This window comes from Loxodonta africana, chromosome 3 (genome assembly GCF_030014295.1).
Source record: "Loxodonta africana isolate mLoxAfr1 chromosome 3, mLoxAfr1.hap2, whole genome shotgun sequence".
Classification (NCBI taxonomy): Eukaryota; Metazoa; Chordata; class Mammalia; order Proboscidea; family Elephantidae; genus Loxodonta; species Loxodonta africana.
Genome location: NC_087344.1, coordinates 128240221 through 128525345, shown reverse-complemented (window position 1 = coordinate 128525345; position 285125 = coordinate 128240221). Strand labels below are relative to the sequence as shown.

General features: G+C 37.8%; 2 protein-coding genes and 1 pseudogene across 7 annotated transcripts; all 3 read right to left on the bottom strand.

Moving 5' to 3' along the window:
• Positions 1 to 23056: 23056 nt before the first annotated feature.
• Positions 23057 to 78058, bottom strand: SAMD13 (sterile alpha motif domain containing 13). Of its 4 annotated transcripts, none has more exons than XM_064282162.1 (4): positions 77348 to 78058; positions 72750 to 72834; positions 49050 to 49161; positions 23057 to 25546 (listed from the first exon to the last, which is right to left on the bottom strand). In XM_064282162.1, exons 2-4 carry the CDS (start codon positions 72800 to 72802, stop codon positions 25403 to 25405), a joined length of 309 nt encoding a protein of 102 aa, XP_064138232.1. In that variant the 5' UTR covers positions 72803 to 72834; positions 77348 to 78058; the 3' UTR covers positions 23057 to 25402. The 4 variants fall into 4 exon arrangements, with proteins under 4 accessions (XP_064138232.1, XP_064138229.1, XP_064138230.1 ...); XM_064282159.1 differs by lacking the exon at positions 77348 to 78058 and adding an exon at positions 74256 to 75143; XM_064282160.1 differs by lacking the exon at positions 77348 to 78058 and adding an exon at positions 73339 to 74211.
• A 38484-nt stretch (positions 78059 to 116542) lies between these two features.
• On the bottom strand, positions 116543 to 116881 carry LOC111751006 (NADH dehydrogenase [ubiquinone] 1 beta subcomplex subunit 3-like; annotated as a pseudogene).
• Positions 116882 to 148792: 31911 nt separating this feature from the next.
• Positions 148793 to 284453, bottom strand: PRKACB (protein kinase cAMP-activated catalytic subunit beta). 3 transcript variants are annotated; one of them, XM_010591159.3, is made up of 10 exons: positions 284174 to 284453; positions 186584 to 186645; positions 184419 to 184547; positions 179204 to 179302; positions 178117 to 178199; positions 171898 to 172024; positions 170621 to 170716; positions 167210 to 167332; positions 155745 to 155909; positions 148793 to 149427 (listed from the first exon to the last, which is right to left on the bottom strand). In XM_010591159.3, the coding sequence occupies exons 1-10, from the start codon at positions 284217 to 284219 to the stop codon at positions 149302 to 149304; spliced, it is 1056 nt and encodes a 351-aa protein (XP_010589461.1). In that variant the 5' UTR covers positions 284220 to 284453; the 3' UTR covers positions 148793 to 149301. The 3 variants fall into 3 exon arrangements, with proteins under 3 accessions (XP_010589461.1, XP_003411263.1, XP_064138227.1); XM_003411215.4 differs by lacking the exon at positions 284174 to 284453 and adding an exon at positions 220925 to 221326; XM_064282157.1 differs by lacking the exon at positions 284174 to 284453 and adding an exon at positions 190628 to 190631.
• Positions 284454 to 285125: the final 672 nt, after the last annotated feature.

Below are 285125 nucleotides of genomic sequence, written 5' to 3'. Positions count from 1 at the left end.
GTTTCCCCCAGTATTCATCCTCCTTTCCTTGTTTAGCTGGATGCATGGCTGCCTGAAATAAAGACTACATTTCTCAACCTATCTTGCAGCTAGGGTATGGCTAAATGACCAAGTTCTTGCTAATAGCATGTAAATGGAAGTGTATGCAGGGTTTCATAACAGGTGCCCTTCTTTCTCTCTTTCTCTTCTTGGCTGGAATACAGTTGTAACAACTGACTCTCAAGCAGCCATCTTGGACACCATAGGAATGTATGTGTTGAGGATGGTGGAGCAACAAACTGGGAGAAGACTGGGATCCCATGATTACTGGGCTGCTGTACCAGCCTTGAACTGCTTACTTTCAGATTTCATACATATAAAAAAAATTTTTTTTTTTTTTTTTTTAGAAATTCTTTAAGTCACTGTTATTTGGGATTCCAACTGAATTTAATCCTAACTGATACACTAGACCTGCACTGTCCTAAGATGCCCTTTAAGTGTAATATGCACACTAGATTTTGAAGACTTATAAAAAGAGATTCTAAAGTATATAATCAATAAGTTTATATTGATTACATAGGAAAACAGTAACATTTTGGATATAGTTATTTAAATAAGTATGTTGTTTAAATTAACTCTATTTTTATTTTTAACGTGGCTATTGTTGTTGTTAGGTGCCATCGACTTGGTTCTGACTCATAGCAACCCTATGTACAACAGAAGGAAACACTGTCCAGTCCTGCACCATCCTCAAAATCGTTGTTATGCTTGATCTCATTGTTGCAGCTGCTGTGTCAATTCATCTTGTTGGACTCTTCCCTCTTTTTCACTGACTATGTACTTTACTAAGCATGATGTCCTTCTTCAGGGACTGATCCCTCCTGATAACATGTTCAAAGTATGTGAGATGCAGTCTTTCCATCCTTGCTTCTAAGGAGCATTCTGGTTGTACTTCTTTTAAGACAGATTTGTTTGTTCTTCTGGCAGTCCGTGGTATATTCAATATTTTCGCCAGCACCACAATTCAAAGGCTAAGTTCTTCTTCAGTCTTCCTTATTCATGGTCCAGCTTTCACATGCATTTGAGGTGACTGAAAACACCAGGGCTTGGGTCAGGCGTACCTTAGTCCTTAAAGTAACATCTTTGCTTTTTAGCACTTTAAGGAGGTCTTTTGCAGCAAAAATGTGCCTATTAGAATATTTTAAATTACATGTGTGGCTCACATGATATTTTTATGGGACAGTGCTACACTAGTGCTGCTTTGCTGTGTATCTGTACTAGAGAGTAGATGCAATACCTGAGGCTGAGAGGAACTATATACCTTACCTATGCCCCATTACAGGTAAAGGATGGGCCCGTCATTTAAGTTCAAATCAACCTGATGTCTCCATCACCCACTGCCCAGCGCTTTCACCCACTGCACTGCAATGCTTCTCAGCTGATCTCACTGAGTTCAGGCACAGAAGGGAGAATGCTGTGCCAAACACTAATTCTGAAAGGCAGGAACTCCTGGTGCTTAAAGAGTTTAATTGCGTTTTCCTCAAAATGTTTATAATCTGAGGGGTTATATTGTATTATTTTGAATTCCCAGCATACGAAAATAGAAAGAAAACCATTAAAAAAAAAAGAAAGAAATGAAACACAATTTACTGAATGACTCTGCTACCCTTAGTACAGAGAGGAGAAATGTAATTTCAAAATTTTTCTACAGAACGTCCCAGAGATGACAGAGCTGGAGGCCCTCGCAATAGATCTTTCCTTTGTTGCTTTATTTGACTTTTCTGGGAGCTTAAAGGCCTTTAACCCTGGCGACCAAAGGTGCCCCGTGGGTGGTGCCTGTGTGACAGCATATGCTATCTTGCAGCATATTTTCCTTTATCTTGTTACTTATAGATCTGGCTGCCTGGGGCCATGGCTTCCTCCATAGGTAATAAGTATGTTCAGCATTATTTCCACCTTTACTCACTGACCTCTTTCCCACCTCTGCTATGATACAGGGTACTATGATACATGCACTTATTCCATAGAAGAGGTCACGTTTTCTATTTGGAGATCGCCTGGCATCCTCAGCTTTTCCTGATTTCTCCCTAAAGGTAACTGTAGAAAGGAGCACACTAACCTAACTGAGGTGAGGCGGCATCAACATAGCTACCTACTTGTGGGTAACCAAAGACTTCACTTGCTTTGCCTGCAGGATCCTCCATTATTCTGCTCCAGGGCTAGGCTACCAACAGTTCTTTTCTTTGAGGTTCACAACCTTCAAGTGATTCTAAGAGACGAGATACCCACAGTCACCAAATGAAGGTGGATGCAATCATTTTAATCTCTTTCTCTCTCTGCAGTACTGCACTCCTGGCCAGAAATGATACCCATACTACTTAATTGCCTATGGAGCTACAGCATGAAGCTAACGAGCTGTTCATTAATGCACCCATTGCTCACCCTCTCTCCTTCCTGTGGCTTCTGTTCCTGGTTTAGCTGCAGAGTTAACAAGTTTTCTCCTAAGAGGAATATCTGTCCTGCTGCAGTCAGCTCTTTGAACATTTAACTTCATCCTCCAAATCATTATTGAAAACATTTAATGGCTCTGGGCCCAGACCTGACCCCTGCAGATTCCATTTGTAGTGACCATCAGAGGCAGATGAATCACCACCAGTAAGTACTTTTTGCATTTGGCTTCCAAATATGGGAGTAGTTGGGCAACTGTGGGTCATTAGACTTCTCCAAATTAAATTTCTCCAAAGACATATTTAACTAACAGAAAGAAAGGCCAATGTGTGCTCCTGACAGGGTATACAAAGCTCAGAGGGAGAAAAAACAAAACTATTTTCACATAGGATATTTATTGAAGACAGAACGAGGAGACTGCACCAACTGGTCTCTTTTTCTTCAAATTCACCATGTCCACTAAGTACCAAAAATTATACTCAAATCTGCTGCACATCCCAATGCAATATACCACCTTGTTTTCTTCTCAACTAAATCTACTTGCCGTCTCTAGATCTTGAATTAACTTACTATCAGGGGCTCTCTGGATGTTCTTTGCTTTAGGTCAGGGGACCTGAAACTCAAATGCTTTCAAAATCCAGATAGTTAATGCAAAAGTGTGAAGTTGCTGGTTATAAGACATTAGGGAATGGAAGAGACTTTCAAATCGGAGCTTTATGCCTCACCTAGAATCATGCAAATGTATTTTAAAAAACAAATACACACTTTGCTGGCCCAAGAAAAACATGTAGACTTAGATTCTGCTGAGAAGTGACCCTTTTGTGACCTCTCCTTTAAATTAATTCATTAAGTCTTCCTTGTAGAGTCTGAAAGGAGCCCTGGTGCGGCAGTGGATAAGTGCTTGGCTGCTAACCAGAAGGTCAGCAGTTCGAACCTACCAGCTGCTCCATGGGAGAAAGATGTGCCAGTCTGCTTCCATAAAGATTAAAAAAAAAACAAAAACCAAACCGAGTGCCGTTGAGTCAATTCCAACTTATAGCAACCCTATAGGACAGAGTAGAACCGCCCCGTAGAGTTTCCAAGGAGCGCCTGGCAGATTCAAACTGCCGACCCTTTGGTTGGCAGCCGTAGCACTTACCCACTACAGCCTTGGAAATCCTATGGGGCAATTCTACTCTTCATATAGGGTCTCTATGAGTTGGTATTGACTTCATGGCAATATTTTGGGGCGGGGGGTGGGTAGGGTAAATCCAAGGTTAGAATATGGGGCAGGGAGAGGAGATGGAGCGGCAGTTATTTTTCTAAATCCTTCTGGTGATTGTGATATCCTGTCGGCCTCCCCCACAGATGAGAATAATTTAAATTCATTAAACAGTTCCCACATATGCAAAGGTATTCAACTATGTGGATCATAACAAACTATGGATAACATTGCAAAGAATGGAAATTCTAGAATGCTTAATTGTGCTCACGTGGAACCTGTACACAGACCAAGAGGCAGTTGTTCAAACAGAACGAGTGGATACTGTGTGGTTTAAAACAAGGAAGGGCGTGTATCAGGGTTGTATCCTTTCACCATACTTATTCAATCTATATGCTGAGCAAATAATCTGAGAAGCTAGACTATAAAAAGAAGAATGTGGCAACAGGATTGGTGGAAGATTCATTAAAAACCTGCGTTATGCAGATGACACAACCTTGCAAGCTGAAAGTGAAGAGGACTTGAAGCACTTACTGATGAAGACCAAAGACCACAGACTTCAGTATGGATTATACCTCTACATAAAGAAAACAAGAATCCTCACAACTGGACCAATAAGCAATATCATAACAAATGGAGAAAAAACTGAATTTGTCAAGGATTTCATTTTACTTGGATCCACAATAACGCCAATGGAAGCAGGAGTCGAGACATCGAAGAATGCATTGTGTTTGGCAAATCTGCTGCAAAAGACCTGCTTAAAGTGTTAAAAAGCAAAGATGGTACTTTGAGGATTAAGGTGCACCTGACCCAAGCCATGGTATTTTCAATAGCCTCAAATGCAAATAAAAGCTGGGCAATGAATAAGGAAGACCAAAGAAAAAGTGATGCATTTGAATTATGGTGTTTGTGAAGAATATTGAATATACCATCGCCTGCCAGAAAAATGAATAAATCTGTCTTAGAAGAAGTACAGCCAGAATGCTCCTTAGAATCGAGGATAGTGAGACTTTATCTCACTTACTTTGGACATGTTATCAGGAGGGGACCAGTCCCTGGAGAAGGACATCATGCCTGATAAAGTAGAGGATCAGTAAAAAAGAGGAAGACCCTCAATGAGATGGATTGACACAGTGGCTGGAACAACGGGCTCAATTATAGCAATGATTGTGAGGATGGCACAGGACCAGGCAGTGTTTTGTTCTGTTGTACATGGGGTCGCTATGAGTCAGAACCCACCCAACAGCACCTAACAACAACATAAACCTTTGTCACAGAATACATTAGCATCAGAGCAATGCTCCTTCACACTCACATTCATGATGCGCTTCCCCACACAGCTTGTGTATTTACTCCTAGTTACAGACCCAGATCACATTAAGAGAAATCCAGTTTGACCTGAAGAGGAATCAATGTCTCTGATTTTCACAGCTGCCTGGAGACCAAGGCTGCCTACCTGCCGAATTTCAAGCACTTTCAGCTTCTCTCCATGGCCTATTTTGACCACACTACTGTTCTCCTAGGAGCCCTGGTAGTACCATTGTTAAGTGCTCAGCTGCTAACCAAAAGGTTGGCAGTTCAAACCCACCAGTCATTCCATGGGAAAAAGATGTGGGCATAGGACCTTCCTAGACACATCAAAACACCTTGAGGAACCGAGTTACTGAGGCTGAGGGCTGGGGAACATGGTCTCGGGGGACATCTAGGTCAATTGGCATAACATAGTTCATAAAGAAAATGTTCTACATCCTACTTTGGTAAGTAGTGTCTGGGGTCTTTAAAGTTTGCCAGCAGCCATCTAAGATACATCTATTTGTCCCATCCCATTCAGAGAAAAGGACAATGAAGAAAACCAAAGACACAAGGAAAATATTAGTCCAAAGGACTAATGGGACCACATGAACCACAGCCTCCACCAGCCTGAGCCCAGAACTTGATGGTGCGTGGCTACCACCACTGACTGCTCTGATTCAAATTCACAAAAAAGACCAGACTCACTGGTCTGACAGAGACTGGAAGAACTCCCTCCCCTCTCCCCCAAGACTATGGCTCCCAGATACCCTTCTAACTCAGAACTGAAGTTCACCCTTTAGCCTAAATTAGATAGGCATATAAAAACCAACAGTACACATGTGAGTAATGTGATTCTTAGATCAATCAAGTATATGAGACCAAATGGACAACACCAGCCCAAAAGCAAAGATGAGAAGGCAGGAAGGGCCAGGAAAACTGGATGAGTGGGAATGGGGAACCTGGCGTGGGAAGAGGAAGTATGCTGGCACATTGCAGGGATTGCAACCAATGTCCCGAAACAATTTGTGTATAAATTTTTAAATGAGAAACTAATTTGCTCTGTAAACTTTCACATAAACCACAATTTAAAAAATAACCCATCTATATGAGATCAAAAGGTCAAAAATAATTTTAAAGCAAAGATGAGAAGATAAGGGGCAGGGAAACTAGAGTATTGGAAATGCAGTTAAAGAGAATGTTGACACGTTGTGAAAAATCTACTGATGTCACTGGACAATTTATATAGAAATTGTCAAATGGGAACCTAATTTATTGTGTTAATTTTCACCAAAAATACAAGATATTATTTTTAAAAAACTCCAAAAAACCTTGTTTTGAGTGCTGACTTTCAACAGATCACAGTGAGGGAACTGCTATGCTATATAAAGATTCACAGCCTTGGAAACCCTATGGGGCAGCTCTACTCTGTACTATAGGGTCACTATGATTCAGAATTGACTTGACAACAGTGGGTTTGGCTTGGGTTTGCTCTTCCCCTGGATGGGCAGAAACCAGGGCTTCGGACCAGTTTGTTCCAGTTCAAACATTTGCTGAGATTTTGCCTTTCTGCCCCAGATATACTGAATCAGAATCCATATTTTAACAAGATCCCCAGGTGATTATTTTATTTTATTGTGTTTAGGTGAAGGTTTACAAAGCAAATTAGTTTCTCACACACAAATTTATACACAAATTGTTTCGGGACGTTAGTTGCAATCCCTGCAATATGTCAGCACACTCCCCCTTTCTACCCCGGGTTCCCCATTTCTACTGGTCCAGTTTTTCTGTCCCTTCCTGTCTTCTCATCTTTGCTGTCGGGCAGGTGTTGTCCATTTGGTCTCCTATACTTGATTGATCTAAGAAGCACATTCCTCACGTGTATTATTGTTGATTTTATAGGCCTGTCTAATTTGGGCTGAAGAATGAACTTCAGAAGTAGCTTTAGTTCTGAGTTAGAAGACTGTCTGGGAGCCATTGTCTCAGGGGTTCCTCCAGTCTCCGTCAGACCAGTAAGTTTGTTTTTTTTAATATGTGAATTTGAATTGTTTTACATTTTTCTCCCACACTGTCCTGGACCTTCTATTGTTATCCCAGTCAGAGCAGTCAGTGATGGTAGCCAGGCACCATCTGGTTCTTTTGGGCTCAGGCTGGTGGAGGCTGTGGTTCATGTGGTCCATCATCAGTCCTTTGGACTAATATTTTCCTTGTGTCTTTGGTTTTCCTCATTCTCCTTCTCTGAAGGCGACGGACAAATAGATGTATCTTAGATAGCTTCTTGCAAGCTTTTAAGACCCCAGATGCTACTGACGCAAGTAAGATGTAGAACATTTTCTCTATGAACTATATTATTCCAATTTACCTAGAAGACTCCCAAGATCATGGTCCCCAATAACTTGGTCCCTCAAGGTGTTTGGATGTGTCTAGGAAGCTTCTATGACTGTGCACCCTTTGTGTTCTATTATATATATGAACATACATGCTGTACATACAAATATGTATGTAAAAATATCCACAGTCTAACCTACATATGTATGTGGGTATACTCCAATATGCCCTCTTGCCCTAATTCAGCATAAGGATCTGCTTGTAATTATTGTTTTTACTTTTGTTGTAGGGTTATATATGTTATAGAATTTACTGTAGTTGCCTCTTTTTTTGTTGTTGTTGTTCCTTTAACTGTCTTCTTTTGCCTTGGTCAAGTTGTGCTGACTTCCTTTATATTGTGCATTGACTTTCCCTTCACCAAAGTTATCACTTGTCTGCTGTCTAGTTAGTGATTTCCTCTCCCCACCTATCGCCTTCCTGATAACCATGAAATATTATTTCTTTCTGTAAGCCTTTTCTTGAGTTTTTATAATGGTGGCCTTACATAATACTTGTCCTTTTGTGATTAACTTATTTCACTCCGTATAATACCCTCCAGGTTCATCTCTGTTGTGAGATGTCTCACAGATTCATCATTGTTCTTTATTGCTGTGTAGTATTCCATTGTGTGTATGTCCCATAATTTGTTTATTCATTCATCTGTCGATAGGCATTTAGAATGTTTCCATCTTCTTGCTATTGTGAATAATGCTGCAACAAACATGGGTGTGCATATGTCTATTTGTGTGATGGTTCTCCTTTCTCTAGGATATATTCCTAGGAGTGGGATTGCTGGATCATATGATATTTCTATTTCTAGTTATTTATTTACTGTGCTTTAAGTGAAAGTTTACAAATCAAGTCAGTTTCCCATACAAAACCTTATACACACATTGTTATGTGACCCTAGTTGCTCTCCCTACAATGTGATGGCACACTCCTCTCTGCCGTGTATTTCCCGTGTCCATTCAGCCAGCTCTTGTCCCCCCTCTGCCTTCTTGTCTCGCCTCTGGAGAGGAGCTGCCTGCATAGTCTCATGTGTCTGAGTGAGCTAAAAACACACTCCTCACCAGTATCATTTTATGTTTTATAGTCCAGTCTAATCTTTGAAGAGTTGGCTTCAGGAATGATTTTAGTTTTGGGCTAACAGAGAGTCCAGGGACCATGATCTCTGGGGTCCTCAAGTCTCAGTTGGACCCTTAAGTTTGGTCTTTTTGCTAGAATTTGAGGTCTGTATTCCACTTTTCTCCTGCTCCATCAGGAATTCTCTGTTGTGTTCCCTGTCCGGGAGGTCATTGGTGGTAGCCAAGCACCATCTAGTTCTTCTGGTCTCAGGCCGATGGAGTCTCTGGCTTATGTGGCCCTTTCTGTCTCTTGGGCTAATGGTTTCCTTATGCCTTTTGGTGTTCTTCATTCTCCTTTGCTCCAGGTGGGTTATGACCAATTGATGCATCTTAGATGGCCACTTGCTAGCTTTTAAGACCCCAGATGCCACTCACCAAAGGGGGATGCAGAATGTCTTCTTAACAGTTGACCTAGATGTCCCCTGAAACCATGGTCCCCAGACCCCCACCCCTGCTACTCTGTCCCTTGAAGTGTTTGATTGTATTCAGGAAACTTAATAGCTTTTGGTTTAGTCCGGTTGTGCTGACTTCCCCTGTATTGTGTGGTGTCCTTCCCTTCACCTAAAATAATTCTTATCTATTATCTAATTAGTGAATACCCTTCTCCCTCCATCCCCAACCTTGTAACCATCAAATATTTTCTTCTGTGTTTAAACCTTTTTCTAGTTTTTTAAGGAAGTGCCATATTGTTTCCCATAGTGGTTATATCATTTTACATGCCCATCAGTAATGTGAGTGACTTCCAGTCTCCCCACAACCTCACCAGCATTTATTGTGTTCTGAATTTTTGATCCGTGCCATTCTTGCAGGAGTGAGATTGTATCACATTGTGGTTTTGATTTGCATCTCTCTGACAGCTAATGATGGTGGGCATCTTTTCATGTATTTGTTGGCCTTCTGGATATACTCTTTGGTGAAGTATCTGTTTACGTCCTTTGCCCATTTTGTGATTGGGTTGTCTTTTATTGTTGAGTTGTTGAAGTTTTTTGTATATTTTAGAGATTAAGCCTTTATCAGATTCGTCATTGCCAAAGAATTTTCCCCAGTCGGTAGGTTCTCTTTTTATTCTATTGTAAAAGTCTCTTAATGAGCGTATTTAATTTTTAGGAAGTCCCAGTTATCTAGTTTATCTTCTGGAGTTTGCGCATTTTTAGTTATGCTTGTATTTTTTTATGCCATAAGTTAGGGCCCCTAGCATTGTCCTATGTTTTCTTTCATAATCTTTATAGTTTTAGGTTTTACATTTTGGCCTTTGTTTCATTTTAAGTTAATTTTTGCATATGGCATGCGGTATGGATACTGTAGCTGTACAGTAGGTTCTGAGATCAGAGAGTGTGAGCCCTCTTACTTCGTTCTTTTTCAATAAAGCTTTACTTATCTGAGTCCTTTCATATGAAGTTGGTGATTAGTTTCTCCACCTCATTAAAGAATGTTGTTGGAATTTGGATTGAGATTACATGGTATCTATGGATTGGTTTAGGTAGTATTGGCATTTTCACAATTTTAAGTCTTCCTGTCCATGTGTATGGTATGTTTTTCCATTTATGAAGGACTTTTCTGATTTATTTGAGTAGTATTTTGTAGTTTTCTTTGCATAAGTCTTTTATGCCTCTAAAAAAAAACTAGTTACATTTATTCCTAAGTATTTTATCTCTTTTTTTTTGGGGGGGGGGCTATTGTTAATGTTATTTTCCTAATTTCCTTTTCAGAATTCTCTTAATGTAGAGGTATCTTTTTGTTGTTGTTGTTGTTGTTTATCTTGTACCCTGCCACTTCGCTGAATCCTTCTATTAGTTCCAGTAGCTTTCTTACGGATTCTCTGAGATTTTCTATGTGTAAGACCATGTTATCTGTGAATAGGGATAGTTTTATTCCTTCCTTACCAATTTGAATGGTTTTTATTACCCTTTCATGTCTTATTGCTCAAGCTAGGACTTCCAGTACAATATTGAATAAGGGTGGTTATAAAGGGCATCCTTGTCTGGTTCCCATTCTGAGGGGAAATGCTTTCAGTCTCTCTGTTGAGAATAATGTTGGCTGTTGGTATTGTGTATATGTCCTTAATTATGTTGAGGAATTTCCCTTCTATTCCTATTTTGGTTAGAGTTTCAATCAGGAATGGGTGCTGGACTTAACCAAATGCCTTTTCTGCGTTAATTGAGATGACTGTTTAATTCTTTTGTTTTATTTATGTGCTGGATTATGTTGATTGATTTTCTAATGTTGAACTATCTTTGCATACTTGTTATGAATCTCTCTTGGTCATGATATATTATTTTTTGATATGCTGCTGAATTTGATTGGCTAGAATTTTGTTGAGAATTTTTGTGTCAATGTTCATGAGGAATATTGGTCTATCATTTTATTTTTTAGTGGTGTCTTTGCCTGGCTTTGGTATCAAGGTTATACTGGCTTCATAGAATGAATTAGGGAGTATTCCTTCCTTTTCTATGTTCTGGAATACTTTGAGTAGTATTGGTGTCAACTCTTCTCTGAATGTTTAGAAGTCTCCTGTGAAATTGTCTGGGCCAGAGCTTTTTTTGTTGAAAGTTTTTTTTTTTTTTTTTAATAACCTCTTCAATTTCTTCTGTTGTTATGGGTCTGTTCAGGTTTTCTACCTCAGTTTATGTTAGTTTAGGTAGATAGTGTGTTTCTAGAAATTTGTCCATTTCCTCTAGGTTTTCAAATTTGTTGGAGTATAATTTTTCATAGTATTTTGTTATGATCCTTTTTATTTCAATTGGTTCTGTTGTGATGTCACCCATCTTGTTTCTTATTTGGGTTATTTACATCTTCTTCTTTTTTTCTTTTGTTAGTTTGGCCAGTGATTTGTCAATTTTATTGATCCTTTCAAAGAACCAGCTTTTCGTCTTATTGATTGTTTCAATTGTTTTTTTTCTGTTTCATTTATTTCTGCTCTAATCTTTATTATTTCCTCTCTTCTGGTGACTCTGGGCTTCTTTTGCTGCTCTTTCTCTATTCTAGTTGTAGGGTTAAAGTATTGATTTTTGCCCTTCTTTTTTGATGTGTGTGTTTATTGCTATAAATTGGCCTCTGAACACAGCTTTTGCTATGTCCCAAAGGTTTTGGTATGTTGTATTTTCATTCTCATTTGATTCTAGGAATTTTTTTTTATTTCATTTTTAATTTCTTTTATTACCTGGTGGTTTTTTAAGCATGGCGTTGTTCGGTTTCCAAGAATTTTATTTTTTTCCTTATTCTTTATTATTGATTTATAATTTTATAGCATTGTGATCTGAAAAGATGGTTTGTATTATTTTGCTATTTTTGAATTTATTGAGGCTTTCTTTGTGGCCTAGCATAAGGGCTGCTCTAGAGAATGATCCATGTGTGCTGGAGAAGAATGTGTACTGTGCTGCTGCTGGGTGGAGTGCTCTTTATACGTCTATGAGGTTAACTTGATTGATTGTGTTAGTTAGGTCTTCTGCATATTTGCTGAGTTTCTTTCTACTTGTCCTGTCCATTGTCAAAAATGGTGTGTTAAGTTCTCCTACTATTATCGTAGAACTATTTCTCTTTTCGTCTCTATTGGTGTTTGTTTTATGTATTTTGGAGCTCTATCATTAACAGCCTTGTTGCTAACCAAAAGGTCAGCAGGTCAAATCCACCAGCCACTTCTTGGAAACACTATCGGGCAGTTCTTCTCTGTTCTATGGGATCTCTATGAGCCAGATTTGACTCAACAGCAACAGGTTTGGTTATGGGTTTTGGTCATTGGATGCTGTCTTAGTCATCTCCTTCCACTATAACTGAAATACCACAAAGAGAAATTTCTTCACAGTAAAGTAAGCTAAAAGTCCAAATTCAGGGTGTCAGCTCCAGGGGAAGACTTTCTCTCTCTCTTGGCCTTCTCATCAATCTTCCCCTGGACCAGGAGTTTCTCTGCACAGGGACCCCAGGTCCAAAGGACATACTCTGTTCCTGGCACTGCTTTCTTGGTGGTACGAGGTCTCCCTTCTCTGCTCACTTTCCTTTTTATCTCTTGAGAGATAAAAGATGGTGCAGGCCACATGCCAGGGAAACTCCCTTTACATTGGATCAGGGATGTGACCTGAGTAAGGGTGTTATACTCCCATCCTAATCCTCTTTAACACGAAATTACAATCACAAAATGGAGGACAACCACACAATACTGGGAATCTTGGCCTAACCAAGTTGACACACATTTTTGGGGAGACATAATTCAATCCATGAAAGATGCATAAATATTTATTATGGTTACATCCTTTTGGTAGATTGAGCCCTTAATCATTATATAATGTCCTTCCTTGTCTCATATGATAGTTTGATTTATAGTCTATTTTATCAGAGATTAATATTGCCACTGCTGCTCTTTTTTGGTTACTGTTTGCTTGATATGTTTTTCCATCCTTTGATTTTTAACCTATTTATGTCTAAGATGTGTCTCTTGTAGGCAACATATTTATGGGTCATGTTTTTTTATCCATTCTGCCACTGTTTCTTGACTCCCGCATTTAAACCATTTACATTCAGTGTGATTATCAATAAATTTGAATGTTCTACTGTCATTTTGTTACACTTTTTTGGGGGGGTGGTATTGACAGTTTCTTTGTTCTGCTTAATTTTCTGTGCTGAGTTCTTTTGTTCATGGATTGTCTTCATTTCCTTCATTTTTGTTAATTTTGTGTTTACCGAGTCTTTTTGATTTTATTTTGGTGGGTAGGTTTGTTTTCTTTGTGGTTACTGTGAGGTTTACCTTTATCATCCTATGTTTAAAACAGTCTGTTATTTTTAGATAGCACCTTGACTTCCTCTCCGTATGTAATTTCTATAAGTACACCATTCCCTTTTTTTGTTTTGAAGTTGTTGTTCATTTCATATTGACATCTCTAGTTCCCTGTTTTTGGTTCTGTTGCTTTATTTTACTTTTGAGATTTCCCTATATGGATTGGAATTTTGGTGATGCCATCATGTGGCTTACTCTAAGGTTGTTGTCTGATGTCACTGGTTCTCTGTCTGAAGGTCTCCCTTTAATATTTCTTGTCAAGATGGTCTGATTTTAACAAATTACGTTAATTTCCGGTTATCTGGGAATGTCCTAATTTCACCATCACATTTGACAGACAATGTTCCTGGGTATATGATTCTTGGTTGGCAATTCTTTTCTTTCAGGGTTTTATATATGTCATCCCATTGCCTTCTTGCCTGCATGGTTTCTGCCAAGAAATTAGAGCTTAGTCTTGTTGGAGTTCCTTTGTAGGTGATGTTTCATTTTCCTGAGCTGCTCTCAGAATTTTTTTTTTTATTGTGCTTTAAGTGAAAGTTTACAAATCAAGTCAGTCTCTCATACAAAAATCTATATACACCTTGCTATATACTCCTAATTGCTCTCCCCTTGAGACAGCACACTCTTTCCCTCCACTCTCTATTTTCATGGCCTTTCAGCCAGCTTCTGATCCCCTCTGCTTTCTCATCTCCCCTCCAGACAGGAGATGCCAACATAGTCTCATGTGTCTATTTGATCCAAGAAGCTCATTCTTCACCAGTATCATTTTCTATCCCATAGTCCAGTCCAATCCCTGTCTGAAGAGTTGGCTTGGGGGATGGCTCCTGTCTTGGGCCAACAGAAGGTCTGGGGATCATGACCTCTGGGGCCCTTCCAGTTTCAGTCAGACCATTAAGTCTGGTCTCTTTACGAAAATATGGGGTCTGCATCCCACTGCTCTCCTGCTCCCTCAGGGGCTCTCCATTGTTCTCCTGTCGGGGCAGTCATCAGTTATACCCAGGCACCATCTAGCTCTACTGGACTCAGGCTGACCCAGTCTCTGGTTTATGTGGTCCTTTCTGTCTCTTAGGCTCATAGTTACCTTGTGTCTTTGCTGTTCTTCAATTTCCTTTGCTCCAGGTGAGTTGAGACTCATTGATGCATCTTAGACAGCTGCTTGCTAGCATTTAAGACCTCAGACGCCACTCTCTAAAGTGGGATGCAGAATGTTTTCTTAATAGATTTTATTATGCCAATTGACTTAGATGTCCCCTGAAACCATGGTCCCCAAACCCTGCCCCTCCTATGCTGGCCTTCAAAACATTCAGTTTATTCAGGAAGCTTCTCTGCTTTTAGTTTAGTCCAGTTGAGCTGACCTGGCCTCTATTGTGTGTTGTCTTTCCCCTCACCTAAAATAATTCTTATCTACTATCTAATTAGTGAAAACCATTCTCCCTCCCTCCCCGCTCCCTCCTCCCAATCGTAGCCATCAAAAAATATTTTCTTCTGTTTAAACTATTTCTCTAGTTATTATAATAGTGATCTTACACAATATTTGTCCCTTTTCCAACTAATTTCACTCAGCATAATGCCTTCCAGATTGCTCCATGCTATGAAATGTTTCACAGGTTGATCATTGTTCTTTATCGATGCTTAGTATTCCACTGTGTGAATATACCATAATTTATCCATTCATCCATTGATGGGCGCCTTGATTGCTTCCATCTTTTTGCTATTGTAAACAGTGCTGCAATGACCATGGGTGTGCATGTATCTGTGTAAAGGCTCTTAATTCTCTAGGGTATAGTCCATGGAGTGGGATTCCTACATCGTATGGTAATTCTATTTCTACTTTTTTAAGGAAGCGCCAAATCAATTTCCAAAGTGGTTGTACCATTTTACATTCCCACCAGCAGTATATAAGTGTTTCAGTCTCTCCACAACCTCTCCTTTTTGTGTTTTTGGATTAATGCCAGCCTTGTCAGAGTGAGATGGAATCTCATTGTAGTTTTGCTTTGTGTTTCTCTAATGGCTAATGATCATGAGCATTTACTCATGTATCTGTTAGCTACCTGAATGTCTTCTTTAGTAAAGTGTCTGTTCATATCCTTTCCCCATTTTTTAGTTGGGTTATTTGTCTTTTTGTAGTTGAGTTTTTGCAGTATCATGTACATTTTAGAGATTAGACACTGATCGGAAATGTCATAGCTAAAAACTTTTTCCCAGTCTGTAGTAATCTTTTTACTCTTTTGGTGAAGTCTGGATGGGCATAAGTGTTTGACTTTTAGGAGCTCCCAGTTATCTAGTTTCTCTTCTGCATTGTTAGTAATGTTTTATATAGTGTTTATGCCACGTATTAGGGCTCCAAGTATTATCCCTATTTTTTCTTCCATGATCTTTATCGTTTTAGATTATATATTTAGGTCTTTGAACCATTTTGAGTTCGTCTTTGTGCGTGGTGTGAAGTATGGCTCGTTTCATTTTTTTTGCAGATATACATCCAGTTATGCCAGCGCCATTTGTTAAAGAGACTGTTTTTTCCCTATTTCACTGACTTTGGGCCTTTCTCAAATATCAGCTGCTCGTATATGGATAGATTTATGCTTGGATTCTCAATTCTGTTCCATCGGTCTATGTACCTGTTCTTGTACAAGTACCAGGCTGTTTTGACTACTGTGGCAGTATAATAGGTTCTAATATCAGGTAGAATGAGGCCTCCCACTTTGTTCTTCTTTTTCAGTAATGATTTACTTATCTGTGGCCTCTTTCCCTTCCATATGAAGTTGGTGATTTCTTTCTCTATCTCTTTAAAAAATGTCATTGGAATTTGAATTGGAATTGCATTGTATCTATAGATAGCTTTTGGTAGAATAGACATTTTTACAATGTTAAGTCTTCCTATCCATGAGCAAGGTATATTTTTCCACTTATGTAGGTCTCTTTTGGTTTCTTGCAGGAGTGTCTTGTAGTTTTCTTTGTATAGGTCTTTTACAACTCTGGTAAGACTTATTCCCAAGTATTTTTTCTTGAGGGCTACTGTTAATGGTATTGATTTGGTGATTTCCTCCTCAAAGTTCTTTCTGTTGGTATAGAGGAACCCAACTGATTTTTGTATGTTTATCTCGTATCCTGATATTCTGCTGAACTCTTCTATTAGTTTCAGTAGTTTTCTTGAGGATTCTTTAGGGTTTCTGTGTATAAGATCATGTTATCTGCAAATAGAGATACTTCTACTTCTTACTTACCAATCTGGATGCCCTTTATTTCTTTATCTTGCCTAATTGCTCTGGCTAGGACCTCCAGCACAATGTTGAATAAGAGTGGTGATAAAGGGCATCCTTGTCTGGTTTCCGATATCAAGGGGAATGCTTTCAGATTCTCTCCATTTAGGATGATGTTGGCTGTTGGCTTTGTATAAATGCCCTTTATTATGTTGAGGAATTTTCCTGCTATTCTTATTTTGCTGAGGGTTTTTATCATGAATGGGTGTTGAACTTTGTCAAATGCCTTTTCTGCATCAATTGATAAAATCATGTGGTTCGTGTCTTTTGTTTTATTTATATGATGGGTTTCATTAATTGTTTTTCTAATGTTGAATCATCCCTGCGTACCTGGTATGAATCCCACTTGGTCATGGTGAATTATTATTTTGATATGTTGTTGAATTCCATTGGCTAGAATTTTGTTGAGGATTTTTGCATCTAAGTTCATGAGGGATATAGGTCTGTAATTTTCCTTTTTTTTTTTTTTTTTGTGGAGTCTTTATCTGGTTTTGGTGTCAGGGATATGCTGGCTTCATAGAATGAGTTTGGGAGTATTCTGTCCTTTTCTATGCTCTGAAATACCTTTAGTAGTAATGGTGTTAAGTCTTCTCTGAAAGTTTGGTAGAGCTCTGCAGTGAAGCCGTCTGGGCCAGGGCTTTTTTTTTTGTTGGGAGTTTTTTGATTACCTTTGCAATCTCTTCTTTTGTTATGGGTCTATTTAGTTGTTTTTACCTCTGATTGTGTGTGAGTTTAGGTAGGTAGTGTTTCTAGGAATTCATCCATTTCTTCTAGGTTTTCAAATTTGTTAGAGTACAATTTTTCATAGTAATCTGATATGATTCTTTTAATTTCAGTTGGGTCTGTTGTAATATCACCCATCTCATTTCTTATTCAGGTTATTTGCTTCCTCTCCTGTTTTTCTTTTGTCAGTTTGGCCAATGGTTTATCAATTTTGTTAACTTTTTCAAAGAACCAGCTTTTGGACTTGTTAACTCTTCAGGTTGTTTTTCTGTTTTCTATTTCATTTAATTCTGCTCTAATTTTTATTATTTTTATCCTTTGGTGCCTGAGGATTTCTTTTGTCGCTGTTTTGTTTGTTCAAGTTGTAGGGATAATTCTTTGATTTTTGGACCTTTCTTCTTTTTGTATGTGTGCATTTATTGGACATAAATTGACCTCTGAGCACTGCTTTCACTGTGTCCCAAAGGTTCTGATAGGAAGTGTTTTCATTCTTACTGAATTCTATGAATTTCTTTATTTCATCCTTAATATCTTCTGTAATCCAGTCATTTCTGAGCAGGGTATTGTTTAGTTTCCAAGTGTTTGATTTATTTTCCCTGCTTTTTCTTTTATTGATTTCTACTTTTATTGCCTTATGGTAAGAGAAGATGCTTTGTAATATTTTGATGTTCTGGGTTCTGGTAAGGTTTGCCTTATGATGTAATATGTGGTCTATTCTAGAGAATGTTCCATATGCGCTATAAAAGAAAGTATACTTGGCTGCTGTTGGGTGGAGTGCTCTGTATATGTCTATGAGGTCAAATTGGTTGACTGTGGCAGTTAGATCTTCCATGTCTTCACTGAGCTTCTTTCTGGATATCCTGTCCTTCACTGAAAGACATGTGTTGAAGTCTCCTACCATAATTTTGAAACTGTCTATCTCACTTTTCAATGCTGTTAGAGCTTGTTTTATGTATCTTGCAGCTCTGTCATTGGGTGCATAAATATTAATATGGTTATATCATCCTGGTATATTGTCCCTTTAATCATTATATAGCGTCCTTCCTTGTCCTTTGTGGTGGATCTAACTTCAAAGTCTATTTTGTCGGAAATTAATACTGCCACTCCTACTGTTTTTTGATTGTTGTTTGCTTGATATGTATTTTTTCCATCCTTTGAATTTTAGTTTGTTTGTGTCTCTAAGTCTTAGGTGGGTCTCTTGTAGGCAGCATATAGACAGATCGTGTTTTTTTAATCCATTCTGCCATTCTCTGTCTCTTTATTGGTACATTTAGTCCATTTAAATTCAGCATAATTATAGATAGGTATGAGTTTAGTGTTGTCATTTTGATGTCTTTTCTTGTGTGTTGTCAACAGTTTCTTTCTCCCGCTTAATTTTTTGTGCTGAGTAGTTTATATATTGTCTTTTCTCCTTCTTCGTTGTTGGCTAATTTTGATTCTGCTGAGTCTCTATTTTTTTCTTGTATTTTATTTTGATGAGTAGGATAGTTAGTCTCCTTTGTGGTTACGTTAATATTTAGCCCTATTTTCCTAAGTTTTAACCTAACTTTTATTTCTTTCTATCGCCTTGTCTTCCTTTCCATATGAAAGATCTATGACATTTCTTATTTCCTCTTTGTCATTTTAACGTTGTCTTCTTTTACTTAATGACATCGCTGTTTCTGTTTTGAGCATTTTTTTATCTTGATTTATTTTTGTGATTTCACTGTCTTGATGAACATCTTATTGCTCTGTTCTGTGTTCTAGTCTTGGATTGATACCTGATATTATTGATTTTCTAAGCAAAGAACTCCCTTCAGTATTTCTTGTAGTTTTGGTTTGGTTTTTATGAATTCCCTAAACTTCTGTTTATCTGGAAAAGTCCTAATTTCACCTTCATATTTGAGAGACAGTTTTGCTGGACATATGATTCTTGGCTGGCAATATTTTCCTTCAGTGCTTTATGTAAGTCATCCCATTGCCTTCTTGCCTGCATGGTTCCTGCCGAGTAGTCTGAGCTTATTCTTATTGACTTTCCTTTGTAGGTGCTTTTTTGTTTATCCCTAGCTACTCTTAAAATTCTCTTTATCTTTGGTTTTGGCAAGTTTGATTATAATATGTCTTGGTGACTTTCTTTTAACATCTACCTTATGTGGAGTTCGATGAGCATTTTGGATTGATATCGTCTCATCTTTCATGATATCAGGGAAGTTTTCTGCCAACAAATCTTCAACAATTCTCTCTGTATTTTCTGTTATCCCTCCCTGTTCTGGTATTCCAGTCGCTCTTAGGTTATTTCTCTCGATAGAGTCCCACATGATTCTTAAGGTTTCTTCATTTTTTTTAATTCTTTTATCTGATTTTTCTTCAAATAGATTAGTCCTAAGTGCTTTATCTTCAAGTTCAGAAATTCTGCCTTCCACTAGCTCAATTCTGCTCCTCTGACTTTCTATTGAGTTGTCTAATTCTGTAATTTTATTGTTAATCTTCTGCTGAATTTCTGATTTTTTTTTGTCTCTCTATGGATTCTTGCAGCTTATTAAATTTTTTCATTATGTTCTTAAATAACCCTTTTAACATCTTCAACTACTTTATCTGTGTGTTCCTTGACTTGTTCTGCGTATTGCCTGATTTCCTTCCTGATCTCTTTCCTGATGTCTTGAAGAGTTCTGTATATTACTCTTTTGAATTCTGCATTCGATCATTCCTGGAAGGCACCTGCATCCAGAAGATCACTGATTCTTTGTTTTGAGAGTTTGTTGAGGCAATCATCGTCTGTTTCTTTATGTGACTTGATATTGACTGTTTTCTCTGAGCCATCTGTAAGTTATTGTATTAGTTTATTTTATGTTTGCTTACTGTATCCTAGCTTATTGCTTTGTTTTGGTATGCCCAAATGGGTTGCTTGAGTGCGCGAGCTTGATTATTTTTGCCTTTGAAACTCTGACGTCCTGTCACCAGAGGGCTAGAGCTGTTATCAGGTGTATTGGTCTAGGAGTCCATTCACTTTTTTTGTATGAAATCAGCTCAGGTGTACAGGTTGCTGATCATCAAGTGTGTGGTACAGGCTCTGTCCTACAGTCTTAGAGTGGCAGGGGTGATCGGTGTAGGTACCGGTATCTCTTTGCAGCAGATGGTCACACTCTTAACACGGCAGGGGGCTGAGAACTGTCTCCTGAGTGCCTGTGAGGAAAGCGTGTCCGTATTCCCTAGGGTGCATAGGTGGGTGCATTCTGCAGACGGACCTTGGGAACCCAATAGTTTTGGTTGTAAGGACTGGGAGTTACCAGTTTTCCTTGGACCCCTGTTGTGGGTAGCTGGGTGACCTGAGTGGAGCCGCCAGTCCTTATGCCCCTGATGTGGGTAGGTGAGGACCCTGTTTAATAGGCAAAGTGGTGTCAAATATCAAACACCCACCTCTTCACCGCACAGCTGAAACAGTTGGAGTCTGCCAACAAGAGCCTATTCTCCTGAAATAGGCCCACACAGGACCATGCAGGAGGGAAAGATATTCAAAGTCCACGGACCGTTTATGCCTGGACAGGATCTGCTTCTGTCCTGGGCTTGCCCAGTTAGTGAAGTTGGCAGGTTTTCTTTTCCCCCAATTGTGAATTTATTCCTACTCCAAGGCTGGGCGCTTCATAGGGCCTACCTCAGGCCCAAGGAAATTAACAGCCACTAAAGCCGGCTTGGGGGCTGGGGACACGTTAAAATATATGCAAGGACTTAGATTTTGCTGAGAGCACTGTTCTTCTGGGTGGTTTTACCGTTCTTCTCTGGTTCCAGAGGTGTGAGTAGGCTGTGTGGCTGGCTGGTTCTTCCTGAGGAAGCTGAGGCCAAATTTTACTACCAGCCTGCTACAGCCACTCCTGGGAATGGTGTCTGAGGGATCCCGGTGATTCACATCTGGCAACTCCACTTCTGAACCATCTCTTCCTCCCCCTGCCGCTCAGTCCATTTCCTAACTTTGCCTTTGATGTTCAGGGCTCCTAGCTTGTCATAAATGCAATCATTTCACTTGTTTTTTTTCCAGTCTTTGTTGTAAGAGGGATCTCAGGAAGCATCTGGCTATTCCTCCATCTTGGCCCCGCCTCCTCTCAGAATTCTTTATCTTTGGACTTAGAAAGCTTGATTATAGTATATCTTGGTGACTTTCTTTGGGGTCTGTCCTGTGTGAGGTTTGTTGAGGTTCTTGGATGGAAATTTTCTTGTCTTTTGTGATGATGGAGAAGTTTTTCAGCAATTCTTCAAAAATTCTCTATGCATTTTTTTTTTGTTTGTTTGTCTCTCCTGGGATTCTGATAATGCATAAATTATTCCTCTTCAAAGTTTCCCACATAACTCTTACACTTTCATTTTTTTTCATTCTTTGTGCTGATTGTTCCTCAAACAAATTGGTATCAAGGGATTTTATTCTGTTTTGCTAATTCTTTCTTCCATTGTTTCAATTCTACTTCTATGTCTTTTCTTTGAGTTATCTGTTTGATTTTTTTTGTTAGTCTGCTGAATTTCTAGTTGCTGTTTTGTATGATTTCTAATTGTCTGTCATTTTATTCTTGTTTTCCTGAATTCTTCTAGGGTTTTATTTGTGTTTACCTGATTTTGTCTGTGTTTTCCTTGATCTCTTTGAGGACCCCATACATAAGCCTTTTGAATTCCTAATCAGGAAGTTCCATTACCATCTCTTCCTCAGGAAGGTTTTCTGCCCAGTTATTTTGGTCATTTAGTTGAGCCATCTTATTTCTTTATATGAATTGGTATTTTCTGCTGTCTCCGAGGTATTAAGGTGTTATTTATTTATGGTTTTTGTTTTATCAGGAGAGTCAGGCATGCTTCAGTGATCACTTGTCTGGCACCAGAGTGGTGTTCACTTTCTGTCTACAGTTGGATGGGGCAACAGTGCGCAGGGCCAGCCCTCATCACTGTTCACTGTATGTGTGAGATAGCTGAAGGTGTGTTGGGTGGGTGCTGTCCAGCAGTATAGGAATGCTCACAATCACCAAGTGGGTGGGCGATGGGCAAGGAGTGGGGTGGGTGCCTGGGGGGTGTGGAGGCACTCCCTCATTCAGAGGGGGTGGGGTGGTCAGCCAGGGGCTGTGTAGGTGCTCTATGTGGCAGGGGGGCAGGGTGGGCAGCCATGGGTCACGCAGGCACTCTCTCTGGCAAGGGAGGGGCCGGGCAGGCAGCTCAGGGTGAGGGAGTAGGGTGGATGTCCAGAGTTACGTAGGCACTCTCTTTAGTGGGGGCGGGGTAATGGCTGGGGGTCATGAAGTCCCTCTGTATGCAGGGGAGGAACATGGTGGGTGGCCGGGAGTCACACATGCACTCTCCCTAGGAAGGGAAGTGTAGGGTTGGACAGCTGGAGGTGCACAGGTGCTCTCCCCAGTAGGGGAGGGGGGCAGGTGGCTGAGGGGTATGCAGGTGCTCTCCCTGGTGGTGAAGGGGCAGGAGAGGTGGCTGAATAAGGGAGGAGAGGGAAAAAGAGAAAAATAATTTTTAAAAAGGGGGCATGGTTTGTCATCTTATTCCACACTTGCCACCCTCCCTGTCAGGCACTGCCACTGGAGAGTTGCTCTTCTCTTGATCCTCATTCCCTCCCCGCTCTTGTATGCCCAGATCACTGAAGCTTTCATCCCCTTCCTATACTTTCCTTAGCTCCAATCCATGCCCTGCTCACCTTGCTTCACGCCAGGTATGTCGAGAAAGTTTCTCTGTCTCCTTTTGGGAGTTCTGTGATGTTGTCTTCCTGTGCTCCTCACCCAGGGTTGCTGCTGGCTTTGGCTCAAAATGGCTCTGCTATGCCAAGCTGTCTCTCAGGGCATCTTCACTGGCTATCTCTCCCTGTTTGCTGCTGCCATTCAGTTTCTTTTCCCATTTGGTATTTAATTCTTTGTCCTTTCATTTTATCTCAGGGTTCCAGGGTTGTCATCTGTATCTGTTTCACTTTATTTCTTGGGTCTTTGCTGTAGAGGGATGTGTGGTGTATCTAACTAGGCTGCCATCTTGAAGCCAGATGATTGTTATGTACGATAAATTTTGAAAACCACTGCTTTATTAACGGACACCTGGTGGCACAATGGTTAAGCACTCAGCCTGCTAAACAAAAGGTTGGCAGTTCGAATCCACCAGTTGCTCCTTAGAAATCCTATGGGGAAGGTCTACTCTGTCCTACAGGGTTACTATGAGTCAGAATTGACTTGACAGCAATGGGTTTGGTTTTGGTCTTGGAGGTTCTACTAATGGTTCTCAGAATTGGGCCCAAACCAGCAGCATTAGCATCACCTGGGAACTTGTTAGAAATGCAGATTCTCAGCAGAGCTTTGAACCCCACTGACTATACAATTTCCTATATTTTTTCACACTCATCTTCAATCTTCCTGTTCTTTTGGGAAATTATCTCCACAGGGTAATGAATTATTATACCCTCTAAAATAGGGACTTTATGAGGAGGAGGAAACTTTAGGGAGTCCATGAAATCTCTGCAAAATTCTGCCTGTGGAAATATGAACTTTTGTCTGGAGGAAAGGTCCATAGCTTTCATCATTGTTTAAAAACAAAACAAAGACAATGACCCCCACTGGCCTACAGCAAATAAAAGAATTTTTGGCTAAAATGGTATATATAATTGATTGTTGGGTGAGGGTAAGAAAAGGAACAAGGTCTACTTGGATGATTCAGTTTAAAAAGAAGATAAATCCACATATCCTCCATCACTACCACCAGGAGTCATGGTGACTCCATGTGTGTCAGGATAGAATTGTGCTAAATAGGGTTTTCAATGATTGATTTTTTAGAAGTAGATTACCAGGCCTTTCTTCTGAGGTGCCTTTTGGTGGACTTGAGTTAGCAGCCAAGTATATTAACCGTTTTTATCACCCAGAGAGTCCAAATCCACATATACCAAACCCAAACCCACTGTTGTTGAGTCAATTCTGACTCATACTGACCCTACAGGACAGAAGAGAGCTGTCTCACAGGGTTCCAAAGCTGCAAATCTTTATAGACGCAGATTGCCACATTCTTCCCCAGTGGAGCTGCTGGTGGGTTCAAATCGCCGACCATTTGGTTAGCTGCCCAGTGCTTTTAACCAAGCGCCACCAGGGCTCCCAAGTCCACATATAGATCCATATAATCCATACAGTCTTTTCCCCCCAAAACGCTCAACTTTCTCTCCATGGTTTCAAGGAAAGAACTTATTTCTTAATCCCAGTTAAAGAAGCAACCAAACAGAACAGGTCAAAGGTACACTGGGCATAAACTGAAGCAATGCTTTATTGCAAACACAAAGCACCAATTCAACAAGGCATTGACACATGGATTTAACAAATGTCTCTTTGAACAGAGATGTAGCAAGCCCACCTTTTCAAGTTCTCAGAAACAAGGACTCAAACCAGGAATCAAGCAAAGCATCAGAACAATTAAAAAAATATTACGCCATCACGAAGGGATATATATGTATATATAAAAATATTGTGTACTAGGAACAATGCTTTTTGAACCATAACCCTTGGCAAATATCTTCTGAAACAATTATAAATACAAACCATAAAGTGAAAAATGCTTTCTTCAGAACCAAAGAACCAATTTAAATGCAAATCTATGCAGAAAATATCATTACCTTCTGTAAACCTAGCTGAATATGGATGGATATCCCCAGTATACAACAGGGTTCTCTTTTCAGAGCTATAATTCTGCTCCTGAAGGGGTCATGATGTGTGTTCATTTCAAACATCACAGCATATCCCAATGAAACCTTAATAAGGTCAAGCGGAGGACCCTCTATAAAAAGGGAGTTGGCAATTCCATCCAAGTAGCATAAGCTCTAAGGAGCAGAGGAATTCAAGGAAGACAGCAATTCCTTTCTCTTTTCTCCCCCTCCCCAAGTTTTCTCATTTTTAATCTTCTTATGTCTGTAACCAAAAGATGTTTATTAATTTTTTAAAAGAATTTTGTGTAAGCAATCTATGAAGGAAATCCTTATGATTTCAAAGCCTTTGTGGGGAAGGTGTCTAGTCATGTCCAAGATCATTCTATCTGACAAACTCCATATTAAAAACCATCCTGTCCACATTGTGTCCTTGCTCCCGGGCTGAATCCAGGTCAGCAGATGGATTGCCTAGTCTATCCAATAGGATAACGTTTTCATTTGATTGAAATTCTTTACATATACACATGTATGTATCCTGTTTACAAAGTTTCATCACACGAAACTAAATTATGTAATGATTTATTTTTTGAGGCCTAAGACCCCAATTTAACTCCACTATGAAGAGTTGTTCTTTAAATGCTTTGTCTGCAGAGGTTTTACATGATACTCGTAGATTTTCAGGGCAGGCCCCAATTTTAACTGAAGTCCTGTCAACACATCATTCCTTGTCATCAATAGCAGGGATTTTCCGTCAATTTCCTAGAACAGAAGCAGAGGGTACAGCCAACATTTAAGTCCCAAAGCTCAAGGATAATGAAGAAAAAGCCTTTCTTTTGAAGTTCCATGGAAAACCTAAAGAAAACCCAAACTTATTGCCATCCAGTCAATTCTGACTCATAGCAGCGACCCTACAGGACAGAGTAGAACTGCCCTATAGGGTTTCCGAGGCTATAAATCTTTATGCAAGCAGAGTGTCACATCTTTCTCCCATGGAGTGGCTGGTGGGTTTGAACAGCTGAGCTTTCAGTTAGCAGCAGAGTGCTTAACCACTGCACCACTAAGGCTCCTTTCCAAGGAAAAAGTCAGAGCAATTTTCTCAAGCTAAAAACATTTCATTTTCAGTTGTGCTAAGATTAAAAAAACAAAAAAACATCATCTTTTTTTATCTTCCATCTTCTACTTGTGGAAACCCCGGTGGTATAAGTGGTTAAATGCTATGGCTGCTAATCAAGAGGTCGGCAGTTTGAATCCGCCAGGTGCTCCTCGGAAACTCTACGGGGCAGTTCTACTCTGTCCTGTAGGGCTGCTATGGGTCGGAATTGACTCAATGGCAGTGAGTTTGGTTTGGTTTGCTTCTACTTTTATTTTTAAATTACATACAATCTACAGATGATCTTGTTTTCAAACACACAAATATCACAACTTATAAAACTGATGGCAAGCTTGGAGCATGTACCCTAACGATCAAAAATGTTGCTTCCTAAAGGAATACATTTTCTTTTTCTAAAAGGCAAAATAGGCAAAAATTTCTGCATCAGCGTGAACATTCTTTTGCTCTCAAAGAAGGAACAGCAAAAATGTAATCAGTCTTCTGACTGAAGTTGATATTTTCCTTACAAGCATTTTTATTGAACTGGAATAAGTAGCAAATTTAATGGAAAAAAAATTTGCCCAGTTCTGTATGCACTTGTTATTTCACATTATTCTTATAATTCCTATTATTTTTTCCTACTTTATTTATAGATATTGCAAGAGTGAGAAATAGATTATTGATATTTTGCTGTGACCTGGCATCTAGGCTTGTAATTCTTCCCTTGTTTTTTTTTTTTTTTTATTGGCTGCATAGTTCTTAGAATCAGTAACTGCAGAATCTGTAATTGCAGTTTCACAGGGTATTTAAATATTTGAAAACATTGTTGCCAAATATTCCCTTTGTAACTAACCCAGCCTCAAATCAAAGACAAGTCAGATCTGTGATTTTTTTTTTAATTTGGTCTTGAAGTCACAATGCCAATTCCTTTCATATAAGAACAAGAGGCACCCAATTTGTCCAAACTCATACACTGGAATTCAGAAAAACACACATATGCATATTACCTTGAATTCAACTGTTATGAAAGCCAGAAGAAGAATATTTGTCCATGATGATATGTAATAAAAATTAATTTTCATTGATTTCATTCACTTCCATACTTTGGGAAAGCTCTTTGAAGCGAAACCAAACTTTTTTAATCCCCCCTCTCCCCTACACACATACAAAGAAAACATAGCAAACATCTTGACTCTTTTTTTTTAATTAATTTTTATTGTGCTCTAAGCGAAAGTTTACAAATCAAGTCAGTCTCTCATACAAAAATTTATATACACCTTGCTATACACTCCTAATTGCTCTCCCCCGAATGAGACAGCACACTGCTTCCCTCCACTCATTCTCCTCATATCCATTCCAGCAGCTTCTGGCCCCCTCTGCCCTCTCATCTCCCCTCCAGACAGGAGATGCCAACACAGTCTCCTGTGTCTACTTGATCCAAGAAGCCTATTCTTTACAAGTATCATTTTCCATCCCATATTCCAGTCCAATCCCTGTCTGAAGAGTTGGCCCTGGGAATGGTTCCTGTCTTGGGCTAACAGAAGGTCTGGGACCATGACCTCCGGGGTCCTTCAAGTCCCAGTCTTGACTCTTTTTTATAACATCAACTGCTAAAAAACTATTTTGAGGTTTCTGAGAAGGTTTTTTCTTATGCTGCCTTTAGAGGCTCAGGACTAGTGCTTTTGGCACCCATAGCCTACTACGGGAGAGCAGAAAGTATTAACTGTCACCATCAAGTGCAGTATGTACAAATAGATAGCACTGTAGCATGTGTAGAGTAGGTGATGTGATAATATATGTGGTATATGTTGCATTTTTGTTGAAAACTATTATGAAAAGTAGTTTTACCTGTTTAATTTATATACAAGGTTTTTTTTTTTTATTCTAGGATACATTGTTATTCATTCATATGCACAAAGATTACAAGGACAATGCAAAAATACAACAAATAATAGTGGTGAGGGCAAAAATAAATAAATAAATTCCTAAAAGAGCTGTCTACATTAGAAAAGGTAGAGATTACCATCTGTATTTTATAGGCAAACCAAGAATCAAGCAAGAAGTTAACCTAAGATAAAAACGGTTTATCTTAGTTTACCAAAAAAAGGGTAGCATAGGATTTGCATTCTCATCTACCTACAGCCAAAGTCAATGTTCTTTTCATAACTCCCTTCTGCTTCTCTTAACACTTAGAATAAGTATGTGCTGTCTAGCTGGTCAAATTGGGACTAGAGTCTTAAGTTTCCTGGAGTCTTGTCAATCACTACAATGGGCATTGGAAAAATTACTCGCCCTCTTTGAGCTTGTTTCCTGTTCTTTAAAAGGAAAACCATCTTGCCTCAATTTCAATATCAACCTCTCTACGCTGACAGCCCCTCTCTCCGTGGATCTTCAAGATTCCAAATACGACTGTGACAGGCAGAGGCTCTGCCAGCCACAAAATTTCCTTCCCCGTTCTTCTCCAAGTCCACTCTCCACACATTTCCCAACCAGAGGTCTTCACTGCAGGTACTGGGGAGACTACAAAACTTTGGGGCTTCTCATGAAAGAGATAAGGATCCCGAATACATAAAATGGTTTAAAACTTTTGGTAAAGAAGCACTGAATGCTAAATATTTGTAATTGTTTACTGTGGGGAGAACCTGAGCTGATTCTTAGGGGACCTGGGTTCAAGAGGCAGACCAGCTGTGTGTGCTTGGTGAAGACTCAGCACACCTGTTCATGATTATACCCACATACTTCTGCCACTGACAGACAAGGGGACACACTGTGCAACTTCAAAAAAATACCCACTTTTTGACCTTAGGCAAGTCCCTCCCTGTTATGTTTCCTGGGTGACTACTGCGGGGATACTGCGTTTCTGAAAGGATTCCATGAAATACTGCTCTTGCAAATATTCCCTGAGCTATGTTATACAATCTCTTGGCATTGTCCTTTCCATCATCATTGACAGGAATATGGTCTTCATTTCACTTGTAAACTACCTAACACTAACCAGAACAGAAATTACTTTGAGCTGTTCTATGGTGTTTCTGAGCTTTGGAAATCTTGATTTTGTCAGCTACTAGAAGGCCAAAGTCACACATTAATTTGTGAGAGACAACTATTCAAAACCATAGCATACAAAGGTTGACAGGCGAAGAGTGAGACATTATTTAAGGATATAGGAACTGACTTTTCAATAAAGTAGTTTTTTCTACTTGTTAGGTGCCGTTGAGTTGGTTCCTACTCATAGGGACCCTATGTACAACAGAACAATGTTGAATGACACTGTATTTTTGTTATTGTTTTCTCCCTACAGTAAACAATTACAAAAATCAGGTGACATTCAGCACTTTTCTACTTAGCAAATAATCCTAAAGGTCACCTGCTAGTGACACCTACAGGTTTGAAAGACGGTAGAAGAGCTTTTGACACCTGGAAGGGAACACAGCAGCAGCTGTGAAGGTACTGTGAAATCATAGGAATCTGAATTCTAAGTCACTTCAAGGCTCATGCTCTCATCCTGAGTGCTGAGGTGCATACTGCCTCTCTTGGAATGTTTAAAAAAAAATAGTAAAGCCGTTCCTGCTCGCCATCTTTCCTTTGCTGTTTGCTCATACTTACTAACCCAACCCAGTGCCATTGAGTCAATTCATACTTATTACATATTTTAAACAGGCATCAGGAAGAGATGACATCACTTTCATTTCCATACCACAAGAAAACATCCTTGACTGAGATGTGAATTAAAAAAAAAAATCTTTGCAGGCAAAAATCCTTCCACAACTCAGCATTTTTGTCAAAAATCAAGTATGTCTGTGAAAAATGCTGAAATTTGGATTTTACTTAAGACAAAATGGAAAATCATGTTTCATGCTCCAATTTGATTTTTCCCTTTGTTCAGGAGACACACTGCAGTTCACCTCAGACCAGGGCTGGTAAAAGAAAGCACCATCTGGAAATGCCCGTTTTAGAATTCTTGAAATGCGTATCGTTTTCGTTCACACTTACAACAAAACATTCTTTTTAAACCATGACTACAGTAGCTCACATATACGGAAGTAGAAGTTGGAGTAATGGGAGTGGGAGATTTAGGGCAAGACAGGCTGCAGTCGGAATCCTGTCTCTACAATTTACTGTGTAAATTACTTAATAACTTCCCTGAGACTCAGTTTCTTACTTTTATCCCTTGAATGATTTTGGAGATTAGAAATGATTCATGTACAGTACCTAGCTTAGTGCTGACATACAGGAGGTACTCAATAACCAATAGGTGGAAACTGATAGGCTTTCAAAGAAAAGGAATGTATTCAGATTCCAAATCTGCCTTCTGCTTTCTTTCTGGATGTGTGCTCAGTGTTTGAATGCTATCCTTTGCCAGAGGGATGCATTGAAATTTTCAAGTTCAGAAAATTTAATGAGATTAAAAAGGTTCAAAGACTACAAAAAACATTTGCCTTAAAAAATCACACACACAGGAAAATCCCTTGATTAAAAAGCTAATAATTTGTTACATAATTTCAACAAAAGATTGTGATGCAAACAAAAGCCAAATCTTGCCAGAGTCAGCATGGAACTGGCGGAACTAGAATGAGCACAGGACTAAAAGGAAGACAGGTTCTAATGCTGTCTCCATCAGTGACTTTCTACAAGGAGCAATTCCTCCGGACTTCAGTTTGCTTATTAGTAAAAATGAAAGGATGGAGTGTGACCGATTCCACCCAATTAAAAAAAAAATTCGCATGCATGCATATCACATTAAAGCCAAAACGATAATTAATTCACATCTCAGGGATCCTGTTCACACTTCTGTGTTAAAGGACAATCATTTGTTAGCTTCAGTGAAACTTTTTATATTGATTTTATCAGTTGATTATGCAAAAACATTTACCCTTCAAGTTCCTGTTGGGTAATAACATACAGAATATTTGCACAGTTAATAAGCTCCAGCAAGGACCCCTGCATTGAAGTAAAGTTTAGAGATGATAGGTGTAAATTTCCAATGAGGGCAAGATTCTAGATTTAAATATAACAAGTGAGTAAAATCCATAGATACTATAGCTCAGTAGATAAGCACTTGCCTTAGAGTAACACATTACTTCATCACTTATTAGGTGGAGCCTGGGGCATGTTACTTAGCCTCTCTAAACCTCATTTCCTTATCTATATGGGGGAAGGGATAGCTACTGTATTTCATTGCTGGAAGGATTATTGAGATAACACACATTAAGAAGAATTCCTGGCATCTACTGAGCACTCGGAAACCCTGGTGGCGTAGTGGTTAAGAGCTACAGCTGCTAACCAAAAGGTTGGCAGTTGGAATCCACCAGGTGCTCCTTGGAAGCTGTATGGGTCTGTTCTACTCTGTTCTGTAGAATCGCTATGAGTTGGAATTGACTCAACTACAATTGGTACTGAGGACTCAATGAATGCTAGCTATTAAGAAAAAAACATGAAAGAAAACTTAACCCATTTAGTTTTTACTCTTTCTCTCTGCCAACATTACTCTATACCTAGGTAACTCTTTCAATTGAGTGTGCTTGGGATATGTCCACTGGAAAGGAAGGAGGTGAGGTGAAAAAGAAGAAGCGAAGAGGCTAGGAAGCGAAAAGAGATATGGGCAATTGGATAACAGCAAGATATGGGGAAAAATTCACAGAAGTCAGTGGGATTTATGATACGACACTGCAACTGACTCAGATGGGCATATGTGTGGCAACATCTCCACTGTTCCTAATATAGAGTAGGAGAAAGAAGTCTCAAATTAGAGTGAGAAGACTTGGGCTAGAAAACCAACTCTGCTGCTAGTGTCAACATCTGGTCAATTACTCCCTTCCTCTGTGAAATGAGAGGTTTGAACTAAAGTGACCTCTGTCTGTTTCAATTCAAAACACTCAAAGATTGTAATTATGCCTTTGATAAACATCAAGACTCACCAGCTTTAGACAAAAGTCTTTCTGTTAAAGAACACAGCAGCAATTCCTTAGTATGCAGGTAGAAGAATCTAGTGAAATATTCTTTCTTTTTCCATTTCAGTCCTCCCCCTTACATTTTCTAGCACTTTCTTTGTAACAACTCTCTTGCCATTCACTATCTGGCTACACGTGGTGACCAGTCTGAAGTTTCCCATTCCACTGCTTACAAAGGGTACAAATGTTGAGGAGGAAGTAGGACTTGGTCCTGAGCCCAGGGATACAAAAGTGGAAAATCCTGTGTCCAACACAGGGGTCACATTAAAGAAGGAATTGAATCTCCTGGCCGTATCCACATGGCCAGTGGAAAAATAATCTCCTGAAAAGAGGTCTTCATCTTCAAAGATGTTCTGAAAGATGGCTTGCGGCCTCTCAAACAATAGTCCCTCCTCCAAGTGGTTTTCCTCTCTGCTGTCTCCTCTATTTTTCCTTCTCTTCAGGTTCCCTCTGGACTTGTCATAGTCATTGCGTTTCTTGGCATCAGACAGGACATCATAGGCCTCTGCTATTTGTTTGAATTTCTCCTCAGCTGCCTCTTTGTTCTCTGGGTTCTTGTCTGGGTGTACTTGTCGTGCTAACTGGTGATAAGCTTTCTTAATACCAGAGAAGGAAGCATTCTGAGGCACTCCAAGTACTTTATAGTAATCTACCATGTTTCTTTACAAGGCCTTCCCTCGTAAGACAAAAAGATTATTTCCTGAAGAATTTCCACATAACTTCGGAAAGAAAGATGATAAGCTATTCAAGTTCCTTTGAACCTTGTCACATGATTCTAGGGATGAAGTCTCTTCTGTGGGAGAAATTCCTCTTTTGGTGTAAGTACCCTCCACACTCCCCCACCCCCACTCCCTGTAGCTCATTGTGGGTGGAGTGACTATGATCTCAAAATTCTCAGCCAATGACTCTCATCTGATGCTGCATTTGCCTTGCAAGCCTATTGGTGGAAAATTTGAGACGAAAAATAAACATATTGTAAAGCCTTCACCTTGTTTAAAAATTCATGCTGAGCAGCCTGTTAACAGAGAGAACTATTTGTATGGCTCAAAGAAGAATCTTTACCTCATCTGTTAAAGTAACAGTCACACTTAAATAAGATACAAAATCCATTTTGACTCATTGTGAGGGCTAATACCGTCAGTGACCTAATGGGTATCACTTTGTGTTACTTAATACTTGCTACCTACACATGGTAGATGAAAAAGGGACTGTATTAACCTTCACTTTTAGAACCTACTCCTATAATGTGTTCTATCAGAAGAGTCCTACCTCTGAAACCCTGAAATCCAATATCCTATTTATTTCCTCACCTCCATTAAACCCACTTTTTCATTTCAGCTTTACCTTCTCCAGGGCTATAAGTTCCCTTCAGACTCTTTTGTACTACATTTGAACCCCATGGCTGACCGTGGGACCCTTTCTTTAACCAGCTCTTACAAATCTTTAGGATCTTAATCTTCTACTGGACCTACTCTACAACACCCCATACAAGTACAGTCCAGCAACCCAGCTTCTCTAACTCTTATACCTGGTATGGCTGGAAAAAAACAAAATCAGGTAACCATGAAGATGAAACACTATATATTTGCAGTGTACCAATCTCAGTTCCACCATGTGTCTATCAGTTTGTTGTAATGTGGTGGCTTGCATGTTGCTTGTGATTCTGGACGTGTTGCTGCTGGTATTTCAAATACCAGCAGGGCCACGCCTTGGTGGACAGGTTTTGGCTGAGCTTCCAGGCCAAGATAGACTAGGAAGAAGGACCAGGCAGTTTATTTCTGAAAAAAATGGCCAGTGAAAACCTTATGAATAGCAGTGGAACACTCTCTGATACAGTGCCAGAAGATGAGCCCCTCAGGTTGGAAGGCACTCAGATAATGACTGGGGAAAACACTGCCTCCTCAAAGCAGAGTTGACCTTAATGAGGTGTGTCATGGACTAAATTATGTCCCCCCCAAAATGTGTGTATAATTTGGCTGGGCCGTGATTCCTGGTATCGTGTGATTTTCCTATATGTTGTAAATCCTGCCTCTATGATGTTAATGAGGAAGGATGGGTGGCAGTTGTAACGTAAGGCAAGACTCAATCTACAAGACTGGATTGTGTCTTGAGGCAATCTCTTGAGCTATAAAAGAGTGAAGTGAGCAGAGAGACAGGGGGGACTTCATACCACCAAGGAAGGAGAACCAGGAGTAGAGCATATCCTTTGGACCCGGGGTTCCTGTACAGAGAAGCTCCTAATCCGGGGGAACATTGATGAGAAGGCTGCCTGAGAGAGAATGCCTTTCCCCTGGAGCTGACGCCCTGACTTTGGACTTCTAGTCTACTTTACTGTGAGGAAATTAATTTCTCTTTGTTAAGGCCATTGACTTGTGGTATTTCTGTTATAGCAGCACTAGATGACTAAGACAACATGCATGCAGTCAAGCTTTTGAGACCTTTATTTGCTGATGTGGCACAACTCAAGATGAAAAGAAACAGTTCGAAACATCCATGAGTAATCAGAATGTGGAATGTACAAAGTATGAATCAAGGAAAATTGGAAGTTGTCAAAAACAAAATGGAACGAATAAAGACTGATATTCTAGACATTAGTGAGCTGAAATGGACTGATATTGGCCATGTTTGAACAGGAAAATCATATGGTCGACTATGCCAAGAATGACAAATTAAAGAGGGATGGTGTTGTGTTTATCGTCAAAAAGAACATTTCAAGATCTATCCTGAAGTACAACACTGTCAGTGATAGGGTAATATCCACAGGCGTACAAGGAAGACCAGTTAATACAGCTATTATTCAAGCTTACATGCTAACCACTAAAGCCAAAGATGAAGAAATTGAAGATTTTTACTAACTTCTGCAGTCTGAAATTGATCAAACATGCAATCAAGAGGCATTGATTATTTCCAGTGATTGGAATGCAAAATTTGGAAACAAAGAAGAAGGACTGGTAATTGGAAAATATGGCCTCAGTGACAGAAATGACACCAGAGATCACATAATAGAGTTTTGCAAGACCAACTACTTCTTCATGGCAAATACCTTTTTTCAACAACATAAATGGCAACTATGCATGTGGAGGTCACCAGATGGAATACACAGAAATCAAATAAATTACATCTGTGGATGTAAAAGCTCAATATCATCAGTCAGAACAACGCCAGAGGTCAACTGTGGAACAGACCATCAATTGCTCATTTGCAAGTTCTAGCTGAAGTTGAGAAAAATGAGAACAAGTCCAGGAGACCCAAAGTACTATCTTGAGTATATCCCACCGGAATTTAGAAGCCATCTTAAGATCTGAGGCACTGAACACTAATGACCAAAGACCAGATGAGCTGTGGAATGACATCAAGGACATCATATATTAAGAAGGTAAGAGATCATTAAAAAGACAGAAAAGAAAGAAAAGGCCAAAACAGATGTCCGAAAGACTCTGAAAGTTGCTCTTACACATAGAGTAGCTAATGTGAATGGAAGAAATGATGAAGTAGAAGAGCTGAATGGAAGATTTCAAAGGGCAGCTAAAGAAGACAAAGTATTATAATGAAATGTGCAAAGATCTGGAGTTAAAAAACCAAAAGGGAAGAATACACTGGGCATTTCTTAAGCTGAAAGAACTGAAGAAAAAATTCAGGCCTCAAGTTGCAATACTGAAGGATTCTACAAGGAAATGTTTTTCTTTTATTGTGCTTTAAGTGGAAGTTTATTCATGTTAATTTCTCATACAAAAATTAATACATACATTGTTTTGTGACATTAGTTGCAGTCCCCACAATATGGCAGCACATCCCCCCTTTCCACCCTGGTCTTCCTGTGTGCATTCAATCAGTTCCTGTCCCTCCCTGCCTTCTCATCCTGCCTCCGAACAGGAGCTGCCAATTTGGTCTTGTGTATCTGACTGAACTAAGAACAACATTCCTCACATGCATTATTTTTTGTTTCATAGTCCTGCCTAATCTTTGTCTGAAAGAGTGGGCTTTGGGAATGGTTTCAGTTCTGGGTTAACAGAGCATCTAGGGGCCATAGTTTCGGGGGTTCCTCTAGTCTCTGTCAGACCATTATCCAGGGGAAAATATTAAGCGACACAGGAAGCATCAAAAGAAGATGGAAAGATACACAAAGTCACTGTAACAAAAAGAAGTGGCCAATGTTCAACCATTTCAGGAGGTAGCATATGATCAAGAACTGATAGCATTGAAGGAAGAGGTCCAAGCTGCACTGAAAGTGTTGGTGAAAAACAAGTCTCCAGGACTTGACAGAATACCAATTGAGATGTTTCAACAAATGGATGCAGTGCTGGAAGCGCTCACACGTCTATGCCGAGAAATCTGGAAAATAGCTACCTGGCCAACCGACAAGAAGAGATCCATATTTGTACCCATTCCAAAGAAAAGTGATCCAACAAAATACCGAAATTACCAAACAATATCATTAGTGTCACACAAGTAAAATTTTTACTGAAGATCATTCAAAAGCAGTTGCAGCAGTATATCAACAGCAAACTGCCAGAAATTCAAGCCGGATTCAGAAGAGGACATGGAATGAGGGATATCATTGCTGATGTCAGTTGGGTTATGGTTGACAGCAAAGAATACAGAAAGATGTTTACCTGTATTTTACTAACTACGCAAAGGCATTAGACTGTGTGGATCATAACAAATTATGGATAACATTGCAAAGAATGGGAATTCCAGAGCACTTAATTGTGTTCATGAGGAACCTGTACTTAGATCAACAGGCAGCCATTCAAACAGAACAAGGGGAGACTGTGTGGTTTAAAGTCAAGAAAGGTGATTATTCAATTGTATGCTGAACAAATAATTCGAGAAGCTGGACCAAATGAAGAAGAATGCGGCATCAGGATTGAAAGAAGACTCACTAACAATCTGCAGTATGCAGGTGACACAACATTACTTACTGAAAGTGAAGAGGACTTGAAGCACCTACTGAAGAAGATCAAAGACCACAGCCTTCAGTATAGATTACACCTCAACATAAAGAAAACAAAAATCCTCACAACTGGACCAATAAGCAACATCATGATAAACAGTGAAAAGATTGAAGTTGTCAAGGATTTCATTTTACTTGGATCCACAATCAACACTCATGGAAGCAGCAGTCAAGAAATCAAACAATGAATTGCATTGAGCTAACCTGCTGCAAAAGACCTCTTTAAGGTGTTAAATAGCAAAGATGTCACTTTCAGGACTAAGGTGTGCCTGACCCAAGCCATGGTGTTTTCTATACCTCATATACATGTGAAAGCTGGAAAATGAGTAAGGAAGACAAAGAAGAGTTGATGCCTTTGAATTATGGTACTGGGCAAGAATATTGAATGTATTATGGCCTGCCAGAAAAACAAATCTGTCTTGGTAGAAGTACAGCCAGAAATGCTCCTTAGACTTTGTCTCACATACTTTGGACATATTATCAGGAGGGACTAGTCCCTGGAGAAGGACATAATGTTTGGTGAAGTAGAGGGTCGGCGAAAAAGAGGTGGACCCTCAACAAGATGGATTGACACAGTGGCTGCAACAATGGGCTCAGGCATAACAATGATTATGAGGATGGTGCAGGACTGGACAGTGTTTCCTTCTGTTGTACATAGGGTCGCTATGAGTCAGAACCAACTCAATGGCATCCAACAACAACAGCAATCTCAGTTGTTTCAGCAGAATACTGCAACAGTTCTTTTATTTATCAGCTCCCTCCATTCCCTCTGGCAGCCAATCTTACCCTTTATTCCTCTCCTCTAGTTTCTTATTAAATCTCTACCTACCTATCTTACTCATCTAGTACTGCTGTAACAGAAATACTACAAGTGGATGGCTTTAACAAAGAGAAATTTACTCTCACCATCTAGTAGGTTACAAGTCCAACTTCAGGGTGTCATCTGCAGGGGACGCCGTTCTCTTTCTGTCACCTCTGGAGGAAGGTCCTTGTCATCAATCTTCCCTTGGTCTGGGAGCTTCTCCATGTAGAACCCGGGGTCCAAAGGACGTGCTTTGCTCCCGGTGCTTCTTTCCTGATGGTATGAGGTCCCTGACTCTCTGCTTGCTTCCCTTTCCTTTTATCTCTTGTAAGATAAAAGGTGGTACAGGCCACACCCTAGGGAAATTTCCTTTACATTGAATCTGGGATATGACCTGAGCAAAGGTGTTATGTCCCACTGTAATCCTTCTTAACCACAGGCAGAGATTATGATTTATAACACACAGGAAAATCACAGAATGGAAGACAGCCACACAATACTGGGAATCATGGCCTAACCAAGTGGACACATATTTTGGGGGGACACAATCCAATCCATGACACCATCCATGTCCACCCCCAGCAGAAGAGCTTGTCTCTTGTTTAGGAAAGGAAACAGAGGCTGTGAGGAGGTCACTCAATGCCCCTAAGGGCAAGGGCAGTCTTATCTATATCTGCACACATCACCATATATGATCTAGGCTTAGAGGAAGATATCTCAGTATGAATCTCCCCATACTCTGTTCATCTCATCTCTTTCCATATCCTCAAAGACTTTGCTTCACTTAACTGTCCTCAATTTCCAGTAATTTTAACCTGTTTAATACTTCTGGCTACTTTCCTACATGTAAACAGGTTTGCGCGTCTCTTCTCTTAGACAATCATGCCAATATGGCCCTCCAGCTACTTTCTCTCTTTGCTTGCCTACCTCCCACTCACTCCTCAACTTGGAGTCAAGCGTCCTCCACTTCCCAAACAGTCCTCCGCACTCCTCCCCAACACCACTGAAATTCCACTGGCACATTTAACCATCAACATATTAATTTCCAGATCTGATGATACTCCTAGATCCTGCTGGACTTCACTTTTTTGAAGTATTTGATCATCTTATTCACTGTAGTGGGTTGAATAGTGTCCCCCCAAGATTCATGACCACCAGGAATCTCAGAATATGACCTTATTTGGAAATAGGGTTTTTGCAGCTGTAATTAGTTAAGGATCACAGGATGGATCCTAAAGCCAATTACTAATGTTCTTAATAAGACAAGGAGAAGACACCGAGAGATGCAAAGAAAAGGCCATGTAACACTGGAGGCAGAGACTGAAGTTATGCTACCACAAGCCAAGGAATACCTGGGGCTACCAGAAGCCGGAAGAGGTAAGGAGGGATGCTTCTCTAAAGACTTCAGGGGAAGCATGGCCCTGCTGACACCTTGATTTTGGACTCTAGCCTCTAGAACTATGAGAGAATAAATTTCTGTTTTGTTGAGCCACCCAGTTTGTGATACTTTATTATGACAGCCCGAGGAAACTAATATATTGACCATTTCATTTTTCTTGAAACTCTCTCCTTCACTGACTTCTGTAAAACCTCTTAGTGGTTCTCTTCTCACCTCTCTTAAGTATTCCTTCTTGGTTGATTTTGGTAGTTACCATTCTTCTAGCAAATAAAACCTTAGTGTTCTCCAGGGTGCTGTCCCTGGCCCTTTTCTCCTCCCCTTCTAAATGCTTCTCTCATTCTCAAGCACTCTTAGGGCGGCTGATGATTCTTGTATCTCTGTTTCTGGGTGTCATTCTCCTGAGATGCCTGCTAGTTATTTTCACTTAGATGCCCTACAGGGCTCTCAAACTTAATGTGCTTCAAACTGTGCTCATCATATCCCTCTCAAAACTTAACTTCCAAAAAACTTGCTAGTCATCCTGGTTAATAGTGCCACCTTACAATCATCTAAGCGGACAACCTGGCAGTCATTCAAGGCTCTTCCCTTCCCTGCCTCTGAGCGCTGGGCTCAGTGCTGGGAATACAGCAGAGAAGCGAGACAGGACAAAACTTCACCCCTCCATTGGCAATCATCCACTAAATTCTTTTGACTCTCTTCCCAATAGTTTCTAATCTATCTCTTCCTTTCCATCCCTAGTGGGACTATTACAGTAGCTGTCTTGCCCTCGGTCTCCTTGTTCTCCAAGCCACTTTCGATATTTTTCAAAAACACAAATCTCATCATGGTACCACCCACTTACCATCCTTCATTGGTTCCCTGGTGCATCTCAGGTAGTCTCTCTTCTGCCAGGCAAACCAGACTCTCTGTTATTTCAACCCCTGTCTATCTTTCTGTCTTATTCCTTGGCATTCCTGCTGCACACTTTCTTCTCTAAGCAGATCAGTTTCCTAAGATAAACCATATTGTTTCATGTCCCTATGCCTTTGTGTTTGATCTTCCCTTTGCCTGGAATCTTCTCCGCTTCCCTCTAGTATCTGTAATGGTTTCCGTGGTTTGGGGATGGGCATTATTTTAATAGTTTTATATTTATTTTAATGAGCATTAGGATAAACTGTAACAACCATGGAAACAAATGAATAAGTGAATAAGCCAAAGAAGTGCCACACACCTGGCTGTCATATAATGTCTTATAACTGCTGTCATTTCCGAGGAATGATTTAAACAACGATTTGGGCATTTTAGTTTCTAGAAATGTATTCTATTTCAATTCAGAAGGTTCCTTCCTAATCAGTTTTTTTTTTAATTAACTTTTATTGAGCTTCAAGTGAACACTTACAAATCAAGTCAGACTGTCACATATAAGTTTATATACACCTTACTCCGTACTCCCACTTGCTCTCCCCCTAATGAGTCAGCCCTTCCAGTCTCTCCTTTCATGACAATTTTGCCAGTTTCTAACCATCTCTACCCTCCCATCTCCCCTCCAGACAGGAGATGCCAACACAGTCTCAAGTGTCCACCTGATACAATTAGCTCACTCTTCATCAGCATCTCTCTCCTACCCACCGTCCAGTCCCTTTCATGTCTGATGAGTTGTCTTCGGGAATGGTTCCTGTCCTGGGCCAACAGAAGGTTTGGGGACCATGACCACCGGGATTCCTCTAGTCTCAGTCAGACCATTAAGTCTGGTCTTTTTATGAGAATTTGAGGTCTGCATCCCACTGATCTCCTGCTCCCTCAGGGGTTCTCTGTTGTGCTCCCTGTCAGGGCAGTCATCTGTTGTGGCCGGGCACCATCTAGTTCTTCTGGTCTCAGGATGATGTAGGTCTCTGGTTCATGTGGCCCTTTCTGTCTCTTAGGCTCTTAGTTATCGTGTGACCTTGGTGTTCTTCATTCTCCTTTGATCCAGGTGGGTTGAGACCAATTGATGCATCTTAGTTGGCCACTTGTTAGCATTTAAGACCCTAGATGCCACATTTCAAAGTGGGATGCAGAATGTTTTCATAACAGAATTATTTTGCCAATTGACTTAGAAGTCCCCTTAAACCATGATCCCCAAACCCCTGCCATTGCTCTGCTGACCTTTGAAGCATTCAGTTTATCCCGGAAACTTCTTTGCTTTTGGTCCAGTCGAGCTGACCATCCATGTATTGAGTATTGTCCTTCCCTTCACCTTAAGCAGTTCTTAGCTACTAATTAATCAGTAAAAAGCCTCTCCCACCCTCCCTCCCTCCCCCCCTCGTAACCACAAAAGTATGTGTTCTTCTCAGTTTATACTATTTCTCAAGATCTTATAATAGTGGTCTTATACAATATTTGTCCTTTTGCCTCTGACTAATTTCACTCAGCATAATGCCTTCCAGGTTCCTCCATGTTATGAAATGTTTCACAGATTCGTCACTGTTCTTTATCGATGCGTAGTATTCCATTGTGTGAATATACTACAATTTATTTAATCATTCATCCATTGATGGACACCTTGGTTGCTTCCAGGTTTTTGCTATTGTAAACAGAGCTGCCGTAAACATGGGTGTGCGTATATCTGTCTGTGTGAAGGCTCTTATTTCTCTAGGGTATATTCCGAGCAGTGGGATTTCTGGGTTGTATGGTAGTTCTATTTCTAACTGTTTAAGATAACGCCAGATAGATTTCCAAAGTGGTTGTACCATTTGACATTCCCACCAGCAGTGTATAAGAGTTCCAATCTCTCCACAGCCTCTCCAACATTTATTATTTTGTGTTTTTTGGATTAATGCCAGCCTTGTTGGAGTGAGATGGAATCTCATCCTAGTTTTAATTTGCATTTCTCTAATGGCTAATGATCGAGAGCATTTTCTCATGTATCTGTAAGCTGCCTGAATATCTTCTTTAGTGAAGTGTGTGTTCATATCCTTTGCCCACTTCTTGATTGGGTCGTTTGTCTTTCTGTGGTTGAGTTTTAAGAGAATCATATAGATTTTAGAGATCAGGCGCTGGTCGGAGATGTCATAGCTGAAAATTCTTTCCCAGTCTGTAGGTGGTCTTTTTACTCTTTTGGTAAAGTCTTTAGATGAACATAGGTGTTTAATTTTTAGGAGCTCCCAGTTACCTGGTTTCTCTTTGTCATTTTTGGTAATGTTTTGTATTCTCTTTATGCCTTTTATTAGGGCTCCTAAGGTTGTCCCTATTTTTTCTTCCATGATCTTTATCGTTTTAGTCTTTATGTTTAGGTCTTTGATCCACTTTGGAGTTAGTTTTTGTGCATGGTGTGAGGTATGGGTCCTGTTTCATTTTTTTGCAAATGGATATCTGGTTATGCCAGCACCATTTGTTAAAAAGACTATCTTTTCCCCAATTAACTGACACTGGGCCTTTGTCAAATATCAGCTGCTCATATGTGGATGGATTTATATCTGGGTTCTCAATTCTTTTCCCCTGGTCTATGTGTGTGTTGTTGTACCAGTACCAGGCTGTTTTGACTACTGTGGCTGTATAATAGGTTCTGAAATCAGGTAGAATGAGGCCTCCCACTTTCTTCTTCTTTTTCAGTAATGCTTTGCTTATCTGAGGCTTCTTTCCCTTCCATGTGAAGTTGGTGATTTGTTTCTCTATCACCATAAAAAATGTCATTGGAATTTGGATCGAAGTGCATTGTATGTATAGATGGCTTTTGGTAGAATAGACATTTTTAGTATGTTAAGTCTTCCTATCCATGAGCAAGGTATGTTTTTCCACTTAAGTATGTCCTTTTGAATTTCTTGTAGTAGAGCTTTGTAGTTTTCTTTGTATAGGTCTTTTACATCCTTGGTAAGATTTATTCCTAAGTATTTTATCTTCTTGGGGGCTACTGTGAATGGTATCCTAATCAGTTTTGTATTCACTTCTCTTATTGTTAGCACTACCCGTTTGCCTGTTAACTCTTTTCTCAATTTTCATGGGCTGAAACGATACATCAGCAGAATTTGAATTGTCACTTTTCCTACTCATTATGCTATAAAATATTTTAAGCATTTCAGTAGCCAACAGTTGTGAAGAAATATTCAAGTTTCAAAGCATCCTGAATATTTTCAATTCTCAGTATTATTAAATGCCAATAAAGCAATAAATGTTATTTCCAACCTGTGGGGTTTTGATTAGTCTAATTCAGAGTTGGACTTGCCATGAAGCTAACGAAACTTAAGCTTTACCTTAGCAATTCTGTATTCACAGTTTTGTAATTGTTTTTTTTCCCCACAGATGGCCCTTAGAATTGTATAAGCTTCAGGAACCACAAAACCTGGATTTGTCCCTGGTCTAGTTAGAAATATCCATCCAGAATCACGTCACTTGAAAGACATCTGGCCATGATTTACAACACTATGCTCAGGGCTGTTCTGATTGGCTTCCTACATTACTGCCCCATTTTGAAGTAGTGTTACTTGTCAATTTGTAGCAACAAGAAAGTTTACTTGTCTCTATTAAGTCAGTAAACTCATTAAAAAGTAGCAAAAAAAAAAAAAAGTGCCAATCTTTGCATCTCAAGTCAACATTTAAACAACCATGCTAGGTATTTTACAGAAAAATACTGTTCTCATTCATGGTGTTTTGGAAAGTAAAGACATTATAGAGTAAAACTAATTTGTCACCATAAGTTGTGTATTGTTTTGGCATGATCCTCTGAGGGGAAAAAAATATATATATCTCAAAATACACCTTGTTCTAGAAATAAAATCACTGATGTCACTCACTTGTAAGTCTGATGAACCTGAACAATATAAATTATATGACATTAACTGAATGGCAGATCTCTATCTCCATCGTCTTCATATACATTTGGAGTATGTGAATTAAACAGATAAAGACATAGAAGTGAAGTGACTACATTACAAGAGGCAGAATTGTCTTTGTGACCTATAGTTAGCATCTGGTTTGGGTGATGAAGTCACCCTACTGGACTGTCAGAATTCCTTAACTAGCAATTAAAGCACTACCAGTACATATGGATTCATACCAGATAATAAGACTCATGTAGCTCTCAGAGTTTAAGAAGGTAAAACTTGCCCTGAACAGTTTTCTGTGAGACAGGTAAAGATGTTTTTGGATGAGGTCAGTCAAAAGGTTCTCTCTTAAAACTAAAGCTCTTAGCAAAGTCAAATTCCTGAGGTATCTTTGACTCTTAAAACCACGCAATGCATATTCACGGGCCAAGTGCCAACTTTTTATCACCTCTTCACAAAAAATCAAACATCTTCACAAAAAATACAACAGCTCAAGTGGTTTGGCCATGCATCAAAATCATACTTCAGCAGGACCAGTTTCAAGATAACATTTTTGACTCAAAGCAGGAGGTTGAGCAATGGTATGTTTGTTAAACTCAACATTCACTTTATAGAAATTTCAGTCCTAGAAGAGCAAACTCTGTGGGATCATCCAGTGACCACGAGTCAATTAGGAGAAAATAAACTAGATGTCATGACTCTCACTTATGTCCTTCGCCATAGCCTAAAAGGTCTGTCTGCTCAAAAAAGACACTTGAGAAATTAGCCACCACACCACTGTAGGAAAGGGCTGTTACTGGAAATAGAGACGTTATTGGCAGTGCTTGAAACACTCACTGCTCTCTCTAGGAAGGGCTCCCACTGCCTCATGTGCTTAGGAGCCAGTGAACCTAGCTGAAGGACCATGTTAATGAGGCCAGTGGACCAGACTCCCCACTGGACAAGCTGTTTCACACGGTGAACAATTGTGGCCTTGATGACACAAACCACATGTCAACCTGAGGGAGAGTGACATCATTGTTCATAAAAGAGGACTAACAAGAACAGCAGTACAATCCAAAGCACACACACTATTGACACCGGGCCCCTAGTGAGAGGGCAGGAAAGGAGGTGAGCAGAAACTTAGGCCTTCAGTTGTGGGTCATACAGATGACTTACAAGAGGTTTTGCCAGGGGAAACTAAATGAAGGTAATTGTGCTCCCTGCACAATTCAAATGTGTGCCTGCACAGAGAATAAGAGGCTATGTAAAGATTATCAGCTGAATCCAGCTGCCTCCCCACCCCACAGGAATACACAGCATCATCCCTACCCTTCGGACAAATCTTGCTCAATATCCTAACATCTTCCAAGGGGCACGCTGTTAGAAAGCCATAGCTAAGTCTGGTTGCTACAGCAACACAGCATCCAATGATGTTTTGTGAGACCAGAATATGAAGATAGACACTCTCCCAAAAGCTGGCCCATCTGATGGTGGATGCGTCTGGCAGCAACTTCAGTCATGAAGTCATGCAGCATAAGCTCCCATATCACTGGCAACCGTGCTGCCCGTGACTCATGTAGCTCTCAGAGTTTAAGAAAGTAAAACTTGCCCTGAACAGTTCTCTGTGAGACAGGTGAAGATGTTTTTGGATGAGGTGAGTCAAAAGGTTCTCTCTTAAAACTAAAGCTCTTAGCAAAGTCAAATTCCTGAGGTACCTCTGACTCTTGAAAACCAGGCAACCCATATTCATGGGCAGAGCTAAGTCTGGTTGCTACAGCAACACAGCATCCAGTGATACTTTGTGAGACCAGAATAAAGACACTCTCCCAAAAGCTGGCCCATCTGATGGTGGATGCTTTTCAGAAGCATTTGGGTGTGCTCTCCATCCCTGCCCCACTTCCATACAATGGCAGGGCAAAGCCTTCCCCGAGAAGATTTAAGGATGTATCCATTTTAATTGTTTCTCAACTGCTGTGATCTGGAAGATGTGCCAGGACTGTGTTTAGGTTGGATGTGGTCTGCAGTCTTCCCACACAGGATGTTCTGGGTGAATGACTGCTGACTGCTGAGTAGATTTCATCTTCAATGCCAGGAAGATCCTTGGAGGTGAAACACTGAAGGCCTCTCTATCATGATGATGAAAGAGGCAGGTTAGCATGCTAGAGGATCCTGATCCTCAGTCCTCAGGAAAATCATGGCAATGGGTTTGGTTTTTTGGTTACTTTGTCTTATCCACCTGAGTGTGAACAGTGACTCCCTTCTCACCCTCTATCTCCTTTTAACAAGAAGAGTAAAAATTATGAGAATTTCACAGCAGGAGAAAGATTTGAGAATAACTCAAGGCTGAAACTTTCCCCCACCTACCCACCCTCCTTTGTTAAGAATGATGGCATTCAAATTGCTGGACTATGCTTGCAAAACTCCAGTCCTCTGGGAATTCATTCCTCAGGCTCCTTAGTTGGTGGGGTCAATGCAGTAGCAAGATACTCCTTTCCCCCTTGAAAGAGTTCTGAATGAAACACTTTAGGTGAATTTGCTCACTTTTGCCTCCCAGCATCCCTGATGCCAGAGTGAGGTCATCCCTGGGAGAAAGGTCTGCTTCAGGGCCCAGCTTAGAGCTGTCCAGTCCCATTTCTGAAGTCCTGCATAGGAGCTGGATGGCCCACAGAGCCTCTTCCCACTGACACCCCAATCTTGGATGTGTGCCTCACAGAAGTCTGAACAAAAGCTTGACCTGAAAAAGGTTTCTGGATGGCTGGGAATCTGGCCAAAAGACCTTTTAGCTGAGCCCCCTTTTTTTGCTAACCTTTCACTATATTATTTAAATTTAATTTTAGAAAGGAGTTACTCAACTGCAATGACATAAATGGACGGTATATCATTAAAAACCAAAATGAAATATGTTCCAGCTGATCAGCCTTCTACTTTCCAACTGAAGCTATTATTTATCCCCATTTTATTAAAAAAATTTTCAAACATGAAGAAAAGTTGTAAGAATTTTATAGAGATAAACATCCATATTGTCATCATCTAGATTTTACAATTAACATTTTAGTATACTTATTTTATCACATATCTATCTATTCATCTTTCTATTCAGTCATCAATCCATCTTTTTAAAAATGCATTTCAAAGTAAGTTGTATACATTAGTGTACTTCTCCCTAACTACTTCAGTCTGCATACCATTAATTGTTCAGTATTTGTTTATAGTTCTTTTCCATTTCAGAGAAAACTTACAGGCTATGTAATGCACAAATCCTAAGTGAACCATTTGCATATACCCGTGTGTATATGCAGTAACCAATGTATATACTTTTAATAACCCAAACCACTGCTGAGATATACCCTCACCCAGAAAGCTCCCTCATTCCCCTTGCCAGTCAATCCCCACCACCTCCTATCCAGAGGCAACCAATGTTCTCATTTTCTTCTAACATTGATTCGTTTTCCTGTTCTGAAACTTTATAAATGGAACCATTCAGTGTGAACTCTTTTGTGTAAGTCTTCCATCATTCCACATATTTTTGAGACTCATCCATGCTGTTGTAAATATCATTAGTTCATTTCTTTGTATGAAGATACCTCAGTGTCTATGTTTATTAGAGTCCCTGGGTGGCGCAAATGGTTAAGCGCTTGACTACTAACTGAAAGGCTGGTGCTTTGAAGCCACCCAGAGGTGCCTCAGAAGAAATGGCTGGTGATCTGCTTCTGAAAAATTACAACATTGAGAACCCTATGGAGCAGTTCTACTCTGTACAAATGGGGTCACCACAAGTCAGAATTGACTCAAAGCCAACTGGCTTTTTTTTTTTTTTTTGGTATGTTCATTCTCCTGTTGATGGACACCTGGTTTTCCAGTTTGGGGCTATTAAAGATAAAGCTACTAAGAACAATCCTGTGCAAATTACTGTGTGGTCATATATTTTCATTCTTCTCAGGTAAATACCCAGGAGTGAAGTTGCTGGGTCATGCAGTAGACGTATGAGTTTAACATTTGCACCAACCGTTTATGAGAGTTCTGGCTGCTCTACCTCCTCATGAACACTTGGAGTTTATCAATCTTTCTAATTTTAGCTATCCTAGTGGGTATGAAGTGTTACATTAAGCTGTTATTTTGGCAACTTTTCCAAAGTAACCTTCCCCGACGCCCCCGCCAAAAATATGTATGTGTGTGTGTGCATACATGGATCAAGTATAAAGGAAAAATTGGTTGAAGGAGGCCTAGACATTGATATATGCGATAATAGAAAGGTTCATCTTATCCAAAACCAGGTTAGGCAGCCAATAGCTTGAAAGAATAAGAAATGGGCAAAGAAAATGTGGAACAAGCAGCCAGACCAGTTTTTCTCATTTACAACTCTCTCAACTATAATATTAGAAAAGTAAATTTAATGCTTAGAAGACTACAGCCTTCACTGACAGGGAAATAGAAACTCTGTCTCCTTACAGAGCTGGCCCAGTGTAGACCACAATGGGTTCCTCAGTTTGCCTCCTCATGGTCAAGCCCCTTCAGCCTCATCCCTATAGAGCTGGCCCAGTCCATAAACTGGAGTCTTGACTACCCAGACAATTGGGATGAACATCCTGCTCCTCCCTTCTTCTTCCTAACACCAACCCTGGACCTGAGGGAGGGAATTAACATTTTTTGAGCATCAACATTGCACCGGGCCCTATCGTAGTCACTTTGTGTACACTGTCGTTTAATCCTCCCAATGACATCCCTATAAAGTTATATACTGACAGCTTCCCATTATAGATGTAAAACTAAGACTCAGAGAGATCTAGCAACTTGCCCACAGAGATAGAAGAACAAGAATTTGTCTCTGAATCCTATGCACTTTCCACTCCACCATGCTGATTACTCGGAAAGCAAATTGGAGGTGGCTTAAGAGCTCAGTTGGTATGAAGTAGAAAAAGGTGCTGCATGTCTCCTTGTCAGATTTGTCTCTTTTTCTTTCTTTTCTATTTTCAATTTTCTAGTGTGTCTGTGTTGAGGTCATGGTTGTTCTGCCCCACCCTGACCAATCAGTCTTTCACAAGATGCAGACATAAAAGAGTTGTAACTCTCCTCTCTGCAGCTGTGACCGTGTTTCGGGCTTTGAGGTTTTCTCTTGCAGGAAGAAATCATTAGCCTGTCACTTTCACTCTCCTCTTCCCCACCCTCTTCAATACCTTAGGGCCTGATAGCATCAGGGCTTGATGTGGAGGATATGCAAGGAGCAAAGGCAGCAGTCCTGATCCCTCACTGTTCCTTCCTCCCATGGCCGGGAGTTAAATGTGTTCATCATCATTAGACCAAGTTACCTGTTCCTGAAAAGCACTAGCTTGCTCCTCAAATCCCGCTGTTCGGAAATAATTGACGACATCTATCACAGCCCAGTCTGCAGGGTCTGGTGGTCTTCCATTCTCCATGGAACTACAAAACACAAACATGACAGCCGTCATGGTAATGCATGTATGTGTTCTGGCTTGCTGGAACCATGGCCCTCTTTTCCTTCAGAGGCCCAGATCCCAATCTACCTCTCTTGTGTTTCATGGGCTTAGAATATCATTACTCTCAGAAGCTCATTCACTGCTTCTCCAATAAACCATTAGACCTTTAAGATAACGTATTTCCTCATGAACTGTTTTTTAATCCAGAGATAATGAGAGTAACCCAATGACTTCCGGTGACCCACAGGATGATATTCATACTCCAGAGTTAAGAACACCAGGCTCTTTACAATATGGCTCAACACATTTCTCCTTTTCTATCTCCTATCCCCTTCCCTGAGTCGGAATCTACTGGACGGCACTGGGTTTTTTGGTGGGGTATCCCCTTCCCTACTCCCACCCCCATACATCCAGTGCCATAGGCGTGCTGTACCATGCCATTTTATGGCTCTTCACCTTTGTACATGCTGTCTCAACCACTTATAATGCTCCCTGTCCCTTCACCCATCTTTACCTGAAAATACTCTACCATTCCTGTCATAGTTCAAATCCCACCTCCTCTATGAGCTGTTTTCTGGCTCTACCAGGCAACTGCTTTTGTTATAATCTCCTCTGAGTTCTTCTAGAACTCTACTCAAATGTATATTATGGCACTTTCCACACTGGATGATGACATTTGCTTATTGGATAGCATTCCCATTAGCCAATGGCTTGAACCATTTCTCACTTTATTATTCCTAGTGTCAAACACACAGAAACTCAACTGATATTGCTCAAATGAATAAAGGTATGATAACCAAGCATTTGTTTGAGAGGGTCTATGGATAACCTACCTCACTGGATTTACAGAGGAGGGTAGGAGAAGTGGAATACAGGAAGAACGGCAAAGATCTACAGTTACTATTGCTCTGCCTTATTTCTGTTTGGGAAGTATTTTTCTGGTTTCTATTTTATATAACTTGTTAATTCCTGATCAAAGTAAGATATTTCTCCAACACCATTAGAGTTAAAAGTACTAAGTCTAGGTACAGCTCTGCCGCTCACTAACTTGGTGTTTTTGGACTATTCACTCCTTCAGTTTCCCCTCCTATAGGACGGTAGCAATCTAGCAGATTACAAGTCTGTGACTGACTAATAGGACATTCATGAAACCATGTTTTCTATTAAAACTATCCTTGTTTAGAGTCATCTGCTTAGTTCACTCATTCAACAAATATTAAACACTTACTATATATCAGGCCATCAGATGGGTACTGAGGATTCAATAGTGATAGACTCCCTAGTACATAATTTGTGTGTATCAAATTGCTACAGGTGTTATGATAAAGAGTGTACAGAAAACACAAGAGGTACAAGGAGGGGCTGGTCAATTCTATCTTGGATGAACAAGGAGATAGGAAAGGGGATGGGGGGGCGGTCAGGTCAGGAAAGGCTTCTTGGAGAAAGTGATCTTGAGTTTGGAGACTACATTTCAGTTTCCAGATAGAGAGAGCCACTTGAGAAATGTTGTGGCAGTCTGTTTTATCTGAGGGAAGAGCAAGCAGGCCAGTACGACTCCACATGCCTCTCACAATTTTGGCCTAGGCTCTGGTTTAGGTCTTCTTCACTCAAGTCTTATTCTCTGGATGATCTCTTCTATCCCCTTGAATCCAGTTACCTAAATCTCCCTCTTGAACCTTATATACAATAGCCTACCGGAATCTCTACTTGGGTGTTTCCCATGTGCTTTTAGGCTCAACATGTCTAGCATGAAGTTACCATCCCCTCCCCTGCATCGCCCTCCTCTCCAAACCCATTCTTCACCAGTGTTCTCTTCCCAAGTGAACGCCATCACTTCTGCAGCATGAGACAGAATCCCGGGAGTAATCCAGCTCCCTTGTCTGTTGCTTACCTCAATTAACAAGTCCTCCTAAAAAGCTCTTGAATCTATCCTATTTTTCTCCATTAATACTGCCACTTCTTTTGTTCAAACCATGCGATTTACTGTAGAGCCCCTTACCATACTTCCTCACCTCAAATCTTGCTCTCTTTCAAGCATTTCTCTACACTCAATCCAAGGTGACAATTTGTTCCTCTGCTTTAAATCTTTTAAAAGCTTCCTCTTGGCCTTAAGATAAATTCCAAATAGCTTACTTGGCTTAGGAGTTTCTTTAGGACAAAGCCAGGCCCACCTCTCCAACTAAGAATATGTTGGTGAGCAAAGCAGACATAGTACTTACTTTATGGACCTCACAATCCTGTGGGAATAGACATTGGTCAAATAACGATACAATTAAATATACAACTGCATATTGTGGTAAATGCTGTAAGTGACAGGCATACTGTGCTATGATAGTCTAGGGGAGGCTTTCCTGTGAAAATTTCTTTTGGGTTGAGGTCTAACTGTATGAAGCTAGGAGCTAACTGTATGAAAAAGTCAGGTGATGACTGTTCCAGGCTCTGTGGCAGGAGTATGTAGAACAAAGAGTTATGTAGGTGTTAAAAGCCACAGTAAGGATTCTGGATTTTTGTCTAAGAGCAATAGGAGCTGTTGAATAATTTTATATAAAGAGAGTGACCTGATCAGATTAACATTCTGAAAAAAGAGGGTATTGGAGAGAAGCCAGACGGGAAGAAAGGGCACCGATTAGAAGTCTATTCAGTCATCCAGGCAAGAGATTATGGTGACCAGACTAGAGTCTACTGAAAAAGAGAGATGTGTGTGGATTTAAAAGATATTTAATAAATAAAATTAACATGATTTAGTGACGAACTGGGCATGGAGAATGAAGGAGATGGGAGTGTCAAAGGCAACTGTTAGGTATCCAGCCTGTGGAACTGGATATATGGTGCTATCTTCACTGGGATGCCACCACCAGGTTTAGTTGGACACACTGAATTTGAGGTACCATTTATATTAGAATGGAGATTTAACATGCCAGAAATTCAAACTGGATTCAGAGGAGGACGTGAAACAAGGGATATCATTGCTGATTCATATAGATCTTGGCTGGAAGCAGATAATACCAGAAAGATGTTTACCTCCATTTTATTGATTATGCAAAAGCATTTGACGATGACCATTATCATAACAAATTACGGATAATATTACAAAGAATGGGAATTCCAGAGCACTTAATTGTGCTCATGTGGAACATGTACATAGACCAAGAGAGAGTTGTTTGAACAGAAAAAGAGGATACTGAGTGTTTAAAATCAGAAAAGGTGTTAGGGTTGTATCCTTTCACTATATTTATTTAATCTGTATGCTGAGCAAATAATCCGAGAAGCTGGACTGTATAAAGAAGAACGTTGCATCAGGATTGGATGAAGACTCATTAACAACCTGCAATATGCAGATGACACACCTTGCTTACTGAAAGTGAAGACAACTCTCAAGAGGCACTTCCTGATGAACATCTAAGCCTATAGGCTTTGGTATGGATTACACCTCAGCATAAAACAAAAATCCTCAGCTGGACCAATAAGCAACATCATTATAAATGGAGAAAAGATTGAAGTTGTCAAGGATTTCATTTTATTTGAATCAACAATTAGTGCCCACAAAAGCAGCAGTCAAGAAATTAAAGGATGTATATTGCACTGGGCTGATCTGCTTCAACAGACCCCTTTGAAATCTTAAAAAGCAAAGATGTCACTTTGATGACTAAGGTGCACCTGACCTAACCCATGGTATTTTCAATTGCCTCATATGCATGCAAAAGCTGGACAATGAAAAGGACAACTAAAGAAGAATAGATACATCTGAATTGTGTTGGCAAGGAATACTGAATATAGCATGGACTGCCGAAGAACAAACAAAGCTGTCTTAGAGGAAGTAGAGCCAGAATGTTCCTTAGAAGCGAAGATAACAAGACTTCATTTTGCTTACTGTGGATCTGTTATCAGGAGGGACCAACCCTCGGAGAAGGACATCGCACTTGGTAGAGGGTCAGTGAAAAAGAGGAAGACCCTCAATGAGATAGACTGACACAGTGGCTACAAAAGTGGGCTCAAATATACCTACTATTATGAGGATGGAGCAGGACTGGGCAAGGTTTCATTCTGTTATCCATAAGGTTGCTATGAATTGGAGTCAACTTGATGGCACCTAACAACATGAGCCTGGAGTTCAAAGCAGAGAAGTGGGGGCTAAAGATACACACTTGGGAGACAGAGGTGTTTAGATGGTGGTCACACCCTTGGGCAAGGTGAGAAGAGAACTGGGCCTAGAACTAAGTGCTGGGGAAGTTCAGCATTTAGTGAATGTTGAAAAGATTCATGTTACTTTTAAATGAAAATTAAATTGCCCAGACTTTGGGGATCCCTAAAAGTCTTCAAATATCCAAAAGTCAATGGTCTAGCTGTATCGCCATCTCACCCCCAGCATAACATTTTGCTCATAGCAGTAGCCTAAAATATTTGATTAAAAAGCAAACTTCTGTCCCACTCAAAGAAAAGGGAGTCACTCATCACATGGCAAACATACTTCATTTAAAAACATTTACAGCCAGTGCTTACTAGTAAGAAGTGCTTTTCTTTTTTGGGGTTAGAGGTGGTGAATCTATAAACCCTGCATGCTCACGCACACATACACACCTATGCACAGATACATACACACTTACCACTGATTAGGCAATATTCTTTGGGGACAAAAAACTATTTTTCACCCTAACATGGTCAAACATTAACTTATATTTTTAAATCAATACTGCTGTTTAAAATCAATGCTAATTTGGTTTTAAAAAATTATCCATGTGCTTGAATTTTCCATCATCCCATTAACATAGGCAACCATGAGCTGACGTTGGGGACTCTCTTCAAGGTATCATCTTCCTTCCCACTCTTGCTTAAGGTGGGCTTTAAAAATATTTGGAAAGGTGTTCATTGTTCAAAAAAAGTCTTTTAAGTTATCTAATCAGTTAACTTCTAACAAGAAGCATAAAGTCCCATTGGATACACTTTTAAGTTTCCCAGAAAACATCTGAATTCAATCTTTCTGTGGTTGACTTTAATTAGCTGCCTTTCCTCATAAGATTAGTTATTTAATAGTAATAACAACAAATGCTATATTGTAATTTGGGGGTAGGAGGCTTTCCTGATTCTTATGCTGCTGGAATGTAACATCATCACTTCCATTACCCTGTAATATCCTGGAGTACTAGCAATAAGCAGAGAACAAAGACTTTGTACAACTGTTGACAGTGTACCATATAGAAATGTGGAACCAGGTGCTTTCTCAGGCTTAGGGTGAGGGAATCCAACCAAAACAGACAAGGGTTTAGAAACCAATTAATACATTTAATGATTGACCCACCTAAGTTCAGTCATAGAAGCAAATTAACTTAGAAAAAAAATCACAACATTAGACTATTCATATCCTAAGAAGAAAAGCCTGTCTAACTTCATCTCTGTAGCTCTCCATCACCTAGCACATTAGTCTGACCGGCACGTAGTAGATACACAGCAAAGGTCCGTTAAGTTAATGGACTAAGCACCAGGGAGTACTTACAGCCTATAATACACTTCTCACAGTTTCCTAATATTAGGCTCCCTTTCCTTGTTAACTGGCTACTGTAAGCCTCTTTTGGAAATGAGGAAACTAAAGCACAGAAAGGCTAAGTAACTCACCCCAAATGACATAGTAGATAAAGCCAAGATTAGAACCCAGATATGCTTGACTCCAAATCTATGCTTTTTCCATTAACTTATTCATTGATTAGGAGCCCTGGTGGCACAGTGGTTAAGAGCTCGGCTGCTAACCAAAAGGTCAGCATGTTTGAATCCACCAGCCATGCCTTGGAAACCCTATGGGGCAGTTCTGCTCTCTCCTACAGGATTGTTATGAGTCGGAATAGACTTGATGGCAATTTTTTTTTTTTTTTAATTCATTGATTGAACAAATATTTACTGAAAGCCTACTATCTCAGTACTGAGCGAGTTGCAGAGTTACAAGGGGAGAGACTGCACAGACTCTGCCCTCAAGGAGCTGGAGATCTGGCAAGGGTGAGCAGCTAACTGTTAATACTAGAATTGAGGGGAAACAAGGTGCTATTGAGCATGCACACAATGAAAGGCCCGGTTAGTTCTGCTAAACTAGGAAACTGGAAGACTTTGAAAGGCAGTATTGAAAAGCATTTATTGTTCCACACACCCTAACCTAGGTCCGTCTTGGTTGTCTATTAATGCATGATGGATAAGATTTCGCTGGGTCCTCCCAGTGATTTCAGCAACAGTTTTAAGCAGAAAGCTTGAGATGAGCCAAGGGATTATGATGGCAGGAAGGCACGGGGAGCCAGAGTGCCAAGGCCAAAAAATCAACCATGAGAATATCTTGGAGGATGAAGTTAAGTGTCATCTTCCCCTCTGGGAAAACAGTAAATCTCTCCAAGAACCGCTATTTGTGACCAAGGTGAGGCATTTTATTCTTTCATAAATGCATAGGTCTCTCCAAATCGTTTTTAATGACATGTGTATATCAACTTCCAGAAGCAATTTAAATAGTACTGTTTAAAACTCCTCCTAAATGGTGATTCCACTGTGGCTGCTGATTTTTCACTGATCAAATGAGGTGACAGATATAAAAGTGCCATTGTCAATTAATATTTATTACTCATAGTGGAAACCCTGGTGGCATAATGGTTAAGAGCTATGGCTGCTAACCAAAAGGTCAGTAGTTCGAATCCTCTTGGCACTCCTTGGCAACTCTACGGGGCAGTTCTGCTCTGTCCTATAGGGTCATTACGAGTCGGAATTGACTCAGCATCAACGGGTTTAGTTGTTTTCTTTCTTTTTTTTTATCATAGCAAAATGTTTCTTAGGATACAATATACAAAAATGATGTTTATGAATCTTTTTCCAAGCACAGAATCTTTTAAAAAATGGGTTTTGTTTGTTTTTTGCTGTTTACCTTACTACAAAACACTAGCAACAGTGTTCAAGGACAGATTTTGTCTGCCATTCCGTCACTTAATCAAATCGATGTTTCCATTTAACTCAGTCACCTATTAATCCTTGTGCATATGGTTAGGCACATCATGTACTGATAAAAATTATATCGTGTGAATAACTCACATTGGGAAACAATTATTCCTTAATTAAATAATCACCTTACTTTTCAAAAGAGCTAGAGAGGTACAATCATGGAGACAGAAATGCAATAAATAACAAATTTGGCAGATATCTGCAGATTAACTGAGACCTTATTACGAGTGTTTTCATATTGGTACATTATAATTTTAAGTGCTGGCAGCAAAAGTCTCCATTTTCCCTTTACATATCAGCGAGGGCAGATGGAAAATGGTTGAAACTCTTCTCCAGATGTACCAGTGGATGTTTTATGGTACTTATTTTTTTTTTATGATGTTATAGGTTCTGAGAGTGGATCAGGCCAAAGGAATAATCTGGATAAATACAATTCATATGTGATTTTGAAACTACATTATATTCATTCATTTATTGCATTTCTTGCTTCAAAGTTCAGAGCAAAAGTGACTTTTAATACTGGTTAACATACTATGGTGATCTATTTGTTACATTACTCCTTTATAAAACTGTGTGTTACTATAATTCTGTGTGTTACTTATTTTTATACTTGGAAATGAACTCTAACTTGGTACTGCATTGATCTTTATAAATTATTTTTAAAATTAGATTGACCTACTCTTCATCCCCTGTCTGAAAACTGCCTTTGGCGAAAGGCGATTTAATTCTGATTCTAATAAATTAATATTGATCTCTTTGCTTATGACATGTCTAAGAAAGAGTCAACTAAATGAGCTTTAGTTTTATGTCATTCCTTTCTCCCTCTCCCTTCATGCTAACAAGCAGAGGTCTGGCTAAAAGCAATTAAGGCTTTGATAGGTTTGTGGATGATAGGCTTTGGAGCCCTAAATCAGTGACAACACCAGGAGCAGGTATCCAGGACAGATGGGGACATCTTCCTGCATCTTTCCCTTCCTCTGTAATTGGTATCTACCCTCGGGCTGATGGCTTTCCTCTGAAATTGCAGTGTGCTCTGTCCAAACACTACCAGTTGCCATCAAGTTGATTCCGACTCATGGAAATTCCATGCACGCAGAGCTGTGACTTTTTGGCAGTAAATCGCCAGGTCTTTCTTCTGAGGTGCCTCTGGGTGGGCTCAGACTATCAACTTCCTGGTTAAGTATAAAACATTTAACCGTTTGTGGCCACCCAGGGACATCCCAACACTAGACCTTGTCATATCTCTGCTTGGAATGTCCCCCATACTCCATCCCATCTTTCTGAAAACAAAAAGGCCTATGAATTGCCTCGCTTCCTACCAGATCTTAACTTTCTAGTACAAATAAAACCCTCTGAGCTAGGGTAAATAAGGACACTTCGTTCAAAAGGACTCAATGAATCTTTTTTTTTTTTTTTACTATCAAATACAATTCATACATGCCAAACACAAACTTATTATGAATGTTTCATATCCTAATCATTACTGCTAAAGATGATAATCTAAAGAATGCCTCTAGAACTTTCCTTCCCTGCTCTGAGTCACAGTACACTCGTCTCCATTCCAAAGCACTCAGGTGTGGCTTTAATGCTCAGACACACTCAATTCTCCTTCTGTAGGGATCTCAGTAGCAAGACAGAAACTACGTGGAAAACAGAAACCTGTCAGGGCTGATAATGTATGAAAGATATATAGTGCATGTCTGTGGATTCTGCTGGCATTAATTTAAACTTCTGTTGCTTTTACACTTAAAATATGATGTCTTAATAGGCTTAGCTGACTCTATAGTTTTGTGCATTTAACTCTTTAAATTTATACTAAGGCAACGGATAAGGCAGTATAAATCAAAACAGTAAACAGATTCAATTCTTAGCCCAAGTTATCATTTAAGAGAATAATCAGTTTTTAAGTTATTTATCATAAGACCATACAGAATGAACTTAGAAAGCAATAAAATATATACTTTTTTTATGATCATTTATTCATTAATTTTATTTATTGGGCTTTAAGTGAAAGTTTACAGTTCAAGTTAGTTTCTGAAACAAAAATTTATACACACATTGTTATGTGACCCTAGTTGCTCTCCCTATGATGTGACAGCACACTCCTCCTGTCCACCCTGGATTTCCTGTGTCCACTCAACGAGCTCCTGTCCCTTTTTGCCTTTTCATCTCACCAACATTCCAACTCTCAACTCTCCAACATTCATTATTTTGTGTTTTTTGGATTAATGCTAGCCTTGTTGAGGTAAGATGGTATCTCACTGTAGTTCTGATTTGCATTTCCCTAATAGCTAAAAAAAAAAAAAAAAATTTTTTTTTTTTTTTAATAGCTAATGATCATGAACATTTCCCCATGTATCTGGTAGCTGCCTGAATGTCTTCTTTGATGAAGTGCCTGTTCATATCCTTTGCCCATTTTTTAATTGGGTTGTCTTTTTGTTGTTGAGGTTTTGCAGTACCTTGTAGATTTTAGAGATTAGATGCTGATCAGATTTGTCATAGCCAAAATTTTTTTCCCAGTCTGTAGGTTGTATTTTTACTCTTTCAATGAAGTCTGTTGATGAGCATAAGTGTTTTAGGGGCTCCCAGCTGACTAGTATCTTTTCTGGTATTTGTGCATTGTTAGTAATGTTTTGTATTCTGTTTATGCCATGTATTACAGCCCCTCGCATTGTCCCTATTTTTTCCTTCTATGATCTTTATCATTTTAGATTTTATATTTACGTCCTTGATCCATTTTGAGTTAGTTTTTATACATGGTGTGAGGTATGGGTCTTGTTTCATTTTTTTACAGTTATGCCAGCACCATTTATTAAAGAGAGTGTCTTTTCCCCAACTGAAGGACTCTGGGCCTTTGTCAAAGATCAGCTGCTCATAGGTAGATGAATTTACATCTGGATTCTTGGTTCTATTCCACTGGTCTATGTATCTGTACCAGTACCAGGCTGTTTTGACTACTGTGGTGGTATAATAGGTTCTAAAATCAGATATTGTGAGGCCTCCCACTTTATTCTTCTTTTCCAGTAATGCTTTACTTATCTGGGGCCTTTTTGTCTTCTGTATGAAGTTGGTGATTTGTTTCTCCATCTCATTTAAAAATGCCATTGGAATTTGGAGTGGGATTGCATTGTATCTGTAGATCACTTTGGTTAGAATACACATTTTCACAATGTTGACTCTTCTCATCCATGAGCAGGGTATGCTTCTTCACTTACATAGGTCTCTTCTGGTTTCTTGCAGTAGTGTCTTGTAGTTTTCTCTGTATAGGTCATTTACATCTCTGGTTAGATTTATTCCTAAGTATCTTCTTGGGGGCTATTGTAAATGGTATCAGTTTGGTGATTTCCTCTTTGAATTTTTCTTTGTTGCTGTAGAGGAATCCAACTGATTTTTGTTTGTTTATCTTGTGTCCTGATACTTTGCTGAAATCTATTAGTTCCAGTACTTTTCTTGTGGATTCTTTCAGGTTTTCTGTGTATAAGATTATACCACCTGCAAATAGAGATACTTTTACTTCTTTCTTACCAGTCTGGATACCCTTTATTTCTTTTTCTAGACTAACTGCTCTGGTTAGGACTTCCAGCACAATGTTGAATAAGAGTGGTGATAAAGGGCATCCTTGTCTGGTTCCTGTTCTCAAGGGGAATGCTTTCAGACTCTTCATTTAGGATGATGTTGGCCTGTTGGCTTTCTATAAATGTCCTTTACTATGTTGAGGAATTTCCCTTCCATTCCTATTTTGCTGAGAGTTTTTATCATGAATGGGTGTTGAACTTTGTCACATGCCTTTTCTGCATCAACTGATACCATCATGTGGTTCTTGTCCTTTATTTATGTGATGGATTACATTGATTGTTTTTCTAATGTTGAAAAAAAAATTTTTTTTTTTTTTTGAACCTGGTATGAATCCCACTTGGTCATGGTTAATCATTTTTTTGGTATGTTGTTGAATTCTACTGGTAAGAATTTTTTTGAGGATTTTTGCATCTATGTTCATGAGGGATAACCTGTTGCTGTTGAGTTGATTCCAACTCATAGCAACCCTATAAGACAGAGTAGAACTGCCCCATAGGGTTTCCAAGGAGCTCCTGGTGGATTTGAACTGCCAAACTTTTAGTTAGCAGCCCTAGCACTTAACCAGTATGCCACCAGGGTTTCCTCATGATGGATAGTCTGTAAATTTTCTTTTTTTGTGATGTTTTTACCTGGTTTTGGTATCAGGGTTATACTGACTGCATAGAATGAGTCTGGGAGTATTCCATCCTTTCCTATGCTCTGAAACACCTTTAGTAGTAGTGGTGTTAACTCTTCTCTGAAAGTTTAGTAGAATTCTCCAATGAAACCATCAGAGCATGGGCTTTTTTGTGTTGGGAGATTTTTAATTACCTTTCCAATCTCTTCTTTTGCTATAGGCTTATTTAGTTGTTCTACCTCTGTTTGTGTTAGTTTAGGTAGGTAGTGTGTTTCTAGAAATTTGTCCATTTCCTCTAGGTTTTCAAATTTCTTAGACTACAATTTTTCATAGCATTCTGTTACAATTCTTTTAATTTCAGCTGGGTCTGTTGTGATACCGCCCATCTCAGCTCTTATTTGGGTTATTTGCTTCCTTTCCTGTTTTCCTTTTGTCAGTTTGGCCAATTGTTTATCGATTTTGTTGATCTTTTCAAAGAACCAGTTTTTGGTCTTGTTAATTCTTTCAATTGTTTTTCTGCTCTCTATTTAATTTAATTCTGCTCTAATTTTTATCATTTGCTTTATTCTGGTGCCTGAGGGCTTCTCTTGATGCTATTTGTTTGAGTTGTAGGGTTAATGTTTTGATTTTGGACCTTTCTTCTTTTTGGATATTTGCATTTATTGCTATAAATTGACCTCTGAGCACTGCTTTTGCTGTGTCCCAAAGGTTCTGGTAGTATGTGTTTTCATTCTCATTTGAGTCTGTGAATTTCTTTATTGTCTTCAACTTCTTCCATAACCGAGTAGTTTTTGAGCAAGGTGTTGTTCAGTTTCCATGTGTTTGATTTTTTTTTTCTTGCTTTTTTCTGTTACTGATTTCTACCTTTACAGCTTTATAGTCAGAAAAGATGTGTTGTAATTATTTCTGGATTCTGTTACAGCTTGCTTTGGATTCCGTTAAGGTTTGCCTTATACCCTAATATGTGTTCTATTATGGAGAATGTTTCACGTGTGTTGGAAAAGAAAGTATACTTGGCTGCTGTTGGGCGGAGTGTTCTGTATTTGTCTATGACATCAGGTTGGTTGATCGTGGCATTTACATCTACTGTGTCTTTATTGAGCTTCTTTCTGGATGTTCTGTACTTCATCAAAAGTGGCATGTTGAAGCCTCCTACTATTATTGTGGAGTTGTCCATCCCTCTTTTCAATGCTGTTAAAGTTTGTTTTATGTATTTTGGAGCCCTGTGTTTGGGTGCATAAATATTTATTATGGTTATATCTTCCTGGTGTATTGACCCTTTAATCATTATATGGTGTCCTTCCATATCCTTTGTGGTAGATTTTACTTTAAAGCCTATTTTGTCAGAGATTAATATTGCCACTCCTGCTCTTTTTTTTATTTTTGTTTGCTTCATATATTTTTTTCCATCCTTTGAGTTTTAGTTTGTGTCTTTAAGTCTAAGCTGTGTCTCTTGCAGGCAGCATATAATAAGATCGTGTGTTTTTTTTTTTAATCCATTCTACCACATTGTCTCTTTATTGGTGCATTTAGTCTGTTTACATTCAGCGTAATTATTGATAGGTATGAGTTTAGTGCTGTCATTTTAATATTTTTTTCCTGTGTGTGTTGTTGACAGTTTCTTTGTTCCACTTAATTTTCTATGCTGAGTCCTTTTTTTTCATCTTTTTCACTGTTGCTGATTTTGTATTTGCTGAGTCTTTATGTTTTTCTTGTTTTTTATTTTGATATGTAGGATTGTTAGTTTCCTTTGTGGTTATCTTAATATTTACCCCTATTTTTCTAAGTTTAAACCAATCTTTTATTTCTTTATATCGCCTCGACTTCCTCTCCATATGAAAAATCTATGACTACATTTTTTAGTCCCTCTTTGTTTTAATGTTGTCATCTTTTATATATTGATGGCTGTTTTCCTATTTTCATTGTTTTAGCTTTGATATATTTTTGTGACTTCCCTATTTGGGTTGATATTTGGTTGCTCTGTCCTGTGTTCTAGTCTTGAGTTGTTACCTGATGTTACTGATTTTCTAACTGGAGGACTCCCTTTAGTATATCTGGTAATTCTGTTTTGGTTTTTGCAAATTCTCTAAACTTCTGCTTATCTGGAAATGCCCAATTTCACCATCATATTTGAGAGGCAGTTTTGCTGGATATATAATTCTTGGCTGACAATTTTTTTCATTCCAGGCTTTTGCCTGCATGGTTTCTTGCCTGCATAGTTTCTGCTGAGTAGTCTGACCTTAGTCTTATCAACTCTCCTTTGTAGGTGACTTTCATTTATCCGTAGCCGCTCTTAAAATTCTCTCTTTATCTTTGGTTTTGACAAGTTTGATTATGTCTTAGTGGCTTTCTTTCGGAATCTACCTTGTGTGTGGTTCAATAAGCATCTTGGATAGATATCTTCTCACCTCACAATATTAAGGAAGTTTTCTGCCAACAAATCTTCAACAATTCTCTGTGTATTTTCTGTTATCCACCTCTGCTCTGGTACTCCAGTCACTTGTAGGTTATTCCTCTTGTTAGTGGCCCACATAATTATTAGGGTTTCTTCATTTTTTAAAATTCTTTAATCTGATTTTCCCTCAAATAAGTTTGTGTCAAGTACTTTACCTTCAATCTCACTAATTTTGACTTCCATTGCCTCAATTCTGCTCCTATGATTTTCTCTTGTCTAATTCTGAAATTTATTGTTAATCTTCTGGATTTCTGTTTGCTGTCTCTCTGTGGATTCTTACAGCCTGTTAAATTTGTCATTGTGCTCTTTTATAATATTCTTAAGTTCCTCTACTGCTTTATCTGTGTGTTCCTTGGCTTGGTCTGCATTTTGCCTGATCTCCTTCCTCGTCTCTTGAATAGTTCTGCATATTAATCTTTTGTATTCCCTCTGGTAATTCCAGGAGGTTATATTCCTCTGGAAGACTTCCTGATTCTTTGTTTTGGGAGCTTGCTGAAGCCATTGTGATCTGATTCTTTATGTGATTTGATACTGACTTTTGTCTCCAAGCCATCAATAAGTTATTATATTTTATTATTTTATGTTTGCTTACTGTGTCCTAGCTTCTTATTTTGTTTTGTTTTGATATGCCTAAACAGGCTGCTCAAGTGAGCTAGTTTGATTATTGGCGCCTTTGAGTTCTAACATCCTTTCACCAGGTGGTTAGATTTGTTAGGTATGTGAGCCCAGGAGTCCATTTACTCTTCCTGTATGGATTCAGCTCAGGTGTCCAGATAGTTGGTCACCAAGTTGTGGCGCAGGCTCTTCTCTACAGTCCTAGATGGGCAGGGGTGATTGGAGTAGGCACAGGCACCTGACTGCAGTAGGGGGTCACACACTGAACAAGGCAGGGGGCTGGTGGCTACCACTGAGTGTCTGGGAAGAAAGCATGTCCCTGTTCCCTGGAGTGCATAGGTGGATTTTGCAGCTGGACTATGGGCACTCAATGCTGTTGGCTGTAAAGACTGAGAGGCACCACTTATTCTTGGACCCTTGTTGTAGGTAGCTAGGTGGCATGGGTGGAGCCACCAGTCCTCAGGCCCCTGATGTGGGTAGGTGAGGACCCTGCTTAATGGACACAATGGTGTCAAATGTCATGAACTTGCCACTCCACCATATAGCTGATACAGTGAAATTAGGTTTCAAGTATATACCCTGTTGTACTGTGCTAATGAGGGCCTACGCTGTTGAAATGGGCCCACACAGGTCTATATAGGGATGAAATGCATTCAAACTCTGTGGACCCCTTATGCCTGTGCCTAGGCAAAGAGCTGTACCTGCCCTGAGTTCTTGGCTTAGGGGAGGTGGCAGATTATTTTTTCCTGTTAATTTGTTCCCTCTCCCAGGGTGCATGATAGGCCCTACTTCCGGCCCAGGGGAAGTGGCAGTTGGCAATCGTTGAAGCCAGCCTGGGACCAGGGCAGAGCAGGGAGGGAGCAGGGAGAGAGGTTCTTCCCAAATGAGGTGTTTTTTGATCCATTCAGTAGGTTAGATGCAGGTACTTATCTTTTGCTGATTTGAGGGCTGCTTCTTGCTGGTTCTGGAGAGTCAAGCACTTTCTGCCACTCAGTTTCTCCTGATGAGGAAAATGTGTCTTGAATGCCACTGCTTGCCTTACCATGCTCGTCAGCTGATCTGGCCTGCAGGGTGCCAGTTCCCACCAGGTCAGGTCTGGTAACTCCTCGCTGCTTCTGAACTGTCTCTCCCTTCCCCTACCACTCAGTTTGATTCCTCAACTTTGCCTTTGATGTTCAGGGCTCCTAGACTGTCATATATAATCGATTCCCTTGTTTTTTTTGGATCTTTGTTGTAAAAGGGACTACTGGAAGCATCTGACTGCTCCGCCATCTTGGCCCTGCCTCGGCTATAAAATATTAAAGGATAAATTTTAGCTTCTATAGGAAAAATAAAACTCCAAGTTTCAAGTATCACTGTTAACACCCATATATTATCCATATTCAAGAAACTATATAGCTCTCTAACTTATCCTACCAAACAGACCTGCATAAGGGTTACATCAGATTCTGATTAGAAAGGTCATTTTTCAGGTACAAATTATGGCCTCAATTTACTTCTTTTCTCTCTTTCCCTCCTCATTTCTTTCCTCTCTCCCTCCCTCCCTTTTCTCTCTCTCATTCTCTTTCTTTCTTTTTTCTAACAAACTATCTGTTAAGAGATATTTAGTATTAGCCAGTTAAAATGTCTTAAGAGTTTATTTTTCCTTGCTTTTAGTTTAGAGGTACCTCACCATCACAATCACCAGCAGATTCAGACTGCTGTTCCCCAGAAATAACAGCATCCAGGGAATCCTCAGGTCACTGCTTTCAGGTGGAGTCAGGATAATGTGGCTGTGGGGACTGGGAAAGGGTGGGAATGTGGGATAATCAAATGGTGGATGGAATATATGAAGGTGATGGAGAGGGAGTACTCAGGAACTACCAAGTAAGCTGAATAAAATCCCCTCATGCTTTCAAAGAACATAATCTAAAGACTGCTGATTAATTATATGATGCTACAAGGGGACAGGATTAGAAGTAAATGAACCTGAAGCCAGTAATCAGGCACACAATTATTTCTATCACTTTCCCATTCCTCCTTCCTCAAAGGAACCATGTAAGGCTTCTAAGAAAATAGTCAAATATCCTGTGAGGTTATTTATACAACCCTAAATGGTTTTTCTTTTTTTTAAATGACTGCTTCCATGAGAGATGGAGGCCTGACTGATGTGTAGATTGTTGTACATGTAAGTATTGATTTTTTTTAATAAGTAATAATAATCACTTGCTATTGGTATATGACAAATTCTCTTTGATAATTCTACAATGAAGTCAGAGTTTTGAAATTCTAGCAATACCAATAAAATGTCAAACAAACCCTACTCTGGAGCCATGGTGAAACAGTGGTTAAGAGCTATGGCTGCTAACCAAACGGTCAGCAGTTTGAATCCACCAGCCGCTCCTTGGAACCCTCTGGGGCAGTTCTATTCTGTCCAGTAGAGTCACTATGAGTCAGAACTAACTCAACAGCAACAGGGAACCCTACTCTAATATTTTACTTCCACGATTCACCTATGAATCTTCTAATTCATATGGGCACACATGGTAATTTTTTAACTTAATAGCTAAATAGGTGTGTAGCGATCTGCCTACAGAGAAGGCTATTTCAAAAGTTAGTGTTATAATTTTAATGTGAGCTTAAAAGTTTATGTTATAATTATACAACATTCATTTCCCCCTCCAAAAAAAAAAACCAGTAAGTATCACTTTGCTCATTATGAAAGGAAAGACAGTTCCAAAAAAAAAAAAAAAAAATTGGGTTTGCTTCATAATGAAACCACCATCACCAACTGAACACAAAGGCAGAGGAGTATGGTCAGATATGCATGTTGAAGAAAAGATGTGACATTAAACAGAAATAGCTTCTTCTGAAAGTCCTTGGTAAACTCTTGTCGCTGGGAACTTGCTATTTCAGCACAGCGTCTCCACTGATGGTGCAAGGGTGTGGTGGTGGTGGAGAGAGAAACTGCTTCCTGTTGAAAAGCTGCGAATTTATTGTGGGAATAAATGTGTTTATTTGTGGGAATCGCGGGTTCCTCTCCTTCCTAGGATAAAACGGATGGGGAAAAAAGACCAACTGATGAACAAGGGAGTAGGACTAACTGAATGGCAAAGAGGTCAATACTGAATACTTGTGATTTGGACAGAGATGCACATACGTATAAAATACCTAGGTTTTTTTTTTTTTTTTTTTTTTTAAGAATTCAGTAAACATAAAAGTCAAACAGGGATGAACTGTCAATGTGTCTTGTACCAATGTTTATGATTAATCCAAAATCTGTGCATCTGAAATCCACAAAAAAAGAACACTATGATCCATTTGTTCAATAAAAGTTCACTTATATATGTTCTTGGAGCCCTGGTGGCACAGTGGTTAAGAGCTCAGGCTGCTAATCCACCAGCCGCTCCTTGGATACCCTATGTGGCAGTTCTACTTTTCCCTCCCTATAGGGTTGCTCTGAGTCAGAACTGACTGAACGTTTTTGGTTTATATGTGTTCTTGAGGGTAACTATGTATACATGTGGATACATAGGGTATATGTATAGAAACTGTCTAGAAGAATATACTCCAAACTATTAAAATAGCTCCTTCTTCAATATTTACTTACTTATTTTTAACAATGTAATAAGGACCCACGAACACATCAGGCAAAAAGAAGCTAGAATCTTGACAATAAACTACATCTATCCATATGGTTTAGCTCCCCATCTCCACTCCCTCTATCTGAGGTAATCATCATCTTGAATCACATGTTCATTTAACTTCTTGCCTGGTGCATGTGTGTAAGAGTTTTTCTTGGGTTTATACTTGTGACATCCAATATGGTTGCCACTAGCCACATGTGGCTATAGAGCATTTAAATTTGACTAACAGACTGAATTTTTTAACTTTAATTTTAATTAGTTTAAATTTTAAATCATGAAGCAGCATAAAATGTTTCTGTTAAACACAACATCATTGTTTAGTATGACTAGATCACACTTTAACTGTTGCACCACACAGGATACTACTGTTGAACTGAAGTTCTCATGTGAGGTGTATCTGTCCTCTCTAGTATTACACATAAACACATCGGCAAGCTAACTGATATTAACAGATTGATTCAGTTCAAATTATTTTTCTCCTATGCATCCACTAACAATGTACTTTGTTGAATATTTGATGCAGACGGCATAAGTTATGGGGATTCCTTTGTCCGTCCTAACTGGTCATTAAAGTGGCATTCTTGTTATAATCTAATTAAATTTTTTTTTTAAAAAAATAAGCCTTGATAAATTTTAAATTTTAAAAGGAGGCATACCACTGATGCAGAATCAAGCAGAGATGTAGAAACTAGTACTAGAGCTAGAAGTGTTAAGACAAAAGGGAACTGGAAGAAGGTATGTTGCAAATTTCATGATAAACAGCAAATGCAATTTGCTACAGCAGAACAAAAGAAAAAAGGTGTTTGTTGTGTAAAAAATGTTAAAGGTAATAAAATGGACAATATTAACAGAGAGTTTAAGCAAATACATAATGAATTTTAAGAAAATTTATGTTGTTGTTAGGTGCCATCGAGTTCAAGTTTGTTCCAACTCATAGTGACCCTATGTACAAGAGAACAAAACACTGCCCGGTCCTGCACCATCCTCACAATTGTTATGCTTGAGCCCATCGTTGCAGGTACTGTATCAGTCCATCTCATTGAGGGTCTTCCTCTCTTTCCATGACTCTCTACTTTACCAAGCATGATGTCCTTTTCCAGGGATTGGTCCCTTCTGATAACATGTCCAAAGTACTTGAGAAGAAGTCTCACCACCCTTGCTTCTAAGGAGCACTCTGTCTGTACTTCTTCCAAGACAAATTTGTTCATTCTTCTGGCAGTCCATGGCATATTCAATATTCTTCACCAATACAATCATTCAAAGGCATCGATTCTTCTCCAGTATTCCTTATTCACTGTCCAGTAATCACGTGTGTGTGAATGAAAATATCATGGCTTGGGTCAGGTGCATCTTAGTCTTCATGGTGACATCTTTGCTTTTTAACACTGTAAAGAGATCTTTTGCATTAGATTTGCCCAACACAACACATCTTTTGATTTCTTGACTGCCGCTTCCATGGATGCTGACTATGGATCCAAGGAAAATGAAATCCTTGAAAACTTCAATCTTTCCTCTGTTTATCATGATGTTACTTATTGGTCCAATTGTGAGGGTTTTTGTTTTCTTTATGTTGAGGTGTAATCAGAAGTACACCGCCAGGTTCTTCTTCCTAGTCTGGAAGCTCAGCTGAAATCTGTCCACCATGAATGACTCTGCTGGTATTTGAAATACCAGTGGCATAGTTTCCAACATCACACAGGTGAATGCCTTTGAATAATCAAAAAAAGGTAAACATTTTTCTGGTATTCTCCGCTTTCAGCCAGGATCCATCTGACATCAGCAATGATATTCCTCATTCCACGTCCTCTTCTGAATCCAGCTTGAACTTGCGGCAGTTCCCTGCTGATGTACTGCTGCAACCACTTTTGAGTTATCTTCAGCAAAATTTTACTTGAGCGTGATATTAATGATATTGTTTGATAATTTCCATATTCTGCTGGATCACTTTTCTTTGGAATGGGCACAAATATGAATCTCTTCCAGTCAGTTGGCCAGGTATCTGTCTTCCAAATTTCTTGGCATAGATGAGTGAGCACCTCCAGTGCTGCATCCATTTGTTGAAACATCTCAACTGGTATTCTGTCAATTCCTGGAGCCTTGTTTTTTGCCAATGCCTTCAGTGCAGCTTGGACTTCTTCCTCTGGTGCCATCAGTTCTTGATCATATGCTACCTCCTGAAATGGCTGAATGTCAATGTTTGCAGCTATTTCTTCTCAGTTTATGTCATGCCACATGAACAAATGAAGGTCCTAAAAGTTTTATTCCATTCACGTCATTAAAGTCAACTCTACTTTGAGGAGGCAGCTCTTCCCTAGTTGTATTTTGAGTACCTTCCAACTTCTGGCTCTATATCAGACGATGTTCACTGCTGTACATAAGGATTTCACTGGCCATTTTTTTCAGAAGTACACCACCAGGTCCTTCTTCCTAGTCTGTCTTTGTCTGGAAGCTCAGCTGAAACCTGTCCACTAGGGGTGACTCTGCTGGTATTTGAAATACCAGTGGCATAGTTTCCAACATCACAGCAACACACGAGGCATCAGCCACTTCAAGGGAGAAAGATGTGGCAGTCTGCTTTCATAAAGATCACAGCCTTGGAAACCCTATGGGCTAGTTCTACTCTGTCCTATAGGGTCACTATGAGTTGAAGTTGACGGCAACAGTTTGTTTTGTTTTTTGATTAATAGTATTAAACAACTTGTCATATGTTAATTGGCCATATCTGTTTCCTCTTCTATGGCGTTTTTCTATGGGGTTGTTTGTGCTTTTCTAATTGATTTGTTGGTAATCACTGTTTAAGACCCTGAGATTATTATAAAACAATACTATTTATGATAGTATTAAAAATTTGAAAGATGTAGAGATTCATCTAAAAATGATGTACAAGACCTGCACAGTGAAAACTATCAAACACTGCTAAAAGAAGTTAAAGAAGACCTAAAACAATGGAGAAATATACTGTGTTCGTGGGTTGGAAGACACAATATTGTTAAGATGTCAATTCATGTAGTGCTGGCAAGAAAATATACAAAGAGATCAATGGAAGGAAATAAGTCCAGAAATAGACCCACACGTATACGATCAAAAAAGTTGCAGAAGCAAATTTTTACAGAAGTGGAGAAAGGACAGTCTTTTCAACAAATGGTGGTGAAACAAATATCTGTAGGCAAAACAACAAAAACCAACACTTCAATCCTTAACTCAGACCATACACAAAAATTGGCTGAAAAATCATAGCCCTAAACCTAAAACTACAAAAATTGTAGGAGAAATCATAACATAAAATCTCTATGACTTTGGGTTAGGTTTCCTAGCTATGACACCACAAGCACTCTCCCTAAAGGAAAATTTGATAAATGGGACTATATCAAAATTAAAAACATCTACATTTTGAAAGAAACCAGAGAATGAAAAGACAAGTCATACACTAGGACAAAATATTTTCAAATCATATACTATATCTAATAAATGACTTCTAACCAGAAAATACGAAACTCTCTAAATTTATTAAAAAACCAACAAACATAAACAGCAATAAAAAGTTGGTCAAAAGATATGCCACCAAACCTGTTGCCATCAAATCGATTCTCACTCATAGCAACCCTACTGGGCAGGGTAGAACTGCCCCACAGAGCTTCCAAGGAGCTGGTAGGTTCAAACTGCCGACCTTTTGGTTAGCAGCCATAGCTTACTGTAGCTCTTAACCACTGCACCACCAGAGCTCCTCATTAGTCATTAGGGAAATAAATATTAAACCACATCTAACATAATGTCTATTATGAAACAGACAAACCCTACCAGTGTTCATCAGGTTGTGCAACAGCTGGAGCACTCACACCCTGCTGGTGGGAATGTATAATGGTAAAACCAGTTTGGAAAATGCTTTAGCAGTCTTTGAAAAAGTTAAATATGGACTGACCATACGGCTCAACGATTTTATTCCTCAGTATTTATTTAAGAGAAATGAAAGCGTGTGTCCACACAGGACCTGTACACACATATTCAAAGCAGCTTTATTTGTAATAACCAAAAACTGGAAACAACCGAGTGTCTATCACCATGTGGATGCATGAACAATGCACAAATGGCTTTATGTCAACACAATGAAATATTATTCAGTAATAAAAAGTAATGAACTGTTGATACATACAATAACATGGATGAAATCTCAAATTAGTTATGCTTACTGAGAAGCAGACCAAAAAAAGGTACATTCTGTATGATTCCATTTATATAAAATTCTAAAAAAAAAAAGAAAGCCAGTCTATAGTAACAGACAGCATATCAGTAGTTGCCTGGGGGTGTGGGGGCAGGGAAGGACAGGAGGGGGATATTACAGTTTGAGGAAACTTTGGGAGTAATGGCTATGTTCATTGTCTTAACTGTGGCAATGGTTTCACGGGTGTACACAAATATCAAAGCTTTTCAATTTTCACACTTTAAACAGATGCAGTTTATGATCTGTCAATTACACTTCAATAAAGTATAAACGATTAAAATTAAATAAAAGTTCAGCTCATCCGTTGCCCTAGTCACATTTCAAATTTTCATGGGCCACATGTGGCTAGTGGCTACCACACTAGAAAACACAGATATAGAACATGTCCATCGTTACAGAAAGTACTATTGGACGGCACTGATCTCACTCACACACAATACAGCATGTGCTTCTTTCATTCCTCCTATATCTGCCCACCCCAAACTTTAAGACAAGGGTGGGGATAGGCAAGGCAGTGCTCCACTGATACATAAATTATCTGAGGATTTTAAAAAGTAGAGTTTATTAAGTTTATTTTAATGTGACTTTCCTGTGAAATAAAAAATACCTCCTATTATTAAATATATGGCACACTATCTCCTTATTTAGATATCACAGTTTCTATGGTTTATATTTAATTACTTTCCTCCAAAGCCTTAAAATTGAGGGCAATTTTAAACCAAAAGACAAGGAAAAAAATGGAACATAACGCCCTCTTAAAACTTACCTTCTCCTTGTGATTACACTGGTAATAGTTTTAATATAGCCCATAAATGAAAATACACATCTTTTTCCCATACACTCACACATACCTTATCTTCTGAGTTTCAGAATATTATACTACATATTGCAACTGAATTTTCCTATTTAAAATAATCAAGCACACAACTCTTATAAACAAATAATCAGAAATCTCAAATGTGAAAACATACATTAAAATGAGAACACTATTGTATGCACTGAAATATTTCACTTCCAACCAACAGTTCATAAAATTAGGACAGAGAAGTTCGTACTGTAGCTTTTCTCCTTCCTTCACTAGAATCCTCATTTTTTTTTGAGTTCGAGATGATTTTGTTTCACAAAAACCCCAACTCCATTTTCTGCACCCCCCCCCCCACCTCCCCGGAGCGTTGTGGACCTGAGCGGCAGAGTCTACGCTTGCCCTGTGTTTTTCTTTCAATATGCAGAATGCAGGGCTCAAATGCACAACCGTCCTTGTTCCAGAGCCTCATACACAAAATCTTTATGCACATTTGGGTGTCTCAGTCACCTCTGTTTCAGGAATGGAATACAGAAAAAGGCAACTGGGGTTGGGGGGAGGAGGAAGGCTGGTGGCCAGAGTAGACCAACCAAGACAATCCCAAAACAGTGTATTGTAGTAGATAAGCAGGAAGAATAAACAGAAACCAAGTTCCTCTGTTGTTTGCAGAGGCAGAACTCAGAAACCAGTTTCACTTACTTTTTTACACCGACAGAGCCATTTTCCTTGTTTTCCATGTCAACAGATAGCATGGGAAGGCGGCAGGGTTCCTTTACTTCAGCAACTAATCAATAAGGAGAAAAGCTCGTGTTTAAATTCTTAGAAAGTGAGAGAAGAATATTCTGTATCAGAAACATAATGGTGCCTTTTACAGCTTCACACCAGTTTACATTTGTTTGTTTAAATCTCCAGTTTTCTCTGCGACTGGAGAGATGTGATTTAACCTAAAGAACTGGAGGAGACGGATTGGGGTGCTTTCCTCTGTACTGGCACTCCCTGCCTTGACAATAAGCATTTGCAAATGAAATTGAATCCTTGTTCAAAACAAGTGCTATGTGAACTGGCACTACTTCCTCTGGGTGCCAGGCTCTCTCACTTAAGACACTACAACTCATAAATGAGGGAAAGTAGAGAAAAACAATCCCCTTTCCCTGCCCCTTCCACCATGGGTTGTGATTTTTTTTTTTTCTTATTGCATTTTTTTTTTTGTCCACTCCCACTGCTCCTATATTTTTTCATTGCAATGCAGAAGGGCACTTAAAGCTTTTGTCAGCAAGTATTCCCCTACCTCACAGATTCTCAACGAAAGCCTCAAAAGCCCATCTGTGAGATAGCCATGCTGTGGTAAAGCTGCAAGCTCACAAAAATGTCAGATAGCCCTTAGCACAGAAAGGTGGTACTGGTGTGTGTGTGTGTGTGTAAGAGAGCCAGAGAGAGAGACTGAGAGAGAAAGAGGGACAGGGAGAGAGCGAGAGAGGAAGAGAGAGAGAGAGAGAGAGAGAGGCTCATTAGATTTACGTAAAAACAATCAAAACATTCAAGGAGGTACAGTAGCATTCAAGCATCCATCACTTTGTCTTTTTGTTTAGTAGGATGAGGTCTGTGAAAGAAATAAAAACCCTTCACAATTAATGTGCAATCAGCAAGATGAAAAAAACCTCTGAACAAAACTGCTTTAAGGAAAAAAAAAAAACTAGTTCCGAAACGTGCTTGCTCTTCTACAGCTGAAGCCATAAATTAAAAACATTTCCTCTCAAATCACTTTATACTTCGGCACTCCTTCTCTAGGGATTACTCTGACATGACAAGTGCATCATTTAGTATATTCACAAGATTTTATCACTGTTAGAGAAGTAGATGATTAACAAATAATACTGTAAGTGTGGGACAGTCTTCACTCATGATGCACACACACACAAACTTCCAGTTGCTAAGCCACTTAGATCACTGATAGAGAAATTCAACATTTAATATACACATAGATATTAACATACATCCACACACCGTTACAGAGTAGACAGGAAGATAGTGCTGCTGCTCCATGCCAAAACAAATGATTGCACTTCAGTTGGAAACTGTTACACATTCACCATTTTCTAAGCATCTCAGGAAAAAACAAAAAACAAACACTCACAATGATACTCTGCAACATCACACTACATTGTCTTATTATTATTTTGGTGGAAGAGTAAAAAGGAAACCTACCTATAAGCAACTAAAACATATGATTTTTTATAGGCTTATCAAGAACAGCCAAAGAAACCCCAATGTTTTCTTTCACAAAGTAGGCTGGCAAAGGAATTCAATAAGGAGGTACAATTTGACACAGTGAAATAAAACCAGGCTGGCTCTCAGCCAACATGACGTTAGGAATCACACACAAGCTGCACCAACTGCCTTCTGGTTCATGGCTGACTTTTTAAAGCTACAGTGTGCCCGTTCACTTTTGCTAACTATCTTCAGCACAATTAGTGGAAGTGAATGAAATCATGAGTCCAAAACTGTAGAATTCTCTCTTCATCTGTCTTGTACAAAGAAAGGCAAGCTGTATCTATAGGCTCATGTTTTCTTGCTCCACTTCATTTTGCTGCGTGGTATGTTTCTGCTGCTGTTCTGAGCATAAACAGTAATGTTTCAAACTATTTTTCCATCTCCCCACCCCCCAATCCCTTGTGGGAAAAATATAAGAGCCCAATGCTTATGGGACCATGACCAGTGAACACTCAGAAGCTGCACTACTGTGTTACTTTTTCTTCCTAATAGAGATTGGGGGACAAGGTTCTCAGGGTTGGCTTTTAAGTAATCTCTTTGTGAAAATAAGGACACACTGCCCAGCAGAAAATGCTTTTATGTACTTCATTATGCAGGAAGTAACATATTTCAGAGTGGGCAAAATAGATGGCCAGATCTCCTGAGAACACCCACATTCTTTTATTTTGGCATTCATCCTACCAAACGAAGCCAGCAGAAATTCAAACCAAAAGAAACAAAACCTTATTCTTTTAAAACATAAAAACAATTAGTTCTGGGAAGTTTAATTTTAACTGTTTATCTAGTTGTTCAGAAAAATAAAAACATAATTCAACAAATTCAACCAACATCTATTGAGTAAATATGAACACCTGGCACTATATTAGTTAAATATGACTAAAAAGACCTTGTGCCGACCCCTAAATCCCAATTCAGGAATCTGGGAGATTGGGTAAAGGGGCTAGGCACAATCTTTTGATTAAGTTCTTCTAGCCAATCTCACAGTTCTCTGGCTTGGCTGTACATATACAGAAAACATAAATGGCTACCTCTTGACTGAAATAAACCCCAATCAAAATTTAGACACTTTTTGGTCAAGATGTCAACAAAACCACTTAAGACAGTGTCAAGAACGCAGGTTCCCAAGAAGGATCCTGGAAAAAGTTATCTGCTGCTGTAATGCTGTGTAGATTTCAGGCAGAATTGAGAACATTGTTCACCTCTCTCTTCTTCAGTAATTTTTAAGGGCACCAGGAGATCAGTACCTGTCATCTAAATTTGGAAACTGAATTTCAAAGTCAAATTTTGCTTTTTTTGTTTCCTTCCTTACTTATTGCAGGAATATTAGGAAATTCGATACCCTGAAAGATCATCACTAAGAGAAAGATTTCAAGTGCTTTTTCTACTGACCATTGCCATTACGCCTTGAAAAGGCAAAGAACACAAATTTAGGAATGAACTCTATGTGCTCAGGCATTTTTGAGTACCATTTTTTAAATGTAGGTTAGGCAGGTGGATCCTTGACCACTGCTGATCAAAAGGATAAACTACCATGGAAATAAAGAGCTCTCTCACCAACAGATCCTATGAAGTTTTTGAACTTGACCTAAAAGTTCTTAATTGTTCTCTAACTAATCTAAAGTGGAAGGGACTGGACTGTGATTCCTGGGGAGAGGTGAGGTGGATAAGGGGATATCCTGACAGCCTCTGCTCAGAACAATATCTCCAAGTTCAGCTCACCACTCTGGAAGGCAGAGAGGCAAGAGTAGTTACACCCAACTCTTTCTTAGACACACAGGAGGAGGGACTCTGTGTAGTTTTCCCAACCATTTCTTCCTACATATAGGAAGGAACTATCCCCTCTTCTCTTGCCTGCTGTGATCAAAAGTTTATCTGTTAACACTTTTGCCCTGGGCTAGCTACAAGCATCTTTTAAATGGTGATGCATTATAGACCAATGTTCTGTAGAACAGGAAGCCCTAGTGGCACAGTGGTTAAAGCACTCAGCGGCTAACCGAAAGGTTGGTGGTTCCAGCCCACCAGCCATTGCTCAGAAGCAAGATGTGGCAGTCTGCTTCCTTAAAGATTGCAGCCTTGGAAACTCTATGGGGCAGTTCTACTCTGTCCCATAGGGTTGCTATGAATCAGAATTGACTCCAAAGCAACTGGTTTTTTGGTTCTGTAGAAGACTTCTAACTGACCTCCACATAAAAAAAGCATCAGATTAACTGATACTCTGTTCCCCTTGTAGAGCAGACTGCATGGGAAGCAGGGCACACTGACTGCTGGAAGCTGGTGGCTACTGTCTGTTAACTTGTGTTGTGACTCATGTTTACCAAGCTCAGCTATGTTTGCTCCCAAACCTGTTTATGTCAGTTGTGCTTGTTATGAATATGGAATAAAATATTCAGTTAAAAAAAGAAGTTTGTTAGAAAAGTGTAGGGGTTTCAGAGGGTGTTTGTAGGAAATCAATCCCATTTTATAAAAAGGGAGCCAGCGTCATTCTAAAATTATGACAAAAGAAGAATTCACTTATCAGTTTTTAACTTTGGTATTAAAATGACATCTGTAGAAATAAACATACATATTAATACTCTCCCTCCAATAAACTGTTTCATGTCAACCCTCTTCTCTGTTTAAAATGATACCTGTGTGGTGCACTGCATAATGCACTGTGTATGTACGGTGTGTGATGTGTGTGTCGTGTGTGGTACGCCTGTGGTGTATGTATTATGTGGTATGTGGGTGTTTTGCATGGTGTTTGTAGCACGTGTAGTGTGTTATATTTGTGGTAGGTGACCTTGTAGTATATGTGTGCTGTGTGTAGCGTTTGTGGAGTGTTTATAGTTTGTGTATAGTGTGTGAGCGCAGGGTGTGTATGTGAGAGAGATGCAACAATACCTTCTGATCCAGCATATTATGGAATGTGCCAAAATAACTTAGAAGACACTTGCGTAGGGATTCTGGAGCAATACTTGCCGGCCCACTTGGGTGTAGGCACAGACTGAGGACCGGCGATCAGGCAGGGCGGGAAACTAGTGCCTCACCTCGGAAGTGTTTCTTTTATTGATCAGCACTCTCCTCCAGGTAGTACGGCCTCATCCCCTGCTGCTAACACTCATCCCAAAGGAGCCTCCCATCCTGGATCGGCTCCCAGGCGCAACCCGCGGCTTGAGAGCAGACCTAGGTCCACGTGGCAGCAGATGAAACTTCCAGAAAGTCGTCTGAGGGGCAGGGCCGCGCTCGACTGGTCCCGATGGGCGTAGCCACGGAAAGCGAGGAGTCACTTGAAGAAGGGACAGTGGGGGCAGAAGAGGGGGCGTCTGGCAGCTTCTTGGACCAGCCACTGACTATCCTGGGCCAAGAGACCAGCCTGGGGCACCGGCGACAGAGTGGGAAGTTTGTAGCAAAGACGTTCAAGAAGAACCAGTTTGTCTTTGAGTTTGGGAGCTCCCCGGGGGAGCCCGTCTTTGGGAAAGGGGGCGTGGAGATGTGTCACTCGCTGTGCGCCTGGCCGAGCCATGTCCCTACCCCGGCCCATTCTGCGAGCCGGCTTGGCTACGTCTCTGCCCCTAGTTCCGCTCCGGGGTGGCAGTCCACGCTCGTAGGTGCAACAAGCTGCAGGAGTACGGGCACACAGCAGAAACGTGGGAAGCGCAGGGCAGCTTTTACTGTAGTTTTGTTTCCTTTTATCCTGGAGAGGGCAGAGGGCTGGCGCTTTCCCAGTACCCTCACAGTACGAGCGGGTCACTTTCTCCCCCCTTGGCCAGCGCGTGAGGTTTTTTTTTTTTTTTTTACCGACTGTGCTCTGCGCCGAGTCCCACGTGGAGCCGGCTGGGCGGCGTGTGGCACGCCGGGAATTGTAGTCCTCCGCGGGCGGGGCGGGGGTCCGACAGGTGGGAGCCGAGGAAAAAGTGCAATATGGAAGAGGTGGGAAGGGACCTGGCGGCTTGTAAATGAGGCAGGCGTTGGGGCGGTGGAGGCAGGGGCCTTGTGAAAGTAAGGAAGGACAATTTGCAAGAATTTAAAACCCCCAGGAGCTAGGGGTCCAGGGAAACACTCCTAGAGAGGTTTTTTTAATTGCGGGTTTTCAAATGAATCCCTCTTGTCTTACTCTTTTATGGCAATCCTGATGAAGTTGTAAGTTGGGTTTTGGCAGTAATGAAAGTAGAGATTTCCCCAGGCCAAGTTCATATTATGTAGGGCCTTACTCTCCCTTTAGGCCCCAACACTCACGTGACATTCTGCTTGGAGCATCTTTTCTTTTGCTCACAGAACTCAGTTGAAGCCCTGGGCATGCAAAGGGTGGGTGAATTATTGCACTTTACAGTTTAGCGCTCTTTACAGTTTACAAAGCTCATTTTATTTATTTGGTTCATTATATTAGAACCATGAAACAGCATTGTGAGTTAGGTTGAGAAAAACTAAAGATGCAGGGAGTTTTGTGTGCCGGCACGTGTGGAGGCTGGAGCCATACATACAGCATTCTTCCTTTCCTTCTCCAGCCCAAAGCTGGCAGCTGGGAAGAGAGAGCTGAGAGAGGGAGGGCTTGAGGACAGATGTAGGTCCAGTGGAAGAAGAGGAAACTGCTGTGAAGGACTTTCTTGAAGTGGCTGAGGAGTAAATCTTTACTAAATGGGGAGATAAGCAGAACCAAAAGAAGAACTTATGAATTGGAAGAATAGAGTGGGAAGGAATAGTAGATGGGATAGCTGTAGAGACTGAATAACCAAAAAAACCAAACATGTTGCTGTCCAGTTGATTCCGACCCATAGTGACCCTGTAAGGTTGTTATCAGGTTATCAGCAACATGGGCAAGTTGTATCAAAAAACAAAACAAGGGTTTTAGAAACCAGATAAACCTGGAATTCTGGTGTTGTCACGTCCAAACTCATTCTGTGACCTTAGGTAAGTCGCTTAACTCCCCTAAACCCCATTTTCCTCATGTTTAAAAATTTAAATAATAGTAGTTCCTACTTTATGCTGTGGCTGTGTGGCTTAAAAGAGCTGAAAAGACTTAGTACTTGGCATGTAATAAGCACTCAGTGTTAGCTACTATTGTTATTATTATCTGTAGAAATTCTTTTTGTAGAAATATCAAAAGATAAATTGGAGTAGAATTACCAGTTAGGAGGCTGTGCCAATATTCTATGCTGTGCATAATGTCAGCTTGAACTTTGGAGCTGTGAGACACTTCAGAGGGAAAACGGACAGAGCAATGCAATCAGTTCGATGTGGGGAATGAAGAATAGGGATCAAAGATGGTTGTCATTTCTCGACAGTAAGTGGATGATGTTGCTGTTTACATAAATAGGTACAACAAATGGAATATAGGTTTTGGAGGCAGAAGATTAGCTTAATTTTGGTCATTATAGCCTGAGGCTTTCTGTATGTGAACGACCAAGCAACAGTTAGAAATGTGGATTTGGTTATCATGGGTAGAAATGGAACTTTGAGAGTCACTTACTTAGAAAAGGTTAAGAGCACATGGAGAGGAAAAAGGAAGGGGAGCAGGAGTGCACCGGTGGAGATGAGGAGTCAGACAATGATACCAGGCAGGGATCGGTGAAGGTGGAGGAGTGCAGTGACCTGGAAGCCAAGGGAGGAAAGAGACATGAAGAGGAGATGGTCAACAGTGTCAAATGCTGTAGAGAGGTAGCAAGGACAACAGAAAAGAGGCCACTGGATTTGAAGGTTAAAAGTCTTTGGTGACCCCATGGGTCTCAACTTGATGGAACTGCCCTGAGGGAAATTTACCAGAATGATTTTGCTTGTCGTAGTGATTGGGGAGGGGTCGCTACAGAATTTAGTTGGTGGGGCCAGAGATACTAGACATCTTGGAATGTCCAGGACAGTCCACCCAGCAAAGAATTGTCCAACATCCTGTGCAACTTTTGACTGTTCCACTCCTCATTCATGTACATGAAAAACCGGTTTATAATTGTCTGAGCCTAGACTGTCTTTTAAATGTAAACATAAAGTGTTTTTTTTGCACAGTTTTAAGATTGAATTTTCCTGGAATACAGCTACTGGATAAATTGAGGGAAGATTGTGCTTTATTGTGTTCAGAATTTGACTACTTACCTATAATGTCACTCATGGAATTTGAGTCACTGATACAGTCCATCTTGTGGCTGTCAGGGTGATTGTACAGAGGCATGCAAACATCTGACTACTTCATTGTATCTTTTAGTTTACAGATGTCTGATGAGTTTGATATTGAGTCATACATTTATTTTATTGTAAATTACTTTCTTTAACTTTTCCTTTATATTACAGTTAAATAATTGCCTTGATTTTTAAAAAATTCACATGTATAGGTAGCTTATGACTTTTAGTTCATGAGAGTAAAGGGAATATTATCCCATATTTGTTATAAAAAGAGGACATTAGGTTTGAGAAGGCTAGTAACTGTTTACTCATACAGTCAACAAATACCTCTTGAGTGGCTGCTGTGTGTTAGGAACTATGCTAGCAAACAGTGGTTTTCTGCCCTTAACCAAAAAAAACCAAACCCAGTGCCATCGAGTCCATTCCAACTCATTCCTGCCCTTAGGGAGCTTATATTCTAATGTGTGTGTATGAGATGCAGACTATAAACAATAAACATTAAATAAATAGATTCTATAGTGCTTGTAGGGTCGCTGTGAGTCAGAATCGACTCGATGGCACTGGGTTTGGTTTTTATAGTATATTAGGGATTGATAAATGTTGTTCAGAATAAAGTAGGATAAAGGACATTGAGAGTGTGTGAGAAGACATGAATTGAAAATTTAAATCCAGTGATTAGGTTAAACTTTATTGAGAAGGTGGCATTCGAAGATAGATCTGAAGTTGGTAAGAGAGCGGCCTTGTGGATTTCTGAGAGAAGAGCATTCCAGGAAGAGAGAGCAGTCAGCAAGTGTGTGCCTGGAGTTATCAAGAAACGGCAGGGATGGAAGTGTGGCTGGATTGGAGTGAGTAAAAAGAGGACTGAGAGATAACCACCGGGTGGGGGCAGGTGATGCAGGGCATTGCAAGGATTTTGGTTTTCACTCTGAATGAAAGGAGCAGCAGCTAGAGAGTTTTGAGAAGAGGAGTGACATGGTCTGACATATTAAAGGATTATTCTGGATGCTCTATTAAAGATAGGTCATAGGGAGCAGTAGTGGAAGCTGAGAGACTAGGCAGGAAGCTAGTAATTCAGGCAAGAGATAATAGTGGCTTGAGCCAGAGAGTTAGCAGTAAAAAGTGGTCTGATTCAGATTTGTTGGTGTGGATGTGGGAGAGGAGTCCAGAATTCAGAGGCCACCGTGGAAGGGTTTCAGAATTGGGGGGAGGCGGAAGATGGAGACAGATTGTGGAAATGAGAGTGTGAGCGTGACCTGGGAATCTGGGATGTCTTCGGTGAATGACAAACAGGGATAAAGACTAATCATGAAATCAGTCTGAGAGGAGTGGAGAAATAAATTGGCAGGGCCTATGAGTGTGTGGATGTAGGGGTGAGTATTTGGGATCCCTGGCTCTGTGGACAGAGGTGAAGAGGCCCCAGAATAAGGTGGACTCTAGATCCATGTTGATGCAATGTTGAAGGCCTGGGAGGGGAGAGCTCAGTGCCTGTAACAGTGCTTACTCATGACTACTGCCGGGAGAGGGCCAGAGTCCCCTGCCCCTCTGTCCTTGATCTTTTTGATGAATTTAACCCTTTTGATGGAGTTGAGGATTACCAGCTGTAAGCACAAAGGCCTATAAAAAATGTTGATTCATTAAAGTGTATTTCTAGAACATGAACTGAATTTATAAATTGCAAAATGGTGGTTTCAGACTAGAGAATTTTGACAAAGAAGAAAAAGAGGAAGCTGGGACTTTAATATGAAGGGACACTCTAGGATTGGGGGACAGGGAATGATTATGTTTAAAGAGGGAATTGAAGAAGCTAATGGAAGGAAATATGAAATTTAAGACTAGAAGGGATAATTGATGAAATAATGAAGGAACGTGGGACAGTTCTTATAAGAAAGGCAAGAAAAGAGAATGAGTAAAAATTCAGGGAAATGCTAAGGAGGTAAAGGGATGGAACATTTAAAAATCTTATTTATTATGAAAACAAACTAAGCATGTGATAAAAACAATCAGAAATAAATAATAGAAAGTGAAAATTCCCAGTAAATCCATCCCTAGAGTAATCCCTATTGAATGATTGGTGTATATTTTCTATAATTTTTTTTTCCTGTGCATGAGATTTCTTTTTGTCAGTTTACATGGGTACCTAAATTACTAGTATTTTTGCCTTTGCAGACTATGTTTTTGTTGTTCGTTGCCATTGAGAAGATTCTGACTCATGGCAACCCCATGTGTGCAAGTAGAACTGCTCCATTGGGTTTTTAAGGCTGTGACTTTCAGAAGCAGATTGCCAGGCCTGTCTTCTGAGGCACTTCTGAGTGAGTTGGAACCACCAACCTTTTGGCTAATAGTCCAACATTTAACCGTTTTCTGGCATCCAGACTATAATGTTCAAATAATAAATATGTATTTATTGAGCAAATGTTATTACATCAGTCTTTTTTGATAATGTTATTCACATGCCCTGTATGTATAGTTTTTCTCTTCTTAATTTTTTTTAGTTTTCTGACATTTTTGTTAATCTTTTTCTTATTTCTTGTAGTTTTGCTTTATATTTTAATAACATATTATTTGGTATGTAAAGATTTGTAATAACTGTACTGCGAGTTGTGTACTTTGACCTTCTAAAGTGATTCTCTTTGTCCTATTTAATGCTTTTTTAGTAGTTTATTTTATCTCGTTTGCAATTATTTTAATTAGATATGTTTAATCTTATCTCTGCCATGTCTGCTTTTGAATCCGTATTTTTACTTTGTTTTCTATCTTTTGTCTTATGATCTGTGTTTCCTTGTTTTTGTTTTGTTTTTATCTTCCTCTGTGTATTAGCTAATCCATCCCAAAACTTAGAGGCTTTAAAAAAAGCACACATTTATTATCCCATTCTTTCTGTGAGTCAGGAATTCTGACACGGCTTAGCTGAGTTCTGTGCTTCAGGGTCTCTCACATGGCTGTAGTCAAGGTGTAGGACAGGGCTGTGTCTCAGTTGAAGGCTTGACTTGGGAAGGATCCATTATGAAGCTGACTCATGTGGTCGTTGGCAGGATTTAGTTCTTGTGGGCTGTTGAGCTGAAGCCCTCATTTTCTTGCCACAGGGGCCTCTCTAATAGGGCAGCTTACAACTTGTCAGCTGACTTCATTAGAGCAAGTATGTGAAAAGAGAGAAAAAGTACAAGCAAGACAGAAGTCGCAGTCTTTTATAACATAATTTCAAAAGTGAAATCCTATCACTTGCCCTGTTCTTTTTGTTAGAAGGAAGTCATTAGGTCTAGCACACACACAAGGCCATGCATACTAGGAGGCAGGGGCCATTTTAGATTTCTGTTTTAAATAATGTGCTTACAATTATATTTCTTAATGAACTTTAGAAATGAAAAGATGATAAAAGATTGATGAAATTAATGTACTTGGATGACTTATCTCCTTCTGTCCCCAGCTCTCAATTAGTTTGGAGAACAAATGTAATTCTTGTTTTAGCTTATTGTTATCAAACTATTATTCCCTTACATTATGTAATTTTTTCCTTTTAAACATCAGGACAATTATATTTAATTTTTATGACTTAAAGTACCACTATTTAAATATAATTCTGCATGTAAAGAGATTCAAATTTCATACCAAACCTTTTGCACCATGACTTTCTCATTCATGAATTCATCGTTGTTGTAGTGGTTAAGTGCTATGGCTGCTAACCAAAGGGTCGGCAGTTCGAATCCACCAGGTGCTCCTTGGAAACTCCATGGGGCAGTTCTGCTCTGTCCTGTAGGGTCGCTATGAGTCGGAATCGACTCGATGGCACGGGGTTTGGTTTTTGGTTTGGTTTGTTATCCTGATTTTTTTTCTGATAGATTCTTCAGAAGTGCATAGTGTTATGATTCTTGAGTCTTGCATATTTGAGAATTTCTTTCTGTTATTATTATACATGAAAGGCAGTTACCCAGATGTAGAATTTTTTTGCTTTCAATATTCATTAACTATTGTTCCATTTTTTTCTAGCATCTAACATTGCTTGAAAGATGTCTGATTTGTTTTTGAAGATGACCTTTTCCCCCTGCTTGGATGACTGTATGATTCTTTTTGTTTTGTTAATCCTTGTATTAAATTATCTGGGAATGTAGCGGGCACTTTCAATATGCAGTTTTAAAGTTTATATCAGGAAATTCTTCTATTATGTAAATTTTTCAGTCCCAGTTCTTCATTCGCATCTTCAAAGATAGTGGTCATTCGTGTGTTGGCTTTCCATTGTCTGCTGGCCACACCTTTGATCTTCTCTCTGACCATCTTCATTCTGTATCATTTTCCGCTAAATTCTGTATAATTTTTTTTCAAAGCTAGCCCTCATAGCCAGTTTGCAACAGTTAAAGTCCTACTAATTGGTGCCTTTAATGTGATTTTTCAGTGATTTAATTTCTTTTTGTCATTTATTTCCTCTGTTTTTCCTGATTTAATTTCACTCTTATTGTACCTTTTCTTTATCATTTGAGCCTGTGATCTTTTTAGTATCTTAGGGAGTTTAGAGTATTTTCATTTCCTGGGAGTAGTTCTTCCCATCCATCCTTTGTTTCTCATAAAAAAGCTGTCTTTATTTTTTTCTTGTTTTCGCAGAATATTTTTGCATGGGTCCCAGGTAATTTTTTTTCTGGAAGTTTTTTTTTTTTTAATCTTTGAAGAAAATCAATGAGATCTGGTTGATTTGCCCAAGAATAATGTGAAGGATTCTCCTTCCTATTTACCTGCAGACTGTTTGAATCATGCCCTTAACATGTAAACTGGAGTACTGAGTGTTGGTGGCTCATAATCCTTGGTCAGTCATTCAGCGATGGGTGATCTGGGACAGGAGGAAAATGCAGATATGTAACTGCAGCATCCTACAATGTTTTTAAATTAACTTGTGGCGAAAGTTTTAAGCTTTCTTAACCAAACCCAGCAGAAAAACAAATTAGAGATATGATTCTCATTGTCTTTTAAAAGAAAACCTACCAGTTATTCAGGGAAAGAATTTTTGAACACTTAGTTCTGAGGGGAAAAAAAAAAATTATCAAATGGGGCAGGATTCTAAATGAATTTGATTAGTAAAATGCAATAGTAGCTTTCATTAGGCTATTTCTCATAGCTCTGCTTAATGAAAACTGAAAGCCTGGCATGGAAACACAGTCTAGAGAAAGCAAATTCATGCGGTCTTAAGACAGTATTATCCAGGCCTATTTGGAAGATAAAATCTTCTTTCTGTCTGGAGGAATAGATAGTTTTCCTTTCTTTCAACAATGTTTCCTAAATGCTGGTTCTCTCAACTAAAATTTGGTATGAGTTTGGACAGTAGAAGTTTTTATAATGGACTAACATAGATTTTATGTGCTGATACTGAGAATGAATCCTTATGCTTTAAATAAAAACGTGTGAATATTGGTAAGGTTGACATCACTTTGTGAACATTGTAACGTGAGATTTCACTCTTGGAATGCTAACTGTCACATGTGGAGAAGGGTCAAGTGTACAATTTAAAAAAGAGTTCAGTATTTTTTTGACAGTGTAGATCTGTTTTATCTCATGAAATAAGTGAACATTGCTGAGATGATTTAGTTTAGAAGGTTTACAAAATAGGTGATACCTGTTCCTTCCTGTAAGAGTTGTACTGAAAAATGCTTATTAGCCATAAATCAGCTAGAAAATATAGGATCATTTTAGGATCATTGATATTATTCTAGGATTTATAGCAATAAGTAGATATTGGAACCAGTTGTCTGTTGACACTACCCCTAACTTTGATAACTCATCATTGGAATACAGTATACCTGACCTCATGTTCTCTATAGTAGGAAGAGATATACATACAGATTTTCTAACAGTTGTCTTCCATCTTTCTTTTAGTTCTTCCCATCCAGAGATTTTTTTATGCCCAGACAGATGGTATTAAGCAGCAAAAATTTGTACAGTCTAATGCCATTATCTAAAGGTCAAACTTTTGGACATTCTCCAAAATGCAGCAATAATCTAGAGATATGGAAAGGAAAGATTAGGTCTATGAAAGTTAGAAATGACCATAAGATAAATAACCTCTGCATTAAAACCATAAAGTTTGCAGTAGAAGGATGACGGATTAAAGTCAGGCTCAGTGACAGAAGAAAGACACACTAAACAGCATACACAGGGTGATATTTGTTTACTTACAGTAATTGGTGTTCCATAGTGAGAGCTGGACCCATAGTGATTGATGGACGCAGAATCAAACATCTAGGGGTAGGAAAGGATCCAGGCATAAATTCCTTCAACCATTAATAAGGTAAAAGCAATTTGAAATAATAAAAATACAAGTGAAAAAATGTAGAGAACTTCTATTCTAAAACACTTAACAGATGTGGTAAAATATACGAATCGCCTTTTAAATTCATGGATAAATTTAGAAGTAAAGAAGAAACAAGAGTGTGAGGAAGGAGGAAGAGACTATAAAAATGTCCATCATATTTGAAAAAAAATAATGAAATTCTAGAAATGAAAAATAGAATTACTGGAATTAAAAACTCAGTAAAAGAATTAACAGCCGAAAAAACTAAAATGAGAGAATTCAAGAATGATAAGTATAGATTTGGACTCAAACATACCAACCATCATGAAGATAGTACAGATGTAGAGTTGGAGAATGGACTTGATGGCAGTTAACAACAACGAGAAGTGTAGGTTAGAAAACATTAAACAGAATGTAGAACAGAGAGATAAAAGCTGAAATATATGATAGTTTAAGAGTCATGGGCAATAGAGTTACAAGGTTCAATGTACCTCTAGAATTTCAAGAGGAGATGATAGAGGAGAGGAAGAGGTAATATTTGAAGAGATGAAGAGACAATGAGTAAGAAACTTTTAGAATTGTTGAACAATAACAATCTCATTTCAAAAACCCTAAGGATCCCCAACGAGACCAGCCTAGACACACGCACATGCGCGCACACACACAGTCCTAAATACATTGTTATAAAAGTCCAGAATGCCAAAGACAAAGACATTAAAAGTAGCCAAAGAGAAAATACAGATTATTAATAAAAGAGTAACAATTAGAGAACTGACTCCTTGGCAACAAAAATGGAAGATAAAAGATTATAGGAAAATATTTTTAATGTACTGAGGGTTAATAATTATCAAATAGAGTTATTTACCCATTAAAACTGGTAGTCAAAATAATCAGATTATGCTGTGTTAACAAATTAACTCTGAAACCTCTGGGGCTTAACATAATAAATTTTTATTTATGCCTTACATTACGTATCCAGTATAGGTCAAAGGGACCTCTGCTCCACACAGTTTCTCAGGGACTTAGGCTGACATAAACTCTGTTCTCTGTAGCTGCATCATCCAGAGCTACACAACCTATGAGATCATTTCAGAACGGAAATGGGGACATGGAAGAGCATAGATTCTAATTGCCTTTGTCTGGAAATGAAACTTGTTTTGTTTCTACAAATTCACAATCCATTGGCCAGAACCAATCACAAGGTCCAAAACTAACTGCAAGGGAGATTGGGAAGTGTGGAGAATTACATACCTGCTAGCACTACTTCTGTCCAGTACATTCTGGAGGCGCTAGCTTCACAGAAAGAAAGAAAGGGAATAACAAGTTTAAAAATTATGAAAAAGAAAACATTGCCATTTTTTACAGATAATGTGATTATCCACATAGACAAACCAAAAATCTATGGAAAATCAATAAACTTAATAATAGAATTTGGTGGATAAAAGATCAATATCAATTGCATTTCTGCTCATCAGCAAAATGATTTAAAAATGTAATTTGCAAATACAACAAAAAAAAAATATATCTATGAATAACTTATTAAAGATGTGTCAGGCCCTTATGAAAAATTTACATAACTTTATTGAAAGTCATTAGAGAATTTCTGTGTAAATAGAGATATACCACTTATATCTCCATTTGTGACAACAGGGAAATTTAATATTGTAAAGATTTTAATTCTACCACAAATAATGTGTAAAGTCCCATGAAGTTCTAATAAGAAAAAAACTTCAAAAGGATTTTTTCAGTAAACTTGAACTGAACCTAAAATGTATGGAGGCATAAAGCGTCAAGAATAGCTAAAATACTCTGGGAAATTAAAAACAGAGATAGTAGAGACTTGTCTTATCAGATGGCAAGATGTATCACAAAGATATCCAATTGAAAACAGTGTGATATTGGCATAGGGAGAGACGAATGGACGAATAGAATATAACAGAGCCTAGAAACAGACCTAAGCATATTTGGAAATGATGTATCATGAAAATGACATTGCAGATAAATGTAATTGGCACTAGGAAAACTAGTTATCCATGTGGGCGAAAAATGTAATTGGATCTTTGCCTCATGCCATACCAAAATAAAAAACCATCTATTTCAAGTAGATTAAAAACGTATATGTGAATGGCAAAACTTAAAACTTTGGAAGAAAATATAGGAGGCATCTTTATGCCAATAAGATAATAAAGGATTTTGTAAACAAGACACAAAATATTTAATTTATAAAGAAAAATATTGAAGTGACTTGAGTGCAGTAAAATTAGAAACTCTGGTTCATCAGAATATGCCACAAACTGGCAGAAGGTATTTGTAGCACATTTAACTGACAAAATCTTAATATCTAGAAGAAGTGAAGAACCCCTACAAATTACAAGAAAACAGCAATCAACTAAATAGAAAAGTAGGCATTCCACAGAAGAGGAGACCCATATGGCTAATAAACATATTAAAATATTCAATCTCATGCTCAGGAAAATAGAAACTCAAATCCTGAAATACTTTTACACCCACCAGGTTGATTAAACTTTAGGAGTCTGAGTCAAGTAGATGCTGGTGAGGCTGTTGGAGCAGTGGGAACGCTTTTACTCCCCTAGAATGAGTGTAAATTGGTGTGATTACTTTGGAAAATAATTGGCATTACCAAGTAAACTTGAAGATCCACATGCCATATTATTCAGTTATTCCATACCTGTGGTAGACAGAATAATGCCCTCCCACCTCAAAATGTGTCCACATCCTAATCCCCAGAATATGTATGTTAGGTTACATGGCAAAGGGGAATTAAAGTTGCTCATCAGCTAGTCTTAAAAGAAGGAAATTATCCTGGATTATCGAAGTGGGCCCAATGTGATCACAAGGATTTTTTTAATGGGGAAGAGGGAGGCAGAAAAGCCTGAGCCACAGAGATGGCAGCAGGAGAAAGACTTGCAGGCCGTTGTCGGCTTTAAAGAAGGAAGGTGGCCATGAGCCAAGGAATGTGGTCAGTTTCTGGAAGCTGGAAGGCAAGAAAACAGATTTCTCCCCTAGAACCTTCAGAAAGGAAGGCAACCCTGCTAACACCTTGATTTTAGTCCAGTGAGGCTCACATCAGACTTCTGACCACTGAAACCATAATAAATTTGTGTTTTTATAAACCACTAAGCTTGTCATAATTTGTTATAGCAGCAATAGGAAACCAATACAGTATTTTAGAGAAACTCTTGCACAATGGCAACAGGAGACAGATGCAAGACTATATATAGCAACATTTTTCAAAAACAAACAAAAACCCCAGAAATCATCCAGATCTTCATGGCCAGGAGAGTTGATCCCATAAGCATTATAGAGCAGCAGCCCAGTGGAAGAAAATATAGCAGAAACATGAATAGACCATAGACACATGCATCAGTATGATGTAGAGAAGAAAAACAAGTGGCAGACAAACACATACAGTGGAATATCATTTGTATAAAGTACAAAAAATTAATCCAATGTGTTAGCTTAAAAATACACAAATGATACATACTGTATAAAAAAGGCAAAACGATCACATAATTTGGCAGAGTGGTTACTTCTGGTGGGGAATGCAGGGCATGTAGATTGGGGAGGGGCACATAGGGAGATTCAGCGGCCTTGGTAATGCTCTGACAGTGATTCACTGGGGTTTCTTTCATCATTGTGGTTTATGACGTACATATATGTTGTATATGTTATTTTGTAGGGACCAATTTTAAATTTTTAAAAAATACAGAGAAAAAGAAAACTAAATGTGACCAGAATGTAGCCTTGTTTTATGGTGCTTGAAATAACTAAGCTGACTAAGGCGTTACAATTAACCTGGATGCTCAAGCTAGTATTAAAAATGCCATTTTTACATCAAGTCAGTAGCTGAGAGTTACTAAGTGAGACTGTGTGGCTTAGCTGACAGCTGATCCTTGTCTACAGCATCAAACAAAGAAGTCAATAAAGCTGGCAGTCACTTGGAGGCCAAACAGGCTTTCCAGCATCAACTCTACTATTAAGCATGGGCCAACACTGATGAGTGATTTTCTGTGCAGGCACATAGCAAGCTATGTTGTAACCACACAGCAGTCCTCACAATCCTGTGAGACAGGTACTACTGTTATCTCCATTTAGCAGATGAGTAAAGTTAAACTCACAGAAGTTAAATAAGTTGCCCAAGATCACCCATCTAGGAAGTGGCAGAGCCTTGATTTGAACCCAGACAGTCCGAGCCCAGAGCCTGTGCTCTTATTATTACTCTATATTGCATTTCAATTGTTCTCCAATTTAATTGTAAAGATTTACACAAATTTAAAATGCATATTCTCAGGCTCTTCCAACATAGTGACTGCTTATGTTGGTCTTAAGTTGAGCCCCAGAATTCACATAGTCAATAAACACCTTAAGCATTGGCTACTAGTTTGGCTTCTATCTGATTTATTTCTCCACAAATCCAAACATACTTCTTCTCTGCTTAAAATTCTTCCATGTCTTCCCAGGGCATTACGAATCAAGTTCCCTCTTAACTTAGCACACAAGGCTCTTCATGCTCTGGCCCCCGATCCTCCCTTAGTGTCACTCCCATCGCTTCCCCTAAACTGGTTCTTACTTCTCAAACTGTGCATAATGGAGTTTCACACCTCCCTGTGTTAGTACATGCTGTTTTCTCTGCCCAGAAATGCTCTGCCTACCGTCTTCATCTAGCTAACTTCCTACCGATCCTTCAAAATTCCGGGAACTTTGTATTACATCTCCCCCGATATTGCTCTTCTGTAGTATCCCATGCTTTTTTTTTTTTCAGATAATTTTTATTGTGCTTTAAGTGAAAGTTTACAAATCAAGTCAGTCTGTCACATATAAGCTTATATACACCTTATTCCATACCCCCATTTACTCTCCCCCTAATGAGTCAGCCCGCTCCCTCCTTTCAGTCTCTCCTTTCGTGACAATTTTGCCAGTTTCTAACCCTCTCTACCCTCCTATCTCCCCTCCAGACAGGAGATGACAACACAGTCTCAAGTGTCCACCTGATACAAGTAGCTCACTCTTCATCAGCATCGCTCTCCAACCCATTGTCCAGTCCCTTCCATGTCTGATGAGTTGTCTTCGGGAAAGGTTCCTGTCCTGGGCCAACAGAAGGTTTGGGGACCATGACTGCCGGGATTCCTCTAGTCTCAGTCAGACCATTAAGTCTGGTCTTTTTATGAGAATTTGGGGTCTGCATCCCACTGATCTCCTGCTCCCTCAGGGGTTCTCCATTGTGCTCCCTGTCAGAGCAGTCATCGGTTGTGGCCGGGCACCATCTAGTTCTTCTGGTTTCAGGATGATGTAAGTCTCTGGTTCATGTGGCCCTTTCTGTCCCTTGGGCTCATAGTTATCGTGTGACCTTGGTGTTCTTCGTTCTCCCTTGATCCAGGTGGGTTGAGACCAATTGATGCATCTTAGATGGCAGCTTGTTAGCATTTAAGACCCCAGATGCCACATTTCAAAGTGGGATGCAGAATGTTTTCATAAGAGAATTGTTTTGCCAATAGACTTAGAAGTCCTCTTAAGCCATAGCCCCCAAACCCACACCCTTGCTCCGCTGTCCTTTGAAGCATTCACTTTATCCCAGAAACTTCTTTGCTTTTGGTCCAGTCCAGTTGAGCTGACCTTCCGTGTATTGAGCATTGTCCTTCCCTTCACCTAAAGTAGGTCTTATCTACTAACTAATCAGTAAATAACCCTCTCCCACCCTCCCACCTTCTCTCCCTCCCCACCTCGTAACCAAAATAGTATGTGTTCTTCTCAGTTTATACTATTTCTCAAGATCTTATAATAGTGGTCTTATACAATATTTGTCCTTTTGCCTCTGACTAATTTCACTCAGCATAATGCCTTCCAGGTTCCTCCATGTTATGAAATGTTTCACAGATTCGTCACTGTTCTTTATCGATGTGTAGTATTCCATTGTGTGAATATACCACAATTTATTTAGCCGTTCATCCGTTGATGGACACCTTGGTTGCTTCCAGCTTTTTGCTATTGTAAACAGAGCTGCCGTAAACATGGGTGTGCATATATCTGTTCGTTTAAAGGCTCTTATTTCTCTAGGCTATATTCTGAGGAGTGGCATTTCTGGGTTGTATGGTAGTTCTATTTCTAACTGTTTAAGAAAACGCCAGATAGATTTCCAAAGTGGTTGTACCATTTGACATTCCCACCAGCAGTGTATAAGAGTTCCAATTTCTCCACAGCCTCTCCAACATTTATTATTTTGTGTTTTTTGGATTCACGCCAGCCTTGTTGGAGTGAGATGGAATCTCATCATAGTTTTAATTTGCATTTCTCTAATGGCTTTTTTTTTTTAATGGCTAATGATCGAGAGCATTGTCTCATGTATCTGTTAGCTGCCTGAATATCTTCTTTAGTGAAGTGCGTGTTCATATCCTTTGCCCACTATTTGATTGGGTTGTTTGTCTTTTTGTGGTTGAATTTTGACAGAATCATATAGATTTTAGAGATCAGGCGCTGGTCAGAGATGTCATAGCTGAAAATTCTTTCCCAATCTGTAGGTGGTCTTTTTACTCTTTTGGTGAAGTCTTTAGATGAGCATAGGTGTTTGATTTTTAGGAGCTCCCAGTTATCTGGTTTCTCTTCGTCATTTTTGGTAATGTTTTGTATTCTGTTTATGCCTTGTATTAGGGCTCCTAATGTCCCTATTTTTTCTTCCATGATCTTTATCGTTTTAGTCTTTATGTTTAGGTCTTTGATCCAGCTGGAGTTAGTTTTTGTGCATGGTGTGAGGTATGGGTCCTGTTTCATTTTTTTGCAAGTGGATATCCAGTTATGCCAGCACCATTTGTTAAAAAGACTATCTTTTCCCCAATTAACTGACACTGGGCCTTTGTCAAATATCAGCTGCTCATATGTGGATGGATTTATATCTGGGTTCTCGATTCTGTTCCATTGGTCTATGTGCCTGTTGTTGTACCACTACCAGGCTGTTTTGACTACTGTGGCTGTATAATATGTTCTAAAATCAGGTAGAGTGAGGCCTCCTACTTTCTTCTTCTTTTTCAGTAATGCTTTACTCATCTGGGGCTTCTTTCCCTTCCATATGAAATTGGTGATTTGTTTCTCCATCACATTAAAAAATGTCATTGGAATTTGGATCAGAAGTGCATTGTATGTATAGATGGCTTTTGGTAGAATAGACATTTTTACTATGTTAAGTCTTCCTATCCATGAGCAAGGTATGTTTTTCCACTTATGTAGGTCCTTTTTAGTTTCTTGCACTAGTACTTTGTAGTTTTCTTTGTATAGGTCTTTTACATCTTTGGTAAGATTTATTCCTAAGTATTTTATCTTCTTGGGGGCTACTGTGAATGGTATTGATTTGGTGATTTCCTCTTCGATGTTCTTTTTGTTGATGTAGAGGAATCCAAGTGATTTTTGTATGTTTATCTCATAACCTGAGACTCTGCCAAACTCTTGTATTAGTTTCAGTAGTTTTCTGGAGGATTCCTAAGGGTTTTCTGTGTATAAGATCATGTCATCTGCAAATGGAGATAATTTTACTTCCTCCTTGCCAATCCAGATGCCCTTTATTTCTTTGTCTAGCCTAATTGCTCTGGCTAGGACCTCTAGCACAATGTTGAATAAGAGTGGTGATAAAGGGCATCCTTGTCTGGTTCCCGTTCTCAAAGGAAATGCTTTCAGGCTCTCTCCATTTAGGGTGGTGTTGGCTGTTGGCTTTGTATAGATGCCCTTTATTATGTTGAGGAATTTTCCTTCAATTCCTATTTTGCTGAGTTTTTATCAAAAATGGGTGTTGGACTTTGTCAAATGCCTTTTCTGCATCAATTGATAAGATCATGTGGTTTTTGTCTTTTGTTTTATTTATATGGTGGATTACATTAATGGTTTTTCTAATATTAAACCAGCCTTGCATACCTGGTATAAATCCCACTTGGTTGTGGTGGATTATTTTTTTGATATGTTGTTGAATTCCATTGGCTAGAATTTTGTTGAGGATCTTTGCATCTGTGTTCATGAGGGATACAGGTTTTTAATTTTCTTTTTTTGTGGTGTCTTTACCTGGTTTTGGTATCGGATATGGTGGCTTCATAGAATGAGTTGGTAGTATTCCGTCATTTTCTATGCTTTGAAATACTTTTAGTATTAGTGGTGTTAACTCTTCTCTGAAAGTTTGGTAGGACTCTTCAGTAAAGCCGTCCTGGCCGGGGTTTTTTTTTGTTGGGAGTTTTTTGATTACCGTTTCAATCTCTTTTTTTTTGTTATAGGTCTATTTAGTTGTTCTACTTCTGATTGTGTTAGTTTAGGTAGGTAGTGTTTTTCTAGGAATTCATCCATTTGTTCTAGGTTTGCAAATTTGTTAGAGTACAATTTTTCATAATGATCTGATATGATTCTTTTAATTTCAGTTGGCTCTGTTGTGATGTGGCCCATCTCATTTCTTATTTGGGTTATTTGTTTCCTTTTCTCTATTTCTTTAGTCAGTCTGGCCAATGGTTTATCAATTTTGTTAATTTTTTCAAAGAACCAGCTTTTGGCTTTGTTAATTCTTTCAATTGTTTTTCTGTTCTCTAATTCATTTAGTTGAGTTCTAATTTTTATTATTTGTTTTCTTCTGGTGCCTGATGGGTTCTTTTGTTGCTCACTTTCTATTTGTTCAAGTTGTAGGGACAGTTCTCTGATTTTGGCTTTTTCTTCTTTATGTATGTGTGCATGTATTGATATAAATTGACCTCTGAGCACTGCTTTTGCTGTGTCCCAGACGTTTTGATAGGAAGTGTTTTCATTTTGGTTGTATTCTATGAATTTCTTTATTCCCTCCTTAATGTCTTCTGTAACCCAGTCTTTTTTCAGCAGGGTATTGTTCAGTTTCCAAGTATTTGATTTCTTTTCCCTAATTTTTCTGTTATTGATTTCCACTTTTATGGCCTTGTGGTCTGAGAAGATGCTTTGTAATATTTTGATGTTTTGGATTCTGCAAAGGTTTGTTTTATGACCTCACATGTGGTCTGTTCTAGAGAATGTTCCATGTGCGCTAGAAAAAAAAGTATACTTTGCAGCAGTTGGGTGGAGTGTTCTGTATAAGTCTATGAGGTCAAGTTGGTTGATTGTAGCAATTAGGTCTTCGTGTCTCTATTGAGCTTCTTATTGGAAGTCCTGTCCTTCTCTGAAAGCAGTGTGTTGAATTCTCCTACTATAATTGTGGAGGTGTGTATCTCACTTTTCAGTTCTGTTAAAGTTTGTTTTATGTATCTTGCAGCCCTGTCATTGGGTGCGTAAATATTTAATATGGTTATATCTTCCTGGTCAATTGTCCCTTTAATCATTATGTAGTGTCCTTTTTTATCCTTTGTGGCGGATTTAACTTTAAAGTCTATTTTGTCAGAAATTAATATTGCTACTCCTGCTCTTTTTTGCTTGTTTTTTGCTTGATATATTTTTTCCATCCTTTAAGTTTTAGTTTGTTTGTGTCTCTAAGTCTAAGGTGTGTCTCTTGTAGGCAGCATATAGACGGATCGTGTTTCTTTATCCAGTCTGAGACGCTCTGTCTCTTTATTGGTGCATTTAGTCCATTTACATTCAGCGTGATTATAGATATGTATGTGTTTAGTGCTGTCATTTTGATGCCTTTTTATGTGTGTTGTTGACAATTTCATTTTTCCACTTACTTTTTTGTGCTGAGACGTTTTTCTTTGTAAATTGTGTGTTCCTCTTTTTCATAGTCATCGAATTTATGTTTGCTGAGTCGTTATGTTTTTCTTGGTTTTTATTTTGAGTTATGGAGTTGTTATACCTCTTTGTGGTTACCTTAATATTTACCCCTATTTTTCTAAGTAAAAACCTAACTTGTATTGTCCTATATCGCCTTGTTTCCCTCTCCATATGGCAGTTCTATGCCACCTGTATTTAGTCCCTCTTTTTGATTATTGTGATCTTTTACATAATGACTTCAATGATTCCCTGTTTTGAGCATTTTCTTCTTTTTAAAATTGTTCTTAATTTGTTTTTGTGATTTCCCTATTTGAATTGATATCAGGATGTTCCATTCTGTGACCTTGTGTTGTACTGATATCTGATATTATTGGTTTTCTGACCAAACAATTTCCTTTAGTATTTCTTGTAGCTTTGGTTTGGTTTTTGCAAATTCTCTAAGCTTGTGTTTATCTGTAAAAGTTTTAATTTCGCCTTCATATTTGAGAGAGAGTTTTGCTGGATATATGATCCTTGGCTGGCAGTTTTTCTCCTTCAGTGCTCTATATATGTCATCCGATTGCCTTCTTGCCTGCATGGTTTCTGCTGAGTAGTCTGAACTTATTCTTCTTGATTCTCCTTTGTAGGAGACCTTTCTTTTATCCCTGGCTGCTTTTAAAATTTTCTCTTTATCTTTGATTTTGGCAAGTTTGATGATAATATGTCTTGGTGATTTTCTTTTTGGATCAATCTTAAATGGGGTTTGATGAGCATCTTGGATAGATATCCTTTCATCTTTCATGATGTCAGGGAAGTTTTCTGCCAACAGATCTTCAACTATTCTCTCTGTATTTCGTGTTATCCCTCCCTGTTCTGGGACTCCAATCACACTGAAGTTATTCTCCTTGATAGAGTCCCACATGATTCTTAGGGTTTCTTCATTTTTTTAAATTCTTTTATCTGATTTTTTTCAGCTACATTGGTGTCAATTCACTTGTCCTCCAGATCCCCCACCCTGCATTCCAATTGCTCAAGTCTGCTCCTGTGACTTCCTATTGAGTTGTCTAATTCTGTAATTTTACTGTTAATCTTTTGGATTTCTGAATGCTGTCTCTCTATGGATTCTTGCAGCTTATTAATTTTTCCACTATGTTCTTGAATAATCTTTTTGAGTTCTTCAACTGCTTTATCAGTGTGTTCCTTGGCTTTTTCTGTAGATTGCCTTATTTCATTTCTGAGGTCATCCCTGATGTCTTGAAGCATTCTGTAAATTAGTTTTTTATATTCTGCATCTGGCAATTCCAGGATTGTATCTTCATTTGGGAAAGATTTTGATTCTTTAGTTTGGGGAGTTGTAGAAGCAATCATGGTCTGCTTCTTTATGTGGTTTGATATCGACTGCTGTCTCTGAGCCATCTCTAAGATATTGTAGTGATTTATTCTATATTTGCTCACTGAGTCTTATCTTGTTTCGTTTTCTTTCAATATATGTAGATAGGCTACTAGATTGTGCTGTCTTGATTGTTTTAGCCCTTGAATCACTTATGTCCTATTACCAGCTGGCTTGGGCTGTTACGAGATATATAAGCCTAAGAGTCCATTCACTATTCTTGAGTAGAATCTGATTTTGGGTCAGCAAGTGTGTGGCACAGACTGTCACCTATCCACCTAGAGAAGTAGTGGTGATAGTTGTGTGCACCAGATTCTAGTAGCAGCAGGGGTTCACACTCCAGGGGGGGCAGGATGCTGACAGGCTTCCCCGAAGTGCCAGTGAGGTAGGTGTGTCTCTATTCCTAAAGCACTTTGGTGGGTGGGCTCTGCACGTGTACCTTAGGCCCCCAATGCAAGTACCTCTACAGATTGGTAGGTGTCACCCTCCTTAGACCCCTAAGGCAGGAGGCTAGGTGGTCTGGGAGGAGCTTCAGCCCTCAGTTCCCTGTTGTGGGTCAATGAGGTCTCTGCTGAATACGCAGAGATATCAGACCTGGGAAACTTGTCTTTCCAGTAATCCCCTAAAACAATTACAGTCAGATCCCTATCAGAACTGCCTTTGCATTATAATAGCCACCTTGATCCCTGTAGGGATGAAAGCCCAAGACTGTGGATCACATATGCTTGGCTGGAGCTGGGTCTGTATTTTTAGTCCAATTAGGGAAGGAATTTTGGTCCCTGGGTTTTTTGTAGCTGCTTCTCTCAGGCCAGGAGAATGGGTTAGGAAAAGACCAAAAAAAAAAAAATGAAAAACTTCAGTGCACTTCACACTCTGGCTCAGGAAATTCCAATGTTAATGAAGCCGCCCGGGAAGAGGAGGGGAGGGATCAGATAAATAGGAGAGAATAGCACCCCATGGAATATAGACAAAGTTACTTATCTTGTTTGGTGATGACTGTTTTATCTGAAATTCCCGAGGGGTGTGTAGCCTGTGTGCGTTGGCTGGGTCGAGATTGCCCCCGAGGGTCAGGCCCCCGTCCCATGCTTGTGCTGTCTCAGAAGCTGTGGTCAGCTCCTCCACTCCAAGTCCAAAGCATAGAGCCAAGGTTCCCCGGCTGGGACGCCGCACTCCAGGCTCCAAAACCAGTCGCTGCCTCCGGGTGACTTCTCCCCCTCTCAGCTGCGTTGCTGCACTGCCTGCATGCACTGGCTGGGCTTCCCCCGAGGTCACTTTTGGGGGCTAGGGCTGCGTCCCGTGTTTGCGCCGTCTCAGGATGCTGTGCTCAGCTTCCCTGCGCCCAATCCAAAGCCCGGCACCAAGGTTTCCTGACTGGGACGCTGACTCCAGGCTCTGAAAACAGTCGCTGCTTCCCCGTGGTTGTTTGTTCTCAGTCTCTGTCACTCGGGTCAACTCTTTAGATCTGTGTTTGATGGTCAAGGTTCGTAGATTGTCATGTGTGTGATCGATTCACTTGTTTTTCCGAGTCTTTGTAGCAAGAGGGATCCGAGGTAGCTTCTACCTAGTCAGCTATCTTGGCCCCACCTTGACTGCATCCCCATGCTTTCGTATATCATAACATGGATTGACCACACTGGCACCTTTAGTGTATTTCAATGTTTTCTAGTAGTCTGTAATAATAGTACAATGTTATTTATTGAGCCGTGCTAGGCACTTTGTATATATTATCTCTAATTCCCAACACAACTCCAGAAAGCACCCATTATCATTTTTAAGGATGGAAAAACAGGCTTAGAGAGTGAGGTAACAGGCCTACAGTTGTATCTGATTCTGTAATTTATGTAATGCTTTATCTGATTCTGTCTCCCCTGTGTCTAGCATAGTACCTGACACTTTCCTGGTGAGATGGTTGTAGATGGATGGGTTGTGATAAATATTGGTTCAGTAGAAAGAAAAACAAAAGTCAAATTTGAAGTCAAACTGAGAAGACTTGCTGTTGAGTTCTGCCTTTGCTTAGCAGATGAGCACGCCCAGAGGTGATTAGTATGGCAAGCTGGTTGGGGAAGAGTTTGGCACAGGCAGTTACAGATAACAGGGAGGATGGAAAGAGGGTCTTAGCCCAGGGTCAGGTGCCCGTTGGTACAGATTTTCTTTGCAGAAGGGCTCTGTTGTCATGTCCTGTTTATCTTAGTTCTTCAGATGGGAAGATAGCAGTTTGCTATCTCTGTGTAGACCTGTGGACAGAGAGACTGATGTGGGGACTTGCTTGTAATCTGCCTGTCTTTTGGTTTGTGTCCAAGGCTGCTGGTTTCTGAAAATAGAACCTGATGCTGTGTCTGACTCAGTCCCTTTTACCTCATGTTATTTTTGATACCTATAGGGTCACTTTTTTTTTTATAGGGTCACTATGAGTCGGAATTGACTCGATGGCACTGGGTTGGTTTGGATTTTTGGTACATTTTTTCTAAGAGGATCAACCCATCTCTGAAGGCTTGCAGCACACCAGTTTGTGGAAAATTTGTGAAACTTGAGTTATTACCAAGAGATTTAAACTGTCTTTTAATTCTTGCATGTGAATCAATGCATATATATATATATATATATATATTTTTTATATATAATATGTATAGCGCCCCTGGGTGGTGCAAATGATTAAGCACTCAGCTGCTAACCAAAAGGCTGGAGGTTTGTACCCAGAGGCACCTTAAAAGAAAGGCCTGGTGACCTTCTTCTGAAAAATCAGCCACTGAAAACCCTTTGGAGCACAGTTCTACTCTGACACACTTGGGGTCGCCATGAGTTGGAACTGACTCCACAGCAACTGATTGGGTTTGGTTTTATATGTATACATTTTATATTACCTGTCTAATAATACATAAGCTCATGGGGCCTTCATTACTCCAGAGTTCTTTTAATAAGGTAACAGAGTCAATTAAGTTTTGGGGTCCATTCCACCTTAGCCAAGGGGAGTGAGGTTCTACCCCCGACCAGCCTTCTCAACTCCTGGCTTGTTGACTGTCCCTCCCCCACGCCCCCACCTTTGCGCCTTCTTCAGGAGCATCTCTCTGCCCTCTGGTTAGATTCTGAGCATTTAATTCCTTACCATGCAAACTCTCTTAGTTGTATATAACTGAGTCTGTCTATTTTGCATTGACGTACTATCTTAATCAGTATGGTATTGGTTGGTTTAACGATGGAACCTATTATGTTTTCTGTCTCTTTCTTCTCTCTCTGATAAGAAAATCAGGGAGGTAGGAGCAGGCAGAAGTCTAGTACGTTCAGTAACTAACTTTCTTCATTTCTTCCTTTCCTTTTTTATATTTAGCATTTTTATTATAAAAATAATATATACTCATCTTGGTTCAGAATGTTCAAACAGTTCAGAATTATCAATCCTGTCTCCTGCTAACAGTATGGTAAATATCCTTCCAGTTATTTTCTAGGCATTTACTAAAAATAAAATAAAATACACACACAAAACATACTTTATATACACAAATAGCCTGCTACCAAAGACACTTTTCTGCAATTTGACTTTGCTCATTTAATATTCTTTGTGATCATTTTCTACATCAGTGTATGTATGTGTCTATCATTCTTTTTAATACCTACAGAATAGTTTTATTAGTCAGTACACTTCTAGCTGCAAGTCACAGACACCCAACTCAAATTACCTCAAGCAAAAAAAGAGAATTTTACCGGTTCATAAGAACAGAGAGAAAAGAGGTGAACTGGCCTTAGGAAGACATGGACCCAGGGACCCAACTGTGTCTTTGGGACTCCTCTTTTCATTTCTTGGCACTGATGCTCTATTTTGGCTTCTTTCTTTCTTACATCAAAGGAAACGTGTTTATTCCATACATTAGGGAGGGGAGGGTCATCCCTGTAGACACCTTCAGGTGTATATCATATCACATCTGCCAACCTACTGAGCTCATAACCTTGAGCTCATTTTTCTGCCTCTCTACGCTGTAGCTCTGTCCCCTAAGCAGACTTCCTGGGGTTCACTGTCCTCAGCTCCTCTCTGTGGTCCAGCCAGAGCACCATGCTGGTGTGGAAGCTGAAGTCTAGTAAGCTGAAGGTCCTTGTAGGTGCAGAAGGTGGCACTCCTCCTGGGAGAGAAACCGACTGCATTCTCGAAGGTCACCTGAGGGCAGGATCTTAGAGTCCATCTCATCCTGTCTGAACCTGGTACTGGGGAGCTGTTTTTCATTGTGGGAGAAAGATGTGGCAGTCAGCTTTCATACAGCCTTGGAAACCCTATGAGGCAGTTCTACTCTGTCCTGTAGGATTGCTATGAGTCGGAATTGGTACAATTGTAGTGGGTTTAGTTTGGTTTTTGGTATAAATCCTTGACCAGTTGTTTCTTTCAGTGACCAGCTTAGGAAACCTCGAACCCTGTTTCTGGGACCGAAGCTGTTCTTCCTCCCAAGAATTACCATAATTATACTTCATTCTTTCAAAAGTAAGCTTCAGAAGCCTTAACACACTGGTACCTACTGGTGGAGCTTTCTTAAGATGAAGATTCCTGGGCCCTGCCCCCTGAGACTGAGTCAGTAGATCTAGGGTAAGGCCCAGGTCTTGATACTTTTAAAAACAACACACCTGATTTTATGATCCACCAGGTTCGAGAAGGACAAAGAAATAAATCTTCTGCCATAATTCTGTTTGTTTAACTTCACCTTTCCAAAGAACAGCAGCTAGGTGGGTGTTGGCTGCCTTTCCTGCTATATATATGACTAGCCCTGGCCAGGTATGCTGAATAGACAGGTGTGTTCAATCCCCAATCCCGTTCTTACCCAAGTCAGATATTTTTATTCCTATGCCTAAGTTGGGGCAGGTGGGTGGTGCAAACTGCAAGGCACTTAACTATTTAGCCAGAAGATTGGCAGTTTGAACTTACCCAGATCATAGTATTGAAAATCCAGTGAGCAGTTCTACTCTGGCCACATGGGGTCACCATGAGTTGGAATTGACTCGACAGCAACTAACAACAATAACAACGAAGGTCTAAGATGGGATGATCTTCCTAAATAGGGAGATATTTTGATTTTGTTGGTCCTGAATCTTAGACGCAATTTGGAGAGATCTGGTTTAAGGAAAAGAAAGTCAAAATATGAATACAAAATTAATTACAGAGCCTAAGAAGAAGTCCATGCAATGAGGGATCCTACAAACTTAAACTTCATTAACTTCATGGCAGATCTGTCTCTGTACAGCTTTCTCATTTGGGAATAAGTCAAAAGATTCTGTTGCTCAAATTGTCTTATTGTTGTTAGCTACCATCAAGCTGGCCCCCACTCATGACGACTCCATGCATCGCAGCTAAACACTGTCTTGCTCCATATCCACAGTCAGCTGCAGAATCCGACCATTGTGATACACAGGGTTTTCAGTGGCCACACCTTCCTATATATTAAACCAAACCTGTTGCCGTTGAGTAGATTCTGACTTATTGTGACCACGTAGGACAGAGTAGAAACGCCCCACAGTGTTTCCAAGGAGCGGCTAGTAGATTTGAACTGCCGACCTTTTGTTTCACAGCCGAGCTTTTTAACCACTGCGCCACCAGAGCTTCTCCTATGTATTAGGCAAACTGAATTTTGAGGAATAGATCATTTTGACCTAAAAGAGCCTGGAGCTGTGGCACAGACTTTTTTTTTGTTATTCCCTGTATTCCCTGAAGCTATAGAAAGAACAGCAGGGTTCCTTTATGACCTGGCCTCCCATAACCTTTCTGACCACATCTCCTTCTGCTTTCCTCCTTGCTTGCTCCTCTTCAGATACACTGGCCTCCTTGCTCTTTCTCGAACATACCCAGCGTACTCTCACCTTAGGACTTCTGTACTTGAGGTTCCTCTTCCCGAAATGATCTATCTCCATTTTACAGAATTGGACACTCAGGCTCAGGGAGGTTAAGTGCTTTGACCAAGGGATTAAAACCCAAGAAAACATCTATAGTGTTTTATCCACTGGCCTCATTCTTGACTTCTTTCTTTCTCTCATACCCCATCCAATCTGCCAGGAAAATCTGTAGTCTCTACCTTCGAGATATGGTCAGATTTGAACCACTTCTCCTGGTCTCCACCATTACCACTAGGGTGGGGGCTGCCACCACCCGTTGGCCGAATTGCACTAATAGCCTCCTTGCTTCCCTCCTCAACCCCTGTAATCTGTCTCAGCATAGCAAAGTGGTCCTTTTAAAATATAGGTTAGATCGTGGCCCTCCTTCACTGAGAGCCCTCTAGTAGTTCCCCGTTTCCTCGAGAGTAAAATCCAGTGACCTCACAAAGCCTATAAAGCTGCACAGCTGTGGTGTCCAAGATTTTAACCACTGGCTGCATGTGGCAGGTCTGAATGAAGATAAAATACACACTGGATTTTGAAGACTTAGCTTGAAGAAGAGAATGTAAAATATCTCATTAACAATTTTATGTTGATTAAATATTGAAATGATAATATATTTGATATATTGGGTAAATAAAATATATTATTAAAACGAATTTCACCTGTTTCTTTTTACATTTTTAACGTGGCTACTAGAAAATTTAAAATTACATATGTAGCTCAAATTTGTTGTTTGCATTATATTTCTATTAGACAATGCTCATTTATAGCATCTGGCCTCTCCCCAGAACCTTGTCTCCTGCTCACTCCTATTCTTCCTCACTCCAGTCCAGCCATGCTAGCTTTCTTCCTGTTCCTCCAACATACCAAGCATGCTCCTGCCCCAGGACCTTTGCACTTGTTGTTTCCTATCCTAGAAAAGTTTTCCCCTAGTTATCTGAATGGTTTGTTCCTTCACTAGACTTAATTCAAACCTCAGTTTCTCATTGAAGCCCCCTCTGACCATACTACTGAAAATCTAATCTCTTGCTAAATAAATAATTTATTTTATAAGGATCAGCACAAAACTGGTTCCTATGAGGTAAAGGTTAAAGATGTCCCAAATGTCCAACTTTCCCAAACTGTTCTACCACTCCATCATCTCTTAACATCAACTACTCCCCTTCCCTTCAGTACTCTCACTCCAGTCTTTGGGTTCTGTAATTCGCTATAACATCTAACAGTACTCAGGACCGTACTTACAATTGAGTGGTTTATTAGGTAAGTAAAAAAAAAAAAAAGCAGGGTACAATTCTAGATCAGGAATGACTCAGAAGTAACAGGATCAACTCAGGATACAGTTCTTGATCAAGAGAACTCCTTCTGACCCTCTGCTGCTGGGCCCTGCGTGGGGCCTTGGGCAAGTGTTACAACTCTTAGCACTGTGGGTTGACAAGCCCCACTGCAGCCATTTTGTGCCACCCTCCTGGTTCCTGCCCTTTCATGCCACTGTCGCTCTTGTTACTGCTGTGCTGCTGTCTCTAGATGTCTTTTGTGTTATAGCTCCCTCTCTCTGTCTCCTGTGTCTAAGAGGTCCTCAGCACAGAGACTCTGGGTCCAAAGGACTCACTCTGCTCTTGTCTCTTCTTCTTGGTGGTAGTGAGGCCCCCCTTTCTGCTTCTGGGATAGAATATTATAAGCCTAGTGGGATGTCAAAACTGAACAAGCCCCTCATTAGGGTTCTATACACCTTATTTGCATGGTCACACCCCACAAGGGTGCCGCGCACCTTATTTGTATTATTAACAAGCTGTCCAATCCCCTTCATGGGCCACAAAAACTTTATTTGCATAGTCCCACCCAGTCTTTTGGTGGGAGCTGCAAGACCGTGGCTAGAAAGGCCATATAAAAGTTATCCCTTGCACTGCACTTGCCTACCCCAGCCTTTACCCACTAAATCCTTTTCCTGTTTTACTTTTTGCCATAGCATTTGTCACCATATAACATTCTATATATTTTACTTATTAAGGTTTGTTCTCTAGCTCGCCTTCTAGCATTGATGAGGTCAGGGAGTTCATAGTGGGTGCTTGATAAATATTTGTTGAATGAAATACTGAATGAAGCTTAACCACTTAATTTTGTAGATGAAAAGCTGAGGATGGGAGGCTTACTCAGGATTGCCCAACTTATTAGGGGGCACAGTGGAGGGACCCTTGGTAAGATCAGATGTTATTGATCAGAAATTCATGTGCCACCACCTAGATCCTAGCTCTTTAATTATATTTGTGTTTCTTCACTGGACTCTGACCACATTTTTATGCCTCTTTTAAGCCTTGTATGCTAGAGGTAGGATTCTAAAGAAAAGAAAAATCTACTCTGAGAAGTACTTCACCTCAGTCACACCCAGGGATGACCTCCAACATTCTTTCCAGCTCCAAGGCTAAGCCTTTGCAGTTTTTTTTTTTTTCCTGTACAGGAATAGTGCATCATCTCTTTAGATCTAAGACAGCTAATGACATTTCACCAAGAAAAAAAAATTGCTTGAAGGAAAACCATGTTTGATTATATAATAAAATATTTAAGCTACAGCCTGAAGAATTTAAATTAGTTCATGTATTCAATTAACTAACATACGTTTCTTGAGCACTAATGTATGTTAGACATTGTTTTGGGTGATGGGACTAAACAGAGTTTAGATGTGTTCCTCAAGATGCTAACAGTCTAGTGTGTGTGTATGTGTGTGTGTGCGGAGGGGGGTAGAGCGGGGAGGATAAACAAATACAGGATGTATTAATTTCCTGTGGCTGCTGTGCAGCCCTGATGGCGCAGTGGTTAAGAATTTGGGTACTAACCAAAAGGTCGGCAGTTCGAATGCACCAGCCACTCTTGGAAACCCGATGGTGCACTTCTACTCTGTCCTGTAGGATTGCTATGAGTCTAAATCAGCCAAACAGCAAGGGGGAAGGGGATGGCTGCTGTAACCAATTATCATAAACTTAGTGGTTTAAAACAACACAAATTTATTCTCTTAGAGTTCTAGTGGTCAGAAGTCTAATCAGTTTCACTGGTCTTAAATCAAGGTGTTGGCAGGGCTACATTCCTTCTGGAGACTCTGAGGATAGAATCTGTTTCCTTGCCTTCTTCAGCTTCTAGTAGCCACCTGTATTCCCTTCCTTTATCATCAGAGCACATCACTCCAATGTTTCCTTCTGTCGTCACATCACCGTATCCTCTCACTCTGACTCCTATTGTTTCTCTCTTATAAGGACCATTGTTATTATATCAGGCCCACCCAGACAATCCAGGATAATCTCCCCATCTCAAGATTCTTAACTTAATCACATCTGTAAAGCCTCTTTTGCCATGTGATGTAATATTCACAAGTTCTGGGGATTAGGACATGGACATCTTATTGTTGTTAGTTGCCATTGAGTCTGCTCTGACTCGTGGCACCTTATGTATAACAAAATGGAATGTTGCCCTGTCCTGTGCCATCTTGATGATCATTGGTGTATTAAAAACCCATTGCCATCAAGTCGATTCCGACTCATAGCAACTCATAGGACAGAATAGATTTGCCCTGTAGGGTTTCCAAGGCTGTAAATCGTTACAGAAGCAAGCTGCCATAGCTTTCTCCTATGGAGCAGCTGGTGGGTTCAAACCGTTGACCTTTTAGTTAGCAGCTGAGTACTTAACCACTGTGCCACCAGGGCTCCTATTGGTATGTTGCCCATTGCCTATTGCCATTGAGTAGATTCTGACTCATAGTGACCCTATAGGACAGAGTAGAAGTGCCCCATAGGGTTTTCAAGGAGCAGCTGGTGAATTCAAACTGCTGACCTTTTGGTTAGCAGCAGAGTTCTTAACCACTGAGCCACCAGGGCTCCATTGGTATGTTAGGAGGACATTTTTCAGCCTACCACACAGGACAATGTGACAAGCGTCACACTGGAGTAAGTACCAGATGCTGTGTAAACACAAATGACAGATCTGACAGGCTGTAGAGAAGGAACAAGTGGCTTTATGGAGTAGGTGAATTTTGAGCTAAGGTTTGAATGGTCGGGATGGATTGTAAGGTAGACCATGTGTAAAGGCAAGTGCAAAGAAAAGGAGGTATAAATGAAGAGGACATTTGCATTAGTTATCTGTTGTGGCATGACAAATTACCCCAAAACTGAACAACTGAAGACAATAAACATTTACCATCTCACACAGTTTCTAAGGGTCAAGAATACAGGATCTCGTTGACTGAATGATTCGCCTTGGGGTCTTTCATGAAGTTGCGTTCATGTTGTTGGCTGGGGCTGGAGTCATGTGAAGAAGCTGACAATCAGTATCCAACCTCACTCCTGTGACTACTGGCAGGAGGCTGAGTTCCTCACCATGTGGCATCTCCATAGGTTTGGTCACATGACATGGTAGCTACCTTCTCTGAGATCAAATGATCTAAGAGAAAGCCCCAGATAGAAGCCATAGTCATTTATAACCTAATCTGAGAAGTGACATACCATCACTTCTGCTATACTGTTGGTCGCACAGACCAACCCTGGTACAATGTGGAAAGAGATTACACAAGGGTACGAACACTAGGTGTCAGAGATTACGGGGGCCCATCTTAGAAGCTGGCTACTATTCTTGGAATTACAAGCAGTTTCACATTGCTGGAATGTGGGGCAGTAATTAAAGAGTAGCAGGGGATGAGGTTGGCATGGGAAGGGGTGGTTAGAGCATGATGGGCCTGTGCGCTTGGTCAAGGGGTTTGTAGGTAATCCTTTCAGTGATAGGAACCTATTGCAGAGGCTTAGTCATGGGAGGAAGTCCCTGGGTGGTACAAACAGTTAATGCACTTGGCTGCTAAGCAAAAGGTTGGAGGTTTGAGACCACCCAGAGGCATCTTAGAAGAAAGACCTGGGGATCTACTTCTGAAAAAGCAGCCATCGAAAACCCTGTGGAGCACAGTTCTATACTGACACACATGGAGTTGCTATGAGTTGGAATTGATTCAGTGGCAACTGGTGGTGGTGATTAGTCAGGGGATTGACATGACCAAATTGTTTTTTGGGATGATCACTTCGGTTAGGGTGTGTGGAGGACGGAGAGATAGCAAAGAGATTCGAGAGAAAAAGTGGCTAAGAGGCTATTGCAATAGAGAGAGAGAAAGAGGGCTTGATATAAGGCAATAGTGGTCAAACGGTGATGAGAACAATGGCTGAAGATTGTATTCAGGATGTGGAATGGTTAGGGAGGCAGAGAGTAGGGAGGTAGCTCAGGATGACTGCCAGGTTCTTGGTTTGTATGAAGAATAAAAAAAGAAAAATTTTTTTTTTTTTTTTAAATACAGAAAGAAGGGCAAGGTTGACATGGAAGGTACAAAGAGTTGAGATGCCTAGATTTGAGTACATTGAGTCTGAACTGCCTATGGGACATTCAGGTTTAAAAGAGAACTAACAAGTAGTTAGAATGGAATAAACCAAACGGTTAAGCACTCAACTGCTAGGAAAAACATTAGCAGTTCGAACCCACCCAGAGGCTTCTTGGAAGACAGGCCTGGCAATCTGCCTCAGAAAGGTTACAGCCTTGAAAATCTCATGGAGTAGTTCTATTCTGCACACATGGGGTCACCATGAATTGGAATCAACTAACAGCAAGGGCTTTTCAGCATTAGTCAAAGGAGACTGGGCAGTAGCCAGAGAAGAGCGCTTCTCACTCTGTGTTGTTGTGTCCGTAAGACTAAGCTGGGTGCCATTTTCTAGACACCATTGTCATATTACCATCATCACTGAGTTTACTATTTGTTGAATGCTTGCTGTATACTACACTCTGTGTAATCACTTTGCATGTATTTCTTTCATCTTCAGACTAAGCCTGTGAGGTATATAATGTTTTTATTCCCATTTTACAGATGAAGAAGGCTTAGCTATTTTAAATTGTTCAAGTTTGTATAGGTAGTAAGTGATGGAAACAGGTTTTAAATCCGGAGCTTCTGAGTGTAGACCCATACCTTTAATTGAAGTTACCTATAGTGTGATTTATAGCAGGATTGGGGTGGGGCGGAGTCATTATTTATAACCTGAATTGTGAGATACAGCAGATAAATAAAGTGAGATCAAGGTTAGGAATCCACATATGCGATGGTGTGAAGAGTGGGTCAGATGCCCTCTTTCTGTTTAATATATAGAGATCTTGTCATCTTGGGAATGTTGCAGGCTTTTTCCTGGGACTCTCTTCCTGTTTTTTTTTTTTTTTTTCCTATAAAAAATGTGAGGAATTGCTTTCATTCACTTAAAAAAAAAATGTTCATTTTCTTTTCATAAGAAAGTACCAGTGTCCTGTGTTGGCCAGATGGCTTTTCAGGCTTAGGATTGATGCAAAAGGAATTTTACCACAGTGGCATTTTTCACTGTAAAGGAGAAAGGGGAGTGGGTAGATGAAAGGTGTCAGACAGAGCATGTCTTTCTCTGAGGTGGGTTCCCACAAAAGCAGATAGATTGGTCTGCAAATAGCTATCAGTCATTTCTTTATGTGAAACTAAGAAAAAAAAAAAAAAAGATCTCCACAGCTAAGGTTATACTGTAGAATTTAAGAGGAAATAAAGAAGATACCAGTCAGGAGTGCCTTCATAATTGGCTCCTAGACTAGTCTCTGTCCAGGAGAAGATCTCTGCACCTCAGGCCGACTGCAGAGGAGAGTTTGTGAGTACAGAGTCCCAGCAACAGGCAAGAGAACCTTCACAGCTTCTCTGCAGTTGTCTGGAATTTCCCCGAGAAAGCAAAAGATAAGGCTAAATATAGCCTTTCACCTTGAAATGTCATAAAGGTAATAAAAACAGGGCATGGTGGGTGGTGATAGGTTGGTTTGCAATGCTCTCACTTCACGTTTTGTGTGAGTTTCCAAGCAACAGAGCTTATTGAAACCAGAGAAGTAGGGAAGTGAATGATGAGCTGACTGGGCGGAGGTTTGGCCATTAAGTGCACCAGTCAACTTTGGACACGAGAACGGCTTGCTCCATCCCTGCCCCTGTTGTATAGTCAGCTTCATCTCTTTTACCTGACTCCCTGCCCCCTGTCCACTCTCCTGCCTCTTCATCTCCACCCTATGGCCCTCAGAGTCTTGGAAAATCCTTAGCACATATTAGCTGTTCAATCACTATTTATTTCTTTGCCTTCACTGGTACATGAATATGTGTCATATCTTTACTATCTTGCTTTGTGCAGGAACCAGGCAATGTTAGTAAGAAAATTTATTCCATCTTCATTTCCTTTGTTATCTGTTGGCTAGATAAATAAAACAGCTTAGTTTAGGGGAATCCTAAGTTCTAGTTAAGTCATTATTCAACTTTGGGACTCAGCTCTCTCTGTTGTATATAGGCCATGAGACTTAACAGAATTTCTAGTTCTGGTTTTGGGTTATAAAACATTCGTAGTTAATTAATACTGTGCTGTATTGAAGGCCTCATCTCTCTGGCAGCCCAAATATTAAAAGAAAAATTTCCAGGAGACTGAGTTGGGGATTATTATGTCTTATCTTCCACCTTATCTTCCACCAACCTGTCAGTTTTTCATACTATTGTGACTTACATGTTGCTGTGATGCTGGAAGTTATGTCATTGGTATTTCAAATACCAGCAGGGCCACTCATTGTGGACAGGTTTCAGCAGAACTTCCAGACTAAGACAGACTAGGAAGAAAGATCTGGTGATATACTTCTGAAAATCAGCCAGTGAAAACCCTGTGGATCACAGAATATTGTCCATACTTGACTCACTTACTTTGGGTGCATCATCAGGAGGGACTGATTGCTGGACATCATGTTTGGTAAACTGGAGGGCTAGTGAAAGCAAGGAAAATCCTTGGTAAGATGGATTGATACAATGGCTGAAACAATGGACTCACACATACCAACAATCAAGAAGATGGCGCAGGACCGGGAAATATTTTGTTCTATTATACACAAGGTCGCCATGAGTCAGACCTGACTTGACAGCAAGTAACAACATGTCATATCTTCACCGAGTTTTTTTCGCATCTAATTTTAAACACATAATACTTCTTACTTTCAACTTGTATTTCAGTATTCAATGAAATACATATTAAATGAAAGAAAGAAAATTATAAAATTCCTATAGTCTGGATTAGCAGTTAATATGGTGCTTATCAATATACATGTTTGTACTAAAGTTGTAAAAATGCATAATGTCATATAAATGGGCTAAAGAAGGCAAAACCAATATTTAAACTACTTAACCAGAAACTAATCCTCATCCCAGGAGGACCACAATAATAAAGTCAAATGCTGAAAATACGAAGATTTATATGACATGCTAGCAAATTATTGCCACAAATCATATCAGTAAACCAGCTATGGGAACTCAGCTCAGGGCAAGAAAGAACTACCACAGTGGACAAACTCAGCCTTCAGTTTGAAACTTGTGTACCTGCCCCCATCACGGGAACCTTTCAGACTCTGGGTGTCAGCACCCATTGGACTTTAGGATTAGAATATTAGCAAATGTTGGAAGAGCTGAAGAAAGGGCAGTATGGGTTTATCTTATGCCTCTTTTTTAAAGCTGAGCAAGACCTTAAAAACCAAAAAAACCAAACCTGTTGTCCTCCCGTCGATTCCGACTCATAGTGACCTTATAGGACAGAGTAGAACTGCCGCGTATGGTTTCCAAGGAGTGCCTAGTGGATTCAAACTGCCAACCTTTTGGTTAGCAGCCATCGCTCTTAACCACTGTACCACCAGGGTTTCCTGCAAGACCTTAGTAACAATTTTTAATTTACACAACTTGTTCATGTTTTCTGTTATTTATCATCTTTCTATTATAAACTTTGTATCACCCATCTGTCACTTTGTTGTACTGTGGTGGCTTGCTTATTGCTATGATGCTGGTAGCTATACTACTGGTAGTTCAAATACCAGCAGGGTCACCCATAGTAGACAGGTTTCAGCAAAGCTTCCAGATTAAGACGGATTAGGAAGAAAGGCCTGGCAATCTTCTTCCAAAAATTAGCCAATGAAAACCTATGGATCACAGGAGAACATTGTTCGATATTGTGCTGGAAGATGAGCTCCCTAGGTTGAAGCACTCAAAATACACAATAGCCACAACGATGGACCCAGAGTTACCCAACAGTCATGAAGGTGGCATAGGAGCTGGAGCTGACTCAATAGCCACTAAGAACATTATAAACTTTGCCTGCTGAAGATATCATTTTATAATATTTGTGAATTGGACATTGAGAGGTTTCCAGGGATCTGTGATGCATTTAGTATTCTCCTGCTTCTCAGGGACACCTCTATCCCAGAGAGAGGAAGCACCCCAAGTGCACACATGGGAGGGATACTCAGCTGGTGCTCTGTGCTCTGAGATCCATATGGAACTGGCCGTGGAAGGCCCAGCACCTTACTCTGACTTTAAAGTTGCTCTAATTTAACTCTTACGTTTTCCTTCCAATTTGCCATCTTGTTAGTTTTTCCAATTTAGCAACTCTCTTCCAACTGATGAGCTTCCTTTGTCTTCCTTCTTTCATATCTCCTGTTTGGTCTCCTAGTCTTTGATCTTGGTAACTCACCTCTCCTGTTCATCTGAGAATCCCTCCTGTCATATGCCCCTGGGGTCATGCTGTGCCCCACCCCCCAGCATTTCAGGGAGACCTCTCCCAGTTCATGGATTTCTTGCTGGATTGGAGAAATTTCTTACTTTCCAGCTACTTGGGTCGCAGGCGAGACATAGCATGTGCTATCAGTGGTCTTCCCCCTGATCAGCTAGGCCCAGAAGCAAAACACTCATATGCAAGAAGGTCTTCTCCACTTGGAAAACATGATGGGGGTCTTGCCTGAATGGGACCTATGTACCACATAGGTACATTGGTACACAGTGTGGTCTAGGAAATGAATACTCACCTGGCCAGTTGACAGTCCTTTGAGCCTTGGTGGGGGACTCATATTTTCAGAAGTGACACCTGGAGTTTCAAAGCTTTTGTATTGCCATTTATATCACCTTTCACCACCCAGACCTTTTTAATCTCCCTGTGATTCCACTGTTTATGGACTTCTTGGGCGACAGAGTAATCTACTGTCTGGATGTGGGCTCCCTTGCACACCTGTTCAGATGCCTGCAATGTTGTCATGTCATGCTGACCAAAGAATCTCTTTGATTTCTGTTCGTGATGATCCGAAATATTTCACTCTGGTTTGTATAAATGACCTCCTGGCTTCCCATTCACATTGTCCTGAATGCAAGTGTAGAAATTATTTTTTACTTCTGGACTTTCTTTAAGGGACTCCATGTCCACATATCCCAGCCTGCCCCTACACTAATGACCAAGTGGAAATTTGCTAAACGAATGATCTGCTGCCACAGCTGAGCCACTATAAATTTTGCATGTAATATGTAAAACATGCCCCCTTCAGAACATACCCTTCCATTGCAGCTCTAGTACTTACCCACTTTATGTTCACGCCCAGGCAGCCAACAGGTAACTTTATGTAACGTACCCTTCCTTTATATAGGAAGGGCACGTTACATAAAGGATACCTCCAGACTTCCCTGAAACAGGCTAAGACTTTAAAGGTCATGATCAAAAAAGAACATAATTTGAGGGTTCAGCTCCACCCATCTACAAGCAAGAGAATAGATAGTTGGACTCAGTGCCAGGGATCAAACTAATCAATCTGATCACCTTTGTTCATTCTTAATTTGTGGAATCCTAGGCTATGTTTTGCCATTTCTTTTTGCAAATTGCCACCTGTATTTCCTCATACTGCACTCTACATACTCGTACCCTGTGGTAAAAAAAAATAATAATAATAAAAAAATAGATAGGGTGGATTAATCTGGACTCTTGCTTGTATCAGAACTAGTACCATGTCTGGCAGAATGGTAGAGGTTTGGGCCACAGAACTGCACTGAAGACCCCACTGCTCAATTCCAGTAGCCACCCTACCTAGGAAAATTGCAACCCCAGACCCAGGCTCAAATCTGCCAATGCTGGAAGAAAAGCATTTTTAAGAGAGGCTTGCTTAATTATATTTCATAGTTTCTTACCGCCAATTACATGTTTTGGACTATTTTGGTAGTAAGCAAATAAAATCTACTTGAGTTGTAATAAAGACTCATTTCTTAGAAGACGACTGGTGTTATGGATTGAATTGTGTCCCCTGAAAAGATATGTTGATGTCCTAACCTTTGTATCTGTGAATGTGACCCTGTTTGGAAATAAGGCCTTGGATGAATTTATCAGTTAGGTTAACATGAGTTCATATTAAAGTAGGGCAGGTTCTAATCCTATATGACTAGTGTCCTTGTAGAACAGGAAATACCCAGAGACAGGGAGACAGGAAGGACACCATGTGACCTTGCATCTGTAAGCCAAGGAATACCTGGAGCTACCAGGAGCTTGGAGAGAGGCATGGAACAGCATCTCTCAGAGGCCTCAGAAGAAATCGATCTGGCTGATACCCTGATTTGGGCTACTACTTCTCCTTCCAATTTGTCATCTTGTTAGTTTTTCCAATTTAGCAACTCTCTTCCAACTGATGATCTTCCTTGTCTTCCTTCTTTCATATCTCCTGTTTGGTCTTCTATTCTTCGATCTTGGTATTGCCTTCAGAACTGTTAGGCAATAAATTTCTGTTCTTATAAGTTACCCAATTGTGGTGTTTTGTTATGGCAGCTGTAGGAAACTAATATGGCTGGGTGTATTGTAAAATCCAAAGAATTGGACAACCAAGTCTCAAGAAGAGACTGAGATATCAGAGGAACTCTCTGTCCTCTATATCTGCTTTTCTCTGTGTATCTATTTATCTTTCTCTTTCTGACTCTCTGTCTACTATGCTTCTCTGTTGTCAAGTCTCCCTTTTAGAAAAGTGATATAAGCACTTCTGAGTATGGCATATTTCAAGGTTTCCAAATTCTGGGAAAAGATTCCCCTTTGCCCAACTTGATTAGGTTTTCACCCCTTGACCAATGAGCTAGGGAAATAAGATCTGGTTAGGACCCAGACCTCTCAACACTGTCCAGGGGATTGTGTCATGTCTAATAGGCTGCTGTAACTGGGTCATGTGGCAGGAGCAAGGAAGGGGAAAGTCCTAGCATAGGAGTGCTGGGCATTCAGTGCAGTAGAGGTCGTCATCTCAAATGCCTGCTGGGTGGGCAGGTGGTGGAATTAAGTCAGGTGGGCTGGGTTATAAGACAATAAGGAATGGTAGGTATTCTGGCAAACTGGAGAACATGGGCTGCATCTTAAGAAAAAGCTGATATTAAGCTCTAGTTGATTGTTATACTGACAGAATGCAGGTTCAGTATCTCTACATATTGCTATTCCTATTCCTTTTTTTTTTTTTTTTTAAGAGAAAATGGAAATCTAATTTTGTTAATGGTTTTTCCCAAATGTTAAGTATTGGTTACTCATTAAACATTTAAAAATACTGTGGAGGCCAAAACAAATCACATCAGCTGGGTGGCTCTGCCCATGAGTTACCACTTTGCCACCTCTGCCTTAGACAGGTATGGATAGGGCTGAGGGGCGTTTTTCAGAAAACGAAGTTTGGTGGAAAGGCCCAAATGATCAGCGTTTCCACTGAGGGCCTTCATCGTTTAATGTGTATAGTGCTTTCCAAAGTCCCATTTTCTTCCTTTTTATTGTTGAAGTCAAAATCTGCGTGACTAACCAGTGCTTACCAATTAAAGCAAATGATATATTTGGCTTTATTTAAGGGAAGATCTCACCTTGTGGTAGGGGGCAGAGAAAATTTCCCATTCGGTGAATGGGAGATATTAAGACCTTTGCACTGCTTTATTTTATTTTTTTTAAATGTTTTCTTACTTTATTAAATATTATTAGTACTGTATTCTTTAATGGACAGACATACAGACAAGTAGGCTTTGGTGCAGAAATCTTATTTTTATAATATACTTAAGAAGCCACTAAGATAATTCAGGTGCTATCTTCACAAATGCTCTTTATTCTAGGACTCTGGGTAATATTCAGGCCCTCTAGTTACCACAAATGCAGTGAATTCCCTTTTAAAACCTTTTAACAATGTACCAACAAAGGAAACATTGTTTGCAAAGTCACCCATGTATCTCCAAGCTTTATTATTTTGCCCCATGGATCCCTTATCCATCTATAGACCTCTTTTCCTGGATAGCTTCTAATGGTATGCCTTCTATCTTCTCTTGTTTATAATCTGGAAGTTCCATTATACTATGACCATATCTACATCCATGTCTAGCAGCCATGTCTCAAGATACTCAAAATTCAACCCTCCAACTGGAGCCCAACTGGAAACAGCTTTTTTTTTTTCTACCATAAGAATATTCCTTTGTAGAACATGTGTCGACTCACTGTTTACAGAAGGAAAAAATTGCATGTTGATATGAAAGTATATTAATTAGATAACTCAAGGATATAGCAACTGATCTCCAAGTTGATCTCTTCCAGTTGGGAAAGGTGCTTCAACTGGACTCAGTGGAAGTATTCTAGACTAGAAGGTCCTGAAATTGATTTCTGTCCCTGCTATTGTCTTGCTGTGTAACCTTCCAAGTCTGAGCTCAGGTTCTTCCCATGTAAAATGGACTTAGTGATACCTCCCTGGTGGGGCTTTTGAAAGAAATAAGATTTTTTTAAAAAGTGGAAGTGATTTTTAAATGTAATGTTTTATGCTCTAACTCTCATTTTTCCAGTCCCCCTAGCCCTGGAGTTCCAATTGTACGAATAAATGGCACTTGTAAAGGTATTTGCTCTGAGCACCTTCCAGTGTTGTAACTGAAGCTTTAAGGACCCTGAACCTTGCCCTTTGAAGGACAATGACATTTTTTTCTGCTGTAATCATTATTGTCCTTGACATTTTCCACTTGGCAGTTTGAATGTCTCCTTCTGGCATCCTTGGAGGCAATAGAACCCCTTTCCAACCTCTCCCTGCCAAAGGCACTGTTGTGGTTAGCCAATGCAGCCTCTGCCCTTTGCTACAGACACCACAGCAAGCTCAGTATTTGCTCCTGGAGCTCCTGTCCTCACCTGTTCAGGGATAAGAGTGGCCATCTCCCCAACAGTGAGCACCACTCTTCAGGCCACATTTCTGAAAACTCAAGTACAGGCTCTTTTAAAAGAGGAAACCATTTTGAGAGATTCTGAGTATAAGCTTGAGGACCTCCAAGAATATTTGGATTCTAGTTTTGGGGACACTGTCTTAGTTAGGCTCTCCAGTGATGGGAAACATGAGGATGTGTGATGAACAAAGGCATGGTCTTTATACACCCCGCCTTCATCTAGCTGTGTCACCTGGGGCATGTTTATCAGCATCTTGGGCTTCAAAGTCCTGTTATGTGAAATTAGGATAACAATACCCATCACATCAAATTGGTGTAAGGGTTAAATGAGATATGAAAGATGAAGCACCTGGTATTCAGGAGGAGCTTAATAAAAGTCAGTTCTTTGACAGCTAAGAGGTGGAGAAAAGTACAAGGGACAGGACCATGAATCGTTGGGCAGATATCAGTGAGAGGTGCAGCCTGTTCATTATTTATCTCAAAGGAGCCAGTGACTAGGAAGGGCTCAAGCATGGGTATTCTTGTGCCACCCAGTGAGTTTTCTAGGTGGTTTCTTGAGATGTTGTCAGAGTGGGTCACCTAAACCCCATGTCACGCAGCCCAACCTTCCGTCCCTTTTCTTGACTTCTCCTGGGAGACTTAGGAGCCCATATGTGCAAATACAGCTCCTGGGGTCTGTCTGATAGTTGCCCCAGAACGGGTAGGAAAATTGGGCTCCTCACTCTTCTGTTTCTATACAAATGGCCATAGCTGTTCGTGGCTGAGTCTGTGGAGACTATTGTACGATTGTTAGATTAGGATGATGGTAAAAGTATAGTTTCCAAAATCGGTTAGCCCTTAATCCTTTTGTCAATGCTCAGCTCTCTCTTGTGTTTCTCTCAGCTGTTCTTCCTCAGAAAATACATATGCTGAAGTCCCTTTAACTCTAAAACAAGAACAAAACAAAAATATTCCTTAAATATGGTGTTCCTTTCTAGCACTTTGATCTCTTGTTAAGAATTGGATGGTGCCCCCCCAAAATAAATGTTGTAAATCCTAACTTCTATGCCTGTGATTATAATCCCATTTGGGAATAGGTTGTTTTTGTTATGTCAAAGAAGCAGGATTAGTGTAGGGTGTATTTTGAGTCAATCTCTTTTGAGATATGAAAGAGATTAAACAAGTTAGGAAATAGCAGTGGGAAAAGAGAGATGCCAAGCCACATGAAGACTACCCAGGAGCAGAATTCTGGCCTTCCATTAATAGAGCATTTGGAATTCTTTTTTTTTTTTTGCATTGGAATCACAGCACAACATTCGCTTCTTGACCTTGGCGACTTGTCCCAAATGGCAAAGTAGATTAGGTTCTGTCACCCAGTGTGTCTGGGGCCCACACTGACGTCACATTCAGACCTTCAGAGTGAGGCAAGTAGAGAATGGCCATTGCGGCTCAGCCCTCCCCCAAGGCTATGCTCTTAGGTCAGCAAGTATCAGAGGCTAGTCTCTGAGGTCAGCCCTTTCCGTATTCAACTGAAATATCCCTGCAACATTCAGGATTAAGATAGAGCTGTATTTCATTTTATCTGGACTAGCGTATCATTCGAAGTCGTTAGGTGGCACAAATGGTTAAGTGTTCGACTGCAAGCTGAAAGGTTGGCAGTTTGAACTCACCCACAGGCACCTTAAAAGGTAGGTCTGGTGATCTGCTTTATAAGGTAACAGCTTTAAAAACCCTGTGGAGCAGTTGTACTCTGCACACATGCGTCGCCATGAGTCGAAATTGACTTGATGGCAACAACAACAACAGTATATCATTACCAAAGGCAATTTCAAGAATGGAATTATGAAAGGAGGTACTTTATCATACTGATCCAGGAGCCCCTCTGGGGAATTAATCCTGACTGGTTCTGATGAGCTGACAAGTAGCAAAGGATTCCAGGCTTCTAAACAGAAAATTAGGTTGCCATCTGTATAACAAGTAAATAATAAACAAGTACATAAATAACCTGAATTAATTTATAGAGGCCTAAGAAAGTAATGACCTCTGTTGTTCTTGCTAGCTTTGGAAAACAACACAGCCTTCCAGTGGCTACTTTGGTTTCATTTATCCATTAGGCAAATATTTAGTAAGTACCTACAGCCTGCAAGTTTACTATCTACACAGGGGCAAAAATCATGCAGATAAATAGCTTTAATATAATGTGCCATCAAATTTCAAATGGACTTTTCTTCTCTTAAAAGGCTACAAGGGGTTAAAAGTTAGAGTTAGGTCAACAAGTATAAAATGCTTATTTAGTCTAGTAAAACACCAGATTATTTTATGCAGTGATGGCCAAACCTGGCCACATATCAGAACCACATAGTGTAGTAGTAGCCTGGGGTGGATCCTGCGAATTGGAATTACTAACAATGTCCCTGGGTGGTTCTGATGTGACCCTAGGTTTGGACATCACTGGGACAGTTCACCCTTCACCTTCAGAACTTGGACATGACCTCTCAGTGTCATTGAAATTGTAAATTGCACCTTCGTTCTTGAAAATGGGTCATCTCTTGATTTTATAACTGTACTCCCTTGCTGGTTCTCTCTTTTCTGTCTGGTTTTTCTCAGTATCTTTCCCTTCCTACTCTTTTTCCACCAACCATGTACAGTACTAGTTTTCTTTTGCTCTCTAACAAATGACTTCAAACTTAGTGTAGTGCTTCAAATTTGTTATAGTTCTGGAGACAGCAGTTCAAAATTCACATCACTAGATTAAAATCAAGGCACCAACAGGGCTGCGCTCCTTTCTAGAGATTCTAGGGAAGATTCTCTTTCCTTGCCTTTTCCAGAAGAAGCTGCCGACAATACTTGGCTTAAGGCCCGCTTCCATCTTCAAAGCCAGCAATGGCTTGTCAAGTCCTTCTCGCATTGTATCACTCTGATTATGTTTCCATCCTCGGATCTCTTTCTCTGATTCCCTCTTCCACTTTTAAGGACGCTTGTGATTATACTGAGTTCACCTGGGTAATCCAGGAAACTATGTTCAGGTCAAAAGATGAGCAATTTTAACTCCACCTGCAACCTCGTTTTCCCTTTGCCATGTAACGTGTGATTTAAAATTCACGGGTTCTAGGAATTATAAGGTGGACATCTTTGGGGAGCCATTAGTCTGCTACTGCAGGCCCCTTTAGTGTTGTTGTTTTGTAGCTCTTTCTTTGAAAACTCAGGACTTCAGGGGCCAAACAGGCAGTATAAATGGGTGAAGCTGGATAGGGAGACAAAAGCTTTGAACTAGATGCCCCCTTAAAAGGGACAGGTCATGATTATTATTTGACAGTCTCATTATTGCTGTATAAGACTGTCAAATTGGATTTTTCAAGAAAAGTCAGAACTTTAGGTTTTCTTCTTTTAAATGTTGGCAACAGTTTAAACACTTTAAAGCACTACCCAGTCCAATCCAAACACATCTACTGACCGTGTTTGTCCTTGGACTTCCATTTATAATCTCTGCCCTGTATATTTGCCCTGAATGATGATCTCATTATGCCCCAGGATTCAACTACCACCTGTGCTATGACTCTCAAACCTATAGGTCCATCCAGACCTCTCTGATGAGCTGAGAACACCTCCAACTGCATGTTAGACACTCCAACTCCTTATCTCCCTGCACAAATCTGCTTCCCAAGCCTGAAACCTGGGAGTCCCTTGCTTTCTAATCCACTGGTCATCAAGTCCTGTGGTCTGCTCCATCCTCTGCACTGCCATCGCCCTATTTAGGGCTTTAATTATCTCTTTCCTGGATTATTATAGCACTCTCTTAACTCATGTCTTAGCATCCTTTTTTTTTTTTTTTCCTGATTTCAGTCTAATTTTTGAAATGCAGCTCACATCAGATCATGTCTCTCTTCTACTTAGCATTCTTCAGTGGTTCAAAGTTCAAAGTCTTTAGTATAGCAATGCGTGATTCTCAGAATATGACCCCGCAGTTCCTCTCCAACCTATTTCTTACCACTATTCTTGTTGTCATTTGACATGCCCATATGACAGAATAGTAATTACAGAGCCCTGGTGGTGCAGTGGATAAGAGTTCGGCTGCTAACCAAAAGGTCAGCAGTTTGAATCCAACAGCCACTCCTTGGAAACCCTATGGAGCAGCTCTACTCTGTCCTATAAAGTCTCTATGAGTCAGCAGCGACTGGATGGCAACGGACGGGATACGTAACGTTGTTTAACACTTGCTGTTTCCTCTGGCTGGAATACCTTTCCCCATTGACCTACCTGGAGACCTAAAAAACAACAACAAGAACAACAACAAAAAAAAACCACAAAATATAACCAGTTGCTGTTGAGTCGATTCCAACTCATGCTGACCCCATGTGCTACAGAGTAGAACTGAGCTGCATAGGGCTTTCAAAGCTGTGACCTTTTGGAAGTAGATCTCCTTTCCTCTGAGGTGCCTCTGGGGGGGTGGGGGGGTGCGTGGGTTCAAACTTCCAAACTTTGTGTTAATAGTTGAGCACATAACTGTTTTTGCCACCCAGGAATTCCTGGGAACTACTTAACCAAAGTAGGTTATACCAAAGCTCAAGTTTTACTTACTCTGTGAAATGTTCCTCAGCCCTTTCCCCTCATCCTTTCCACAGCTCTTCCTCTGGGCTTCTACTCTACTTTCCTTATGCATTTTTATTGCACCTTTGTCACTTGACTATAATTATTTCTTCTCATGTATGTCTCCCATCTTTGTTTCTTACCATGTTTGCGTCATAAGTACGTAGCACAGGGCTCTCACAGCAGACGCACTTAATATTTCTGAATGAACAAATGAGTGAATGAAGCAGTCTTGCTAGACAGATGTCATCCGTCCTGTTTATCATCAAAATTACTCCACGGAGTCATACTCCTTTGATGGGTTTCTTGTTCCTCTCTCCAAATAAGTTGCTATCTTCCGCCAGCTGCAGAAGCTCTGAATGATTTAAAATGTAGGATTCAAAATTGGCTGCCAAGAAATGCCACTTCATTTCCTTTCTAAAATAATGTGATTTTCCCTGTGACCCAGACAAAATAGCAGCCCTTGACTAATATTCATGAAAAGAGGATTTTTTTTTTTTAATGGGAAAAAAGGGTTAACAAGAGTGGAAGTTAACTTTGCTTGTTTCCGTGGTCTTGGTGCTTCGTATGTGTCCTGTCCCGGTCTCAAGCTTCCTGCTTTAGTGCCTAGAGGAAGGCCACTGTAGGTCAGGCTTTAATCCCGTGATGACGTGTGCCAGAAAGTGCCAGCACCCTGTAAACCTCCCAGGTTCCTGCAATATAGTCATAGATCCGGGCAATGACCACAATTTACAATCCATTTCTCAGAGAGCAGATTAGTCATCTTTCTAAAAATGGAAGGAACAGGCACAAAGGGGCACTTGTCTCCAGGGGCACTTGCCCAGCCAGCAAAGCCTGCAGACCAGCCAGGAGAGTGGGGCTATTAGCCTCAAAGACAATCCCATGCTCATTAACAATCAGCCTAAATGTAGGTCAGATAAACAAACAGAAGAACTCAAACCAATTGCCGACGAGTTGATTCTAACTCATGGCAGCTCCATGTGTGTCACAGTAGAGCTGTGCTCCATAGGGTTTTCAAGGACTGATTTTTTTTTTTTTTAGTAAACCACCAGGCCTTTCTTCCAAGGCACTTCTGGTGAACTGGAACCTCTAACCTTTTCAGGTAGCAGCCAAGCACCTCCCAAGTACTCCCTCCTGACCCTAGTGGGCAATAAAATTACCATGAGCATCACTCCTGCTTTACACTATGGTTTTGAGCTCCCTCTTCATTTCTAGCATTTGGGATTTTCCTGTATTTTCTTTTGAGATCATCTGACCTTTTAAGCTGTTGTCCTATTTTGCTCAGCATTTCTATGTGTTTATTGACTGAGAGAGGCATTTCCACATGGGCTCATAGTTCAGAAGTGTAATTTCAGAGGTTTAAAATACACATTTAAGATTTTCCCAGAAAGTTCATGATAATCTTTGTTGTTTCAGTGTAACTTATGGAATATTTAAGACATACAAAATTGTTTAAGGATTATGATGACCACTCATGTATCTACCATCTAGGTTAAGAAAGGAAGCACTGGTAATAGAAGCCTCTGTGGACCCCTCTGCAGTTTCATCTCCGTCCTTTGTTTCTTCCCCACCCCTAGAGGAAACCATTTTCTGAATTTAGTGTTTATCATTGCTGCACACTTCCTTTACTTTTGCTAATAATAATAGTCGCTAGATAAGCACTTAAAATATTTCTTCTTCTAAATCGTCATTTAAAAATCTTTTATGGAACAGGTAATATTATTACCTCCATTTTACTGATGAAGAAACTAAAGCATAGATGGGTTAGGTAACTCATCCAAAGACACGCAGTTGATATGTACGTAACTTAAACCCAGGTAGTCTGGCTTCAGAATCTTTGCTATTAACTAGGGTTGCTGTGAGTTGGAATCGACTTGAAGGTAATGACTTCGGGTTTTTTTTTGTTTGTGTACTGTCATGGATTGAATTGAGTCCCCCAAAAATACATGTATCAATTTGGCTAGGCCATGATTTCCAATATTGTGTGATTGTGCACCATTTTGTCATAGCTAATATTTTGATTTTATGCCTTTCTTCTTTTTTGATGTGTGCATCTTTTGCTATAAGTTGACCTCTCTGCACTGCCTTTGCTCTGTCCAAAGGTTTTGGTATAATGTGTTTTCACTTTCGTTTGATTCTAGGAATTTTTTGATTCCATCTTTGATTTCTTCTATTACCCAGTGGTTTTAAAGCAAGATGTTATTCACTTTTGGTATATTTGATTTTTTTCCTTGCTCTTCTTGTTATTAATTTTTACTTTTATGACATTGTGATCAGAGAAGATGCTTTATATTATCTCAATGCTTTGGTTTTTGTTGAGGGTTACTTTGTGGCCGAAGATGTCACCTAGTCTGGGGAATGTTCCATGTGTGTTGGAAAAGAATGTATACTTTCCTGCTGTTGGGTAGAGTGTTCTGTGTATGTCTAGGAGGCCAAGTTGGTTAACTGTGGCCTTTAGATCTTCTGTATCTTTGCTCAATTTCTTTCTAGATATTCTGTCCTTTACCAAGAGTGATATGTTGAAGTCTCCTACTATTATTGTAGAACTGTCAATTTCTCGTTTCAGTGCTGTTAGAGTTTGTTATATGTATTTTGGAGCCCTGTTGTTGGGTGCATAGATATTTATTTTTGTTATGTCCTCATGGTGGATTTTCACTTTAATCATTATATAATGTCCTTCCTTGTCTTTTATGGCAGATTTTGTTTTAAAGTCTATTTTATCTGAGATTAGTATTGGTACTCATGCTCTTTTTTGAATGCTGTTTGCTTGGTATATTTTTTTCCATCCTTTGATTTTTAATATATTGATGTTTTTGTTTCTAAGGTGTCTCTTGTAGACAGCATATTGATGGGTCCTTTTTTTTTTAATGCATTCAGTCACTTCCTGTCTCTTATGGGTCCTTTTAAGCCGTTGACGTTCAGTGTGATTATTGATAGGTGTGAGTTTATTGCTGTCATTTTGTAGTGCTTTTTTTTCTTGTGGTGCTGATGTTTTCTTTGTTCCTCTTGCTCCTCTGCACTGAATTCCTTTTGTTTGTGGATTTTTTTCCCCATTTTTTTCATTTTTGCATATTTTGTGTTTATTGAGACTTTGTTTTTCTTTTTTATTTTGATGAGTAGGTTTGTTCACTTTCTTGTGCTTACCTTGAAATTTACCTTTATTTTCCTAAGTTTAGACCAGTCTTTTATTACTTGATATCACCTGGATTTCTTCTGCACTTGGAAGTTCTCTACCTACACCAATTATTCCCTCTTTTATTGTTCTGACATTGCTGTCATTTACAGATTGACCTCTCTGGTTCCCTGTTGTAAATCTTTTAGTTTTGTTTTATCCTTGAGAGTTGATTACCTAGATTGGTATCTGGCTGACGCTGTTTTGTATACTAGATTCAGGTTTTGTCTGATGTTTTTTGTTCTCTAACTGAAGGACCCCCTTTAATAATTCTTATAAGAATCGCTTGGTTTTTTCTTGCTCCTTTAATTTCTGTTTATTGGGAAATGTCCTAATTTCACCATCATATCTGAGCAAGAGTTTTGCAGGATATATTATTCTTGGTTGGCAGTTTTTTTCTTTCAACATTTTATATATATATATATGTATCATCCCATGTATCTCGCCTGCATGATTTCTGCTAAGTAATCAGAGTTAGTCTTATTGTTTCCCCTTTGTATGTGACTTTTGGTTTTTCTCAAGCTGTTCTCAGGATTCTTTCTTTGCTTTGGTTTTATCGAGTGTGATTATGATATATCTTGGTGATTTTCTTTTTGGGTCTGTCCTACATGAGTTCATTGAGCTTCGTGGGTTGTTGACTTTTTGTCTTTTGTGATATTAGGGAAGTTTTCTGTCAGCAAATCTTCAATGATCTTCTCTGTGTTTTCCATTTTCTCTCCCTGTTCTGCAACTTTGTTCACACGCAAATTTTTGCTTTTGATTGTATCTCATATCGTTCTCAGGGTTTCTTCATTTTTCTTTGTCCTTTACTCTAATTTTTCCTCAGACAATGTGGTATCCAAGAATTTGTCATCAATTTCACTGATCCTGGTTCCCATTGTTTCAGATTTGCTCCTAAAACCTTCTATTGCATTGTCCATTTCTGGAAACCTTGTTGTTTATATTTTGAATTTCTAAGTGCTGTTTTTGTATTATCTCTAGTTTATTTTGTAATTTTGTGCTGTATTATTTTCCTGATTTCTCTTATTGCTTTGTCTGTGTTTTCTCTGATTTTATCTGTGTTTTCCATGATTTTGTCTATTTTTTCCTTATCTTTGTCTGCATTTTCCTTCCTCTGTTGGAGAACCCTGAATATTAGAGATTTGAATCCCTAACAGGTCATTTCAGTGCCTTTTATTCTACCGGAGGATCATCGGGTCTTTTATTTTGATCACTGTCTGGAGCCATCCTGTCTTTTTTTTTTTTTTTTTTTAATATGTTTTGATATTATCTGCTGGTTCTGGGACAATCAGTTATTATTTTCTTCATTTATTCTTTGTAGATTTGTTTGTTTCATTTTGCATTTTGTTTTATTTGGTTGTGTCAGGGCAGGCAGGCTGGGTGTGTTCTGTTGCTTGCTAGCTGTGAGCACGATACTTCTTACCACCTTGTCCAGGTGGGCAGGGCTGGTCACTCAGCTATGATGCAGCCGGGCGGGTCCAAAGGAGGTGGAAGGGCAGGGATTGGTAGTTTGTGGCAGGAACTGAGGCTGACAGGGTGGGGTCAGGAGACAGTGCAGGGGGGCAGGGGGGTACAGGAGACCACGTTGGTGCCACTTGGGGGTGTGGCACTTGGTGCATGGTGCAGATAGACAGGAGGGAACAGAGAGAATGTGATGTGTGGAGCTAAGTGGGTGAGCAAAAAAAGAGAAAGGAAAAGGGAAAAAAAAGTAAAATGGTGGTGCAATAGGATTTGGCGAGTGGGTGTGGGGCAGACCTGGCAAGGCTATGTGCAGTGGCTCTCTTGCCAAGTGATGTGGCTCAGTCTGTTGAGAAGGGGCATGGGTGGTGCATGGAGCTAGGTGGGAGGGAGAATTAAAGGAAAGGGGAAAGAGAGAAGAAGCCTACAATGACAAACATATAGTGGTGGGGAAGTCGGCCATTGGGGGTGGGGTGGAATTGAGGTGATGGTGAGCTGATGTTTCTCTTGCCATGCAGCATGACATGCACCATCAGGAAGGAGTGAAGGCAGCACAGAGCCTAGGTGGGAGGGAGAAGAAAAGAGGAGAAGGAGAAAGATAAAGAAAAATAAAAAATTATGGCGATGAAGGAGCTGGCCTGTGGAGGCAGTGCAGACCCAGGAAGACTGTGTGCCAGAGGCTCTCCAGCCAAGTGGTACAGCACACCCCGCCAAGAACCGGGTGGTACATGGGACTAGGCAGGTGGGAGAACAGAAAGGAAGGAAGGGAGAGAGAGTGAAGAAACAACAACAAAAAGAAAACAAAAAATAAATAAAATGGCATTGAGGTAGCTGGTCGACGACGGTGGCACAGACCTGGGGAGGCTTCACTCTTCAGCCAAATGGTGCAACACTGCCCCTCGAGAAGGGGAAGGGGTGGTGCACAGGCTGGGTGGGCAGGAGAAAGGGAAAGAAGGAAAGGAGGAAGAGAGAAGAATAGTAAAATAGGAAAAGAAAAAAAAAAAGAACCAAGCAAACAAACCAAAAAATCACAGCCTGCTGAGCAAGGGAGGGGAGAGCACATGGGGGAGAGGAATGGAAGGAATGGAGAGAGAGAAAAGCAACAAAAACAGCCAAAAAATAATAACAAAAAACAAACCAAATACAAACAACAAAAAAAATGGTGCTGAATGGGCCGGCCTGTGGGGGTGCAGCAGACCCAGTTGGCAGTGAGCTGGTGTCTCTTCATCCGATCAACTATGGCCCTTTGGAAAGCAGCAGAGGCCTCATACAGGGAAGAAGGATGGTGGATGGGAAAGCTTGTATCCCTGGTTACTGGGTACTCTGTCTCCTGTTGGGAGCTCCTTGAAGTTGCCTTCCCCTACTCTCTGTCTGCAGTCATTGGTGGCTGAGGTCCAAAATGGCGAACCTGGGTATCTTTCTGGCTGAGTGATTGTGGCCTGTTGTAAAGTGGTATGGGCCATGTACAGGGAAGAAGGGTGGGGGTTGGGAAAGTATGTATCCCTGGTAACCAGGTGGTCTGTCTTTTAGTGAACATCAGCTATCTTCTTGCCTGGTCAGCACATTTTTCCCAATCCATGCAATTCTGTTGAGGTTGTCAGTCATATATATGTGTATAATATATATATGTGTATATATATACACACACGTGTGTGTATGTGTGTGTGTATCCTCTTGTATAGCCATAGAAGTAGACTCTGACCTTGAATGGACAATCAGAGCCTCTTATGGGATTGGTACCATAAACTCTTCTGGGACCATAAACTCTTGTAAAAGTGCAAACCCAGAGTGGCTGGTGGTTTTATTTTCTGCCCCATGGAGAATGCCTACTGAGAATGAAGTCATTTCTGAGGAAAGCAGATGAGATGGAGAAAGTCAGGAGATGGAGAGAGAGACAAAGTCTGATGATATAGTTTGATCTTTTAGATCTCACTGTGACAGAAGTCTACCCTTGTACTTCCTGGTCATGCAAGTCAGCTGCTTCCCTTTTTTGGCTAAAGTTACTTCTATTGTGTGGTCTTCCACTTGCTAGTGAGAGTCTTGACTACTGTCAGTTCCAAAAGTACAAAAGCAAGATCCAAAGCTGCTCTTACAGAAAAATTGGTACCAGTCCCACTATTATTAAGAAGTGTGTAAAACTAGCCCCAAATAAATGACAGAATGACAAATAGTATGCATAGAGGAAAAGCCACATGAGAGAGAAAAAAAAAAAACAATGCCAATGGCGTGCAATCTAGAAAAACAATAGATTTTACTTTAGGGTTGGGTGAACTGACTCATGATAGATTCTGAGTTGGTTTTAGGCATGGGTGTTGAGTGTATGTAAAGTGCTCAACAGCTTTTTATTTGTTTATCACATGCAAGAAAAATTTTATTCGATTAGTGATTGTTTTCCTATCCATGGTGTAAACTGAAATGAGGTTATCAACAGACAAGCAAGCAGCAAAGAAGGGCAATGCTACTGGAATAAAAGAGGCTTTCTGTGGACGCCAGTTCACCACACTGATTTATTCACAGAGCACAGTCTGCATTTAACTCAGCTGTATGAGTCGGAATCAACTCGATGGCACTGGTTTTTTTGTGTATGCTTCCTGGGAGCCCTGTTGGCATAGTGGTTAAGAACTTGGCTGCTAGCCAAAAGGTCAGCAGCTTGAATCCACCAGCCGCTCCTTGGAAAACCTATGGGGCAATTCTACTCTATTCTAAATTGTCACAGTCAGTCTGAATCGATTCGATGGCAATGGGTTTATATGCTTCCTGACTTTGACTCAGTATTGAAAAAAATAGTAAAAATTTTAATAACAAAACAGCTTAGTTGTGATCATTGAGTATGTGTTTGTAGCATACTGGGTAGAGAAATGTGCAGTGAATACAAGAGTCTTTTTTCCCCTACATGACAGTAGTCTGGCTATTGAAAGGAAAGGGTTCTCATGCGCTTGGGAAATGCAGAATAAGATAAGAACATTTCTTCATGGCAGTGATAATGCTAGCAAAGACATTTCCGTGATATGTGGTGGCTTGCTCAAGAGCACATCTCAGTGACATAGTATCTCATTTTCAATCTTGAAAGGACTGGAATTTCTTTCTTTTTCTTGTGGTGAAATACACGTAACAAAATATTTGCCAGTTTAACTACTTTTACTCCTATAATTCAGTGACATTATATTCAATCTGTTTCCAAATTTTTCATCACTCTTAACAGATACTCAGTACTCCTTAAGCGATGCCTCTCTATTTTCCCCTCCTGCCCACCCTTAATAATCACTAATAAACTTTGATCTCTGTGCGTTTGCCTATTCTAGATATTTCATATGAGTGGGATCATGTAAATACTTGTCCTTTTTTATCTGACTTATTTCACTTAGCACAATGTTTTCAAGGTTCATCCATGTCATAGCAAGTGTCAAGACTCCTTTTTTCTTCATGGCTGAATAATACTCCATTGTATGTATGAATCATATTTTATTTATCTATTCATCTTTGATGGACACTTGGGTTGTTTGCACCTTTTGGCTATTGTGAATAATGCTGCAGTGAACATTAGCGTACAGGTACCTGTTTGAAAGGATTGGGATTTCTTAAGAAGAATGAACTCTTGTGTAAACAGCTTAATTGCTAAGAATAGAATTCTTAGAATACTTGATGTTTTTTTTTTTTTATGGAAAGAGAATCCAGTGCTTTGTTATTGGGCATATGTATTTTATTTTTGATTAATTACTTTATCATTATAAAGAATGCAAGCAATTCAGCAAAATATGAGGGAGAAATTATTAAAAAACCCAAAATCCCACATAATCAGTAACATTATTCCAAGCTTCTCTCTATGCACATTAGAGACAGAAAGCTACAGATACCCCCCGCCCCCCCCCCCAAAAAAAAACAAACTCGTTGCCGTCGAGTTGATTCCGACTCATAGCAACCCTATAGGTCAGAGTAAAACTGCCCCATAGAGTTTCCAAGGACCGCCTGGTGGGTTTGAACTGCTGACCTTTTGGTTAATAGCTATAGCACTTAACCACTATGCCACCAGGTTTTCCTACAGAGATACAGGGGGGCATAACTAATAGCATCAATTTGTAAAAATTGTATCATAAGCTTTTAATAGAAAATATTCAATGTAATTTTGCTTATTAAATTCAATTTACCAGAAGAAACTGAAATAAAAATAAGTATAATTGACTTTAACAGAAGAAGTTGAAGTAAAAATGAAAACTGCTGGTAAGTGTTCCTTTCCCACAAAAGTTACAAAATTATAAAAAAGCATTGAGAAGTTAGAGTTATTATCTTATTTAACTACATGTAGTAATTTCAGACTCTATTAGCTGCCTTCCTGCCATAAAACTAAACCAAAAACCAAACCCATTGCCGTCGAGTCGATTCCAACTCATAGCGACCCTATAGGACAGAGCGGAGCTGCCTCATAGAGTTTCCAAGGAGCGCCTGGCGGATTTGAACTGCTGACCTCTTGGTTAGCAGCCGTAGCACTTAACCACTACGCCACCAGGGTTTCCTCCTGCATAAAAGCTAAGGAAATTAGCAATCATATCTTCTTTTACTTCCCTTTCTCCATCTTCCTATTTTGTTAGTTATCTTATTCTAACTCTGCCAAGGTTTATAACATTTATATTTAGATCTATAATTATAATTACCGCCAAAAAAAAAAAAACCCAACCTGTTGTCATTGAGTTGATTCTGACTCATAGTGACCCTATCGGACAGGGTAGAACTGCTCCATAGGGTTTCCAAGGCTGTAATCTTTATGGAAGCAGACTGCCACCTCTTTCTCTCACAGAGCCACTGGTGGGTTCAAACCACAGCCTTTCAGTTAGCAGCCAAGTACTTTCACCACTGCACCACCAGGGCTCCTTATAATTACCACCAAAAAACCCCACCAAACCCCTTGCTGTTGAGTCGATTCCAACACTACGTTTAGACAGATTCAGTATTTACCATGAGGACTCATATCTCTGCTTCTCTGCTACTAAGTTCTTCATTTTGACACATATCCACTTGCATGTGAAGGGCCCATAGGTCTTCTATTCCATTCTTTTGGTTATTTAAGGGTGTATGCCTGTGCACTTTAATTTTTATTTTAAATTTTAAATGCATTGTCTTTTGGCATTGTATATTATTGTGAATACCTCTGAGGCCAGCCTGATTTCCCTACTTTGGGGGTAACTTGATTAAAAAAAAAAAAAAAAAAAACTTTATTGTGATGTAAAATATATCTAACATAAAATTTGCTATTTTTATGTGTACAATTCAGTGCCATTAATTGCATTCATAATGTTGTGAAACCTTTACCACTATTTCCAAAAGGTGGTGACTTCATTTTTGTTTTCTAATTTTTTTATTGTGCTTTAAGTGAAACTTTACAAATCAAGTCAGTCTCATACAAAAATTTATATACACTTTGCTATATACTCCTAATTGCTCTCCCCCTAATGAGACAGCACACTCCTTCCCTCCACTCTCTCTTTTCTTGGCCATTTGGCCAGCTTCTGACCCCCCCTGCCATCTCATTTCTCCCTACAGACAGGAGATGCCAACATAGTCTCTTGTTTCTTAATCCAAGAAGCTCGTTCGTTACCAGTATCATTTTCTATCCCATTGTCCAGTCCAATCCCTGTCTGAAGAGTTGACTTTGGGAATGGTTCCTGTCTTGGGCTAACAGAAGGTTGGGGCACCATGACCACCAGGGTGCTTCTAGTCTCAGTCAGACCATTAAGTCTGGTCTTTTTATGAGAATTTGGGGTCTGCATCCCATTGCTCTCCTGCTCCCTCAGGGGTTCTCTGTTGTGTTCCCTGTCAGGGCAGTCATCGATTGTAGCCAAGCACCATCAAGTTCTTCTGGTCTCAGGCTGATGTAGTCTCTGATTTATGTGGCCCTTACCGTCTCTTGGGCTCATAGTTACTTTGTGTCTTTGGTGGTGTTCATCCTCCTTTGATCCAGGTGGGTTGAGACCAACTGATGCATCTTAGATGGCTGCTTGGCAGCGTTTAAGACCACAGACGCGACTCACCAAAGTGGAATTCGGAATGTTTTCTTAATACTTTCTGTTATGGCAATTGACCTAGATGTCACCTGAAACCATGGGCCCCAGACCCCTGCCCCTGCTACTTGGGCCTTTGAATTGTTCGGTTGTATTTAGGAAACTTCTTTGCTTTTGGTTTACTCCAGTTGTGCTGACCTCTCCTGTATTGTGTGTTGTCTTTCCCTTCACCCAAAATAGTTCTTATCTACTATCTAATTAGTGAATACCCCTCTCCCTCCCTCCCCACCCTGTAACCATCAAAGAATATTTTTTTCTGTGTTTAAACTGTCTCTTGAGTTCTTATAACAGTGGTCTCATACAATATTTGTCCTTTTGCAACTGACTAATTTCACTCAGCATTGTGCCTTCTGGATTCCTCCATGTTATGAAATGTGTCACAGATTCATCGTTGTTGTTCTTCATTGTTGTGTAGAATTCCATTGTGTGAATATACCATAATTTGTTTATCTATTCATCTGTTGATGGACACCTTGGTTACTTCTATCTTTTTGCTATTGTAAACAGTGCTGCAATGAACATGAGTGTGCATATATCCTTTCGTGTGAATGCTCTTATATCTCTAGGTTATATTCTGAGAAGTGGGTTTGCAAGATCATATGGTAGTTCTGGAAACCCTAGTGGCGTAGTGGTTAAGTGCTACAGCTGCTAACCAAAGGGTCAGCAGTTCGAATCCACCAGGTTCTCCTTGGAAACTCTGCGGGGGCAGTTCTACTCTGTGCTATAGGGTCGCTATGAGTCGGAATCAACTCGACAGCACTGGGTTTGGTTTGGTTGGTTTTTTATGGTAGTTCTATTTCTAGCTTTTTAAGGAAGTGCCAGATCGATTTTCAAGGTGGTTATACCATTTTATATTCCCACCAGCAGTGTATAAGTGTTCCAGTCTCTCTACAACCTCTCCAACATTTATTGTTTTCTGTTTTTTTGACTAACGCCAGCCTTGATGGAGTGAGATAGTATCTCATTGTAGTTTTGATTTGCGTTTCTCTAATGGCTAATGATCCTGAGCATATCCTCATGTATCTGTTAGCTACCTGAATGTCTTTTTTAGTGAAGTGTCTGCTCATATCTTTTGTCTGTTTTTTAATTGGGTTATTTGTCTTTTTGTTGTTGAGTTTTTGCAGTATCATGTCGATTTTAGAGATCAGATGCTGATTGGAATTGTCGTAGCTAAAATTTTTTTCCCAGTTTGTAGGTAATCTTTTTACTCTTTTGGTGAAGTCTTTGGATGAGCATAAGTGTTTGACTTTTAGGAGCTCCCAGTTTTCTAGCTTCTCTTCTGGTGTTTGTGCATTGTTACTAATGTTTTATATACTGTTTATACCATGTATTAGTGCTCCTAGTGTTGTACCTAGTTTTTATACCATGGTCTTTATCGTTTTAGATTTTATATTTAGGTCTTTGATCCACTTTCAGTTAGTTTTTGTGCATGGTGTGAGGTATGGGTCTTGTTTCCTTTTTTTGCCGGTAGATATCCAATTGTGCCAGCACCATTTGTTAAAGAGACTGTCTTTTCCCCATTTAACTGACTTTGAGCTTTTGTCAAATATCAGCTGCTCATATGTGGCTGATTTTAGATCTGGATTCTCAATTCTGTTCCATTGGTCTATGTATCTGTTGTTGTACAGTACCAGGCTGTTTTGACTACTGTGGCGGTATAATGGGTTCTAAAATCAGGTAGAGTGAGGCCTCCTGCTTTGTTCTTCTTTTTCAGTAATGCTTCTCTTATCTGGGGCCTCTTTCCCTTTCATATGAAGTTGGTGATTTGTTTCTCCATCTCATTAAAAAATGTCATTGGAATTTGGATTGGAATTGCATTGTATCTATAGATGGCTTTTGGTAGAATAGACATTTTTATGATGCTGAGTCTTCCTATCCATGAGCAAGGTTATGTTTTTCACCTATGTAGGTCTTTTTTGGTTTCTTGCAGTAGCTTCTTATAGTTTTCTCTGTGTAGGTCTTTTAGGTCCCTGGTTAGATTGATTCCTAAGTATTTTATCTTCTTAGGGGCTATTGTAAATGGTGTTGATTTGGAGATTTCCTTTTCAATGTTCTCTTTGTTAGTGTAGAGGAATCCAACTGATTTTTTTATGTTTATCGTGTATCCCGATACTCTGCTCAACTCCTCTATTGGTTTCAGTAGTTTTCTTGAGGATTCCTTAGGGTTTTCTGTGTATAAGATCATGTCATCTGCAAATAGAGATACTTTTACTTCTTCCTTGCCAATCTGGATGCCCTTTATTTCTCTATCTAGCCTAATTGCTCTGGCTAGGACCTCCAGCACAATGTTGAATAAGAGTGGTGATAAAGGGCATCCTTGTCTGGTTTCTGATCTCAAGGGGAATGCTTTCAGATTCTCTCCATTTAGGATGATGTTGGCTGTTGGCTTTGTAAAAATGCCCTTTATTATGCTGAGGAATTTTCCTTCTATTCCTATTTTGCTGAGAGTTTTTATCATGAATGCGTGTTGAACTTTGTCAAATGCCTTTTCTGCATCAATTGATAAAATCATATGATTCTTATCTTTTGTTTTATTTATATGATGGATTCCATTAATTGTTTTTCTCATGTTGAACCATCCCTGCATACCTGATATGAATCCCAGTTGGTCATGGTGAATTTTTTTTTTTTTTGATATGTTGTTGAATTCTATTGGCTTGAATTTTATTGAGGATTTTTGAATTTAAGTTCATGAGGGATATAGGTCTGTAATTTTCTTTTTCTTTTGTGGTATGTTTACCTGGTTTTGGTATCAGGGCTATGCTAGCTTCATAGAATGAGTTTGAGAGTATTTGGTCCTTTTCTCTGCTCTGAAATACCTTTAGAAGTAGTGGTGTTAAGTCTTCTCTGAAAGTTTGGTAGAACTCTGCAGTGAAGCCATCCAGGCCAGGGCTCTTTTTTTGTTGGGAGTTTCTTGATTACCTTTTCAGTCTCTTCTTGTGGTATGGGTCTATTTAGTTGTTCTACCTCTGTTTGTGTTAGTTTAGGTAGGTAGTGTGTTTCTAGGAATTCATCCATTTCTTCCAGGTTTTCAAATTTGTTAGAGTACAATTTTTCATAGTAATCTGATACGATTCTTTTAATTTCAGTTGGGTGTGTTGTAATATCGCCCAACTCATTTCTTATTCAGGTTATTTGCTTCCTCTCCTGCTTTTCTTTTGTCAGTTTGTCCAATGGTTTATCAATTTTGTTGATTTTTTTCAGAGACCCAGCTTTTGGTCTTATTAATTCTTTCAATTGTTTTTCTGTTTTCTATTTCATTTAATTCTGCTCTAATTTTTATTATTTGCTTTCTTCTGCTGCCTGAGGGTTTCTTTTGTTGCTCTCTTTCTATTTGTTCAAGTTATAGGGATAATCCTTTGATTTTTGTCCCTTTCTTCTTTTTGTATGTGTGCATTTATTGATATAAATTGACCTCTGAGCACTGCTTTCACTGTGTGGTGACTTCATTTTTATGGATGATATTTTAATTGTTAAAGTTCAAAACTATTACCAGGCCATGTCTTGGCGTTGATAGTTCTGTGTCAGTTTTTCCTCAAAACGAAGTGGTCTTTCTACATGTAAATTCAGCTCTTCATTTAGGGAAAAGTTTCTGATATATTTGATTTTTTTCTATTTTATGTATTAGGTTCTTAATTCAGGGACTTCAGTGGTAGATCTTTGTTCTTGATATCTATTACCATCTCTGAATTTTCTTTAATCTCTGAATCATTTTCTTCTGCAGTCAATGTAATTATCTCATTTTAATAAAAGTCTTCTCTCCATGTTGTTGAATCTGTGGTTTTAGTTCCCGCTTACTACTGTATATTTCCACTCTGTTCCTGGTCTGTGGAGATGTTTATCATGTTTTTAGTGCAGTCTATGTCCTTCGAGATATTTTCAAATATACTCCATCATTGCAATGTGCTTGGGGAGGAAGGGTGGGAGGAGGAAAAGGGTGTTGTATGTCTTTAAAGTTTCCCCCTGGCCAGAATTCTCTTCTAATTTTTAAAAGCTATTCTGGGTCTTTCTCTTTTAATATTCTGGGTCTATCTCATTTCTTATACCTAATGATGATGTTTACAAGGGGCCCTGGTGTCACAGTGGTTAAGCACTCAGCTGCTAACCAAAATGTTGGAAGTTCGAACCCACCAGCTGCTCTGAGGGAGAAAGTCTGCTTCTGTAAAGATTATAGCCTTGGAAACTCTATGGGGCAGTTCTACCCTGTCATATAAGGTCGCTATGTGTCAGAATCAAGTGGATAGCAATGGAGTTAATGATGTTACTGTTGAGTTTTCTCTCTTTTTTCGCTTTCTTCAGACTTCTCAGAGGCCGACTCATTTTATCAGTCTTTACAAAGAACGACTTTTGATTTTGTTTGTGAGAATACCTACAGTGTTTGCTTATTGCTCCTTCCTCCATTTGGAGCCTCCTCCTTTGGAGAACAGCCAAGTGGTTTGATGGAGATTGCCAATTATTGGGTCCAACACTTTGGTTGTGGGGGTGTGCACAAGACTGAGGCTTGGCCAAGGATGATCTCTCAACTAACCTAGTCCCGCTGTAAGGTCGAGGAGGTGTGAATGGAGTGCATGTGATTCCGTTTGTGCAAGTCAGAGCCTCTCCCAACTGGGGCATGGAGAAAAGAACACTAGCACTTGAGTCTCAGATCTGTGAGAAAATAAACTTGGAGTTTTTGGTGTGTGTGTCCCTAGTCATAGAAGATTCTGGCTGCAGTAGGAGAGAATGAAGCCAACAATGAGAACCAGAGAGGCAGTGATGGAAAGTCCTGGTTACATATATCTACGTATATCTATTTTATATCTTTTGATCCTTATTAATTCCTTGGACTTCCATATGACTAATTTTTCTAACTACTTTCTTGACTTGAATCTTTAATTGGTTTTTAGTCTTTCTTGTGTTCTAATAAATGTTTTAAGAATAGACTATTTTCTCTATGTAGTTTTGCTTTGAGGGGGTCAGTTTTAGTTGTTCTTCCTCCTCCCTTGTTTAGAAATTATATTACCTGTTTCTGTTGTTTTAGTTAGTGTCTTCTTTATCTACAGATGCTGTAATAGAAATACCACAAATGGATGGCTTCAATGAACAGAAGTTTATTCCCTCATAGTCTGGTAGGCTAGAAGTCCAAATTCAGGGTGATGGCTCCAGGGGAAGTCTTTCTCTGTCGGCTCTGGAGGAAGTTCCTTGTCATCAGTCTTCCCCTAGACTAGGAGCTTCTCAGTGTGGGGACTCTAGGTCCAAAGGGCGCTCTCTTCTCCTGGCACTGCTTTCTTGGTTGTATGATAGGAGGTCCCCATGTCTCTCTCCTCACTTCTCCCTTTTATATATCTAAAGAGATTGGCTTAAGACACAACCTAATCTTGTAGATTGAGTCCTGCCTCATTAACGTAACTGCTGTCTATCCTACCTCAATAACATCATAGACGTAGGATTTATAACACATAGGAAAATCACATCAGGTGACAAAATGGTGGACAAATACTGGGACTGGTGGCCTAGCCAAGTTTACACACATTTTGGGGGGACATGGTTCAATCCATATCAGTCAGGTACCTCTTAAGATTTTAACATGCTTTTTTTTTTTACATAACAAAGCCTAAATTTAGTCCGTGCCTCTAGTTCCCTCTCAAATAATATAAGGATGTCTTAAAATGCCTTGACTTCATTCAATCTCTTCCCTTTTTTTGCATACTACTTTGGCCCAGGCCTTTAGATCAACATCCCCTCTAATTTCTATCCTCTGGCCAAATATTGATAATTAGAGCACTGTAGTTTTGCATAGTTAATGTTTGTTTGGATCTACCACATTTATCAGTATTCTTGTTTACTATTTCTTTATTCTAGCATCATTTTCCTTCTTGTCCTTAGTGAATGTATCTGTTGGTAGAAAATTCTCCCAACTTATTTTATTTCGAATGTTCTTTGCTATACTTTTATTTTCCTTCCCTTACAGTGACGGCTAGAATCATTTAGTACAATGTAGAATAGAAGTGGCATTAATGGTGTAATACCAATCAGGGGCCAGTCAGGAAAATAGAAACCATTCTAGGTATTTCAACAGAAGAGATTTAATAGAAGAAATTGGTTACACAGGTGATGGAAGAGTAGAGAGCCAAAAGCTGCCCTTTATATAACAAAATAAGTACCAGTCACATTATTCCTAAGAAGTTTTATAAAACCAGACAAAAATATAAAGACAAATGTTAGAATGGTGGAGTAACCTAAAGATGAGCAACAGCGAGGAGCTCTATCAGCCCTAGGACTGTAAGAAGAAAGGAAGAGGCAGGGTCCACAGAGCCCAGGAGCTGGGCCATCAGGTGAAACATAGAACCATGACAGCAACTGGGGCTTGGGGCAATGGAAAAAATTCAGGAGATGGTACAGAAAGCAGAGAGAGAGAGACAAAAACACACTGATTTTACCTTCCTTCTACCTTCTAGTCTTTTATCATTAAAAGACTTTGGATACTAGAGGCTAAGGTCCCTGGGAAATAGAATTCCTTGGAAAAAACAGCAGAGTAGAAAATGGTTGGAAATAATCTGAGAGCAAGGGGTAAATGACCTGCACAGTCACCATTCTCGTATTGTTCCTAATTCAAAAGAAATGCTGTCAATGTTTCATCATTAAGTGTAATTTTTGTTTTTTGAAGATCTGCTTTATTATTTTTGCAGAAGTTTTATTTATGTTTAAGTTACTAAAAATTTTGATGGTGAGTGAATATTAAATTTTGTCAAATACCTTTTCTCCATATATTGAGATAACCATAAGTTTTTAACCTGTTAATGTGGTGAATTACAGTAATTACTTTTCTAATGTTAGGCCAACTTTGCACTTCTGGGATATATGAGTTTGGCCAAAATGTCATCTATGTTCATTGGCTTTTAGAAGTTTATTCTTAATTTTTAAACACGTGTGGGTTTTCCAGTCACCTTTTTTCTTACATATTGATTACATTACGGTCAGAGAACATGGTCTGAATGAGTTCAGTTCTTTGAAATTTGTCAAGATCTATTTGATGCCAATGATGTGGTTTCTATAGTTGTTGAATACAGTATTTTATACACAGTCACTAGATCAAATTTGCTAAACATTCTGCCAAATCTTTTAGGTCTTACTGATATACATTTTTTGCCTGCATGTTTTATTAGTTACTGAGAAAAGTACACTAAAATTTCCCTATATGGTTACGTACTTATATATTTTTCTTTGTATTTTTGTCCAATTTTGCTTCATATTAATGAGAGTATATTATTAAAAAAATATTATTAGGGACATACAAATCAAATTGATTATATATTTTTGGTCTATGGAAATTTTTATTATGATTATGCCACTAATTACTATAGTAATTTTTAGATGAAATGACTTTAAGATAAAAGCATTTTAGTGTAGTAGTTATAATAAACATTAGAAAATGTTTATTATTTAAAATAGTCCTTACTTAAATATTGATTATTTAAAAAAAAATTTCCATAGATCAAAAATATATAAATCAATTTAATTTGTATGTCCCTAATAATATAGTCTCATTAAAGCAAAATTGGACAGAAATACAAAGAAAAATATATTTTTGTTTATGGTTATGGAAAATTTGCATTGATTAAGGATAGTGGTTATACAGCTGATTGGTGTAATTGATGTCACTAAGTTGTTCACCTGTAAAAAGTTGAATTGGCAAATGTGTGATATACATTTTTACAACAGCAAAAGAAGAGTAACTGCTGAGGCTGCTAATGTACAACCAAACACCTCATGGGATTTGGTTTCTAGGTTTGGAGGTTTAGGGTCATAGTTTCACGGAACATCCTGTTAATTGACCTAATATTGTTCTTAGTGCTTCTGTTCTACCTCCTAGTTCATGCAGTAGTGCCTCAGGTCTTAAAAGCTTGCAAGCCACTGCCCACCAGCCAAGGTGTAACAATTGGTCTCTATTTGTCTGGAACAACAGGGGAAGGAGAATCAGGATGAAGAGGAAATTGCCATGAGACCAGAACTGCATGGTGTCCAGCAAACATTACTGAACATTTTGATCAAAGATTCTATAGAAGAATCTTGATCAAAAGTTATAAAAATACAGAACAGAATTTCAAATTCTCATGGAATCCATACTTCCCGGAGCCATTGAGGTGGATGAACCCCCAAAACTATTGCCCTGAGATGATCTTTAAACTTTAAACCAAAAATATCCTCTGAAGTCTTCTTTAAACCAGATAATAGTTTAGCTTCTGCCTTGAGCATTGTGCTGTTTTAAAGAACTGTCTGTATGGGATCAAACTGACAACAGCAACTTGAAAGGTTAGATAGGAAGCTTGTGGGGTGGGGGCAGTGAGTTTATGTTAATGGAGGAGGAACAATTCAGAAAAGGAGGGTGAGAATGGTTGCACAACTTGAAGAATGTAACTAGAATCACTGAATTGTGCATGTAGAAATTGCTGAATTGTATATTTTCAACAATAAAACATAAAAATAAAAAAGATTACTATATCTATAACAACTTTCTTTTGGTTGGAATTTGCTTTGTATATAGTTTTTCATCTGTTTACTTTCCATTTGTCTGTATTCTTATATTTTAGATGTGACTCTTTAATGTAGAATCCTGTATTTGTAAATCCATTCTTAAATATTTATCTTTTTACTAGGGCAGTTAATTCATTTTATTTCATGTAATTACTGATTTTGTGGGTTTATATCTGTTGCTTCTTACTTTGCTTTTGTTAATGTGTATTCTATCTCTAACTCCCTTATTATATCATTAGTATTAATTTGTAATTACTTTTTAAAAGGTATACATTGCCGTTTTCTGTGCTCTTCATTTTTAGTAACTTCTTCCCTAAATGTATCCTTTAGTTTCCTTTATGGAGGTTCTGTTGATGGCAAATCCTGTTTGTTTTTGTTTTGTCTGAACTGTCTTTACCCTTATTCTCGAAAGGCAGTTTTACTGGATATTGAATTCTTCATTGACAATTATTTTTCTTTTAGTGCTTTGATGAAATCATCATCTTCTGGCATTCACCGTTGCTGATGAGTAGTTTGTCATTCTGTCTGTCCTATGAATGCAATATGTCTTTGCTTTCTGGCTGCTTTAATATTTTCTCTTTGTGTTTGAGGTTTTTTAGTTTCACCCTGAAGTTTGTATCTGTGGATTTCTTTTTAATTTATCCTATTTGGATTTGCTAAGCTTCTCAAACCTGTGTTTGTGTCTTTCTTCATTCCTAGAAAATTTTGTCATTATTACAAATAGTGCTCTTTTTCTCTCTTCTCCTTCTGGATCTTAAACAATTATTAGAAGCTCTTTTTCTAGTCCCCATGTCTCTCAATCCTTCTTTCATAATTTCCTTTGCTTTGCTTTTCTGTGCTGAATTCTAAAGTTTCTTTAAATCAAACTTCCAGTTTACTGATTCTTCCTTCAACAATGTCTAGTCTGTTCCTAAACCCCTTTCATTAAGTTTTTGATTTCAGTGATTAGATTTTCTGTTTCTACAAGTTCTATTTTGTTCTCTTACATATCTTATGATTATACTTTATAGTTGTTTGTTTGTTGCACATAATTTCAAGATTTTTTTTTTAAAGCATAGTAATCATTGCTCTTTTATACTTTGTGTGTGATATTCCAATGTTTGAAATTCTTATGGGTCTATTTTTGCTGTTTCTTATTCCCCTGGTTCTCAATCCTGTAGCCTTTTTTAATTGTTGTGTTCAGTTACCTTTTATATGAGCTCCTTATTTTCTTTAGAATGTTATTTATGAATTTCCTTGAGGCCTGAAAAGAGGGTAGATTCCTCTGAAGAGGATGTTTTCCTTCTAGGTATCCATAGCAGCTACCAGTCTAGGATAACTCTAAATTACATCCTCAGCTTGAAGTTTATAAAGTCACCAAGTTGTGTGAATTAAGGACTCATATCAGCAGGAGGGCTGAATTGTAGTTCCAGTTTTATCAGTTGTGATTTTCTCCCCACTTCACTCAATGCCTAAAGGACCCCAGGTGGCACAGTGGTTAAGCACTCATCTGCTAACCGAAAGGCTGGTGGTTCGAACCCACAAGCCACTCTATGGGAGAAAAATGAGGGAATCTGCTTCTGTAAAGATTTACAGCTTTGGAAACCCTATGGGGGCAGTTATACCCTGTCGTTTTCCTAGGGTTGCTATGAGTTGGAATCGACTCCACAGCAACAGATTTTTTTTTTTTTTTTTTTTCACTCAGTGCCTAGGTTTGAGAGAGTTAATTTTCTTTGCTGTATATAAGGAATGGGAGACTATTTCTGGTTCAGTAGTACACTAAAATTGTAGCCCTTTTGGTCACATATTTATGGGATGAGAAACTCATATTACATTTCCAATTTTGAGTGGGCTTCTAGACTTTACCCCATTCCCTTATGAGGCTATGAAAAGGTTTCCCCTGTTGTTTTAGGGAGAAAGCCACCTGTAGTGCTCCGGTATTATCTCTGGCTTCCTTCTTCTGTTCCTTGTTTATTTAGCCTTGAGAATTCCCCACTCTCTTGTTAGATTACAGCAAATGTTTTTGATGTTTTATCCTATTTTAAACGTTGTTTTCAGCTGAGGGGTCAATTCAATTACCTGGCCTGACATATTATCGGAAATAAAAGTCCTTTTTATTTACGTACTTATTTATATTTTATAGTCTGTATCTGAACCATTATAAAATTTGATGTCCTTAAATTTCTAATTTTGTCATATACGTATGTAAATTTTTTCTTCTGACTCACCCATGTTAGTTTTTTCATATAATTTGTAAGTTTTCATTGTGAACCCATATCCACATACCTTTATTAATACGAAATACCCTTTTATTGTCCTATGTAATATTTTTGTCTCTGATATTAATATTGTAACTCTTATATTCTATTTATTCCTAAGTGCTTGGAATATTTTTTAAGTCTTTTTTGTGTCATATTTTAGATGTATCTCTTGTAAATAGCATACAATTATACCTTTAAAAAGATACTCAACTTGAAATACTCATAGGTTCATAGTTCATGTACTTTGAATTGTTGAAAAATTGTTTCTACTGCTATCTTTTAGAAGAACACATTTCCCACTTAAAATAACATTAAGTATGATAGAGTAATTCTCCCCCAACAATGTCCGAGTCCTAATTCCAAGGAACTGTGAATATATTGTGTTATATGATAAGGGGGAATTAATGTTGGGGATGGAATTAAGTTTGCTGAGAAGCTAACATTCAAATAGGAGATTAACCTAGATTATCCAGGTGGGCCCAATATAGCCACAAGGGACTTTAAAGGTGGAATCCACTGACAGGCACCTCAGAAGAAAGGCCTGGAGATCTATTTTCAAAAGATCACAGCCATTGAAAATGCTGTGGAGCACAGTTCTACTCTGAAACACATGGGGTTGCCATAAATTGCAATTAACTAGACAGCACACTGGTTTTGGTAGTTAGAATGATGCAGCATGAGAGGGACTTGACCCAAGGTTGCTGGCTTTGAAGATGGGGAAGGGGCCCATGAGCCAAGGAAAGTGAGCAGTCTGTAGACATTAGAAAAGGCCAGGATCCTCCCCTAGAGCCTCTAGAAAGGAAAGGAGCCCAGCTGGATACCTTGATTTCAACCCAGTGAGACTAATTTTGGACTTCTGACCTCTAGGCTTATGGTACTTTGTTCCAGCAAGAACAGAAAACTAATACATTATGGTCATCATATGCTTTGAGCATTACTAACCCCTGAATAATTGTGAAATGATGTCGACTGGGGTTTTCTGACAAGCCCCTTATCCCCAGTCCTGCTTTCCTTTTGGTATTTCATTTTTAGCATCTTCATAAAGAGACGGGCTGAAACTCTAAATAAATATGGTGTGCTCAATATTGTATTTTTGAAGCATTGCTATGAGAGGATAGCTTGATGTCAAGGGCAGGTTTGACCAGGAGTTAATAGTGGTTTCAGTTACCCATGTTTTCTGCTCCTCTCAGTACTTACTGTTTCCTGCTTGTATTCCAGGAAATAATAGAAACAAGATAGCACATGCATTGAAGTTTGTGACCACACTGACAGCGTTCCCCTCATTTTTTTTCCCTATAGTAAATTAGTTCAGGAGTCCCTGGGTGACGTAATCGGTTAACATGCTTGGTTGCTAACTGAAAGGTTGGAGGTTTGAGTCTACGTATAGTCTCCCTGGAAGAAAAGCCTGGGTTCTCTACTTCTGAAAAATCAGCCATTGAAAACCCTATGGAGCACAGCTCTCTACTGTGACACACATGGGGTTGCCATGAGATGGAGTTGACTCAACAGCAACTGGTTTAAATTAGTTCAGTTTTAGCCAAGTGTAAGGCATTTGGAGGGAGATCAATGCAAGCCTTTCACCATAGAATACACAGATCAGTGGGCACAGAGGTTATTAAGTAAGGCATACAGAAAATGTTCAGAAAAATCTCAAATAAAAATGTTGTTAACATTATATCTCATATTCGTGAATAGTAGAAAATGTACGGTTAGATGGGTTTCAAATGATGATGGCTCTGGAGTGAAGATATGCCCAGATTTTTGTCATTAGTTATATAAGGCAACAAGAAAACAGGTATTTGTATTAAGCCATGATAATGATAAAATGAAGCAAGCATTGGTACAAAAATAAGCACCACGTTATGAAATGCATCAATATATCTGTTTACAACAATCACAGCAATCAAACAAAATGGTAACCTACTAAAATAGTTATCTTAAAAATGCTATTTCTTGAGATAAAGGGCAACTACAGAAATACACTAATCAACTTGGCTAAGATGGGAGAGAGATAAAGTGAAGTTCAAAAGCACTTCTGAAGAAAACAGTAGAAAGGCATTCTTTATTATCACAATATACGGATGAGGGATCTTGGCAGTAGAAATCCTTTAAATATGAATATTTTCAACATTATAATAGGAGTAAATTAGACCAACAGCATGAAGAAGTAGAAACATTTTTTTAAAAAAAACTGTGGAATGAATCTCGGATTTTCTTAGTAAGTGACCAGTTTGAGGAGACTGGTAGACATTCCTCCCCCTATTACGCTACTTTTGCTACCAAAAAACCAATCCAAACATGTAAAAACTAAGCACAGCAGTATTAGCACAAAATTAATAATCAGGGAAGGGCACCAAGCAGAATTCAAGACTCAACAAATTGTTTTACCTTTTAAGATACTTTAATTTTGCAGTTATTGATTAATTAAAAAACACAGCTGTTTTCAGCATTTCCTAGCTACAGTAGTGCATAGGAAATTTCATTCTAAACAGGAAATAATTAATGAAATAACAACACACCTTAACATTTTACATTGATAGGTTACAGTTTACAAGGTGCTTTCACATACAGTATATCATTTGATTCTTACAACAAGCAGAAAAAAACAGTGGGAAAGAAAAATGATTTTTGTGTGTGTGTGTGTGTCAGGCTTACAATGAGTATTTCAGGCCAATGGGCAGTCAATACAAGAACATACCAAAAACAAGACAGCAGTACCCACAAGCCACAGTAATCTTTTTGGTAGGTTGACAATTTGATATCAATAGGGTATTTAGCATCAGTGAATGAGGAAGGAATTGGAACAGACACAAAGGTTCTCATGAAATTTAAAGAATTTTAAGAACACCATCAGAGATAGAGAAGAGAGATGCCCTAAAATATCACCTTACCAAGACTTACTTCAAAGCATGTTATCCCCTTAAAACGTCAAATAAAAAAAGAATCTTGTCATAACATGTGAAAGCTGGAAGGGACCTTACAAACTGCCAAATCCAATCCTTCCACTTTACAGAGAAGAGACCTGCAGCCAACGTTGCACTGACAGTGACCGTCTCACCAGGCCTGAAACGCAGATGTCCCGGCTTTCAGTCTAGGGCTCCTTCTCCTACACTGTGGTCTCCTTGCTATTTACTGCATAAGAATGTAATATCTCCTGTTTTTAATAATGTACTTTAGGTTAAATACTGATTCTTGCCACTTACTTTTTAATTTAATGCTCTTGGCTAAATTGTGGCTGAAATTAGGAGTTTTATATACTTTAAAAACATTCTAATTCAGTGTATTTGATTGGTTGGAAACAGGCTCCCCTGACATAACTGAAAGCTTGCTCATACCCTTTAATAGAAAGTAAAATGGAATGACTGAATAGCCCTCAAAACCTGTGTATGCCTAGGGGTCAGTTCTCACTTTGGGATGCTTGGGGTTGAATTGCCTACATAGATTCTACAGCAAGTTGTGCTGGGCACTAGTAATTTTGTAGAAAAAAATATTTTTAGAATCCATAGAAATCTTTTCAATTACTGAAAACTAAAACAATCAAATTGTCATCCCCATGATTTATTAAAATAATTTTACAATAATATACAATCAAGCTACTGTAGAATTTATAGCATACAGATAGAATACAATGATCAGCATGTTCTTGGGTCTAAATGAAATACAAAAAAATTGAAATATTTTATACAAATGATATTTTAAATTTATTAACATGATGATATATATATATATATATATATATATATATATATAGCCTTGTTACTTGCTATAGCAAAGGATTTAATGTTTATCTTGCACATTTAAATACGGGTGGACCAGCTGAAGTCAGCATCAGCCTCTATGTGACATTACCGTGCAGAAACACTTGACAACCAAAAGACAGATGGGTTGGTGGAAAGAACATCTCAGTCAGGATTTTTCCACATCTTCAAAAGTTTTACAAGGGTGAGAAGAGGCAGTTTCAGTGACCCCCTGCACTGACAGTGAAGCAAATAGGATGGTTATATACATGTAGATCAGCTTGATGAAAACAACTCATTCTTTATGCGTGTAAACTGATCATAAAAAAAATGAACCCAGTTTATTTTAAATTATTTTGGTATGCTCTTTTAAGATAGGTCACTGAGACACAGAGATCAAACCAGATGAGAAAAGTGAAAAGCAAAGAGAAAGTGAAAAAAAAGAGAAATAAGTTAAGCCATGGATTCTCTACAAACACTGAACTTAACTGTGCAAAAGTGCTTGAAATTTCCATGTGACAGCAATGTTGTTAAGTCAGTTGGCAAAAGTATTAAAAAAAAAAAAAACCCTCAAATACTAAAATTGTACCTGCATGATCATACATTCTGTTTACTGAGAGAAAAGAAGTTAGAAATGATGACATATCTAAAAATATCACCCCTTAAAATGAAAATACAATTGTGGCAATTTTATACTTTGTCTCCTTTCCTCACTGGTGAGGCTGGGGGGTGGGGGTGGGGGAGGTGGTGAAAGCAGAAGCTGCAACAGCACCCCCACAGTAGGCTTACAAATAAAATACACCAGAATAAAAACCTGGCCACAACTTCTTTTGTTCTTAACCGTTACGAAAACGAAGCAAAACAAAACAAGCAAAAATACTTCATTTAAATAAGAGGGCCTCTATATTATTTGTTTGCAAGAATCAAACCATTTGATGACTTAGCAAAGTGTTTCTCAAAACTAATGTTCTTTTTAGTTTGTTTCTTTTCCTTTAAAAAGTTTACAATGAGACTATATTAGAAACTTTAAAATTCGTCACTTTCACTAGTTATGTCCTATTAAAATACTGGCTAAAACCCTTATGGAAGAGTTATGGTTTAGAAACCCTAGAACTCTTCTCTAATACCTACAGAAATGCTGGTACCAGGTGAGAGAATCTGGGACATGATCCATTAACCTTAGTTGTTCCTGCTGAATGAGACACATTTGTCACATTGCACAGGCTGGTCACTTACTCAGAGGAGGATGATACAAAAAGGGTAAAGGAAAACAGAGCCTCTGATCTACAGGAATTCAAATTGCTGCATCTAGCTACTCATTTTTTTTTTTTTTTTTTTTGCCAGAATAGTGAGGTCTAAGAAAGTTATTGTTTTAAATTAATTTGTATAAATTTCCTTGGTGATAAGATTTCTATCCTCAAAAACTCAGAAGTTTTGGCAAAAGTGAGTCTGAACTACTGAAAGTAAAAATAATTATAAGAAACAACAGCCTCAAGCCACTGATCAGCAAAAATACTGGCAAGTACTACTAAAAGCAACACATCAGTCCCTTCAAATATCACGTAGCCATAACACTGCTCGTCAGAAACACAAACAAAATAAAACAGAGCACTGTTTGGGAAGAATTAATGAAAAGGGAAGAAATGGATGTAAGAGGAGTGGAGAAAGACAAACCAAAGAGAAGTAGGAGAGTGGTCTAGCACTGTTATGACACAGACAAATGCTTGCTTAGCGGTGCCTTGTTACATAGGTGGACGCAGAGCGCACACACTGTTGATGGCAACAAAGATCTCACGCAGGCGTTCAAATGAAGGAACTAGGTAACTGCTTCAACACAGGACGGTCTCAGCTGCACCTTAGCTCTCAGCAGAGTGCAAACATTGAGTGTGAGCTCTCATGTCATCTTGTTGCTCCTTTTTAAAATTCACCAAACTCTTTTGCACATTTTTCTGTTATAGAGACACGGATATCTTCTTCTTCATAGTCATCAAAGTTGCTGGTATCTCCAGAGCCTCGGAACTTTGGTATGAATGGAGCTTCAACCTATAATTGAGATAGAAAAAAATATGAAACAGGTAAAACAAATGCTTGAGAGTTTACGAATGCTAAACAAACGAACAACCCCCCCCCCCCAAATTTCCATTATAATTACACACTGGCATCTTATAAATGTTATTGAGTCCCTATCAGATAATCTGCATTAGAAGAAGCAGCAAACAGAAAGTCTGCTATTAAACTCAGCATTTTCATTCAAGGAAGTATGCAGGGCAACACAATACTTGAGAAATTTTGAGGATAATTAACTTTTGGCATCAAAATGCTTGCACCTAAGGTTACAGACCTCCATTTTTTCCTTTATTCCTTATTTCTACAGCCTCTCTTTTTCTAATCCTTTCTTCCTAATTCCTTTCTCCACAGTTCACAGATAACTCTTATATTTACTTTTAATCTCCCTCATTTTTTTTTTACTCTCAAGTTAGCTTTTAAAATATCTGTCCTTCAAAACTTTTGAGAAGTTGGAGAGAAACACATCTCTTTTAGAATTACGGAACTGTTAAATCCCGAACATTTTTCTAATTTGATCCTAACAGTGCCTTTCTATTATTCAAATTTTGGTTCTTAGAAAGATTATGTGATATACTGAATATGTTTGAGAAAAAAGATTAAAAAATAATTTTTATAGCACTCCATGTTGTTGTTAGGTACCGTGGAGTTAATTTCAGCTAGCGACCCCACATGATGGCACCGAACTGCCCCATAGGTTTTCATTGGCTATAAAAAAAATTTTTTTTTTAATCTTTACGGGGGCAGACTGCCAGATCTTTTTCCTGTGGAACTGCTCAGTGGGTTCGAACTGTGAACCTTTTGTTTAACAGCTGTGCTCTTAACCATTGTACCAGGGCCTCTCTGAGTTTATAAAACAGCTAAACACATGAGATGTTTCATTTTTTTCCTCAAAACAACACTGTGAGGGAGGGAGGGAGGATGGGCAGGTATTCTTATTTTACAGATTATGAAACAGAAGTCAAACTTGCCCAAGTTCACATGACTATTAAGTGGCTGAAACCGGTTTCAAATTAATAATTTCTGACTTCTGGTCCAGAGCTCTTTCTGCTACGTACCTTTGGCTATTTTACCACTCATAAGAGCTTGGTCAGTCTTTCAATAATGAAGACTATGAAAACGATTCAAATTTATTATCATTTTTGTATCTCTCTATATAGTTACAATTAAGAAGCTATTAAATGGCTAAATTTAAGTACTAGATGATGTCTAGTTATAAATTATTCAGGGAATCCCAAGTCCACGTCTATGGATAATCAAGATTTGGCTGTCAATCATTTTGCCCAATACTATAATCTGCTTATTTGCCATTTCTTGACAGGTAAACTGTTTACTACCTGGGATAAGTCAAGTCCTTTGAAAAGCACACAGACTCTAAATGAGCTGCAGCAGTTCAGTTCTATATCATTTTAAGAGTAACTGTTAACAATTCAATACATGAGATTGATAGAGAAATAGATGTTCGCTAAATAACAGCAGGAAATTTTAGTTTTAAAAATAAATACAAAAAGAATCAAAATACATTGCAAATCTAATTACAAAGGGGATATGGATGGTTTTATAGGAAAGCATAAATTTGTAAAATTGATTCAAGAAGAGGCAAAAACTTGAAGAGACCAATATTCAAAGAAGAACAGCTTGTTAAACTTCTAGGGTAGACACTAAAAAAAAAACTTTTTTAAAATTTTCTGAACAATAAAAAACATGAGAAATTTCCACGCTCATTTCATAAGTCCAGCATAATCCCAACTCCAGAAAAAGAAAACTACAGGTCAATTAAACTTACAACTATAGAAGTTAAATTCCTAAATACATTTTCAGCAAGTTGAATTCAGACAAATATTAAAATAATAATACCCCATGATCTAATGGTGTTCATTCCAAGAATGTAAGCATATCTCACTGATACAATTCTTCACATTAATAAGCCACAGAAGAGAAAATACGGTATACTAGAAATTTAGGATATTTCCTAAATCTGGTAAAGAATACCTATTCTCAGACAAATAGCCAGATTCACATTTAGTGGTAAGAGGCATCCTTGCTCAAATCAATAGCCCTACTGTTTTAAAATATTGTTCTAGACATTTCAAATTATGTTATGAAACAAAAATGGAAATAAAAATATAAATATTGAAAAAGAAGAGGCAAAACTATAACCCCACCCCCTGTGGATTGTCTGTTAATAAAATCGAAGGTAATCACTGAAAAATATATAGAAGTCAATAGCAGAATTTAGTAAGGTAGCCAATTAAAATATAAACATAGAAATCATGTGTTTTCTCCTATATTCTACTATAATGGGAAAGCAAACACATTCACAATAGCAACCAAAATAAAAATTTAAGGAATAATTTAAGAGATGACGTAGACGTGACTGGGGGACGAGGGCAGTCTCTGAAACTTAACTGGATGATAGAAAATACTGGAATAAATGCATAAACATAACATGTTCCTTATGAGAAATTCTCAAAACTTAAGTTCTTTTATAATTCATATGTGACTTTACTATAATTCCAGTTAAAATCCTGAATTCAACATAAATCTTTGGAAAGATCAGTAAAACAAACCACTGGAGGGGAAAGTCTAATTAAAGAAAATATACAGGAGATAAGGATGCTTTGCTAGAGAATATAACTAACAAAATTGACTCTACAAGAATGAACATGTACCAAGAGAACAGGAAACTTGGAAAGGGTAAATAGAAAAGGAAGAACCTGATCAATCTAATTTTACAACACATTATAAGGCTACATAAAGTGGTATAGTGTACCATACAGGAATTGATAGAGAGAAATCATAAAACAAAATATAAAGCTCAGAAGCAGACCAAAGTACATAAGGTGAAATTTCAAATAAGGGGAAAAATAAGGATTATTCAATGCTTGAGGAGGCAACTGGCTCATTATTAAACAAAAAAAGTTTTCAAAATGTGCTAAAAGAAAACATAAGTTAAACAGACACACTTAGGATGAGGCAGGCTATTCCAACAGGATAAGTGTAACGAGGGAGTAAGTCACCCAAATGGAAGTGTACAGTAGGCAGTGATTGTGATATGAGGGTCTGAAGAGAGTGCTGGGTTGGACGAAGTAGATCTTGATTCTTACTGAAGGCACGGGTGTGGACTGCAATGATGGAGAGCCCGGGGTAGGGGAGGGGGGTGGGGAGGAGTGGAAAGATACATGCCAAAATGTTAACAGAGGTTCTATCTGGATGGTGGGATTATGATCTCAAATTTATTTACTTAACAAATAACCTGATTATAACTAAAATAAAACATACCTCAACCTGAAAGAAAAATGGGACCTGACTAGGCTATCTTCTTATCTTTTGCCCCCAACTACTCTTCTTTTGTATTCTCTATCTGTATTAATCCATATTTTTAAGGATGAGAAAATGGATGCTGTATAGAGTTTAAATAATCTGCTCAAGATCACGCTGCTAATAGTTGGCTGATGTGGAATTCAAACCAATGTCTACCTAACTCCAGGGTTCAAGCTCTTTCTTTGCTGCCTCAAATAAGAGTTTTCCTACTCCAAAGAATAGCTGAAGTATAAAAGGTAAGCAGACCATATGTAAAACCTTTGAAAAAATCTTATGAAACAATGTATTGCTCAGTAATTTGGGGTCATCATTTTAATTAACCATGTTAAAAAGAAGGTCTTTAAAGAGGTAATGTGATCCTGAGATTAAGAATTTGAAGAACCCAGGATAAATAGCAACTGTATGACTATGTTTAAAATTATTTAACCTTTCTGAGGTGATTTCCTTATCAGTTAAATGGCAAAATGACACCACCTACCTCATAGGATTACTACAAAGATTAAAATGAGAAGTTACAGAAAATTGCTTTTATTAGTGCTTCACTGGTGCTAGCAAATTTGGAAGAAAATACAAAAATATGATGTTTGTTTATGAGATCTCAAATCTATTTTAAATTGTTATGGACTTTGTTCTTGACTACATAACATATACAGTTGGGAAAAGGATGCTGAGGACTATGTTTCATAAATTTAACGATTACAGAGTTCTGAACCCCTCCAGTGAGATGAAGAGGCTGTACTGCACACGCACCTGCGTCGTTTTGGTCTGGCTGCATTTTCTGCTTGCCACATTTTAAAATTCTTCTATTGCTTTGTTTCTATAACCTTTTATTAACTATATATACATATATACATACATATATATATATATATTTTACCTGGTACTAATAATTAAACCCGTTGCCATTGAGTTGATTTTGACTCATAGTGACCCTACAGGACAGAGTATAACTGCCCCATAGGGTTTCCAAGGAGCACCTGGTAGATTCCAACTGCCAACCTTTTGGTTAGCACCTCCAGCTCTTAACCATTACCCCACCAGGGTTTAATACTTATTTAATACATTAATTTTTTTTTTTCTATGAAAACGCACTGATAGGCCACCTGGGCTCCAATGTGGCTGCCAAACATTATCAAATATGGTAAATTCCTAATACAGTAGGAGTTTTGGTTTTATGAAAAAAATGAAGAAAAAATTAAATATATTCAAGACAAAAGCATTTTTTCAGGCAAATTATCTTAAGCTGTATTTAAGAAGCAAAAAAAGGAGAGATGAAGGTCATTCAACACAGCAAAATCTTAAATGTCGAAATTACAAAGGTGGAGTGATAACTACTATTAATTAATACACAACTGTCACTGCAGCTATTGTACTGGCAAATTGAATATTAAAAAAAACTAGGTTCTTTTAAATAAGTGACTCTTCGGTTAAAGTTTTTCTTCTATTTGATTATGGTGGTATACTAATTCTAGAAATTAACCCAGTTTCTCCTTATATTCAAGCCTCCGAGTTGTCTGAATTTCTAACACTAAAAATTCTCTTAATGTCAAGTTATTCTTTCTGTATTCCCATATTTTTCAGAGTAGTACCTTCACTTATATGACAATCTGATTAATGAATAACTAGCACACAAACAGGCATATAATAATTATTTGGTGAATGATTACATGAGAGTAATTTTTAAAAGAAAGAAATATACTCGTTTTAGAACATTTGCCTTGATCTTTTAAAAGAACATTAATTAAAACTCCCTATTTCCATTATTGGAAAACCTGGTGGCATAGTGGTTAAGAGCTACAGCCGTTAACCGAAAGGTCAGCAGTTTGAATCCACCCGGTGCTCCTTGGAAACTCTATGGGGCAGTTCTACTCCGTCCTATAGGGTCGCTATGAGTCAGGATCAACTTGATAGCAATAAGTATGGCTTTCTTTTTTTTCCCATTATTTGGAGCCCTGGTGGCATAGTGGTTGAGAGCTTGGCTGCTAACCAAAAGACTGGCAGTTCAAATCCACCAGCTGCTCCTTGGAAACCCTACGGGGCAGTTCTACTCTTTCCTATAGGGTCATTATGAGTCAGAACTGACTCCAGGGCACCTAACAACAACAACATTTCCATTATTTATGTTCAAATTAACTTTTAAATGGATAAAGGAGAGTACTGTCTGAAGAACAATGCTCAGTCAGTAATTCAACAAATATTTAGTAAGCATGTTACCAGTCATCAGGCTCTCTTGCTGGATGATTACAATGAAACCTTTTAAAACAACATGCTGCATATATAGGTATTAAGGAAGAACACCCTGATCCAGACTGGGGATTCAGAGTAAATATCACAGTAGAGCTAACATTTAAGCCAAATCTTAAAGAATGGATAAGAATACGGCAGCTGTACAAATTGGGAAAGACATTCTAAGCAAAGGGAAAAACTTTTACAAAGGCATGGAGTGTGAAAACTAATGCTTTGTTTGGGAAACTCTATACGAAAATTTTGGGAACACTGATTAATGCCATAGGGAGTCAAGATAAAGACAGGAAAATAGCTGATGAATCTCGCAATTAAATGTTATTAAATCTGGCTGTGTGCCAATTCTGGCAAATATATGTAAACAAAAATATATTTGTTTATATATTATCTTTCTAAGGTAGCTTCAAGCCAGTTTTGAAATGTAAACCCTGAAACGTTGTCTGATGCTATATAATTAGTATATTTTGAAAGACAGGAGATTTGGATAGGAAAAATTTAACAAGGAAAATATTTCACATTGATGGTCAAAATAGAATATATGCTTTTTCTTTTATCAGGGAGAAAATTCATTTTTAAGTTGTGGGTTATAAAGTATTTTTATGTCCTGCACAGAATTAATTTAAAAGGTTAAAAGAAATTAAAACTATGTGCTAAGTGAAAATATCTCTACTACATATAATTTGAATACCAACTTTTAAAAAGCTTTTAATTTAAAAAGAAGGACTCACCTTCCTCTGGTAAATAGCAATCCAATCTGTTGTGGCGAACCACTTGTGAGTTTTTATATCACTCACACCATTCTTTAGATTTCCAAACCGCTTCGTGAGGTCCACCTGGAGCAGATTCCTCAGAAGGTCCTTGAGATCTGAACTGAAGTGGGATGGGAATCGGACCTGCATAAACACAAACACATCATGTGGTAAGGCACACATTCCAAGACTTGTCTCTTGATTTTTCTGTTTTGATTTCAGAAAGTTTTTTTTTTTTTTTTTTTAAAGTAAATGGGCCATTACAGAAACAAAAAATAGTAGTGATGATTTTCAAACGCTATTAACTGTATGCTCCAGTCCCCATAGTAGTCTTAAAGAAGAAAATTATTTGGGAGAATAAACTAAAACTGTTTTGGCCATGAACCCCTTTATGAACCTGGACCCTTCTCCTGAAAAATACATATACAAATGGAAATTTCCGAACAATGTCAGAAGGTCCAGCCATCTTCAAGAGGGAAATTTTGGGCCCCACATTACAAACCTCCATTTTAGAGATATTTAAGTAAGCTTGTAATTTTAAATAGAACAAGCAGCATGTGAAAGATATCAGTATGCACATTTTAAAAAGCAATCTATCAAAACGGAAGTCTAAAAATGATTGTAAAAACCCACGGTGCTTCTCACAGCATAGGAAACTGTTTTTCATTTATCGGTGGATGACTTTTAAACAGAACTCTGCTATTATGCAACAGTATAAAAATTATTTAAACTGATTTAAAAGCATTTTTCCACCTCCTAAGTTGTGAGTCATAGGGGATTGACTCTATGGCAGTGGGTTTGGCTTTTTTGTTTAAGTTGTGAAGACTTTATAATTAGTTGGCTGGCCTCCTGCCTTAAAAACAAAAAGTCCATATAACTAAAGATGTTATATGTTAGGCAATCAATAAAATTAAAGTATCATTCATAAGAGACCTAAACCAAAAAACCAAACCCATTGCCGTCAAGTCAATTCTGACTCATCGCGACCCCACAGGACAGAGCAGAACCACCCCACCGAGTTTCCAAGGAGTGCCTGGTGCTGGTGGATTCATACTGCTGATCTTTTGGTTAGCAGCAGTAGCTCTTAACCAAATTGCCACCGGGGTTTCCATAAGAGACCTAGGTCATTTTTTTTTTTGTTTTGTTGTTATTTTGTTGAAACACATGCATCTCTACTCAAACCTAACTTTCAGTTTCCACCCTTTATTAATATGCACACTGAAAAATTAACATGGGCACTACTAAGCGATGAGATCAGAAGGAACAGCTGCATCTACACCTTTCTTATTCTCTTTCATTATTACCACCTCTCCAGTAACCTTTCAACCTGTGCTCAACCATCTCTCCCTTTATAGGTGAAACAACTAAGAAAAAGATTAAGTAACTTGCCCAAGATAACAAAGCTACTAAGTGGTACCAAAAACCAAACCCAGTGCCGTCGAGTTGATTCTGACTCATAGAGACCCTACAGGACAGAGTAGAACTGCCCTGTAGAGTTTCCAAGGAGCACCTGGCGGATCTGAACTGCCAACCCTTTGGTTAGCAGCCGTAGCACTTAACCACTATGCCACCAGGATATCCTACCAAATGGCAGGGGTTGTAATTCCAAAGCAGATATTCTGACATGAGTAACCCTAAAAACCCACTGCCATCGAGTCGATTCCGACTCACAGCAACCCTACAGGACAGAATAGAACTGCCCTATAGAGCTTCCAAGGAGCACCTGGTGGATTTGAACTGCCAACCTCTTGGTTAGCAGTCATAACACTTAACCACTACGCCACCAGGGTTTACATTTTTAATTATTCTATATTTCTTTCATGATTCAATACCTTGAATATAGTTATTATCAGGAACCTTCTAAAAATTTAAATTTTTGTCTTAAAAATACTTTGTTGCACCTTTCTTCATTGATTCCAGGTAGGGCAATATTATACTAGAGAATAACAGGTATTCAAAAGGCACACTGTCTACTTTAAAAATAATATGACATTTTTTCCAGTGGTTATAGTTTAACTTGTTTAGATTCCAAAGAAGTAACTGGCTTGAAGTACATCTATCTTTGTTTAGAATAGAGTTGAATGAACTGCTCAATACAATGTACCAGTTATTCTCCTCTTTATGATGTTCAGAATGGTGGACAGTAATGTACTACGTATAAATTATCTTCTGAATTTAGGTTACTTATTTGGAATGCAAATATAGTAATGATCTTGAATTAATGTGTATGTTTAATCTTCGTAATAGTGATTTTCAAAATCCTTCCTTGTTGGGGGGGAGTGTTGTGATAGTAGGTATCAGAGTCATTTGGGAATTTTTCAAATTATAGATCTATCCTCCTCATGTCCACATCACATCTTCTTCTTGCCCAGAGATAATCTGATAGGTAACCTATACTCTCATAGTGAGCCATGTTAATGATGGGAATCTGTCATATCCTTCAAGTATACTGGGGGAGATAAAATCAGAACCATTGTGGAAGTATTTTTTCCACACTTATTCTGGAATGTAATCTGCAATGTAGTTTCTTGGTTGACAGAACTTTCTAAACAGCTGCTGATTTAGCAAAACTGGAGTTAAAAATAAAACAAAACAATTTAAATAAAATGATGTTTTAAATGTTAGACCTTTATTTACTTATATTAACCTGGAGACACCAAAGATTTCTATAAAGGCAAGAGTGACTATCTAATTTTTCTTCAAATGGTACCAAGAAGGATATTATTTTTATCATTATTATCAATTACAACTGCTATAATAAATGAAACTAGAACCCTAGAATATTGGAGCTAGAGGGACCATAGTTTAATTTAGTCCCAGCCTTCATTTTAAAGATAAGGAACCTTCCCCTCAGTGAGGCTATCAACTCAGTCAGAGGTATATCCTTGGGACAATAACTTAAGCCTCTGGACTTCTACCTCTGTGTGCTTCCTGCCAGTCCATGATAGGGCAAATGACATGAAAGTAGCTGTAAAGAGCCAAATACGGAAAGGAGAAAGAGTCTAAACCCACTAAATCATTAGGTCTGAGAGATTAGGTCATTGGAAACGGACTTTAACACGGAAGAGGTGTTCGTACAACACGGAAGGGGGGATTGTGCAGCATACACTTTCTAGAGTGTTGTCTTTTTTCCTTAGTATTATTTACAGTTAGGATTCTTTTACAACTATTAGAGACCAAGCTACTTCTGAGTTTCCTAATGATATAGTCTTGAGATTCTGGCTGTGAGTAAATCTATTTCAGTGTATAGGATACACAGAACTAGTTCTTAATCCATGTTGTATATGAGAATCTTCTGTGGTAACTAAAAAAAAATACTGATGTTTGGATCCACAGAAGACTAACTGAATTAGTATCTTTGATGGTGTAACACTCAAAGGTGGAATCTACTTCAAGAAGGCTTCATGAAGGCAGGAACCAGAACCAATTTGCTGTATACAGCACATAGAACTGGTCTGGCATATAGCATATAGTAGGAGATAATAAACATTGAAATGAATACATGAGTTCAAATAAAACAAATACTGATTGAACACCTAGTAGGTGCCAGGTAAGGTACTTGGGATAAAAAAAACAAGACAAAGATTTCTGCCTTCGTGGAGTTGACATTCTAGTGGGAGAGACAGATGAGAAATAATAACTAGACTGACCCTTTAAAAATGTTAAGCCATCCCATCCCTTTTCACAAAACCTTGCAGTGCAAGGTCTTTGATTTTTACTTTGAAAAAAATGGGAACCCATTACAAGGTTTTGAAAGGAGTAGCAGGATCTGATTTAAAATTTTTAGAGAATCACTCTAGAGACTCAGGGGTAGCAGTGGGGGTGCTAAGAAGTGGTTGAATTCTGTATATATTCTACAAGTAGAACCAAATTTTTCTTTTCTTTTCGCTGGATATGGGGTGAGGACTCCAAAGGGTTTTGGCTTGAGTGCTTGGAAGAACGATTTGCCAACAATTGTGATGGGGAAGGCTATGAGAGATTAGCTAGGGGTAATAAAGATTTGCTAGGGGGAATGAAGATTAGTAGTTCAGTCCTAGGTTGAATTTGAGGTATTAAACATCCAAGTGGAATCTGGGCATTGGATACAAGAGCCTGGAATTCAGGAGTCAAGTATGGGCTAGAAAAATGAACTTGGGAATTGTCAGGATACAGTTGTCACTTAAAGCCATGAGACTGAATGAGACCACCAAGGAAGGGAGTGTAGAGAAAGAAAATGACCCAGCTAAGGAGATTAAGAAGGAAAAACCAGTAATGCTAAGAATGTATGGAGTCACTGAAGCCAAGTGAAGGAATAATGAATGAACCACTGAACTAGATTCTCTTCCTTGCTTTGCCACAAACTACCTTTTGTCTTTGGGCAATTCTGGGCCTTGATTTACCTACATATAGAACATAATGGAACATCCCTGCTATCTCAAAAATTCTACCAAGCTATTTATTTCCCTAGTAGAGAGAATACTTGGGTTCCACTACCAATTCCAGTTATGTACATGCTCTGTGATCTACGACAAACACCTTTACTTTCTAAGTTTGTTTCCTCATCTATAAAATATGATATGATGGCAGGTATTAAAAAGAAGTTAGGTAACTTTTATGAAATTGCCTTGCATCATGCCTAGTATCTTGTGGTACTAATACATTTTTTTCTCCTTCCCATTAGAATGTTTTCATGATCTGAAGCTGAATCTCTGAATCAAAGAGGGATCCTGAAAGCCAGTAATATCTATCCTGATGTTTCCAAACTACTTAAGGACAGTCTCTGCTAGAAAAGTCATTTTGAGAGTGACAGAGTTCCTCCTTTCTTCTTGTCTCATGCTCCACTTGTTAATTTATGGGAACAAATTGTTCTTAAGATATTTACACAATTTGTTAAGAGTGAGACTATCACCCTATTTTATAAGGACGTCATTCTGAATATAGCTGACATTCTACTTTGTAAAATTACATTATGTTATATGCTAAACAAACCATTTATAAAAATAATTCTGAACTGAGCAAACAACAGGCTGTTCTGCTTTCAATAGCAGATTATAAAGTCTTGTGCATTTTGGTTTTAGGAATGACCATTATTTTCTAAAAAGTTAAGATGAAGTTACATTCAGCCAGCAACTTAGTTCATGTTGTCATAGTATCCATACTGGGTGATTTAAATTCACTAGCTGGTTGACTGACACTTTTTTCTGTTTTTCCTGTGATCTTATCACAGAAATTACAAAGTAAATCTTTGAGACTGAAAAAAGAATACAAAAATATTACTGTTATTTTTCTGCAATTGGCAGGGTGGAGAATTGCTTAACCAATGGCATTCTTTTATGTATTGGGATAAAATTTACTGGACTTAAATTACTCAAAAGACTTTACACACAGCCAATAAGCAATAATCTACTAACTTCTGACCACAAGCATGTTGGAATAAATTTTAAGAAATTACCTAAATTAGGTACAGTAAGTTCCAAAAATTTAGAATTCCAGTATACATCTAGCAAACATGAACATATATATTAATTTTTCAAAGGCATAACAATTTTTCATACATTATGCTTTCTATAGATATGGTACCAAGCTCTAAGCTGCCTCAGAGCAGCTTTAATCAACCTGGATCCTATATATAAAAGAAAGAGCTAGGTCATTTGGAGCCCTGGTGGTGCACTGGGTAAGAGCTCGGCTGCCAACCAAAAGGTTGGCAGTTCAAATCCTCCAGCTGCTCCTTGGAAACCCGAAGGGGCACTTCTACTCTGTCCTATGGGGTCACTATGAGTCAGAATGGACTCAACGGCAATGGGTTTAGGTCATTTTAAAAATACTTATAAATACTGGTGCCACACCTTTGGGCTTGCTAATCTGCTCTCTTACCTATACAGAAATACTAGCAGATATAACAAATCCAGAGGGTTACTACCCATACAAACCTCACTACCCTCCACTCCATCGCCCCACCCACTTCCAAAACAAGGACCCAGTATTACAATCATGTGCCTACAGGACTACTAGAATAAAGGGCTGTCTCAAAGCAGGTATTAGTGAAAATTTTAAATGACCACAGCAAGATGTTAAAAAATGGCCCTGGGTGTTTTACAAATACTAAAACTGCTTTTATATTTTATGAAAATGACTTCTGAATATGCCTAGGTCTCTTTAAACCAAAAATCAAACCTTTTGCCATCAAGTCGATTCTGACTCAATCATTAACTAAGGCCAAACAGAAAATGGCGTTTTAATTTCCCAAAAAGCATTAACAATGGCATCTTAAAAAGTGTAGTGGTGTATCTGCATATGTGTATGTTATTTAGAAAGTAGGAAGTGTGAAGAAGAGTAAATGTGATAGGCCTGGGACTGCTATCCTTAGAAAGGCCTGCATGCAAGGTTGGCCCTTGCTGGTGACTACGAACTTGAATGGTAAACACTGATATAAAACTTTCCATAAATGATAAGACTGCCCCACTGTATCTAAACTGTACAAACAATATGGGTTATGCAGAACATCTGTTTTCCTTTTGGGAGTTTGGAATTTTGATATATGTGATAGGCAGAAGGTTCACATGTGACCAATCCCCAATAAAACTCTTGGACACTGAGTCTCTAATGAGCGTCCCTGGTAGACAACATTTCACATGTGTTGTCATAATTCATTGCTACAGGAATTAAGTTTGGCCTGTGTGATTCTCCTGAGAAAGTACTTGGTGGAAGCTTGTGCCTGGTTTTCTCAAGATTTTACCCCATGCACTTTTCCTTTGCTGATTTTGCTTCGTATCCATTCACTGTAATAAATGTTAGCCATGAGTACAGCTATATGCTGAGTTCTACAAGTCCTACTAGTAAATCACTAAACCTGGGGATGGAAACCCCAGCACGGAATGGAACAGCCATTTGGCTGCTAATCAGTCACCCTTCCATGTTTATGGAGGGAAAAATTAAGGGACTCTTTGATCATTCACTGTAAACCTATGTTTACAACCGTATATACATTTTTTACAGTGTCTCCTTGTACATTGTTGGTGCCCATGATTACGGTTCCTGCAACAACTGTCACTTGGCTGCTTTATTTGCAAGTATCATTTTTGAACACAATATTTATTTTATATTTCCATGGGTAATGCAGCCAGATAGAGTTGCTGTGGAAACCATAACTGATTCTTGTCACAGAGTATATTGCACTGAGGCCTAAAATTTAAAGACTATATACAGAAACTCAGCATATGTATTACCAGGATAAGACATAGAAAATGTGGGAATTTTAAGATTATTCTGTCAACTATGCATTTCGAAACTTGAACCTTAATATTGCATGAATAATTTGACATTTAAATACCACCTTCTCTGTTTTTTAAAAGCAAAATATGTGTAGGAGAGAATCTAACAAGCTGATTGACCATCTTTTTTGTGCATTTAAAAATACTATTTTGAGTTAAAATATTATAATAAAGTATTTAATAACCTCGTATTCAAATGTATGTACATGAGTGAATTAATCACTGATTAAATATATGTTAAATGTGATGTCATTGGTATCTATAATTTCATAGCATGGTTTCAGAGTAGAAAATATAATCAACAAAAATTTTATTACATAAAATAACATGCTTCTTAAAAAAAATCACAAAACATTTCTGAATTAAAATTATATTCTTAAATGCAAATACAGGATCCACAAATATAAGACCAAAATTAAATTTTAATAATTATTAAAAAATAATTATTTTGTAATTAAAAAAATTAAAAACTAGTTAGCCTTCAATCTGGCTTTTACCTACTAACCAAAGAAACTACAATTTTGTAATGTGGACAAAGATACATTCTGGTTTAGATTTAAGTGTTGGAACAGATGGTTTTATTGGAAAATGGCAAATATGATTTTTCTTTGTGTAATACAGAGTCTCACGATCACTTATTTGCAATATTTTACTTTTGTGGAAAGTACTTCCTGCTTTAGATGAGTAAAGGGAGAATGAGATGGAAATAACCTTTTATCCAATATGGGGAAAGGTAAGTTGGCACATTTAATTAAAAACAAAAGTATACCAAACACCCTATCATATTTCTAAACAAATGAGAAAAATCAGATATTTTCACGTGATAAAATTTTATGCTGCTACCTGTTTTTTATTGACTATGCAAAGGCATTTGACTGTGTGGATCATAACAAACTATGGATAACACTGTGAAGAATGGGAATTCCAGAACACTTAATTGTGCTCATGAAGAACCTTTACATAGATCAAGAGGCAGTTGTTCGGACAGAACAAGGGGATACTGATTGGTTTAAAGTCAGGAAAGGTGTGCGTCAAGGTTGTATTCTTTCACCATACCTATTTAATCTGTATGCTGAACAAATAATCCGAGAAGCTGGACTATATGAAGAAGAATGGGGCATCAGGATTGGAGGAAGACTCAATAACAACCTGCGTTATGCAGATGACACAACCTTGCTTGCTGAAAGTGAAGAGGACTTGAAGCACTTACTAATGAAGATCAAAGACCACAGCCTTCAGTATGGATTACACCTCAACATAAAGAAAACAAAAATCCTCACAACTGGACCAATGAGCAACATCATGATAAACAGAGAAAAGATTAAAGTTGTCAAGGATTTCATTTTACTTGGATCCACAATCAACAGCCATGGAAGCAGCAGTCAAGAAATCAAAAGACGCGTTGCATTGGGCAAATCTGCTGCAAAGGACCTCTTCAACGTGTTGAAGAGCAAAGATGTCACCCTGAAGACTAAGGTGTGCCTGACCCGAGCCATGGTATTTTCGATCGCATCATATGCATGTGAAAGCTGGACAATGAATAAGGAAGACCGAAGAAGAGGTGATGCCTTTGAACTGTGGTGTTGGCGCAGAACACTGAATATACCATGGACTGCCAGAAGAATGAACAAATCTGTCTTGGAAGAAGTGCGGCCAGAATACTCCTTAGAGGGAAGGATGGCAAGACTGCATCTTACATACTTGGGACATGTTGTCAGGAGGGATCAGTCCCTGGAGAAGGACATCATGCTTGGCAGAGTACAGGGTCAGCAGAAAAGAGGAAGACCCTCAACGAGGTGGATTGACACAGTGGCTGCAACAATGAGCTCAAGCATAACAATGATTGTAAGGATGGCGCAGGACCGGGCAGTGTTTCATTCTGTTGTGCACAGGATCGCTATGAGTCGGAACTGACTCGACGGCACCTAACAACAACAACAACTCTCCTCTCTAAGGTGATTAGGATTAAAGCTGTTAAGATTTTAGAACATATGCAGGTTTAAGCTATAAGCTTTTACTGGATCCAAAAGTTTGGTATAAAATAAAAGCATATTCATAAACATTACCTGAAAAAAAATTTAGCTATGTGGAACAACTGGCAATCTGAAGCCAATTCAAACAGATGAAAATACATTCATTTTAGGCAAGGCAATTTTTCTTAAGTAAATGAAAATTTAATTATGACAGCATCCTTGTCAAGAAATTCGATTTATGAAGAAGTATAAATAAAAGCAATACAGTAAAGATTCAAGAACTTCATAATCACCCTTCATTACATTATGTGGAACTATTACTATAATTTCTGAATTCTTAGTTTTTATATTAATAAAATATTATCCTCCCATTCGGTTATTTTAATGTATTTTAGTTTGCTCATTCTTCATATGATCCTTGGGTGTTATTCTCTCTTTAGATTTTACATGTTCACTTCTGAAATTCTTAAAAAATAAATCACTGCCTTGTTTATTAATTCTTTTCCATGTTTTGTTTCATTCATCTCAAAAGCTCTTTTACTGAGACTCTTTTAATATGCTAGGGGAAAAAGATAAGAAATCTGAAGCCTAGAGATCTACAAGTATAATAAGGACATTAAAAAAAAAAATTAGTGATACTGAATTACTTAAAATAAATACTGCATTCTGCCTTCCTCTATTACCTTTGTCAGTATAAATCTTTCAATACCTAGTTTAGTTTACTTATCTGTAAGAGGTGTATTTTTTTTTTTTTACCTTTGACATAGGTATATGTTCTTTAGTTACTCCCCTAATTTGTGAATACAGCCATAACATAAAGCTTTCCCCATAAAATGCAGTAAAATATAACACAAAATCTTGTGACTCCTGTAAATTGCATATGCACTATGAAATATGGAACAATACTATATTAAAATGTGGATTATAGGTAAATGGAAAGACTTATTCATAAGCATCTTGTTCCAATAGTCCAGCTGTGTAGTATCCATGATTTAAATTTGTTTCTTGGCAAAAAAGATAAATTACTACATTATGGACATTCAGGGTACCCTGTGAGTAGTTAACATTGTAAACTTTAAGTTCATGAATGCTGAGGGCCAGCTTTTAGACTAAATGTAGAGATTGAATCTGGCTGAGGTACAAAGAAATAGAGACTTTCCCTCTATCTCCTTCCAGATTCTTTAGGATGATTAGACTTATCTCTACCTAAGAGAGCCAAAAAGTACAAAGAAGTCAACTACATCCCATTTCAGGACAATGTGATGTCAGGATGGATACTCTATCTCCTGATCATACTCTAAATGGGGCTGTGTGGTCTAGGAAAAAAAAAAAAAACAAAATAATAGAGCTTACCACATGTAGGAAGAAGGGAAATTATGGAAAATATCCCTTCTGATATAATCTATCATAAATGTAAAGAAGGTCTCCTTTTGAGAATGTTTAAAAGTTTATTCTTTCTTTGCTACATGTGGGAAGAATCAGGCTTATCTCTACAAAAAGTGATGGTGGTACTTTTACAGAGATCTTTTGAGATATGAGCTAAGGAAAAAGAAAATGACAGACCCTAAACAAAATACTTCTGGAACGAAAACAGGGATTACAAATGCAAAAGAAGGCAAGTTTATAGAGTAATTACATAATGTAGAATGTTCATACATATACTATGATTATAGTAAATCTACTCATATTTATAAGAAATTAATGTTATTTCCATATTTGCTGGAAATCTATGGCAATTATAATCAACATAAGCAATTCTGTTAAAATAACTTCTATACATTTCCATCTTAAAAAGTCTTACCCATTTTATATTTACTTTGTGGTGTTTAACATAATTCAAACGAAAAGTCTCTCCTAGAAAAGCAAAGGCATATAAAAGCAGCCTCCAAAAGTCCTCTCAAAGGTGTTATCTACATGAAATAAACTAATAATTTTTATTTACTTGAGTAAATACTGAAAATTAGGGCTATGATCCTATGTTTTACAAGGGATAAAAATACTAGAAATGAAAAATACTCTATTACTTTCCTAATTTGTTTATAAAATTACTCTTTGTTCTTTAAGGGATGTGAATGATTCAACATTTATGTTGTTATATTAGATGAATGCTAGATACAAGGGCGGCAACTATGGATATTTCTATGTTTTTCCCAATTTAGGATAATAGTGTGATGACATGATAGGGTTTCAATCTATAAAGCTTAAAATACATATTACTTACCTTTCCAGAAACAATCTTTTCATAAATCTGAATTGGTTGGTCTGCAAAGAATGGGGGGTAGCCAGCTGCCATTTCATAGATTAACACGCCTAATGCCCACCAATCCACTGCCTTATTGTAGCCCTGAGAAAAACCAACACCAAATGTCAATTATTGCTTAATTTACAAAGAAGAAATGAAGTCATAGATGATTTCAAAATAATTTTCAAGCATATGAAATTTTTTAAAAAGGCTGCTGAGCAGCTATTCAGGATAGATAAAAAATGAACAAACTGTATCAGGTCAGGTATAAATTAAACAAAAGGGGAGAATTTCCATATACTGGAAATGGCTATTTGGAAAGATTATTAAGTCTTCTTTCTACATTCATTAAGAATATTGTAGATATCTATTTCTTTGAGATAAGTTAGTTGTTGCTCATCAGTAGGAAGGAAGTTGGACCAAATTACCTCTTAAGGCCCATTCCAGGTTCATAATCTTACAAATCACGCTTTCTACAGCATACCCTAGGAAGGTGAAAGGCTTTGAACCAAATAGTAGATGTGGGACTTCATAGTCAATAGTGGAGTTGACTTCAAAGTACTCTATACTGTTGGAGTTATGAGAGTCAATGTACTCAAGATAATTCTGTCCACTTCACAGAATCTTGTGAAAGTTAGAAGTATGATGTAGACCCCCCCAAGACTTACATATTTAAGTACATTTTATTTTAGCTATCTACCCTTTTGCTTCTCATCTCTAAAACTATACAGGAAAGATAACTAATTCATAGGGTTTTGTGAAGATTATAACAGATGAAAGAAAATAATGTGTATTAAAAAGTGCTTCACTAGCCAAATGTACAATTCGAATGTTATTTTTAATTGGTTTTGTATTTTCATATAAGCTTACAAAATTAACACCCAGAAGTATTTAATAAGAAAATAAGTAAGAATAAAATATTAATGTATGTTTACATAAAGTTTACTGTCAACTCTGATCAGTCTCAGAAGGAACACTGATAGTGCAGCAGCTAAGCGGTAGGCTACTAACAGAAAGGTCAGCGATTTGAAGCCACCAGCTGCTCCATGGGATACAGTTGTGGCAGCCTGCTTCCATAAAGATTACAGCTTTGGAAACCCTATGGTGCAGTTCTACTCTGTCCTATAGGGTTGCTATGGGTTGGAATTGACTCAACGGCGGTGGGGTTGGTTTTTTTGGTATGATCAGTGTCAATGGGCACAAAAGATTATGGAAAAAAATAAAAACCCAATCATGTGGACAGAAATCAGCTGAGTTCTCAGATCTTTTGTTTTAACCTCAAAAGTACCCTCTTAATTACCATCAGCACTCCCCATGTCCCAACCTTTTGCCAAAAATTCAGCTTTACAAACTATTTAGCTTTCAAACTAATAGCTAATATACAGTACTACAATATAGAGTTTTTTCTTCCCCCCCCCTGCTTTGCTTTACTTTTTTTAAATGGAGGGATTGGTATGATAGGAAAAGCACTTTGTTTTGTTAACAGAAATGGGCACCAGCTTTGCTTTCTCTCTTTTCATTCAAAACTCACTGGTAATGTAATTTATAACAGTAATTTTTATTACTATAATGGAAACATGTAATGTGGAACCAGACCCTTAAAACTAAACTTTGATTTCTATGTGTTAGATTATGTGCTAGATCTAACATAATAAATATGTCAGATGCAAGTCAATACCCTAGGTATATAAAATTAAAACAAATCAATAAAAAATTACGACAGATAACATGGGCAAAGGGAATGAATTAACAATTCACACATATAACAAAGAAATACAAATGACTATTAAGCATTAAAAAAATCTAATAAAGAAATGGAAAACAATGAGGTATCTATTATTTTCTTCCTCTTAGTAGATTTTTAAAACGAGATGACCCAATGCTGAAGAGGGTGCGGTGAACAGGCACTCTCGTACAGTGCTGGCAGGACTGTCAAATGGTACAATCTTTTTGGAAAACAATTTGGCATAGTATCAAGAGCCTTAAAAATATTCATACCCTTTGACTCAGTAATTCCACTTCTGGGAATCTATCCTAAGGAAATAATTTGAAATACAGAAAGATGTTTATCACAGTATTTATCACAGTAAAAAAGAAAAAGGAAACAATAATAGAAGAATGGTCAAATACTTCATGGTACATTTGCACAAGCCATTAGAATGATGTTTGCATGCTTGTTATCATTCAAGTGAAAAAAGCATGACACAAAACTGTACATTCACTCTGATCTCAACTGTGATAACGTGCATAGAAAAATTAAAAACAAAATGTATAAAACTGCTAAAAAAAGTTGCCTCTGGGTGGTGGGATTACATATTTTTTTTTGGTTGTTTCTTTATATTCTGTATTATCCAAATTGTGTACAATGTACATCTGTTACTTTTATAACATAAATATGGCTTTTAAAGTTTCGGTATTTATTTTGTGGTCACATCATTTGTAAAGCATACTTAAAGAAGAAATGTGTTAACTGCAATGCTATTAGGATTATAAAAACTAAAATGTTATATATGATTTAAATTATGAAAGATAATGAGAGGAAAGCTGAAAAAAATCTGTTTCATTCTAACACTTGAATAAACCTAAACAAAAAAACCAAACTCATTGCCGTTGAATCAATTCTGACTCAGAGTGACCCTATGGGACAGAGTGGAACTGCCCCCTTAGGGTTGTATAAACACCCAGTGCCGATAGGTTAGCCAAATTTCAGTTGTTCAGCAGGTACTTTATTCAGTCTGCGGACTGTAAGCACGTGTCTTATCCCTTTCACTTTCCTTGGTCCTGCTTGTGTCCAGTTATTGTTAGTTTCTCCTTTCTAGTTTTCACCACCAACAAATAGCAGAGGAAAGGAAAATGGATAAGAAATCAAACCATCCTCTTAGATATGATTACAGTTTCTCTAACCACATTTCACAGTTTTGAGAAGTGTAATTCCCTTCAGTAAGAGAAACTATTCTATTGTGGTAATTCCCATTAGGCCAACTTAAAATAATGCAATATATTTCTTTCATTTAAGTGGCAAATGTGAAACAAAGGAAGAAATGATGACTAGTATGTATTGTCTCTCGATTTGCCTTTTGTCATACCTCATAGCAAGGCTTCCCTGCCTTCCCCTTTTCGGAAGGAATTATGAGAAGGCTATGCTTTTGGTATGGACCTAGAGGTCAGATTTATTCACACTCTTTCTCTAAGATTCAGAGTTATAATTGACAGAGGTTATGGGATTAAATGGTAGACTATAAATAATCACTCTATAGGAAACATGAACAAATAGATTTAAATTTATAACTTTTTAGATTGAATAAAAAATACAAAAACAGTTTTTACAAACATTCACAGTGATGCATGCCTTACACTTCTAATTCTTACATAATGCTATTATAAATATACCTTGCTGAGGATTATTTCCGGGGCCAAATATTCTGGAGTACCACATAATGTCCAAGTTCTGCCTTTAACTCTTTTGGCAAACCCAAAGTCTGTGACCTATAAAAGAAAAAAAATACTGTGAACATTTATTGTTTCAATTATGGTTCCTACACTGAAAGTTAAAAATTCCAGGTTAAAATTAAAAAAAAAAAAAAGTGGAAAAAACTAAGTCAATGTAATTAAAATGAATATGTGAAGCTATTATTTAGTGAATGAAGGCTAAAACGAGCCAAGCTGGAGGACTCTTCCTCCACCCAAAACAAACAAATGAACAACAACAAAGAAAGCCTTCTTCAGTCATTATCATAAGATCCCAGATCCAGGGAATAGAAAAGTGAAAACAAAAGGTAAAACTAGTTTTAATAAAAATGAAAGACTTGACCATAGTTCTAGAAGGGTCTCTTTAGTCCAGCGTGTCCTCTGTCATTAACTGCACCATCAAAAAATACAAAAGCACCAAGGGAGAAAATCTGTGATAACTCTGTAAAAGGGATGCTTCCACTTTATTAATAACAGAAATGAAAAGAAAACATTGCCACCGGTCCAAACATTGGTATTTGGGGCTCATTTGGCGGCTATACTGTAGAGAAAGAGCATGGATTCTGGGAACAGACTGGGTTCAAATCCTGACTCTATCATTTACTGGCTGTGTGATCTTTCTGTGCCTCAGTTTCCTTTGACTGAAAATGGGACTAACAATAGTACCTACACCTTATAGTGTTATCAGGATTAAGAGAATTAATACAGGTAGAACACTTGAACAATGGTACAAATGAGTGCTCACAAACGTAACTATTATTATTTCTTTTTTGCAGGAGGCTGTGATTTGTTTGCACATACAAAGTATGGGAGATATAAAGAGGTTCCATCTTTGACAGGATTCATGGTTGTTTTTAATAGTGGCAGAATGATGAGTTCAATTTAAGCCATTAGGAAGAAGCAATTGTTTCCCTCAAAGAAAAAAAAAAATCCAATATTGGTCAAAACAAAAAAAAAAAACCCATACCCACTGCCGTTGAGTCTATTCTGACTCCCAAGGCCGTAAATCTCTACGGAAGCAGACTACCACATCTTTCTCAAAGAGCTGCTGGTGTATTTGAACCACCAACCTCTTGGTTAGCAGTCCAGCCTTTAACCACTGAGCCACTAGGACTCTTTTCAATATTGGTAGTTGGGGATAAATACATACAGCTGCTTGCCTAGTATTTTCTAAAATAAAGTATGTGTTCAAGTCATACCTGGATATAACCTTGATTGTCAATTAAGAGATTTTCAGGTTTTAGATCTCTGTAGATGAGGTCTAGCGAATGGAGGTACTCGAATGTTAGCACTATCTGAGCTGCATAGAACCGTGCATGGGGTTCACTGCAAAGAAACAAAACATTAATTTTCTGTAAAACGGGTAACATATAGTAACTAGTAGATTCTAATATAAAAATTAACATGTGATAGAGGTATTTTTGGAGCAAAAGGGTTTTTTCTTTTAGACATATACAAAGATTCTTATTAGTTCCAGATATTTTTACCAAATATTTAGTAAATCTCTCAATCATATTTAAATAATGCTCTGAGGCATTTTGGGCAACATATGTTCAGCAAAATATAACCCTAAAGTAGTCATCTTATTGTAAATTATTGTTCATTTGTCATTAGGTGCTGTTGAGTCAATTCCGACTCATACTGACCCAGCGCACAACAGAATGAAAGACTGCCCATTCCTGCACCATCCTCACAATTATTGCTACGTGTGAGCCCACTGTTGCAGCTAATGTGACAATCCACCTTATTGAGGGTCTTCCTCTTTTTCGCTGACCCTCTACTTTACCAACCATGATGTCCTTCTCCAGGGACTGGTCCATCCTGATAACATGTGCAAAGCAAGCTAGTCGAAGTTTCACTACCCTCACTTCTAAAAAGCATTCTGGAAGTGCACAGTATATTCAACTTTCTTCACTCCTTTATTCATGTCCAGCTTTCACATGTATGTGAGGTGACTGAAAATACCATGGGTCAGGCATACCATAGTCCTCAAGATGACATCTTTGCTTTTTTACCACTGTAAAGATGTCTTTTGCAGCAGATTTGCCAGATGCAGTACCTCATTTAATTTCTTGACTGAGGCTCTCATAGTTGCTGATTGTGGATCCAAGTAAAATGAAATCCTTGACAACTTCAATCTTTTCTCTGCTTATCATGATGTTGTTTATTGGTCTAGTCATGAGGATTTTTTATTTCTTTATGTTAAGGTGTAATCCATACTGAAGGCTATATTCTTTGATCCTCATCAGTAAGTGCTTCAATTCCTCTTCACTTTCAGCAAGCAAGGTAGTGTCATCTGCATATCGCAGGCTGTTAACGAGTCTTCTCCACACCTGATGTCACCTTCTTCTTTATGTAGTCCAGCTTCTTGAATTATTTGCTCAGCATATAGGTTGAAAAATTATGGTGAAAAGATACAACTCTGACACATGCCTTTCCTGATTTTAAACCACACAGTATTCCCTTGTTCTGTTTGAACGACTGCCTCTTGGTCTATGTATAGGTTCTGCATGGGCACAATTAAGTGTTCTAGAATTCTCATTCTTTAAAAATGTTTTCCATAATTTGTTATGATCCACACAGTTGAATGCTTTTGTGTAGTCAATAAAGCACAGGTAAACATCTTTCTGGCATTCTCTGCTTTCAGCCAGGATCCATCTGACATCAGCAATGATACACCTCGTTGCATGTCCTCTTCTAAATGCTGCATGAATTTCTGGCAATTCTCTGTTGATGTACTGCTGCAATCACTTTTGAATGATCTTCAGCATAATTTTACTTCCATGTGATAATAATGATATTGTTAGATAATTTCCGCATTCCACTGGATCACCTTTCTTTGGAATGAGCATGAATATGGATCTCTTCCAGTCAGTTGGCCAGGAAGTAGCTGTCTTCCAAATTTCTTGGCATAGATGAGTGAGCACCTCCAGCACAACATCCATTTGCTGAAACATCTCAATTAGTATCCCATCTATTCCTGGAGCCCTGTTTTTTGCCAACGCCTTCAGTGCAGCTTAGACTTCTTACTTCAGTACCATCGGTTTTTGATCATATACTACTTCCTGAAATGGTTGAATGTCGACCGGTTCTTTTTGGTTCAGTGACTTTGTGTACTCCTTCCATCTTCATTTGATGCTTCATGTGTCATTCCATTTTTTGCCCATGGAATCCTTCAGTATTGCAACTTGAGGCTTGAGTTTTTTCTTCAGATTTTTTAGCTTGAGAAATGCTAAGCATGTTCTTCCTTTTTGGTTTTCTAACTTCAGTTCTCTGCACATTTCATTATAATACTTTGTCTTCTGGAGCTGCTCTTTGAAATTTTCTGTACAGCTCTTTTACTTTATCATTTCTTCCTTTTTTTTAGCTAGGAGCATTGGTAGCCAGTGATTAAGAGCTCTGCTGCTAACTAAAAGGTTGGCAGTTTGAATTCACCAGCTGTTCCTTGGAAACTCTGTGGGGCAGTTCTACTCTGTCCTATTGAGTCACTCTGAGTCAGAATTGACTCGACAGCAACAGGTTTTTTTTTTTCTCTATGATCAAGAGCAAATTTCAGAGTCTCTTCTCACCTCCATTTTGGGCTTTTCTTTCTCTTCTGTTTTTTAATGACCTTTTGCTTTCTTCATGTGTGATATCCTTGATGTCATCCCACAACTTCTCTTGTCTTCAGTCATTAATGTTAATGCAGCAAATCTATTCTTGAGACGGTCTCTAAATTCAGGTGGGATATACTCAAGGTTATACTTTGGCTCTCGTGGACTTGTTTTAATTTTCTTCAGCTCAGCTTGATCTTGCATGTGAGCAACTGATGGTCTGTTCCACAGCTGGCCCCTGGCCTTGACTGATGATATTAAGCTTCACCATTGTCTCTTTCTACAGATGTAGTCTATTTGATTCCTGTGTATTCCATCTGGTGAGGTCCATGTGTATAGTCACCAATAAAAAAAGGTATTTGCAATGAATAAGTCATTGGTCTTACAAAATTTCATCATGTGATCTCTGGTGTCATTTCTGTCACCAAGGCCATATTTTCTAACTACCAATCCTTCTTTGTTTCCAACTTTCACATTCTGATCACCAGTAATTGTCAATGCATCTTGACTGCATGTTTGATCAACTTCAGACTGCAAAAGTTGGTAAAAATCTTCAATTTCTGCATCTTTGGCATTAGTGGTTGTGTGTAAATTTGAACAATCATGTTAATTGGTCTTTGTTTTAGCCATATGGATATTATCATATCACTGACAGTGTTGTACTTCAGAATACATCTTGAAATGTTCTTTCTGATGAATGCGATGCCATTCCTCTTCAATTTGTCATTCTCAGCATAATAGATCATATGATTTTTTGATTCAAAGTGGCCAATACCAGTCCTTTTATGTGTTCCATTTCGTTTTTGATGACTTCCAATTTTCCTTGATTTATAGTTCATACATTCCATATATACATGGATGTTTGCAACTGTTTCTTCTCATTTTAAGTCGTGCCACAATAGCAAATGAAAGTCCTGAAAGATTTACTCCATCCACCACATCATTAAGGTTGACTCTACTTGAGGAGGCTGCTCTTCCCCAGTAGTATTTTGAGTACCCTCCAACCTGAGGGGCTCATCTTCGGCACTATATCAGACAATACTCCCTGCTATTCATAAGGTTTTCACTGGCCAGTTTTTTCAGAAGTAGATCACCAGGTCCTTCTTCCCAGTCTGTCCTAATCCAGAAGATCCACTGAAATCTGTCCACCATGGGTAACCCTGCTTGTATTTAAAATACTGGTGGCATAGCTTCCAGCATCACGGCAACATGCAAGCCACTACAGTACGACAAACCATCTACCTTACTGACACAAATTTCATGTACTTAAAGAATTTCACTACATAGAAACTCTTTAATTTGGTCTGCAGATTAATGTCATTAAAAAATCCACATTTCCTATTATAAAAATAATTTATTCTCCTTACAGAAAAATATTATAAAATATTGTTGAAGAATAAAGAACACCAGTAATCCCATTCTGGTGTGTGAGTTTCCAAATCTTCTATTATGTATGTTAATACAGACATAGGTATAATCTGTATGTTTCTGTAAACATGCAGTCTTTGCAAGCAGAGATTAGATCAATTGATATATTAGTGTAACTTTGATACCACATTTAGAGTATTACTTTGAAAGGATGTACTGTTCTGATTTTCTAATTTGAGATTCTATTTTATCTTTAGTATATTCACTGAGTTCTGCTAATTTACCTGATAAATTGCAATGATTTTCAGATTTGTGTCACCAATGAACAACCTTAAGTATGAACAGGATTACTCTTAAGATGGCTGGCATGACTTTGATCTGGTACAACCAGAAATAGAAATCCCAAGAAAAAACCATATACACTCTTCCTATGTTTCCCAGGTTGTAGCTTGACACATATCAGGTGTTCAGTAAGTATGTATTGGTTGAATGAATACGTAAAGAAAAATACTTTTTCTGGGGGAGGAGAGGGGGATATTTTACAACACCCTTCCAGTCTCAGCCCCATCTCAACACTATAAAAACCCACATGGTATGATAAGTGGTGAGGAGAACATTAGAAGGAGATATTGGGAGAATCACCCTGGTCACTATAACATTTATCCCTAAACTTGGAAATGTCTGACCTGGGAGGGCTCCTCTTATTTTCTCTATTTAAGCCCTCAGCATTTTATATTTATTTCCACACACTGGTGTTTGGAGAAATACAGAAATCATGTAGACCTATATATCACATTGGTGAAAGATGAAGGCAAAATATTCCAAGTGCAATTTGTTATTGGGTATTTCTACTTATATTGAAGGGAATGCAGGAAGATAGCAGGAAGGTTTAACACTGTAGTAGCTTGAAGTCCAGATACCTGCTACGTAAGTATGGAATCATAATGACTCCACTGATTCTGCTTAAAGCCATGCTCAACAATAATTCAGCATTCTCCTTACTTCAAAGTTCCTAGGCCCCTTCATGATACATTTAAATAGAAAGTGTATATATATATAGTATGTGTGAAATGTTAGAAAAGACAGTGTCTTAGTGTGAATTATGTTAATTAACTTGCTTTCCTCCTAGTACCAAGTCGATTTTTGAAGAAATGAGAGTGAGGGGAGTTGCAAAGGAAAGAAGCTAGTAGAAAATAGAAAATGATCGAAATATTTCTGGAGGACAGGTTTAGGTGTGGTACTTCAGTATAAAACTTTGAATAACCATGGAGCAGTATGAGGATTCTGGGCCTGCCTGGACAAGAGGTGGTAGCAGAGATAGGACAGTAGGCAGGAAAAGAGAATCATGAAAGTTACTTTGCATTAGCACAGCATCTGACACATATTAGACACCCTATACATATCAGGTAAATAAATGAATTTTGGCTTAGGCCCCAGGTGACTAAAATAATGTTTATCCATCACTGAATATCATATCATTTTGTGATAATTCAAGTCTATCATCATCTTTTTATGAATCAAATTACCATCATCAATTACTGTTGTTTGTTGCTGTCGGGTCAGTTCCGACTCGTGGTGACCTTATGTGTGCAGAGTAGAACTACTCCATAGGGTTTTAAAGGCTGTGACCTTTTGGAAGCAGTCACCAAGGCTGTCTTCTGAGGCACCTCTGGGTGAGTTCGAACTGCCAACCCTTAGGCTAGTAGACAAGCACTTAACCATTTGTGCTACCCAAGGACTCCTCATCAGTGGTAGTACAATCAGAAGCACAGTCCTGTTTGAGCTCGTACTTATGTTTTAACTATGTCAATTTGCAATGTACTAAGTGAACTTGGACCTGCTCTTGGTTTTAGCTTCATTCAACTAGTGATTTTAATGAACAGTAGTAATTTCACAAACTATTACATATAGGTAAAGCTAACAGAATTTATCATTTATTTTAATGACTATGAGGTCTTATTAGCAATAAACTAATCACTGGGTGTAAGCTCCTTTTAAACTATTTTTAAAAAGCTGAACAACTTTAAGGAAAATTAAATTTGAAGAAGAACTTTCATAACCTCACCACCATGATACAACTATTATCATTTCCATATATTCCTTTTTATCTTCATTTTACTCAAGCCTGTTCCCCAGAGTTGTATTAATATTTGTATAGTAAATATTTGTATTTTAATATTCAATAATTTTTGCATTTTATGAACTCTTCAATTAATGGACCCTCAGACTATCTACCAATGAAACAATATTTAAATTGGTTTCATGGTATTTTTATTTGAATTTTAATACTTAGGTATAGTGGGGCTTCTTATTAATGTTTCTATATAATGCTTTCTATAGCTAAACTCTTACTAGATTCAGTGAAATAAATTTTTGGCATTGACAATAACTTTAAAATTTGGTTTTAAACAAACACATAGCAGATAAATATTTGAGAAGAGGAAAAGCATTTGTTACCTGAACCTTCCAATTCTTCTGAGATGTGAAAACATTTCACCCCCAGGGACATATTCCATAACCATATATAAATTAGAATTATCCTATAAATAAATAAAAAGAATTATTAAACCAAAATTATGTAACCTAGATTATTTCTTGAAAAAATATTTTAAGATTATACCATGTTCAATTAGAAAAAGACAAATTTAAAATCCATTAGACAGATTAATATTGGGAAACAATAAATGGAAACTGTTCTAGCTTTTCTATGCTGGGGTACTCATTTATTTATTTTTGTATGCTTGCTACACATCAGTCTGGGACTTTTGCTGTTCCTGCTCTTGCAGGAATACTTACTTCTTGAACAATTAAACACTGAGGCAATGATATAATGCTATAATGCATGCAAAGAAATAATAAAGTTAAAAACAATTTGAAAAAGTTAATAATGACATCTATATTTTATGTACTAGATCAAAGAGATTAAAATTTTTAATGGAATCTTAAATACACAAGGCTTCATTTGACTTAAAGAGTAAAGGGAAACAGAAAAGGTTAAAATATTTCATATGAATCAATATTGCAGAGAGCTGCCAAGTGTTATTCTACAGAGCTGAAAAACTGCCAATTTAAAAAATAAATTTTGGTGAAATTTTATGAAACACTTGAACAGTGGGTCACCGATTATTCTGCCTCATATAAATGAAAACACTATAATAATTCCTAAGTAAAAAAAGGTGAGATAGTGGCAGAAACTACTCAAGGAAAGCCGAAGAAGGTGTGTGGGTGTATTCATTTACTTGAGTGTAAGACTCACTTAATATCACCATGGCTTTTGATAAATTGAAATATTAGATTTTGTAATACCATCTCATTAAGAGTTACATGTGTCACTTTGAACAACTTCCCCAGGGAGAACCTTTTCAAATGTTGCCTAAGTTTACAAGCATAATAGGATATGATTACATAAATTCTAAAGATATTTCTTTTTTATTTTTTCATAATCTCCAGGTTTATCATCTCATTTAAAATCCTATTACAGCTTCACATTTAAAAACTATATATCAGGTTGAAAATATTTTATTTGGATATTACTATAATTTACCTTGAAAGAATACTCCAGTCGAACAAGAAAAGGAAAATTCACTGCCTGCAATATTCTTTTCTCATTCAAAGTATGCTCTATTTGCTTCAGTTTAACAACCTGTAATTGAGAAATGAATATATTTAATGTATCTGAACAAAATGACGAAGTTACTATCTTTTAAAAGAAATAATAAAATAAATTGCTTTCCACATAATAGTGAATTTGGAATAGTAAAATTGCTAGAATTGGATAAGGATGATAATAATAATTACTAACCAGGCTTATAAGATTCAAATGAAAAAGCTAATAGAGAAGTTAAAACTGGCCTTAAGAAGGTCAACTATGATTTCAGTTAAGATACCGTTTAAGAAGAGAGAGCTGAGTGGGAACAGGATATTCCCCACTCGTGATAAATCCCTTAAAAATCCAGTGGGTGAAAATACTTAGCTCTTAATGACTTACATCCACTAAAAAAGCTGGCTCAAATTGCTGAAATACGTAGGTATTGATTTTAAATACTTCAGAAGATCAGTAACGAAAATAAGGACTGAGCAAAAGCTAATAACTAAAAAACAGTAGGTAAAATGAGCAAACTGTTTATTTCATAACACTTGAATAAGTACTGGACAAAATGCTAAAAAATTCAATTTGTGTAGCCACTGAAAAGGACATACAAAATATTGGCAACAAACCCCTATGTCTTTATAACAGTTGGGTCATTTGGGATTAATCAAGCTTCCTCTAGATTATCTACTTAATCAGATACATGGAAAGGGAAAGCAATTTATCTTAACTTTATAAAGACCATGATTCTATCCCACATGTCATTCTATTTTGACTTTCAGAAAAGGTGACCTCAAGGAGACATATTGCCTTATATATGTATAAATTATTAGGAGACATTGATTCTTGCTAGAGGCTTATTGTCAATGTGGGATAGTCACAGAAATCAAGTTGAACATGAATAAGAAAGGTAATTAAAGATACGAGCCAGTTATTGGTAGAAAAATAATACTGAGGAAAAAATAAATGACTAAGAGTCAGCAGGCTTGTGTTCTAATCTAGGCCTTCTATTCAACCAGCTTTGTAACTTTGGAAACGCTATTTCAACTCTCTCGATCAGTTTTGTTATCTGTAACATGAAATGCTTGGATCATTATTGTCCATTCTAATTAGCCCACACTTTTCACAAGAAATTTTTTAACACTAGCTGGAGGGTTACTTTGTTTTTCATTTTGTGTGTTATGATATAGCAGGTTTTTAGTTAGGCATAAACAATGTATTAGCTTATGAAATAAGTAATGAAAACTTCAGTATAGTCCTAAACCAACTATGTGTATATGTGACACGATTAAAAAAAGAAATGAATCCAAGATATATTAACTGGCAAAGCAAATGTGCTTTGAAAAATCTAATTTAATTTTAAATCTGCATATGAAGGCACAATTATAGGAGTCACAGAGATAAGGACAGGAAAGTGTCTGCCTTCATGCTGCACAAAGTCTACTTGAAAGTATAAGGTATGGTTATCTGAATAGCAACGTGAAAAATAATTAAATGAGATTTATGATGTGGTAAGTGTTCAGAGGAGACAAAGTTTACTCTAGGCCTAGTACATAACTTTCTGATGAGTCTTGGTCTATAAAATGCTGATAATAATACTTAAAAGTGGCTGTGTAGCATAATGTATGGCAAATAGTAAGAGCTCAATAAATGTTAAAGGCTGGATAGACAACAAAGATTAGGGAAAGATAGAAAAGACAGTTCAGTCTGGAATAATATTCAGGTATTGACCTCTTGAAGGAGGAAAATATAAAAAGGTAAGTCTGAGTGGTGTTTCCATTTGTCCATAGCTTATGACAGTGCTTCTCAAAAGTTCGTAATTAAGTATCCCTAATTTTTTTAATTGGTAGAGGAAAATTAACATGTGCCCCTGGGGGTGTAATTCCTGTTTTATTTTCAAAATTCATATTAATTTGTATTTACTGCTTAATATTTCTTTTGGTTTAAGTACATAAATTTAAAAGCATTTATAAATGGCTTAAGTTGTCAGCTGAATTTTTTTTTTTACCCAAACGTTTGAGGAGGTATTAATAAGGAAGACAGACCATATATCATCATCAGCTTTCCTACTCCCCCCAGCACAGTCCTGTGTACTCCTGTGTGTCACGTTCCAAGGCAGAGAAATCAAGCATAGAGGACATGTAGGAGAACAGTGTGAACTAAGACTGCAATGGTGACTCAGAGAAAATCATGAAGGATTTCAAAGCAGGCTGAAGAGTTCTGACGTCATTTAGTAAGCATCAGGAAGCTTTCTGAATGAGTGAATGAAATGATATAGTGAGAACATTTTGTCGGTAGTGAGAAGGACGGATTAGTAAAAAGTGAAAAATTTGGGGCTAGGGGCTAAACCAGTTACAATGTTATTGTGAAATACCAGTTGGTGTTAAAGAGGGATCAAACTAGGTAGTAGAAGAAAAGATCTTAGATTAACAATTACATTTTAAAGGAAAGGTTAACAAGGATGATAGGCAGACAAACTGAAGTCAGATTCTTGGCTTGTCTTACTAGCTCTTTGACTTTGAGAAAATTAATTAAATAGAGGGATTTCTGGTATAAAAAGAGATTAATGTCACACAAAGTTGTGAAGAGTCAATGATAAGATATACATAAAGTGCCTAGAAATGCTTAACTCATAGTATCAAATGTGATTTCCTTAATTTCTGCACTGATTTTCTTTCCCTTACTCCAGAAACTCTAAGATATGAGAAGCCAAAATAAACTTAGGTGAGGGATTTCTGATTTTATTAACAGAAAAGGGGTATTATAATTTTATTTCATTACTTACCTTTAAAAAAATTAAAGTAAATAAACTTGGAAGAAACTCAAAATATAAAATCTTTCATCCTAACTATGCACAGATCCAGAATACTGTTATAATAGAAATGATTTAAAATAGCAGCTATAACTCTGGGAAATACTTGTTTGGCATGATTTATCCAAGAGGTAGCCTTCTCAGTAATTTTTAAAATTTATTTAACAAGTCACTAAAGGAATTAAAAACTTCTTTCCTAAAAGTACTTTAATGCACTAAAAATGGCACATTTTGTAATCCTCTTAATGTTTTAAAAGTAAAGCACATTCTGTTAATTCTTGAAGAGAGACAACATAAGAGATCAGGGATTACCCAGACAATAACAATTTTAATGACAGGATTAATCAAAAAGATAAATTGGAAGCATTTTGTTGTTGTTGTGCCACCAAGACAAGTATCTACAAGTCACTTACCCTCTCCGACACCCAGATCTCTCATCTAGAAAATGAGGGAAAGAACTAGATGGTCTCTAAGAGCGCCATGCTCAGATTGTGCATACAAATTAGGCGTAGAGCTCAGGAAAGAGTTGAAGCTGTTGGAGCACAGTACAGAGGAAGAAGGTACACGACAGGAAAAAGAGAAGAGGGGCTAGTACGGAGCACTGGAATTAGCAATCTTTAAATGGTAAAAAAAAAAAAACTAAAGAAAAACATAGAAAAGGGACAGAAAAAGGAGCTCAAAGAAGCAGGAGCATAATTGGGAAAGCATGGGATCTCTGAAGTCCATGGAGAAGACAGTTTCAAGGAAGTGGTCAAAAAGTAAAATAAGATGAGTAAAAAGAGTCCACTGGACTTGATGATTAGGTCACGGATTTGGTGACCCTTCGCAGAGCCATTTCAGCAGAGTAGCAAGAGGTGAGGGATAAACGAGGTAAAAAGGCAGCTAAATTGTTGTGAGTTGAAGAATTAATACGAAGTGAGTTAATGGACTGCAATTATACTACTTTTTCAAGAAGCATGGTTAGAAAATAAATGCGAGAGGCAACAAAGATATACAATTAAATGAGCATGTGTATGGTATATTGAATATTAAAGAGACTTAAGCCACTACTCCTTTTCATATTAGAGGTTAGTTTTGTTTGTTTTTTGTTTTAATTAGAAGTATCAAATATCAGGTTTTTAAGATTTAGTGTAAAACAAAGAATGTAAAATATCTCAATTTTTATGGTAATAGTATGTTGGAATGATAAAATTTTAGATATATTGGGTTAAACAATATATTATTCAAATTAATTTCACCTGTTTCTTTTTTTTAAATGTGGCTACATTTTTTTTTTTTAATAAGCTTAGCTTTATCTACTTTTTATTGTTAAGTTTTCAAATAGATAGGTTATGGGATTAGCACCCATTTATAGGCCACTATGAGAGAGAAATCTGTCACCCTGCTAGAAACATCGTCAAATTCAGAGGCCAAATTATCATCGTCATTGCTAAAGGTTATTTTTTTGTTCCCTAGAAAGTAACTGTACATACAGATCTTTGGTCTAGAAACCAATTTATGATTTATCAGTTTCAATTCCTTTTTTTTTTTTTTTTTTAAATCCTAGAGGTACTAGAAATACTTTTGATAATGATAACCAAGTAAAAGAGATATAATTTAAAATTATATACATGGCTTATATTATGTATCTACTGGACAGCACTGGTCTAGCCACTATCTATAACCCAGACTATTAGTTCAGTACTGTTTCCTCCACATTTTCCTACCTATATCCCAATAAGCCAATTAAAAAAAAAATCATTATAAGATACTATATCAAGATTTGCCATTTCTTCTTTTCCTTCCCTTAATTTTAAGTAATTACTAGAAAATTAGAAACTTAAAATTTAAGGCATGATTAATTCAGACATCCTGATCCATTAAGTACGTTAATATGTGGTAAATACTTTAAAATTGTTTTTTATAGTATGTAGGCTTTTAAAACTTTCCCTTGCTTTAACTGACATTTTAAATTAATCAAACTCAATCATGTTAATAAGAGGGCTTCTACCGTAATTAAAGCATAACTAGAATGTAATTTTAGTTCAAGTAACAAGTAAATTTCTGTTACTTGTTAATTCGCCCCTGAATTTTTCTATGAGGCAGAATGTAGTAGCAATGCTTGTTCTTTACATTTGACTTCAATATTTTGTTAGTAAAATATTATGTATAAATAATTTTTGAAATAATAATATACCCCCATATACTAAAACTGTTAACTACATCTCATGTAGCCACAATAAATAAGTATGAAAATAGAGTGCAACAATGAAATTCTCGGATGCTCTATCAATGCTAAGTCATTATATTGCATTTGTTGAATGTTCTAGCCGATAAAACTGAAGTTTACCCTGCAAGCAAATGAATAAATGTACTAACCTTCTGCTTATCTAAGATCTTCATGGCATAATACTGTTCAGTGGCTTTATGTTTCACCAACATAACTCTTCCAAATGAACCTGTCCCAAGGGTTTTTTTCCTTTCAAAATCCTCGAGCCCGGCATTATTCTACATACATGAAAAAATGAAATGAGACGTTATCATGAGTAGATTATAGTAACAGAATAGTTTAGCAATATGTAATCAAAATGGATCATTTAATTTACAACTGTTGTTTTTAAAAAATAATACAAAAGATTATTAAGATTCCAGGTTATTGGTTCTATTTTCCCCTTTGAATAAGAAAGGATCTAATAACTGAGAAGAGAACTTTATGGTAAAATAAGTCATAATAGTAATAGGAGGAAATAAGAGCCTCAGCTGAAATATTAACAGTCATATCCCAACATAAATTCCTAGAAGTGGACTTCTAATAAATTAGTAGCATATCTCAATAATTACAAACTGACCAGAAGTATACAAAGATACTCATAGAAGTCATACAGTCTTAGTGCACTTGCAAATAATTGTAATGAATAGATAAACTGAGGGACTAGTCCTTTCACTGGAGTTACCTGTAAGGAAAGCATTTCATTTCTATCTTTATATGAGCTATAACCAAAAAAAAGAAAAACCCCATTGCTGTCAAGTTGATTTCGACTCATAGTGAACCTATCAGACAAAGTAGAATTGTCCCATAGGGTTTCCAAGGAACAGCTGATGGATTTGAACTGCTGACCTTTTGGTTGGCAGCTGAGCTCTTAACCACTGTACCACCAGGACTCCTTATGAGCTATACAACTAGATAGGGGCAGCATGTAAGATCCTACTGGCTTTCTCTCTCTGACGTTATAATAACCCAGTATTACTTAAAACACTAACAATAAAGAAAGAAGAGTCCCTCATTCCCACTAAGATAACCAAAAGTCAGTGTCCCAGAACAATAATCAGACTTTTTTTCTCCTTGAATAGGGGTTTCATTTTGAGCAAACATCTTCGTTTGGCTTTGACTACAGCACGGAAGCAAAGAGTTAGAAGCAGCAATCTTTTAAATTTGTTGCTGCCAGAGAAAAATGAAAATTACTGGGAACAAATTATCTACATGCTAAATAGCAACAAGTAGTAACTGCTGACCCATTTGTTTAATAGGTTTTCATTACAAAGATTTCTATGGAAATCCTGGAAAAGATATTTCCAAGGGCCAATCTGTAAATTGCACAGCTTGAGAAAAATGTAATGCAATATGATTCTTGTATAAGTGAGGAATCTCAATTGCTACTGGAGTTTCCTGTAGTTGGATTTGCTATCTATTGCAAATCAAACCTTGCCTTTGGAGACAAAACAGCATCTTGCTGGATCATCACAGAGAAAGGAACTTTTTTAGAAAAAGTTTTACTTATAAAACTGTTTTCATCATACTTTAGTTTCACTTTTCCAGTAATTTTAAATTACTATGAGATTCTATATCAGTGCAGAAAAAAGTCCCCATAATTATGAATGGATTATTTAATTTTATGGATTAATATGTAATTTAAACTTTACATGTGCTAGGGAAAAAATTTTTTCAAAATTTAATCTACAATTAAAGACCATTAATTATTTTCAACTCCAAAAAGAGGTTTTTTTTTTTTTTTTTTGGAAAGTATACATGATGCTCTTTTTACATACATTTTTAAAAATCTTAGTTAAGATCTAAAGTACTTATATTGAACTTATCCCATCAAAATGTTTATAAAATGATCCCTGTGTACTTGATGTACTGCTAAAACCTACAAAAATAGCCAAGTATTTGTGATTAAGAACTTGAAACTGTACAATAGTATCCCTACTGTAGCAATTAATAAAAATAATTATGCTATCAAAGGCATAATTTACAATTTCTATAATACTAGAAATTATCAAGAGTTTCTGTCAACCTGGAATTAGTATAAAAATTTACAATCAGGCATTTAACTGGAAATTCGTTCTTTCTACAATTTAAGAGCACAAAAAATTACTATTTAATAAATCAAAACAAAGTTATGACAAAATTCTTATTCTAAGCTTATGTTTACTGACACCACTTGAAAATTAAAGTTTCTGAAGTGGTAAATTACTTAGGCAAGCATCATAATTTTACTTAACACAGGATTTTTAAATCATAGAAAATCTGAAATATTCCTTACCGGAGCAGGATTTTCCCACTTTTTTAAAAAATCTTCTTTTGCTTTGGCTAGAAACTCTTTCACTGAAAATACACATAAAAACAAAGTTTGTCTTATAAGAATATTCATATTACATATAAATATACTTTCTTAAAAAAAAAAAAGACTATCAACTATGGTTGCCATGAAACATGTTTATTCACAACCATGATACACTAGAGAGCTATCTGGTTTCTCTAAATAAGATGCAAATACTTCCTTAAATTTCTAAGGATCTCTAGTTTATTTCCTAATTTTTCCAGGAAACTGTTCTATACAGAGATCACTTTCATAATGTCAAATCTAATAACACAACACTGTTCCTGAAAACAAACCTGACGATGATGTAAAAACGTTAGAAATCAATCTAATCCAAAAGAGTGACTGTAAATAAGCCAGCAGTGATACCAACAAGCCCTTTTAAACGTAAGAACTGAAAACATTTGGAAAACATGAATCTGTCGATTTATGGGGTTTCAAATATAATTGACTTTGATAAAAGGCTGTTTGCCAGTACAAGGATTTGTGTTTATTAGATTTGTGTTCTTTCTATGAAGGGCTAGAGGAAAGGAAAAAAACCACACACTGACACATAAAGGATACTCACAGAGACTTAACAGCAAAACATAGCACCAAACAGCTTAAAGATCTCATTCTGAATTTGGAATAAAAACTAAATGTCCGAATGCCTAATTTAAAATGTGGACCAAAGAAAAGCAATTCAAACCGGCTGTTTATATATTGATCAATGAGAGCCACATTATTTTAGAGAGCTGTGGGTTGAAGTTTTAGATTTTTTAATTAAAATGGTAAGTCATTTACAATAATTCCTTTTTTTCATTAACTGTTTATACAAAGTTATTAACAATGGCTTTTGTTTACAACATGACTTCAGATATTTAAGGAAAAAAATTCCATGGAAAAAAAATGGCATTAACAAAACATATTCTTAATCCTGTAGTTAAGCCTGAGAATAAAACCTAACCACACAAAAGATAATTATTTTAGAGTCTCTTTTTTGTTCAGAAAGTACCCAACTTTTCTGATATCTGAATCTTTAAATAAAGAAGAAAATGGCAGGAACAGGATTTAAATAATGTTAAAATTGTAAAATGCTAACACTTAAAGATGACCTTGGATTTTATTTGGAGCTTAGAGTAAAAAAACAGAACCTGGAGTGGCATACTGGCATTTATTTCAGAAACGCTAAGAGTGATGATGATAATGACGATGGAGAAAAGGCAGCAATTAAAAGTGCAAGTGTGAGGCACATAAATCCTTTAATAAAATATCTAATGACGTAGTAGTATTAAAGTGAGGCATTTTAAAAGATACATATCATTACTTCTTCCTTTATCTCCAAGGTAGTACCTCTGGCAAAACATTGTTACTAATCAAAAAGGTTGTTAAAACATACATTGGCATTATAAGTTTTTGAGATTTTTAAAATGGTGATGATAAGCACCAAGAGCGGACATTAATTTTTAAGTAACACTACAGCATGCATTTCTGAAGATATTATTTCATTAGTTTATACAAACTGCTACTTGTATTTTGCTGCAAAATACCTCCAATGTATCTATTTTAGAAAATTAGAGAAAAATAACTGTAAAGATTAGAACCTTCCCATTGTATGAAAATCTCATCCACCAAAATAATGAATTAAATAAATGCACCTAATTAGCCAAATATGATCTAATTCCTCTAAGAGGCAGATTGAGGGTGAAGAATTCTTCAATGTTTTTGAGTTTAAAGTGGTTCAAGCCATCCTAATCCTAAAAGTTATTGTATTAATTGCAACTGAAGAAGAGTGGTTTTATAAGATTTTTTTTTGTGGGGGGGGGGCATGGAACACATGGCATTGACTTGGAAGTGATGGTTATAAAATAAATACATAATTTTTTGTTAAACACAACTTGTGGCTTTTTATGAAACTTATGATGCCCAAAATATACTTCTGATTTCTTCTGAAAAATATTTTTAGTCATATTTTATTTATAGAACTTTCACATCAAGTTGTGGTTCGAATTCTCCAGATGCCGGCCTGAGTGATAATTTGGAGACAAGGGAGAGAATCAGGGAAAGAAAAAAAAATAATCCCTAATATCCTGTTTCAGCTTCTTTAGTCACCTCATGCTAAGTGGATCTGGAGTTAAGAAAAAAACAACTGGTCAAAGGAAGGGCTGGCAGTATTTTCGAAGGACGTCAAGTTGAAAAAATACTTTCTTGTACCTTGCCTGCTGAATGGGCTACAGAAAAAAAAATTCAACTACTTCTTAATTTCACTTCTTAATAAAACATTCAAAAAATGTGTTGATCTTCTATGAAAATTATCAGAACTGTATATGAACCAAAGATATTAAATTTTGTGAATTACTTCAACAAATAAAGGGACTCCGTTTTAGAGTAAGGGGGAGCACAAATTATAATGTCATCGAAACGTTCTGTGAAGAACTCGTGTTCCTGAATTACTTTTTGTCATACAAACTTATATACAGACACATGAAATCTCTGGCTTGTATGTGCACTATTTAGATGTAAAGGTGAACATAGTTAATTCTTTGCAAAAAATATAAGTTAACCAAAAAAATACACCTTTAAATACCAAAATCAAACTATTTCACAATATGCTAGATCATAAAAAAATAACACTAAAATAACAGGCAGTCCAGAACCACATGCATTTGCTTTGAATTTTATTCTTTTTAGACATTGGTGGATTTAACTTTCTAAATGCCTTTCTCTGGTTATTTAAAAAAAATTCTAACCACTGACATAAGGTATTGGCTGCTAATTAATAAAATTAGTGGTAGGAAGGATAGCCAGATTCAAACAATGCACCATATTCAATCCAGAATGCCATTTAAAGCATACCTTTTGAAGTTCTTATACTTAAAATCTTCTTGTTGTATTCTAACATATAACCCATATCTATGTTTTACCATTTGAGCCACTGTGAAGTATTGAAGCAGCCATGGGTTTTGGAGCTTGGTATATCTGAATCAGAATATTGGCTCTAATACTTCTCAGCTGTGTGACTATGGGTATCCATAAAGCATCTAACAGTGATTAGTAAATCTCCTTAGGAAAAAAATACCTCAAAGAAGGATTTCCTTTTTTTTTCAAATATATTTTGTTCTATACTGGTCAGTGATAGAGCTCGATCTTTTCCTAGGAATATACATTTTCAATTATATTTAGTTTTCAAATAAATTTATTTCTCTTCAGTGTATATCATTTAAAGAATTTATCATATTGGGCTCTAAAGGAAAATAAGCATACCAAAGGAACCTATATATTCACCCAAGGTTTGTTTGCAGGAACATTCACCCATATTGATGAGATGAAAAAAGAAGAAAGAAAGAGACCATTTTTACACATTTCCACAAGTACCTAAAAGCACAACTTATTTCTTATCCCCCCAAGAAATATTTTTGAATACACAGGACATGGTTTGAAAATCAGATTACAAACTTCATTTTAAACATTGAGAAAATTAAAAAAAAATTCAAGTATAGCATAAGTTTATCCCACATAACTCAGATAATTCTACTGTGAATAAGAATTTTTTCACTAATAGCAGTTAGCAAATATTGTTTATTAGGTATTTTTGGGCACTGTGTTAGATAAACTAAATTACTGCTTATTATAAAAGGAGCATGTTGTTAGTTACAGTATGCCATTATCCAATTTTAAAAGAGGTTATCATTCATGTTTTGTAAGAACAGTTTGGAAATCTATTACTATACACATTATAATTACTGGAGGTGTTGAGTTCTTCAGTCTCTTTGTAACGATATTAATTTCACCTCCCTCTTTAACAGCAATAAAAGCACAACTCTAACTTTTATTCAGTATGTGTCAGAAAAATAGAAAGGAAACACACAAAAAAATAGAACAAAATAGAATACAAACTTCCTGGGGCAAATAATTAAAATATTAGCTGTTTTATTAAAAATTTACAACAATATACTCTCTTTCAAAAACCATTCATTAACCTGGGTAATCTAATTTAAGTGGTATATATTGATCTGTCATCTGCTACCCTGTACAACTCCCATTACTTCACAGTTCTGTATTTGTTGTCTCCAAAATATCACACAAGAAACTACAATATAAATAATTTCTATAGATAGACCCAAGGTAAAATCAAACAAGCCGTTTCTTCCATCAACTCAACTATTAACTCAATATACTTCATAAAAATATAACTTTATGAGGAGCAAAATAAGTTGTAAACAACTAAATAAAAAGTTTTAAAGGTAATATTTGTTCTAAAAAAGTAGTTGCCTACCAGATACTTCTGAAGAGGAGCAAGCTTGTGTCCAAAAAATAAATCGAACAATGATTAAATGACACTCATAAATATAACATATTAGCATCAAGTTACCGATACACATTTTCCCAGAATATTATACACAGAAATAAAATGTTAAGGTGGAAACAATTATTTGACTGCACATTTCAAGTTGGACATTTTAAAATTAAATGGTAAAGAAATAAAATCAGTAACTATTGTTTAATGCTGAAATCCGTACCATTCTAATTTTCCTTAAAACAACTAACGAAAACTTTAACTCCTCACAGCAATACCAAAATCCAAACCTACTGCCGTGGAGTCACTTCTGACTCAGTGACCCTGTAGGGTTTCCAAGGCTGTAAATCTTGATGGAAGCAGACTGCCATATCTTTCTCCTGAGGAGTGGATGGTCATCAGCTGAGCGCACCACCAGGGCTCCTCTCAAAGCAACTGGGCTCATAGTATTAAGAAGCAAATACTGAAATACATATTCTGCAACTCTTGCAATGCCACCTCTGGACTTCTGTTATTCAGTCCAACTCTGCCATAGGAATTAGAACATCTTGTTAACCCCTAAGGAGCCCTGGCAGTGCAGTGCTTATAAGCTCTTGGCTGCTAACCACAAGGTCGGTGGTTTGAACATACCAGCTACTCCATGGGAAAAAGATGTCGCAGTCTGCAACTGTCCTATAGGGTTGCTTTGAGTTGGAATTGACTTGCAGGCAACAGGTTTGGTTTGGGTTTGGTTTTAACTCCTTCTTTCAGGTATTCCCCTTCTTTGGTGCTAGTTTAACAATATTTTCAGCATTTATTTAGCACCCTTTAATGGTGCCAGATACTGAGCTGGACTGGGAATACTATGAAAAATAAACCGATCTTCACTGTTAAGGAGATGAAAAGCTAATAGGAGACAGATGAACCACTGTAATGGAATGTAACAGGGACTACAAGGAAGGCAATTATAAGGTACCATGAGAGCTGAAAGGAGGAAACCCAAGGGTAAGGTAAGGCATAACAGAGGACAGAGCATTTGTGCTGAATCTTGAAGGATAAAGAGTTCCTTTAGGGAAGAAGACATTCTAGGCCACGATGATCTTGTGTATAAAAGGCATAGAGGAAGAGCATGGTTTATCCAGGGAGTAACAACTGACTTGTAAGAGCTGCAGCATGAGGTCTGAGTGTGTAACAGCAATGGAGTTGAAGTGTACAGGCAAGCAGGTACCAAATCAGGGAGATATCTGTTTGCCATGGTGATGCTTTTGGATATGTGGGAAGGAAGGAGAGTAAACTGAGTTAGTTCACAGTTGCTAGATTCTATTTCCTCAGGGAAATAGGAGGCAAGATCACCTACTAAGGGAGAGGGGAGCCAGATGGAGTAAGAGGGGATGAGGGTGGGGGTTCGTGGCCTGAATATTTTAAAGCTTCATGGCTATCTATGTAAGGGCCTAGGAAAGGAGCTATTTCTTTGTAATTTTCTATTAGGGAAACAACAAGTATTAAGTACTATATGCAATTATGTAATTTTTAATGATACCTTTTTTGTAATAATAGTTTAAACAGATTATAATTCATGGGCCCTGTAAACTCATTGTAATTAAATTATTTTCATCTTCTTCTTTTACCTTAATACAGTGAAACCTGTGAGAGCTGGAACTTGACGGGAGCACCTTGATTTTCAGGGTCTCACGAATTTTGACAGGGTACAGTCTTACACTTTTCTATTGCTCCTTTTAGTGGAAAATATTTGCGTTTTCCTTCACTGACAGGTTTCCACCTTACACGAGTTCTGGCTTTTGCAGATTTTACTGTAAAAGCACTATTTTATTTAACAATTCTTTGGCATATGTCAGAAAGCATAAAACAAGATGAAACTTGAGGTAAATTACCTATGAAAATACCAAGTTCTATCAACAAATTAACAGTACAGTACAATACCTTCCAAAAACCCTTGGGAAATATAAATCTAGTGAAGTATATTAATCTGTTTTCTGTCACCACTACTTCAAATATCCACCTCTCTAGAGCTCTATATTTATTGCTAAGAAACCCCCCCACACACGCATACATTGTACTATAAATATTTTCAGTAAACAGAACTCAGGGAAAAACTACATATAAAATATTCAAACTGGCATAAAATACTTAATGAAAATGCAATTTATAGTAATCAGAGTAACAAAATCATTCTGTAAAAATTGGTTCCTACCAGATGCTTCTGGTGATTTGCGTGCTTGATAAAAAAATAAACAGAGATTAAATAACACATAAATAATATATACACAAGAAGTCACCCAACCATATATGTTCATTAGAATATTACACAGAAATAGAATGAAAAAATACTTGAGCATACACATTCATAAGTGTTTGATATAAGGATTATAACAAACTCTTTGGAGATGTATACATTTATGTGTATATATATGTGTGTGTGTATGTATATATATATACATACACACACACATATATATGTACATATATATATACATGGAAACCCTGGTGGCATAGTGGTTAAGTGCTACGGCTCCTAACCAAAGGGTTGGCAGTTTGAATCCACCAGGTGCTCCTTGGAAACTCTATGGGGCAGTTCTACTCTGTCCTACAGGGTCGCTATGAATCGGAATTGACTCGAGGGCGCTGGGTTTCACTGGGTGTATATATACATACACACACACACACACACACATATTTTTTAAATCAACCGGAACCCTACTTTTGGGAAGCGTTAATGAAATACAATATTCTGTCCCTTATATCTGAAAGGTAATTGTGTTCATTTTGTTGAAGGGGCACTTTACTTGCCTCACCATATTTGAAACACGCATTCAAAGCAAATTCACTACAACCTTAAAAATGATAGTGGGTCTAAATAACACCTTTTATTACTCCAACTGTATTTGAGCAGTTTAGTGGATGGGACCATACTTACTTTTGTTTTCTAAGATATTAGTCTTTGTACAAAGTCACACATAAATGAGTGTCCAGAAATTTAACAGGCAATAAAAACTATATTTCCTATTGCAATATTTATTTTACTCATTTCCTCTTCTTATGCTTCATTATTAGCTAATTCTTTATCAAGTCTTGGTTACAAGTGAACAGTGTTACTGTCTCTTTCACTAAACTGTAAAAAATATAAAAACTTTTTATGACATATATTTAAATAATCAAATTATAGAAAGGAATACATTAATTTATTTGAATAGTATCTACACGGACAGATGGACTTCCACTTAGTGTATTCATTCACAGCTGAACCCATGGACATGCTTGTTCTCTATCTGGGGATGCTGTGGATTTTCTAGGCCAATCCAAGCCATGTTTGATTGGAGATGTTCCCTACAGGATTTTGTAATGAAAATGTAAACTAAATTTACAGTCATAAATCTAATGACCCAGGTGCTCTTTGAAATGCACTTTACCTCCTTAATTGTTCACTGAAGCTTTTTCTTGGAGGGTTATTACCTCTACCACAATTGCATGTCATGGATTTTTCACAGTCCTGAATTCAAATATTCTGTCTTGTTGCCAGACAAGAGGGAGGAGTGGATTCCCTGGCCAATAGGGTAGGCACATTTTCAACTTAACTAGAGAGTGACAAATGGCTCAATAAATGGTTGTGCCAATTCACATTCCCACCAAAATATGACAGCTCCTGATGCTCCACATCCTCATCGAAATGCGTTACGGTCATACTTCTCTGTTTCCGCCAACTTAACAAGAAGGCATGATTTCTATTTCTCAGTAGAATTTTATAATTTTTCCCTTAAAGTCGTCTACATCTTTTATCAGATTTATCCTTAGGTTCTTTAGACCTCTGCTATTGTAGACTGGAAATATCTTTAAATTACCTTTTCTGTTTGTTGCTGATATTTAGAACATAATTGATGTTTATATGCTGATCTTATATCTAGCAATCTTATTTGATTCTGATTAATTCTAAAATAACATTGGTAGATTCTCTTTAATTTTCTGTGTAGAAACTCCCACGTCCACATCACCTATGAATAATGACCATTTTGTTTCCTCCATCTTTTTCTCATCTTACTGGGCAGGTTATGAATACCAAAGTAGTGCTGTAGAGAATGACAGTGAGCATTCTTCTCCTATTCCTAACTTCAGAGAAATTGTTCCTAACTAATTTTCTTTTCTCCTACTTTACTTACAAAGTTATACTAGAAACCCAATAAATTAAGAATATTTCCTCCTTTTCAATTTCCCAAAGATTTTGGATAAGATCATAATTCTTGTCTTAAATGTTTCCTAGAACTTGACTGTAAAACTGTCCAGGCCTAACTCTATCTGGTAAGTTTTGAGTAAAATTTTTAACTATGATTCGATTTTTTAAATAGGTATAGTTTTAATCAGTTCTTTTAAAAGTTTTTTCTATTGACTAAGTTTTGACTTTGATGTACCTTTATTTTCTATTCCACTGACTTTTGCTCATGTCTTTATTAGTTTCTTTCTTCTTTCAATTAACCATGCTGTGCTTTTCTTAAGCTGTTTACTTGAATGCTTGCTTGCATCATAAATTCTTTCTCCTTTCCTAATACAAGCATTTAAAAATGTCTCTCTAAACCCACTTTAGCTGTATTACACAAGTTTTGATACATACTCTAATTCTAAATTTATATTATGAGTTAATTCCTGATCCATGAGTTAGGTAAATTTAAAAAAATTTTTTGAAATATATGCATTTCTGGGTTTGTTAGTTTGTTTTAACCTTTTATTATTGGTTAAACTTAATAGCCTTGTGGTCAGAGGCCCTGCAGTCTGTGTATCAGTTCTTTAAATATGTTTAATCATATAATGAATTTTGTAAGTGTTCTATGTATTTCTTTGTATTCTCCATTTAAAAAAAAAAAAATTTACTGGGTAAGAATTCTCTACATCTACAGATCTTATATATTTACAGTTTTTCCTTCTAAGTGGGTCAATTTTGTTTCAGATCTTCTGAGGCCCTATTACAGGTACATACAATTTTTTTTCTCATATATGTATATTTTTATTAATTTAAAATGGTAGTCTGTGACAATTCCACTCTCTAATGTTCTTGGAAGGGTCTAATTCTGTTGTATCTGCTGAATATCATTTGTAGTAGATTTGTGTGCACATGAGTCTGTTTTGTTTTTGGCTTGTGATATCATGTTCAGTGAGGCTATACGTGTGAGAGACCTGCAGGGCTTGACTTGAGAGGTGTCCCAAGATATACGTTGTATTAGCTTCTGCCTGGCATCCAGTGGGTGTTACAAGCCAATAAAATAAAATAAATGTATTTTATTGCAGGTTCCTAGGCCACACAATTAATACAGATTCAAGCCTGAACCCTACATGAGGGAAGGCAATTGATTACAAATTTTAAGGGGAGGCTCTGCCACACCATCTCACTACCCAGTAACCCAAGCTGAGAAAGTTAAACTTCCTTGTTTTCTCTCTGAATCAGTGGAAAGGCTTTATTTTCTAATCTACTTTTCACTCAGGTTACCATACTTTGAGAATCGTGGCTTTATGTAGGGGTCTAAGAAACCCAAATCACATGGATCAAACAACTTGTCTCCTGTCTCTGTGAGGCCATTTAAAACCAACGGGTATGAAAAAAAATCTCAGGGAGTTGAAGCATGTTCCCCTCCTTACAGCTCTGGTTTTCATTTTTTACTTGATTCTTTGGACCTCAGGGATTTCTATTATATTCTTTTAAGTTCAGCTATTTGTTCAAAGGGATGCTTGCTATATTTTATTCAGTATTTCTAGGTTCCCTAGAAGGATTCTCAAGGAGCTCTGGTGGCACAGTGGTTAAGCACCTGGCTGCTAGCCAAAAGGTCAGTGGTTTGAACCCACCAGCGACTTCACAGGAGAAAAAGGTGATAGTCGTCTTCGATAAAGATTACAGCCTTTGGAAACCCTACTGGGCAGTTCTACTCTGTCCTATAGGGTTGCTATGAGTCAGAATTGACTTGATGGCAATGAGTTTGGCTTTTGGGTTTGGTAGAAGGATTTTTGAGCTATCTAGTCTCCAATTTTTGGCCTTTTTTCTTTATAGGACAAGCTTCATGCTAAGTTGTAAGATGCAAAGAGGCCTGTGGAATTCCTTCTTTATTCTTGACATGAAGAAATTTCATCAAAATGTATTTAGGTGTTGGCATCTTTCTAATCTTTGTAAAAACAAGATCAGCTCTTTCAATCTACAGATTCAGGTTCTCTCTTCAACTAAGAAGTGTTCCTAAATCATATTTTTGATTATTGCTTCTGCTCTGTTAGTCATTATCTGTTATGTGGGAATGCTATTCATTCCGTTTGGGTAATTTCCTACTTTCATCTAACACGTTTCCCCTCATAATTTTTATCCTGTCCTTCCCCCCTCCTCCCCCCCCATTCCAGTAGGGTTTATCAAGCTAGTTCTTCACATCATTAATTTACTTTCCTGCAGTGATTATTCTGGTCTTCACTGCTTCTTATTTACTGCTTCAACTTTATATTTTGCAAATGCCAGTATCATGGATTGAATTGTGACCCCCAAAATGTATGTCGACTTGGCTAGGCCTTGATTCCCAATATTGTGTGGTTGTCCACCATTTTGTGATCTGATTATCCTATTGTTGTAAATCCTAACCTCTATGATGTTAATGGAACCCTGGTAGTGCAATGGTTAACAACTCGGCTGCTAACCAAAAGGCTGGCAGTTTGAATCCACCAGCCACTCCTTGGAAACTCTATGGGGCAGTTGTACTCTGTCTGATATGGTTGCTATGAGTTGGAATCAACTTGATGGCAACTGGTACCGGTATGATGTTAATGAGGCAGGATTAGAGGTAGTTATGTTAATGAACCAGGACTCAATCTATAGGATTTGGTTATATCTTGAATTAATCTCTTTTGAGATATAAAAGAGAGATGTAAGCAGAGAGACAGAGAGACCTCCTACCAGCAGAGCTGGGAACATAGTGCATATTTCTGTTATAGCAGCCTAGATAACTAAGACAGCCAGGTTTACTTTATTATTATCTTTCCTTATCATATCATTATGCTTCTTTTCTATTCCTGACTGTCTCAGCCAACTCTCTTTTCATCTATCTCTCACTGTATCTTATCTTTCACTTGAAATTTTTAAAAATTCAACACAGATGCTATCTGTAATTTCTTAATTTATACCCTCCCCTACAAATATTTTCTAAACCTAAGTTCTTTCTCTCCTTTTGCAGGCAGTGATTTTTATTCAGTAAAAGTGCATAATCTCTTTACTAGGTGCCATGCTGTTGTTTTTCTTGTTTGTTCATTCATAAAAAATGAGAAGTCTTTCAAAACTTTATAAATATTCCAAATAAGGTGGGTTGTTTTTCCTTGGACCCTCTTACTTCCTCCATAGGTGCTGTTAGAATCACCTTCTCTGATCTTTAATTGACACATATTTATGTTATCAGTTAAATAATCCAGTGACCTTCTGAAACAGGAATGAATCCAGGACTAGAGGGTTCCTTCCCGGTGGTGATGCCCCCCCATGTCAGGGAAGAGCTCTGGCATATCTGGAAGAAAGGCCTACTTTTTAACTTGGAATAGCCTAAAAAATTCTTGGTTGTCCTAGGATAGCTGTTTTAGAATGACAGTGATAAGCAGTGTGGGATCTCCCACCCATCTCTCCCACAGCCTCTCTTACTTTTAAGCTAAAGTAGTGAAGGTGAAGCTATTATCTATTTCTTTTATATGAAGGCAGACTACTCAGAGTAAAACTGTTAGATGTTGGTGTCTGATCTTCAATTTGATCCTACACATTTCTGGGCTAGCGTCTTTCCTTAATTCCTGGACTGATAAACTGTTTTCTCAATTTTGTGTTCTCATGATAATTTCAGTCAGAATCTAAAAAGATGATACACTTAAATGCTTGTGCTTAACTATGTAATTTTCCTGTAATTCACAGGAGGTTAATAATGCCTTCTTCTTCTGAGATTTGTCCTCAAGTATAGCTGGGCCAATGAGAGCTCTCACCTGGAATTTTGATATAGTGAAGCTAGTTATGTTCTGATAAGCACATAACTAGGACTACACATAAACTCTGAAACTGTGGGGTAACCAAGTTTCATGTTGTACAAGCAGCAGAGAAACCTATTCTATATAATGAGGATAATAAAGCAGACACAAACAGGGATGTAGAGTGAAACTAACATGTGGTCCCCGGCAGAAACACTGAGAAGGCACTGCTATGGTTCCTATCAGCTTTCTAATTCCCCACTCTAGTCCTTCATTAATAAACTCAACTTTACTTTCTGCCTTGAGCTCCATGAGATAACTCTGCATCCGAAGAAAACAGGTATCCTTTTCTGCTTAAGCCTGTTTGAGTAGGTTTCTAGTACTTCTAATCAAAGAGCCTTAAGGCAGCTGCACTGACTTTTAAAGGGGTTCCTTTAGTATTTTTTTTTACAAAACACTGTTTATTTAGAGAGAGCAAAACTTCATAAAAATGATTATGACCAAGAAAGAAAAATTTACAAAGAAAAGGCTCTTTTCATAATAAAAATCTTTTTTTTTTTTTTTTAAATAATAGAAAGCTAAAAAGTTGTGACTGGTACAATTTAGTTTCTTAATTATTTTATATGACTTCACACTATAAAGATGCTGCAAATATAATAAAAAGTAAGAGCTATGAATATCATGTTTTCTGAGCCAAAAAAACAAAACACACAATCAATATTTTTCATTGGTAATGTAAGGAAAGTGTTCAAACATGTAAAACTTTTTAGTAATTTATTCCTCAAATATTTATGGGTTGCTTACTATGTTTGGACACTGGGGTAACCACTGAAAACACACAGATGAACAAGGCACTATCCTTCACTTAAGGTGTTCAAAGTTTAGAAATTGGAAACTAACATGTAAATAAATAATTTCAATATAATACAATAATTATATGTTTGCTTTGGGAATACAGAACCACCTAACTCTATATAGAGTCAATGATGGAGGCACTGAAAAGCATGGCTGGTTTTCAGAATTTTCATGATAAAGGCTATAAATATGGAAAGATAGCAAGGAACTATATGTAGTATAGTATGGTTAGATCAGAGAACGTTATGAGAGAGATGCAAATAAAACTAAAGAGGTAGGCCATTGATCTTGTAGGCACCATAAACACATATATACCATATGTATTTTTTTTTTATAGCTATAGACTTAGGTTTAACAAACAAAAAAACCTAGCATTTGCTTATTTTTAAGAATGAAACAATACTTCACTTGTAATTTTCCACATTTTGAAATGCCTAGGGCATTTAACCATTTATGGCATGAGTAAGATTATTTGAAATTGGATAATTCTGAAAAAAATCAGGATGTCTAGTTGTGATTACTATGATTCCTCTGGTAGAAAGAGGCAATAAAGGCAAGCTGATATGATCAAGTATATACAACACTATTTGTATAATCCACAGCTTTTTTGAAGATGGGTCAAAGAAAAATAAAGCAATAGAGAAGCAGCAACAATTTTCTTTAGCTAAAAGCAATACATCCTATTTTAAAACCTCCAGAATACCACAGTGGTTACCCAAAGATTCTATGACATATGCCAAACTTTCAAAGAGAAAAACACACACTGACCTGATTCAATAAAATTTCATATTTTAAATATGATTACCAGGCACATACAGTTTTGATATTCATAGAAGTCCCAAAGAATGTTAACATGTTTATTTTGTAATATTAGTCCGAATATAAGACATAGATCAGCAAGATCTATCTACTTCAATAACAGGAAAATAACACTCCAGTTAAGTCTTATTATCTTGCGTATAAAATGTTACTCTGAAGTCTAATATTCTATTATCAAATATCTAACAGAGAGTTGAAGAGGCTGATGACGTGCCACAGCAGAATAAAAAATACTATTTTTTAGTAAGTGATAATGAGGTATCTCCAGTTATGGTTTGAATTCTATATTATATAGCAAAAATCTATCTCTCTCAGGTTCTGAATTCCAATTGCCAAATCTTTATATGTACATTATAGAGAAGCCTATAACACTTCTCCTAAAAATGATATCTGAATCAAAGCTTAATTTATAAACTTCCTCTTTTTTTAGTTAAGCAAAAATATACTAATGAATTATCCTCTAAGCAAATAGTTCCCACTGAACAACAGGATATCTATTTTTAGCTACAGGTTTGGCTTAAAGTGAACAGCTCTTATCCTATGATAAACTGCGGTATATACTGTAGTACATTTTCTTAAAAAAAAAAAAAAAAACTGTTCAGAATGTTTAGAAAAAATAAATCTTATTATAATAAAAAGGAGATCAATTATCACAAATATATATATTCTAGCAAATTATTTCCCCCAAAATTGTTTTTTAAAAATTTTAACAAAGCCTCCAAAACCAAAATGCATACATATATTCACTTAATCATTAAATTCCTATTTCTCTTAATTGTAGCTAAAAGCAACCAACAGATCAACAAAATTTTGACAGCATCTTATTTTTAAGATTAGTTTTTTTTTTTATAATCAGAAAGAAGCTAAAAAAAATTAATGTTAGGATGACAAAGCTAATCAGAGGAAATTTAAACTAATTATCATCAGGACCAGGCACAAAAAAATATTCTTTTATCATGATGGATCTTTTACTCATTAATTTATAACACAATTAATAACAACAGAACCTTATAAATACAATAAATCAAACCATAAAGAAAATTAGAAGCTGATTATTGCTATTAGCTATTATCACTGGTATTAATTATTTACAGTTGTCAATGGCTTTTAGAAACAATTTACTATAATGACTAAATGCAAAAGCATCGACACAAAATGTAATTGACTGTAGTCCTAGCTTTACAACTGTCCCTTTAAAAAATAATTTTTCCCCTTATAGTTAAGTATTTTTTAAAAATATATAGTTTCAAAGTCTCAGAGAGCATACTTACCACTCATGATGAAAACCAACCTTTCCAAAACATATTGTTCAAAACAACAATCTACCAGCAAAGGGAGTTATGCTAATCTCTAGAGGTAGGAGAACTGATGGTGTAAACACATACACTGGAACATGGAGCACACAGAAAATGAAAGGAGCTTTCTTTTGTTTAAAAAAAGAACAAAAAAAAAAACCCAAGCCCTTAGAAGCAAAGCATAACTGCCCAGCAGGAGATATCACTAGTAAACATCTGATTAATACCAAAGACAGATACAACTAGATTTCTTATTAATGTCTGTCAAGCTAGTTGTCCTTGCCTCCTTCATATACCATCAGAACAACTCAAAATGGCAGAGAGAAAATGTTCGAACCAGGATGTATAAGATGTTTTCAATTATATCTGCATGACTTGTTACCACGGCAACATTAGACCAGAATTATCGGTTCACTTGTAACCAAGGACTAGCTTTTCTAAAGCTTTAATCAACCAAGACGAATAAAATACATTTATATTTCAGAGCCACATGATTTAAAAATTACCACGTTCCTTAAATTTAAGCACCGATCTATCCTTTTTACATATTTCATAGATACAAAAAAAAAATGCTGTTTTCTTCAAATACTCACACAATCCCATGTTGAGCCTGGAAAGGAACAAACAGCAGAATGATTGCACCTAAACGTCTTTCAATTACACCAGCTCTTACTGCTAGCTGTGGACCTCACTGATATTAAAATGCTGTGTGCTGTTGCTACTGACTATTGGCGATGAATCTTATTGCCCAGATCGCTGATAGCTTTCATTTTTCATGAGCCAGAAAGCTATACTGCAGCACAAATGTTAACCATTTAAACATTCTGTTTTATGGAAGAGATAAAACATAATACTGCATATACCTGCATTTATAAAGGTACAAATAAATCACTTATTCATTTATAAAGAAATAATATAATTACTATTTATAAACTTCCTTAAATTGAGCATTATAAGCAGTGTCAGATGCCATTCATGTGGTACTCAAAAGAGGACAATACATAAAAAAGCTACTGGCAATCACTGTGAAAGCGTAAACTCCGCATATCAAACAGGGTTAAGATAATGGATTGTACATCAAGGTGGGCAGACTGGACAACAGGTTGAACAAACTGTTCTGGTCCCCAGAGATTCAAAATGTGGACCAAAATGATACGAAGGATCTGTAATAAGGTACCTAGTTAAGTGGAACTTCAGCAGAAGTTGCCATTTTAAAGTTGCCAGGTGAGGCAGGACTTCCCATGATTGCAGAGTGATTAAGTCAGCAAATCCTCTTCTCAATAAACAACAGTAAAACTGGACAAAATTGTCAAAAAAAAATGATTTCATAGTTCTAAAACTGAGCAATCACAATCAACAAATCAAGAAGCATTTATTCATGAAAATCTGTTAACACAACTGAATTTGTTGTTTGCAAAAATACTAAACTGAGTCCTTCAGTCTGAAAGGAAATGACACTAGACCATAACTCCAATCCACAGGAATAAATTAAGAGCCCTGGAAACAGTAAATATATACATAAAGGACTGCATAAATGTATTTGTGTGTGTGTTCTCTGAACTTGACTTAAAACTATATAAAGCAATAATTATAACACTGTATTGGTAGGTTTGTATAAATATATAGATGTAACATATGTGATGACACAAATTTGGAGATGAAATGGAGCTATATTAGATCAAAGAAGCTATATTTTCCTAGAATTAAGTCAGTATTACCCTAAATAGATTGTGATGAAATAAAAAGCATATTATAGCCCTAATACAACCATTAAATATTTTTTTAAATTTAGTTAAAAAAATCAATAGAGGAATTAAAATGGTATAATGTGAATATTTGCTTAACACACACAAAAAAGGCAGCAGAGGAGGAAAGAGGAGCAACAACAACAACAAAAGCCATGAGATATGTAGAAAACAGGCAGTGAAATGGGTGATGTAACTTCAACCATAGCATTAATTACAGTACATGTGAATGGAATAAACAAATCAAAGGGCAGAGATTATCAGAATGATAAAGAGCAAGGTCCAACTACATCCTTTCTACAAGAGACAAACTTTTAAATCCAAAGACATAAATAGGTTGAAAGTAAACAGGAAAAAGATATACCATGCAAACTAACTATAAAACATCTGGAGTGCCTATATTAATATCAGACAAAATAGACTTTAAGCTAAATATTACTAGAGACAGAAAAGGGCATTTCCTAATGATAGAAGGGCCGATATATCTGGGAGATATAAAATTAGAAATGTATATGCACTGAACAACCAGTTAACCAGCTGCCATTGAGTTGATTCCAACTCATGGCAACCCATGGGTGTTAGAACAGAACTGTGCTCCATAGCATTTCAATGGCTCATATTTCAGAAACAGATCACCAGGTCTTTCTTCCAAAGCCACTCTGGGTGGACCCAAAACACCAACTTTTGGTTAGCAGCCAAGCACATTAACTGTTTGCACTACCCAGGAACTTAGCACTGAACAAACCACCCACCCACTGCTGTTGAGTCAATTTCGACTCACTGCGACCCTACAGGACAAAGCAGAACTTCCCCATAAGGTTTCCAAGTCTGTAAATCTTTATGGAAGCAGACTGCTGTATCTTTCTCCCACGGAGTGGCTGGTGGGTTCAAACTGCCGACCTTTTGGTTAGCAACCAAGCACTTTAACTATTGCCCCACCAGGGCCCCTCACAGCACTGAACAACCAAATTCCCAAAATACTGAAACAAAAAAACCTAACAGAATTGAAGGAGAAATACATAATTCAACAATTACATATTGAGAGTAGAGCTTTCAATACTCTACTCTCAATAATTAATTAAAAAATTGGACAGAAAATCAGCAAGGATACAGAACTTAAATAGCATCATCAAAGAAAACTTGACATTTATAAAACACAGCACAATAACATTCTTTTCAAGCACACACGGAAATTCTCAGTATTAACCATATGACAGGCAATATAACAAGTCTTAATTTGAAAAGATTGAAAAAACGCTCAAAATATGTTCTCTGAGCACAACAGAATTAAATTAGTAATCGACAACAAAAAGAAATTTTGGAAATCTCCAAATCTGTGGGTATTTAAAACACAAAGAATTTGCCAAGGGAAATTAGAAAATATTTTGAAGAAACAAAACATAAAATACCAAAATTTCTGGGATGCAGCTAAAGCAGTGCTTAAAGAGAAATTCACAGCTTTAAACACCTTTATTTTCCTCTTCTTTATTTTTTTAAACACCTTTATTTTAAAGAAAGAAAGAAGGGAATGATCAGAGTATTGAGCAGGATCTAATGAAACAGAAAACTGGAAAACAGTAGGGAAAAAGAATGAGACCAAAAGTCTTAATGGTAAATCTTTAGCTAGGCTGACCATAAAATAAAACAGAGAAGACACTAATTACCAAAATGAGGAACGAAAAAGAGGACACCCCTAGCCCTAGAAAAATTAAAAAAGATATAAAGGAATGCTATAAACAACTTTATGCCAACCATATCAGACAATTTAGATGAAATGAACAAATTCCTAGAAAGACATAAATTGCCAAAATTAACTCAAGAAGAAACAGAAAATCTGGATAAACGATAACAAAAAAATTGAAATAGTAATTCAAATTTTCCCACAGGAAAGCTCTGGTCCAAGTGGCTTCACTGGGGAATTCTATGAAACATTCAAAGAAGAAATAATACTGATCCTACACAAACTCTTTCAGAATACAGACGAGTAGGAAACACTTCCCAACTCATTCTATGAGGTCTAATACCAAAATTAGTCAAAGATCAATAGGCCAATATCCATCACAACATTACTGTAAAATCCCTTATCAAAATATTAATAAAACAAAGAGTAAAACCACATAATCATCCCAATAGATGCAGAAGAAGCATTCCACAAAATCCAACACCCATGATAAAACCTCTCAATGAACCAGGACTAGACAGGAACTTCCTCAACCTTATAAAGATATTCAGAGGAAATAAAACTGCCCTACAGTTTCCATGGAGCCCTTACAGTTTACATGGAGCCCTAGCAGTACAGTGGTTAAGAGCTCAGCTGCAAACCTAAAGGTCGGCATTTCGAATCCACCAGCTGCTCCTTGGAAACCCTAGGGGGCAGTTCTACTCTGTCCCATATGGTTTCTTTGAGTTGGAATTGACTCAATGGCAATTTTTTTTTAATAGCTTATATTAATGATGAAAGACTGCTTTCACCCAAAGGTTGGGAATAATGCAGGTATGTCTGCACTCACTCCTCCTATTCAGCTTTGTGCTACAGGTTCTAGGCAGTGCAATGAGACAAGAAAAAATAAATAAATAAAAGGCATACAGATTGATAAGGAAGAAGTAAAATTGTCTTTATTTACAAACAACATGATTCTGTATGCAAACAATTCTAAGGAATTGACAAAGAAACTACCAGAACTAATGAGTTAAGCAACATCATAGGCTATAAGATCAATATATTCAAAAATCAACAGAATTTTTATATATTATCCAAAATGAAATTAAGAAATAACTCATTCACAGTGCTATCAACAGAAATAAAACAGGAACAATTTTAACAAAGGAAGTTCAAGGATTAAACACCAAAAAATGGTAACACTGCTGAGAGAAATTAAAGAACATCTAAATAAACGAAAAGGCATTTCATATTTATGAATTGGATGAATGAATATTGTTAAGATAGCAATTCTCCACAACTTGATCTACATGTTCTACACAATCTCAATGAAATTCCAGCATAGGCTTTTAAAATGTATACAAAAATGCAAAGAACCTAGAATAGTCAAAACGATTTTAAAGAAGACCAACGAAGTTGGAGGACTTACACTACTTGATTGTGAAACTTACTTTAAGGTTACAGTAACCAAGATAATGTGGTTTTGGCATAAGAATAGACACAAGTAGATCACTAGAGCAGAATTAAAAATTCAGAAATGAAGTCTTACATTTATTATCAATTAATTTTTTTTAAAAAGGGCAAGACAATTTGATGGGGAAAAGAAAGTCTTGTCAACAAATGGTGCTACAACAACCGGATATCCATATGGAAAAAAAGGAAGAAAAAGAGAGAGAAAAAAAACGATCTATACCTCACACCATATACAAAACTTAACTCAAAATGAATTTCTAGAAGAAGGCATGGAATAAAATCTTCCATTATCTTGGGTGAGGCAAAAATTTCTTAAGATTTTACACCAAAAGTGCATTCCATAAAGAACAAACAAAAAAAGATAAACTGGACTTCACTATAATTTTAAAATCTTGCTTTTCCAAGATATCATTTAAGAAAATGATAAGACAAACCACAAACTGGGAGAAAATATTTGTAACTCATAACTTGTGTTCAGTATAAATAAAGAATTCTTAATACTTGATAATAAGACAATTAAATTTTGAAAATGGGTAAAAGATTTGAATATACATTTCACTAAAGAAGATACAAAACTGGCTTACATGAATATGAAAATATATTCAACATTTTCAGTCCTTAGGGCAATACAAACTAAAACTACAAGGAAATGGCACTTCACACCTACCAGAATGGCTATAATCAAAAAGACCGATAATACCAAGTCGTGATGAGGATGTGGAGAAACTGAACCCTCTTACATTGCTAGTGAGAATGTAAAGTGGTATGGCTACTTTGGGAAAAAGTTTGGCAGTTTTCTGAAAAGTTAAACATAAACTTATCATATGACCTAGCAATTCTACTTCTAGATAGCTACCCAAGATAAACAAAAACCTAAGTCCACACAGACTTGTATACAAATGTTCACAGCAGCATTATCCAAATAGTTAGAAACCAGAAACAACCTAATCTTCATCAACTGCTGAATGGATAAACAAAATGTATTATATTCATATAAAACCAAAAAAACCAAACCCATTGCCGTCAAGTCAATTCCGTCTCATAGCGGCCCTATAGGACAGAGTAGAACTGCCCCATAGAGTTTCCAAGGAGCGCCTGGTGGATTCAAACTGCCAACCTTTTGGTTAGCAGCCGTAGCACTTAACCACTACGCCACCAGAGCTTCCTTATATTCATACAGCATAGTATAATTCTGCAATAAAAAGGAGCCAACTCTTGATACATTCTACAACATGGATGAACTCTGAAAGCATTCTGCTAAGTGAAAGAAGCCAGAAATCATAGACGATTATAGTGTACCATTCCATTTACATACAATGCCCAGAAAAGAAAATCTATAGAGAACTAACCAGTTTTTGTCTGAGGCTAGGGTGAAAGTGGGTATTGACAGCAAAAGAATACAGAGACTTTTGAGGGTGATGGAAATGTTCTAAAACTGAATTGTGGTGACAGTTGCCCAACTCTATAAATTTACTAATAATCATTGAGTTTTACACTTATAATGTATAAGCTTTATGGTATACAATTTATAACTCAATTAAAAAAAAGTTGGCAAGTGCTTCTCTACCTAAGTAGAGAGAGATCTTTGTGGTGTCCTTCACAGAACAACTTAATTACATAAATATAAGACTAGTAGGCATTCATTACCTTGGGTGAATGATCTAACAAGACCCTTTTGGGAACCATAAACACTGCATCCTGTAGTAAAACACGCAAACCCATTGTTGTCAAGTTGATTCTGGCTCCTAGCGATACTATAGAACAGAGAAGAACTGCCCCATAGAGTGTCTAAGGAGCGCCTGTTGGATTTGAACTGCCGACCTTTTGGCTAACAGCCGAACTCTTAACCACAACACCACCAGGGTAGACAGAGCTAATTAAACGGAAGAAGATAAGTAGATCTGCATAAAAACTAAAACGAATTCTGAAAGGAGGGATCAAACCCAGACCCTATCCATTCTGAAGTTCAGAATTATCAGAACTGCTTCCCTGACTTTTACTGGTACTACCTGTCATCCTTGAGCAGAAAGGCATGCTAAAGAGGCTTTCTTGAAGAGGAATGGAGAAGCTGGGTTGGTGTTTTAGGCTTAACATCATAGTCTAGATCAAAGCTCTGTAGGCCAAGTTCAACTTCCTCCAGAGGTCAGACAGGTTAAAAAAAAAATTAAGTAGTTAAGGCTAAGCAAATCAGAAAGTATAAATCCTGATTAAAGAAGACAGTTATTCTGTGCTGCCCCTTTATTCTCATATGGAATAAAAGGCCAGTGAAACCAGTTCTTTTAATTTTTCAAGTAAGCTAAAGTGCAGATATCTATATGAAATATTTTGATTTTAAAAAATATCATGTGGCCTAATGAAACATATCTGCAAGCTGCATTTGGGTTCCAGACCACCACTTTACTATCCCTGGATTAGATGCTCAAGAATGGAAGGCTTGTTCTTGCAGAGTATGGGGACTGGTTAACCCAACCTGGCATGGAAGCCAGGATGATTAAGCATATTAGTATAATATAAGGAACCTAAATTCTGTGGTAAAACCCTTGAATGAGCATAACACTGGAAAGAGTGAGCTCATCCTCCCATTAAGAACCACTGAGGTCCCTGCACAAATCAGTGGTATCATATCAACCAAGAGCAAGGGCATATCCAATTGTATGGCACCAACCAAAACCTATGGGATACAGCAAAAGCATTGCTCTGAGGGAAATTCACAGCAATAAATGCCTACATTAAAAAAAGAAGAAAGATCCCAAATGAATAGCTTAATTCTACAACTTGAGGAACTAGGAAAGCAAAACCAAGTCAAGCCCAAAGCTACCATTAAAAAGGGAATAATAAAGATCAGAACAGAAATAAATGAAAAAGAGAAGAGAAAAACAACAGAGAGAATCAATGAAACCAGAAATTAGTTCTTTGAAAAGATCAATAAAATTGACAAACCACTAGCTAGACTGACAAAGAAAAAGAGAAGATACAAACATCTAAAATCAGAAATGAAAGTGGGGGCATTACAATTGATGCTACATTACAAGAGAAATAAAAAAGATTATAAAGGAATACTATGAACAGCTGTATGCCAACATATTAGATAACTCAGAAGAAATGGATGGTTTTCTTGAAATATATAAACTCCCAACACTGATTCAAGAAGAAATAATGAAGCCCAACAGACTCGTAACAAAGAGAATGAATCAGTAACCAAAAACTTCCCAAAAAGAAAAGCCCTAGACCAGATGGCTTCACAGGGGAATTCTATCAAACATTTAAAGAAGTACTTCCAAAAAAATAGAAGAGGAGGGAGTACTACCATTCATTTTATGAGGTAAGCATTACACTGATACCAAAACCAGACAAAAATACCGCATGAAAATAAAACTACAGACCAATATCCCTAATGAATATATATGTAAAAATACTGAACAAAATATTAGCAAACAGAACCCAAAAACTTATTTAAAAGGATTATATGCCATGATCAAGTGACATCCCAGGTGTTTCAACATTAGAAAATCAATGTAATACACCACATTAATAAAACAAAGGAAAAGAACCACATGATCATCTCAATCAATACAGAAAAGGCATTTGGCAAAATTTAAATTCCTTTCATGATGAAAACCCTCAACAAGAAAGGAAATTCCTCAATATAATAAAGGGCAACTATGAAAAACCCCAGCTAACATCTTACTCAATGGAGAATGATTGAGAGTGTTCACATTAAGATCAAAAACAAGACAAAGATGCCAACTCTCACCACTACTATTCAACATCATTCTGGAAGTCCTAGCAAGAACAGTTATATTAGGGGGGAAAAAAAAGGTATCCAAATTGGGAATGAGGAAGTAAAACTACCCTTTTCGCAGATGACATGATTCTATAAACAGAAAACCCCAAAGAATCTAAAAGAAAACTATCAGAACTAATAAAAAGAATTTATCAAAGTGGCAAGGTACAAGGCTAACACACAAATATCAGTTGGGTTTCTACATATAAGCAATGAGAAAACTGAGAGGGCAATCAAGGAAACATTAGCATTTACAATAGCATCTAACAGAATACAATACCTAGGAATAAATTTAACTAGGAAGGTGGAAGACCTGTATACAGAAAACTATAAAACATTACTAAAACAAATCGAAGACCTAAATAAATGGAAAGACATTCCATGTTTGTGGATTGGAAGGCTTAATTAAGATGTCAGTACTACCCAAAGAAATCTATAAATTCAATGCAATCTCCATCAAAATTCCAACAGCCTTTTGCACAGAAATGGAAACGCCAATTCTCAGATTTATATATATGGAAGGACAAGGGAACCCAAATAGCTAAAGGAATCTTAAAGAAGAAGAATAAAGTAGGACTCACACTTCCTGACTTCAAAACATGCTATAAAGCTACAGTAATTAAAACAGCTGGGTACTGATAAAGACATATAGACCAATGGAAAAGAACTGATATCCCAGAAATAAATCCCTACATCCATGATCAACTGATTTTCCACAAGAGTGCTAAATATATCCAACGGGGAAGGAAGATGTCCACATTCAGAAGAATGAACCAGGATCCAACCCTTACATTGTACACAAAAACCAATTCAAAATGGATTAAGGACCTAAACGAGAAACCCCAAACCATAAAATTCTTAGAAGAAAACATACGAATGAAGCTGTGGAACCCAGATTTCTGTGATGGGCTATGAGATATAACAACAAAAACATGTGCAGCAAAAGACAAAATAGACAAATGGGACCTCATAAAAATTAAATACTTCTGTGCATCAAAGGACTTTACCAAAAAAGTGAAAAGACAGCTTACAGAGTGGGAGAAAATTTTAGGGAACCATATATCTGATAAGGGTCTAATACCCAAAATTTATAAAATACTTCTACAAGTTAACAACAAAAAGACTAACAACCCAATCAAAAATGGGCAAAATGCTTGAACAGAGATTTCACCAAAGAGGATATTCAAATGGCTAACAAGCACATGAAAAGATGCTCAAAGTCATTGGCATTTATTGTTGTTGTTAGTTGCTGTGGAGTCAATTCCAACTCATGGTGACCTCATAGGGCAATACAAAACAAAACCACAATAAGATACCATCTCACTCCTATTAGAATTTTTTTTTTTTTTTAGCAAGGATTAAAAAAATAGAAAACATTAGGTATTGGTGAGGTTGTGGAGCAATAGGAAACCTCATCCATTGCTGGTGGGAACGTAAGTTGGGAGAGCCACTGTGGAAAATAGTTTGGCAGTTCCTCAAAAAGCTGAATACAGAACTACAATGTTGTTGTTAGAACTACAGTGTTGTCACAGTGTTGTCATTAGGTGCCATCAAATCAGTTCCAACTCATTGCAATCCAACGTACAATAGAATGAAACACTGCCTGATCCTGCGCCATCCTCACAATGATCCTTATACTTGAGCCAACTGTTGCAGCCACTGTGTCAATCAATCCATCTCATTGGGTGTCCTCCTCTTTTTCATTGGCCCTCTACCAAGCATGATGTCCCTCTCCAGGAACTGGTCCCTCCTGATAACACATCCAAAGTATGTGAGATTAAGTCCTGCCATCCTCGCTTCTACGGAGGATTCTGGCTGTACTTCTTCGAAGATAGATTTGTTTATTCTTCTGGCACTCCATGGTATATTCAATATACTTCGCCAACACCATAATTCAAAGGCGTCAATTCTTCTTTGGTCTTCCTTTTTTATTGCCCAGCTTTCACATGCATATGAGGCAAATGAAAACACCATGGCTTGGGTCAGGCGCACCTTAGTCCTCAAAGTGACACCTTTGCTTTTTTAACACTTTGAAGAGATCTTTTGCAGCAAATTTGCCTATTACAATGCATCATTTGATTTCTTATCTGCTGCTTCCATGGATGTTGATTGTGGAACCATATGGCCCAGCGATTCCACTCTCAGGTATATACCCAAAAGATCTGAAAGCAGTGATGCAAACAGACATATGTATAACAGTGTTCACTGCAGCACTATTCACAAAAGCCAAAAGGTGGAAACAACCGAAATGCCCAACAACTGTAGAATGGATGGAAAAAAATGTGGTATGTATATACAATAAACTGTTACTCAGACATAAAGAGGAATGGAGTCCTGATGCATGCCACAACATGGATGAACCTAGAGGCCATTATGCTGAGTGAAATAAGTCAGACACAAAAGGGCAAGTATTGTATGATATCACTTACATGAAATAATCAAATATATAGAAACCAAAAGTAATTAGTTGTTACCAGGGATAGGAGGGAGGGAGAAAGAAGGAGCTTTTGCTTAGTGTGCACTCAATGTATGTTAATAGTGGTGGGATAATTTGGAAAAAGACAGCAAGAACGGTTATACAACTTAAAGAATGTAATGAATATCACTGAATTGTACATGTAGAAATTGATGAATTACTGTATGTTTTGTTGGTTATATCATTAAAAATTTTTTTAAAAAGGTCAAATAATAAAAAAAAATTCTTCGGGATCAGTTTTAAACCATGTAATTGTTGCTGTCGTTGTTAGTTGATGGCAAATCGATTCTGATTCACAGCGACCCCATGTGTGTCAGAGTAGAACAGCATTTCATAGAGTTTTCAAGGCTGTAACCTTTCAGAAGCAGCTAGCCAGGCCTGTCTTCCAAGGTACCTCTGGGTGGGTTTCAAACTTTCAACTGTTTGGCCAGCTAGCAGTCAAGTACTTAACTGTTTGCACCACCCAGAGACTACATGAAACCACGTAGCAGTGGCAAAATCAATGGCAGCTAAAAATATATATATGCTGATCAAAATCTGCATTTCTTTCTTCATCTAACCTTTGGAGAGATGATTAGCCTCCTTGGAGTGAGTAACCTCCCTAGAAGTTTAATGATACTTGAAGGGACCTGGAAGAAGACACAAAAAATGAGCTACTTAGAAATCCTGCTAATTTACATAGATGGTATGTGATGATAATTTGAATATTTAAAAAATATACCCTTATTTGCTTCCCAAATTAGCTATACTTATTATATAACCATAACCAGTAGCCATTTTTTCAGAACTTGCAAGAAAACATTTTTCCAGCTTCCATTTATTACATTTTTTGGATGACATCTTATTTTCAAAGTTCTTTGACTAGCCTGTCGGTCTTCTGGATCCTCATAACATGCACTCTGTCTCTTTCTGTATCCACCAGGAAGTCTTGGACACAAATCTACACTATAGGAGATGAAGAGCTGTTTTGTTTTTTTTCACACACATACAGAAAGATTTCATAGAATAGTGATTAAAAGCATGGGCTTTGGAGCCAGACTACCTGGGTTCAAATTTCGTTTATTAAGTAACTTTAAGGAGGTCTGTTGTTGTTGTTAGGTGCCATTGAGTCGATTACCCCATAGGGTTTTCTGGGCTGTAATCTTTATGGAAGCAGATAGGCAGGTCTTTCTCCCAGCAAGTCTCTGGGTGGGTTCAAACCGCCAAACTTTCGATTAGCACTTAAGCACTTAACCATTGCAGCACCAGGGCTCCTTTTAAGGAGGTTACTTAACAATGTGCTTCAGCCTCTTCAACTATAAGGTGTGAATAATAATAATAATACTTACAGGGTTTTCCAAAGAATTACATAAACTGATATATTCGGTGTGCTTAGAACAATGTCTGACAAATAGTAAATGTTTCATGTGATAAGGTATGTGACAATATCCCAACCAGGGAATTTGGAAGTTGGGTGATAGGAGTCACTGCTACATTGCACTATTAGAATTATAGTATGCACTTTATGACTGAATCTGCAGCCCAGTCAGATTATACTATGCTGATTACCAAGGAGTACCCAAGGATAATAAGCTATTCAGCAACTAAAGACTGTCTCTTAGACCATTTGCTACTATTAACTGACCAATTTTAAAAAGTGGGAAAAATCTTTGGTAAACACTATTAATAAAGGAGAAAATACGGCATGCTTGATATGCCAGGAAGAAAACTGAAACACTATAATATGGTAAATACTCTTCCCTAAAGGGTGAAACAGATTTAACTCCAAGAGGATATATTACATGTATACCTGTGATGCAATTAATTTAATGCAAAAGCCTTAAAATGGTCCTAACAGTTCTTTAAATGTGTCCTGTAAAATATAAAAATAATCTTGGGTATGTACAATGATTTAACTGTAAAAATGGTTATCACAGCACTTTTTTATAAAATAGTAAAAAAAAATAAAACAACCTAGATAGCCAGTGATTGGCTAATAAATTACAGTGCATTCTTGTGACTGAATAACCAAAAAACCAAACCCACTGCCATTGCGTCAATTCCAACCCATGGAGACCCCAGAGGACAGAGCAGAACTGCCCCATAGGGCTTCCAAGGCTGTAAACCTTTACAGAAGCACACTGCCCATCTTTCTTTCACAGAGCAGGTGGTGGGTTTGAACCGCCAGACCTTTCAGTTAGCAGCAGAGCACTTTAACCACTGTGCTACCAAGCCTCCTTAATGGAATATAAAACAGCCATCTAAAAAGATATTGTAGAACAACTCTTTATGATAAGGAAAAATGTTATGCAAGTGTGTACTGCAAGATTTAAATTTAAGGGGGGGGTGGAAATTTGTGTGTGTATGCACAAAACAGACGCGTGTGTGTATACATACATACATACATACACACAGACATATGGTATACGCAAATGTCAACAGTGGTTATCTTTTGGTAGGATTGTATGTGATTTTTGCTTTTTACTTTGTTATTTCCTAGGGTTTTCATATTTTCTCCAACGAAGATATATTATTTGTTAACCAGATTAAAATGTTCTTAGGGAAAAAAAAAGTCTCAAACCCTGATGCACATAAATCACCTGGGGAATCTTGTTAAAATGCAGATCCTGACTCAGTAGATCTGGGTGCAGACTGAGATTCTGTCTTTCTAACAAGCTCTCAGGTGATGCTAACGTTGCTGGATCACACTTCCATTAGCAAGGTGCTACCCAGAGTACATGCATTTAACCAGCCTTCTCCTCTAACTCCAGTACAACCAAGTACAAACTTCTCACTATGTTAGTACCCTTGATATAGTACTCGGCATTTCTAAATAGCTAATGAAAACATTTTCTAATTTCAAATGACTGAATACCCTGATTAGTTTTTCTAAAAAGTTTGCCAATTTCTCAAAGTCTGAAAGCATGATAAAAGAAACACAGCTAACACCGAAAAGTTCATTGCCTCTGGAGTGTGGTATTTACTAGGGTCAGGTCAGTATTTTACTGTTTTTGGTTGATGGCCATAAGTCTTTAAAATAAATCTCAAAGATCACAATAGAATAAATTAGAGTAAGATGGTCCATGTAAGCCTGTAGTGATATTTAATGTTAATCTAACAAATCAACATTTATTGACAACCATGCTGGCAATACCAAAATAAACCAGACAAGTTCTATACCTTTGAGGAGTTCAAAATCACACAAAGAATACAGTTAGCTTAAGGATAAGTAGTATAATGTTAACACTATAATATAAACCATAATAAAGTGAACATAAGATGATGTAAGAATACGAAGAAGGAAATCACAAATTCTAAGGATGAGGGATACAGGAATAAAACGCTTTGGTAATTTTTTGCACAGAGATGATATTTTACTGAAGCCTTAAAGTATGAGCAAATCTCACCACTACTAGAAGTAGGGAAAGAAAATTCCAAGCAGAAGAAACACCTCAAACAAGCATTGTTATTACAAAAAGAATCCATTATCTGACTGTTGCCATGCCAAGTTCACTGCAGTATCTAAGTGCATTAGTTCTAATTAAGTGTCCAGTGCAAATAAAACAAAAATGATAGTAGCTAAACACATTTCCCTGTACTAGAACAAGTTAATTTCTCCCGCACTATGCTAGTTAAAATTAAGTTTCTTTAGGCTCTTTAAACAAAGGTTGCATTATATAATTCTCTTTTAAAAAAACTGCACTGGTTGCCCGTTTATTAGAATGTAGTCTGAAATTCTGAAAGACAGAAAGCTTTCAAGATCAGATCCACAAATTACTGTTCCAAACACTATTTTACTATATCTTTTAAGTAAATACTAAATTTTCTTATGGTTGTTCATGCTATTTTCTTATAATAAAATAATTTCTTCCTCTTTCTTTGAGTCTCAAAATTCTGTTTTTTCTTCGATATTCTTGATAGCCCCCATCTTCTCTTTAGTGTTAATTTTTCCCTACACCAAGCTCCCCAAGTAAGCTGCACCCACTCTTCACTTAGTGACTATCTCGTCATCTGACATTTCACATTCACGACAATAGCAAAAAATCTATCTGACTCTTTTGTGCATTAATGATGTACGTCTGGCAATAACGAATGTCGAGATGTAAGGCAAGAATATACTGGCTGTGATGGTTAAGGTTATGTGTCAACTTGGCTGGGCCATGATTCTCGGTGGTTTGGCAGTTATATAATAATGTAATTTGGAATGTATGTAATGATGTAGTCATCCTCCATTTTTCTGATCTGATGTGGTCATTCATCCTCCATTTTTGCATAATGCTTATTTTCTCATAACAACCTGGTCTTTGGAACTTAACCATACCGATAAGTGAGAAATAGGTGTATTTCATTATGCCTTGAATATTATGCTGTTCGTACATTTGCTCTTCCTACTCTTGTTTTTGAGGGTAAGAACCAGATCTTATTTTCCTAGAGTCTTGTTTACAAACTATCATATAGTAAATATTCAAAAAAGTTTCCCCAAGGGAGTAAAAAGTAATCACTACGAAGAAACCTATGGAACAGTTGCAGATGGAAAAAGTAGGTAGGTAAATACAATGTAGAAGGTCTTACTAGCTTATTAGTAAAACTGACACATACAGCGAGCTAAGAAAAGGCTTGGAAGCACATTGTCTTAAAGATTGTATAAGCTTTGGAACAGTCAAATTGACAAGATTATAATCACTTTAGCTACCCTATTCTACCTGAAGAAATCTACATACAAAATTGCTCATTTGTACAACCAAACCAAAAACCAAACCCACTGCTGTCAAGTTGATTCCGACTCATAGCAACCCTATAGGACACAGTAGAATTGCCCCATAGAGTTTCCAAGGAGCGCCTGGTGGATCTGAACTGCCAACCTTTTGGTTAGCAGCCGTAGCACTTAATCACTACGCAACCAGCGTTTCCCATTTGTACAAAACAGTATTTAAATCTAAAATTCACTAATACAGATTTGTATCTGCCAGAAAAATAGCCTGTCAAATCATAGAAAGAAGGATAGGTAAAGTGTTTAATGGTATTGACCTATTTAGTCCTTAAAATGTTATAGTTGGATATTCATTACTACATAAAATCAACAACCTAAAATGTGCAAAACTCAGTCAAGCTCAGCACTGTAGAACTCGATACACCATTTATGATCAAGGGAAGATTTAAAACCTAACTATAATAAATTCACTAGAAAGAGAACCTAATGAATGTCAATATTCCCATTCATTCCAAGTCAGATCAAAAAGCAGAATTCCTCCATGGCTTTCCTTTGAACTTGATATATGTACCTGCACATGGAATCAGCTGTTAAATATCTGTTATGAAACAAGAATTCCTGTTACTTAATTTAGTAGTAAATGATGAAACACATTAAAGGCACCTAAAAACCACTATGTGTTTGGCCTTTATTCTGTATCTCTTCCTATCTACATTTTCCTTGAAAAAGAAAGAACCCTGGACTAATGCTTGTTACTGTTTCATATCTGCCTAAAATGGTAATAAATCCTTACTCAATAGTTCATAAAACTAATTTTTTTAAAAAAGGTTTACATGCAGCTTCTGTGCTTAGTGGATTTCTTAAAATAGCACTTTTAGAACAAACATATTCAGAGTGTTTATCATCAGGAGATATTACATTCCTTCTTCTTGTCAAACAAGTCATGCCGGTAAATTGCTTTAAGTACCTTTGAAAAATGTGGTTTGTATGCAAACTTCATACAGTCAAAACTCTTTCCACATCTGACTGTAAAAATGAATAAAAATTTGTGTTCTGACCATAAAAATAAATCTTAGAAAAATTTGTGTTCTGAACCACAAAAATAAACCTTAGAATTGTGAAATAATAGGATTCTTCTGTTTCTACTCTATCAGTGTTTTCTTCCTATCAACACAGTCCATAATAGGAAACTAGCGCTCCATGCATACTGTGCTCATTCCTTACATATATAAAATTACTGTGTCTAATAAGATCTTTGGAAACCCTGGTGGCATAGTGGTTAAGTGCTATGGCTGCTAACTAAAAGGCTGGCACTTTGGATCCACTAGGTGCTCCTTGGAAACTATGCAGCAGTTCTACTCTGTCCTATAGGGTTGCTATGAGTCGGAATCGACTTGACGGCAATGGGTATTATGATCTTTTGGGATATGAGAGGAGGCAGAAAGTGGAAGAATACTTGGTTAATGAACACTGAGTTACTCGAAGTATTTCCTACACTGTGTCTATTATTACGCGTAGGAATCAACTTGGGACAATGGATTTTTTTTTTTGGTTTATGCTTATTATTTGCAGGGTTACAAGGTTCGCCTCCGATTTTACCTGTGCGCAATGATCCTATTTATGTTACTTTGTGACTTTAGAGTAAGAAAAAAATGTTAACAGCGTTTTATCAATATGTATGTTTTTTCCAAAAGAAATCATGATTCATGATACCATCTTCCATTGCTAGAATTTAAAATGTGTATTCAGAAAACATCACAGGCCTCACACATTTAAAAAATGGTGAGAGTGTCGTTCAAACATAACTATTAATTATTAAAACCCCAAGACAGTCTCTTTTAAGATACACTTATTAAATGCCTATCACGGAGGAACAGTATTAGTAAAACAAATTAACTCAATACTATCCTCATCTCTCATTTAACTTTAGATTAAAAGATCTTTGAAATGCATAAAAATGATTTCCAAAAGAGCTTAGGGACGGCAATTTAACAGAATAGGGGAAACAGAGTGAACAACAAACTTGTGTTACATGATAAATTTTGATAATGTACTGTTAACTCAATATTTAATAGTTCATAAACTTGGAAATATTGAAATTCTTCATTTGTCAATTTGGTATATAGTAAGGACTAACTATAAATAACAAGCAGACTGTTTGGAGTGAAAACAATTTTTGTGCAAATATATGTTCTTATTCATTTTCTCACTTAGACAGTTTGAAGAAGGTAAGAAAAAAAAAAAAAAACCAATGTAGTAAAAAATAATTTGGATAGCTTTCACAGCACTATGAATGTGTTATATAAACCAAGAAGCAAATTTTGAAACTGTTTTTCTTTTTTTTTTTTTTTTAAGTGAGTTATCTTACTTAACTGCTAAGGAATATATAAATGAAAGAGGCAAAACCTAGTGCTATTTGATGACCAAACAAACACAATAAAAAGGGCAAGAGTACCAAGGGTGATTCTATTGTTCCTTTAATCAGAGTGACAAAAATACCTTGGGGAGGGTCCAAGGTGAAATGCAGAATGGAGGCACTGGTATTGTTATATGTGAAATTTATCTTTTAACATGTATGTCACCAAAAATGGTTTCATATCATTGTGTCAGCAGTGCAGTAATTCCAAACATTTTTAACATGCCTAGAAAAATGTGATGCATGTGTAAACAACTCATTTTTTCCCTTAAGCCGTAAGTATAAATTACATAAAATACCATGATGGAAGCTTTAGATATTCATAATGTTATGTGAGATTTCACATAGAATAATCATACTACGCTTTTACTTTAGAAAACCCTGCTTGTTAAACTGAAATAACTTTCATGTGAGCATTTAAAAATAAAAGATATCAAGCACAATAGAAATTTAAAAATTCAAGAGTCTTCTTGTCTCTTTTGAAGTTTAAGGCTTATGAATCAGAGATACTTTTAAAAAGTAAACTATCGTTTCTAAAATTTAAGCATTTCATTTTACACAAGACCAAAAATAAAACTAAAACCAAAAACGGTAATGTACTCTAGAAATGATGTCAGAATTTTGAAGAAAATTTTTCAACTGATAATCAACTTAGTCATATAACTACATGATTCAGCTAAACTTACAGTAAAGTTGAAACTTATTCCTTCAACTTTATCTTGCAGAATGTCCTATGAAACTATTAAAAGACAAACTAAACATGGTCTTTATATGGTTGATTTTAAATCTCCAATTACTGTTTTAGCTGCTAATTAGAATATATCACTTAAAAATAAAACAAAACTTACTTGATCTGTCCCATAAGGCAGTATGTTCAGAGAAATGAAGGCTGTCATTTTCCAAAGCTGTTTTCTGATCATGTGCAGCACCTTTAGAGTGTCTATGAAATAATCGGCTAGCAAAACCTTCCAATTTCTGAAGAGCAGTAGTTGTACCTGTATGCTGGTTACAAGGTAGTTCTCTATAAGCTGCCATTCACGTGCATTTACGCTTTACTTAAAGCAACTAAAAATATTTCCAGAAGGAGCTCAACAACTTCTTACACTGAAGCTGAAAGCTATGCATGTGTCAAACTTCCTGTTTGCAGGGTATTCAAATTACTACTGCTGTTGTGTTTCCTGTTAATATAAAACAGCACATTTCTAAGCTTTTCTTAGCACAAGTCTTTATATCTAACTAGAGATGGTGATTTAAAAAAAAAAAACCCTGCAATATCTGCCTAAATGTATAAAACAAAACAACGCTTTAAATTAACAGTGTTTTAATGTTAACCCATGTTAATGAGAGCAGTAAGTATAAGGACTTATATATACAGTAAAATATATATATATATATATACAGTAGGCTGAAAAAAAGAAAAATAGTTAAACATATATTACAACCCTATGCTAACAACAGAGGCCCAAGCCACATTTCAAATATACCATGTTCAAAAGAAAGGTTTTATTTTTTCCAGGAAATCAGCTAACATACAGATTTCAGGCATCCTTGTCAACAGTTAACTTTACAACAAAACTGGTATGCAATGGATATGATAAAACTCTCACAAAACAAATTTATGACATATATGTCGTAACTAAGGAAAAACCTGAACTAGCACTTAAAAAAAAAGAACCGAATGTTGCTAACTCATTCACTTAAGCGTAATGTATACAGGAACTACAGAAAGTGAGGATGTCAGTATTGTTCATCAAATTTATAATCTGCTGACGAGTTTTTATATTTTAAAAACATTGTAAAATTTGGAAAAAGAAAATATTTAAGATTTAAAATCAGTCATAGCAAGAGATTTCAAGCAGGAGAAAACAGTTCCTTCTGGCTGACTGAGAGTGGCCTGAGACCTATTTATTTTAAAAACTTAACACTGAGGACTGCTGCTTACCTAATCCCTCATTTAGTGGTCTCATTTAGAGACATCTCCTCCTATTAAAAGTAAATAAAATTTGCCATTGTCCCCTTGTAGGAAAACAAAAGGCACGTACCTGTGGCATTTAACAATGATTTTGAGCACCTGTCTTCTGAGACTAACAAATTAAAGGATGAGAAATGTATGTGCTTTTGTCTTTGGAAGCTGTAATAAGGACTACAGAAAAGAGAGAGAAAGAAAAATATCTTTAAAAAATCTAGAAACTATCTTAGTCCAGATTTCCTGCCAACTGTTTTGAGAAATACAATAAATAGGGACAATAATAACAAATAGAATAGGAAAAATAATGTAATCCAATTACAACCCTCTCCACACGCACGCACACGCACAAAGGAAGCAATCACTAGTGACTTTGCAAAGCAACAGCTCATTTGTGTACACTTTTTTAGGTAAAATTAGTATCACTCTAAAAAATAGGCAGCAGTATCTGTAAGACTAAACTTTTTAAATTTGTAGCTCTATATGAATATTATGTATGTGTATACCAAAACCAAGCCCATTGCTATCCAGTCGATCCAGGCTCATAATGACCCTATAGGACACAGTAGAACTGCCCTACAGTGTTTCGAAGAAGCGCCTGGTGGATTTGAACTGCTGACTTTTTTGTTTGCAGTCAAGCTCTTAACCACTAGGCCACCAGCGTTTCGGAACAGTAATACATAATTTGCTTATTCGTGTCTGACAGTGTCTTACACAAAACAGATACTGAATAAGTGTCTGTAGACTTTAATAAACATCTACAGAGCACAGGCTGACTCTGTGTGGGCAGAAGCAGATAAAATTGCTGAATTCTTTTGAATTCAGGAATTTCTCCTGACGGAAATTCTATTCATCCTCAAGGCTCACCACAAATATCACCTCTTCAGTGAAGTCTTCCATATGCTTCCAAGAGAAAATAAATCACTCTCTCCGCTCTTTCCACTGATCTTGTCATTTATGTTAAAATTTGCTATTTATGAATTTATGTCTTCCTAAATTTTGAGTTACTTGAATTCATAAAAGCAATGCATGCATTAAGTACTCAATAAATATATTTAGGTGTTCAATAAAATATATACTGAATGAAGTATAAGTTCATTTTTAACAACTTAAAACATGGTCTAAGTAATCAAGCATTGAAAATGCTTTAATTTTATTTATGATAGGATTTTATTTGTAAATAATCCAGAAAGCAATAAATTTCTCATATATAGAGACTACAGTAATAAAAGTAGTATCATCAAACTTCTCCTTTTACTCAATATTCAATGAGTTACTACTTTGTATTCATTCTGAGTTCCATTTTCATTTATTTTTACTAGGGCAAATTGTGGATTTCTAAGCTTACAGTCACCCCCTTCAATCATTCATCCCTCTGCCGTATTAATCTCTCCAAAATATTACGCTCATGTTATTCCCTTGCCAAATGCACAAACTAATCCTAGTATTTCAGCACCATCTTACTCATTTTTAACACAAAATGTCTAGTCAGGCTTATATTCAAAATTGCTTGAGTTAAGTATAAGAAATTCCAGATTCCTAACTAGTACTAAGATTATTTAAAATAACATATAAATTTTACAACAAAAGTAATTGCAATAGCAAAAAAAAAAAAAAGCATTAGATGAGTATCTCTAAACTACATCTGAAATCTGTACATCTTTTTCAAAAAGGCTGTTTCCATTTGTTAAAAAGTCCTTATAGAAAGTAGAATATTTAGTCCTTAGAGTAATGTTTCTATATATGGTAATGTGACCAGGAAGCTGTTGCTGTGGAAGTCCTTAGGCAGTTTGAATTTTATTTATTGAAAAAAAAAAAAAAAAGAACTCTACTGGCATCTACTGCTAGAAAGAAACAACTACAGTTTTAACTAAAACTATGAATCCCTTCAAAATTCAAATTAACCTTGAGTATGCTTGCTATTCTTCCTGATGGTATTTTCGGAATCTTAATTTGTATTAAAATGTCTAACTACGCACCCAAAATTTGCTGTAATATTATAGCTTATCTACTAAGAGACTGTAATTAAACAATGTATCATTTTTACCACTGGAGAGTAATCATAAGTATACATTCCTTATTATTCATACTGTATTAATTACAGAAATTATGGCAATTTTCAGAGATAAACCTGCTTTGATTGCCAAAAGATATCACAAAATATGGTATATTATATTTAATAATAGTAATGATCCCTTACATTTGCCAAAAACACTTTACAACCCATAGTGGTTTCCACAGCTCATGAGATCCTTACCAATGAAGTAAGCAGGACAGGTAATATTACTCTTATTTTAAGATGAGAAAAAAAATCTTACAAACATTAAGTGGCTTGCCCAAAGTCACCTAGGCCTTCTAAATTCCTGGAATCAGGACTCTTTGTACTGCCCAATACTGATTACCAAAAAAAAGAAATAAAAAAATTTTAAATGCAGAAATTTTCAAACAAAGGTGGGAGAGTGAATGGGGAGAAATCAGTCTTCGAATATATTGCCCAGGGTCTAAGAATCTGCTATGGAATTTTTTTTCATTCAGATAGCCCCAACTTCAAAACATATTAAACAGCTACAATAATCAGAACACCCTAGTACCGGTTTAATCATCGACACACAGACCAATGGAATTGAATTGAAAACCCAGAAATAAATCCAAACATCTATGGTCAATTGATTTTTGACAAAGAAGCCAATCTTTTCAATGAGGAAGCTACAGTCTTATTAACAAATGGTCCTGGGGAAACTGGATTTTCACATGCAGAAAAATGAAGCGATATCCATACCTAATGTCATGTACAAAAACTAATTCAAAATGGATCAAGGACCTAAATGTTAAATCTAAAACCATAAAGTTCTTGGAAAAAAACACAGAAGCAAAGCTATGGACCTAAATTTTTGCAATGATAGATTATCAAACACAAGGAATGCACATGCAGCAGAAAACAAAATAGGTAACTGGGACCTCATAAAAGTTAAATACTTATATTCATCAAAAGACTTTATCAAAAGAGTAAAAGGACAACCTATAGACTGGGTAAAACACCTCCAGGAACAATATAACCCATAAGGATCTAATATCTAAAATATATGTAAAACTTCTAAAACTTAACAAAAAGACAAGTAATACAAAAAAATGGGCAGAAGTCATGAACTGACACTTCACTACAGAAAGTATTCGAATGGCCAACAAACACATGAAAAGATGCTCAAGGTCACAAGCCATCAGAGAAATGCAAATCAAAATCACAATGAGATACCATTTCACTCCCACTAGGATTGCTAAGATAAACAACAACAACAACAACAAAAAAGGAAAATAACAAACACTGGCAAGGATGTGATGAAACTGAAACCCTCATCTATTGCTGGTGGGAAGGCAAAATGGTACAGTGGTTGTGGAAAATAATCTGGTGGTTCCTAAAAAACTAAAAATAGATCTATCATATGATCCAGCAACTCCACTCCTAGAGGTCTAATACAAGTGACGAACAGACATATGCACACCTATGTTCACTGCAGCACTATGGACAATAGCAAAAAGATGGAAACACCCTAAATGCCCATCAATGCATGAATAGCAAGCAAAATGTGTTACATACAGACGATGGAATACTATTCACAGATAAAGAAAAATGAGTTCCCAAAACATCCCACAATGTGGATGAACCTGGAGGGCATGACGTTCAGCAAAATAAGTCAATTCAAAAGCACGAATATTTTATGTTCTCATTTTTATGAAATAACAAGAATAGGTAAATATATAAAAACCAGAAAACCAAATCCAGTGCCAGTGAGTCGATTCTGACTCATTAGAATTTCCAAGGAGCGCCTGGCATATTTGAACTGCCGATCCTTTGGTTAGCAGCCATAGTACTTAACCACTAAGCCACCAGGGTTTTCGGAAAAAAAAAAAAATAGAGAGAGAGAGAGTGAGAGAGAGAGAGAGACTAATAAATAGAGTTACTATGAGTCAGAATCAACTCGATGGCATACGACAACAATGTTCACTGAAGGGGCTCTAGTGGTACAATGTTAAGCACTCACTGCTAACCAAGGGCACACAACAATGTTCATTAGTGGTTATGAGGGGTGGGAGTGGGGGTAACTAGAAAAGTATCCCCTAGGTAATAGTCATTTTTTGTTTATGGTGATGGAAAAGGTGGCACCAAATGTGGGTGAAGTTTGCACAGCTTGACTAATGTACAATAAGCCGTACGTAAGAAAAAAAGGATGAACTGGAAAATGATATGTTATATATAATTTTACAACAAAAACAATAACCAAAACAAGGAGACAGAGTACAGATTGTTGTTGTTGTGGTTGTTAGGTGCCATTGAGCCAGTTCCGACTCATAGCGATCCTATGCACAACAGAACAAAACACTGCCCGCTCCTGCACCATCCTTACAATCGTTGTTATGCTTGAGCCCATTGCTGCAGCCACTGTGTCAACCCACCTAGTTAAGGGTCTTCGTCTTTTCCACTGACTCTCTACTTTACCAAGCATGATGTCCTTCTCCAGAGACCGATCCTTCCTGACATGTCCAAAGAATGTAAGACGCAGTCTCGCCATCTTTGCTTCTCAGGAGCATTCTGGTTGTGCTTCTTCCAAGACAGATTTTGTTCATTCTTTTGGCACTCCACGGTATATTCGAAATTCTTCGCCAACACCACAATTCGAAGGCGTTCATTCTTCTTTGGTCTTCCTTATTCATTGTCCAGCTTTCACATGCATATGATGCGATTGAAAATACCATGGCTTGGGTCAGGTGCACCGTAGTCTCCAAGGTGACATCTTTGATCTTCAACACTTTAAAGAGGTCCTTTGCAGCAGATTTACCCAATGCAACGCGTCTTTTGACTTCTTGACTGTTGCGTCTGTGGCTGTTGACTGTGGATCCAAGTAAAATATAAACCTTGACAACTTCAATCTTTTCTCTGTTTATCATTATGTTGCTCACTGGTCCAGTTGTGAGGACTTTTGTTTTCTTTATGTTGAGGTGCAATCCATACTGAAGTCTGTGGTCTTTGATCTTCATTAATAAGTGCTTCAAGTCCTTTTCATTTCAGCAAGCAACGTTGTGTCATCTGCATAATGCAGGTTGTTAATGAGTCTTCCTCCAATCTTGATGCCCCATTCTTCTTCATATAGTCCAGCTTCTCGGATTATTTGCTCAGCATACAGATTGAATAGGTGTGGTGAAAGGATACAACCTTGACACACACCTTTCCTGATTTTAAACTTTAAACAATTAAGTGTACTGCAATTCCCATTCTTTGCAAAGTTATCCATAATTTGTTATGATCCACACAGTCGAATGCCTTTGTATAGTCAATAAAACACAGGTAAACATCCTTCTGGTATTCTCTGCTTTCAGCCAGGATCCATCTGACATCAGCGATGATATCCCTGGTTCCACATCCTCTTCTGAAACCGGCCTGAATTTCTGGCAGTTCCCTGTCAATATACTGCTGCAGCCGTTTTTGAATGACCTTCAGCAAAATTTTGCTTGCGTGTGATATTCATGATATTGTTCTATAATTTCCACGTTCCGTTGGGTCACCTTTCTTGGGAACAGGCATAAATATGGATCTCTTCCAGTCAGTTGGCCAGGAAGCTGTCTTCCATATTTCTAGGCATAGGCAAGTGAACACCTCCAGTGCTGCAAACGTTTGTTGAAACATCTCAATTGATATCCCATCAATTCCTGGAGGCTTGTTTTTTTTTTTTTTTATTAATTTTTATTAAGCTTCAAGTGAACGTTTACAAATCCAATCAGTCTGTCACATATAAGTTTACATACATCTCACTCCCTACTCCCACTTGCTCTCCCCCTCTTGAGTCAGCCCTTTCAGTCTCTCCTTTCGTGACAATTTTGCCGGCTTCTCTCTCTCTCTATCCTCCCATCCCCCCTCCAGACAAGAGTTGCCAACACAATCTCAAGTGTCCACCTGATATAATTAGCTCACTCTTCATCAGCGTCTCTCTCCTACCCGCTGACCAGTCCCTTTCATCTCTGATGAGTTGTCTTTGGGGATGGTTCCTGTCCTGTGCCAACAGAAGGTCTGGGGAGCATGGCCGCCGGGATTCCTCTAGTCTCAGTCAGACCATTAAGTTTGGTCTTTTTATGAGAATTTGGGGTCTGTATCCCACTAATCTCCTGCTCCCTCAGGGGTCCTCTGTTGTGCTCCCTGTCAGGGCAGTCATCGATTGTGGCCGGGCACCAACTAGTTCTTCTGGTCTCAGGATGATGTAGGTCTCTGGTTCACGTGGTCCTTTCTGTCTCTTGGGCTCTTAGTTGTCGTGTGGCCTTGGTGTTCATTTTCCTTTGCTCCAGGTGGGTTGAGACCACTTGATGCATCTTAGATGGCCGCTTGTTAGCATTTAAGACCCCAGACGCCACATTTCAAAGTGGGATGCAGAATGATTTCATAACAGAATTATTTTGCCAATTGACTTAGAAGTCCCCGCAAACCATGTTCCCCAGACCCCCGCCCTTGCTCCACTGACCTTTGAAGCATTCATTTTATCCCGGAAACTTCTTTGCTTTTGGTCCAGTCCAATTGAGCTGACCTTCCATGTATTGAGTGTTGTCTTTCCCTTCACCTAAAGCAGTTCTTATCTACTGATTAATCAATAAAAAACCCTCTCCCACCCTCCCTCCCTCCCCCACCCTCCCTCCCTCCCCCCCTCGTAACCACAAAAGTATGTGTTCTTCTCAGGTTTACTATTACTCAAGATCTTATAATAGCGGTCTTATACAATATTTGTCCTTTTGCCTCTGACTAATTTCGCTCAGCATAATGCCTTCCAGGTTCCTCCATGTTATGAAATGTTTCACAGATTCGTCACTGTTCTTTATCGATGCGTAGTATTCCATTGTGTGAATATACCACAATTTATTTACCCATTCATCCGTTGATGGACACCTTGGTTGCTTCCAACTTTTTGCTATTGTAAACAGAGCTGCAATAAACATGGGTGTGCATATATCTGTTTGTATGAAGGCTCTTGTATCTCTAGGATATATTCCCAGGAGTGGGATTTCTGGGTTGTATGGTAGTTCTATTTCTAACTGTTTAAGAAAACGCCAGATAGATTTCCAAAGTGGTTGTACCATTTTACATTCCCACCAGCAGTGTATAAGAGTTCCAATCTCTCCACAGCCTCTCCAACATTTATTATTTTGTGTTTTTTGGATTAATGCCAGCCTTGCTGGTGTGAGATGGAATCTCATCGTAGTTTCAATTTGCATTTCTCTAATGGCTAATGATCGTGAGCATTTTCTCATGTATCTGTTGGCTGCCTGAATATCTTCTTTAGTGAAATGTGTGTTCATATCCTTTGCCCACTTCTTGATTGGGTTGTTTGTCTTTTTGTGCCTGAGTTTTGACAGAATCATGTAGATTTTAGAGATCAGGCGCTGGTCGGAGATGTCATAGCTGAAAATTCTTTCCCAGTCTGTAGGTGGTCTTTTTACTCTTTTGGTGAAGTCTTTAGATGAGCATAGGTGTTTGATTTTTAGGAGCTCCCAGTTATCGGGTTTCTCTTCATCATTTTTGGTAATGTTTTGTATTCTGTTTATGCCTTGTATTAGGGCTCCTAGAGTTGTCCCAATTTTTTCTTCCATGATCTTTATCGTTTTCGTCTTTATGTTTAGGTCTTTGATCCACTTGGAGTTAGTTTTTGTGCATGGTGTAAGGTATGGGTCCTGTTTCATTTTTCTGCAAATGAATATCCAGTTATGCCAGCACCATTTGTTAAAAAGGCTTTCTTTTCCCCAATTAATTGACACTGGTCCTTTGTCAAATATCAGCTGCTCATACGTGGATGGATCTATGTCTGGGTTCTCAATTCTGTTCCATTGGTCTACGTGCCTGTTGTTGTACCAGTACCAGGCTGTTTTGACTTCTGTGGCTGTATAATAGGTTCTGAAATCAGGTAGAGTGAGGCCTCCCACTTTCTTCTTCTTTTTCAGTAGTGCTTTGCTTATCTGGGGCTTCTTTCCCTTCCATATGAAATTGGTGATTTGTTTCTCTATCCCCTTAAAATATGACATTGGAATTTGGATCGAAAGTGCGTTAAATGTATAGATGGCTTTTGGTAGAATAGACATTTTTACTATGTTAACTCTTCCTATCCATGAGCAAGGTATGTTTTTCCACTTAAGTATGTCCTTTTGAATTTCTTGTAGTAGAGCTTTGTAGTTTTCTTTGTATAGGTCTTTTACATCTTTGGTAAGATTTATTCCTAAGTATCTTATCTTCTTGGGGGCTACTGTGAATGGTATTGATTTGGTTATTTCCTCTTCGATGTTCTTTTTGTTGATGTAGAGGAATCCAAGTGATTTTTGTATGTTTATTTTATAACCTGAGACTCTGCCAAACTCTTCTATTAGTTTCAGTAGTTTTCTGGAGGATTCCTTAGGGTTTTCTGTGTACAAGATCATGTCATCTGCAAATAGTGATAACTTTACTTCTTCCTTGCCAATCCGGATACCTTTTATTTCTTTGTCTAGCCTAATTGCCCTGGCTAGGACTTCCAGCACGATGTTGAATAAGAGCGGTGATAAAGGGCATCCTTGTCTGGTTCCCGTTCTCAAGGGAAATGCTTTCAGGATCTCTCCCTTTAGAGTGATATTGGCTGTTGGCTTTGCATAGATGCCCTTTATTATGTTGAGGAATTTTCCTTCAATTCCTATTTTGGTAAGAGTTTTTATCATAAATGGGTGTTGGACTTTGTCAAATGCCTTTTCTGCATCAATTGATAAGATCATGTGGTTTTTGTCTTTTGTTTTATTTATGTGATGGATTACATTAATGGTTTTTCTGATATTAAACCAGCCTTGCATACCTGGTATAAATCCCACTTGATCATGGTGAATTATTTTTTTGATGTGTTGTTGGATTCTATTGGCTGGAATTTTATTGAGGATTTTTGCATCTATGTTCATGAGGGATATAGGTCTATAATTTTCTTTTTTTTGTAATGTCTTTACCTGGTTTTGGTATCAGGGAGATGGTGGCTTCATAGAATGAGTTGGGTAGTATTCTGTCATTTTCTATGCTTTGGAATACCTTCAGAAGTAGTGGTGTTAACTCTTCTCTGAAAGTTTAGTAGAACTCTGCAGTGAAGCCGTCCGGGCCAGGGCTTTTTTTTGTTGGGAGTTTTTTGATTACCATTTCAATCTCTTTTTTTGTTATGGGTCTATTTAGTTGTTCTATTTCTGAATGTGTTAGTTTAGGTAGGTAGTGTTTTTCCAGGAATTCATCCATTTCTTCTAGGTTTTCAAATTTGTTAGAGTACAATTTTTCATAATAATCTGAAATGATTCTTTTAATTTCATTTGGTTCTGTTGTGATGTGGTCCTTCTCGTTTCTTATTCGGGTTATTTGTTTCCTTTCCTGTATTTCTTTAGTCAGTCTAGCCAATGGTTTATCAATTTTGTTAATTTTTTCAAAGAACCAGCTTTTGGCTTTGTTAATTCTTTCAATTGTTTTTCTGTTCTCTAATTCATTTAGTTCAGCTCTAATTTTTATTATTTGTTTTCTTCTGGTGCCTGATGGATTCTTTTGTTGCTCAGTTTCTATTTGTTCAAGTTGTAGGGACAGTTCTCTGATTTTGGCTCTTTCTTCCTTTTGTATGTGTGCATTTATCGATATAAATTGGCCTCTGAGCACTGCTTTTGCTGTGTCCCAGAGATTTTGATAGGAAGTATTTTCATTCTCGTTGCTTTCTAAGAATTTCCTTATTCCTTCCTTGATGTCTTGTATAACCCAGTCTTTTTTCAGGAGGGTATTGTTCATTTTCCAAGTATTTGATTTCTTTTCCCTAGTTTTTCTGTTATTGATCTCTACTTTTATTGCCTTGTGGTCTGAGAAGATGCTTTGTAATATTTCGATGTTTTGGACTCTGCAAAGGTTTGTTTTATGACCTAATATGTGGTCTATTCTAGAGAATGTTCCATGTGCATTAGAAAAAAAAGTATATTTTGCAGCAGTTGGGGGGAGAGTTCTGTATAAGTCAATGAGGTCAAGTTGGTTGATTGTTGTAATTAGATCTTCCGTGTCTCTATTGAGCTTCTTACTGCATGTCCTGTCCTTCTCCGAAAGTGGTGTGTTGAAGTCTCCTACTATAATTGTGGAGGTATCTATCTCGCTTTTCAATTCTGTTAAAATTTGATTTATGTATCTTGCAGCCCTGTCATTGGGTGCATAAATATTTAATATGGTTATGTCTTCCTGATCAATTGTCCCTTTTATCATTATATAGTGTCCTTCTTTATCCTTTGTGGTGGATTTAAGTCTAAAGTCTATTTTGTCAGAAATTAATATCGCTACTCTCTTCTTTTTTGCTTATTGTTTGCTTGATATATTTTTTTCCATCCTTTGAGTTTTAGTTTGTTTGTGTCTCTAAGTCTAAGGTGTGTCTCTTGTAGGCAGCATATAGATGGATCGTGTTTCTTTATCCAGTCTGTGACTCTCTGTCTCTTTATTGGTGCATTTAGTCCATTTACATTCAGCATAATTATAGATAAATAAGTTTTTAGTGCTGTCATTTTGATGCCTTTTTATGTGTGTTGTTGACAATTTCATTTTTCCACATACTTTTTTGTGCTGAGGCGTTTTTCTTAGTAAATTGTGAGATCCTCATTTTCATAGTGTTTGACTTTATGTTAGTTGAGTCGTTACGTTTTTCTTGGCTTTTATCTTGAGTTATAGAGTTGTTATACCTTTTTGTGGTTACCTTATTATTTACCCCTATTTTTCTAAGTAAAAACCTAACTTGTATTGTTCTATATCGCCTTGTATCACTCTCCATATGGCAGTTCAATGCCTCCTGTATTTAGTCCCTCTTTTTGATTATTGTGATCTTTTACCTATTGACTTCCATGATTCCCTGTTATGTGTATTTTTTTTTTTAATTAATCTTAATTTGTTTGTTTTTGTGATTTCCCTATTTGAATTGATATCAGGACGTTCTGCTTTGTGACCTTGTGTTGTGCTGATATCTGATATTATTGGTTCTCTGACCAAACAATATCCTTTAGTATTTCTTGTAGCTTTGGTTTGGTTTTTGCAAATTCTCTAAACTTGTGTTTATCTGTAAATATCTTAATTTCGCCTTCATATTTCAGAGAGAGTTTTGCTGGATATATGATCCTTGGCTGGCAGTTTTTCTCCTTCAGTGTTCTGTATATGTTGTCCCATTCCCTTCTTGCCTGCATGGTTTCTGCTGAGTAGTCTGAACTTATTCTTATTGATTCTCCCTTGAAGGAAAACTTTCTTTTCTCCCTGGCTGCTTTTAAAATTTTCTGTTTATCTTTGGTTTTGGTGAGTTTGATGATAATATGTCTCGGAGTTTTTCTTTTTGGATCAGTCTTAAATGGGGTTCGATGAGCATCTTGGATAGATATCCTTTCGTCTTTCATGATGTCAGGGAAGTTTTCTGTCAGGAGTTCTTCAACTATTTTCTCTGGGTTTTCTGTCCTCCCTCCCTGTTCTGGGACTCCAATCACCTGCAGGTTATCCTTCTTGATGGAGTCCCACATGATTCTTAGGGTTTCTTCATTTTTTTTAATTCTTTTATCTGATTTTTTTTCAGCTATGTTGGTGTTGATTCCCTGGTCCTCCAGATGTCCCAGTCTGCATTCTAATTGCTCGAGTCTGTTCCTCTGACTTCCTATTGCGTTGTCTAATTCTGTAATTTTATTGTTAATCTTTTGGATTTCTACATGCTGTCTCTCTATGGATTCTTGCAACTTAGTAATTTTTCCACTATGTTCTTGAATAATCTTTTTGAGTTCTTCAACAGTTTTATCAGTGTGTTCCTTGGCGTTTTCTGCAGTTTGCCTTATTTCATTTGTGATGTCTTGAAGCATTCTGTAAATTAGTTTTTTATATTCTGTATCTGATAATTCCAGGATCGTATCTTCATTTGGGAAAGATTTTGATTGTTTTGTTTGGGGGTTGTAGAAGCTGTCATGGTCTGCTTCTTTATGTGGTTTGATATGGACTGCTGTCTCCGAGCCATCACTGGGGAACTAGTTTTTCCAGAAAATCCCCTAAAAAAAAATGCAGTCAGATCCCTATCAGAGTTCTCCCTCTGGCTCAGGCTATTTGGATGTTAATGAAGCCGCCTGGGGAGGGTGGGGAAGGGAACAGAGAGATAGGAGAGTAGCACCTCAGAATATAGCCAGAGTTGCTTGTCTTGCTTGGAATGACTATTATATCTGAGATTCCCACGGGGCGCGTCGCCTATGTGTGCTGGCTGTGTGGAGATTGCCCCCTGGGGGTCTGGCCCACTGGAGTCAAGGTCAGATCCTCCACTTCCAGCCCCACGCCCAGCGTCAAGGCTCCCCTACTGGGACGGTGCACTCTCGACTCCAAAATCAGTCGCTGCCTCCCGGGGACTTCTCGTCCCTCCAGCCGAGTTGCCGTGCCGCTCCCGCAAACCAGCTGGGCCGCCTCCTGGGGTTAGTTCAGGTGGGTGGAGCAGCTCCCCGTGCTTGTGCCGTGACCGTGTGTCCCGGCTGGGACGCTGTTCTCCCCGCTCCAATACCAGTCGCTGCCTCCCGGGGACTTCTCCTACTGGCTGCGTCCCACACCGCCCGCGCGACCCGGCTGGGCCCCTTCCCGGGGTTAGTTCAGGGGGGTGGAGCAGTTCTCCATGTTTATGCCGTATCTGCGTCCAGTCCAAATCCCGGTGAGACGGTTCCCCGGCTGGGACGCTGCTCTCCCCGTTCCAAGACCAGTCACTGCCTCCAGGGGACTTCTCCTACCGACTGCGTCCCACGCCGCCCAAGGAACCTGCTGGTCCCCCTCCCGGGGTTAGTTCAGGGGGGTGGAGCAGCTCTCTGTGCTTGTGCCGTACCTGACTGGTACGCTGGCTCCAGGCTCTGAAAACAATCACTGCTTCCTCGTATTAGTTCATTCTCCGTCTCTAAATCTGTGTTTGTTGTTCAGGATTCGTAGATTGTTATGTATGTGATCGATTCTCTTGTTTTTCTGTGTCTTTGTTGTAAGAAGGATCCGAGGTAGCGTCTGCCTAGTCCGCCATCTTGGCTCCGCCCTCCGAGGCTTGTTTTTTCCAATGGCTTCAGAGCAGCTTAGACTTCTTCCTTCAGTGCCATTGGTTCCTGATTATATGCCACCTCTTGAAATGGCTGAACATCGACCAATTCTTTTTGGTATGATAACTCTGTTTGTTCCTTCCATCTTCTTTTAATGCTTCCTGCATCATTTAATATTTTCCCCATAGAATCCTTCACTATTGCAACTCGAGGCTTGAATTCTTCTTCAGTTCTTTCAGCTTGAGAAACACCGAGCCTGTTCTTCCCTTTTGGTTTTCCATTTCCAGCTCTTTGCACATGTCATTATAATACTTTATTTTCTCTAGCCGCCCTTTGAAATCTTCTGTTCAGTTCTTTTACTTCACCAATTCTTCCTTTTGCTTTAGCTGCTCGATGTTCGAGAGCAAGTTTCAGAGTCTCCTCTGACATCCATCTTGGTCTTTTATTTCTTTCCTGTCTTTTCAATGACCTCTTGCTTTCTTCATGTATGATCTCCTTGATGTGATTCCATAACTCGTCCGGTCTTCGGTCACCAGTGTTCAATGCGTCAAATCTATTCTTCAGATGGTCTCTAAATTCAGGTAGGATATACTCAAGGTCATATTTTGGCTCTTGTGGACTTGCTCTGATTTTCTTCACTTTCAGCCTGAACTTGCATATGATCAATTGATGGTCTGTTCCAGTCAGCCCTTGGCCTTGTTCTGACGGATGATATTGAGCTTTTCCATCGTCTCTTTCCACAGATGTAGCCAATTTGATTTCTGTGTGTTCCATCTGGCGAGGTCCATGTGTATAGTTGCCATTTATGTTGGTGAAAGAAGGTATTTTCAATGAAAAAGTCATTGGTCTTGCAAAATTCTGTCATTCAATCTTTAGCATTGTTTCTATCACCAAGGGCATAGTTTCCAACTACTGATCCTTTTTTGTTTCCAACTTTCGCATTACCATCACCAGTAATTATCAACGCATCTTGACTGCATGTTCGATCAATTTCAGACTGCAGCAGCTGATAAAAATCTTCTATTTCTTCATCTTTGGCCCTAGTGGTTGGTGCATATATTTGAATAATAGTTGTATTAGCTGATCTTCCTTGTAGGCATATGGATATAATCCTATTACTGCCAGCACTGTACTTCAGGATAGATCTTGTTCTTTTTGACAATGAATGCAACACCATTCCTCTTCAAGTTGTCATTCCAGCACAGTAGACTATATGATTGTCCAATTCAAAATGGCCAATACCAGTCCATTTCAGTTCACTAATGCCTAGGATATCGATGTTTATGTGTCCCATTTCATTTTTGATGATTTCTGATTTTCCTAGATTCATACTTCGTACATTCCAGGTTCCAATTATTAATGGATGTCTGCAGCTGTTTCTTCTCATTTTGAGTCGTGCCACATCACCAAATGAAGGTCCTGAAAGCTTTACTCCATCCATGTCATTAAGGTGGACTCTACTTTGAGGAGGCACCTCTTCCCCAATCATCTTTTGAGTGCCTTCCAACCTGGGGGCTCATCTTCCATCACTATATTAGACAATGTTCCAAAGCTCTTCATAAGGTTTGCACTGGCTAATACTTTTCAGAAGTAGACTGCTGGGTCAACTGTATATTCAGAAGTAGACTGCTGGGTCAACTATATATATATAGACTATAGATATCCTCATCATAACAATGCAATTTTGGTGTCCATATTTATGCTTACAATCATGTTGGGTCCAAGTAGAACTTTCTGATGAAAGAAATCAAAGATCTAAATAAACAAAGAAATATTCCATGTTCATATATTGGAAGACTCAATACTTTCTAGGTGTCATTTCTTCCCAACTTGATCTGTAGATTCAATGCAATCCCAATCAATATTACAGCAAGCTATTTTGTAGTTATCAAAAAAGTGATTCTAAAGTTTATATGAAAAGTTTATATAGCTAGAATACTGAAGAAGAACAAAATTGGAGAACTCAGTACCTGATTTCAAGACTTACTGTAAAGCTACAGTATTGACAACTGAAATGAGGTATGAAGTTGTAAGAAAATGTGGAGGAATCTGAAATGCATATTGCTAAGTAAAAGAAACTAGTCTGAAAAAGCTATATACTGTATGATTTCAGCTATATGACATTCTGGAAAAGGAAAGCCTGAGACAATAAAGAGGTCACTGGTTACCAAGGGTTTGCAGAGAGGAAGGAAGGGATAAATAGGTGAAATACAGGACAATTTTAAGTTCAGTGAAAGTGTTCTTCATGATATTGTAATAGTGGATATATGACATTATACATTTGCTAAAGCCACTGTACTGTACAGCTAATATAAATGTATTCTAATGTAAACTGTGAACTTTAGTTAACAAGTACATTATTAATAGTTCATTAATTATAACAAATATAAGATGTTAATAACAGTAGGACAGTATGCAGGGGAAGGAAGGGAGTATATAGAAACTCTATATTTTCTGTAAACCTAAAATTGTTCTAAAATATTAAGTGTATTAAAAACAATAAATTTGTCAAATTCACCTAAATCATTGTTCAAATGAGAATGTATAAAATTGAATTCATATATTAGAAAAGAAGTCTTAATATAATGATCCAATCTTCCACATTATGAAATTAGAAAAAGGGCAAAATAAACTCAAAGAAATTCCAAAAAGAAAGCCAAACCCATTGCCATCAAGTCGATTCTGACTCATAGTGACACTACAGGACAGAATAGAACCGCCCCATAGAGTTCCAAGGAGTGCCTGGTGGATCTGAACTGCCGATGTTTTAGTTGGCAGCCATAGCATTCAACCACTAGGTCACCAGGGTTCCCAAATTACAGGGAAGCAAATAAAAATAATTAAAAAAATAGTGATCAATAAAATTGAAAACAGAAAAATAATAGAGAAAATCAATAAAAAGAAAAGCTTGTTCCTTGAATAGATCAATAAAACATCTAATGCTCTAGCAGGACCAACCATGAAAAAACAGAGAATTACTAATATCAAGAATGAAAGGGGATATCATTACAGATGTCAGAGACATTAAAAAGGCAATAAAGTAACATTAGAAACAACTGTATTCATATAAACTTGACAACTTAGCTGAAATGGACCATTCCTTGAAAGACCCAAACTACTAATGTTCACTCAAGAAGAAATAGGTAACTGAATACTACTATATTTATTGCAGAAAATGAATTAGTAACTTACAATCTCTTCAAAAAAGAAAACTGCTGGCCCAGATAGTTTTACTGGCAAAGTCTACCAAACATCTAAGGAAGAAATAATACCAATTATCCACAATCTCTCACCCTGAGTTGGGAGCTGACTCAATGGCAGTTAACAACAATAAGAGGAGAAAAATAGTCTATTTACCCAGATAATTACCATTTCTCTTATCCTTCTTTTCTACATGAAGCTTCAGATTTCCCTCTGGTGACATTTCTTTTCTGCCTGAATACCTTCCTTTAGCATTTCTTTTAAAGTAGGACTGCTAGTGACAAATTCTCCTTGGTTTTCAGTAATTTGATTATGATGTATTTGAGTGTGGTTTTCTTGGGGTTCACTGAACTTCTTGAATCTCTAAATTTATGTCTTTTGCCAAATTTGGGAATTTTATTCATCTAAAACAATTTTTTTCTGCATCAGTCTCTCCTCTCCTTCTGTGATTTTTGTATGTTATACCTTTTGACACTGACCCACATGTTCCCAAGACTGTTCCTTTTTATAAACCTGTTTTTCTGTTGTTCAGATTAGATAATTTCTATTGGTTTTCTATTCTAATCCACTGAGTCTTCCCTCTTTCATCTCTGTTCTCTCTGAGTCACTGGTGCCACCACTGGAGTAATGGTGCAGGACTATGCTTTGTCTTGAGGTAGGACCAGGAGAAAAACAAATAAATGGAAAAACAGGATTTCCCTCACTCCTTCCTTCCCACAGAAGCTTTCCTTCCAGACCTCTAAACAGAAAGAAAGTTCCTCTCAGAGCATTTTCTGTCTGTATTCACCCCCCAATTCTGGGATTCACATTGCCTTCAGTCTAAGCTGGGAAATGTGGGAAGAAGAAAAAAAAAAAAAAACAGGAGACTCACTACTGTAATCGTCTTTCTTTGAGTTTTGATTTCTCTTCCCAACCTATCTACTATTCTTTATTTTTCAAAGCCCTTCCCTAGCTGCTTGATGTCTTCTGCTCAAGGATGTTAGGTGTAACCGGTAGAAGATACAGGCTAGTGTGTGCTTAAAAAAAACGAAACCAAGCCTGTTACTGTCGAGTCGATTCTGACTCATAGTGGCCCTACAGGACGAAGCAGAACTGCCCCATAGGGTTTCCAAGGCTGTAATCTTTATGGAAGCAGACTGCCACATCTTTCTCCTGCGGAGTGGCCCGTGGGTTCGAACCACCAACCTTTCAGTTAGCAGCTGAGCACTTAACCACTGTGCCACAAGGGTTCCTTGGAGAATATCTGACTGCCTCTAAATATATACCCACAACAATAGGCTCAAGTATACCAGTGATTGTGAAGATGGTGCAGTACCAGGCAATGTTTTGTTTTGTTATACATGGTGTTGACATGAATCATGGCCAACTCGATGGCAACTAAACAACAACATACAATCAAATACTTAACTAGAATAAAGGCAAAGATGTCTACACAGTTAACCTTTTACGGTTTGCAAAACTTTTTTTTTTTTCCCCAGAAAATAACCCTACCGATATACTAACCCAAACATGTTAGTGAAATACTTCTCACATACCAAAGAACACCAGCCACTTGGACTACAGAGAAGATAACATAGCAAATATATAAACGAAGTTTGGCCATTTTAGAAGTCTAGCATCCCTGACTATTAGCATTTTCTGCTGAAGGGACTTTTAAGTCCCAAAAAACCATAAAAAAGAGAAATGGGACTTCAGAGTACACTAGTCATTAAGGAATATGTGAAATTTAAGAAGGGCCTCGGATTATAGATAGGATTTAGATAGATCAGAAAAAGTAACAAGGGTAATTCAAGAAACTGAAACTGTAGGAATAAAGGCCTGAAGATAAGAATAAGCAGGATGCCTGGAGAATAGAGATGAAAGCCTTCTGAAAAACAGAATGCATGTTGTTAAGTAATAGAGACAATTTTATTAGTTAAATGGGATCAGATTATGATTCTATGACCTAATCATTCCATTGAGATGCCTTTCCTTGCATGTTCTTGTAAAATAAAATTACAGTGAAATATGTGAGAGCCACAGCCCTTGTTTTTCCAGTTTTCACAAGTTTTCTGACTTTGATAGGGTACATTCTTACCATTTTTCTATCACTCGCATTAGTGGAAAATATTTTAGTTTTCCTTCTCTGACAGGTTTCCACCTTACACAGGTTCCAGCTTCCTAAGGTTTTACTGTACAAGTTTTGCTTTATGAAAACAGAAGGAGTTCCTTTACCCATAATACTAAAGGTCATCTTGTTAATGTTAAAAAACCTGGTACTTTATAATTATTAAAAAAAAAAATCTTTAATGCCTTCAAAGCTATACTTTGAACTATAACTTTTAGAAGTAGCTTGTTTGTTTTCTACATAATTTTATCTACATGATCAGGCTTATTGAAACCAAAGAGGGGCTAGTTCCAGTATTTATTAACTTTCACTTAAAACTTACTCTTTCAGAAAATAATCGAAGATTAAGAAACATGTGCTGTTCTCAAGGATCCAGAGGTCTTGTAACCAGGGCTCAATGATCTTGTGACTGTCTTATAACTGTTTAGCAAGACTTCTATTTAAACTTTGATAATTGTTGAACATATACTGCTTTCTTATGAGATTTATGTATTCTAACAAATTTGTCAACCAATCAAAAATTTCATTCAAAATTTCTGGTAAAATTGTATATGGCACCCTGAAAAATCTTAATTGGAATGTCGACCTACTAAAGCGTTGCCCAGTTGCAAATTGTCTGTTAAACCTGCATAGCAATCTGTTAAAGGTGTTCTGAGTTGTTTATTTTTGATACTATTCTTCCCACTTATTCTCTTTTTTGGATTAAGAAATGTGAAGAATAAAATAACAAAAGATTATCATAGCAATTAATTTATGAGCAGAGGGCTACCTGACATAGTGTGGTCTACAAATGCCTAAGGAAAATGACTTATCTTTGAGTTGAGACCTGAAGTGTAAAAAAAGAGAGTTAAGAGAAGAGATGGAAGAAAAGTGTACCAGCCAGTGGGAACACTGAATTAAAGACTGAGACAGGAATAAGGCAAAACACAATCTGACTACTGGGTTCTCTTTACTTAATTAAATGTGGCTATTTATTTTTTATTTATTAGTAATATGTGGAGCCCTGGTGGCACAGTGGTTAAGAGCTCAACTGCTAACCAAAAGGTCAGCAGTTTGAATCCACCAGGCACTCCTTGGAAACCTTTATGGGGCAGTTCTAATCTGTCCTACAGGTTTGCTGTTGAGTTTTCTGTCTGTTTGTTAGTAATATAAGCATATAATTAATTTTATTCTTCTTTTCCAGAAAGACAGATTTTTTTAACACTGATACCAGTAAAGAAAATGGATTGGAAAATGGTCTGTGTAGGTTGAAGGTAAGAGTGGAAGCAGAGAAAACAGTTAAAATATTTACTGTGAGATCCAGGCAAAAGAGGATGGCAATTTGGACTGACATGGTGCTGGAAAGAAAGAAACGGACAGATTGTATCATTATAATTACATATACATATATATATTAAGAAACCCTCGTGGTGCAACTGTTAAGCATTCAGCTGCTAACCAAAAGGTCTGCAGTTTGAACCAATCAGCAGCTCCATGGGAAAAATGACCTGGTGATCTGCTCCTGTAAAGATTACAGCCTAGGAAACACTATGGGGCAGTTCTACTCTGTCCTGTACAGTCAACCCAACAGCACACAACAACATATGCATACATTTTATATATATATATATATATGTATAAAACCTGCTGCCATCAAGTCAATTCCAACTCATAGCAACCCTATACGACTGAGTAGAACTGCCGCATAAAGTTTCCAAAGAGTGGCTAATGGATTTGAACTGCCGACCTTTTGGTTAGCAGCCGAGCTCTTAACCACTACGCCACCAAGGCTCCCAGAAATATATATATATATTAGACTACATCATTATTTTAAATGAATTACATTCAAATGAATACATACACATAAATTTCATTTAAATTGAATTACATTTTCAAAAGCTTTAAGCCTTTCCAAAAATCATTCATGAATACATGGAAATACACTGAAGTTATCACAAAACCAGGGAAATAAAGTACTTAGATTTTATTAACATGCTCGGGGTTTCTTCTTTTATTTTAGAGCTCCCATAAGTGATCATTTAGTCCAACATTATATATATCTTATAAGGACTTAGCAGTTATTTCCTAACTTCATTTGTATATCACTCACCAAATATTTTTCTTACTGTGACTGTGATAAATAGCTAAAAAGCCTAATACAGTATCAATAATAACTGGAAAAACTTTAGTATTACAGGAAAGTCAGGTGTAGCTAAAATTACAAAATTATTCCTAGGGAAAAGTGCCACCTATCAGTATCCCATTCCAATAAGCATATTTAGAAATGTGAGCCAAAAGCACCAGAATTAGTTTATAGCTTAAACTGACTCCATTTGAAATTTCTCAGGTTCAAAAATAAATGCTCTGGTGCCAACCATGGCAGGAACAAACTAGACTTAGTTCATAGCATTTTAGGATACAGAAACAGACAGAAGGTGGCAGAATGGGGCCATTCAGCCTTCTCAGACAAATTCAGAAAAATCTAGTATTGTCACTTCCTTGGGTTTTAGCAGTATACAAAAAACACTTTTACAACACTTCTACAACAAAAAACACTTCTACAACAATTGTAGATCCTTATATAAATAACAGAGCTGTGGTGGCACAGTGATTAAATGCTCAAGGGCTAAATAAAAGGTCTATGGTTTGAACCTACCAGCTGCTCCACGGGAGAAAGATGTGGCAGTCTGTTTCCATAAAGATTTACAGCCTTGGAAAGCCTATGGGACAGTTCTCTGTCCTATATGGTTGCCATGAGTCAGAACCAACTCTATGGCAATGAATTTTTTTTTAAATACAAATAAGAATTTAATGTACTAAAAATATGCAAGAACATTATTTCATATAGACAAATCAAACTATAAAATTCTCACATAGACCATCATACCCATTGCCATTGAGTCGATTCTGATTCATAGTGACCCTATAGGACAGAGTAGAACTGCTCCATAGAGTTTCCAAGTAGATTTGAACTGCCAACTTTTTGGTTAGCAGCCGTAGCTCTTAATCACTATACCACCAGGGTTTCCACTGACCACCATATCAGAAACTAATCTTCATTGTCCCTCTCTCACAAATTTCCCCTATTTATACAATCTTATGAAAAAAGAAAAGTCCTCCAAAGTTTTCCATATCATTCCAATATCACCTTTAAATTTACCAATAACTCAATGGAGAATCACTTGTAAATGTTGCATTGTGTAAAAGTTTTGATTTGGTAAATTCAATCACAGTTACTATATAAGGCAAGGTGAAATCTTGTAAAATCTCATTTAACTTTCAAGAAAACAGCTGTCCTTATACTGGGATTTGCTTAATGATTTAATATATGGCACATTTTTTTTTTAATCATATTATTGGCCATATTACAGTTACATGCTTACAACAGACCTTGTTTATCTTTGCATCCCAGTACCTATCATGAGACACAGTACACATAAGCCCTCAAAAGCATTTATTCTACTGAGTACAAATTTCAAAACTGAGCACTTAAAGCAGTTAAGCAAATACCTAAAACACCAACCTGCTTTAAAACGGTTCTCTTTATTTTTCCATCAAGTGATTCCCTTCCCCCCTCCTCCAAATGAAAAACAAGACAACAGATGCTAAATCTCATCAGGTAGGGACTAGGACACCTACAGAGACAAACTAAGGACCAAACAAACCAGTTCTGTCAGCATTAGCCAATTTATGTTAGAAGTAGAGGCTCAAGAGTCCAGGAGAGAATCGTGGAGAGTGTTGTGAGGCATGCCATGCCATTTAGGGAAGATGTTTCACCCTCACCTCAAATCAAGTGAAGGGATTCAAGAGAACCATCTGGACCCTTGACATGCAGCCTATCCTCCAGAGTCCACAGCAGTTAAGGGCTGTTTTGGGGTCTCACCAAGTGAAATATAAAGGTACTAGATGGTGGATGAATCTACCTCTGCCCTTTAAGTGCTGTCAAGTGGATTCCAACTCATAGTGACCCTACAGGACAGAGTAGAATCGCCCCACAGGGTCCAAGGCTGTAATCTTTACGGAAGCAGATTGCCACATCTTTCTCCTGAGGAGGTGCTGGTAGGTTCAAACCACTGACCTTTTGGTTAGCAAACCGAGCATTTTAACCACTGCACGACCAGGCTTCCTCCTTCTGCCCTTTGGCAAAGTGAAAAAATTGTGTTGAGAGTGAGGTCTACCTATAACATCAGGGAAAATGTAAATTTTCCTATGGACCCTTGAAAAGGGAGCGTGGGAGACGGAGTTGTAAGTCTCCAGCCAGAGGAGAGGCATTCCCTCTAGAAGGCAACTGAACTCTGAGGTCCAGAGCAAATTTATTGTGAAGCCAAAGAAGCTTAAATTACAGATCCCCTCACATACAGGGGACCCTTCTAACACCCTAGGACAGGCTTCAGCACTGTGTTCACAATGCTTTATGCTTTTGTAAGATTTGCAATAGTAGAATATTTTAATTGCAATTGGTTAAAACTGTCTCTTTTCACTTCAGTTTACCTCCTTCACATTTCCCAGTATCAGGTGCTAAGGGAAGGGCTGAAGACATTTCAGAGATTTTGATAAGAGGAAGTTGAGATGGGAGCATACCATTTTTGCTGCAATTTGGAAAGAAATTTATGAGCTTTTCAACAAAAAAGTAAGAAATTACAGGCTCCTGATTTTGAATGCATATGAGGAGTACCACCTTTTTCATCTTTATGTATTAAAAAATCCATATAAAAAAGGATAAAATTTAGATAAAAACAGTGAAATAGAAAACAGATGATGAGCCATAAAATCAATAAAAATTATTCTTATACAGGAAAGTGAATTACAACAAAAAAATTTTCAAATCATCCCCAAAGCACAATTTTATTAAAATAGAAAAATTCCAAATAGAAATAATGAATAGGAACTTTGATTGTTTCCTAGTGAATTAATGAAGATACCAAAATCGTATGAATTTAACAGAAAAAAGATTTACATTTCTTGCTGATTTGTTACAAGTTACTAACATTGGCAAAGATACATAAAAATCATAATAGCCACTACAACGAGGACAATGAAGACAAAATGATCAATGAATATTGTTAACCCAACTTTAGTTACTGCCTAGAAAACTTGAAATGCCCTGAAATTTTATAATAAAGCTCACATGTGAAAGGAACTTGTCAGAAATTTTCCCCTATGTGGTACAGGATTTGAGTCAGTCACCGGTATATGGTGCTATTTCTTCACGTACAGGAAACACAGATCCGGGAAACAATGGGGGGATGTGGAAGTAGTAGACACTACTCTTATTTATTTTATTAAACATAAGACTAATAAGACAGAGCCTCAGTGTTGCATTACAAAATCCTGTTTTCTTTGCTTGGCATTCCCTCCCCGACCCCACTGCTGCCCAGTGTTGCATTAAAAAATTCTGTCTGCTGGCTTCCTCCCCGCCCAGCTTTGCATTTAAATCCTGCTTTTGCTTGGAAGTTATATGTAAACCCGATTGTGCTTGCGTAGTATGATTAAGAACGTTGCTGACATAACTTGTGTGAACTCCCCACTTGTAAACCCCTTAAAAGTAACTTTTCTCCTCATCCTCGGGGAGCAGTCTCAGTGGCAGCAGCTCTGACTGACTCCTTTTCCTTGTGCAATGAAATAAGGGTGCCTTTCCTGTTCTCCCACCTCAGTCTCTCGTTTATTGGCCAATACAAGTCATGCCAAGCAAGAACCTAGGGTTTCTACCCAGTAGCACTATAAGGTGTGAGAATCATCATTATTTTATGTACCCCTATGAAAGAAAATGGAGCACTGGTGGCGCAACGGTTAAGAGCTACAGCTGCTAACCAAAAGGTTGGCAGTTTGAATATACCAGTTGCTCCTTCGAAACCCTGTGAGGCAGTTCTAGTCTGTCCTATAGGGTCCCTATGAGTCAGAATTGACTTGAGAGCAATAGGTTTGGTTTTTCGGTTATGAAAGAAAAAAGTACAGCAATTAAACTATCTTTATTAGTCTATTTATTAGCTTTATTACTTACAGTTTTTATTTTATCGTTATTAAGAGAACTATTTTAGACCTATTTAGACACTACTTTTTATGTTACATCACTCTTGTACACACATAAAATGAAAAAAATATGTAAGCAAAAAAACGGGTGAAGGCATTTCTAAAACTCCTTCAAATTCAGTCTGATTTTCTGAATCATTTTTGACTCAATTATTACTGTCTGTGGTTTTACACAATTATTGTCCTTTATTGGAGTCCCTGGGTGGTGCAAATGGTTAATACACTCAGCTGCTAACTGAAAAACTGAGGTTTAAGTCTACTCAGAGGTATCCAGGAAGAAAGGCCTAGCAATCTACTTCTGAAACCCTATGTAACACAGTTCTACTCTGACACACATGGAGTTGCCATGAGTCAGGCTTGACTTGATGGCAGTTGGTGGTGGTGGTGGATTGTCCTTTATGACATCAAGGATATTGGTGGTATGATATTTATAAAAGTACTCCACTACCATCTCACAGATTTTCTTTTAAGCTGCTAATACCCTTTTTAGTGTTTGTGCATATGTAGGCAATGACAAGCATGTCACAAGTACCGACTGACAGTAATAATAAGATGCTATCAATTTTAGGAAACATTCCAATGTCAGAAACATTAAAATGTGGAAAAAACATGTTACAATTAATGAAATGTAGTACGGGCACATAGATTATGCACGAGCTCCACTCCTAAGTTTGTCTTTAATTCGAATTTGTATGTAAGTTCAGAACAGTTAGGTATGGCTTGTATCTAATGTCAGTCAGTCAAATGTTTGTCCTAGTATATAGTAGATAGTGTACCTTTCTATGCATAAAACATTAAAGAAACAGTTCCAGACACACTAAAACATCTTTAACATAATAATATGGTAATAACAATATTTTGATGCATGTCGCAAAGTAGCACCAGTTTGTTGTTATGAACCATTGTATGTACTTTGAATTTGTTAATAACAGGCTTTACGGGAGCTGGTTTGTAACTACGAGTTATACGTAAATCAGAGGTTTGTAATCTGGGGTCTGCCTGTATCATATCTAGGAGCCCGGGTGGTACAATGGTTAAGCACTCGGGTGCTAACTGAAAAGCTGGCATTTTGAACTCACCCAGCACTTCCTTGGGAGAAAAACCTGCAATCTACTCTCATAAAAATTACAGCCTAGAAAGGGTTAATCCAAAGGACTAATGGACCACAACTACCACAGTCTCCACCAGACTGAGTCCAGCACAACTAGATGGTGCCCGGCTACCACAGATTGCTCTGACAGGGATCATGATAGAGGGTCCTGGACAGAGCTGGAGAAAAATGTAGAACAAAATTATAACTCACAAAAAAAAGACCAGACTCACTGGTCTGACAGAGACCGCAGAAACCTCAAAAATATGGCCTCCAGACACCCATTTAACTCAGTACTAATGCCACTCCTGAGGTTCACCCTTCAGTCAGAGAGCAGACAGGGCCACAAAACAAAATGAGATGAACTGGGCACACCAGCCCTGGGGCAAGGACTAGTATAGACAGGAGGGGACAGAAAAGCTGGCAGTAGGGAGCCCAAGGTCGAGAAGGGAAGTGTTCACATGTCATGGGGTTGGCAACCAATGTCACAAAACAGTATGTGTATTAATTGTTTAATAAGAAACTAATTTGCTCTGTAAACCTAGGAAACCCTAGGAGGCAGGTCTATTCTATCATATAGAACCGCTATGAGTCAGAATCGATTTGATGGCACCTAACACCAGCAGTAACGTACCTAGGGTCAGTGGTGGCTCAGTGATGGAATTCTTGCCTTCCATGCATGAGACCCAGTTTCAATTCCCAGCCAATGCACCTCATGGCTGCCACCCTCTGTCAGTGGAGGTTTGTGTGTTGCTACGATACTAAACAGGTTATAGTGGAGCTTCCAGACAGAGTAGGAAGAAATGTCTAGTTATGTACTTCTGAAAATCAGCCAGTGAAAACCCTATGGATCACAATGATCCAATCTACAACAATTCATGGGGATGGTGCAGGACTGGGCAGGGTTTCTTTCCATTGTGTATGGAGCTGCCATGGGTTGAAGACTGACTTGATGGCAGCTAATGACAACAGTATATCTAATTAGCCACTTGAAAAATTTCTGCTTCCTATCCCTGTAACTTTGGACTCCACTGGTTTAAAAATCTTAGTGTCTCATGAAACGATGCTTCTGCCAAAACACATGATAATGAACCAGTTGAGCTGGAAATTCAGAGTGTCACCTGAACATTTTGGTTTCCTAATTTCACTGGAAAAGCGGGCGAAAAAAGAGGGAGTTATTTTGGCTTGGGTGATTAATCCTCATGATCAATAAGCCACCAGTTCCTGCTATAAAATGGAGGCAGGGAGAAGTATGTCTGGAACCTGGGAGATCCATTGGAGCACCTTCTTGTAACTTCCATAATGAGTGGTAAAAATAGATTACTTCAGTAATCCAATAAAGGAAACACTACCAAGGTCTCAATGATTGAAGAATGATGGTCTGAATTTACTACCCTGATTTGAAGAAAAAAAAGCTTTCTAGCTGATGTGCTAGAAGAGGGGACATAGAATGGGCAGTGCAGAAAAGTTATAATACCAACTTCCAAACAGAACAAGGATTGTAGCAGCTATCCATATGTAACACCTTGGTCTTATGTATGTGTATATTATACAACCACATTAATTTCCTTCTTTCCTTTCTCCTGTACTTTTATATAGGATGTAATGGTGATGGTTAACTTCATAATTTAGCACCAGGGCTGCAGGACATTAAGTATGTTGATGAATAAGAAGATTATCATACAGGGACTGATGGAATTTTGGGTCTCTCCTTTCAGGTGAAAGTTGAATGTGTTTTCATTTGTATGAAGGATAGTTGCATTAAGTTAGGTGCAGCATATTGTCCTTGTTGTTTGGTCATTTAAGCATCAGTAAAAACCAAAAAACTTCAAACTCACTGCTGCCGAGTTGATTCTGACTCAGGGCAACCCCATGTGTTACAGAGTAGAACTGCTCCATGGAGTTTTCTTGGCTATCATTTCTAATGGAAGAAGATCACCAGGTCTTTTTATGCGGTGTTGCTAGGTGAGTTTGAACTGCCAACCTCTTGGTTAGTAATCAAGTGCAAATCGCTCGTGCCACCCAGGAACCTTTAAGTGTCAGTACAGGGGTATATACAGGTGATGACTAGCCAAAGGAGTGGACTGTGCTGGACGTTGCAGATAGCTCATTTAAGATTCTTCCCAGTCTCCTTTTATAAGAATATGATAGGCTGGAAAGTTACAAAATTTATTTTCTAGACTCACACTATGCCTACAGTTGTGGATGTGAATGAAGCTCTCTACATGAGATGTACTTCTATAAAATATGGAAGATAAAAGTGGGGCCCGTTCAGGATATTTCTGATGGCAAGCATGGTCACAAAGACAAGGTTTTCCTGAAACAGTATATCAGTAACTTTCAGCGCCAGCTTCTGAACAATGAAAAAACCCGTATCAATACTATAAGATAGAAACAGAAAATGAGAAGCAGAGAGACAGAAAGACACACAAGAGACAGAAAAATCTAATGACATGATTTGAGGCGCTGGACATTGCAATGCCTAAAGCACTTGAATGCTCAAGTTAGTTTAGAATGTTAAGTCTCTTAAAGTGTTTCAATCAGTTTGAAACGGGTTTCTGTCTCTTGTAACTGAAAGAAACTCAGTATATATTCCAAAGACATGTATAATTTTAAAAGGTTATCCCACTTTTTGCAGAAATCATCTATTCTCTATAATTATAAACTCATTTTAAGAACTGCTAGGTAATGAGAGAAGTTGAATTCCCACCGTCCCCAAGTTAAGAAGTGAATAATGTTACAAGTAATCTGAAAAATACAGTCACATTTTATTAGCAAAGATATTTGTTGAAGGTTGTAATAAGAAATAGAGGAGGATGGCAAGTGTGTCACACATGACTATAAGATGTTTGGTGTACCACAGTCTGGAAGGTTCATTAGTAATATTACAGCCTCTGGCCAACAAAATACTGTAATCCCTAAGTTCCCTTAGAGTCCAGGTAGCGTCCTAGGTTTTCCTGATGTTGTCACTGATGCTGTTCCAAAGGTCAGTGACTTTTGATAAGCAGCTGTTGTTCCATTCTTGCTGCTGTCCTCAGGTCTACTTTGGGTTCACAGGGTAATCACAGCCATTCTTCCCCCCCCCCCATTACAGCTTTATATTTCTTTGTTTTAGAATTTTGACTTTTTTTTTTCTTTTCCCACTCTTATTCTCACCATCCAGACATACCACTATGGATATTTTGGAAATTTTGCTTCAAGAACATTTTTCTGTTTATACTTTTAAAAACTATACAATTGTGAATACAGTATCCATTAGAAATTGGAACATTACAGATAACACTAAAAGCTCTCTTGATTTCTACCCTTATCCTGATTCCTTCTTTCCTCAGTGGCGTAGTGGTTAAGTGCTACTGCTGCTAACCAAAGGGTCGGCAGTTCAAATCCGCCAGGCGCTCCTTGGAAACTCTACGGGGCAGTTCTACTCTGTCCTATAGGGTCGCTATGAGTCGGAATCAACTCGACGGCACTGGGTTTGGTTTTGTTTGATTTCCCTAGATACAACCAGTATTCTGAATTTTCTTGCAGCCTTCAAGTCTCTTTTTTATACTTATATGTTTCCACAGAAAATATATGCATTTGAAAATAGGTATATACCTGAATGGTATCATGTTCTAAGTATCCTTTTGCAAATTACTATTTTCAAGTGCACTGTATTTTACTTAACTGTTTAAGTAACTGTTTAGGTTACTTCCAAGTTTCGTTTTTATAAAGAATGTGACAATTGATATCACGTTCACGTCTGTTGACCTGTCTCTGTGCGTCTTCTATTTTATTTGTCCTGAAGTTATGACATGCCTCTGGCTATCATTTCTTCCAGCTATCCTTCAAACAAGTGCGCGTCTACAATTGTGGGCTACAATGTTTATATAAAGTCCCTGGCTATTAATAAGTTTTTAACAGCTTTATTGAGATATAATTTACATACCATAAAATTCATCTGTTTAAGCATATGATTCTGTGATTTTTTAGTAAACTTTTTTTTTATAGAGTAGTACAACCACAACTTGATTTTAGAACACTTGCCATCACCCCAAAAGAAACCTCTTGCCCATTTGCACTCTCCATTCCCACCCACCTCCAGCCCTGAGCAACCACTAATTAACTTTTCAACTCTATAGATTTTGTCATGGATTGAATTGTGTCTCCCTAAAATGTGCGTCAACTTGGCTAGGCCGTGACTCCCAGCCTTGTGTGATAGTCCACCATTTTGTGATCTGATGTGATTTTCCCGTGTTATAAATCATATCTCTATGATGTTAATGAGGTGGAATTAGAGGTGGTTATGTTGAGACATGACTCAAACTACAAGATTAGATTGTGTTTTAAGTCAATCTCTTTTGAGATATGAGAGAGCAGTGAGCAGAGAGTCATGGGGACCTCATACCACCAAGAAAGTAGTGCCAGGAGCAAAGCATGTCCTTTGGACACAAGGTTCCTGTGTGGGGAAGCTCCTGGACCAGGGAAAGATTGATGAGAAGGACCTTCCTCCAGAGCTGACAGAGAGAGAGAATGCCTTTCCCTGGTGCTGTTGCCCTGAATTCAGACTTCTAGCCTCTAAATTGTGAGAATAAATTTCTCTTTGTTAAAGCTATTCACTTGTAGTATTTCTGTTATCTGTTATAGCAGCAGCAGGCTACTAAGACAGATTTGCTTTTCCTTTTCATATAAATGAAATCATACAGTATGTGGTCTTTTGTGTCTGCCTTCTTCCATTTAGCATGTTTTTGAGATTCATCCAAGTTGTAGCATGTATCAGTACTTTGTTCCTTTTTATGGCTGAATAGTATCCAATTAGGATAAAATGGATATACTACATTTTGTTTATATATTCACCAGTTCATGGGCATTCAGGGTTTTTTTTCCCAGTGTTTGGCGATTATGAATAATGCTGCTACGAACATTGATATACAAGTCATTGTGTGGACATGTGTTTTTATTTCTCTTGGATAGATTCCTAAGAGTATAATTCCTGGGTCATATTGTAATCAGACGCTTAAAATTTTCAGAAACCACCAAACTGTTACCAATTGGCTGTACCATTTTACATATCTGCCTGCAATGTACGAGGGTTCCAATTTTTCCATATCCTTGCTAATACTTACTATTGCCTGTTTATGCATATTTCTTTTTGCACACATGTAAGTGTTAACATAGTGAAGATATCTGAAAGGGAGATCCCTGAGTCACAATTTTTATCCATTTCCGGTTTTAACAGATACAACCAAATTGTATTAGGTGTTATGGATTGAATTGTGTCCTCCCAAAATGTGTGTCATCAATTTGGCTAGGCCATGATTCCCAGTATTGTGTGGTTGTCCGCCATTCTGTGATCTGATGTGACTATCCTATTTGTTGTAAATCCTAACCTCCACGATGCTAATAGGGCACAGTCAGAGGCAGTTATGTTAATGAGGCAGGGCTCAATCTACAGGATTAGGTTGTACCTTGAGTCAATCTCTTTTGAGATATAAAAGAGAGAATCCAGCAGAGGGGAGAGGGACCTCATTACCACCAAGCAAGGGGTGCCAGGAGTAGAGTCCCTGTGCTAAGAAGCTCATAGACTAGGGGAAGATTGATGACAAGGACCTTCCCCCAGAGCCGACAAAGACAGAAAGCCTTCCCCTGGAGCTGGTGCCCTGAGTTCGGACTTCTAGCCTCCTAAACTGTGAGAGAATAAATTACTGTTAAAGACATGCACTCGTGATATTTCTTTTACAGGAGTACTAGATAACTAAGACAAGTGGCAATACCAATTTACACTCCCAGTATTGCTTGCCATACACAATACTGTCTGACTTGTTGAGGTTTGGCAATCTGGTGAATAAAAAAAGGCATCTCATTTAAATCACATTTCACTGATTACTAGTGAAGTAAAATATCTTTTCAATATATCAAATGATCATCTGAATTCCATTTTTGGTAATTTATTCATATCATTTACTATCTTTCTCTCTTTTTTGCCTGTTTTTGTTGATTCATTAAATATTCTTTATTCTAAATATAATTCTCTCAGTTTTATGCACTGAAAATATTCCCTGCCAATCTTCTTTCTTAAGGAATTTTGAGCACCATCATTCAGAGTTCTTCTATGCAAAAACATTTCTCTGAACTATCAATCAGAGTTTTAGGTTCCTTGATTTCTGTACTTTAGAGTTTAACTATCCATCTAAGAGTCTAAGAGTACTTTTCACTGGTTTCCCAGGGGCCCTACCAAACAGGCATACAAATAAGATCACTAACGGAGAGTGTGCTGTCACATTATAGGGAATGCAACTAGAGTCACATAACAATGTGTGTATAAATTTTTGTATGAGAAACTGGCTTGAGCTGTAAACGTTCACCTAAAGCACAATTGGAAAAAAATAAAAGAGAGAGAGAGAGACACCGCTAGCTAGCTGCCTTTCCTAGAAGGGCATGAGAATTAAGCATCCTTTTAGGATCTATGGCATCCTCTAGGTGGTGCCAACAGTTAATGCTCTCAGCTGTAAACTGAGAGGTTGGAGAGTTGAGTCCACTCAAAGGCAACTCAGAAGAAAAGCCTGGAGATTTCCTTCTGAAAAATCAGACATTGAAAATACCGTGGACCACAGTTCTACTCTGACACACAGAGGTCACTGTAAGTCGGAATAGACTCAATGGTAACTGGTTTGGTTTTTTGTTTTCTGGTTGTTTTTTTTTTAGGACTTATACTTTTTTTTTTTTTTTATACTAGTCAGGTTTGTTAGATGCAATACATAAAAAAAAAAAAAACTAAGGCTAGTTAATTTAAGTAGAAAAGAAATTTATTAGATGAGTATATTTAGAATGGCTATGAAGACTGGAAAGCCAGGTTAGGGCAGGAACCAAAGGAGAAAAGACACCAATGAGAAGCAATCCACTTAGGGCATCATTTATTGTGAAATGGACACTTGCCTCCAATGCTGATGGCAATGCCACCAATGGCTATTCACTGCTGCATCACTATATTCTGAATTCTGCAAAAAAAAAAAAATCTCCTTTTGATCTTGTGTCATTGAGTCAAGCTCACAAGACTGCTCTGCAAAAGTATTTTCTGATTAAGATTCTGCTTCTAATTTAATAAGTAAATCCTGGTCTGAAGTTGACGTACATAGCTATAATGATCTCCAGAGATAAAATTAATAATATTACCAATTATAAACATTTTGATGGCTTTCTTCCCAATCTTATATTAGATATAAATACAAAATAAAAATTCTAAGCATCAGCTGGCATATTATTCTAAAGGGTCAGGCAGGGTTTTTTTTTTTTAACAGTGGTTTTTAGTTATATCTAAGTTGTTACATCTATAAAACAAACATCTCTCTGAAAAATCTCAATCTACCCTATTTTTCTACCAAGCAACTGTATTTGTTTATTCCTCAAGTATTTCCTACTTGAGTGCCTACTAAGTTCCAAGCACTTTACTATATGCTACATAGCAAAAGCAGACATTACAGTGTAGTGGGAAAGACAGATAATCAATAAACCATATACATGTGGTTAGTTATATGGGAAAAAAATATATCGTGATGCTATGAAACATGTAAGAAGACACCTCAACCTTGTGTGGAAGACAGACAAGGCCTTTCTTAAGACATAATGACTGAGCTGGAATGACAAGAATGTGAAGGAGGGTTAACTAGGAAAAAGGGGGAAGAGATAGTCTTCCAGGCAGGAAGCAGGACATGCAAAGGTCTTATGAAAGTATGGGAGTGAATTTTGGCTAGTACAACTTAAAAAAAGCATACTTAGTAAAATATGATTAAGAAATCAGAAATATGGGTACTATTTATACCCTCAGTTAACTCCTTTGAGATGTGTCCAGTAGACAGAGTAACGGAGAATAGGAATCAGATAAGTAAATCTTTAATAATTCACGTTGATAGAAAGTATTAGTAATACAGATAATCAGAAAAAGGAAGCAGCAGACAAAATAATTTTGAGATGGTTTTGAAAAAATGAACACATTTTTTCTACAGTAGACTGACCTGTTTTGCTCAAACTTATAAAATTTGATTTGTATTACCTTAGAGAATGTTAGCTAGCAGTGTATAAAGAATCATTTTGTACTTGCAGTATACTTCTGACTTCTTAAATTTTTGGTGTTAAAGTCAGCAATAATACCAATGCAATCATAGTAATAACAGTGTCTTATCATGTCTCAAATAACATAATGAAGTGTGATGGGAAGGAAATAAAAAAGAGGCCAATCATGACAGGCCTTACATGCTACGCTAAGAATAGATATTTATTCTATATGTGATGATGCAGTATAAAAAGAATTTTAAGCAAAGGAGTAACCAGATCAGATTTGGAAGATGGACTAGGAAAACTGAAGGCAGGGAGGTCAGCTAAGGAACTGTTACAGATATCCTGGAAAGGAATGATAAACACTGAACTAAGTTAGAAACAGTGAAATTAGAAATGAGGGGAAAATAGCTGATAAGACTGGGTGGTACAAACAGTTACATAGTTCAGCTGCTAACTAAAAGACTGGAAATTTGAGTTCACCCATAGGCACCTCAGAAGAAAGGCCTGGCAATCTACTTCCCAGAAATCAGCCATTGAAAACCCTATTAGGCACAGTTCTACTCTGACACACACACAGTCACCATGAGTCAGAGTTGACTCAAAGACAACTGGTTGGCTGGTTAAGACTTTGTCACCAGTGAGAGGTTGGGGATAAGAAAAATGAAAGAATCTAGGATGACTCCCAGATGTCTGGCATATGTGACCAAGGAGGTTCCCCATTTCACCAAAATAAAGAATATTTAGGGAAAATAATAATTTCTTTAATTTGAGTTTCCAGGGAAATACACACATCCAGTAAAAATTACATATGCCCAGAGCACAGAGGAAAGACATGTGTTGGTCACAAAGATAGGAAGCAATAAGAACTGGTGGTACTTGAAGTAATGAGTGGATGAATCACTTGGTGGAAACTCTACAGAGCTGATAAATTCTAGAACAGAATAATAAAAAAGGCTCACAAGCAGAAATAACTCTAGGATTATTGATAATGCCTACCACAGAAGGCAGGAACAAAAATCAAATTAAGTGAATTTGAAGTATAAACAGATAGCAACAAAGTAGAAACAGTGAATTAGCCTATGAATTCAGAAGTTTGATTTTGAAGGGAATTTGAGAATACGAACATGATATAGCAAATAATGAGTAAATTTACATTTTTATATTATTTTTTCAAACGGGAAAAACATGAATATACACATGTGTATATGCATACACACACACATATGTATACACACATGCTACAGGGAAAGAAGACAGCCAAATGGAAGAGTTGAAAGTCTGAGGAGGCTTTTTAAAGCATGCTAGAAAAGGCAAAAATCACACTGATTACATAAAAATCTAAAATTTTTATAAAATTGAAATATGAAGTTTATAACATATATAACCAGAAAAGAGTTAATAACAGTAATAAAATATGAGCATAGGATGAGAACAATTTATTAAAAGTATAAAAATTACCCAGAAACTTGATGTCAACTTTTACTGAAAACGAAATAAACTAAAATACAAAATACAAGATATCATCTTTTGCATAGTAAGTGATGCAGCTGTAAAAATAATAACTCATTCTTGTAATGTTTCAGTAAAACAAACACTTTAGGTATCTACATGGGAAGCATGTATCATAAGTCAAAAAGGAAATGTACAAGAATTTTAGTCTCATCACTGTTTATATTTTTTCAAAAAAAGAATGGGAATAATATAAATAAATTGTCTAACAATAGCAGCTGCCTTTTATAAATATAGTTGTTGTGGGCTGCTGTTGAACCAGCCCCCGCACTTATGGCAAGCTTACACACAATGGGATAAAACCGAACAGTATGTAGTAAAAAAAAAAAAAGCTATCGTAACACCTACCAGGACAGTTAGAGCAAAAAAGAAAAACTCAAAAGTTGGTAATAAAATGGAAAAATTAGAACTCTCATACAGTGCTGGTAGCAGTGCAAATTGGTACAACCAATTTAGAAAAAATTTGACATTAAATCATTAAGTACATTAAATACATTCAGCATTAAAATTGAATATATATATACTTACGACCCACCAAGTTCACTCCTAGGTATGTACTCAACAGAAATACATACATATGCTCACCAAAATACATGTACTGGAATGTTTATAACAGCACCATTGCAAAAATATCGTGGTAGCATCTGACCTCTAACTTCACGAGGGGGAGAACCAAGATCAACAGCACAAGGCTGATTCCTATGAGGCAGAGATGAAACGTACCTCCACCCTCCAAACTTTACCAATTCTGACACTAACCATCCCTCCTACGGCACTATTTCTTTGCTGGGTTGGATAATTTGTTGCAATAGCCACACAACTCACAGATAATACTCATGATTATGGGATTTATTAGGGCAGTAATAGGTTGCAATTCAGGATCAAGGACTACTCAGGATACAGTTCTTCAGTCAGGACCACTCCTAAGCCATGCCTGCAGGCAGGCCTCTAACTTGGCCTCTTGGCCCCTGGCCTCTTGGGCCGGCCCAGCCTCTATCCTGCTCGATCAAGTGTTACAAAGCTCTTTAGTTCGGCCAATAAGTACCCAGGTTCACCTCTACTCTACCAGTAAGGCTTGGCCCAAAGGCACTCAGCTTTCTTGCTCCATGGGACAACAAGCCTAGCTCCGCCAACAAGTGCCCAGAGGCACCCCACTCTATGAGGAAGCCTCCTGCCTGAAGGCACTCAGCTCTCTCGCTACATGGGTCCATACACCCACTGTAGTTGCCTTGCTCCATGGGCCAGGAAGCCCACTGCATCATTCCGTGCCAGTCTCCTGGTTCTGTTGCCGCCATTTTTCTGCCACCGCTTCTTGCAACCTTCTGCCAACTCCAGTACAACAGCGCTGTCTCTCACTCTCTGGCTCCTGGGTCTAGGCAGTTCTCAGGAAAGGGACCCTGGGTCCAAAAGATATGCTCTGGTCCCACCTCTTCTTCTTGGTATTAGTGAGGTCCACCCTTTCCGCCTCTGGGATGACTCATTTTAACCCTAGCAGGATGGCAAAACTGACTAATCTCCTCGTTAGGGTTTCATAAACCTTATTTGCATGGTTCCACTCTCACAAAGGTGCCATGCACTTTATTTGCATTATTAGCAAGCTGTCCAATTTCCTTGGTAGGTCACAAGCACCTTATTTACATAGTCCTACCCAATAACTGTGTGGGAGTCACAAAGACTATGGCCAGAATGGCCATATTAAGTACACTCACTCCTCACTTATCGACATGGTTAGGTTCCAAAGACCAGGTCATTATGGGAAAATGGGCATTATACAAAAATGGAGGATGACTACATCAGATCACAAAAAATGGAGGATGACTACGACATTACATAACTGCCAAATTATATCATTACATAACTGCCAGACCACTGGGAATCATGGTCCAGTCAAGCTGACACACAACCTTAACTCTCACAGCCAGTGTTATTCTAGCCTTGCACCTCAGTGTTCGTTACTGCCAGACTTACGTCGTTAATGGGAAAATATATAGTAGATTTTTTACTATTGTCATAAATGCAAAATGTTGGACAATGACACAGCCAATTAAGTGAGGAGAAGGTGTAATTCACTGCACTGCAACCATTTTTAGAAGTCCCAAACTGAAAACTTATCACATCCCATCAATATTAAAATGAATAAAATTGTGATATATTCACAAAAGGAAATACATAGAGCAGTGAGAATGAACAATTTCCAACTACACCCAACAAGAGGGATGGATCCTACAAACTATCAGGCAAAAGAAGCCAGACACAAAGAGTACATACTCTCTAAATCGATGCTTTTGGAAGTACAGAGGATGATTAATCTTGAAGCAGGGAGATAAAAATTAGTTCTATATGCTTTACTATTTTAATAAATTTAACACACATGTAAAAAAATTCCTTACAGAAGAATAGCTGCATGGAAAACTTCATTATATTAGAAATGAAAAATACGAATTATAAATCAGTAGTCCCTGGGTGGTGCAAATGGTTAATGCACTCTACTGCTAAGCGAAAGGCTGGCAGTTTGAGTCTACCTACAGGCACATGGAAGAAAGGGCTGGCAATCTACTTCCAAAAAACAAACCATTGAAAACTCTTCGGAGCACAGTTCTGCTCTGACACATATGGGGTCACCATGAGTCAGAAGCAACTCAATGGCAACTGGTTTTACAAGTTATTAAGGATGGCCAGTTGGCCTGATGGTTATTACTAGTGCAGTCTATGAAGTTAAGACAACTTGACTTTGAATCCCAGTAATGTGATCTGGGACAACTTACTTAAATGCTCTGTGCCTCAGTTTCTTCATCTGTAATCAGGGTTAATAAAAGTACAGGTATCATAGGGTTGTGAGGTAGATTAAATAAAACAGGTCAAAGCACTTAAAATAATGCCTGGCACATAATAAGCACTCAAACAATATTTACTATTATCATTATAATCCCATTTTTGTTAAATAGCACCTATATATATATATATATATATATATTAAAAAAATGCTAACAGTGTTATCTGTGAATGGTAGCATTATGGATCAAATTTTTTTTTCTTACATATAAGTATATAAATTTTCACCTTCTTAACAGTTAGGAAATTTCTTTGTTAAGAAAAACAAGTTGATAAACTCACTCTAGGTTAAAAGTAAATCTCAGATCCTTGGTGTCAGGCTGGGTTTTATGTGGAAGAGGGAAGCGTCTCTGCAATCTAAGAGGGTGGAAAGGAACTGCACGTTCCAAAATAAAATATCCAAAAGGGAAATGTGACCAAGGTGGACTTCTGTTCTAGAAAAGGTCAAGAAAGAAGACCATTAGTCAACAATGCAGTCAGAGAGACGTTTGAGGAAAACACTAATGTCATAAGGATTAAATTGTTTACCTTTTGGTCATTTATATAAACTCACTCCTGAATTTCCTTTAAGCAATTTTCAGTTAGTTATACTTGCTTACTAAATGCTTTTGTGTGATAAATTTCTTTTAGGAACACTTAGAGGAGAGTCCCATTGGAGATTTTTTAACTAAGGAATAGTATTTCGCTATTATTACTCTAGAATTAAGTCAAGAAAGCAAACTCACCATAGCTGCCCAACTATTAGATACAAGGTGCTAGGGAATAAACCTAAATTCTATGGAAAATCTATAAGCGCAGACAGGTTTGCTTACAAAGGAAAAGGACTTGCAGAGAGTCCTTTGAAAAGAACATGATTAAAAGCATTAAAACCACTGGTTCTTACTAGCTCTGTTAGGTTGGGCAGGTGATATAATTTTTCTGTATCTCACTTTCTTCATTTGTGTTTCAGTTGTCCATTGCTATGGAACAAATCCCAAAACACACTGGCTTAAAACAACAATCATTTTATTTTGCTCACAATTCTGTGGGTGAAGAATTCAGACAAGGCAAAGTAGGACTGACTCATATCTGCTCCATGATGTCTGTAGTCTGAGCTAGGTGGCTCAAACAGCTGGGAGAAAGCTGTAACATTTCAATTGAAGTCATGTATCTGGGGCCTCACTTCTCACTGCTGGCTGAATCACTCACTCATATGGCCTCAGTTGAAGGCCGGACTCACTGAAAGGTCCCAGAAAGTTTCACTCACTTATCTGGTACCTAGGTGCTACTCAAAGTTGCCAATCCTTCTCTCTAAGGGACTAGTTGGGCTTCTCACAGTGTGCTGGTCTCAGAACAGTCAGACTTCTTACACAGCAGCTGGCTTCCAAGAGAGAGAAGCAGAAGCCTAAGTCTGGTGCCTGAGCATCACATCTACTGTATTTTATTGGCTAAAACAATCACAAGCCCAGCCCAGATCCAAGGGAATAGAAGAATCGACTATGCTCCTGAATGAAAATGGTGGTTACAGAATTTGGAGCCATCTTTACTTTGCCACAGTCCACCTTCTGGCCACAATTATTTTACATTCCTCTATTTGTACAATACACTCACCCCCAACCAAGACCCCTCAAAATTTCATCCCATTAAAACATCAGCTCAAAGCTCAGAATCTAATCTAAATCAGGTGCAGGTATAGATGAGACTGCTCAAACCCACTTTGTTGGGTGCAGTTCCTTGGGTAAGATTCCTCTTAATCTGAAGACCTGTGAACTAAAGAGACAAGTTATCTACCTAACATATACTTAATATAAAATGGTGAGGTAGGAATAGGAAAATTGCAATGGTCACTCCCATTCAAAAAAAGTGGAAAACAAGAGGCACATAATAGTCACTGTAGCAATTCTAAAATCCAATTGGACACGTCACCAGGCCCTTTGTTAGGGACCAGTCTTGGTCTCTGGAAGTGGTTCACCATGTCTCTTAGCGCTACTCTCTGGTTTCTTGGCTGCTTGCTCTGAGTCAGCCTTCATTTTCCTAAGAAAAACCTATGTCGAGAGCTGAATACCTTCTCAGCTTGATTCCTTCCCATAGGAGGTTAAGGGCACAGAGGCTAATTTTCATTACAACTGTCTCTGTCCCTTCCAATCTAAGCTGATACAACTCCTTTTAAAACTTTATTTCTTACTTACCAAATTAAAATCAACTCCAACAGGCAAAGGGCACATCTACATTTCCTTCCTGAGGCCCTTCTCTATTTTGAGCTTCATGTGAGACGTGAGGCTGCTATGGACAATCTCCTTAAGATTTGCAGATGGCCTCCAGACACCCTTTCAGCTCAGTAATGAGGTCATTTCTAACGTTCACCCTTCAGCTATTGAACATGCCCATGGAACAAAACAAGACTAAAGCGGTGCACCAGCCCTGGGGCAGGGACTGGAAGGCAGGAAGGAAGAGGAAAGCTGGTAATAGAGAACCCAGATCTGAGAAGGAAGAGTGTTGACATGTTGTGGGGTTTTTAACCAATGTCATAGAACAATGTGTGTACTAACTGATGAGAAACTAGTTTGTTCTATAAACCTTCATCTAAAGTACAATTAAAAAAAAAAAAAGATTTGTAGAAACTCTTACTGTCTAATTTTGTGAACTACACAAAAAAGATTTTTATAAGCCTTTTAGTCTAGTTGAAGGGCCATTGAGGCATCACTTCACATCTTCTGAGGTCTTAATAAATAATCTTATAGCACTTTAAAAAATGTAAAGTTTTTTTTATTTATTGAAAAAGGATAAAAAGGTCTAGAGATACATAAGAATACTATAAAAACTACAGCTGCAGGCAGAACCCTAAAGTCCTCCTTCTTACACCTAGGAATCTAGAGAGAGAGAGTTCTTTATATCTTTTATGAATTACTCTGCTGATTATGTAGGCCACTCCTCCTTATATTAAAAAAAAACAAAACAAAACATGGCATCAAGTCGATTCCAACTCACAGCGACCCTACAGGACAGAGTAGAACTGCCCCACAAGGTTTCCAAGGAGCAAGTGGTAGATTCAAACTGCCAATCTTTTGGTTAGCAGCCAAGCTCTTAACCACTACACCACCAGGGCTCCATTCCTTGTATTTAGATAGCTTAAATTCCTGTCAGAATTACATGCTAGGAAAGAGGTTCTATACTACATAACTCTCCTGCCATGTAAAAAGTGCTAAATTTTATGCTCAAATACAGTAACTAGCATCTGCATAGGTTTTCTTGTTCAAACATTTCTCTACCTTTTATTCTGAGGATCCTATTTATTTTTAAAACTTTGCCTTAAGGTCAATATGGCTTATGTATGTGTCTTCTATTACAAACTACCTGAAGATTTTTTTGGCTGTGGTAATGGGGGGGAGGGGGCAAGGAGGTAGCAGGCATAAGCAATAAATAAATGAAGGTTGAAATGGAGATGGAAAGTTTCATTTCTGGCTTGGGAATATAAAAAGGTCCCCAAGTTTAAACAAAATAAAACGTGCCGAAAACGGTCAGTTTTATGTATCAACTTGGCTAGTCCCCAGATATTCAACCAAACACTAATCTACGCTATGTAGTTACCTGTATATGTGATTAAAGCCCATGATAAGGTCCATAATCAGTTTTCTTAAGTAAATAATCATTGTCTAGGTGGGCCTGATTCAATCAGCTAAAAGGTTGTAAGAGCAGAACTCAGTCTTCCTGAAGAAATCCAGCCTGTGAATGGCAGCTCTAATTCATGGCCATGAGTTCCAGCTTGCCCACCCTGATATACCGCCCTCCGGACTTCAGATTGCCTAGCCAACTAACCCCCACAATCACAAAAGCCAATTCCTTGCAATAAATCTCTTAATATTCTACTGGTCTGTTTCTCCAGTAGAACCCTGACTGATAAAAAAAAAAAAAAATTTTTTTTTTTTTTTTTTTTTACCCCCTTATATAGTGGTGAGCTTTCCCTCACTAGAAAATTACTACAAAAGAGGTAACTAGGTGGAACAAAAAATTTACAAATTTTTAGAAAAGTGGGTAATATAGCATGGAGGTTAAGGGCACAGACTCTAGAGTCAGATTGCCTGGATTCAAATCTCGGCTCCACTATTCACTAACCATGTACCTTTAGACAAGTACTTAACCTCTATGTGCCTCAATTTCCTCATTATAAAATAAGAAAATCATAGTTCCTACCTCAAAAGGTTGTGAAGATTAAATGAGCTATTACATATAGCCCTGGGAACAGTGTCTGGCATACAGGAAAAGCTACACAATATTCTAAAAAGGTGACAAATAGATACACAGATAGACCTTCTAAGAGCCCTTCAGATTCCAAAATAGTTTCAAATGCACAACTCTTTAAAAGAAAATTGTCAGCATCACATTGGGGAAGCCGTATAATGTAATAATTATGAGCAGAGGGCCTAGAATCAGATCAACTAAGTTTGCATCACAGGCAGCTCTGCCATTTAACTAGCTGTGTGATATTGTTTAACCTCCCTATGGCTCAATTTTCTTACTAGAAAATAATGATGACAATAATAGTACCTACTTCATAGGGTTATTGTGAGAAATACAAGCTACCTTTAGTAATTTTAAGTTTTAATGGATAACTTTCTAAAATTTCCCCCTGAATTTTTATTTTATTTTTTTTGTCTAGGTGAGTGAGGCACTGGTAATTGAGTAGTAGAATTCTCACCTTCCAGGCAGAAGATGCAGGTTCAATTCCTGGCCAATGTACCTCAAGCGCAGCCACAACCTGTCAGTCAGTGGAGGCTTGCGTGTTGCTACGATGCTGAACAGATTTCAGCGGCGCTTCTAAACTAAGACGGACTAAGAAGAAAGGCCCAGTGATCCACTTCTGAAATCAGCTGATGAAAACCCTACGGACCACAACAGTCAGATCTGCAACTGATCATGGGGATAGCGCAGGACCAGGCAGCATTCTGTTCAGCTATGCATGGGGTCACCATGAGGTGGGGCTAACTCAATGGCAGCTAACAACAACAAAATTTTTGGTGATGATAAGGTTACTGAATATAAATCAGCTTCCTATAATCTAACATAATATTACTCTAGTAGATTAATTTGCTGTTTCCAGTTTATACAGACTGTCAATTCTGGCAACTTAATAAACATGTGCCCAATCTATATCAATTTTGGCTAACTGTTTGTAACACTCAGTAAAAAAAAAAAAAAAAAGTACAGTAGCTACCATTTATTGATCATCTTCTAGGTACCAAGGCAAACATTTCATATGTGATTTCTAAACCTCACAACTGGGCATTAACTCCATTTTGCAAATGAATGAAAACTATGAAAATAACTGCATGAGCTTTGAGACGAATACTCTGTAATATCTTTTACTACTTCTCTGACAACACTTTAATTGCTTTCTGGATCTCAGTGTGATCCAGAAACCAGATTAATAATTTTAAGTCACTCTAATAACCTAAATAGCTAGATTCTAAATTCTGAAAGGACACTCAGTTAATTAAAGGAAAAAAAAGGGAGGGGGGCATAGGAGGTAGAAAACAATTTAATTCCTTTCTCAATTGGATATTTATATTTGTTGTTAATAAAAGTTATATTTCCACAGAGAATAAGAATATGTTCCTATTTAACAATGCAATTTTAAATTTAAGAAGAGATACACATTTTAAGGAAATCCTGGTGGCATAGTGGTTAAGAGCTATGTCTGCTAACCAAAAGGTCGGCAGTTCGAATCCACCAGGCGCTCCTTGGAAACCCTACAGGGCAGTTCTACTCTGTCCTATAGGGTTGCTATGAGTTGGAATGGACTCAATGGCAACAGGTATAGGTACACATTTTAACTGAAGTCTATGTTAACCTACTTAATGTATAAATTTACATGATACTACTTTGTCTTTGGCTATATACCATTAATTGAAAACACATGCCATTAAAATATATTGAATATATAGTCCTTTTACCTAAAAATTATATTATGTTAAAATCAAATTTTTAAAAAGTATTCTAAGATTTTTTTAAATAGACTTTTTACAGAGGCCCTATAAGTATGACTGTAATATTTCTTATTATATTTAACACAGCAAGTAAAATTGGGCTTCATGTGTTGTTGTTTGGTGCCGTCAAGTCATTTCCGACTCGTAGCGATCCCACATAAAACAGAACGAGACGTGGTCCAGTCCTGCACCATCCTTACAATCGTTGCTATGTTTTGAGCTCACTGTTGTAGCCACTGTATCAATCCATCTTGTTGACGGTCTTGGGCTACTTGCAGTTCCTTGCATAAACTTTCAGCCACTTGCTCCTCTCTCATTTTGTCTATACTTGCTTGGCAAAACCACAACCCTGGTAAAATCCAACTCTCTACTTACTCTGCACCTGCACTAGTACAGCTGGAGAAAAATAAAAACTACTCTGAATTGTATCATTTAAAATCCATTACTGGAAACCTCAGGTATATCTTTATTGATATCTGGCAATCATATCATATTTTCCTAGTCTATTCAATCACTCACTCTTCTAGATGACTTTCATACCCTCTCCTCTTTCATCAAACCTTCAATACTTTTTCCATAATTCTTATTCTTGGCCGATGATGTTACTTCCTACATCTGTGAGAAATCTAAGCAGATATAAATGTGTTAACAGAAGACACTGTTAAGAAAGTGAAAAGGCAAGCTATGAAATGTGAGAAGACAATTGCGATACATATCTAAAAAAGGACTTGTATCCAGGATATATAAAGAACTTCTACATATCAATTTTTAAAAAAATCAGAAAGGAGAAATAATTTACTGAGCATTTTTACAAGAGAGTATAACCAAATGGCCCATACACATACGAAAAAGTGATCAACAACACTGTCAGTCATCAGGGATGTGCAAATTAAAACCAGGACCTGCTCACCAGAATGGCTAAAATTAGGAAGATGAAAAAAAAAAAGCAAGTTTGGGAAAGATGTGGAGCAAGAAAAACCCTCAGGCACTGCTAGTTGAAAATTAGTTCAATTACTCTAGAAAACTATTTGGCAGTATTTACCAAAGCCAAACATATATACTATGGCCCCACAAATTTATAAATTCATTTTCAATCTCTTTCTCTCTCTCTCATACACACACACATACATATGTATATATGTGTGAGCATAAATATATATAACACATATTCATCAAATAATATGTATTCATCAAAACATACACATATTCAATAAAAACAAGTACAAGCATATTCACAGTATTATTAATAAGAGCTCCAACTGGTAACAACTCAAAGTCCCATCAACAGTAGAACAGATAAACACATTTTGCTGTACTCATACGATGGTATATATCTGTGAATATTAATGAACTACTGCTACACACAAAAACATAAGATAAATCTCGCAAATATGTTGAGTAAAAAAGGCCAGACACAAAGGAATACATGATGTAGGATTCCACTTACATAAAGTTCAAAACCAGGCAAAACTAAACTAGAATATAGAAGTCAGAATAAGTTATCTTTTAAATCTAGTAATGATTGGATAGAGGCAGGAGGGGAGCTTCTGTGTTCTCAATAATATTCTATTTCTTGATATGGATGATTTTTATATGCATGTTCACTTTAATAAATCCACCAACTTTACATTAGAATTTGAAAACTTCTGTATGTATGTATGTTATACTTCAATTACATTTTTTACTTAAGAATATTACTAGCATATTCTCAAAATTCTACTTCACAAAATACTGTAAGGTAGTCCCAACTTAAAAAAGTTTCCTATTGCCATTCTACCTCCACTGTGATCCCTACTATTGCCAAAGAAATAATAGGGAAAGAAAATTCGGAGATTTTTTTGGGTCACTGATGCCTTTCAGCCCAGTAAAAGTTAGAGACAGGGACCCAAACCAAACTGTTGCCCTGGAGTTGATTCCGAATCAGAACTCATTAAAATGTTTGCCTCCCATGCTAAACTCGTATGAGTAAAATGATATGAAAGTCAAATCCAACCATAAGGAAAACCAAGAGATTGTTAGGTCAAAGAAGCTGAAGCTATTTAGGCGATACCAAAAACCCACTGCCGTCGAGTTGATTCCGACTCACAGCGACCCTATAGGACAGAGTAGAACTGCCCCATAGAGTTTACAAGGAGTGCCCGGTAGATTTGAACTGCCAGTCTCTTGGTTAGCAGCCGCAGCTCTTAACCACTATGCCACCAGGGTTTCTGTTTGGGGATAGTTCCTATTAACTAAACTGGACTGTTCACGTAATTTGACACTTTTTTATGTTGTTACATACTAAAATATTTATAGACAGACCACAGCTTTCAAACAAACTATCCTAAAGCTGAATTCCATTAAATGTAGGTTAAGTTTTCTGCATCATGGCAGAAAGTAGTTATAAGAGGAAAAAGAGAAAAATGAATACTTTCTCCTTTTTTTTTTTTTTCTGGACTCAGGTTTTACCCAAGCCACGTTTAAATTACAGGCAGTCCCTGGGTTAGGAACCATCAGACTTAGAGACTTCTCCTACTTTCCCTTTATTGTTACATAAATTTGCCCTCACTTTGAAACAACTGAACCAACCCCTATTCTCAACAAATTCTTCACCACATATCGCCTTCACTTGCTGCACGGGCCACTTTAAATCACTGAAAAGGCTTCGAGCCTTTTCTTGCACTGACGAAAAAACAAACCAAACCTGTTGCCGCAGAGTCAGTTCTGACTTATAGTGACCCTACAGGACAGAGTACAACTGCCCCATAGGGTTTTCAAGGAGCAGCTAGTGGATTTGAACTGCCAACCTTTTGGTTAGCAGCAAAGCTCTTAACCACTGTACCAGCAGGGCTCCTCTTGCACTAAAACCCAAAAAACCAAATCCACTGCTGTTGAGTCGATTCCGACTCATAGCGATCCTAGAGGACAGAGTAGAACTGCCCCATAGAGTTTCCAAGGAGCGCTTGGTGGATTCGAACTGCTGACCTTTTTCTTGGTTAGCAGCTGTGGCACCTGACCACTACGTCACCAGGGTTTCCTCTTGCACTAAAGAAAGGATAAATAAGAACCGTATGCATCTGTTCCAACTTACCTACAAATTCTTTAAAGACTCAGTTAGCAACGGGTCTTGTTCGTAACCTGGGAACTGCCTTATCTGCCTGGCTACCAATGGCAATTGAATTTGCCACATCTACTGGCACTAGAAAAAAAAAAAAAACTCTAAACCACAGGCCAGTTCACTTTAGTAGGTGAGAAATGAAAAAGGGAAAGAAGAGAAAGTAGGGTCAGACAGCAAAACTGAAAGCTAAAGAAAAAGGGGTGTACCCTTTAAAAACTAATGAGAAGCCAGGTTGAATATTAAAATAAGAATACACAAAAACATAAGGTTCCTGGAAAAAAAGAAGATATAGGATCCAAAGTAATGGTAGAGGGATTGACTTTGTAGAGAAAAATGGACGATCTGGTAACTTTTAAAACATGTCCAGGAATTCTCTGACACTTCTCCAATTCCCCATTCTTGATTTACTCACCTAAGTCACTTAGATGAATAAACAGAATGCAGCCTAAGTGGCACTGTTTCACTTCTGAGGCTAGATCTTAAAAGGTGGTACAGCTTCCACCTGGCTCTCCCCCTCTCTGGACACTTGCCTTTGGAACTCAACCACCATGTTATGAGGAAGCCCAAGCCACATTAAGAGGCCATGTATAGATGTTCTTGCTGACAGCCCAGCTAAGGTTCCAAGCACCTACAGCCAGCATTAACAAGGAGACATGTGAGTGCACAAGTCTTTATGCAATTCTTGCTCTCACCCTTTGAGCTAAGTTAAAACCAACCCAGGGCCTTAGCAGATGTCAAATAAAGCAGATGAGCTGTCCTTGCTGAGCTCTATTCAAATTGTATTTCATAAAGCAATGTCGCCATTGTTTTAGGCCACTGAATGTTGGAGTGGTTTGTAATGTAACAATATGTAACTACAATAGAAAAAGAAGGTAGATGGAGTTAAAATACAGGAGGTATAGATGTTTGATAAAAAGAAGCTAAATGGGTTTCGGTTTGATAGCTTTTATTTTCTTTGTAAAATATGAGGTAAGATCACCTCCTTACAACGAAAGCGATAATAGGGCAGTCAGAAGTATAAAGAGAAGAAACAGAAATTGTGAAGAACGGGAGAATTACCAGAGAAATGCAAAATTGTTAAGTCAACAGCTCACCTGAGGTTAATCCTGGTAAATTTTGCGACTGTCTCCAGTAGTGCTGAGCTCTTCACTGAAAGCACTGAGAGAGCAGATAGCTGGGTTTATCAGTCAGAGTTTTGTCAGAAACATGAGATAAAAAGGCATACGTGCAAAGGGACCATGCAATCTAAACTAGTTAAGAAGAAAAATGAGAGGGTTGATGAATGAACTGAGAGGGTCTGATGAAGACTATAGTTCAAAAGCAAACAAAAAGGAGAGAACTTTGTGATCAGAGAATGACACGCCTACCCTGGTGATTCTTGAGCAGTTTATGAATATGACAAGGTTCCTGGTGAGACTAGATATCTGAAATGAAGTGAAAAGAAGGGGACAGTAAATAACATAGGCAAGGCATTGAGACACATGTTGATGGATGGGTCATTCACACAGAATTGGAAGTCACTCAGAATGAATACAGGGCTTAAAGTATAGAGAAAGACTATGAGACAGGTACCAAATTCTTCAATGAATGAAGAGGTCTGAGCAAGACACTGGTAAATGACAGCAACATGGATGGGCAACACAGTAGTACAGATAAATGGTACAGGCCTCAAATGAGCAGTGATTTTCAAGAAGATAGGGGCATGAGTTTTTCCTAATTTAGTGTCTTCCTACCGAAGCCTGTGACCAATCTCTCTCTACCAATTAAAACTGATATAATTTTGATACGTAAATGTTGAATAAACTCTGTGTGCTAAGAAGAAGGAGCCCTGGTGGCTCAATGATTAGGAGCTTGGCTGCTAACCAAATGGTCAGTTGTTTGAATCCATCAGCTGCTCCTCAGAAATCCAATGGGGCAGTTCTGCTCTGCCCTATAGGGTAGCTGTGAGTTGGAATCAACTCGAAGAAAGGGAAGGATGTATCTTCTTATCAAGGAAATTAGCTACTATCACCAAATAGCCGATATATTACAGAGAAAGTGCCTACTACGCGGTAGTGGAGGTAAAGGGTACATTTCTAAAAAAAAGGCTTGAATTTTTTAATCTAATTAACTATCCACGATTTTAGCTTCTACTATGAGCCAGGAACTGTGCCAAATTCTATGGATTAAAATGATAAATGAGACAGACACTGTCCCTGCCCTCACATATCACACTGTGCAGAGGGAAAAACAGGTGAGAAAGCAATATAGTAAAAGCGTTACAATTACAGATGTTAAAATCTCCAAAATAGACTCAAAGCAAGTTTTTATTTCAGTTTCATTCTATTTCCCAAGATAATCTCAGAAATTCTATACTTACTTCTATGTAAATCACATTTTCACCCTAATATCAAACTCAGGCCCCTCCGTATCATTCATCGTATACTTTATCATAAATACCTGTATGAATCTGTCTCCCCAGCCTAAGGACAGGAACCGAGTCTTATTCATATCTATGAACTAGCACACACTCAATAAGTATAGGTTGAGAATTACAAAATGAATGAGTGAATGATAAATAAATGAATGTTCCGTCTCTGAGTTGCTGTATGGGTTGAACTATGGCTTATTTAGTGACCTCAAGACTACAACCTAAAGTGAGACACATCTTCTGTCCCAGTTTAACCTTTCATGTCTCCTAGTCAACTGCAGAGCTCAGCTGGGATAGGAGAAGCTAAATCATCAGCAGAACTGGCCTCTACGAAAGGAGCTAAGTAATATCTGCACAAACATGTTGTCTCAAGTTTATGGCTCACATACCACAATGGTCTACTGATGCCACATGGCTGTCTACTTAAGCAGAATGTGGTATAGAAGTTGAACACTCATTTTACTCAGTAGTGCCCTAAATTAATCAGATCTTAAGACAATATTTTCATATTCTGAGGACAAAGTCCAGATGGAAAAGACAGATTCACCAAGGACTAAAAGGTTTAGATTCAACAGTTGCCTTATAAAAAATCAAGTTTCAGAAGTCACTGAGAAGTTTACATTACGAATAGTAGGCAACAAAAGATACAACATTTAAACCGTGGCCATAAAACCTGGAGTTTTATGTTGTTACAGCAAACCAGATAAAGATACGGTATCCATATTGAATTTTCTAAGGCAGCTCCCATTTCAATTATGGTACTATATCAATCAACAGCGCATTTCTATCTTTAAAAGAGTCCCAAATTTGACTGAGAAAGTCACCAGCATAGATACAAAGCATTACTTAAATCTAATTTACATTACAAAAGAAAAATAAAAAACCAAATTATCACCGAAAAAAATAAAAAACACCTTATATTTTCTAAAACATTTTTATAATTGTGCTTTTACTTCTGTAAATGCTCCACTGGAGCCCTGGTGGCCTAGTGGTTAAGAAACTGGCTCCTAACCAAAAGGTCAGCAGTTAGCATCCACCAGCTGCTCCTTGGAAACCCTGTGGGGCAGTTCTACTCTGTCCTATAGGGTCACTATGAGTCTGAATTGACTCAATGGCAACAGGATTTGGTTTTTTTAAATCTTCCACTTGAGAGTGAGCTATATGAAGGCAACTTTTTATCTCCCATGCCATTAGCCAAGAAATAAGAAATTAAGTGAATGGATGAATCATAACCTTAAAATACATAAAAGCACTAAAAACAAGTTCAGCAATACCTGCTTATCAGGGGAAGCAATTTATTATTTGCATTATAGTAGCAAATCTCAATATTAACAAGACAAACACCTATCTTACTAATACTGATGAATGTCCTCCACTTAGCATACGGACAGATTATTGCTTTTCATTGCCTGCAACAGGATGATAAGAGGCATGAAAGCCATGTGAGTGAGGAGTTGCTTCTTATGGATGAGCACAGAAAGTGGCTTCTTAAAATGGACATTACTCCTGGTGAAGATGCTGTGGACATTATTGAAATGACAACAAAAGATTTAGAATATCAAAAAACCACACCCATTGCCATAGGGCCGATTGATTCTAACTCACAGCAACCGTATAGGTCAGAGTGGAACTGCCCCATATGGTTTCTGAGGGGCACCTGGTGGATCTGAACTGCCGACCTTTTGGTTAGCAGCCATAGCTCTTAACAAACCAGGGTTAAAATTTTAAATTGCTAAAAATACTTTTTTTTTTTTTACTACCTAAATTTAAAAATGATTAGAGTCAGTTAAATATATATTTATTCTCTAAACCCAGCTTATCAAGATTTTTATGGTGCTTCCTTTTACTTGCTCTATAACTAACTTTTATAAGTTTTGAGGAATAGCCATGGGTTCTAGTGTTTTAAGTTTAGAACAATTCCACATTTCTCTGTCTATACTACTTGATTTTATGCACTTCAATCATGTAGGCTATTTTTTCTAGATTGAAGACCCCTAATTATTTTAGTTCATCCCCATACAGCAGATATTCCATTCTCTTACTTCTTTTAGCTGTACCTGATACAAACCTCCTCTGGTTCTGCTACATACAAAACAGCACAACCACATACAGCATGCGAAGAGGTCAACATAAGAGAAGAACGTTCTGCATTTATTTCCAATGCTTTCCCCTGATTATCAGCATTTAAATCACCCCTTCACCTGTAGTAGAACATGAGAATCTCTTCAAAGGTCAACACAGTGATTCAAAAGCCTGCTTCCTGGGTCATCAGTCAGAGACTATGAATTGTTAAATATAGATTTAAAAAAAATTTCTTAAATACACTGCCTTATTATTTGATCACAGTGAGGCCACTTCTTTTCCTACATAATCCCGTGAGAGTTTTCTCTACAGGCACACCTCATCTTATCGTGCTGTGCTTTACTATGCTTCGCAGACACTGTGTTTTACAGGTCGAAGGCTTGTGGCAATCCTGCGTGGAGCAAGTCTATCCGTGCCCTTTTTACAACAGCATGCGCTCATTTCACGTCTCTGTGTCACCTTTTGGTAATTCTTGCAGTATTTCAAACTTTCCATTATTATATTTGTTATGGTGATGTGTGATCACTGATCTTTGATGCTACTATTGTAACTGATTCGGTGGCCTTGAACCGTGCCTGTGTAAGATGACAAACTGAACTGATAAATGTTGTGTGTGTTCTGACCTCTCCACCGACCAGCCGTCCCTCGTCTCTCCCCCTGTCCTTGGGCTTCCCTGTTCCCTGAGACCTAATTGAAATTAGGCCAATTAATAACCCTACAATGGCCTCCGAGTGTTCAAGTGAAAGGAAGAGTCGCAGGTCTCAAAACCTAGAAGTGATTCAGCTTAGTGAGGAAGGCATGTCGAAAGCCAACACAGGCCAAAAACTAGGCCTCTTGTGCCAATTAGCCAAGTTGTGAATGCAAAGGAAAAGTTCTTGAAGGAAATTAAAAGTGTTACTCCAGTGAATGCATGAATGATAAGAAAGCGAAACAACCTTATTGCTGATATGGAAAAAGTTTTAGTGGTCTGGATAGAAGACCAAACCACCCAGAACATTCCCTTAAACCAAAGCCTAATCCAGAGCAACGCCCTAACTCATCTCAATTCTATGAAGGCTGAGAGAGGTGGCGAAGCTGCAGAAGGAAAGCTTGAAGCTAGCAGAGGTTGGTTCATGAGGTTTAAGGAGAGAAGTCTTCTCCATAACATGCAAGTGAAAGGTTAAGCAGCCAGTGCTGATATAGGAGCTACAGCAAGTTATTCAGAAGGTCTAGCTAAGATAAGTGATGAAGGTCGCCACACTAAGCAGATTTTCAATGTTGACAAAACAGCCTTATATTGGAAGAAGATGCCACCTAGAAATTTCATAGCTAAAGAAGAGAAGTCAGTGCCCGGTTTCAAAGCTTCAAAGGACAGGCTGACTCTCTTGTTAGGGTCTAATGCTGCTGGTAACTGACTTTATGTTGAAGCCAATGCTCATTTACTATTCTGAAAATCCTAGGCCTGGAAACCCTGGTGGCATAAAAAAAAAAAAAAAAATTTTTTTTTTTAAACTACAGCTGCTAATCAAAGGTCAGCAGTTCAAATCCACCAGGTGCTCTTTGGAAATCCTATGGGACAGTTCTACTCTGTGCTATAGGGTCACTATGAGTCAGAATTGACTCGACAGCAATGGCTCTGATTTTTGGTTTGGCTGAGACTTACTGCTCAGAGAAAAAGATTCCTGATCAGTGACAACGCACCTAGTCACCAAGAGCTCTGATGGAGATGTACAAGATTAACGTTGTTTTCATGCCACAACATCCATGCTGCAGCCCATGGATCAAGGAGTAATTTCGACTTTCAAGTCTTATTTAAGACATACATTTTGTAAGGCTATAGCTGCCATAGACAGTAATTCCTCTGATAGATCTAAGCAAAGTAAACTGAAAACCTTCTGGAAAGGATTCACCATTCTAGATGCCATTGAGAACATTCGTGATGCATGGGAGAAGATCAAAGTATCAACATTAACAGGAGTTTAGAAGAAGTTGATTCTAACCTTCATGGATGACTTTGGGAGGTTCAAGACTTCAGTGGAGGAAGTAACCACACATGTGGTGGAAAAAGCAAGAGAACTAAAATTAGAAGTGGAGGCTGAAGGTGTGACTGAATTGCTGCAATCTCATGATAAAACTCTTAACAAGTGAAGAATTGCTTCTTTTGCATGGGCAAAGAAAGTGGTTTCTTGAGATCGACTCTACTCCTGGTGGAGATGCTGTGGACATTATTGAAATAACAATAAAATATTTAGAATATCATATAAGCTTAGTTGATAAAGCAGCATCAGGGTTTGAGAGGACTGACTCCAATTTTGAAGGATGTTCTACTGTGGGTAAAATGCTATCAAACAGGATCACATGCTACAGAGGACTCTTTTGTGAAAAAAGAATCATTTGCTGCAGCAAACTTCACTGTTGTCTTATTTTAAGAAATTGCCACAGCCACCCCAACCTCCACCAGCCACCACTCTGATCAGTAGCCATCAACAAAGCACGACCCTCCAGCAGCAAAAAGATTATGACTTGCTGAAGGCTCAGGTGATTGTTAGCATTTTTTATCAATATTTTTTAATTAAGGTATGTAGTTTTTTTTTTTTAAGACATAATGCTGTTGCACACTTAACAGACTATAATATAGTGTAAATATAACTTTTATATGCACTGGGAAACCATAAAATTCCTGTGACTCGCTTTATTGTGATATTCACTTTATTGCAGTGGTCTGGCATTAAACCCGCCATATCTCTGAGGTATGCCTGTGATTAATCCCCAGTAGTCTTGCTACCGTTTAAATACTGGATTATAAAGCTGGAAAAGACTACAGGATCGTCATCTAACCTAGCCTTCTCAATTTTTTAGCACACCTGGAGACATTATAACAACTTGTCCAAAGTGAAATAGTAAAATGTATTAGAAAACAGAATTCAGATTTTTGTTACGCCAAGTTTATGTTTTTACTATTAAATTGCATGTTAACTTTTTAATATTTATTTTAAATGACTCCAGGGGAAGAAAATTGGTATTTCTACAGTTGACATATGTGTATCCCCCTTCAATAATAGAGGATTCCTGAGCAGACAGTGTGTCTCATTCAATCCTTATCCCCATAGTTTTGTATAGAGTCTGTCACATTAGGAGCTCAATTATATATATAAATAATGCATGAACGAACAAAGAAATGAACTATATAGGATAACCCTAAGGAATTTTTTTTCAATTAAGATTAAATACTCAAAGTAATATGGTATTGATCTAGGTATATTTATTTCCCATAAACTATACATCTTTTGTATTTAATATAATTTTTTTTAATTAAAAACAAGATTTCTTCCTCTGATGAAATATGGTCACATACATATACTAACATTTATTATCATCGGTATTATAGAGACAATTTAGTAAGTTGTACTAATTATTTCATTTTATTAATTTAATGGAATATCAGGATGAAGTATGGTCGATGCCTTAATATCTGACAGTATCTTAACAGCTATCCTGGCTTACCTAGGATCCTTCCATGGACTGCTTCTGCCACTGAGACATGGCTTACTTTTCTAAGCTGGCTTTCATGCCTCTTATCCTGCTACAGGCAATGAAAAGCAACAATCTGCCTATATCCTAAGTGGAGGACACTAAGAATGCAAGAATTGGTTTCTAAACATGAGATAATTTCTACAGTACATAATCTACACAAAAAGAATCACAGAATCATGGAACTCAATGAGAAGGTATGTACACATCATCTAAACGGCATAGCTATTTGTTGTTTGACTTATTTTTTCTTTTCCCTAACCCAAGGAAGATTATTCCTAAAGACTTCTGTCAACCTACCGAATTGGAGTATCTGCTAATTGAAAAGTTGGAAGACATGAGTTAGATATCATAAGAGATGACTAAATTTTTTCCTAATCAGCATTTAAATCTACTATAAATTTTCGATAAAAGTATATTCACTGAGATTCAGTGTTAAAAACTGCAAAATTTTAATTCTAGTAGAGCCCAATAGAGAAATTAACTTTGCAATTAACCTTATATGTTACAGACAAATAAATAAACTATAATAATCTTTTCACTAAATTTATAAATGTTTATCCAGAGTAAATGCTGAGGAAAAAAGTTCATTCCTAGTACGAGGAAATATAAACCCAGTATCTGTTCATCTACATACACTTCTTAGGATCCACAAATTGCCAAAATGACAGATACATGGGTTGACATTTGTATAGCACAGTCACATGTTGCTTAATGTCCATGATACATTCTGTGAAATAGGACGTTATGTGATTTGGACACCGTAAGAACACCATATTATATACAGGTAGTCTCCGGATTACGAACGAGCTCCGTTCTTAAGTCTATCTTTAAGTCCAATTTGTAGGTAAATCAGAACAATTAGGTATGGTACATACATAATGTCAGTTAGTCAAATGTTTGTCTTAGTATGTAATATACAGTGTGCCTTTCTATGCATAAAAAACATTTAAAAAAAAAACACTTCCAAAGAAACTAAAACATCTTTAATATAATAATACAATAATAATAATGTTTCAAGAAATGTTGCAAAGTAGCACCCATTTGTTGTTACAAACCATTGAATGTACTTCAAATTTTCAATATAATAGGCTTTACAGGGGTTGGGACCATGTAGGTATATGTAGTCAGATGATGCTCAAACACACGTTATGTGGTGCATGGCTACGTGCAAAGACAGCTATGTTTATCCTGTACTATCCAATATATATAATAGCTAATAGGCATATAAGAATTAGAAATTCAGTTCCTCAGTTGAACCAGTCACATTTCAAGTGCTTAATAGCTACATGTAGCTAGCGGCTACCATACTGAGCAGCAGAGGTGGAGAATATTTCCATCACTGCAGAAAGTTCAATTGGACAGTGCTAGTCTAAATGATACAAGACAAATTGCTAAATACTTTCTAAGTGGTAATACAAGTTCAAATAAACCAAAACCAAACCCGTTGCCATCCAGTCAATTCCGACTCATAGCAACCCTGTAAGACAATAGAGAACTGCCCCATAGTGTTTACAAAGAGCGCCTGGTGGATTCAAACTGCCGACCTTTTGGTTAGCAGTCATAGCTCTTAACCACTATGCCACTAGGGTTTCCAAGTTCAAATAGTTTTTTGGTTTTCTATTTCACAGAAAGACAAGGTATATAATGAGAAAATAATTAAATTCAAATTGTAATGAAGACTAAGTATTTTAAAATTAATTTTATATAGTTTAATTTGAAATGATATCATACTGAATCTGAAAAGACATTCAAGGTAATTTAATCCTTCATCCTCATTTTACAGAAGAGAAAACAGACTGGTACAAGCAAAAGATACAACGAAAAAAAATTCTCTCTAAGATATTTAGTATATCCAAAGTCATTATTGAATAACAACCAAAATTTGCTATAACTGAAAATAAACTGATACAAAGTAAAAACTGAAACCATTGCCTATAGAGTTGATTCTGACCATGGCAACCCCATGCGTTACGGAGTAGAACCAAGCTCCATAAGGTTTTCTTGGCTGTAATCTTTATGGAAGCAGATCACCAGGCCTTTCTTCTGTGGTGCCCCTGGGTGGGTTTGAAGTGCCAACTTTTAGGTTAGTAGTCAACCACAAACCGTTTGTACTAACCAGGGACCATGAAACAAAGTAAAGCATAAATTATTCTGTATGTCTTAGGATCAGATTCTCCACTGGATACAGAGGCTGTTTAGCACAGTAGTTAAGGTATCAGGTTTTGGGGTTAGCTGCCTAGGTTCAAATGTTGCACCTTAACTTACTGGCTATGCAGCCTCAAGTAAGTCATCTAACCCCTCTGAGTCTCAGTTTCCTCATCCACAAAATGGAGAAATACTCGAACTACTTCTCAGGGTTGAAAAGATTAAGTAAAATTATGTATGCAAAGCACTTAGACACTCTGGTACATATAAGCCCTCAAAAAGTGCTGTTATGAAACTAGCATTTTAGTTAAACCTGGTCTACTGGTTCTGGCTGGAAACAGAGAATACCAGGAAGATGTTGTCATGGATTGAATTGTGTCCCCCAAAAATACCTGTATCAATTTGGCTAGGCCATGATTCCCAGTATTGTGTGACTGTCCACCACTTTGTCATCTTATATGATTTTCCTATGTGTTGTAAATTCTATCTCTATGATGTTAACGAGATAGGATTTGTGGCAGTTATGTTAATGAGGCAGGCTCAATCTACAAGATTAAATTGTGTTTTAAACCAATCTCTTTTGAGATATACAAGAGAGAAGTACAGAGACACAGAGACCTCATACCATCAAGAACGCAGCGCCGGGAGCAGAGTGTGCCCTTTGGACTCACGGTTCCTACACTGAGATGCTCCTAGACCAGGGGAAGATTGATGACAAGGGCCTTCCTCCAGAGCTGACAGAGAGGCAAAGCCTCCCCCTGGACCTGGTGCCCTGAGTTTGGACTTCTAGTCTACTAGACTGTGCGAGAATAAATTTCTGTTGTTGAAGCCATCCACGTCTACTACTTCCGTTAAAGCAGGGCTAGATAACTAAGACAGATGTTCACCTGTGTTTAATTGACTATGCAAAGGCATTCAACTGCGTGGATCATAACAAATTATGGATAACATTGAGAAGAACGGGAATTCCAGAACACTTAATTGTGCTGATAAGTAACCTGTACATGGATCAAGAGGCAGCTGTTCGAACAGAACAAGGGGATACTGCATGGTTTAAAGTCAGGAAAGCTGTGTGTCAGGGTTCTATCCTTTTGCCATACCTACTCAATCTGTATGCTGGGCAAATAATCCAAGAAACTGGATTACATGAAGAACAAGGCATCAGGATTGGAGGAAGACTCATTAACAACCTGCATTAAACAGACGACACAACCTCAATTGCTGCAAGTGAAGAGGACTTGAAGCACTTACTAATGAAGACCAAAGACCACAGCCTTCAGTATGGATTACACCTCAACATAAAGAAAACAAAAATCCTCACAATTGTACCAATAAGCACCATCATCATAAACAGGGAAAAGATTGAAGTTGTCAGGGATTTCATTTTACTCAGATCCACAACCAACACCCATGGAAGGAGCAGACAAGAAATCAAATGATGCATTACACTGAGCAAATTGGCTGCAGAAGACCTCTTTAAAGTGTTGAAAAGCAAAGATGTCACCTTAAAGGCTAAGGTGCACCTCACTCAAGCCATGGTGTTTTCAATTACCTCATATGCACGCAAAAGCTGGACAATGAATAAGGAAGACCTAAGAAGAATCAACACCTTTGAATTATGTTATGGTGTTGGTGAAGAATACTGAATATACCATGGACTGCCAAAAGAACAAACATATCTGTCTTGGAAAAGTACAGCCAGAATGCTCCTCAGAAGAAAGGATGGTGAAACTACGTTTCACATACTTCAGACATGTTATCAGGAGGGATCAGTTCCTGGAGAAGGAAATCATGCTTGGTAAAGTGAAGGGTCAGGGAAAAAGAGGAAGACCCTCAATAAGATGGATTGACACAGTGGCTGTAACAATAGGCTCAACCATAACAACGATTGTGATGATGGCGCAGGACCAGGCAGTGTTTCATTCTGTTGTGCACAGGGTCGCTATGAGTTGGGAGCAACCCAATAGCTCCTGACAACAAGTCTATTGGTGACTTCCTTTAATTTCTATTCACTTTCAAGCTCTTAAGACAGAGAAATAACCTGGAAAACATTCCAAAGACTGTTACGTTAACTCTAATCTACATGGTGGTTCCACTACTTAAAAGTCAAGGGACAACCTGCATTTAAATCTCTACCGACAATTTTAACAGGCCTCAACACCACTGCCATGAGTGTGTAAACAAAGCCTCAAAAGCAACCTGTAGGCCTAGTATTTAAAAAATCAAAAAAAAAAAAACCTTCCTAGGTTAAAATAAGTAGCACGTGTTTTTGTGTGCTGGTAATCATGGGTAGAATAAAAAGTGGAAACCTTGATAAGTAGAACAGTCTTGACTGACATGACTTAAATTTTTTCAGAGAATTTTATCCTCACTTTGTTTCACAAAGAGTCAAGTTATGTTATCTCTAGAAACTATGGAGATGAGAATGGAAACTCCCTAGCTTTCAGGTCTTGCTCACTCCAGAAAATGTTTTATTCTAAGTGTACAGGGATAGGTTTCAATAGACTACAGCACAGTCACCAAATGGTCAAAGCTAAGACCCTCCTCGATTACCTTTATTCCCAGCTTCATTCTTCCGGAGTATTTTTAGGATTAAGCTCAAGAATCACCTGTACGAGGCTTACTCAACTTGGTATGTTTTTAAATCAGCTTTTCAAATCAAACATTTTTTACCGTCAATTTTCAGAGTTCTAACTTCACTTTTCATATGTTAGCACTTATACTTTGCCTTTCAGTTAACTTTAGTATACACAACTTCGCTCATCAATGGATAGTAAGTTTTTTGAGTTTTTACTTACAGGATCTCCAACCGAAACTAATACGCTTGGTATACATTCTGAGAATAAATGTATTAATTGATCATTTAATGACAGAGAATGAAGTCAGGGCACCAGGTTCTATTCCCTACTCTGATATTACTAACAGTATGAGCTCAACTCTAGCCTTCAGAGGTCAGGTTTTTCAGTTTTGAAAGGGAATGATCACACAGTCATCTCTAAGATCACTTACATACCGCATCTCTGTAAGTTTATGCTTCAATGTATCAGCTGAAGTTTAAAGAACTACAATGGATTTTTGAAAGGCAGTAGTTAAAAAAAAAAAAAAAACAGGCATGTATGGTAAGCGTTGTTCTTTCATGAAGTTTTAAGATGTATCAATGCAGTTTTCTTGCTCACTAAAGTAGAAGTACAGCAAAACATACCTGAGAACATTATTCCAAATGAAATTACCAGCACAGAGCGACACATGGTATTTCAAATAATTATCCCTAGAGACATAATTTGCTATTTTGTCAATTCACAACATTTATTCAAACTACTATAATGACCTTCTGTTTCTATAAATAAACTTACATAAAAAGCTGGCTAACATACTTAAGATCTAGGCTGTCACTAACAGTTAAAGTAAAGCTTAGGAGATAATTTAATCATAGGAATAACTTAGATGTTTCAATAAACATTTAAAATTTCCATTCTTTTTTTTTTTGTAAACACTCCAAGATTATCCTGTAGGTATGAACTTCTAAATTAATACTGTCTAGGGGAGAATTAGTTTGATAACTTAATAATGGAAGTACACAGATCATAGAAGGGTATTGTCATTATGAAAAATATACTGTACAGGCTAGCACTTGCTAATGAAAATCATTGATAGGATTCAATTACCAAGTACATGTTTTTGTAACAGAGTTAGAACATATTCTATCTTTAAGTTAACAGAGCTTTAACAGGAAAATGACAACTGATCAGGCACAAATAATTCTTTATACCTTCTGACAATCTTTATATTTTCTATACAGTTGGTTACTACATTTGTGCAATTAAAAAAAATAGCATAAGTCCTGCCTCTACAGTGGCTTTTTTAAATCTCTGTATCATATATTGACTATGTTCATTAGTAGTTTGTATGACAGTACATCAAACTTTTCTGAAGCTCCTGAAAATTAACACCAAAACTTCACTGGTGAAACAAACCATATAATCTGGTCTCAACATTCATATTAAACAAAATGAATGGCTAAATTCTTCTAAATCATTTCTGCTTTATTGATGCAGGAAAAAAGAAACAAAACTAATTTCCTCCCGCTAAATAACAAAATTAGCCTACTTCTTATGTTACAGGCATATTAAAAGATACTACTTACACGAACGTAAATAAATTGCCAGGCATTCCCCCAAGTGCTGGGATGTCATTTACTCCTGGCGATATAGCAAATACCATTTGTTATTTGGTCATTCTGATTTATAAAATCTAACATGAACCTTATAAAGACGAACCAATTTTTCACAATCATTCTGATATATATTCGTAACCGTACTGAAATTCAATTTTCGTTCTTTTTTTTTAAACTCTGTTTAGCGTAAAGTGTGGCGTGCCCGCACTTTCAGCTCTCAGAAGGAATCAACAGTGTTCTCGAAGCACTTCAACTCCGAGTGACCTTTAAGTTTCACAGGCATTGTAGCGGATTCTTGAACGTCTCTAGAAAGGTAAACTTGCCTTGCTTTTTCTCTAAAGGATAATGCTGCTGTTTAGTGTTCTATTTTCCATTCCTAATCTGAAGAGACGAGAAATGTCTTAAGACTAGTTGTCTACTCTGGGTTCACTTCATCTGCGGAGAGCGAGACTAGCAGTTTTCACCTTGCGATAAAATCGGGTTGGACCCAAGGGATGGAGGGAAAAGAGCCAAGTCCGCCCACGGCACTACCTGTGGCTCCAAATAGGGGGTCAGGAGGGGAAAGCGAGGACTGGGATGGCACAAGGGACTTCTTTACCCGCACTATATTTGAATAAACTATTCCAGAATGTGTGCAGTCCCCCTCCCTCTAGAGAGAAAAAGAATCGCGGGGCCCGTTCTCCCTCGCACTTTCCATCCGCCCTTGCGCTCAGCCCTCGCCCCGGAGCTTGGGGAGGGGAGGGGGGCCCACTGGATCCAGGGCTCCCTTGAGCGGCTCCCGGCGACCGCTGCTAGGCCTGGACTGTGCCCACGGCCTCTGGGGCTCCGACCTCGAGGGGTGCGCCGTAGCCCGCGCCAGCCTGCCCAGCCGGTACCCAGTCCCGGCCCTCGACTCACCGCTCTCCACCTCGCTGCCTTTCTTGGCGGTCGCCGCGTTCCCCATGACTGGGGAGACGGAAAGAAGGGGCCAGGAAGGGAAGGGGGGCTGGGGCCCTCCCCGCCACTCCAAAGGCTGAGGCAACTCCCGCTCTGCACCCGTCCGTGCGGCGAGTGCTCCCGACGCTGTCGCCCGGAGTCCCGGCGGGAAGACGGGAGCCGATTCTGAGGAGTGGGCTTCAGGGAACTCCTCAGACCCGTTAGCGGTGGCCGCGGCGGTGGTGGTGGCGGCAGCGGTGGTGGCGGCGGCGGGCAGACACTCCCCCTTCCCCCGCCCCGCCCTCCTTGCGCGCCCCCGGGTAGCCGCGCGCCCCGGCCCCGGCCCCTCTCCGCGGGCAGGCTAGCGCACCGGAAGTGACGTAAGGGCCCAGGACGCGGGCGGCGACGCTGTGGACCCCGGCGGTGCAGAGCCTGGGGGGCAGGCACGGGTAACTGAAAGTGTTTCTTTGGCCCGCCCAGGTAGGACGTCGTAGCACGGGCTGGCTCTCCGGTGCTAGTTCCCAAGGTAGTGGGAGTTGACATGGGAACCGTTAGCTTTGAAGAGCCCATCGTCTTCTCAGCTGGGCGTCCCCCGTGCCCTGGAGCATGGCCGCGGAGGCCGTGCAGGTGCTTTCTTTGCACCCAGCAGCGCAGCGGCTCGTCACTCAAAGTCGGCCTCCTCCGCACGGCCGCGGGCTGGAGATGAACTCCGTTACCAAGACCGCATCATGGAGTAGGAGGTCGCACGCGAAGAGAAACTTCCCGTTTTCGCTGCTGGGCCATGCGGACTGTTCCAGGAACAACTTCGTGCCTAATCACGATCGCGGTTCGGAGCCGCTGGTTCCCTCGCAGATTGCAGGTATTTACTAGCCACCACGTTATCCTACCGTTTCTTAGGCTCCAGTCCCAAGCCCGTGATGTTTTCAAACAGTTT

What these genes read in the sequence shown, in the direction of transcription:
- SAMD13 (XM_064282162.1), bottom strand. Translation starts at nt 72,802, where the DNA reads ATGCTATCTGTTGACATGGAAAACAAGGAAAATGGCTCTGTCGGTGTA. An exon ending in GGCTCTGTCGGTGTAAAAAA is followed by an intron (nt 49,162 to 72,749) that starts GTAAGTGAAACT and finishes TGTGTTTTGTAG; the next exon opens with TTCCATGGAGAATGGAAGAC. An exon ending in CTAGTGCTTTTCAGGAACAG is followed by an intron (nt 25,547 to 49,049) that starts GTAACTTGGTCT and finishes CTTCTGTTCTAG; the next exon opens with GAAATTGACGGAAAATCCCT.
- PRKACB (XM_003411215.4), bottom strand. Translation starts at nt 221,111, where the DNA reads ATGGCAGCTTATAGAGAACTACCTTGTAACCAGCATACAGGTACAACT. An exon ending in AGATCTTAGATAAGCAGAAG is followed by an intron (nt 179,303 to 184,418) that starts GTTAGTACATTT and finishes TCTCAATTACAG; the next exon opens with GTTGTTAAACTGAAGCAAAT. An exon ending in TTGCTATTTACCAGAGGAAG is followed by an intron (nt 149,428 to 155,744) that starts GTGAGTCCTTCT and finishes TCTCAATTATAG; the next exon opens with GTTGAAGCTCCATTCATACC.